Raw genomic sequence first — 236100 nt, forward strand, 5'->3', positions numbered from 1 at the left:
ATGCATTATATGAAAGTAGTTTGGGCAGAATTTTTCAGATTCCATAAACATAGTGACCCACCACCAAATTCCAGTGAACACTGGATTGTTGTATGTTTTGTGATGGTTTCAAGTAAGGTATTATTGTAAAAAAATATATAATTTATAATTTTATCTAATAAGAGTAGTTTCTTGAGAAACTCTCTGAGTTCAACTAAGAAATTCTCAAAACAGATCCTTGCCCACTCGAACAGTTCATTTTGACTCTCAATTCTTATTTGTCCTGGTTCTCAAAGTAAAAAATGTGCCCCACAGAAAATGTTCTTGTAAGAAATAATCACCTCTTTGGATTGAAATGAAGATATAGATACAAAGAACATAAGAATATAATGTTATACTGTATGTTACAAACAATAAGTGACCATTTGGACAATCTTTTTTGTAGTTAGTAGCGAATCGATCCACAGTTCTCATCTAGCTGTTTTTTTAAACCGGTGTATCAGATTCCAAAACATACAGTAGTTGGGTACCTTACTCCTACGCACCTTTGTGTAAGAAGTGTCTCCTGTTATCAGTTTGAGAGCAATCCATATCATGTAATTTCCACTTGTGTCCTCTAGTTCATGTAGAGTTCTGAAGAAGTCTACAGGGCTGACTCGGATCAAAAATAAACCATTGAGACCACAAAAGCTGTCCTACCACAAGATTTGATACAAAAATATAATTGTTGTCCTACATTTGGTTATCTTCTCAGCAGAGGTATGGTTATAAACTGAATTCCTCCATGCATGATGTAGTTTTATGTCATCAAAATCCACAATGTAATCATTCATAATTATGTGGAAAAAATATTTATAAATAGAAATACATACATTATTTTCATTAACCACTTACGGATGGCCCAGAACCTAACCCGGAAAGCATTGGGCACAAGGTGAGATATATACATTAGTACTCTGAGTGGCATACCAGTCCATTGCAGTGCCACACAGACATAAGCACAAACACTCACACCATGGCCAGTTTTACAGAAGCTAATTAACCAGCCAGCATGTCTTTGGACAGTGGGAGCACCTGGGGGAAATCCACATTAACACAGGGAGCATATGCAAACTCCACACAGACAGCACCTCAGGAATTGAACCCACGATCCCATCACTGTGAGGAATTAATGCTAACAACTGCATCACCATGCCACCCACATAAATAAATACAATATATGCAAATACACGTATATAACTGTATAACACTATATATGTGTTTGTGTTAAAAGTTTAAAATCTTGTTTCTGCATTCTGGAATCACAATACTGTATGCTTACAAAAACTGTATTTGAGGTTAATTGAAGGAAAATTAAATCAGTGACTTAAACATAAAACCATCTGCAAGTTACTTATATCTCCATCAAATAAATATAATTATTTACTGTCATTTATAATTAATTTTGTACGTGACATTCCAATTTTAAATTTTAATTACTTTTTAGTTTTAACAATAATTAAAGTTTTTATTTTAGCACAGATTCTTAATGAAAAACAACAACAAGAACATTAAAGAAAAAATTCTAAAGCAATACAAATATAAAATGTGTGCTTTGGTTATTTTCCACCTTATTTAATATACCCATGAATGAATTAATCAGTATCAACTGTGTTGTATTGTTCATAAGGCAACGTGTTATGAAACCACGAATAGGCTGACATTTCATGATGCTACAGCATAGAAACAACAATTTGCCAACACATGTGATGTGCAGCATTACTGATACAGTAACATATCTACATTTTGGCAGCTACGGTACATTTTTCTTTTGATCTTAGCATAATCACTTTGTCACCATGTTAACAGATGTATTTTTTTCTGAAATAATGAAGCCAGCATTACATTATGAAATTAGAGGTGAATAAAGTTCATTTGTCTCGGTATTAGTCCAGAGTTGCTTGAAAAAAAGATGAAAAGGGACTTTCAGCAATGGGCAGGAAACATTTGTAATAGGTCCGTTTCTGACCTAAAAGTACTTAAAATTGTTGCTTTGTTTTTTTAAAATATTTTTTTACTCGTTTGATAACCTTCTTATGTTATGCAATTACTAGCTTTGGATTCTAAGTCATTGCCTTTTTATTTCACTTTTGAAATTTGGAAATCTTTAACTCGCAACAAGGAATGGGAGTTCGTGCTACTGTTAAAAATATGTTTCCTTGTTGAAACAAAATCAACAAGACTTATTCTAAAACCTTTTTCGCCATATCCAATACCAATGTAACATCTACAAGGAGAACAGAATATCAGGACCTCATATGGAGGTGTTTGCTTTTAGTTCTATTCAGCAACCATTTAGGCTCTTTCTACAGGGAAATTCTGAGTTTTCTTTGGTCATCATAAGTATAGGTAATCGTGTTAATATAAAACTGTAATGATTTCATATTTAAGTATTACTTGCTGTAATTCTTCAGCTACTTTGCTAAAATAATTTTAGTCTAATATTGCTCTTTAATGAATTTAAAATATATTTCCATAAGCGCTGCTTCTAATATTTTTAAGATTTGTATTGTAAAATGTCCACAATCTATATTGTATTGGCAGTATTCAACAAAATAAAACCGATAACATAATCAACTTTGACTCAAGTCACACAGAGACTAAAAACGGTAAATAATTTAACTGGAGTCGCTAAAAACAATAGTGGTGCTCAAAAGACATTCATTCGGTCTCCTTACTAAATGTATCAAATACTAAATAAAATAGAAACTGTACATTACAATATGCACGTTCTGTTTCCTGTTTCGAAACAGGTCAACTGTATTTAAAACGAAACAACGATCAATTTAACGTCATACATTAAATTTTGTTAATGAAACGGAAATCACGACACAAATCAATAAGAACTTGCACAACATGCTTGATTTGCAGTAAGCACCCGTTCGGACAGTTAACTTTAAACAGAGCTCGTCAGCAATTTATTTTTGCCAAAAGATCAGTCCAGTCCACTCATGCGCCCTGTGCTCCCGACTCTCGGCAGTGCAGCTTCAGTTCCTTCATCACATGTCCCGTCAGCTGTTCTCCTTCACGTCCGCATGACCAGGGAGTGTTTACAATCAGACAACAGAACGTTAGCAGACAGAAGAGCCGCTTGAACTTCCAGGTAAAAGATACAAAGTAATAATAATTTCAGAACACATCTAGGAATAAAATACCCTATTCACTTTAAGGTTTACTTCCATGCTATCTAAAATCCTTTTTGTGTTTGTAACTACTGACCGCATGTAGGGCCTGGGAAAGAGGCTTAACTGTATATAGCTGACTCTCTTCCTGGTTGAATTGAGGGAGTGAGGATCAAAACAGATTTACCTTAGAAAAAGGGGTATGTTTAAACTTGTGACTTTGCAAATACAAATTAATTGTAGTATGTAATGGCTCAGTACGACATGGTAAAAAAATAAAAATGACGTGAAGAGCTCGGTTTACCATTAGGCACATTTAGTACGCTAGTTGTAGATGTACAGTGTACATTAATTCTACTGTACTTCAAACTTGAATCTGGTAAGAACGAACATAAAAATAGTGTATATTTTATAGGTTATTTTATAATAGTGCACATTATTTAGAGGCTAAACATTTTATCTGTGAAACGGTTAAGCTTCAATGAATGCAACTCGAAATAGCTTAAAAAGCAGATATAATTAATACTAAAAGTACAATCTCATAATTTTGTTGATTAAATGACCGAATATTGAAAGAAGTTTCAGACAAACATACTGTTTCTCCCATGTTTCCTGCAAACGTACAGTATTTGTATCTGATTTCAGTTAACTTTGGTACTGTGTATACTGGATGTCTTGGATCTAAGTTGAAAAGAAGTGAAATTCTCACAAACAGATGAAATGAAGTTAATACAAGGCATCTTAAAATACACTGAGTAATTCAGTTGAATTTATATGTAGTCCTTTATTTAAAAAAAATGTTAGAATAAAGACTGCCATTCAAAACAGCTTCATACTTCACACTGAGAAATTTATGATTTTTTAAAATTTGTTTTATCTCCTTAATGTTTCTCATATTTAAACCATTTTCATTAAAATGGCTTAGAATATCTGTAGAATTTGACTCCTTTTTCATTCATTTAATATATATTCTGTACTGTAGTGAGGTCAATCAATTGTATCAATGCAATGAGGATACAAGTTGGTGCTATTACTGTATTATTCTATTTTTTAATTAATAGAATAAACCAGAATCTCAGCACACCTAGCAGTTGCAAATTGCTTTATGATCCCAGTTCTTGATAGATACCTATTCTTTACCAAATACTTCTTATGTCTTCCCATTGTATAACCTCTGTCATGTACTGGGATTGTAACTTTGAATTATTGGGTAGGTTAGAGACTGGATTTTTTTCAGATTAAGTTTTTCTTCCTAATTTGCGACCATCTCATCTGACTGTTTCTGTTAAGCAGAAGAGGACTGAGGAGTATCCTTCAGGCTGTCTGGATTCAAATGTTTTGTTTCACCACAGGGTTTTAATTAGCAGGGCTTCTGTACAAATTTAACCTTTATCTAGAACCTTCACGTCTTGTGCCCTGATGCTAAGGAAGGTGTGAAGATGACTTCTTCAGTTAATGTAGTTCTTGCTGTAGGTCTCCTCGATGTTCCAGAGGGTGTGGTGATTTGGCTGGTGAGCCCATAGTCACAAGCCCCAGTTTAACAACTTAATGTGCTTGTTGCACTAATACTGCAATTAATGCGGAGCTTGTGAGTTGGACTCACAAGAACTTTGCTTCTACTTTGTACTATTGTACGCTGCTACTAGTTTACTGAAAAGTGCATCTAAATAAAATGATTTTGTACTTGAAGTTGCCAAGTTCAACTTACCACTTAATGAATTTTAGGTAAATACAGTATGTGAGCTATAAAATTAAGGTTATCAATAGCCAAAATTGAACAACCACTCTATCACAGAGAAATTCTCTTATGATCAGATTTGAAATCATACACTCCCACCTGAGTGTGCTAGGATTACTTTCATTAGTAAGAGGGATACCCACAATCAGCATATATATTTTTTTTAAGGTTAGAAAGCACATAGCTCAGCTTCTTTGTTGTAATATTCACAGCTGTCAAGTGGTCAGGCAATGAATGATAGAGCACCTAACTACTTGTAATTTATAATATTATAACAATAGTATATATAAACAGAAATATTTGTTGATTTGCTTTGTAAACGGCACCTTGGGATGTTTTTTTTCTTAAGATCTCTTAGTATTTAGTTTTAATAAAATGTCTTGTTATGGTTGTTTGATAATACATAATAAACTAAAAAAAACAGTAAAGTACATGCTTACATCCATTTTTTGTATTTTACATTATTTATATATCTATTTTTATTATTTATTATTTTGTATTATTTTTATTTATATATCTATTATTATTTTTGTTGAGTTTTTTGGGCTTTCTGCTCATAGTGTTTTTAATTGTAATTGCTTTTTGAAAAACAAGGCTTGTAAATATTAGTCAAACTTAACAAAGTTAAGTGGCTTTATTTAAGCATTGTTTTCCTAATTATTATTTGGTTACTGACGTTTATTGCTTATTTTGTGATTCTAAATTTTGTTTAAATATTACATTTTTGTGTTTCTGCAATATGCAACAATAGGAAACATTCATACATGCTGCACATGCAAGCATAGTGGAATAACACTTAGAATTTGGTTGTACTGAGCTAAATTAACATGGCCATGTGACTGTCAGTGGGCACTTGTGAAGTTCTTGGTGTGAAGAGCTAAAATCATGTGACTTTACTGATTAGTGTATAATCACAGAACCCATTGAGAAGAAACTGATAGAACACATTTTGTGTTGTATTTGTGCTGAATGAGTACTGCCTTCGACAACAGTCTAATTTTCAGCACGTTTGCAAATTGGTAGTACGGTGTAACAGCATGGTCAATGCATATTTGAAATCTGCAAATTCCATGGGGAGTTTGGGAATTTAAGGCTTTTCCAATTTAGTCATCTAATTCATTTAGAAGTTAATTAAGACCTTAGTTGCAAAGAAGATCAGTGACTCTGCACACTGTGGTGGGGGATCCGTAGTTAAACACTGAAGCAGATAGCAGGGCTTTCGAGTCCTGGTCCTTAAGTGTCTTGTCCTCCAGTTTTTGTTCTGTTGTAACTGAACTTTTGGTTACTTTTAATAAAACCTATAATTCCATTAATATTTGCTCAGTTAGACCTTTTTAATTGTTTTCCTCTCTTACACAGTAGGAAATCCATATTACCTGTTTTATTAAAAGTAATTTGAAAACTAACTTTTGAGGAGTTTGAAACAAGGTCTAATTAAGCAAATTACTACTTTAATTAAGGATTCAATTAAGTAACTGAGAGCTCAGCTGGAATGAAAACCAGGAAAAAGACCCAGAATCCCAGAACTGGGAAGTCCTAATCTTTTCACAAAACATTTCATTTTTTATATTCCTGTTGCACAGTGCCTAGACATAGAAAAATACAGTGACTGAAATAGCAGTAATCCAACATCTCATTCATTTATGCACCTTTTTGAAGACAAAGATGGTTATTACATTAAGGACATGAACTAAATAAATAGTCCTTAGGTTAGAGGTAACCAAAAAAGGTTAGAGGTAACCAAAAACTGGACTTTCTAGTCCTCTCCACTGCTTTGTTTTGCACAGATGTCTCTGGAATTGTTAATTAACGTAGTTAAGGATCTGGTTACATTGACGTTTGCGAAAATGGATTGGAAAGTCCAGTATTTGATTATGTCTGCCCTAGTTGAAAGTGATGTCATTTCCTCTTTTTAACATTTTCTCATGCAGAAGGAAAAAACATCTCTTTTCCTTCTTTGTACGGAAAGGCTCCAAAGGCAACTCTGGAAAATGACCTAGGGACAAGTGCATAATTTAGGTGAAATGTAAAAAAAACTTTGAAATCAGATGCAAGTCTAAATTTTTATTCATTATACCGTCTTACAAATCATAAAACATTAATTCTGTCATGCCATTGTGTGATACACATAAAATGTTTAATGACCATAATTTCAAACATTTAGAAATGTGCTTCAAAGTAAAAATTGAGTTATAAGTCCATGTTCCATGGGAGATATTATAAATATAACGTCTCAATTCATAATAATTTATGTTCACAAGGGTAATTTGGTATTGAATCAAGTTACATGCAACACATTAATTGTAATATAGAGGTTGTTTCTTTCTTAAACTTTCTCTGACTTGCATTCTCCAGCAAAACATAATATTTGGTGGCAAAGCATTTTTCTATTTAATAATTTTCATACCTTATAAGATATATAGAATCATACATTTCTGCTCTTATTGTTCTAAAAAATATAGTACTAAATACCTTCTGAAATAGGAACTGCATGGAATATGACAGAATAGTGTCTGTCAAAGTGAAGCAGTCTGAGAACTTCACTAAGCACTATTTTGTGGTAAATTAAGGAACCCAGCATAAAAGTGTAATGTTGTGTAGGTGGTCAGCTGCTACAGAAGTCATGCTGATTTTACTGTATATAAAATGCCAATGTTTGTGCATTCATCAATAAAATAGATTAGCACCACAAGTTACTTTTTACTACTATATGACTTGATTTGATGTAAAACCAAAACAGTTTGCTTTTCTTGAGAAAGTTATAATGCCAAGTGGTACAATTGCATGAAATCAAACACCATTACACCCCAAACAAATTAAAATTTAATGCAATATACTGTAGTAGTACTGGTTAGGGCACTAGGTTCCCAGCTGGCAGGGTGCTGGTTCAAGTTCCCTCTCTGGAAATAGTTGTTGTACCCCTGAGCAAGGTATTTTCCCCTAATTGCTCTAGCTGATTTTAAAATGAGGACTGTTGCAAATAAAATTGTGATGGACTTGTGTCCAAACCAGTGAGAGTTGTACTACAGTGCATGTAGTTTGCTTAACAGTGCAGAACCCAGGATAAATGTTAATGTTTATGTTTAATACATCAAGGTAAGGACATACATATTTAGAAATTATAAAGAATTATCAGAGGTGATGCTAAGTAGTTGGAAGATCTCTTGTCTTTTGTCTTCTGTCTTGGCAAAGTTTTGTCATCATGCTACAGTAGATTTACAACTAGAGTATGAGAATACCCAAGACAAACTTGAATTATTAGTCCAGCAATGCATGACTTTCAGACCATTCTGAAACAACCCCCTATGGACATGTTTAGCAGTTTTTTCCTTGTCTAATTCCTTGTCTTTCCAATGCTGTGTAATGCTGCTGTTTTCTCAAGGGGTAGTGTAATATTCACTCAGCTTCATTGGATATGGTGGTATTTATTGTATGTAGCATATTATACAGTGCATTTCTTAACTGCAGTAATACCTGTTCTCTATGAATTTACGTTTTCAGGTTTTTCATAAGGGCGTATTTATAAGTATTTGAAACTATTCACTTTCTGCATATGAATGGTATAGGACCTTTAAGCAGGTACAGTATAGGACCTTTAAGCAGGTATGAGACCTTTAAGCAGGTATGGCTATTTGAAAAATGCCATCACTTTTATGTAGGAATTTATTTTATTAAAAAGTTGCATTAACAATATAGAATAAAAAATTCATGAAAGTTTTTTTAGAAAAACTGAGTTCATAATGAGTTTCAAATGTTTACTGTAAAAATCTCAGGGGAACCCTTTTGCTAAATAAATTCATACATAAATGGTATAATATAAGAGACAGCTTGTAATTTACAGACTGAATTTCAAAACAAGAAACCATATGAAAAGGAGCTCCATTATAATGTAAATACAAAGGCTCCAACTTCTAAACAGTTGAAAAATTGTTATGCGCATGTTTTGTGTTTATATACATTTCTGTATATACATTTCTGGACAGTTTTTCTTCTGTAAAGATACTGTGACAGTACATTTAATTAAGTCATACTTTTAACATATGAATTAAAATGTTGTGATTTTAACTTTTTGTGGCTCAGTCTTCATTTTTTGGAATTACAGTGTCTGTTAAGAAGTAGATATTAATTATACAAAATATGATGAATTTTACATTTTAAGTTTTTTTTTTCTATGTTGGAATTGAAATTGTAGATGTTAAAAGGTCAATAGATTACACTGATATTTATATTTTGTCTTGTCGAATGTAGTGTGGAGGTTGGGGAAAACAAATAAAAATTTGTGATATTATTAGCCTGTGTATCACATTTTTTTTTGATAGTCCACATATTGTAGATTGTACAGCAAGGCTTCTAAAATAAGATTTATACATTAGAAGTTGTTGATAATCATTTACTTATAAATATAGACTTTTCTATATGGAATGGAATTTGTAAAACAATAATCAAAATATGTTTCTCCAAGTAGAGTAAAGTCTTAAATATATTCAATTTTCAGCCAAAAATTCTGATTATTGTTAAGATAGCTAATGGAGGAACAACTGCATTGTACACACAATTCACATTACTTGACATGAGATTGTGAGGAAAGTAATCTTTGTGTGTTTTGGGCCAAGCCTGACATTTATTTAATACTTTATTCCTTCCCATTTGATAGTAGCACCATTACCCGGTTTGTGACACAAGAAATGTAAATTCAGGTTAGCAGAACAGTTGCACATATATTTTGTATGATATGTTAGGAATATGTCCACCAGAAGGGTAAGTATGTTTGCTGACACTAAGACATAAGAATAAATGTCAGTCCTTGTCAGTCCTTACGTTTTGTATGCAAAAGCCTTTTGTTCATTGGAATAATTTGCTACTAAAAGGTACATTGTGGATATTTTCAAATTCTATCATATGTAATAAAATACTTTTAAAGTTTACGATATTTAATTTACTGGTTTTGTGAAATGTATTGATGCATTATAAAAGTTTAATTTTTATATCTTAAAATTGTCATATTAAATAATTTAATTTAAAACTCTTCTAAGCTCAATTAACATAAATATTAAGAATCTGATAGGGTGTTCAAGTATGCCAAGTACACATTGTGACTGAAAATTGCAAATAACTGAAATGTTTGTCACTTTATACACAGCATCAAAACAAAAATAAAATACAGTCTTAAACCAAGAAATCAAACATTTAGTAGGCATCTTGTTGGCCTCATGAGACTAAATGATGCAGCAATTCCCAGGGTATCACAATTCCTGTGCACTTTATCCTTTTCCTTTCACTAATTTAAGAAATTATTTCCCAAGGAGGGTTAGGGACTATGTAGAAGTTCAAAGCCATTAATGTGATGGTGAGAAGGGCAAGACAATCACTGGTCTGAAAACAACTGGGCTGTGGAGACCTTCTCTGTACCCCTTATCTAAATAAATGTTCTTGAATTTAGAAAATTTTGTGGTAATAAATGTTCACTCATTTTTTCTATATTATCAGGAGGAAAAGTAATGAATGTAAAACATTTTACAAATGTATTTGTGCAATAGACATCATGTTGGACAATTGTAAATGGGGCCATTCTGAGTGGTCATAACTGACAGAACATTGTTTGACGTTGTGTACAAATGACGTTGTGTACCTTTAGGTTTTTAAAAAAATATTTAATTTATTAACTGAATACACACAATATCATACATGAATATTTAGCAGATTTAACATAACACAGACATTAAACATATATGACTCCTGGGGTTTTAAATTAATGGTATAAAATATATTTCTATTATTTTATCTTGGCCGGGAATTTTGTTTAAAGGCATTGGAGACTAGTGCACAAGCAATTTTTCAAGATTACCGCTAGTTGTCAATGTACTTAATCAGAATACAAAATAAAGCAAGAAAAGTACTACATATTGCTAATGTAGAGTCAATATGTATACCTCTTTATGTTTAGACACATTACAGTTGTTTAGATAAAGAGCTTGAGGCTAAAAACAATTATTATTATTGTTAATTTTCTTTCTCTTCTACCCTTTAGAACACAAGGATTCAACACAAGGGTTACAGAGGTAAGAGCTTTACAGTTTTTAGCTTTCATGCTTGTATTCATCTTCTGTTATAGGGATCAAAACAAACTTACATTACGATATGATCAAATTGAAAATTTGTCACATTAGGGGCAATATATTATTATTAAAGAAATCATGTGCTTCATTCATTTAAAGCCCTCATCTTTATTAAAGCTCTTTGTTGAATGGTTATACTACAGGAATACTATGTATAGTTTTGACAGGTATGGGGGGCAGGTAGAAATGTTTTTTTTCTACACAGAATGAAGAGTTTATGGAAATATATTGGATGAAAGCTGTCCCCAAAGCAACCCTGTATTATGTTGTATATAACCAAAGGGCTCCATATTCCTTTAATATTGATTAATTCTGTCTATCTGTCAAATACAAAGAGTTTACCCCATTTTTGTAAAGAAAAAAGAGTTTTGATTTCTGTTGCACTTTTGAATGGCTGTGGGTAGTGTTGGGATATGTTACATAATCCCTACAGTAACCTACTAGATGGCATGCTGAATTGTGAATCGAGACGTTCAGTGACCTTTCTCAATGTGCTTTAATGTTGTTTTAGTTAACTTCATTTTGCAGCATTTTCCTCCATGTATATCATGATGCCAGTCACATACCTGTAGCACCTAGTAGACTTATGAGCCACCTTGTGTTCGAACATGGTTTTTGTTATGGACAGACCCAAATGTGCAATAACTTGTCGCTCAGGTTCAGGTCACGGAGGCTGTTCCTCCTATTTATGCCCCACCAGGTCATTCTCCACATGAGCGTTGAGATCTACAGTAGAAGACTCTGCACAATTAGGTGCACGAGTCAAACAACAGTCTGAGTTTTCCTTGCTGCAACTTGTAGTTGCATTGAGAGTGACCTTCTTGTTTACCGGGACAAACTACAACTCTGTGGCACCCAGCTGGAGATTATTAAGTAGTACAGGAACCCTGATGAAGAAGTCTAGTTCTAGAGCCAACGTTGTACATAGAGGTTAGACCAGGGGTGGGCAAACTTTTTTGGCCCAAGGGCCACATAAACATTTGAAACCGTATAGTGGGCCACTTCAGGCTGATGTTACAGATAGCCTATGCCCTATATAAGTTTAAAATCCAACATATTCATACTTTCTGTATTCGCGTTTCTGTTTCTCTTTAGAACTAGGCTCCGTGTCCTTCATGTTTTTTACTCATATTTAAAAACCTCTTAATTACGATCATGTAACATAAACAAAAAACTCTCAAAATGACCACTATTAGAAACATGAAACACCGAAGCCGTGGTGAACTGGTACACTGCTTACAAACTGCCGACTCTCGTGGCCAGTGTCATGTGACACAGTCTAGTGCCTTCAAATCCGCTAGGTAGAGCGTGACTCATACATTCTGTGTGCACGAGCAGCGGGTTTTGCTCGTAATAATTTTTTTTGACTGGCGATACCCGAGACACCCCTGACTGACGATGGAGCCTCCCCAAGGTGGCGCGATGCATAGTTTGGAATCCCTAACGTTTGTGCGCCATCTAGCTGCACGAATAATGAAATGTAAGAAAAAACAGCACCAAACAAAGTGGAATATGGCGAATATTTACTAATTTATTTTTTACCTCAAGGGCCGGATAAAAGTGGTTGGCAGGCCGGATCCGGCCCCGTGGGCTGTAGTTTGCCCACAGGTGGGTTAGACCAACCATGTCTAGATGGTACCTTTTTAGTCTCCTGCGCCTTCTCTGGCTCTTTCCCCACCAGTGAAGTGATGTTCCATCCCAAGAGCCGGTTTCCATTGCCAGGTTTTAGTCCTTCCAGATGTCCTACAGTATACATGCCCGTCACGTGCCTTGCCTCGCACCTGGCCCATGTCCTTCATTGTGCGGTTGGTAAGGCTCACAAGATGGCTCCACAAGGTGGTCGCTGGCGAACACCACCCTAAGACATGGCTCCAGTGGTGAGTCCTGGCTTCCCCAATCGGGGCAAGGTTCTCTCAACTTGTAATGGAAAATGAACAAATGATCAAAACAGGATTATTTGGAGCAGTGTAGATTCTTCTAGAGATTGGTAAAAACATCCATACTGGGAATGTCTGACACTATACGTCAGCTCCATGGCCATACACTGCATGTCTTTAGTTCTTTTCTTTGTTATCTGTATAATAACCAGCTGGCATGATTAGATACTTCAGTAGGCCCAATTTAATGTTTTGTTTGCAACACATTTTTTTTTATCCTAAGCACTGCCCATCATAAGCATACATAAATAATTTCTCATTTATGTGTCCCTAAATGACTGTTGGTGAAATGTTTGATTGAAGAAATAGGCCCAGCCCTTGGAATTTTGTAGTGTATTTTCCCTTTTCGTGTTATACAGTAGATGCATGTATCTCATGGATACAATGAGCCTCATTTGCTCTAAAAGGGACTGGGTAAATGTTAAATGATCCTAGAAAATAACTTAAGTTCATGACTGGTTGATGTTATCCAAGTCTTCACTGGAAAATATGTTTTTCTTTTTCCTTTTCAGGGAATTTACATTTTATTTTGTTGTTGAACATTTGCATTTCAGGAGTTCTTTATGACTACCCCAGGCTAAGAGATATTTAACCTCTTTTCTTTTCCTACGTTCTTATAATTATTTGGCATTCATTTAATTTTAAAATCACTTTTTTTAGTTATCCAGGCACTGGTCATTTGGGGTGGAAAATTGAAAATGTGAACGATGTATGTAAATTTAATTTCACTTTGTATAGTCGTACCACCGTACAACCAGTACCTTCGTTGCCAAGGGAGACCGGACCCATGGATGACTAAAATGCTCTTTTTATTCATCAGCATGATTGTGGTGATTCAGAGCAGCAGCCTGCAGGTTAACAACACAGCAGATGGTAGACTAGGCCAGGCAAGCTGCATAGACAATGAGAAGAGAAGAAGCAAACTAGGGCAGTGTCTTTGACACCAGGGGATGAGAGCATTCTTATCTGTAATCTGCCTCTCATAGGGGACACAGGCAGCAAGTGCATAACTCCTCATTCAACAAAAAGAAAGATATTTACTCTTGTTTAGGGAAAACTTAGTAACCAGATACAAATACAGTGGAAGTAAAACAGATTGCTTGTGTATAGAGTTTTCAATTTATATGGCTTTTTAGATGAGATTCCTGCATGCTGTAAATTACTTTGTCTTGAAATTTATTAAAAATGTTTAAAGAAGCCTTCTTTCAAGGGTAAAGTAAAGGGGTGTTCACAATGGAAAAGAGTTAAGTCAAATTTGAGCACATTTGTGATGTGGCTGTATATTAATTGTGTAGACATTTGAAGTCGTGTTGAAGTACTGTATTATTAAGATGATCTGATATTGAACAGATGTGTTTTTCCATTTACAATGCAAAAACGTTATTCAATTTATGTCTGGTGAAGTTATGATGTATGGAAGATATTATGTTCCAGGTATTGTAGTTCTAGATTTAAAGAATTTGACATGCCTCTTGTGTGACCTATAAAGAAAACTTTTATGTATGTTAGTAGTAGAAACACAACATATTTTATTTTTCGCTTGGAGCTTTGTTTAAAAAATGACTTTGACATAGGGCTGGGCGATATGGCCAAAAACATTATCATGATAAAATTTTCATATCAGTCGATATCGATAATTATCACGATAAATGTCAAATCATTATTTCTTTCAAGTTTAAAGGCAGATTTTTTCTCCTGAGTGAAAGTTGAAGAAACCAGACAGTTAATTGGTAAATTAAACAACTTTTTATTTTAAGAACACAACAAACACTTGCCAAACAGCAGAAACATTAAACAAATCTGTTAGCTGCCCGGTCTGCAACATGCACGCGCACTCGCGCAGTATTTTGTGTGCATGCGCAAAGCATAAACATATATATCGAACATTTGTTATATATAAGTTATATCGAGGAAAATTATATTGCGATAATCATCGTTATCGAATTGTCGCCCAGCTCTACTTTGACATTCCCAATTTTCTTGCACATTTCTTTTGAGAAATGTTGAGGAGCACCATTGTTCTTGGTTCTCATTATAAATGTCAAAAATACTCAATTTTTAATGATTTTTTTAAAACCATACATTCAGGAAATAAACTACCTCCATTGTTTTGAGAAGTAAATGAATTTGGGATATTTTGCTGTCCAGAAATTGTCATATTGTTAATTTTATCTTTGAGGCCTTTAACTTAGCTGGGAGTGAGTCCTATAGAACCATAAAAAGTGAGTATTAGAAATGAAGCAAAATTACTTGAAATGATGCAATATATGTAATCTTAAAATAAATAAGTCATAAAAATAAATAACTTATGAAATGCAATACAGGATACTGTACATAAGCAGAAATAGTTCAATAATTCATGAGAAAATATACCAGGATCTTATTTTAAAATCTGAAAGTATATCCATGTGTATTACATATACAATCATTTCTACTGGCAGTGAAAAATATACTTCTCCAATGAAAATTGGGTTTTGCATTTTTGCAAATATAAAATTATCCGAACTGTAAAAAAATACTATTAGTCCTGTAGCTGTGCTATTTGTTTCTGTGACTTCTTGTTTGGGCTGCTTTGTGGAATTATTTATCTGATGATTTATTTATGCATTTCATTATTTATTTATTTGATTATTTAGTAAATTATTTATCCATTGAATTATTAATGCATCTTCATGACATGTTTTAAATTATTTATAACTTAATTTTGAGATTATTACATTTAGATGCAGTATTGTTATAGAATAAGATTAGACTTTCACATCATTCAGCAGTAGAAAATTAAAGTTACCTCTAAGGCTTTTTTACATTTATTGAAATGGATGCCAAATTCTACCTATGATATCATTTGCAATGAATTCATACTTATTTCAACAAATAAGGCAAACTGTGCTTTACATTGCATTATTCCATTATTTAGTACAGTCTTTCTAAATGACTAGTTTTTAAAATAACTTTACAATCAACTTGTAAATGGCTGTAAATGACTAATGACTGGAAGTACATTGGATTAAGTTCTAAGCGCCTAGAGTTCTTAAAAATTATTTCCTACAATTTTATGCTACTTTGTGAGTAGAGTCTTATGTGTGAATATAGTGCTTCCTGGTTTGCCAGTTTGCTCTATCAAGAACTTCACTGGGTTAACATAGGCCTATATTAAAATGTGTTAAAATGCTAAATCAGTTATGCTTCATAAAGCTTATGTGGCACCTGTGATAACGTGTCTGTTGCAGACGGATGTCATTGCATATGTATGCAATAGGTCTGTTAGCACAAATGCAAGGAAATACAACAGAAGCTGATATCCAGGTTCATTAGGACTGATGCTGGGCATCTGGACTCAGAAGAAGAATGACCTTTAAGAGTCTGAGTATAAGTAGAATTGTTTAAATTCTCGCATGTTTACCCCGTGATTGTATGCAATTGGTTCAAAGACAAAAATGTTTTTCTTCAGCTGCAGCTAAATCATTAGAGAACAGTCAGGATCCTACTTTGGCTGTAAGTATAGATCATTCTATTTTAGAGAACCATAGCAGTTCTGTAGACCTTTAGTATACAATATAGGAACTGAATGCCAGGGATAGCCACTCTTTTTTTTCCACTTTGAAGGACATAAAGCTGAAAAAATACAAAAATTAATGATAGTCCTAATAATGATGAAGATGGTTTAGTAATATGGGGTGGATGTTGACTGTTTTGTTTTGCTTAATCTCCCTGTGGAAGGAGCTATTCATTCTCTCTCCTCTGCAGTTTCCCACCATACAGCTCCTTCCCTCTTTAGCTTGCTGTTGCCAGTCACTAATTTAAGATCTTTGGCTGTTATTGATCACAGATCTGCTTATTATTCCTAAGAAAAATGTCAGAAGATTACATCCAAATTGACTTACAGTTCTGGACATTTTAGTAAAGTATTGACTGAAGTCCTTTTGCTTAAGGGTACAACTGAAGTGTCCCACCTGGGATTTGAAACCATAGTTTTCCAGTTAATACAAAGTTAAAAGAGTTTACTAGATGTTAACAATCTTAATTTATTGGACAAACCACTTAATAATCAAGAAAATTAAGGAAAACATCCTATCCAAAATATCCAAATACAATATTTGTGATGTAGTGATCTTTGGAAAATATCAATACATGCTACATGTTAAGGAATAAATGAATTATTTATCTATTCATCTTTTCATCAAAGCAACTGTTTTACAGCTGTACAAATACCAGTTTACTTTTCTCTTTTTGTACATAGAAATTGCTATCTGCTATACTAATTTGGAAAGGATGCCTTTTTAATAAGTCATTGATCCTAGTTGGATAAATCATTGATCATTATCTCTCTCTGTATTTGCAAGATTATCGAGGTGTTAACAAATATTACTGCAGAGCAAAGAATTCTGAATACTTGAGGAAGACAGAGTAAAATCCTAAAATTGGCTATATACTGTACAAGAAAGACTGATATTTTGAACTTGTCTTTTTTTCTTTAAAGGACATTTCTATTCATTTATATACGTGTTTGTCGATTGTGGATAGTGTAATTTACACGATTATCTTTCAGCTCATCAGTGGTTAGTAAGTCTCATGTAATTCTATTCTGTAATATTCTGGATACTGCTGCTATTGTATTTTGTTTAAGCTCAACTCTTACTCTTACTAATGAATAAAAAATAACATACTCTTCTCAATTTCCTGTGTGACCAATCAGCCATTCAGTTACAAAGTTTTCAGAGAATGGATGCAAAGAACTAAAGCTTATGTGTATTGAGGCCTGTTTTGTACTCCTTGTACTTGTTCTGTTTTTCTTAAAATTGGATCAAAATGGTGTGAAATAAATTACCATCTTTATAGCAGTGGGCTTCAGAAAAGTTTAGTTTGAAAGAGACAAGTTTGTGTTGCTACACACGAATGTATTTTTTCACGGTCCACCTACACACGAACGTATTCTTTCACGGTGCACATACACACGAACGTATTCTTTCACGGTGCACATACGCAAGAACCTATTCTTTCACGGTGCACATACGCACGAACGTATTCTTTCACGGTGCACATACGCACGAATGTATGACTTTCGCGGTGAGCGGCGAATGAATCTGTTATTTAATTATTTCTATATCATTCCCATTTTCACTCAGGGCTCTGTCATTAGCTGAGCTACTTTGTGTTTGCTACGTCTTGGTTTTCTTATGCCGGTTTTTCTTTTTTCTCTACCTTTTTGCACTTGGTTACTTATTTCAGTGCTTTCCCTGTTCTTTATCACTACCGCTCTGCAGCCCATGGTGCTGGGCTTATTTGTTGTGTCTTTCTTTACTTTGTTGGCTCCCCTTTTTCTTTTGTTGTGGGGTTTCCCACCTCGCCGTTGCCTGAGGCCTGCTTTCGGTTAGGTGTGGCTACTTTTTCACCTCACCACATCATTACAGTAGGTAGATGCTTCATTAACCTAGGTGCACTGTTGGTTAAGAGGCTAGTATGATCAAAGAAACAGATTAAAAGGAGCAAAGGTCAAATCCACAGTAATACATCGACAATGTACATTTTCACATTGTAATGTAATGTACAAAATAATCCCTTTTTGGATAGCCTTTTGGTCTTGTACTGAATACATGGATGCCACAGTGAATATTTCCTTTTGTTTTTTTCATTCTAAGCATTTCACTTGTTTTGCCAATGAAATGGAAAACTAACTCTATTAATACCTAAAATGGCAGATTATCTTCAATGTATGGTGAGTTTATATATCTACTAAGCAAATAGATTGATATTATTTCTGCTAAATACACATTTGTGATGACAAATGCCTGAGGGGAAATTAATGCTCATAGTGAACTGGAGCTGTGTCAGTTAAAAATGCATTGAACTGTATTTGTGTAGTGCGTCCGTTTGGAATAAAAATAATGAGATGTAGCTTTTCATGGAACTCTTGACATTTTTATATTGATCTAGGCTACTTTGAGTTATATGTTACCTTCTTATAGCTTCCAGTGAAATCATTTACTGTGGTAAATTATCGTCTCGTTTATTGGAGTAGTTGTACTTTTACGTTTAATAGGACCACCATTTATGTTATGTGCTATTTCTTGGTCTACAAGAACATTTAGCTAATGGGAAATCCAGATAATGAGTTTTAACCTAAATTTCAACATTCATTCTGCAATGGATAACACTAATGGAGATTTCAATTGCTCTTCACAATACAATCACCTGTGAGTTAAAAATCCTGCTGTAATGTGTTCTGACCATCTCCCTGAATCAATGATTGCCACATTGCTTTGGCTAAAAGCCAGCTCTTCACCCCATGGGCGTTGACTTTGTGGAATCTAGCAGTTACAAAAACTTCAACGTAAAGGGGAGCTGCAATGCTATGTTTACATTTTGGGGTTATAAAGAACGGGCATTGATGAATACATTTCAACACGCAGTGAAAGTACAAAATACACAGCAATGTGTAAAACCTCAAAGTTTCATCACAAAATAGATGAAATGTCCAGGTATGCATAGCGCCATATTGCCATTCTGCACCTGGTTTGAGCACAAGTTTCGATTCGGTATCGGAAATGAAATATATTTCCTATTGCAAACTGTCAGACTTATCATAGAAACTCCAAAGCAGAAAAAAATTAATACACATGTCCAATCCCACAACGACAATATTTGAAAACTTTTTCTGTTGTAATAAAGAACATGCTTTAGACCAAGTGAATTTTGCTGCTGTATTAATTTATATATAATTATTTATATGAAACAACATATACTAGATGACAGGTTTTTGGATACTTTATCTGATTTGAATGAGTGCAATTGAATTGAATTCAACATATCGACTTCGAGATGGTTTTGCCAATAAATACTACTTGTGAGCTTTGCATGCAAATCACAAACATTTCTGCAGTGACTATTATATGTTGTGCTGAAACTTGTCAAGAAACTTGTCGATGGGACTAACATTAGTGCCTCTGTTTATTACCCATCTCTTGGCTAGTTGAATATCCCTTGATAAGGAAACAGTTTGACTTTCTGCTGATCCAGTCCCCTGTTTTGTGTGTGACCACTATATTATGCACAGCCAAATGTTTCTTAGTGAGGCATTATTTAAAATATATATTTGAGTTAAGAAAGCCGGAAAAGGATTTACCATGTTTGGAGTCCAAACAACTTTGCTTATGGTTAATTGTGAGCAGGAAGGGACGTTTTTATGTCACAATTTGCACAAACTCTGGCTCTTGTGGTGAGATGAGGGGTTTGCAATAACATGGCGACTATATGGTACTTTCCCAACGTTTACGATTTTGTGCTTAATTCAAAATTTGTAAAAGTTTGCTATACCGTCAATTAATTTATTTTGTTACCTAGATTTCATAACCGGACTGAGAAATTGGGACTGCAATTCTCCTTTAAGGGGAAGAAAATCCTTTTAGTTTTAAAGATGTTTTGATTTTGTGACTCTGTAATGAACCAAAATTGGCTGGAAACTCGGTTACCACCAATAGGTCTCCAGCACGTTGCCCGTTTGTTGACAAGGATGGTGACACAAGGAGAAAAGCCAGTAGCAGCTGTTAACTGGCTTTTCAGATATTTCAGAAACAAGGAGAGCAAAATTCAGACCTTTAGGCCAGTGGTACACAAAGCTAATTAATTAAGAGCTCAGTTGCAACTAAAATGGGAAGCACAGTTATTTTCTTCAACTGGGAAAACCGTTCTGGTGCACTGCTGTAGTAACTAATTTAAGCTCTCAGTTTCTGCTTCTCTGAATGCGTGTCCAACTCATTGTGTATAAAAACAGAAAACATGAAAATCTAGCCTCAAATCTGAATGTGGCTATGATTGGGGTTTCAAGCTTTACTTGAAAAGTCAAACATTAGAATAGTTACAAATGAGAGAAAGCCATTTGGCCAGTCTCCCTTATTTGGTTGCTTTTTGCTAATTGATCTGTGGATCTCGTCCAGCCATTTCTTGAAAGAAGCCATGGCATTAGCTTTGGCAGTGTGGCTAGGAAGCTCACATACTCCCACCACCTTTTGTATAAAAAGTGACTCTTAGCTTCTTACCTTTAAATGCACTTCTCATTTGTTTCCGTTTTGTCTCCTTAAATTCATGTTTCAGTATTAATTTACAGAAAGTATGTAGCATTGCCTTTGAAGCGTTTTGAATACTCTGCTTGAGAGTTCTTTTAGCCTGTCAGTAGGATATTCCTTTAATATCGGAAATGTTTCTGGTTGCTCTTCTCTGTACCTGTCCCAGAGCAGCAGTATAGTTTTGCAACATAGTAACCAACATTGTACAATGCTTTCTATGAAGTAGTACTCAATTTCTTCATACTAAATTATTATACAATTTAACTAAGCATCCATGTTTTGTGTATCATTGGAAAAATGTTCTAAAGGTTCCATGTACAGTATGTGTTTGGTAAAACAAAATCATTGAAGCTAGTTTTACTGTAATACATGCTATAGAAATTATGCACTTTGTTCTGCCCAGTGTGATTTTTACTCCCAAGTATTTGAAGTCCTTTGGTTACATTATAACGGTACTCATACTTTTAATATTCCCTGCATTCTATGCCTAAATGTAATTTTAATATACAATAGCAGTAAATCATAATTATTATTAACTTGTCCTTCATTTTCCATGCAGAGGAACCTTACCTGTAATGGTCTACTGGAATTCTCTTTGAGTCTGCTGCTGTTGTGGAATTACAGTACATAACAGAAAACTGAAACTGCATGCAAAATGCATGTTGTTTTCTTTATAGTTAAGTGTATATTGCCTTCGCATTTTAATACGATTAAAAATTGTGACTTATTTTTAGTTTTACTGAAAAAACTTTTCAGTCTTTAGATATTTGTATAGTGCCTTCCTAATTTTGTTAGTCGGACAAAAAGTTCAGTTTCTTGAAAAGTTCAGAGTTATTCATTTTAAGAATCTTGTAGACAGCAGTTAATGTCAATGTTTATTTTTTTGGGGGGGCATAGCAGTATTTTAATTCCTTTTCATACAGAATTCATTAGAGGTTTCTATTTTTTGTCTAACTTTAAATCTGTTTGTATTTATCAGTTTACCCTGTTGCGGAGATTAATATGTTTTTGCCTTTAGAAATATTTCATTCAGACGTTAGTCTTTTAAGACTGTTTTTTTGGAAGTGAAAACTCAGGTATCTAGGTGTTTAATATCCCAAGGATTAGAAGATATATCTTGCACCTGGTGCTTCAGTATATCTAATTTATGATCCATGTAATTTATTTAAAAACAAGTCTTGAGTAATTGTTCCTCAGCACTTATGATTTAAAACTTAGGAAAAATTCTTAGACTATAAAAAGTAGAGTAGACAGTAAATCAAGAAATTTATAGTAAAATGTATTTTTGTCTCCTAATCTCGTATTCGATAATGAAGCATTCATTATGATTATTTTATAGGACTGAAGTTTTTAAAAACTAAAAGAATGCATTACTCAGTGTAATGAACAGATGTTGTGGCAACAAGCACATACATTATGCATAAAAAATTATTTCTATTTTGATTGTAGATGCTGATTTATTGAGACAAGGCTAGCTTACAACAGTAATGGATTTAGGATATGCTTTTGTTGTGTTATTTCCATAATTAATACTTGGAGGCTAACACATTGTATATGCCTTGTGTTTGCAAGTATGGAAGTAGTGCAGCAAGGATAATAGATACAATGTAGGTTTTAACCCTACCAGACATGCAGCATTGATGGGAAATAAGAGCTAGAACCTTATTTTTTTTTAGATTTAGATTTTCTGGAATGTTGGTGCTGTTCTGCCAATAATATAACTACAGGTGTGTACAAGGCAAATAAAAGATCCTCTTATTTAGTCTGCCCCCCTTAACGATTGTGCATTCTTATCGTTTAATCTTATATTGTGGAATATGACCATAAAGGAGTACAATTATTTCAGTCAACTGAGCAATCAATCTTTACTTGCTATAGCACCAGTGCCATGGAGCGCTTTACAGAATCAAATGTATTTAACTCCTTAAGGTCAGTTTGTGCTCTTGATTAGAAGTGGATGATTTTGAGATAGAACTTTAATTTAATTAAAATGTTTCAGTTGCAGGCTCAAACAAAATGTACATAACAGTAGCAAACACTTGAGTAAGACAAGAACCTCAAAGACTGCAAACATAAAAGCTGAGCTGATGTGAACAAAAGAAGAGAGATTGTTTTGATATGCCTGTTCTGTGTATAGGTGTTCTGTGATGATGTTTTTTAACCTTATCAAACACGCAGATTTGGTGGAAGATTAAAGCTACAACATTTTAATAGCAGTAGTGTTTTATTTTGTCTTTGTTTTTCAGTAATGTTTTGGATTTTTTGATAGTTTCCTCATCAGTGTTTTGAATCAAGGCTTTGTGCATAGACAGTTTTTAAAGGTGTTTGAAATCCGTTGTTTTATTTTTCTGTAGCCTTAATATTTGGTTTTGGGTTTACACCTTTTAAGTGTAATTCTAGCCAATATTTCAGCATATGACACAAGAGGCATTCTTATGACCAATTGTTTCAAGGGCTTAAGAAATAATAAGCAACAAGATCTCTACCACTCCTGTGTAGTGGTTAACATGTTACGTTTTTTTACGTGTTAAAAGGCTGGATCTACCAGCTTCACCATAACACACAGTGTTATCTGTGTTTAATGAACTAAACCCAAACATGCCACCTTCCCATTTATACCCCAGTTTCAAATTGCCAACTATAAATTCACACTGCTCACACAGACTAGGCATGCTAGAGACCACACACATCCTCTGAGTGTTGAGAGCTGCCAAGGCATTTCCTCCTTATCACACTAATTCCTGAATGCAGTGAAACAGTGGAAGTGTAGTGCCTGAAAGAGAAAGGTCCAACAACTGCAGCTCAGAAGCTCTTTCCTGCAACACTTTGCTGTTGATTGGGGTTGCTGTTGTATGACAGGCCAGGTACTGTTGCAGTTGCACTCAGATTTGTCAGGACTTAACCACTGTCAATATCCAGTAACATAAGTGCAAAATCAAACTAGCTCTTTTTGGGGGGATACATCAGATCATGTCCTTCATTGCTGAGGCATCTCAAATGGAGCTGTTAGAAGTATTTTTAGTCTGTTGCTCCATTGGCTGATTGCCTGCAAGATCATGATGTCAGATATTGTACCTGCAATTTTTTTGCAGGGGAAAATTGTTTTTTACACTTTTAGATTTACTTAAATTCAGATTTTTTTTTCATTTTAGGGACTTGTAGCCTACATGAAAAGCAGTTTTGTGACAATTCATATCATTCATATGAACATCCAAGGAAGTGGACAGATTTCAACATTTGTGTTTTACTTACCTGTAATTACCAAATCATTACCAAATGTTCAGTAGCCTTTCAGAACTCAAGCTTTATTAATTGGTTTCACAAAAATAAAAAGACCAAGTGAATTATTAACATCACTGAGATTGGGCCATGTCTTTTAGTCTGCTGCTATAGTCAGATTGCATTACAAATTAAACCACTTAAAATATATAGGTCTGTAAAGAAAAAAACAGCTATTGACATATTTATTTCTTCATTTTAAACAGTACATTAAAAAAGGCCTAAATAGTGATTGGATATAAATTAAGATACTAGTGCACTTATTGAAATTAATCACAGCATTTGGTATTGGTTTTCCATTTCATATGAGCTCTGATTGCTCATTATTATTAAAGCTTAAAAGCAGATGTGTGTTGTTGTATTGGAGGAGAACAATGACATAGATCTCAACACTACATGAATGTCTTTCTTTAGCACAGTTAGTATTCTAGTGAATATAAATGATCCTGCCTACAGTTTTTTTACACCTCCTTATACACAGAAGTGCAAAAATAAATCAATGATGTTATGCCAATAGGCAATATTTAGATGGGTAAAAATTGCATTAATCATCATATTGCTATTGGATAGCTTTTATAGTGCTGGAGATTTTTTTTTTTTGTCCAAGAAGCTACAGGCTTCTTGACCAGATGTTTTGTCTCTTTCTGGGTTGGATCCTCGATCATTTATTGGTATCAGGATTTGGTTGTGTTCATCTTGTTTTTTTTCACTTTCCCCTTGATCATTTTTCTAATTCTGAAACGAAGGACATATTGCATTTTTTAAACTGAGCCATTGGTGCTTGTTGCTCTTGCATATTTATTGAAGTCAGATGAATTGCTGCTATTTTTCTTCTATAAAACACATCATACTTTATCATAGGCTTTTTCTTCACTGGATTAAGTCTGTTAGAGAAGCAATTAACAACATGTGTGGTCTCTGTGTTCGTCATTATGCACTTGTATGATTTTGTACTTATCTTTGGTAGAGGAATATTTAAAGGTTTTGTTCGTCTGTTTATATTACTTTTACATAAACTGAGTTTCTCAAGTACCTGATGAGAATTAAGGCAAAGTATAGAATTTGTAGGTTGTGTAAGACTATTTTAATGACATATGTATTTGATCTGGGTGGTCAAGTTAAATGATTTTTCAAAGTTACTGAGATAGTAATTTAAAACATCTGCACAGTAAGACCTCAATTTCAGACCCAATGCTATTTTGACATCTTATATTAGTCAGTCTTTTATTATAAATACAAAATAAAATTGTGATTTTCACTGAGACTATATACATTTCTTTATATTCAAGATTTCATTTTCAGTGTGTTCATTAAACAAATTATGGTTCTTGCAGTCATAGATTTCCGAGTGTTTCCAGCAGGTGGATAAGTTGTGCTGATTTGTGCAGTGTATGTTTTCCACAGTTAAGCATGCGCCAGTCGGCAATGTGTTCTCCTTTTTAAAATTCAGCTTCCTCCCTGCTCTTTGTGATGTTTTAAGCTATTAAAACTGACTTTACTTGTTGTCTTGGAAATTGCACAGGCACAAGGCTCAAGGTTTCCCAGTATATTTGATGATACATTTGGTATACCTGAATATCCCCGTTAAGCCAAAAATGAAGAGAAGGCATTGACTTTGTAGTATTATACAATGTTTAAATAGATAAGATAATGTGCCATGGGAGAGAGAGGAGGAAGGCTACCATACAGATCTTAATTATTTTTTATGTGTGGTCTGTTGGTCAATTAGTTTTCTTAAAAACTGGAATCGCTAATTATTTTTATTTTATACCTAGCCATTTTAGAATTTGTATGTGACTCAGCTTTACTACTGCATCTCCTGTACAGCTCTGGAGAGAGTGAGACACGTAAACATGCATGTTCAGCACATCCTCCTGCAAAGCCATTCGTCATTTGTAACATGTATGCTCATATGTAACAAGCTCGAGAGTATCTTACAGGGGAGAAACTGCAGAATGCACCACTCACTGATGTTGCTGTAAGGCTATAGGCACTTAGAAAGTCACGAAAAGCTGAGCAAGCTATAGATGACTAATTCCGGTCCTATTCCTGCCAGTACTCTTTCAGTTTTGTACTGCTGCTTAGGGAATCTTGGTCACAGATGGGTAGGAAATGCACGTGCAAATTCCAATCCTTATGTCAAAGCTGGGGGTGGGTTGTCACTCTAATACGGTTACTGCCTTGATCAGACTTCGGGATTTATGTACATGTATGTGTAATGTACGCATGAAGGAACAAGTAAAGGTTTATTCCATGCTGAAAAGAGAAGCAAAGAAGCACAATATTTCGGTTATGGAGCCTTCTTCAGGTGCATCATCAAAGAAGCAAAGGATTTTTATGGTTAACAGCTCCATATCATCTTCCCCTTATAATTAATAATAATAATAATAATAATAATTGCTTACACTTATATAGCGCTTTTCTGGACACTCCACTCAAATCGCTTTACAGGTAATGGGGACTCCCCTCCACCACCACCAATGTGCAGCATCCACCTGGATGATGTGACGGCAGCCATAGTGCGCCAGATTGTTCACCACACATCAGCTATCAGTGGGGAGGAGAGCAGAGTAATGAAGCCAATTCATAGATGGGGATTATTAGGAGGCCATGATTGGTAAGGGCCAATGGGAAATTTGGCCAGGACGCTGGGGTTACACCCCTACGTTTTACGTCTCATCCGAAGAACGGCGCTTGTTTACAGTATAGTGTCCCCATCACTATACTGGGGCATTAGGACCCACACAGACCACAGGGTGAGTGCCCCCTGCTGGCCCCACTAACACCTCTTCCACCAGCAACCTTTGTTTTTCCCAGGAGGTCTCCCATCCAGGTACTGACCAGGCTCACACCTGCTTAGCTTCAGTGGGTTGCCAGTTGTGAGTTGCAGGGTGATATGGCTGCTGACATGATTAACCTCTTCAGATCCCTCAACTCCTTTACCTTTACTATTTACTTGCTGCAGATGAGGATAAAAAAACAAATCATCAACACACTCACTACCTCCAGCAATCCTAGTCTTGTTGTTACTATACCCCCAGACCTCTCCCTTTCACAGGATGAACAATCTCTTCTCAGCAAAGGCCTCAGTTTTGTACCAGGCCCCAAGATGCTGGACATCCCCCAAACCCAAGTTGACATCAGTCGCTTATACCGCAGGATCTGGCTCATAGCACATTTTACTGATGACTTCTCAGCATCTCGGCAGCTGATAACCTGGTATTGATGCCTTTAACAAAATCGATCAGAAACAGAGCTGTTAGATCCCCCTCCTCCGGCCATTTTCTGTCAGTAGATTATTTCATTAATGCAACAATCAAGCTCCCAAAACCCTTTCCATACCCAGGAAACACAGTTTTAACCTCACCCCAGGAGTACTTTTAGGTGCTCCAATTTCTCCGCGATAGAGACAATATTGTCATCACAGTGGCAGACAAAGGCAGCTCTGTTGTGGTGTGGCAAATAGACCTAAATATCAAAGCCTCCTTTTTTCCACATCTGAAGAAGGCTCCATAGCCGAAACGTTGTTTCTTTTCTTCTCTTTTCAGCATGGAATAAACCTTTACTTGTTCCTTTGCAGCCTATCCATGCTGATGCAGCTACCTACTTGAATTTATGCATCTTTAGTTGAATTATTTTAATATTTAAGATTTATTCAAATGATGGTTTGAGGAGTACATTAGTAGGTGGTACTAACCTTGAATTCCATTAAAACAAAACTCTGTACTTCTGTTCTGGATGCTTACATCTAGTTGTTTGCTGTTGAGTATATCAACAAGGTCATGTTGTGAATAGTTGGCCAACACTGGGTTCTGAAGTTACTAGTACTGAAGTTACTAATTCTCACAAGTGCAGAGTGTAAAAGAAGTGTTGTGTTGTCAGCAGTAACACTGTTCAAAAGTAGGGCCTGTCATGTGAACACATTATGTGGTGGTATAGTAAACTCTGAATTTAGTAAAATTAAAAACAAAGTCCACACGTATTGTACATTCAGCCCAATACCCTATAGAGCTGAATGTAGTTTGGCTGCATAGGGAAGAATTAATGATTTGAAGACACAGAGTTGGTAAATTATTTATTCTGGCCCTGAGGAAGCTGAAAAGCTGAGTGAAAGACTAATAAATCATTTGTGGTACTGCTGGTTGTCACTTCCAATTATTTTTGAAGGTTTTGTGATAAACTGCAGCACCTGCCTGATATCCCCACTCTACCCCTTAGTGCTGGCAGGGCAGCATCTTTGGTGATTATCACAGGTAACTTCACCGAAACTTCTGTCTAACTAAATGAAATTAATCTAGGTTATTGTTCATTTTCTTAAATGTGTATTCTCTGGTTAGACTGATAGCCCAGTGTCATAATGTGTACCTGTATAAATGTATCTGTTCATATATAATCAGAGAAATCATGTAGATTGTTAGTGTGGTGTTTTAAGAAAACTTTTCCTGTTGCTTGAGAAAAATATCTGGAGTGTACACAGGCAGTAGACAAAAAAAAAAGTCACTTAATAGGGCTGAACAACTCATACAGCCAGTATCGCCTGTTAGCACCATGGCATAGAATCTACCAACATCAGGAATATCAGCAGGAGGGATGCAGCATCATTCTTCCACAAGAAAATCTGTGAACTCTCTGGCATTGTCCAAAATATCCCATAAGTAATCAAATGGGTTGAGATATGGTGTTTGAGAAGGCCATAACTTATGGATAACATGCTCATCAACCCATTAAGTAACCACACATGCTCTGTGAGGGCATTGTCGTCCTGGAAGGCATTTCTCACAGCAGAAAAATGCTCAACATGACGAGAATGCGATCACACAATACCACAGATTATATACACAGTCTGAAGCACACACCACAACTATGTAGAAGCCCTTGTTTTTAAAGTACAGTGCCTTGCAAAAAAATATTCAGACCCTTTCTATAATATCCCAATCTGTGATGTTACAAAGTGCTGTATGCACAGTTTTTAAACTTAATATTTTATTCAGAACCTGAATGCTTAAACGTAAGACTTCTGATAGTAAGTTAAGTTACAGTAAAGGCCAACAAAAACCTAAAGTGGAAAAAAATTGAAATATTGATTATATACTGTAAGTATTCAGAACCGTGAAGTCAGTATTTGGTGAAAAACCTTTGGCAGCATCAAGTCTTTTTGGGTAGGTACCAAATTTGCATGCTGGTTTTCTTCAGTTTTTACCCATTCTTCTTGGCAGATTTGCTGATGCTCTCACAAGTTGCTTGGGGGGGGGGTGGTCACTTATGGGTAGGAATTTTTAGGTCTTTCCACGGGTTCTCAATAGGATTCAAGAGAGGACTTTAACTGCATCACTCAAGGATATTGTGAAGCCATCCCAGTGCAGGTTTGATCTTGTGTTCTGGGTGATTCTCTTATTGAAAGATGAATTTTCATCCCAGTTTTAGGTCTGTAGAAGACTAAACCAGGATTTCCTTTAAAATTTGATTCTACTTTACTCAATCCATTTGCCCCTCAGTCTTGACAAGCTTCTGAGTTCATGCAATTGAGAAACAGCCCAATCACTTAATTCTGCCGCCACCATGCTTGACTGTTGTTGCCTGGGTGATGTACTGTTATTACCACTATGTTTAACATTTTGCCTTTCAACCACAATATTCTAATTTTTTTCTCATCTGACAAGAATTGTTTTTTTGCCATGTTTGCAGTATCACTTAAATATCACTTTGTTGCAACTTCATGCCGAATATGAGATGTTTTTTTTTCAGTTATGTATTTTCTTGCCACTCTCTCATGCAGGCCAGCTTTGATTTATGAATATTTTCTAATTTCACTATCTGACTACTTGACCTTACAGAAACGCAGATTTATTGGCAAATCATGTGAACCTCTTTTCTTGCTCATAGACAGAGGGTACTCAACTAATTATGTCACTCGTTAAGGTAATTTTGTGCACCTAAATTAGTTTACATTTCCCACAGCAAAGAGTTTGATATTTCAGTTTTTCCCCTTGAAATATATGGAATATGCCGTGTATATAACACCTGTTAATTCTACTTCAAAGTATCATGACTGCAAGCTTTACAGTTACAAAATGTGGAAACTGTGCAAGTGTTAAAATACTTTTCCAAGGCACTGTATTTGGTGTCTCCCATTTATGCAATTAATTCAGTTTTTATACCTCTACAGAGTGTAGGCTAAACAGTGTCTTTATATCCAGTGCCCCTCCAAACTCTTTATTTTTTCCTTACAAGTAATAATAGTAATAATAATAATTGCTTACACTTATGTAGCGCTTTTCTGGACACTCCACTCAAAGCACTTTACAGGTAATGGGGACTCCCCTCCACCACCACCAATGTGCAGCATCCACCTGGATGATGCGACGGCAGCCATAGTGCGCCAGAACACTCAATAAAGATGAGTTAGCCAGTTCTATAGGCGACCATCATGCCTTGAATTTATTTGGATACACAAACATGAGCCAACAGAGTTTTTGCCACTGTTGTAGTAATATATATTATTATTCTAGAAGTAATTAACACATATATTTGCAGCTAGGTTATTAGCTAGATCTTTCCTGGATATATTTTACATGTAGAGAACTAGGGTACTTAACTTCACTTCTGGATGATTTGGACTTTCTCTCTCAAACTAACACTTTTTGTGCTACCCCATTAGGGTCCTGCATATAGCACCTGGTGCCATATGGAATTTTCAGATGAAGTTGCCTTTTCTTAGCTCAGACTTTGATTCCTGTTATCTTGGCATGATATTGCCTTTCCAAGAGTCAGAGCATTCACAGCACTACAATGGTATCATTTCAGATTTTAGTGTTTATCCTGGCACTGCACAATAGCTTGCATGACACCTAGTTGGTGTAAAATATGCCAGTACATGACAGTACTATGGTACATTTTATTTTTTCTAATCAGTTTTTCTCTGTCTTTATAATTATTTCCAGTACTGTATTATTCTTTATCCAAAATAATGTCTCCTATCCAAAGTAAAAATAGTATTAAAAATGACCAAAGATGTATTTTACCAGTTTGTTAACAGTTTTCCTTTTGTCCGGTTGGACGACCTAATAAAATGTTGTAGATTTTTAAATTGTATTCTCATTATAACAGATGGATTAGGCATTATTGCAATATTTAAAGTATTGGGAGCTGTTGGACTTTTTGACAAAATTTTGAATATGTGGATACCACTCTATAAATTGATCATTATCAAGAATGAGTTACAAGGTTGAAGTTGTGTTCTCGTGACCAATAAATCACTTGTATGTTGAGGTATTCAACATGAGCTCTACTTTTTGTTTTGTTTTTGTTTGTGCAGTATTCACCTTTGCATGTATCTGGTTTCTAGATAGGAATATTAATTTACACGAATCACATGCTTCTGAATAAAGAAGCATGAAAAAGTGCTGTCGTTTTCCTTTTATTTATGGTTACTGGAGTATAATGATGATGACGTTGTGTTCTTGTGAATAAAAAGCCATTGCAAATTCTAGTGCACGCTTAGGGACCCAGAGCAGCAAAAACAGAATTTTTACTATATGAGACACTAAATAAATGTTGTATTCTGTTGCTTAACCAAGTTGCGGCAGGCAATTACAGTAACTGTGTATCAGATGTGAAGTATTAATTTGTGTTTTTTGGTCATACCAGATAAAAGAAAATAGTTAATGTTTTAAGACATCTTGATGTGTATACAGCAATTGGTTTATTGGTTTCTTAATAACAACACTTAAAAAGAACTTGCAGCATGATACAATGATGGATGTGGATGTTTGCCCGTTATGCCTTCTAGCATGTAGTTTTTTACAGGACAGAGTTGTTAGCCTTGTGCCCAACCTCCAACATGGAGGATCTAACACCTGACGTGGGCCACAAACTCACTACCCTGAGATTATGAATCTAATGCTCTACCAACAGAGCTAGTCAAGGCCCGCACGAGACAATGAGTCTCTTGATAATTCTTCTAACGCTAATGTAACCAGTGTTCAAGCAAATGCTGTTTATTTATATTAAGTGTAAAAGCTGTTATAATTATTTTTATGACTTTTGTAGGGCCTCACATTCTAGATAAATGACGAATATTTACCATATTAAACCCATGCAGATTAGTAGTAAGTTTTCAGTTTCTACTTAAGGTTCTTTAAAACTTTAAAGTCTACCAAAACAGTACAAAAAGATGATTAATTGATTACATAGGATTTTAATTAATTCCTTTTTTTTCCCGTCAGTGAACAACAATTGCTTGATGAACATTACAGTGCAATTGAGTCTAAGTTATAGTGTGTATGGGATGGAGCAATGCACCCGGAGGCAAACACTATCTGACGAATCGAACTATGAGGTGCCATTTAGGCCATTATTCAAGCTTTACCTCTCATACACACACAAATTGCTCTCACATACACACAAAATGCTCTCACACTCTCCATTTTACCTCTCATTTACACAGAAAAAGCTCTCAAATTCACCAGTTTTACCTCTCACATACACACAAAATGCTCTCACAAGTTCCTTGGTCTTCTTGGTTGAATCCATGTGTGAAATTTGGTGAAAGACACTAGTTGATTGAGGGATCTTATGGAGACAGGTGCATTTCTTGTGATGTGAACTTATTATGATTGCGTACAGAGAGACACAACTCAACTAACTGTGTTGCTCGTTAAGGTAATTTTGTGTATCTACATTAATTTAGGTTGGCTACAGCAAAGGGTTTGAAAACATATTTTCCTTTTCCATTTCCTTTCATATTATCTATTTTTTGTTTTTTGGCTTTGAATATGTGCTGTAGGTCTTGTATATAACAATTACGTGCTACTTTAAAGTTTCATAACCGAGAGCTTTAAAGTAACAAAATGTGAGAACTGCAAGGGTCTGAATACTTTTGGTATTGTACTATGCGTGTATACGTACAGTCATGTGAAAAAGAAAGTACACCCCCTTTCAATTGTATAGTTTTATTTACTGTATCAGGACATAACAAAAAATCATCTGGTCCTGACCAGGTCCTAAAATAAGGTGAATCTAACCTCAGGTGACAAACAACACATAACAGATTCCACTATGTCATTTTTTATTTAACAAAAAATAAGCCAACATGCAGAAGCCAAGAGTGAAAAACTAAGTACACCCCATGATTCAGTAACTTGTAGAACCACCTTTAGCAGCAATAACTTGAAATAATCATTTTCTGTCTCAGTCTCTCACATCGTTTTGGAGGAATTTTGACCCACTTTTCTTTGCAACATTGCTTCAGTTCATTGATGTTTGAGAGCAGTTGTTCACGTACAGCTCTCTTAACGTCCCGAATCAGCATCTCAATCTGGGTGAGGTCTGGACTTTGACTTGGCCATTCCAACACCTTGATTCTTTTCTTTTTCAGCCATTCAGTTGTAGATTTTCTGGTGTGCTTGGGATCATTGTCCTGTTGCATGACCCAATTTCGGCCAAGCTTTAGCTGTCGGACAGATGGCCTCTCATTTGTCTCTAGAATACCTTGGTATAAAGAGGAGTTCATGGTCGACTCGATGACTGCAAGGTGCCCAGGTCCTCTGGCTGCAAAACAAGCCCAAATCATCACCCCTCCACCACCGTGCTTGACGGTTGGTGTGAGGTGTTTGTGGTGATACGTTGTGTTTGTTTTTCGCCAAACATGGCGTTGTGCATAATGACCAAACATCTCCACTTTGGTCTCGTCTGTCCAAAGGACATTGTTCCAGATATCTTGTGGTTTATTCAGATGCAACTTTGCAAACCTAAGCTGTGCTGCCATGTTCTTTTTGGAGAGAAGGTGCTTTCTCCTGTCTAACCTTCCATAAAAGCCATAACATTTAACATTTAACTTGTTAACCGAGACCTGTAGATACCTAGATGTAGCTCTTGGGGTCTTTGCGATTTCTCTGAGCATTATACGGTCTGAACTTGGGGTGAATTTGCTGGGACGCCCACTCGTGGGAAGATTGGCAACTGTCTATGTTACGTCTTAAATGTTCTCCATTTGTAAATAATCCTTATCACTGTAAATTGATGGATTTCAAATTGTTTGGAAATGGCCTCATAACCCTTCCCAGATTGATGAGCAGCAACAACTGCTTGTCCGAGTTCAGTGCTGATGTTCTTTCTCCTTGGCATGGTGTTAACACACACCTGAGTGCTCCAGACTACCAAACTGCCAAAAGTTCTGCTTTTATAGAGGTGGTCACACTTCCTGATGATCAGCTAATCAAATGCATTTGATTAGCAGCACCTGGCTGCTAATTACCTTCTTAATTCCTATGGAAGCAGTAAGGGTGTACTTAGTTTTTCCCACATGGTTTCTGCATTTAGTCTTACTTTGTGTTGAATAAATAATGACATAGTGAAATCTGTTATGTGTTGTCTGTTATCTGAGCTAGATTTGTCTAATTATAGAAGTTGGTGAGGACCAGACGATTATTATTTATGCCCTGATATGTAAAACCATTGAATTGAAAGAGGGTGTACTTTCTTTTTCACATGACTGTATATATTAGTATATGCAGTATATATGTTACGTTTGGCATTGGATATGAATCTGCTTTGGGGTAGTTTGTATGCCTTTAAACATTATTAGTAAGTGTCTGTTCTTGTAATTTCTTGTGTAAAATATAATTTCAAACAACACAAATTTAAAGAAAATATAGAAAAGCTATTTGCAAGTGTGATGAAACTGATCAATAAAATCAGAGCAACATGGTAAACAGATATTCCTGCAAAGATTAAATGTCTTCATAAGTTCTTCTTACACAGTGTTGATGTATTTACAAATGTTTTTTTTCTATAATGTGCCAGTAGAAGTTCTTATTAGTTTATTCTTTCATTCATAGATTTATTTATTCATGTATACATTCACATTCAAATGCATGATATCATTAGTAAGGAGTTTCTTTCAGAGAAGCCAATGGCTACAAGAGAAAAAAAAAAAAAGGTTTCCCCAGTGGTGAAGTTAGCAGGAGCCTGTGGGTGTTATCCAGAAATGTATCCTTGGGTTTTAACCACATTGCATAGGTCTTGCAGAAGCTGTTCACAAGGATGCCCAAGGCTGTTCTAGCCCTGTATCATGTACTAGGGTCATTTACAGTCAAGGTAGATACACTATACTCCACAGAAAGGACAAGGGAATATATTGTCTAGGGAAATAAACAAACCTTCCAAATCTGATCATACTGGAGACAAGAATAGCAAAATCCCTTAGGTCTGCTCAAGTTTTCCGAAGCAGTTGGTTAAGTTTTCTGCAGTAGTTAAGAAGATGAATTGTTAAATCCTCCAATTTGTGCTGTAGCATTTTAATGTGGCCATTTATTGAATCCATTATTTTCAAAGACCAATTAAAAATTGGGGGAAAAAAATGCCAAAATCTTTTTCTTCAGGTTTTCACTATTTCAGAAGGAATACACAAGTAAAGCCAGAGTGGTAATAAGTTGTGCAAGCCAACGTTTCATGCAGCTGTTTTCATAACATAAATGTTAGATAAAATACATTGGGCTTGTTAAAAGTGTTCTGCAATGACCCTTCATGTTTCCTTTAAAAAATATGCGCATTGAAAAAAAATATGAACAATTTTGAGGAGTTAAAGAGCAATAGAGAAGAGCAGGATCATAATGAGTCTCATGTTCTCTGTTAATCAGTTTTTAACGTCCTGTCACAAAACCTTTCATATTTATCTTCCCGTGATGTACAAACCCTGATATCACTATCCCGTGTGCTGTATACCTTGCTGTTTCTGGGCACAGCATTGTATGCTGCTCATGTTTTCCCCTCCCTCTAGTTTATTATATTACGGGGGTCTGTGTACCTTCAGTTCTGCTGTGGTTTATTGCTACATTAGTAAGGAAAATGTGATGCCCAAATTGATATGCTACATAAAGCACAGCTTAATCTGGCAAGGTTTTGTTACTTCGAATATTTCAGAGTGAAGTGGAAGCAGCTGTCTTAAAGTGCCAAACCATCCTACATCTCCTAATTTTCACACTGTGAAGGGGAAAATATCAGTAATAACAGGAGCTTGTTGTTTTATGGAGAGCAAAAAAAAAACAAATACAAAGTTTCATCACATTTCAAAAACACATCAGAATGTTTTATTTTGCATAATATATTCATTAATTTAGGAATCACTCTTTCATTCGTTTTTTTCAGTCATTTAATCTTTACTCATTTTCCTGAAGATCGAATTGAGCATATTTGTACAGCCATTTTAATAGCATTTTGTGGCCTGCAGTTACAGAAAAAACAAGACATTTCTTTTTTAATGCACAGATAAATTCCCAGGCCATCTCGGTACCATTCAGAATTGTTTGCACTTTGTTTATAAATACATATTTCCCTTGTGTTTCCTATTAGCGCTTTCATGAATTTCATATGCTGTATACATATTTTCCTGTTTAGGAACATGAAACTTTATTAATGTTAACCTAAATGTGAGGAGATGCAGATGCTACAGTTTCCAGTGTTCCTGTGAAGTGCAAGAGATTTGCCTTCTTGCTGTGTGCCTGCTACCAGATGTCTGGAGAGACCTCTGGGTCTGGCTGTTTGAATGTGTGTTGGAAAGTGTGAAGCGGTTACAGCGTTCCCTCTGTGCTGCAGCAGGGCTGTTGTGCTAATGGGACAACTGATCTCAATATAGCCTTTTTGAGGTCTGTTTCCTAGATGACTAGAGTTGAAACTGCATTGCTGCAAGTTCATGACAGATATGGGTGAAGGCTGCACTCTGCTGGGAATTCACTTGACTGGCACTTGCTATAACTATGTTTATGTTAAGCGGTTCTTTGATGTTTAGGTACCAGACAGTAATGCCACTTTCTTAAAATGAAGGTGTTGGAAAATACTGCTTTATTCCGTGCCACAATAGACATTTAACCAAACGACTCTTGCTGATATTATATGACAAGATACTATAGCCCCATAGAAATAAAACAAAAACTTGTTGCTTCAGACTGGTTATTTTGTGCAGTGTAAGGACATTTATACTTGTCACTTTTTGATTTGTCTTGAAGTATACAACATAAGAATTTGTGAGATCTCTTTTGTTCATCACATTTTTTTGTGAATTATTATGATAATAAATGTATTGTATTATTTGTCATTTTAATTTTATTATTTTTATTTTTTTATTTATTTTTATTATTTTTTTTAATTTTATTTAAAAAAAATCAGGATTCTTCAATATGTGGCTGTAATTGTTGCAATCAAGATCTGACAGTGATGGCCAGTATTTAGTTAGAATTTTATTACTGTACAGATAATACTGCAATTACTGATTGTTACATTTCTTTACAAAACTGACTCCAATACTGTAACCTAAGGTGTAACTGAAAAGTCCTCTACTGATAAAATATTAGCTTTCTGTAATAATAAAGTAGTTCAATCAGTTTTAAAAATGAAACAAATGAAAAAATACACACTTACATGCCACTTACAGAAAACAAATTAAAATCTGCAATGTTGACAATAATAAATCTACAATCAAACATTAAAGTGCTAGCCACCGCAGCAGTGGTCTACCACTTTCCCTCCCTCACGTCATGCTAAGATATATATTGCATATATATGTAAAATATACAGAAAGACATTCTTTCCTGATCTTGTACAAGTCTTTTGATCTTTCAAACCTGATAAGCATGAGAAAGATACAGTTTAAAATATTCTTAGAGGTAAACATTCATTATTTCAGCATTTGATTGAAGTGCAGTCCATATTATAACAGAGTACAGTTCCTGCTTTGTGATCTATAACAGGGTGTGATAACTGAAAATCACTCGTTAGTTATATCTTTTGTATAATGCTGGTCTACTGAGAAAGCATTTAAAGGCACTAGAAAATTTCCAATTGGAAATGATTCTCAAAATTAATATTGTCAAAAGACTAATTTGCCTTAAAACAAAATTGATGCATTACAGATCTTCACTGAATACCAGAACAGTGCTTAAAAAATCTTTCTTCTTTGAATTTGATTTGATTTAAAGTAATTTAACAAAATAATAAAAATAAAATAAAAAAAAAACTTGGAGATGAAACAGGTTTTCAAAGAAGTCCTTTGGGACATCACAGAAAGCAACAGCAGCATACAATGCGTGACTCATAGTCATACATTATACAGTTAAAAAATGAAAATGATTAAAATGTTAATTAACAGTTACTTTAAAAAAATACACCTCGAGCACATTTGCCACCTGTATTTGAATGAAGTGAAATAGCTCTTAAAGTCAGGAGCTGTTGAGTGAACAATCTACACTACAAGGTGCAATCATGCTAGAAGAATGCCAGATAGATTTTGAAAAATCTTTGCTGTTATGTGCATAGACTCTTATTAGATAATAGTAGTGTAGGAGGTAATCAGGTTTAAATTGTCGTTACTCGGGAAAGGACAAAAAGAGTTACTCAAATTAAAAGTGATATGAAAATGCCCATCAGTAGCACTCTCTGTAGTGGGCTTGATGTGTGTAAGGTTTTTTTTTTTTGTTAGCATATGCCTTTCTTAAGTGTATTTTCCTTAATTCTGAATATTATGCAAGGAAGAAATAATGAATGCAGCAAAATGTTTATTGGATTTTACTGTATTTTTTAACATTTGAAACAGCCCCCACCTTCCCAACCCCAATCCCCTTTATGAACATTTAATTTATACTGATTAACACTGTTGGTTAAGTTAATATATTTTCACTTTATTTGAATAAAACAGATTGCATATTATAGTAGTGTGAAAAAATGTTTCTAGGTGTAAAAATAAAATATCTTTTTAAATGCAGTGCAACTGTAGCAGATTGGCATTGTTACCTTTTCTTAGATGTGTCAAACATGTTCATGTTTGTCGCACATTTTTGTGAAAGTGATGCATTATTTAATAACAGTGCTTTTCAAGCAAGTTGTTGTGGGCTACTTGGTATGCAAGAAAACGTACTGAACTGTTGAAAATACTAGGTTATAGTATAATAGTGAAACATGAAAAAGATGGCCCTTTATTATTATGAATACATACTTTTGAGAAGTACTTGGTAAATCAAAAAATTATACAGTTCCATTATTTCTTTGACCAGATATAATTCACCGAAAACGAACTTCTTTGTAAATAATCCACTTGCAAAAGACAAAAATGTACAGAATTTAGTGTTTTCGGAAGTATGTTTTACAGTGAAGAAGGGACCAATATTAAAATTATAATGAGATAAGTGTAGCATACAGATTTGTAAGTGTTACAAAAGTTGTGCAAGTGTCACTCATGTTTTGTTCAGTAATACATCACTTCCAAGAAATATGAAATAAATAAAACCACAGTTTTACCTGTTATCATGGTGTGTACCAACATAAAAATATAAGATTTTGAATCAAGCAGGGGAAAACACAACAGTTATTGGATATTGTTTTGTATACATAGAAAACTTTAAAAACTATGATTAATCATCATGCTTTCTTTGGATTTAATAATTTATTATAATATAGGTTAATTAAGTATTGAAGTGTAGCCACTGATTCACTGTAACAATACAATAGGCTGAAATGTTTAGACTTTGTACAAAAAAAAAATCCTGGTGTGGGGAAATCATAAATACAGAAAATTAAGAAGATGCAACTCATGCTTCAGATACATTTTCATGCCTCACTCAGTTTCTAATGTAAATTAGTAGCAACACCAGTTATCCATTTGAGATATTGAGTGAGTATAAAAATAAAGAATGCACTTATGGCATGTGGTGCTCAGTGTATCATCTAGGGAGTTTCTCCTGTTTATCTGTCACTTGCATTAGCAAAAACAGTCACTGGCTGCAGGTGACATTAAAAATTAAAAGCTAACCTCATTTTCCTAACTGACCAGAGTTGACAAAAACTTTTACTGATTGATAGTTTGACTTTCTGAAGTGTTAAGGGATATATAGCAAGAGCTGGTAGCTTAGTGCTGGCGTTTTCCAGCTTCTCTTGCTCTTAATTGTGGCCTTAAAGCAATGCTGCTGTTACATATGTTGGGGGCAGATGTGAAAAACATTATTTCTCCTCAGTATGCAGTGCTGGTGTGTATTTTTGCCCAGATAAACATGATGGGCCAGTGGCAAATCATTGCAATGAAAAGAAACCATCCAGGTGGTTTATTATGACCAAGTTTGTCTTGTCAGGGCCTGTAGCTCATCAAGGCAATATACCTTTTTGTCTTTATGAAAGACATTTCACTCAATACTGTGACTCTACATAAAGGAAATCACCTTTTTATGATCTTCATTTATGGAGTTATTTGTAGTGAAACTTGAGATCTTTGGAATGAAAAGTGAAATACAAATGCACATTGTTGAATTTAAGATACAATAACTACACAGCCTCAGAATTTAGACAAAAGATAGGGAATTTCTTTCTTCACTAAGCTGTGTGGTACCAGATCTGCATGTTTTTTTTTATTTCCTGAGTGATATTTAATGTATATTTTGAAATTTAATATATTTAAAAAGTTAGATATTTCATAACAATGTGGTGTGCCATTCAGTTATAGAAAATTTGTATTTTTAGAAAGATGTTTTTTGTCTTTGTTAAAGTTAAACCTTTCTTAAAAAATACCTTCAGACATGAATTTTAAAAGTATTAAAGTATTTAAAGTATTAGGGTTTTTTTTCTGGAACATTCTTTAAAACCTTTGTTGTGGTAGGTCACAGCAAGCAGTTTTCTTGTGATCTTATGGATTATGCAACTAATACTTTCTGTACCCGTGAAACGTGTATTCAGTCATGGATGCATTTTGCACAGTAATGGTGTGTAATTGGATTACTGCTCTACATAGTGTGTATCTGTAAAAAATACAAAATGTCTGTCTATTGTTTGATAAATCTCCATGTGCATTCAGGGATTAATCATTTTTGGTCTCATTGATTTTAATTTGCCAAACCATTCTTATTTTCAGGATGTATTAAAGAGTATTTTTAAATATACATTTTGATCTCTTATTTTAAATAACAGGGATCTAGAGTGTCACAGGTTATAGAGTTAATCTGCCAGAACTTCACCAGAAGATTCACATACTTTACTTTACTAAAAACAATATTAATCAAATTTGATTTTGCACATATTGATTGCGCCAGCAGCCATATCACCTTGCAGCTCTCAACTGGCTACCCACTGAAGCTAAGCAGGGTTGAGCCTGGTCAGTACCCGGATGGGAGACCTCCTGGGAAGCTACGGTTGCTGCTGGAAGTGGTGTTAGTAGGACCAGTGAGGGCACCCGCCCTGTAGTCTGTGTGGGTCCTAATGCCCCAGTATACTGGAGGGGACACAATATTGTAGCGGGCGCCGTCTTTCGGATGAGACGTTAGTCCTGGCTCTCTGTGGTCATTAAAGATCCCCGGGCATTTCTTGATAAGAGTAGGGAGTTATCCCAGTGTCCGGGCCAAATGTCCCCCCTCGGCCTTTACCGTGGCCTCCAAATTGTCCCCATGTATGATTGGCTTGCGATGAACTGGTGTCCTGTCCAGGGTGTACCTTGCCTTGCTCTCGTTGCTTGCCGGGTAGGCTCCGGCTTTCCGTGACACCATGTGTTATAAAGCAGTTTGGCAAATGACATGACATATTGATTGCAAATAATATGTAATACTAATGTTCCATATAAAAATAAACACTTTCTATTACGATATATGATTTCTTTAATGATATTCAAAATTAATGGACAAAATGAGGTTTTCAAAACCCCAGGAAGAGGAAAGGACCTTCATGCAATCAGATTAATTAGGATAGATTCAGAGGTGATTTAGAATTAGACATCTGTTTTAGATCTAGATTTAGAGCAAAATGTTAAGCAGAAGAAAATGTGTCAACAAAATGGTTTTATTTCTTACGCAGACATGAGCACAAACTATAAACATGGTAGTGATTTGGTGAACGAGAAATAGGCCCTTACAAGGAATCCCAAACTCCATGAAACAACTGTTCTGTGATTGGAGTTCTGGACCTTGACATGCTTTAATCTGATAACGAATGACTACAGGTTGCGTTCCTTTGTACCTGGCAGCATATCTAAACCTCTGTTTTTGGATTTATGAGGATAAGGCCAGCTTTGGCAAACTCTGAGATTCTCCAGAGAATAGTTAAACAGTGATTAATCATTGTTTCTTCACTGAATGTACAGAAAAGAATGGAAAAGCAGCATTTCACACCTCTGAAGCAATTAATCCCTGTGATCTCAGCCAGGTTTGTCTTGTAGATAAGTCAGGATACAAAACTGTTCCTAATTTATCAACCCTTGCATGCCATATAGCATAAAACACACAATTTATTTCATATCATTTATAGTCAGATTTTAAAAGAGTGACTTTGCCATATCCAAGAGTGTCTTATATTAGCTTCATATAAACTAAGTACTAGAGATTACAATGGGATTCCTTTTTTATTGTGCACATCTGGTGTAGTCAGTATGCATTTTCTCATTCACTTGCTGGAATTTTTAGTGATTGTGGCATAAATCATTTTGCTAATCAGGAACATAAGTGACGGGGAGTCATCTCCTTTTTTGAACAATGGAAAAACATATGGCTTCAGAGACAGATTTGCACTTTTATTTCCAAGGTATATATTTAATCTGTATAGAAACTATTAAATTATTTGGTTGATTTACATTTTGTTTTCAATATAAGAGGAAACATCTTTTACATTTTAGCCATGTATTAAAAAGAATATGAAGTGGGAAAATAGTACCTTGAACAAAAATAGTTTTTCTCATTTTATTTAAATCACATCTTATAGCAGCTGCGGCGGAGAAAGATCACACATTAAGGCTTTCTTTTACAGTTTCTTCAAATAGATTTTCTGAGAATTTTTATTAAGATGGAGCAGTAGTAATATAGTTTTAAAGATATTTTTAACATGCAGGAGACTTGAAATTACATTGTTGAGTATTTAATTTTTCTCGTAATTTTCTTGTACTCGGACAGTATGGTCTGTTTGAAATACTTTGGTGCTTACAGTAAATTTATAAGAACAGTATCTCAAGGAGAAAAGTTTCAGTGGTATGTTATGAAAGTATTCTCAGAGCAAAAACAATATCTGAAATTTGTCATCATTCATATAAGCTCTATGTGTTTTTTTCTGTTACACTGTAGTTAATTACATCAGGCCCCTTTAAGAGACTGAAACATGTCATGTGATATTGATTAAGGATGTGTGAAGCCAACCAGAGAGTACCAGATACATTATTACTTAACAGTTACCAGGTATATTTGAAATGTCAGATGTACTTGGCATCATATTTCCCTAATAAAATTATAATTCTATTAAACAATAAACATCTGTGCTAAAAAAGTAAAGATTCTGCAAAGTGCATTGGCATCATAACATTTCCTTTATTGATGTAGGTTTATGTGTGTTAGTATCAATATTTATGCAGTATACATTGACCTTAGATGACCTGTAGCATGTATGGGAGATTTTATAAGTGACTGTGACACACCCAAGTGAGGTAGCTTTAAAATAGGACTTTGACAGGTGGGTCAGAGTAAAAGAAACGCACAAACTAGCCATGGGGTACAAACTAAGAGCAGTTTACTTACAGTTTACACAAACATGAAATCAAACAACAAAACAAAAACCTAGCTTTAAGCTCCTATCAAGCTGGGTACCAGCTGCTTACCAGTTTTCCAGTTATCCAAAACAGTCTCTCTCTGACACTCTTCACAGAACACTTCCAAAATCTTAAGATTCACACTTCCTTGCTCAGCAAGCCTGTAGCTTCCTTCCCTAGCCACCTCAGCTGGTATAGGAGAGGATCTGCCCTCTGTTATCAGACCGCAGATAATGACTGATGTACAGTAGGAAACCTCAGCTTCCTGCTATTGAAATTGTCACATAACCAAATGCTTCAGGTGACTGAGGACAGTTGCTCATTCCTCATAGCATTCTGGGGAATGTGGGGTATATGGTCCACGACATCCACAATGTGGACAAAGAATTTCCATCTTGTCTGGCGTCACTGCCCTCTAACGGTACCTTTATACGAAGGGTGTAATAAACTTCTTGTTCTGGTTTATTTTTTTAATGTCTCTTGATATTTTAATGCTGTCACATCTTGTTGAGATTTTGATGATGGCTTTGACATTTATGGTTGAATCATGTAGGATATTATAAGTCTATGGGCAAAGCTGATGCTTAAAATTGATACAGGTATTTCTGTTGGAGAAATTGGAGGTGGGATGCATCTCTCACCAGCAGCAGTGCAGCTAACATGCTCCAAGCTTCTTTGAAGAACCAAGTGGATGAGATCCTTAGATGAATCAGATACTAATTACTACAAGCTAGATGGGCCCAATGACTTCCTCTCATATCAGTGTTTTTTAATGCAAATAAACGTCAGCAGCCACGTTGTCCAAACTAATACCTCGATTTCTTTCAAGAAACGAATAGAATGAGATCCTTTGATCTCTTAGCAACAAGCAACCAAACTGCTAGATGGCTAAATTTCTTCCTCTTATTTGTAACGTTTCCTAAATTCTCATGAAATGTGCATTACACAGCAGAGTATTTACAATGTTTTTTATTAATTAAATTTAAGGATTCTGCTTTTTGGTGATTTTTCAAGTGATTTTTCTCACTTTAAAATATAATTACTAATTTTTAAATGATCTCTGAGTCCTAATTAGGGGCAGAGTTATGCATTAAAATCTTAAGTGCTGCAATTTCCTGCATGGATATTTAATGCTAAAATACTTGTCAGAAGATGTCCTTTGCTACACATGGTAAAAAATCCAAAGTTTCAAGACACTGGTGACTAAATTAGATGATCAGAAGAGACATGGATTCAGGAAGGAGTGAGCGGTGTCACTGGTTAGCCATTTCCAATTATAAATAAAGGAGGAAAATCACAGTTCACTCAAAACATTACTACAAGATAAACCAGCCTTTTTCAGAATTGTTGGATTTCTAATATTCAAAAGTTAAAACGGCTGACAGTAGTTTTTCATGGGTATCGTGATCAAACAGAAAATCAGAAGCTCAGAATTTATATTACATCAGCTCCTTGGGTATGTTTGTTCCACAATTTTTTACGTAGCCTGTTTAAGTAAGTAGGAAGGACTCTTTCTTAGCCTTTGTATGTACACATTTAGAGATTAACCATTCAAGGTATTTCCTCTCTTATTTTCCCAAGATGTGTGGGCATGTGAGGAAGCAGGGGCAGTAAAGGTGTACTGCAGGGTCACCAGGTTTTATTGTCCTTCAATGGCTAACAGGTGTGTGTGGAGGAGAGTAGAGAGTGAATGTAGCAACATCTAGAAGTGCATGAGGTAGAGAGATGAACCTTACTCTTTTATACAGGGGCAGAGAAATAATACAGCAAGAAATAAAGAAGACATTTTAAACCCCTGTAACTTGAATGTTAAACACAAAATATAGCACATATAAAATATACAGTATATAAATAAAATTTGAAGTGGCATGATTGCAATGCAGCTTACTTATAATTTTCAGTGAAAAAGCAAAGATTGCCACACGTTTATAATTACAAATTGAGCCAGAAGTATAAAAAGGAACCCTGGTGGATGCTGGTGGTGACTGCATTAACAATACTCAGTGCTATACATCCACAGAAGAAACTTATTGCACCAATTGCTCTTTATCTAATATAAAACCCTTCATACAGTAGCTTGAAAATGTTATAATAGGTCCCATGGTAGACTTTTTTGTTAAGTTGAATCTATGTAAGTCAAGTGTTATGTAACATGGGGAGGGAGTATATGCAATAAAGCACCCAGTAAGGAGTTCAGAAGAAATCAAAACTATTTTGTCTTATTAAGAAAATATATGTGACCAGACCTTCAGACTGGGCTACACTTGTACTTTATAAAATACGATTGTTATACGTTGTTCAGAATGGTACGTTTACAAAGGTCTTATAGCTACAGCCCACACATTTGGCTGACAAAAAAGTGCTGAAAGTAAAATACTGCATACAGATATCAGGTATTTCAAATACGTCTAACACTACATATAAATAGCTGCATATTCACAAACGTGTTGAGTATCAGTTTGGCAGGCTGTATAGATACTACTACTTCTGTTTGGGAGTATTTGTAGGAAGATATCTCCTTTTGAGACACTTTGAAATTGCATAAAAGCTTCAGTAGCTACATAAAACTCATTTATGTTGTGTGATAAACTAATTAGTCTGCCAAAGAGCTTCTTCACCTGTCTTCTGACACTTAAAACTTGTAACACCATCCTGTGTCTCTGTCTCACTTGCCTATTTCCTACTCTCTCTGCTAGAATGCATTTAGGGAACAAACTGCAAATTGACTATGTTCTTTGTGGTATTAAACACAAAGTATACTCTTATGGAGCTACTCTTTCTTCAGTAAATTAATATATGGTTCTCCTGTACATCCTTTGTTTTTGAAATTCTTGCATGTATCTACTGCATGCACAACTCTGTACAGCAGAAGGAGTCTCCCTCATGATTTCTTAAATCTTTTTCTTTTGCATTGGTACTAATACAGACTTTCATGATGTATTTTACCTTTCCTCAGCTCAGTCAAATTAGCAGCAGCTATTGCAATGTGACAGAAGGTCATTGTACATAGTAACATAAATTTAGGTCACTTACTTTCATTACGCGTACAGTGATGGGAAATAGAAAGTACACCCACCTAAGATTCTATGGTTTTACGTACTGTATAAAGGCATATCTGACCTTCACCTAGTCCTCTCCAAGTCCTAACAGTAGATAAATCTAACCTCATGTGCCAGATAACACACACAAATTTTACTTTGTCATTATTTATTAAAAACTGTAAGCCAACATTTATAAGTCTTGTGTGAAAAAGTAAGTGCACTGCTTCCACATCGGTTAAGAAGGTAATTAGGATAAGCTGCTGCTAAGTAAGTGCACATGATTAGTTGATAATCAGGAAGTGCTTCCACCAGTGTATAAAATCAGAAACTTTGTCAGTTTGGGCTGGAACATTTATGCATCATGCCTAGATCCAAAGATGCGATGGTCTCAGAGAAAGAATCATAGCTGCTCGTCAGTCTGGGAAGGGTTATAAAGCCATATCCCAAAAATATGAAGTCCATCATTACACAGTGAGAAAAATAATTAACAAATAGAGAAAATTAAAGATGGCTGCCAATCTACCCAGGGGTGGGCGTCCCAACAAATTTACCTCCTACAGATTGCAGAGAACTCCAAAGCTATATCCAGGGATCAACAGACCTCTGTCAATACAGGAAATATTCAGTATTCTCATTATTCTACCATCCCGTTGCCGGCAGAGGAATCCTACTCCATTGGGCCCCTGAGCAAGGCCTTTAACCCCAACTGCTCCAGGGGCGCCGTATAAATGGCTGACCCTGCGCACTGACCCCAAGCTTCTCTCTCCCCATCTGTGTGCCTGTGTGTCTTATGGAGAGCAAGCTGGGGTATGCGAAAAGACAAATTCCTAATGCAAGAAATTGTATATGGCTAATAAAGTGATCTTATCTTATTGGGAAAAGACTAAATAAGAATGGATTTTTATGGAAGGGTAGCCAAAAAGAACATTGCTGTAAAACACACCATTAAATCTATGACTTAATGGTTTAAAATGAAGAGAATTGGGTTTTTGTAAAGGCCAAGTCAAAGTCTAGATCTCAGCCCCATTGAGGTGCTGTGGTAGGACCTAAAGAGAGCTAAAGAGAGAGAGTGAATGAATGAATGCCCTCAAACATCACCAAAGCAGTTATGTAAGGGGTAGTGGGCCAGAATTCCTCCCATGCAATGCGAGAGACTGATAAACTCTTACAGGAAACATTTACTCCAAGTTATTGCTGCTAAAGTAGGTTCCACACCTTACTAAATCATGGGGTACACTTACTTTTTCACACAAGACGACTGACTGTTGATAAGAACAAAGTAAATTTTGTGTGCGTTACCTGTCACATGAGGTTAGATTTATCTGCTGATAGGACTAGAGGTGAGAACTAGATGAAGGCAAGATGTGTCTTAATACGTAAAAACAGAATCATTACAGGTGTACTTTTTTTTTCACATTACTGTAGATGTGTCTGATAGTATTTAGTTAATGTGTAACGTGTGTCCCCTCTATTAACTATGCAAAAGAAAGCAGTAAAATTCCTCATTCTTTTCTGGAAAACAAAAAATACAGCAGTATGTCATTAAGATATATGTATATATGTAATATATAAGATACTGTATATATTTCATTTATAAAATGCTGTACACTCTTTTTTGGCATACTGTAATGTCAGGTCATGTCCATTCAGCCTAGTGCACTGTACAGTATATAACAGTTGTGCTCTCAATTGGTAATATGTCTTAGTAGCCTGAAAAGTTTTTTTTCTCTGATGATCTAAAGCAGGCACTTAGAAGAGCACTCAAACTTCAAGGGAGTAATAATAAACTTTAAGCCTTCCTTCTTGCTTCTGTACAAACTTGTTTCAGAATTAAGTCCATTTTTTGCTTTTTGACAATATTATATCATTGAGAAGTTATTTGGTGTCTCTGTGTACATTTTGGTCCTTTGTTTTGTGTATTTTTTGTCCAGTAAATGATGTATTTGAGCTTGGCATTATTTGTTTAGTAGCTGCTTAAATATTTGGTAATAACAAATAAAAACATAGCTGTAAAAATAAGCTGTTGACAGCAGTATTTTCACCTTGTACTGTAGCTCATTTGATGACAGACACTAAGCAAGGGCCTGGTCAGTAGAGACTGGAATCTGGAGATTTTTTGTTGTGAATTTGGTCCAAACTATCATTCCAGTGTAAATTTAGTAGTGCCCATCATACTTGAGTATAATCACTGTGAAAATAGAATCGGAACACATGGGCAAAAAATGCTCTAATTGCCGCTTTGTCTTATGGGAAAACAGCATAATGCAACATGCCTATAATTAGATAGCTCATGTGATGTGTTCAGTAGTTATTTAGTAATTGGTTCATTGTTGCCAGATTTTCATAAATCTCTTGTAAAAATATATATATATATTTTCACTTTCCTTACTGGCATTCCCCAATAGCTGCAGTTTGTATCTTTATTATTATTTGCAAAGTGCAGGATTTTGCCACACTGTCAGAATAGTTGACTCCCCCATTATACATCTGACATACTGCTGCATGTAGGGGAAAATATTTGAGAATGACCCGACAGTCAGAATCTAAAAATCAAAGTGAATAGCTAGCCTTATAAAACACTGTGAATAATCATGATTCAATATTTGTATCCCTGGTGTCCAGGCTAAATTCCACCTCAAGCCAGTTCGGTCTGGCCTACCTAAACTTCTCCCCTAATTTAATTAGTGAAATAAATCTCCACCAGATCTGCTGTGTAGTGGAGATTCTGGCACAACACCGTAGAACACAAGGGGAACATTCACCACTACCCACATAGTTAGCACGAGTACCAGCAATAGAATGGTTAGCTGCTTTTAGAAGAGTGTTCCATATCTCTGTGGTCATGTAGTATAAGCCAAATCATGTTGATGCTTGAGGGCTGACGTGCTTTTCAGATGCATCTTCCTTTGTTTGGTCCTAAATGATACAATACAAAATATTTTCATCTTATTAGCTATCCATCCATTTTGTATATTATTGCTAAGTTATGCAGGTGATATACTGTATAATAACATGAACTTTGTAATACTTTATAATGATATAAACATACTTTATTAAGTATGCATAATTAATAATAATAATAATAATAATAATAATAATAAGTGTGTATTATGCTTAATAGCTGTGCTCTTATAATATTCAATGCACAGCTGGCATCCTCCTGACCATAGGTAGTAATATTTTGAATGTTAAATAAAGAGGACGTGTATCATACTTACTAAAATAAAATACAAATTAGATTTTGTGTGGTTAAATTACCCTCACTTCTAGGGGGGTAAGACATCCATTTACATTGAAGTGATTTTGTTTGACTGTTTCTGTAGCACCAATTGTTAGTGGCATGCTCTATAAGACAAATGAATTAATATAATCAATACAACACATTTTGTTTTTATCTTGAGGCCTTTTTTATTAAATATATGCATGCTGGTAAAGAGACATGCATTAAAACTAATCGATGTACTGTATGTCTGTGTACAATATACACTGCTTTTCCTGCTGTAAAACATTTTTTTTAAATTTATGCAGTTAATTTATAATGAAAATGTATTGCTGATATTCAGAATTCTGTTCCATTCTGAGTTGGTTGTTTTAGTACTTATCCATTTATGATGGTATTTTAGTAGTTTATTGATGAATTATATTCAGATTTTATTTGAACTGATTTCCTTGACTCGTAATTCCTGCTTTAAGATGTCAATTTCTCTGTTCATAACTTTAACATGGTCTGTGTTTTATAACCTTCTTGTAGCTAGGATAATTTGCTTGCTCTTCTTAATTATACAATGCAAAGGAAGATTGAATTGGATACACTAATATGTTTAAAATGAGATGAGAGAATATCTGTCCTTTAATTGCTGGCTATAATTTTAAATTGATTAAACTATGAAATTACTGATTTTTTTATGTGAATGTATGGTAGAAGTAGATTCTAGCCTATGTTAAGTTGTATGGATGTGGAGGAATCATTAACAAGCAGCTGTAGTTCACACTTAAAATATGTCTCTCTTGCAGTCACTTTGCAGTTTCTTTTATCTGGGTTGTAATATTTGCAGTATTAATATGATATTTCAGGTTTTTGTGAATATTGACTGGGATATTGAGTTCATAAGTAGTTGATTTACCATTTTGACTCTAATGCATGACCATAAAGAATACTATAGAATTTACAGATTTAGCACATTATTCAGTGTGATGACAGTTTGATACCTAGTGCTGATTTGTAAAGTTCCCTTTAATATTTCACTGTTCTATTTTGATTTAAGCATATGGACAAAAAGGCTGAGGTAAAACATGTCAGTTACACTGTATCATGTATTTAAAATGTTTATGTATCTGTGAAAATGGCAATGAAATGGTTAATACCCAAACACTAATAAAAAAGACATCAAGAACAGCAACAACAAAAAAAAAAACTTGTGAACAAGGGACTTTTAGATGCCCTAAATGGCCATTGTGTACATATGGTGAGGTACTGCTACTTAACAATTAGTAACTGCTTTGATGAAACTAAATTGCATTCTTAAGTTCCCATCAGGAAGTCACTTCACATATCTGTATTAATGTATTCAAGGCTTGAGAAGGAAAGTTAATTTTCCAGCTTAAATATTTAATTCAAGCTTAAAATTTAGTCTGTAATTAGAGCTCCCAAATGGCATGAACATGGAGTATTTGTCCATTTTAATTAGATTGTTGTTTACCTATTAATTATATATCATATCTTGTCATATAGTTTTTATGGTAACAGATGGTGCTAGGAGTTAGTGAGGGTTAGAACAAAATAAGATTTCACATGATTTATTAAGTTGCACTTTATTAGTGAGATTCCTGCACTAATCAGATTACTGTGGAGAACCACAACTTTCAGAGATTAAGATAATTTCTTTGTTTATTGTTTTATTGTAAGGAAGAAGATTGATAAATAATGGTAACATCTGTATGTCTTTGAAATCACTATTTCCTTCAGCTGTTTGTTCATTTACCTGACAAGCAAAAGACTAAATTGTTAAAGGATGGAATTGCAACATTCACTTTTAAATAGATTGCCATTGTTTTCAGTCTTACTGTCAATTAATCTGTTTTCTCTCTTTTGACGACTATATTCTTGAGTTTAAAAATCAGTTTTTGGGGTGACAGAGCTTGTTACGAAATGTGTTATCTAAGTTTGTATAGTATCTGAATCTCATCTACATTGTTATAATGATGTCATGATCCAAAATTTGAACTTCATTGTATACAGTATATATCTTATCCATCTCATTATCCTACATTTGTGGAGTTTTTCTGTGTGCAGATGAAGGCAGAATACTTCAGAATTGTTATCTGTATTTTGTAGTTAATGATCTTTGGACTACTTGCCTTTTGTAACAGACTTATTTCTTACAGTGGTTTAAAATATATAGGCCACATATATATATATATTTGACATCTATTAGATTGGAAACATTTTCATGCTCTAATGAACATTGTGGTATTAGGTAAGCCTTTACTTACCAGGTACAGTGTTTGTGAAATGTACACATAACTTTAAAAGAAAAAAATATTTCACCTTAAATCTCTGAAAAATATTAAGAGAATTGTTCATTTTAAAAATATTGATTATTACATTGTTGATAAGATATTATTTTAAGTGGACATTTTATTCAAGAGAAGATGTGCTTTCATGTGACCGACATTTTTCTTTTCTGTTCAAGAGTAAAACAGTTAAGTTTTAATGTAGGATATTTCTTTTAAATCTAAGAAGACAGTGCCTCTCTGGACTGGTTCATAGTAGTAGAAAAAATATATATTTTTTTTTGTCCAAAACTTTAAAAATATGATATTTTTATTTCCATATGTGCTTTTGCCACAAATGACATATACCAGGCAGCAAATTTTTACAGGTGAACAGATTTTAGTTTTTCACACGTCTCCTTCTTTTCTCCCTTCATTTGGATTCTTTCTGTCCTGCTCTGTGCCCGTTTTCACCTGCTCTTGTCTTTTCATCTCCTCTGCTTTATATCCGTGCTACCTCATTTTTCTCTCTCCCTCATACCGAAGAAGGCTCAACAGATGAAATTTGTGTTTTCTCTTCCTGCTTTTTAGCATGTAATTGATCTTTACTTGTTCCTTCACTATCAGGATTTAAAACGGGCTGTTCTAAGTGTGCCATGCTGCCTTTGAATGCATCACTGACCAATTTGATTATACCTGTAAACATCCCTGCAGTTAAGTATTTTAAATATCTTGGTGTTGAAATGTACCCATCATTACATTGATAACCATTGACATGACATGACATACCATACTTGAACAACTGAGATGGATGCAATTACCAAATTTTGCTCCAGTTATGCATTTTAAAATAAACATTTATGTACTTCACCTTATCAGGTGTTTCAGCTCTATGCTTCCACACACTTGTGCGGTATATACTAGACTACATTGCACTCAATAGTCTATAAATCTGTTAATAAGAGGAAGCCACCATGTGTCAAATCTCAGGCATGTCACCATGAGAAATTAAAGTGAATTCCTAACACACTTTTTTTTTGTTTTGTTGATAACCCAGATTTTAGTTGTTTTTTTTCCAAACTTGTATGAAGCACCATGGGGGTGTTCTGGTGAAAGAACATGCAGTTTCTTTTTTGAAAACACCAAATCAAATTTCACTATACTGCATAACATTTTAATTTATGCAGCATATATTAATAAATGCACTAAATGTTGTGTTAAACAATGCATATCTGACATGACGTGGTATACATTTCCTAAACTGTTAGAAAACAAGGCTCAAATGTAAAGATCAATTTAAAAAAGGTAGTGATTTTCTTAAAGGAAAAGCATCGCATTGTGCCTATCAATACAAGGTTTTCCACAGGAAACAGATTATCATCAAAAATGAATGTTAATTTTAATTTATCTTACAAATCCAAAATCATTACACTATCTTGATTTAATTGCCATTATCACCACTTCCAATACAGAAAGAAATAAGAAAACTGTTTAGTGAACTTTAACTTGTATTTACAAAATACAAGATACAAAAAACACTATCTTCTTAAAGCTCTATTATTCTTGGCTTATGTTTAGCAAATTCTGTCATTAGTTCTTTCATATCCAGTTTCCATCTCTGACATTGTGGCAAGTCCAACAATGCACCACTCTTGCTCCAGTCTATTACATACAAATATGTTTAACTTTTAGAAGTCACACTCTGGACTTCTCTGGACAGATGCAGGCACCCAGATTGAAAGTCAAAACTCATTACTGTGGCAAAATAACTTCACCATACCGCCCAAAGAATCTTCACTGGCCAAAGAAGATCAGGAAGGTGGCATTGTGGTGTATTAGATGTTAGAGAAAACATTAGCCTCATTTAATATATCGATCTACTTCTTTAAAATCACTTAATATGGAATATTAATATGGAATTGTGTAACTAAAGGGAAAAATGCTGAAAATAAATAAAGTTTCTGACCATCATTACAATATGGATTTATATGTTATATATTTATTTAGCTTGTTGTGGTAGCGTATTCCGATTTCTTCATAAATATCTGCATCAAATTCTTTGACTCTGTTACTTGTTGTTATTGTGGACACATTTTAACATCTTGTTTGAACTAGATTAGCTACTGTTTTAATGTGAACCGAGTGATGCTTTAAACAGAGTGGTAGAAATTTTGCTTCAAGTTAGAAGGTCCTGGGTTCGTTTCTTGGCCAATGCGGAAGTTGTACTTTTAACAAATACAGACTCTCTTTAATTGTGCAATTTAAGACATGATATGTGTACTATAATATTATAGTACACATAAAAAATAATAAAATATTTGATTTTATTAATAATATGTATGTTTAATATTAAATTAATAATATTGAATTGAACATGAATGAGTTAGCAAAGCTTGAATACTGTCAATGGCGGGAGTAAAATCCAGTTTTACCAGTTGTACGGAGACATTAAGTGAATTTAAAGATGCTCTTAAACAGTAAGTTCTTGCAGTGCAGAGCGTTATGCTTCGAGCATTCTGAATGGTCAACTCTTGTGGAGTTGAGTGACACAATGCAAGATGCAAATTTTATTTGTTACTGTGTTGTAAATGTATGGGATGTATAAATGAGTTTTCACATGTGTAGAAATAAATTCTAATACATATTTCCTTCGTATACACACAAGAATTGAAATAATGGCTTATTTGTTATTTTATTTGGATTTTTAAAATCTTTCCTTTCTTACACTGAATTTTTCAAACCTTATTTTTTTCTCCTCATATTTAGTACCCCGACTGCGTAGTTCACCTATATGGATGAACCGGCCATAAATACATGAGATTTTCAGACCAAGGCGTGAGACTTGAGAGCTGTACGATTGTACATGTACCAATGTAGCTACAAATAATGCTTGGCATGGCAAATAATCTTGGGACATATTAGTATGTAACAGTATTTCAATATAGATTCTTGTATACATTTTGTCAGCATTTACACATTTGTTTGGTCAGGTGGCACTGACTTTTGTCTAGGTAGCCCGTCTTGCTTGTAAAAAATTGTACAAAACTCTGAATACTTCGTACTGTGACAGAATCTAACTTAAGTGTTAGAATGTAAATGTTTATAATTCTAATGTTAATTATTGTAGTGTAGATGTTATAATAATTAATAAGTTTAGGTCTGGAATCTTGCTTTAAAAGTAGATGCCCACCAAAATTGCTGTTTTTGCTTCTTTTATTTTCACTTTGAGTTTTGGTTGGTTGAGGCATCAGGAGAACGATGTTAAAGTTTGATGGTTATATAAAAAGGCTTTTAAAGAGATCATAGGTGCATGCACTTGCACCAGGGAGCAGCAGCAGCAACTGTTGCTCATTATGTGGTCACTATTAATAGTTGAGAAAGAGACACTCCCAGTTTGACATTGGTTTGGACATGGCTGGTTATGCTCTACAAAAATGAAAATAGAAGCATGGCTGGCTTTCCTGAGGGATATGTCTGGCCACCACCCAGAGATCATTCTTCCAGGATGGGGACAAAACCAAAAGTGGAGTTCTGGTCGTTCTACACGGTTATTTCACAAGTCTAGCTTTCAGTTAGAATTTGTGTCGGCTGATGCTTGATTGACTGTAACCCAAGTCAAGTAAGGTTTCTTATCAACAAGGTAGTGGGAGACCTAATTGTTGCTGATGTTGCCGTCACTTACAGTTAGCATCCCTGACCTGTATCAGCCAGCTTAGGATACTCTGCTGCTACTAGTATATATTAGTGGTTAACGTTACTACTGGTTAAAGGTTAAGGTTATTACTGGTGAAAGGTTCGGATTAAGACTGAGGGGGAGAGAAGGTTTAGTTTTTCTTTCCTAAAAAGGGACTTGGTTTACTGTTATCTGGTTACAAAGCACAAAGAAGATTAGGTTGTTGGAGATTCCATACCCCATGGCTGACCGTACAAAGGGAGACCATTCCATTAAGATGTAATTCCACTATATATGTAGAGGCAGGGGCAAGGGAACCTTTGCAGGGTGGGCAGGGCGGGGCGGGGCGGTGGCTCTGTGGTTAAGGATCTCCTCCTGTGGCTGGAAGGTTGCCGGTTCAAATCCCGCGTCCAGCAGAGGAATCCTACACTGTTGGGCTCCTGAGTAAGGCAACTGCTCCAGGGGCGCTGTACAATGGCTGACCCTGCGCACTGACTCCAGGCTTCTTCCTGTCTGTGTGTCTCATGGAGAGCAAGCTGGGGTGTGTGAAAAAGACAAATACCTAATGCAAGAAATTGTATATGGCTAATAAAGTGATCTTATCTTATCTTATCTAAGTCTGTGGGTTTTCTGGAATCTTGCAGTGTATAAGTCCTTGGTTCACATAGCGGTGGCTGGGAATATTGCTTATTGTTGCTGACCTGGGGAAAAGAAGGTCTAGTGCCAGTTATCGATAACCCCACAGGAGGTTAAATAAAAGAGAAAATAATTATTTATAGAGAATGTACTGATGGGTGTCCAGTCCTAGGAATAGTGTGGCTCTGGGATGTGGTTAGTCACCTAAAGCAGTGAAGCTCTAGGACTATGGAACCCACAGAAGTACTTCCTACGCACAGGTCAGAAAGAAATACCACAATTATTATTAATGACAATTATTTGCATAAGTGGTCTATAGAACTTTATCTGTTGAACATATCTAATTACTCTAAAATATTTCCTATTGAGGTACACTGGCGCCATAAAATGTGATCTGTGCCTTGAAGGAGTGATGAGCATGCTTTTTCATATGATGTACGAGTGATGTGATGTGGATGTGTCCTAGGGCTTGATCTGTTTGCTTGATCTGTTATTATGAGGAATAACATGAGGAACACAACCTTAGTTTGTTTTCTTCTGTTGAATAATGACTTCTCACTGGTTTTGTATGTGCGGTAAAGACAGATTTTGCTGGTTGCTGCTACTGCTGCTGAAAGCGTTCTTTCTTTCTGTTGTGCAGGTCAATAGGATCAACACTACATACTGTTAAAATAGGTTTTCATCCAAGAATTGGTGGGAGGGGTGTGGAGACAAAATTAAGTTGTTTTTTTATTTTGATGTTCTGTCCCCCCCACCCCCCCTCCTCAAAAAAATATATCACAAAATGTCATCTCCCAGTTCTTTGTCCAATCATGAATTTCCTCTAAATCTTTTTGGATTTTCTTTGCCACTTCTGTTGTGCAGTACTAAGCAATACTTATAGTATAATTGGCTATTTAGTATTAGTATAATCTGAAAACTTTATTTAATACCTATACCAGAATCTAGATAATTCATACAATTAAGGAAGAACAGTGGTCATAATACAGATCCCTGAGGTACCCCACTAATTACTTGACCTCATTTTGAGATTTCTATGCATTAACCAGATCTCAATCCATTGCTTTGAATGCCTGTTACCTGCAATTTGAGAATTCGTCTTTTTTGAGTTTATTTATGTAATTATGAATTTTTGCAATTTATGAATGTATGTAAAAGTCTACATTCATCCCACACTACATTAGCACTGTTGGTTCCGAAATTTTTCATCACTGGGGAAGTCTTGTAAAAGCAAGACTAAATTCCCATTAAAAAACACGTAAAATCATTAAAATTAAAATTAAATGTAAATATCTGATTCTGATGTCTGAGTTCAGGAACAGTTTGGCAACATAAATTGTGTATGACAAGTAGAATTTAATACTTTCCAATACCAATACTTTTTATGCACGCTGTAATGTGTAAATGTATTATGAAGCAGTTATATGGAAAAATAAAATTTGCATGATCTCTGTAGGAAAGAAGCAGTTAGAAAATGGATGGATCATCTCTATAGTACATGTAAGCAGTAAATATGACATGATGATCAACATTTATTTGTAATGTTTTTATATTAGTTAATAAATTTTGTGTAGTCAAAGACAAAATAAAACCCATACTGTAAAAATAAGTGCACCAAGCTTTCTGGTGATATCAATACTCTACATTCATAGTGTCGATAATCAAAATAAAACATGTATAAAATGTTCAAATTTGTGAACAAATATTCTAATTCTTATTATATGATCTGTTCACATCCATCTCTGTTGCTTGGTCTCTAACAATTTGATTAGAAAATTGAATTAGTTCTAGAATGACCATACAGGTGCTCCCCTATCTTAATTATTGGTTCTTTAAAACAAAATAATAAAAGTAAAACTTATTGGTTTGGGTTTGTCACCCTTTTTATGGAAGTGCAGTTGGTTGAATGACATTTGGCCGAAGACTTGCCTGTGCTTGTATTGTCTGTAACGTTTCTGCATTAAATATTATTTAATATAGAAGTTTGTATTTCTTCAGCTTGAAGTATGTTATTTGGTAAAATGTGTGAGTGGAAGTCATTTAATGCATCGCCTGTTCCCTTCCATTATTTTTGTTTACTGCTTGTATGTCTAAGAGTCTGTACTCCAATGTCTGCTGTTCATTTGCTGTTATAATACTAAACAATACCTTTATTATTTTTGTCTTCATTGCAATATTATTTTTAATCATGTCATAGTCTTTCTGATATCACTATTTACCTTGATTGCAATATATGTTCTCCTGTTGCTTAACTGCCTGTGTTCTTTTTAAAATTATTTTATTAAGTTCTTTTTTCTTCTTATATTTTTATCAGTTGATTTATTTAACTTTTGGGCCACTGCTTTTTAGGTTTACTTGTTTTTGAAAAACAAGCCTGGGTATCCTGACACTTTCATTACAATTATGGCTGTGTTGCTGTACTATTTAAAACACAAAATTCATTACTTGTTGTATCTGCACACATTTGTCTCCATATTAAAACAAATTTAGGTTATTTTAATAACTGTTTTTACTGCCAAATGTATGTTTTTTACACTAACCCTGGGAAGGGAGTTATTTAGGCAGGGCAGCCTGCTCTAGGAGTCTGGATGGTTTCATATCGTTTTTAATATCATTTCCTAATGATGGACCTGAGTGAGCTCCAGGGATTTTTCAGTTACAGAGCCTTCAGAAAGTATTCACCCCCCTCCCCCCCAAAAAAACAGTTGCAAATATTGCATTGTTATGACCAGAATTACACGGAATTTGTTTTTTTTCCTCTTGGGTCACACAGCATATGCAAGAATTTAGAGGGGAAAAATATTTTGTGTAATAAAAAATTATGAAAAAATGAAATATGGAAATACAATGTTTTGTTTACTGAAGTATTCATACCACTGAGACAATGCTTTGTAGAAACAGATTTTGCAGCAATTACAGCTCTGCGTCTCCTTAGGTATGTCTGTATCAGCTTTGCGCATCTAAATTGTGGATTTTCACCCATTCTTCCTTGCAGTTTTGCTCAGGCTCCATCAAGATGGATGGGGAGTGTCTCTTAATCACCAATTTCAAGGCTTTCAACAGATTCTCAATAGGATGCAAGTCAGGGCTTTGGCTGGACTTTCTTATTCTGTAGCTTCTCCAGTGTCGCTTTAGCTGTCTGTTTGGGGTCGTTGTCCTGTTGGAACATGAATCTTCTCCCCAGTCGAAGCTCTTATGCTGACTAAAGCAGCTTCTCCTCAATGATTTTTGTGTATTTTTTAGTAAAATCTCATGAGGCTTTTGCAAGTCTTTGGTGACTTGAGGTTTCTCCTAAAGGTACATTTGCAAATGCAATACTCATTACCTTATGTGAAAAACAGGGTGTGGTTCTGCAGCTTGCAAAACTCTACATTTCTGTAGTTAACTGTTTAGTGTTAGTAATTATTTGGAGTAAGTAGTTTTAATGTAAATGAGTACTGGTAATTTAAAGCATTGTTTTCCCCTTTTAATTCAAATTATTGCATGTACAAACAAATAAATTATATCACTGTTACGATATTATAGCCCTGTATATTTTTTCATTCTTATTAGAGCCCCCTTTTTTACTTTTCATATTGTTTTTATAACCATTTTAAAAGCAACACAGAGTAATAACTGACAAGAAAGTAAATAAAGTGTATTCACTCACTTTCCACTCAACCAACTCACTTCTACTCCTGCGATTGGTCTAATTCTCTTTATCTTTTTTTCTTATCCTTTTCCATAAGACGAATGAGAATAGAGACTGTGATAACTAAGTGGACTGCAAAGTTTTTTTAAATTATTTATCATTTCTTTTATTTCACAGCACAACACTGAGTCACATAAAATCACTACTCTAATAAGCAGCCACTACTCTTGCCAGCAGCCATATCACTTCACAACTCACAACTGGCAGCCCACTGAAGCTAAGCAGGTGTGAGCCTGGTCAGTACCTAGATGGGAGACCTCCTGGGAAAAACTAAGGTTGCTGCTGGAAGAGGTGTTAGTGGGGCCAGCAGGGGGCGCTCACCCTGCGGTCCATGTGGGTCCTAATGCCCCAGTATAGTGACGGGGACACTATACTGTAAACAGGCGCCGTCCTTCGGATGAGACGTAAAACCGAGGTCCTGACTCTCTGTGGTCATTAAAAATCCCAGGGCGTTTTCCGAAAAGAGTAGGGGTGTAACCCTGGCATCCTGGCCAAATTTCCCATTGGCCTTTACTAATCATGGCTTCCTAATAATCCCCATCTATAAAATGGCTTCATTACTCTATTCTCCTCCCCACTGATAACTGATGTGTGGTGAGCGTTCTGGCACACTATGGCTGCTGTCGCATCATCCAGGTGGATGCTGCACATTGTTGGTGGTGGAGGGGAGTCCCCATTACCTGTAAAGCGCTTTGAGTGGAGTGTAAGCAATTATTAATTATTATTATTATTATTATTATTAATAAGGGGGCTGCACACAAATGCTTTCCTGAAGGAAATTGAATAACTAAAGCATAACCCAGGATGCACTGCTACCTAAACATGTTAACTCTTTGTTAAGCAAGCTGTTTCTTTGCTACACAGATCGAGCTAGGCTGGGTGAAGTAGAGTCACAAGATGAAAATGCTGCAGAAGTGGGTTCCTGCATTTACTCTCTTATGCAAATAGGCTGATTTGGTTTGTGAATGTGGAAAATGTTATCACTAAAGATTTTGTGTGAATATTGAGCTTGTGAATATCAAGATTTTACTGTAGTTCCATTCATTGTTTCCCCTATGCTGCCTTCACCAAGCTTCATGATAGGGATGGTGTTACATTGTTGATGAGCTGTGTGTCAGGCATAGCGCTTTACATTCAGGCCAAAGAGTTCAATTTTTGTTTGTCACACCAGCGAATCTTTTGCTAGTGAACATGGTCACTTGGTCTGCCTTGCACAATCCTGCGAACTCCAGGTGTACCATTATGTGGCCTTTTCTCACAGTGTCTTCCATCTAGTCACTTTTTCATAAAGGCTAAATCTGTTTAGTGCTGGGGAAACTGTTGTTCACTGGACAGGTCCCCTTGTCGCACCTATGGAACTCTTTAGTTCTGTCAGGGTGGTTATTGGTTCTTGGTCACTTCTCTAACCAAGTCCTTTTTGCCTGGTTCCTCAGTTTGGGAAGGGAGTATGGCCTGCTCTAGGAAGAGTCTGGATGGTTCTGTATCCTTTCCATTTCCTAATGATGAACCTGATTGGGCTCCAGGGAATTTTCTACACCCTGGATATGTTTTTATACCCCTCCCCAGACCTGTGCCTTCTCACAATTCTATCACAGAGCTGTATGGACAGCTCCTTGATCTTTATCGTAAGAGTTCCTGCTCTGACATACATGGTAAATCAAGGGACATTATAGATTTATATGTAGAGTGAAATACATTTTTTTCTGAAACCTTGACAAATGAATTGAACATACTGCATTTGGACTCCAGGCCTTACAGTGATACCACAAGGAATTTATGTGTGCTTTGGCTCCGTTTGTAGTGTCAAAGGGGTGAATGCTTGCAAATCAAGAGATTTCAGTGTTTTCGTTAAAATGACATGTAAAAAAAATCTAAAACTTTCCCTCCACTTTGGCATTAAATTCAAATGCAGTGTATTCATTAATGATATATGAATTTATTTCTATTTGAGTTTGTAACATAACAAAGTTTGATCAAAATCGGAGGGGGTGAATATTTTCTGAGGGCATTGTACTTGTTTTTCAGTCACCAGCATATACTGAGAGACATTAAAAATGCAGCAAATGTGCAGTAGAGCCAATAGCATTTATTGCATTTTTAATGCCTCTCAAGTATACAGTATGAGGGGAATAGTAAATTGTACTGCCCTTTTTCTACTTGCATTTTGTCAGGAACTGTGCATTTCTTGGAGTTGTGCCGGGCTGTTTCTATCTGATTGCTATTGTTCTGTCACATGATGATGGACTGCGATTGATGGATATCCAAATCACCCCAATCGACAGCTGTGATTTCTTCACTATTGCATAGCGCGTCTAGGGCTTAACAATGCATACAAAGTACATGTAGATAATAAATCTGTGGAATTTTGGAACAAGGTGGTAAACAGTTTGCTATCGGCTACATTCATGGAATTCTCTTGTTGTATTAATTTTAATGAAACTAGAAAATAGTGTCAGGTGGAAAGGGAAATGAAGTTAGAGCATACTAAAATGTAGAAATGGGGATGGGTGGCTATTTATTGTAAAGAACCATGACTAATTGTTTTATGGCATTTTTTTATAGTTAGTCAGATATTGGGTTTGGCTTTTTATAAATGGGTTTGCAGGACTTTGCATTGCATTTTGCTGCTGTTTGGTGTTGAATGGTCTGTAATAAAATCACAGCCTTTTCAGGTCCTTTGATTTGTTTCAGACAAGTCACAAGCTGAAGATTAGATTCCGGTAGGATAAATGCCAGAGCTGTGGACCGGTCCCACGTTGAGGCCAAGGAGTGGTTGCCAGTAAGAGTGCACTGTATTAACGGAGAGTGAGGTTTGGGTTTTCGAAGAGTGTGAGGGGGAGGGAGTGAAGAAACAAATTTGTATGGCTTTTCCTCAGTTGAAATTGTAGCAGTAGGGACAGCGATAGAGAGGAAAAGGAAATGGCTTTCTGTTTGCATTTTCAATTAATCATCCTTGAATTGGGCAGACATCTTAAACAATGACTTCATTGTCTTTGATAAGTTCCTATTTAGCTTGCTAGCATTTTAATATGTATTCACTTTTAGGATAATATAACCCCATATTATTATGTTGTATAAAAAGTGAGGAGTAAAAAGAAAATTATTGTTTAAGGAGTGGTAGAAGAACATATCATGACAGGCCTTAAGGTATTTGGGACTTCTGTGTCAACTTAAAATCACAAAACAAAAAAAAAGAAATAACATTGGTGTAAAATCTATGGTGCTATAAACAGTAACATAAAATGAAGGTGTAGGCAGCTAAGTAGAAGGGATAGATGTTATTTTTCTCTTGATAATGACCATGATGTTACCACATCTTTAATAGTTAATAATAATTGCTTACACTTATATAGCACTTTTCTGGACACTCCACTCAAAGCGCTTTACAGGTAAAGGGGACACCCCTCCACCACCACCAATGTGCAGCATCCACCTGGATGATGCGACGGCAGCCATAGTGCGCCAGAACGCTCAGCACACATCAGCTATCAGTGGTGAGGAGAGCAGAGTAACGAAGCCAATTCATAGATGGGGATTATTAGGAGGCAATGATTGGTAAGGGCCAATGGGAAATGTGGCCAGGACTTATACCCAGGGTTATACTCCTACTCTTTTCAAGAAACGCCCTGGGATTTTTAATGACTGCAGAGAGTCAGGGCCTCGATTTTACTTCTCATTCGAAGGATGGCACTTTTTTACAGTATAGTGTCCCCATCGCTATACTGGGGCATTAGGACCCACATAGACCGCAGGGTGAGGGCCCCCTGCTGGCCCCACTAACACATCTTCCAGCAGCAACCTTAGTTTTTCCCAGGAGGTCCATCCAGGTACTGACCAGGCTCACACCTGCTGAGATTCAGTGGGTTGCCAGTTGTGAGTTGCAGAGTGATATGGCTGCTGGCTAGTTAGTTCAGCTGCTGGTTAGTTCAGTAACAAATAGTGAAGATCTGTGTTTTAGTTAATAGGAGTATTTCTAACAGTAATCACAGAAAAAATGCTTGCTGCAAAATACTGGTAGAAAACAAATTTGTAGTGTCCTGTAATTGCTTTGCCAGCTGGTCCTGTTGATGCATATTTTACAATTTAAAGTTTACATTGAATAATCTAAATTAAATATATGATTTTCGTATATAAGTTTTACGCATCTTAAATAGTATTAAATTATGAAGTGTATTTGTATTTTTTAGATAAAGGGGAAAAAGAACCATTATGATTCAGATTTTATGTACTCTAAAAATATTAATGTAAACAACGGATAGTGTGCCATATTATAACATTGTAGATTTCTGTAGTTGTCCTTATTTGTTCAGCAAGTGAAAGTCAGGTTTTGGGTTAATCAAGATCATTTTTAGTGTATAGGTTTTGAAGTTGCAGTTATGAGCATCTGTTTATTTTTTATTTTCTGAAGAAAGTCTTTTTTCCCAACTATCTGGCATCTTTGTGTTTTGGGTGTAGGCCTCATATTATGGAAATTCTTGGTTTGCACAATGATTAAATGCTTAATAAAAAATTCATTGTTGTTGCCAACATCTGTATTGTAAGAATAATGGCTCACTGGAGTGCGAAAAGCTTGTAAAGTTTCCAAATGCATTGAGAACCCTGGAAAGTTCACTGAAGAGTTTGCTTTCCTCATTACTGAGCTTCTTCTGTGGCTGCGATTAAACTAAGAACATCTTTAATTGCTTTAAAATCTGAATGCATGATAAGAATGGATTAATTTGATTTTTCTGTTACTACAAGTAGCAGATGGTTTATGTCTTAGGAATGCTCATGTTGTAAAATGAGATCCCCAGCTCGCTCATGATTGGTCACTGTTAATGAAGCATGCTGTGCTGATTATTGATTTAGAAAATGAGGATGACATGAGTATTGTGTGTGTTGCTGTAATAAATTAAAGAGGAGTTTTTTAATAGCCAACAGACATACAACTTAAATAACATAAAATATTTGATTTTCTATTCAGGTGGTCTCTGGCCTGTCAAAGTAATTTTATTGTTTATTAAAAAGATGCACTTTTATAGTTTCAGCTAACAAGCAGATGGTCGACTTGACTTATTTGTGTTTTGTGTTTCTGAATGACCGATCAGATGCATGATAGGAAGCTCAATGAGCTTGTTGTCAGCACAGAAACAATGCAATTCATTGGAGGGAACTTACCATAGCAGTCCCATTTTTTTTCTTTCCATTATTTAAGGTTAGTAATTTTTAGCATTATTATAGGCAGTTGCAAAACCAGCTGTCCCCAAGCACCATTCATTTTGAATTAATATCTTAAAACTGACAATCTGGTGGTAGTACAATGATTTGCATAGTGGAATTCAGTTGTGTGCTGGAAATAATTTGGACACACCTAATTTGCCTATCCACCAGAGGTAATATGGGCTTGGGAGTTTTAGGCTATAGCTCAGGGCTCAAAGAATATGGGACTGAAGTTCATATTTGTGTTTACAGAAGGGTAATAGAGAGATTTAACTGAGCAACTGTATACTCTTTCCTGAATGATTTCATGAAGCCCATGGCTGAAAGTGTCTGAAAGTGTTATATTGTTGTAGTACAAAAGCTAGTGGAAGGTTTTGGTTTACTAAATAGTGTGTTCAGTTATAAGTCTGTCACTCAAGAATGATTAGAATTTAACTTTAGTTTAACAGCGTACAGTTCATAAAACAGATACATTTAGATTTCCCTATGAAAAGTCTTTGAGTAATACTGCTCCTTAGATGAAGTTGCTTTACCCATTGTCAATTCTGCTTTATATTTACGCTCACCTGAGTTTTTTTTGTGATCATCTGTTTAGTTTTGTGCTTTATATGATCTTAGTATTCCTAACCTCCTGCACTGTCACTGTGCATTATGTATAATTAGTATACTAGTATTTGGAATAGATGTCCTTTGTTTAAGTCTCTGCTTTACATTTTATTTTTATACTTATATACAGTTCAGCAATGAAGGGCTTTTTCCAGATTCTTTTAGTTAATTTAGGGTGTTGGGTTTCATGCTTTCATTTTTATTCATATCATTAACTTTGAGCAGATCAAAGCATCTTTATAAGTGTTCCATTAGCCTCTTTATATTTCAAATACCACATTTTGGTATCTCAGCTTGAGGGAAACCATGAACACCTCTTCTGCTCTCTAGGGAAGAAGGGTAATATTCCCTCCTGTAGGTAACCAGGTGCCAAATTTAGTTGTTTTTTTACATGTTCTGTTTAGTATTTATTTTCCTATTGTCTATAGTAATTCAAAAGGTTTTACTAATTTTGGCTTGGGTGCCTGTTCTCTACTTTGAATCATAAGAAGTGAAATTAATCTTAAAATGGAAAATTATAATAAAGAGTTACATTTAAATTTCACCCAAAAAATCTTAGTTTTCCTAATTGATTAGTTGAACCATTTAGGATCCTGTCTTTAGCTTTTGATGTACTCACTTTTAAGATGAATGTGTTTTGAATCTGTTGAACCTGTTGTCATCCATTTCCTAGACACACTTCCCCAGTGATCCTGTTACCTATGTTTACATCATGCTTTTGGTTGTTTGAATCAAGCTTTTTCTCTTATAGGAGTTCTGACAAAATAGATAAAGCTGTCATTTACCATATCTGTGATTTCATTCACTGATGCTGATATTCCTATAGGTGTTTCCCAGTTTGTGTTGGGAAAGTTTGTGTCCCATAAAAAAAAAAAACACTTCTTCTTTGCACTTAAATTCTTGATTTCAAAATACAAAATTGTATTGTAATCAGTATCTATATTCGATGGGCTATAGCACACTTCCAAGACTTTACATTTGAAATGTTTTTTTAACCCACATAGATTCAGAGATTCTTGATTCCACTAGCCCACATGTGTTAAACTCACAGCCTGCGGGCCCTTGCAAGACTTTTCCCAGTCTATTGTATGAGTCCCGCGACAGCAGGAACTCCAACTCCCATGAGCCCGTGGCTCCGTTCGCATCATGCAACAGCTGAGTATTAATGTCCTCCCCTCCCCTCTGGAGTAAAACTAATTAGATTGGCTACGTTTACACAGATATCACCGTGAATCTTGCTAGTAACACGTAACTGTGGTGAAGGCAGGTTTTATCGTGGCTGAAGAAATAGCTAAATTATTAATGGCTACTCAAGTGGACGAGATTGCTAACGGTCTACAAGAGCAGCTTTCTGAGAAAGCAGCCAAATTTATTGCACATTCACTTGCCGTTCTTTGCCATTCAGGATTTTATGCCCAGATTAGACTTTTCTTGCATCAAAGAAAAGAGTTCGGGTTTCTGGCTTGGCAAAGCAACAGTAGGCTAACAGTTTGTGATGCAGACCTATCCTTATTTGCGTTTGTTTGTTTTTATTTATTTTAATTAATGTATGTATTTCAATTCATTTTGTGCAATATAGTTACATTGCCAAAAAATACCTAAAATGTTTTATCTTATTTTTATCTTGAAAACATTTTCTTTTATGAAATGCTCAACCAGATACTTAAATAGAGGAATACTGAAGCAATATGTTGTTTGTATAAACTACATTCACTTGCATATGTGGACAATTTATAATAAAATTCTTATCAGTATTTATCTCTGCATGTGTGGCCCGTGACATGATTAAATGTTTTTAGTTTGTCCCCCCCTTAAAAATGAGTTTGACACCCCTGCTCTAGCCTAAGATCCTGTCTGAATACTCTTTGTAGTTCTGTGTCTCCTCATCTTCCATCTTAACTATCACTCTGGAGCAGGGTGTATCCACTGCTGTTACATACCTCTCCATCATTTCCAGTTAGCTGAGTTTCTGTGATTCCAGTAACATACGTTTCTGTCTCGTCTAATTTGTAATTTAGGTACAGTATAAGACTTAATCACCTGATCATTTGATTTGTTTTTCCCTTTGGTTCTCCCTTGGCCTTTGGTCCTCATGCAACGTCCATTTAGCCTTTTTGCTGTTTTCCCCCCTTCAATTCTAGTATAAATGTTTCTTCATTTATTGTGGATAGTTCTGCCAAGACTACTGGTACACAACTCATTTAGATGTATTCTGTCATGACATCATACAGATGACTTAGGCTTGGAAAGGTTTCCAGTGTCCCAGAAATTTGAAGCTTTCTTTTGCACATCATGTCCTAATCTGTGTTGTAGTGATTAATTTTTGTAGGTCTTCATCTTTGCCTGGTGCTATTAAGGATTCCTAAGAAAATAACTGATTTACTTCTGTTCTTCAGTTTCTTGCCTAGTTGATTGCATATGTTCTGTATAGAAAGTTTGCTGTTTATTCCAATGTGATTTGGGCCTACAACAACTGTGTTGCCTGTGCTAGCTAGGATGCTGTTGACTCTATAGATGATATCAGTCACCTTTGTTCCAGATTGACCACTAAGTATTGTTATCTCACAATCTCTGGTGCAAATTTCGTTTGTGGTATTCTGGAGATTGGAGTCTCTGACCATCACCACTGCTCTTTTTAGATGCTAACCAATTGAGGTATCCTGGCCGTGAACTCGCCTGTCTCATTTCAAGTCTTTGAGTGGGTCAAATTTGTTCAACAAATTAATGCTGAGTAGTATTATTTGGATGGGTTGGTGAAATTTATTTTTACAATTTATTTCCTTTTACGGAGTTTGGGTTTTCTTGGTCAATCACTTTTATATTCAAGAGGGCAAGTTATTATGAAGTCTGCCTTGAGTTTTCCACACTGCACTAGATAAAACATGGGCCTGCGCTATCATTTGATGATAGCCTTCTTTAGCTAAACCATTTTGTAGTGTTCACCCCACATATAAAATTCTTCACTAATCGCTTGCCTGTGCTTAGTATACCTTGAGCTGGTATGACACTTTCTGATGGGTTTACTAACAATAATCACACTGTGCCATTTCAGTATATAAATATTTTTACTAGAAATACTAACTTTATTGTAATTAATATTGTATAAATACAGTACATTTTTTCATATTTTCAGTGATGTACAGTATGTAGCTTAAACCTTAGTTTTTATTGGTGAACTTTTGATTCATTCACACTGAACATAAGTCATAAAATCTCCCCGCTTTTACATTATATATACATTTTATGTATATATATGTATTGTACATTTTATATTGTGACATCTTAGTATAAGTCAGTTTTTCCAAATTTTACATATTTTATGTATCTATTCATTGTATCTATTCATTACTTATTGTTTTTTCCTGACACCTTTTAAATAATGTCTTGTAATTTATGCAGTGACTTGTCAGATAAAATCACCATGCAGTTTCCTTCCTGTCCTGACACTGTTTTAAGAGAATCAGATTTGACTTCATGAATTAAAAAAGGGTATTTGACTTCATGAATGTTAAAAATGAAAGAACATGTATACACATTTTATATACTTTTAAAAAATATTTTATGTACATACCTTACATTTGGAATGCTGCTTTAAATATTCAGATCTGATTTCTTAATTCTTCATTTCATACTAAATTGAACATTTGCAGTGTTTATGCTTTGCAAATTGTTTCTAAACCTAAAACATGTTTAAAATGTTGTTTTTTAAAAAAACATTAACGGAGGATGTCTTGCTTTATATTAGATCATTTTACTTACACTGTTCATTTGGTAAGCTTCTCAGGAATTTTCACCACCTGTTACTAATTATTCTATAAGTCATTACCATCAGAGAGTTGATTTAACCCCACACTTTAATGTATTTAAAATTCCTGAAGTACTGGGAATATGAACTGGAAATATGTAAAGGAGGATTCTGTTCATGACGTGTTTCAAACCTTAAATTATTTATGAGTTGCCACTTCAAGTTATGTACACTGGACTGATGGGAATGCTATTCACAGCTTAAACGTTTCGTAGATCCATATACACATGATCCATTTGTTTCAATACACACATCTGCAGACATACTGGACATGTAAATGAAACATTAGTTGTCTTATACCTCAAAAGTAGGGCTTCAAATACTACAGGGAGCAGTACAGATTCTCTTTCAGTTGATCCCTTGTTGAAAATAATCTTAGTCTTTCATATTCAAACATTCGAGCCTTGGAGGCGAAAAAAAAAAATCCGTTGACCTGGTTTACTGTATTTTGAAAACCACAATGGCACAAAGTGTCGTTATTTCCAGATCTGTGTAAGAGTACGAGTTATAAATAGACAGCCGGCATTGCGTGCTGTAATGTTTAAATCACATTTCCATTCACAGAATTCTGACAGAAAAAAAGTCTTAGGTTTTTTATTGATGTAACCAGCTTAACAAACGTGGTCAATTTCAAAATTCAGTGCAGGTGCCAATGGTCGTTGTGGAAGTTTGTAAAATGGGGGTATTCTGTCACTCTTATAGTGCTATAGATAGAATGTGTTAGCAATATCTGTCTCTACAATAGTGTTTTTTCAGGAGCTGAAAAGGCATCAGTACCCCCTTCATTACCAACCCTTTGTTTTTTTCCTCCTCTTTTCCCTCCATTTAAATGCTCCCCATTTACCAATTAAACTGTTCTTTTATAGTATATTATGGATATTTATCTCATTCAAAAAGGTGCCTCACTATATGGGAGCAACACGTAGTCATATTAAAGTTAAACTTATGGATGTAAAGAATCAAATGTGAGGAACTGAAGAGACATGATTGTTAAAAGAAAGAGCAGTTGCATAACTCAGTAGTCTTGTCGGTTGTTTCGGTTGCATTACTCTTGCCTTGTCAGATACGATTATCAATTGCAACACAGTGGATTGAGTATGTTTACAATAAAGTCTTGTTATTCTCTTATGTGAAATCAATGGTGCTGGTTTGATTTGTTTAATGGTTTTTAGTCTCATATTTACAGTTTTTAATGTCACTTACTGTACCTTTGTATTCTTTAAAAAACAGCTCCACATGGATAAAAGGCTGTTACTGGTGTGAATGACATAATTGCTAGCTTTGGTGAAGCTACTGAAATAAAGAAAACAGTATTATACCTAGCTGACTTAAAATTAAGTTAGGTTAATCTTGTTTTAGAAATGTATATGTGTTTTATATGCTTTCTTAAATCTAACTTTGTAGGTGACCATGCTTTCAATTATGGACAAAAACAAGAGTAACGGATGGATAGTCCTAGTAACAGTGACATTTTGGTAACTCTAAATATGTCAGTACAGTTTTTTTTTCCCATTATTATAAAGTCAGAGATTATTTTCCATAGAACCAGAGATCCGCGTGTATCATTTGTTAGTGTTATTTATACTGCATGCGTCAGATCAATTCAAATTTGTTCTGATTTAAAAACGGAGAGATTAATTGCAATACGACAATTACAAGCTTAGGGTGTTAGGTCCAGTTTTTAAACCAGTTCCCCAATATGATGGCAGGTGACACTGTGCTGTCATTATGAGACATGAAACCAAGGTCCTGACTACTTGGTCGTTAAAGAAGGGGTCTAACCCAGTGTTCTGGCTTGCATAATCTGGTCTTCCAAAAACGCCTCATTATTTTCTCAGTTACTACACTATTTATTGGCTGCAATGCATCTTCAATATGCGTTGTGGAGTCAGTGGTGGATGAAGTGCCCCACCACACGTGAAACGGCTATATAAATGCAAGCTGTTAATAGTTGCAAAATCTAAACTTTATAGAAAGTTTCTACTGAGGAGGGAGTACTTTCAGAAAGTAGGTCTTTATTTTTGATCAATGTAAATATAGTAACATTTGATGACCAATGTACACATGTTTAAAAGATCATGGTTTGGCTTCAAAGAACCATAGCATTGTAAGGCATATGTCTCCCTAATTCTGTTTTGATTTTATATTGCCACTAATTCATATTAATTATTGTTCGAATGAAAGTTTAATTGTAAATGATCACAGTTTTCCTGACAGTACTGCAGATTACATTGTCATTAGGATCAATGGTATCCTGTATTCATAAGGCCCCTTAGGCTTTGTAACTTCAAGCAGAAGAGTTCTGCATTTTGCTTCAAACAAAAGGGAAGAAAAATCCAATTAATGGCACTACATTATCTTCCTGTGATAAAGCTATGTAATGAACGTTTCTTTGAAAGGCATTATTTTGTGAGAGTCTTTAAAATGGTGTTTCGTTACCCTCAGGTATTATTTTCCTATTGCAAACACTATGACAAAGAGAAAATAATGAATGTCTTTATATAAACTGAGTCATTACAAAACCCTTATCTTTCCAAATTTGTGTTTGCTCTGGAGATGACCTACCTGAGGCTCTTTGAAGACGTAAGAACATTCAGATTAAATTTCATTTTAACAACAACCAGTTTTCCTAACTAAATAAATTATATTTGCTAAATGTCCATATGTTCTTAGAAATTGTTTCAATACTTTACAGAATTTTAAACATAATGCATTTCAGCAGGATTTTTTTGCTGTTCCTAATCAGGTGTGCAGTAGTTTTAAATTAAGATTAACCTAATTGTAGATGATGACACTCTGCCTCCATCTTTTGTGAACAACAAAGCAACACCAAAGCTGCACAAGAATACAAATATGCATTTCGTCTCGTATGCACTGAAAGTGAGTGAAAATATAATCTTGTTAAATTTCATAATTGCCTACATTTACAGTTCCTCACCTGGTAATACACCCAGATGTTGTCACTTGTTTAATTCAAATAATCACCTTGAGCAAATAAGCTAATAGTAATAGCGTTATTTCTAAGAAAAATAATGTGTTGATTTTTCTAATTATGTTTATTTGTCAGTAACAAATTAGCCTGCATATAAAAACATTTTTTCTTATGACAGTAAAGTAACTTTAATGTTACTTCATACATTACTTATAACTAAAAAGTAATGACCATATACAGTTCAATCAGATAAAGGCTGCAAGTTAAGATATGCAGTAGCAGGAGTTCTTTTATTTCTTGTTATAGGTCTTCCACCACCATGAACGTGCAGCACACACTGCGGCGATAGCGCGCCAGTACACTCACCACACATCAGCTATCAGTGGGGAGGAGAACAGAGGAATGACGCCAGTTCATAGATGGGGATTATTAGGAAGCCATGATTGGTAAAGGCCAATGGTAAATTTGGCCAAGATGCCGGGGTTACACCTCTTCTCTTTTCGAGAAACGCCCTGGGATTTTGAATGACCACAGAGAGTCAGGACTTCGGTTTTACAGCTCACCAGAAGGACGGCGCCTTTTTACGGTATAGTGTCCCCATCACTATACTGGAGCATTAGGACCCATATAGACTGCAGGGTGAGCGCCCCCTACTGGCCCCACTAACACCACTTTCGGCAACAGATGTTTTTCCCAGGAAGTCTCCTGTCCAGGTACTGTCCATTCTCACACCTGCTTAGCTTTAGTGTGTTGCCAGTTGTGAGCTGAAGGGTGATATGGCTGCTGGCCATGGTGGTGCTGGAAGGGAGTCCTAATTATCCCTAATAATTCCCATCAATTAATTGGTGATGGTGGAAGGGGAGTCCCCATTACCTGAAAAGTGCTTTGAGTGGATTGTCCAGAAAAGCGCTATATTAAGTGGAAGGTATTGTTATTATTATAGATCTGGTTTCGGTTGTTAACCCCAACTTGGAAAAACATGCAGGTATACCTGCAGGGAAACTGACGCACCTAACAGTCCATTGAAGATTGTGGAGGTGTTGTCACACAATGTGATTGGCACCTCCTGGTGGAAACACTTTCTTGAAGTGAGAAATTGTCCGATTTCTGTGAGTTTTTCTGTATTTTTCTTCCTTTCAGAAAAAAAAACCTCTCAAAGTGCTTTCCCTACATATTGTAGTTCATATGGGTAAGCAATAAAATGGTATACTGTACATGTTCCCCCAGGGGTCTGAAGTCTATATATCCTCTATATGTCCATCGGACTGAAAATTGAACTGTCAGAGGACACACAACACCTCTAAACTGGGGGTGCAAATATATACTTTTTATGATTTAAACATACTTTGAAATCTTGCAATATATATAGTTGCAAATTTAAAAAAATGCACTTCAACGTACAGATGGCAAGAGATATTTTTAAGGTTTCATACATTGTAATAAAAATCTTTTTACATTTTAATTGGCTTGCCTTTATATGGGTTTATTTCTAGTATAAAGGATATGATAATAATGTTTATAATTTATTATTTCTATGATAGGCAAGCCAAACTCATTTTGTTAAGCTCTACATTTATGTTTTTCTACATAATATGTGCAGATTTTGGGCTGTTCCACGATACAAACAGGCACTTTAATGGAGAGTCAAATGAACTGCATTTTGCTTTTCCAAAATCATGAATGTCTACTTGTATTTCTGTTTGGTGCCAACTAAGTCCCTATAGGGTGTGCTTTGAGTACTGTTGTCTCCACTTAAATCATTTACGTTTCTTATCCCAGTGTGTTACAAGCTCAAGCAGCTTGTTGTTATTTTTGCCTTTTTATTTACATTTACATTTAAAAATGTGTTTTGATATAAGAGAGATAATTTCATTCTAGTATAAAACCACATTGCTTGAAATGCGCTAATGTACATCCTAATGGCATTCATGACCAACTTTATACTGTCTATATGCTCCATGTTCTGTATGTTTCAGCACTGTGGTTCTGTAAAGTACTGTGCTGTATGTACTATAATTTACAACTAGTTATCTTATGTATAATTTTTGCACTGGGATTCCCTCAGATATGACTTTATTTTAAAGCAATCATCCAAAAAATCATTTGAGTAATGTGATTTGGGATGATGTAGTTTTTCTCAACATGCTCAAATCATTGTAGTATGACAGTTATTTTTGATCATTACCAGCTACCACATGCCACTATTCCCTTTGAACTAAACTGAACATTGCCTAATTTTTATTAACTGTAGTTTTTTTTTTTTTTGTAGAAGTCACTGAGGCTTCAAGAAGTAGTTGTGACAACTGGAGCCCAAGAGCCTAAATTACCATCTCCCAGTACAACTCTTACTATAATTAGCAAGAATTAAACAGAAATGCTTTGGTTTAATTATTCAGAACATTTATTTTCTCGTCAGAGGTTAGGTCAGTTGATTCATTTAATGTATAGTTTCATTTAGACAGATGCAAATCTTCTCTGTTATATACAATTCCTACATGCTTAACTTTTGTTCCATTATTTGTTGTTTTTTTTTTTATTTTATTTTAGTTGGCTTAACTGGAACCATTGTTTCTTGTTGTTTTGCCAGACCTTAGTTTTGAACAGGGTACATTGTTTCAGCACCTCAGTGCAGTTCGAACTTATCAACGAAGATGGGCTTTAAAATGGGGTTAAACCAAAACATAACATCTCGGTATATGCTTCCGATAAAATATGTCTGCTCGTGTAAAGGATTTGTGCAATGAAGTGGCGCAGTGCTTAACGTTGCTGCTGATCAGTGCTGGGGCCTTGCTTTTATTGCCAGACCATGTGCTTGGAGTTTGTATGTTTTCCCTGTGTTTGCGTGGGTTTCCCTTCGGGTTCCATGTTTCTGTGGGTTTCTTCTGGGCACTCCGGCTTCCTCCCACAGTCCAAAGACTTACTGGTAGGTTTACTGGCTTCTAGGAAAACTGTTTTTAGCGTGAGTGTGTGCGGGTTAGTATTTGATCTATCTGCCCTGCAATGGAAAGGCATCCCATACAGGGTCTTGCGCCAATTACTTGCAAGGCTCCCCTGTGATCCTGAACTGGTTAAAGCAGAAAAGGGATGGAATCAATTAACACACTGTGTTCACATGTGGCTGTAGTGTTTTTTGTAGTGTGCAGTGAGTGGTGCTGACTTATCTCAGAGGTAGGGCAATGTAATAAAAGATATGAATAAAAATAGGTACAAAATATGTTTATACAATTACAAATCAAGACCTCAAAAACAAAACAACAATTACAGAAAATATAAATAGCATTTAGTGTATTTCTGGGTTCTTTCAAGTTTTTTGAAAATTAATGTTGAATTCTGTAGTTTAGAAATCTAAATTAGAAATCTGATGCTGATCCTGTCAATAGATCAAGATCATGACTTGAAATGTACAGTACTGTAAGACTTTACCTTTCGCCCAGGGTGTTTAAAGCTCATTCATTTTGTTATTTACCTTGGATGTTTCCTGTTTCAGCTTCAATGCTGTGCTTTCTTATCTCTGACTTATCTCAAACTGAGCACATTTGAAAACAAAGGAAACACCTTTTTTAGAGCTGATTATTTCAGTTCTATGATCTAACAGATCTGTGTTTACGTATAGGCAACATTCTTACCCTATCCTCAATTATACAGTAAAGCCAAAGTCTGGGTTCTGGATTAAAAAATAGATAACCCCAGCTTATATGCATGTTAAGCAAGTTCAAATTACTGCCTGTTAAAGTGTCATCTGCAGTTGAGTAAAGAGTAAAAAATTGTCTTTGTCCTCCAAAGATATATGGTCCTACTAAAAATAATGCCTCAGAGAAAATAACATAGACTAGAGTGTATGTAAAAATGAGCATTATTATGTGTTGTTTAACTTTGAGCTGATGATTCAGTAAAGGTAATGAAATGTATCTTCCCACCTACGTGGATTTTTATTAAATATTAGTCTTTTTTTTAAATACATATCTCTGATTGCCTGAGCTACACTGAACTAGATTTACACTCTTACACCTGAAGAAGGCTCTAGCCAAAACGTTGTGTTTTCTTTCTTCTCTTTTCAGCATGGAATAAGCCTATTTATTCTATGTAGAATGTACATAGTACATTCACATGTAGTATGTACTTGTAGATTTACACTCTTTCACAATAATGTGACAGAAGACAGTGTTTGCTTTAAAATGATATCTGCATAGGTTTCAGTACAAGATACACATGAACCTTTATTCTTAAAATAAGCTGTCTTGAGATGAAAATACAGCATTGTAGAATACAAAATGTATAAAAAAGCAAAGTGAAGCAAATATGAACATATTATGTACACATATGGCTGTGATTTTTAAAATTCCCTCATCGGTACTGAAGTAAAAGTAGGCACTAATTTTTACAGGATTTCCTTTAATGGAATAGATCTACATGACTTTATGAAAAACTAACACTGGTTTAATCATTAATCTTGAAAGTTTTCTTGTTAAAATTTATAAAGAAAGAGGATAAGATACACTTTTGGCTGTATTTTTTAAGCAGCTAAACCAGGAGTTTTCAGTTCGGGACCTTGCGTTACAGAATCCTGCATGTTTTTTGTGCCTCTAAATTGTCAACAACTGAATAATAATAATAATAATAATTAATAATTGCTTACACTTATATAGCACTTTTCTGGACAGTCCACTCAAAGCACTTTACAGGTAATGGGGACACCCCTCCACCACCACCAATGTGCAGCATCCACCTGGATGATGCGACGGTAGCCATAGTGCGCCAGAACGCTCACCACACATCAGCTATCAGTGGGGAGGAGAGCAGAGTAATGTAGCCAATTCATAAATGGGGATTATTAGGAGGCCATGATTGGTAAGGGCCAATTGGAAATTTGGCCAGGACTCTGGGGTTACACCCCTACTCTTTTCGAGAAACTCCCTGGGATTTTGAATGACCACAGAGAGTCAGGACCTCGGTTTTACGTCTCATCCGAAGGACGGCGCCTTTTTACAGCATAGTGTCCCCGTCACTATACTGGGGCATTAGGAACCACATGGACCATAGGGTGAGCTCCCCCTACTGGCCTCACTAAGCAGCAACCCTAGTTTTTTCCCAGGAGGTCTCCATCCAAGTACTGACCAGGCTCACACCTGCTTAGCTTCAGTGGGTTGCCAGTTGTGAGTTGCAGAGTGATATGGCTGCTGGCCATAAAAAAAATGCAATGGAGAAGGGACAAACTGGTCCAGTTGAACCGTAAGTCAAGCAGTTTAGCTCTTCCTTGTAAAGAGATGTTTAAAGCATTGGAGGCATAGGAAAATGCTGGATTCTGAACCTCGAGGGCTATACATACTGAGTTGCATAGCTCCTTCTTGATCTTTATAGTTTTTAAACGTTTTGTTCTTTCGTTTTATAATTGTAAATATTGCACATATATATTATTTCAAAAAAGAACTCTGCATGTGCACCTTTTTGAACCATTTGCATTTTATGGTGAAAGACTTGATTCAAAATGACAATGTATCATTTTTGAGAGTGCAATTATCAAGGTTCATTACTTCATAACCAGCCTTTATTAACAGAATTTTAACCTAAAGGGAATTTCTAATCTATGTTTGCACTTCACTGCAGTCTGCTTATTAATGCTAATATAACAAGTTGAGAAATTAACTTCATGTCAGGTAGTGATCCAGATAGATCAGTTCATAGATACATGTGCTAATCTGCAGAGGTCTTTGTCATCTATGCATTCATTTTATGGAGATAAAGAATCAGAAATCCTTTTATAAATGATACGGATAGAGTGGCATTTTACAGACATCACACTAATCCCTTTTTCTGCCTTGTTAATGTTATTTTCTTTAGTACTGTAAATATTCTATATTTGTCCTGTAAATAATTGTCTTCATCAAATTATAATATATCAAAGATCTCATTTTCTGATGGTAACAGTGCAGAATTTTTTTTTCTTCCAAACCCCTTACCTCCACCCCCACAGTTATATAATTCACTTTGCCAAATCAGACACAATGTATAGGTAAATCTGCTTCTACTGTATATATTGTATGTAAGTTATTTGAAGAGACCCAAAAAGTACCTATGTATTATATCAGAGTGTTGCTTAAAAGCATTGCCCAGTCAGTGGTGCTAATATGGGTTAGTCATATTTTTATTTCTGTCTTTGGAATATGGATCACTTTCATTGTACCTTGGGGATTAGCTGTTGCATTGCATCTGTGCTCTGCACTTCAGTTCAGTGAACAAATGTTTCCAGAAGTGATGATCTTCTTCTTAATCTTCCGGCTGCTCTTCCTCTTTGTCTTGTTCTTTTATAGTAACATAAGAATTTTGATTAATAGCTATGAAAAGAAGGTGACAATCACGTTTACCACTGCAATTTTCTGTGACATTAATAATCATCATACTAGTATCCAGTAAAAATAGAAAAGACTGAGTTTTTCATTATTCAAACTTTACCTGATCATAGAATCAAAATATTAATTTTAATACATCAATTATTAATTAAGATTCTGTTCATGTATTAAAAATGTATTTTTTAATATTTGAAAATGAAATAGAAGTATTAGTGCATTAATAATTGATTGTTATCTGTAAATTCATAATAGATCAATTATTGATATTAAATAAATGTGGAATATGTTCTGTTTTAGGATATCATGCAAATTGGTACCAAAGTTAAAAATTCCTAAAACAAAATGTAAACTGTTTTTCATTTTTTATCCATATACTGTATATCTGAAGTATGTGTTCTGTACAACAGTTAATATTGGCTTGAAAGTATGATAATCTTGCAGCGTGGGCTATATAAGACTTTGTTTTTTCTGTGCTGGACACCACAATCTATAACCTCATTATACTGTACTGTATATACTACAAATATAATTTATATACCTTTGCTGAGTTACCTTTTTACAGTTGTGTTCCTTAAAATGTTAAGCATGTTTGAATATACTTTCCAATACATAAGAAAATACACAGGAAAATAAAATAATTCCTCCCAAGTGTTTTTGATATTAAAATTAACAACCATCTGAGAGTCTAACATATGCTAGTTCATGTCCATGTGGTACCAAGATATAAAGTAATTATTGGCTTTTAACTTTTTTAAGTGTGGAGTTTGACTTATTTTCATGGAAACAAGCACAAGTAAACTGAACAAAATATCATCATATCTAATTAAATTCGGTCCTATGTATCAAAGACATCACCAGTGACATCTTCCTATTCATTCACTGCATACAGCATATAGCAATAAGACCTTGGAGATAAGGGAAATATATATAAGTATTTCTTGATATACATCAAGAGGGTAATGACAGAGAAAATCACTCCGTGTACCTTATTTTATACAGGGTTTTCCGTATAAAAAAGCGTGGACCAGAAGGTAACATCCAGCTCCACCTACCCCACAATCTGCCACACCTATCAAACAGATAGATAACCGTACTTGCTTGTGAACTAACTAGCTATTTTATTATTGTAGCTAAACTACAAAATCTATCTAAACATAATGTTATGATATTGTCCCGAATAAAACACTGTTTGCCCGCATCAACTAGTTGGATTATATAGGATCCATCAAAGGTATAGTCTTTGCATGATGCTGCCAAGGAAACAGGCTGAGTAGTTGAGTTTAGTTGAGTTTCTGTTATCTATCACACTTTCCTGTGCTTACAAGATGGGTAGTGTTCCAAAATCACGCACATTCTCCTACCTATCGGCTAAAGATAACTTCTTTTAATACAATTGGTAACTTAGGTTCATAGCACGCATTCCTATACAATGGTATAGAATTACATAGTAGCCATTGTGTCCACTCAAGAATTGGCGCGCGCTATATCGTCGTCGCTAAGTACGTGGGCTGCGTATTTCACACACAAACTAATTTTATTACAATACAAAATATGAAAACCTGTCCCACTTTTTCGGCCCACACAACAATTTTCCGGGGTCATCTGGCGTACCACAGTTTGAGAACCACAGGAATAGGAGATACATGGTTCAGAATACAAAAAGTTGAAATCTACCGTTTGAAAAAGAGTTGACTTGAATTAGCTAAACTGCATCTGAATGACAATTGGAACCATATCTTTTAGTAAGATGAAATGAGAATTTAGTTTTTTAGGCATACTCATAAGCTCTGATGCAGTCCTAATAAGATTATAGTATAGCATTTTTATAATTGTTTTCAGTAGGAGGTTATATTAAATTTGTCTGCAATTTATTCCGGTGTGGATAAATATGGAGGACACTGAATTTGTTTTTGAAATACACACTATTTGTTGGTAAGAGTTTAACACTCCAGCAACTGTTTTAGATCTGATAAGAGATAAGATAAGATCACTTTATTAGCCATATAAAATGTCTTGCATTAGGAATTCATCTTTTCGCATATCCCAGCTTGCTCTCCATGAGACACAGACACACAGGCAGGGAGAGAAGCTTGGGGTCAGAGCGCAGGGTCAGCCAGGGAACGGGCAACCTTCCAGCCACAGGCGCAGATCCTTAGCTACAGAGCCACCGATGGTAGAGATTGCCTCAGTTTCAACTGTATTACACTTCTTAAGACATTCATTTGGATTACAGTATTCATTTAATACCTTTACCAGGCCCCTGCTTTGTTTGCTACCAGAGCTATTTCAAAACATTTGAGGGGACAAAATTCGAGGTGGCAATAGGCTCTGGAAGGCTTTCTTAGTTAGAGCAGTGGTTCGCTGCCAGGTGGTACGCCATATGACCCTGGAACTTTGTTGTGTGCGCTGAAAAATTGGGACAGGTTTTCATATTTTCTATTTTAATAAAATTCGTTTGCGTCGAATACGCAGCCTACATGCTAAGATACAGCACACACTAATACTTTGAGTGGACCACAAGAGCTACTATGTAATTCTATACCATTCTAAAGGAATGCGTGCTACGAACGTAAGGGACCAATTGTATTTACAAAAAGTTTTCTCATTCAAAGTTGCCATTGGCCTCTTGGTCGCCTCTCTGATCAGTCTCCTTCTTCCTCAGTCATCCAGTTTGGAGGGACGGCCCGATCTAGGCAAGGTCTGGGTGGTGCCATACGCCTTCCACTTCTTAATGACGGTCTTGACTGTGCTCCATGGGATTCTTAAAGCCTTTAAAAAATCTTTTTATACCCATCTCCTGACTTGTGCCTTTCCACAACTATATCTCAAAGCAACTTTCCACCCATAGTGGATTCTTTGTTTTAAAATGCACTTCCAAACAGTGGAATCCTCTAGAATCCTCTAGATATTGCTGCTGTAAGTGGTGCTGGGCCGGGACTAGGCAGCACTCTCCCTTCAAAAAAAAATCTAGCCCAATGCCCAAGTATGGTGATTGAGATCATAGTGCAGAAGAAGATGCTGTCCTTCAAGTGATGTGTTTGACCTGAGATCCTTTAAACGTGATCATTAAATATCTAAGGCACTCTTAGAAAACATAGGAGTGTTAACCCTGGTGTCTTGGCTGAATTAAACTCTGTGCGTCTGCACAATTTGGCCTCCCTAAAATGTCTCAATTCAATTAGTAAAGTAGTATGTCACTTATCTAACTGATCTGTTGCAAACAGGGGCTCTTATTGTATAATGACAGCCATGTGTCACACAAATTAATGTTGTACCTTAGCTTTGAATAAATTGGATCCCCTCATTTGTGTAAAACACTTGCAAAGAAATTAACAACATATGTAACACTACTGTGTTGTATGAAATGTATTTATTTTTTTGTTTTCCAAAAACCTTTCTATAACCAATTTGCATTTATCAAATTTTTATTAACATTTAATTTTACATGTAGATCTACATTCCAGATTAATTATTTTGATCAGATTTAGAACATTCTTGCTCTGAGATGCACCCAGAAACACCAGTTTTCCCAAAGCTACACACTTCATTTTAATTTTTGTTAGTGAGCCGCTTAATGCAAAGTGTTGTGGGACCTTACAGTATTGCATGAAAGGTATAAATGAAGTTTTGATGTTAATGACTTCATTTTCGTTGCTTCCATGTGTTTATTATGCCTGCATTCAAAATGTTCTTGCCCTGCATATTTATATTTCAGCCTTCTTGTTTTTATTTTAAAAATATATTCCTGTTGAACAGATGACTCACACCTTTTAAGCATTAAGGCAGAAATCCATCTAATTGATAAAAGTAGTGAGATTTTTTTTATTTCTTAAAAATATGTAAAGAAAACACAGTGACCTGATGAAATACAGCACAGCTGCAAAACTTAGTGTTTTAGTATTTACAGGTGCTATGCCCCCTCTGCTTTAATAGGCATACAGGTGGTTATGCTGATTTAACATTGAAATACAGCTGCAAATGAATTATTTTTAGAAAAAAAGAGTGATTTAACTATTTTCAATAGGTTTTTTATGCAATTTATTATTTTAAATGTCTTTTAAATGCCGACTTTTGTAGAGCACCTTTATACAGTATGCATAAGGAAACAAATCATTGTATGCCAGTATGATTCAATTGTACACTTTGGAGTAATTTTGATTAATTGATCTTTCCTGACCTACCATGATACACTTGAGTAACTGTTTCAAAGTGCTAAATAAGTACTAAATTACCATATTATCCATCCATCCATCCATTTTCTAACCGCTTTATCTAATACAAACAACGGGCGCATGGCAGGATATACCGTCAGGGTGGACACCAGTGCATTTCAAGGCACATACAATACACTCACACCTGGGCCAGTTTTCCCAGAAGCCAATCAACCTACCAGTAAATCTTTGGTCTGTGGAAGGAAATCTGAGTGTCCTGAGGAAACCCACATGAACAGGAGGTGAACATACAAACTCCATACAGTTTGCCCCTAAGGCATTGAATCCGGAGCCCCAGCTGCGTAAGGCAGCAATGCTAACCACTGTGGAATCATGCTGCCCATAGTGAGAGACAATAAAAAAAAACAAAGAAAGAAACCAATATGCCCTGCCTATCAAGAGAACAATGCCCTTTGCTACCTGTATGTTGTAAGTGGAGTTGCCAAGTTATATATCTTGATTAATAAAGGTTTTGTATGGACTGCCCTAACTGACATCAGTAATTGACATAGATATGTAGAATTATACAGATGCAGCCATTTAAAATGTGTGGTGTGAGGTGGTATACCTCAACAAGTACCGTGGTGTGGCGAACACAACCATGTAATGCGGTTTTTTTTTTACAGTAATCTGATGCATTTCTCTGTAAAACTGACAGGTGGCGCAATGAATCCTTAATATAATACAGCTGTGTCACATACAGTAAATCTTATTTTATTAATAACAATTAAATGTTTGTTAACCCATTAGTGCTTTACTGCTTTAATAATACTGTACAGTAAAACGAACATAATTGTTTTTAATTACAGTATACAAAATGATCAATCAGTAATTGTGTATAAAAAGTAATTAGAAAACATAATTTTATTTTAGATTTTAATTGTTAAAAATGTACGTAGTGTCTTTAAAACATATTGTATTTAAAAGCAAATAAGAACATTATAACAAAAAAGCTAGTAGAGATTTGAATGACTTTGAAGTAGGGCTGGGCGATAATTCGATAACGATAATTATCGCGATATAATTTTCCTCGATATAATTTTAACAAAAGTTCGATAAATGTTCGATATATATGTTTATGCTTTGCGCATGATATGCGCGTGCGCACAAAATACTGCGCGAGTGTGCGTGCGTGTTGCAGACCGGGCAGCTAACATGGTGTTGTTTACCCACACGGTGGTGGCTGACAGGATTGTAGTTAGAGCGGAGGAATGAGCGACACTGAAGCAAATGTAGTGCTGCCATCGACCAGCTCGAAGGACGGTGACATCGTCGACAGAAAAGGTCATTCAACTTCGGTAATTTGGAGATGTTTTGGCTTTTTACGATCAGACATAAAACAGAGCACTTTAAACTTTGCAGTCTGTCTGAGCCATCTTCTATGTGTGTTTTATCACATTGCAGTATTTAATTTTTCTATTTAAGATATTTATTTTGTAAATTTTACTCATGAATATTTTGACATAAAAAAGACTTGAATACTCTACCTCAGATTTGTTTAATGTTTCTGCTGTTTGGCAAGTGTTTGTTGTGTTCTTAAAATAAAGAGTTGTTTAATTTACCAATTAACTGTCTGGTTTCTTCAGCATTCACTCAGGAGAAAAAATCTGCCTTTAAACTTGAAAGAAATAATGATTTGACATTTATCGTGATAATTATCGATATCGACTGAAAATTTTTATTGTGATAATGTTTTTGGCCATATCGCCCAGCCCTATTTTGAAGAATGACTTATGGTTGCATACCTTAAGTTGCTTTGGACCTGATACAAGACCGCACTATATAAATGATTTTTCTGTAAGGAAACCACATTTTTGCTAGACCAGTGCCACAGTAATTTAATGTTCTTGATTTATAATGTGTTGATTCTTAGTATGTTTCTCAGTAATTTTTTTGTATCGTTTAATTTCTAAACATTTCTAGTCTAGTTTCACTTCATCTGCAAAAAATTATAACATCAGTGGTTTTATTTGTTGTTTGTATACATACATAATGCTTCTTTGCAGTGTAATGGAAAATTACAGTAGATGTTTGTAGTTTTTTAATCTAGCTCTCCCAATCAGAGTGACGCGTTGGTGGATCAGTGGTAGAATTTTCAACTGTCACATCCGGTTTTGATTCCTAGCCTATACACCGCCAATTTGTGCTTTTAACAGACTGCAATAAATAATATACTGTATACGGTATTGGCATGTATTGATATCACTGTATGTGAAATATTAAATTAATATTTATAATAAAGTAGCAATAACATTTAGAGTACAGTTACTGTAGCAAATTTGACGCCCTGGTATTGATTCTCAAAGCGAGATTGCTCAGTCGGATACATAAAAATAGTTTGTGTAGTCTGTAGTGTGCACAGTATTTCTTTCTTTGCTCAGATATCAACACACACATTAAATAATTTATATTTGGTCTTAATGCTAATTTAAGTAACAGTGTTGCTTAAAATATCAGATATATTATGCTATGAATATATAAAATACATTAATAAATGATCAATACCATTATCTTTTCACTTCCCTGCATCCTTCTCAAAACGTTGCTAAGGTGTCTTTATCCTGTGCTGTAAATTGACCCTGAAACCGGTTATTCTAATGGCCCATTAGTTGACATTACAAGCCAGGATTTTATATCTGGTTGTTACAGGCAAAAACAAAATCATGAAAGCTGGGAGTGTCACTATTTGACAAAGCGACTCGAGTACAGAACTTTGCAGCCACTTGCTAAGTATTTGGCATGTCATATTCTGACATACGTGTTCCCCAACTAATGTATTGCTGATGCTCCTTTCAGAGGTTGCAAAATGTATTACTGCTGAAATACCAGGGCAACCAACTAAATACTGCAAACACATTTCTCTTGAATAGATACGCTACTTTGGTTCATTTGGAGATAACTAATACGATTTAGTTTGTGTGGGTCACACTATACTAACCAAAGTGCATCACATATTTAATTAAAAATGTTGATATTACATAGGAACAGTAGCAATTGCATTTGTATGTGATATACTTGTGGAAAGTAATCTTTGCTATAACCCCAAATGTTTATACTACTTACTGGTCAAGGCAAATATGTCCTTGATGAAGCCTGCTGTATCCAAGAGGATGTAAGGTTTAGTATTTAGTACTCCTAAATATTAAAAGTCCTACAGAGGAGAAAAAATCCTCAGTAGGAGTTTATGAAATTCTGATTAGGAGGTAAAAAATCCTAAATGGGAGAAAAAAGTCCTATGTATGTTATATATATTTTTCCACGTGGCACCAGTACACTGCTATACATAGCAAGTATACTGTATGTTAAAGATTATCTAGGTTAAAGATTGTTTAAGTGAATGCATTTTTACGTTGCTACAGTGAAAAGCAGAGCTTACAATCTTTTGTCCTAGGACGAAACTCCGTAATGTACATTAACGTGTAAGCTCACAGTCCACAACAACCCTCCCTGCACCTTGTTTATTGTCCTTAATGGGTGAAAAAGAACAAACCAAAAGAGCAATAGTTAATTTATCGCCATATCCTGCTCTTTTTGCTGTAGTATTTGTTGAACCATTTGTAGCTAATCATGTTCTTCAAATTTAAATTGTGTATTAAATATGCAAATGACATGCTCAGAACATGGTGGTGAAGTAAAGCATAACTCATACTACAGCATGACCAGTTTCACTAAATTTCTCATATCAAATCCCTCTTTTATCACTTTATTTCATCTGTCATGCCTCCCCCCCCCCCCCTGCAGCTGCCCCTTTGTCACTTTTCACTCTGCAGGGAGTCCACGCACAAACCTCAGTTGTGATTTCTTTGTAAGGGCAGCTTTAAATTCCCTTACTCTCTCCCAGCATATTGAAGATTGTTGGTCTGACTGGTGGAAATGTTTGTTTTTTTTACTTTCCCATTGGCGGTATTCACATATTTGCGAACTGTACTAACACCGCGAAAGTTTGTGAATGTATATTACTTAATTTATCATTAATGTTATTTTAACATAGAACATATTATGATATATCAAAATAATATAAATATCAATGTAGTACACATTATACAGGCGGTGGACAAAATAACGGAAATACCTAACAATATATTAATATCAAGGACCTAATAAGGAGTAGGGCCGCCCTTTCCCTTCAGAAAAGCTTCAATCCTTCTTGGAATGCTGTCATACAAGTTCTGAACTGTGTGTAGAGGGATATTGTACCATTCTTCAAGAAGAAAAGCCTCCAGTTCTTTGAGGGATGAAGGAGGTGGAAATCAACTTTGCACTCTGCGCTCCAGAACTTCCCATAAAGGTGAAACCACTCTTGAATTTGTTTAGCAGTGTGTATGGGGGCATTATCATCCTGGAATATGGGAACACTCATAGGGAACACTCCTGTAAAGTGGCCATTATACGACCATGCAGAGCAATCATTGGACCTAATGACTCCCCTGAGATGGCTGCCCAAACCATTACAGATCCCCCACCGTGTTTTAACAGTTGGCAACAGACATTGTGGGTTGAAGGCATCCTTTGGCTTTCTCCAAACATAAACCTGTCTGGATGTAGGAAATAGGGTGAAAGATGACTCATCAGACCATATTACTTTTTTTCCATTGCTCAAGGGTCTGGGTTTTGTGCTCCTTACACCGGGTTATGCATCTTTGTGTGGGCCTTGAATACAAGTGGTTTCCAAATGGCAGCCCTGCCATAAATTGAAGCTTTGTGAAACTCACAACGTACAGTTTTTGTTGAGACTGGGTCACTGAGTTGCTGATTCAATTTTTGAGGCTGTACTTTTGTTGCATTTAGAAATTATCCTGTGAAGTGTCCGTCTATCCCTGTCGGTGAGCTTCGACTTGTAACCACTGTTCCTCTTTGCTGATGCATTTTATCCTTGTTTGGCATATGCTGTCATTATTTTTGAGACTGTTCCCCTTGACACATTAAAACATTTAGCGGTTTTTGTGACCAATGCACCTGCAATTCGGGCACCAACTATTTGGCCTCTTTGAAACTCAGTTGCCTCATGTTGCTTTAAAAACTGCTAATTGTCAGACCTCTTTTATAGCTGGCAGATACTGCTAATTAGCAATCAACCTAATATGACTTACCTTTGCAGCTGCATTTGTAACTGTGATTTAGTTACTTTAAAGTTAAACTCCTTTTTCATTCTGTGTTTCTGTTATTTTGTCCTGTAAACTTGTAAACTTGTGCATTACCTGGGAATTGAACCCAGACCATCCGCGTGGCAGACAATAATTCTACCTCTGAACCACCAATGTGGAACTCTGCTTGGATGAGTTAAATTAAAAACTAAAAGCATTGGCTATTCCATTTTCTATCAGACATTTATTACAACAATAACTACAGCAAGTGATCAAAATGAAGAAAGTGCAGAAAATGTTTATGAAGACAACAGAATACTGTTGTGAGCCTTATTTTTTATTTTCAGCTACTTAAATTATTCGTATTTTGAGCTTCCAAAATGTCCTTTTAGTTACAGATGCAGCCATTCAAAACAAGCGGGGTACACCGTGGTAAAACGCCGTGGGTGTGTTGCATCACAACATGTCATAATGCACATATCGCATCATACCGTATAACACCGCAGTAAGATAATAGTATCCGGAATCACCGCCAGGTGGAGCTAATAAAGCTTAACCTCTCAGGTACAGCATTTGAGCTGTCGCCAGGAAACACCTGGTTTCGAATCCCGATCACTGCTGAGGGACAGTCTTTATTCAATTAAGAATTTAAGTTGTATACTCTTTAGACTTTTAAATTTAAACTGTGTTTTACAGCATGTTAGTCATTATACATTAAAAAGCAGGTATATTTTATGAAAGCAAGATTGCTCAGTTGGACAAAAGTACACAACCTACCACCTTTATCATAAATATTTTAATTATGCAGAATTATCTTATGCATCAAAGTCTTTACCGAAGATATGACTAATAGTATATTAGCCACGTCAGCCACGGTAGCCGTGTCAGCCTGCAACATTTCTGCTGTGAATCCTTCTTCAGGTGTGAGGGTCTTCAGCTCAAAATGAAATGCTTGGAGTTTGTAATGTAGGGTGCTCTGAACGAGTTAAACTTTAATGCAGGAAAAATGTATTTCCCAGAAGGTATACTGATTCTTATGGAAGCCCGTTTCCTCCAGGGAGTAAAAAATACGCGCTATGGTATTCTCTCCGATGCAGTGCAGTTAAAAAAAATCTCTGATGCTGTTCCTCAATTAATATCGTTTATGACCATCAGATGCGTTATGCTCCTTTTCTTTTTTCCAATGGATTGAACAGGGAGAGGCATTTCATGATGTACTTTTCACTGATGAAACAGCAGTGGCTCTGGAACAGTTTTCAACCATGTCGTTTTATAAAAAGGAGAGATATGTGAACAAGCAAAACCCAAAACACCCTATTCTACTCTGAGAAGAGTAGAGGGGGTGGAAAGTGCCCGCGGTCATTTAATTACTATTAAAATTCGCACTGGTTCCCTTGCGAAGATATGGACATAAGAATATTCATGCGTGGTCCAAAAAATGGCATAAAAATGACAAAGTGAAGGCTGTGAAAACATTCACAATGTACTTTATACACAAAGGAAGTGTTCTCACAACTCTAGGAGAAATTTTCGTGAAAATGCTACAGGCGTGCCAAAATTGTTTTTGAACTTCAAGCTAACTTTATCCCGGTACCTGTCCCCACACACCCTGCTCCCACTGCAATTACAATATACACAAAGCACTGAAATCTTTAGAGTAGATGATCAGGTGTTTCGCAGACGTAGGCATAGTACGTAATTCAGGCTTTATGAACTCACACCTGGGATTCTTTTAATTAGGGTTATTAATTATTAGAGTTCATGAAGCCTGAATTACGTACTATGCCTACATCTGCGAAACACCTTTGCTAGTTAATGCTACACTTTCTGGGGTGTGATTTTTTTAGGCAAAAACCAGGCTAACAGGCTTCTTTTGTGATCTTCCTAAGATTGTTAAGCGCAGTGTCAAAATGTTTCCATATGAAAGGATTCATATGAAAGGCAGTGACGTCACTGTCCTGCGACGTGTGTGGGAGATCTGTGATGTGGTTGAGTGTGAATTGTGTTGAGCCTCTGATTGGGGAAAAAAAGACCTGCTGATCTGTTCTACATATCAGGAAGACAACACAATATGATTTTTTCTATTCGAAACGTGTATTTTAAACATTTAATTAACAAGTAAAAACCTTACAGCATACACAGATTCTAAGCTGATCATGAATATAATTATCATTATTAATTTCTTTTGAAACGCGATTCCATATTATATTCCCTATTAATCAAATTCTAAAAGTATGCTTTTTTTTACTCCGATAATGAGCGTATTCGCAGAAAAGGTTAAAACATTATATATTTTTACTATTATTAGCAAAACCCTCAAATCATCAAATTTTGGTTATTTTGGAAACATTTTGACATGTTTCTTGTAACTGCACTGCTGTCGATTATTGAAGCAATAGACAAACACTTGGAGTTTGCAATGTAGGGATTTCTATATTTATGTCTTTATTTAGTGGTTTCTTAGTGGCAAAGGCTAAATTTTCAGCTTCAGTAATGCATACGCTGTATGGCTGACATTACAGTTATTAGGGATTAATAATACTGGCTGGTTCCCTGGGGTGACGGGATGGTTCGATGCCCCTGGTAGTGGGAGCACAGCCTGCCCTAAAAAAAAACAGGATTCACTTTTTTCTCTTTTCTCACCCGCTGCGATTCGGGCACAGAAGAGTTAAAAAGAGGTCAGGTAGGCAGAAGGAAGGGGGAGGGGTGAAACTGTTACCCGTCCTGGATAAAGCGGTTAGAAAATAGGTGGATTTACACCTGTGAAAAGTGTTCCAATTCTACTGCGATACAGAAGACATTATTTATAATAAATTATCTTGGATGGCCTGTAAATTGAAAATGTATAGAGGAGACACGTTGTGTATCGCCTCTTTTTACACTTGGAAGAACATTCCAATGTTAATGTGACACTGAAGATATTATGAATAACCTTTTCAATCAATGTTAACTCTACGTCAGACCTGCGCACCTCCACATCTGCATGTCAAGATCACGGTTCATCATGCATGAATGAGTCAAATTAAAAATAAAACGTGTCGACAAAGAAAGTGGAATACAGTAATCTGCTGGGGACTCGAACCCTGGCCTCCAACGTCACTGCCAGCTGTGTTAGCCAGCTGAGCTAAAGGGAGATCTCTCCTCTTCCCGGCGACTGAGGTCCCTGCTAGCTATTCAGAGGGAAAGGCAGTGATGTCATCGCGCTGGCGAGCCGGCACAACCTGTAATGTCGGCCGTATGCGTTTACAATATATTTCGATCTTAAAATTAATATCGTTATTGATTTATTAAGCCTCACAACATTGTCAATAATACTCTTCTTGTGTCTTAATTTTTAGTTAAGCAGGATTTGAGCTACAGACCATAAACAAAACAGGATTCACTTTATGTCTCTTTCTCACCTGCTGCGATTCGGGTGTTAATAAAACATGTTTACAAAGAAAATGTAATACAGTAATACTACACACACACTTAAGCCGTCACGCCACAGACGTAATCTCGTGGGAAGCAGTGAAACTGAAACATTATGCAGTGAAACATTGATTTTTCACAAAGTATTGTATATAAACTTAACATGATCAGAAGGAGCACGTAAAAACATTTCCAAAATAACCACATGTAAGACTTTGATGCTTAAAATGTTTAGGAAGAAAGTGGAATACCGGTGTGTATTTTTTCTTTAAACTACCAATACCAGCCATATACAGTTTGTAACGTAGGGATTTCTATATTTATGTCTTTATTTAATGGTTACATTAGTGACAAACGCCTATGCCATATGGCCGACATTACATACATGTTTGTAATGACAATATAGTGTTGATAATATTTAATGTCAGTAATAATATCTGTAGCAGTTGAAATTATTTGTTGTTATTAATAAATGACTTAGCTTAGAGCATGTTGTGATATTTTGAAATATAAAAAATGTAAATATAGTTCCAATGGAATGAAGGTTCCAATATGGTGCCGTGTTGCAGCAGCTCCGGTTACTTTGTGATTTGTGTGTCCTTTTTGTTGTTACTACTGGTAGTTACATTAGTTTTAGTTTGGGATATCGTTTACTTTCGTTTTTGTTTTTTGTTTTTCTCTCTCTCTCGGAGTTATGACGGTCTCTGAGCAACTTTTTAAACCTGCGTGTACTACGGGCAAACCAGGCTCTTTTGTGTACACCAGAGACCAGCTCTTCATGTTACGGAAGTCGGCAGTGTTCTCGGGGGAGCGATTGGCGATCCCCAGAGAACTAATACAATGGAGCAGAGCAACGTGTCGGGCTAAAAAAAGGAGGTATAAACCTTCTTTACCCTCCATCATAATGGGGAATGTACGATCTCTTGCCAACAAGATGGAGGAGCTAGCGGTGCTGACGAAGAGCCTGTGGGAATATCGTGAGTCCTCTATTATGTGCTTCACAGAGACTTGGTTGAACGAACTGGTTCCCGATGCTAACGCTACAATAGAGGGTTTCAGATGGTGCGTGCGGATCCTTGAAAATCAAGGAGAGCAGTAAAAAGAGAGGAGGAGGGCTAGCAGTGTTTGTGAGTAACAGATCGTGTAACTGTAATCATATTACTGTAAAAGAACAGCTCTGCACCCCGGACATTGAGCTACTAGCAGTTAGCCTGCGGCCATATTACCTACCTAGGGAGTTCTCGCAGGTTATTGTTGTGCTGGAGTATGTCCCGCCCTCTGCTGATGCAGCCTCAGCGTGTGACGTCATACACACTGTTACATCTGGACTACAGACTTGTCACCCACAAGCCATGTTCTTGATAACTGGCGATTTTAATCATGTTTCACTCTCATCTACTCTGCCTACTTTTAGTCAGTTTGTTAAATGCCCTACTAGAGATAACAAGACTTTGGACTTGCTATATGCTAATATCAAAAATGCCTACAGCTCCACATCACCCCCCCCCCTTGGCAGATCTGACCACAACCTTGTTCACCTCCTATCTCTGTACAAGCCTCTTGTACTACAGCAACCAGTGACCACCAGGACAGTGAGGAGATGGTCAGCTGAGGCTAATGATGCACTGATGGACTGTTTTGAAACAACAGACTGGGAGATACTCTGTGAGCCTTATGGAGATGACATTGATGGTCTTACCCACTGCATTACTGACTACATAAACTTCTGTGTTGACAGTGCAGTGCCCACCAGGAAAGTGCGCTGCTTCTCCAATAATAAACCCTGGGTCACCAGTGATCTGAAGGCCATCCTAAATAGGAAAAAGAGGGCTTTTCGGGCAGGTGACAAGGAGGAGCTGAAGCAAGTGCAGAAAGAGCTGAAGGTGAGAGTTAGGGAGAGCAAGGTGGCTTATGGGAGGAAAATGGAGGACAGGCTGATGGAGAGCAACGTGAGAGAAGTGTGGAATGGCATGAGGAAGATCACTGGATACAAGCTGTCTGGCGGCCAACAGAGTGAGGGAGGCCTGGAGAGGGCCATTGAGCTGAATCTTTTCTTTAACAGATTCAATACAGGGTCCACTGTCCATTCACCTCACAGGCCTTCACCCCAGACACCCTCTTCATGTCTTCAGTCACCCCATCGTGAGATCCCTCCTACTCCTACTCCATCTTCCCCTGCCCTCCTCGGCCTATCCATTACAGCTTACCAGGTCAGAAGGGAGTTGAGGAGACTCCATGCAGGGAAGGCAGCGGACCCTGACGGTGTCAGCTCCAGGGTGCTAAAGATCTGCGCAGACCAACTGGGTTCAGTGCTGCAGTACATCTTCAATCTCAGCCTGAGATTAGAAAGGGTTCCAATGCTCTGGAAGACATCTTGCCTGGTGCCAGTACCCAAAAAGGGGCACGCTAAAGTCTTGAATGACTACAGACCAGTGGCACTGACATCACACCTGATGAAAACTCTGGAAAGGCTTGTACTGGACCACCTCAGAACCCTGGTGAGTACAGCACTGGACCCCCTGCAGTTTGCCTACCGGTCACACTTGGGAGTGGAGGATGCAGTCATCTATCTGCTACACAGAGCTAACTCTCACCTGGAGAAGACGGGGAGCATTATGAGAGTTATGTTCTTTGACTTCTCCAGTGCCTTTAACACCATCCATCCCCCATTACTGAGAGATAAGCTATGGGCAGCGCAGGTGAACACTCACCTGGTGTCCTGGATTATAGACTATCTGACCTGCAGGCTACAGAGCTGTGTGTCCGAACAGGTTGTTAGCAGTACTGGGGCTCCACAGGGGACTGTCCTTGCTCCATTCCTGTTCACCTTTTACACCTCTGACTTCAGGTACAACTCTGAGACATGTCATCTGCAGAAGTTTTCGGATGACTCTGCAATTGTGGGGTGTATTAGAGAGGGGAGGTAGGAGGAATATAGGAGCTTGATTACCAACTTTGTGGAGTGGTGTCATCTTAACCATCTCCAGCTTAACACCAGCAAGACCAAAGAAATGATCTTAGACTTCCGAAGGAATAAGTCTCCGCTGAACCCTGTTTCCATCCAGGGTGAGGACATAGAGGGGGTACAGTCCTACAAGTACTTAGGGGTACACCTGGATGATAAGCTGGAGTGGTCTGGTAACACTGACGCCCTGTACAAGAAAGGTCAGAGCTGACTCTATTTCCTTAGGAGTCACAGGTCCTTTGGTGTGTGTGGAACACTGCTACACATTTTTTATGAAGTGGTGGCAGCAGCCATCTTCTACGCTGTTGTGTGCTGGGGCAGCAGCATCATGACAAGAGATGTAAATAGGCTCAATAAACTTATCAAAAAGGCTGGCTCTGTGTTGGGGATGAGCCTTGACCCCCTGGAGGTGGTGGCTGAGAGGAGAATGCTGACCAAGCTCACAGCCATCATGAACAACACCTCTCATCCACTTCATGGGACTGTTACTGGGCAGCGGAGCACTTTTAGCAACAGACTGTTCCAGCTACTGTGTTCAAGGGAACATTTCCGCAGGTCTTTCCTCCCGGCGGCTGTCAGGGTGTATAACGCTGCCCTAGGCTTGGACTGTTAGCCCTTCATTTGCTCGTCTATGGACAGCATGTTTGCTCCATTGTACTTTTTGGACAATCAGTCTGTATAAACCTATGCACATTTTGCACATATTTTATTGTTTCTACAGAGACTATGATCATCACATTTTGCACACACGTATGTATTTATTTATTTTATATTTATTTTGTTGTCTTCTGTTTTTATAACTATTCTGATGTCTGTTTTTGTTTGTCTTGGGCTGGACTGCTGTAACACATCAATTTCCCTATGGGATTAATAAAGTCTTATCTATCTATCTAGTATCCATAATATTTGCTATTTTAGTTTTTCAAAGATATGTTTATTTGTTAAAAGAAAACTCGTGGCGACAGAAGGATTTGACCCGCGGACCTCAGGCTTATAAGGCACACACTTAAGCCTTCACGCCACAGACGTAGTCACGTGGGAAGCAGTGAAACACAAGCACACATATCCATAGAAAGTGTCCTATACTACTATTTGAGCTACAGTACATGAATATAATTATAGTTATTCATTTCTTTAGATATGCAATTCCATATTATATTCCCTATTAATCAAATTCTAGAAGTATGCTTTTGTTTACTCCAATAACAAGCGTATTCGCAGAAAAGGTTAAAACATTTTAACTTTTCACAAAGTACTGTATATAAACTTAAAATGGTCAGAAGGAGCATGTAGAAACGTTGCTGAAATAACCACATGTAAGACTTTGAATCTTAAAATGTTTAGGAAGAAAGTGGAATACTGGTGTGTATTTTTTCTTTAAAATACCAATATCAGCCATATACGGTTTACATAATATGTTTATGTTCCTAAATTAATATCGTTTATGACCATCAGACACGTTATGCTCCTCTTCTTTTTATGCTCAACTACTAAAATTTTCCTTTAGTTGTAAAATTCCATGTAAATATTCATATATACTTAGCAGATTAAAACGTGCACAGTAAAGAGATTAAATTATTACATATTTTCACCAACAACCAATGCACCACGAGTGCCCCTGCCGGTCATTTTGCCCAGCCTATCACGTGGTATAACGCAGTGGCTTGTGGGCAGTTGCATGCGGTATGGGTTTGTACCGCGCATTTTGAATGGCTGCATCTGTATGTGTTGCAGATGTACAACTTGTTCTTCCAGTGATGGCCACATGGAATACTAGCATCTGATTTACACAGCAGACACCTTGTTGATCGACTATTTTGATGACTAATAGTTGGATGCTAATTATTATAATGAATTTCTTTGTATTTTATATATCTTGTTAATATATTATCACCACATATTTAAAGGCATAAATTTGTACTGGAAAATAAAATCACTTTCAGTTTGTTTGCATATATAGCACGTGTCAGCTTAAAAATGTAGTAAACCCTAAAATGATTCACTTTGAGTTTTTTCCAAGTTATTTGCTTATCTTATTTGAATCCTAGTTTCAGTGGATTCGATTTTACACTGACTGCATTTTGCGTTGCATATCAAAATTAAATACTACCTGCTTTATTTTCACAGTGTAAGTATTTATTTTGAGTCAGATTTTAATGGTTTTAATTTACTAATTACTGAAACATAACCACTGTTCTGCCTGTTAGTAAGATTTGAAGAAACAAATTTGAGTTGCATGAACAGGGATTAGAAGCTGGATTTTATTGTTAAATATTGAATGACATCTATTAAGATAAATCATTTATAAATAATTTAGCATGTATTGTAAATGGAGTTACTATGTGTATGTCAGACCCCCTGATGTCACATGAACTATGTGAGGAGGGCTGTGAGTAAATAAATAATATCACTCTTTTAGGCTGTTGTCTAATACCATAAAATATTCAGCTATTTGGATGATTGAATTTAATGCTAAATTAAAGTATTTGAGATGAAGTGCCCTATAAATTTGATTAGATGTATAATGTGCATACAGGAATATAAAACGAAGGAAATCATGGAAGCAATGTTAATGAATTTCTACACTTGTAAACATTTAATGGGTATAGAAACATTACACTGCATAGATGATATAATCCAACACACATGTTTTGTGTAACTTTTTAAAATATTCCTCAAAGATTTTATAGCTACCATGAATCATAGAGGTAATTATATGCCACTCAGAGGTATTTATGCCATGACACAGTGATGGTGTAACTATATACAGATGTCCAAACATTCAGTACCAGGAATGGAAAGGGGAATCTACCTATCTTTGTTAGAAGCTAATGTGTTTACATTATTTGAACTTAAAACATGCACATAAAATGTATGGTTTATTGAAATTGAGTGGAAAAGAAAGCTTTGCATACCACTTATGATTGCACACATGGATGAAGATGCCTTTCAATAGCTACAATGAGAGATTAAGCAATTAGGAAGGTTCACATTCATTACTTAGCTCTCATTAACATGTTGTGACATCTCAGTTTGCAGACCAATGGAAAGTGGCGACATTGCTTAGGCAATTTGTAAAATTAGTAAAGCAGAATTTGGCATTAGTTCAGGCCACATGGCCAAGGAGATACCAGCTTGGTGTCACAACTGTAATTTGTAACTTCAAATGTAAAATAATGGGTTTGAAAAATAGCTATGGAACCAAATGTGTCAACCTGTATTATTCAATAAAGCAAGCTTTGCGTCTGGAATATTAGTATAATGCCCCTGTAAGCTTCAAATATCGGAAAGTCACATGCAGATTTTTGCTGCACAAGGCTGAAATGATTATGAAAGGGATCCAAGTCTAATGTGTTCTTAATTAACTGTTCAGATTGTGTCTGTTTTTGTTCATGTGTGCTCGGTGATAATGTTTAAGTTGCCAAAAAAATATCAAAGTAATCATGGATACACATGTTCCAGGCTAATGCTCTCATAAACAGATTCTAAAGTCTTCTGCAGGAATATTACTTCCTATCCACTACCAACCAGTGGTGCCTAGCTCCTTGATAGGTTGCTCCTCTGAAGTAGCCAGTGCCTGTAAAGATACTGCTTTAATTTGAAGATAGGAACTCAAAAGTTGTTGAGTTGTCTTAGCAGAAAAACCTAAAAATGCTCTGAAAAAAAACTTGTGAAAAAAGTAGTAGTTGAAACCAAAAAGTCGTTATTAATGGAATATTTACATGAGCTAAAAAGTATCACATATTTGGAAAAATAAATTGCTATTATGTGCCTTTGCAGGTCATAGTAATATATTGAGATGCAGCACCCCAACTTTGAAACCAGACATCCACTGCAATCAGATGATCAAGAAAGAGGTATTGATCCACTACAGAAGTACAACAGAAGTAAAGGTGAGTGTTGCCTTACTAAAGAATAGTTTCCATTAAGATTTTAGCCAAGAGTCACAATTTTATTAACAATAGCACAAAATAAAGTCTGGCTCTGCATAAACCAGATTATATATATATAATAACTACATTAAGCTACTGAAAAGATTTCCATATTCATGGATTTGAGTGGAAAACCCTACATGCTTTTTATAATCTGGAATTATAGTGTAATTCCAGATGTCAGCAATTGAGAACATAAGCAATTACAACCTTTCAGTGAAATCTAATCCATCCAGATAAAAAACAAGGAGAACACTTATGGAAAAATGGACCTGCCTCCAGAGAAAAATTGTCATCAAATGCATCCCATTCTCCCCATTTGTTTGCAAATGTCTTTTTTATGAGATGAAGACAAGTTTGGAAGGATGCTGACATTCGTTGGGGCATTTCTTTATTTGCAAATAGGGTTTGAGTCCATCCATTGTTTTTGAGCTGTCATGAAACATCTGAGTAAAGAAGGAATTGCTTGGTTTGGAGGTGACACTCATGAACACAGTGTTTATATCCTTAAATGAGTTTCAACAGACATCTGGAGTTTTTCTGTATTTACGAATAATCCATATGATTCAAGTAGATCTGTTCTTTTTTCTCTTTGCAAATATATTGAGGAAATAACAAAAAAGTGAGGGGTAAGTTTGACAGTTGACTTTTAATACTCCCAAATGGTTTACTAGAGGGAGGGCTTTTGAGTAAGATTCATTTTTGTGTTTTCTAGTATAGATTTTGCAAATGTGTGATTTTTTTTTCGTAATGTTTTCTATTTCCATATTTTACTGCTTTCTTTTAGTATGGTGCTGAGCGTCTGGTATATTCTACCATTTTCCTCATTTAACGCGCCTTTTAAAAATGCATGAACAACTGCAAATGTCAAATTGATAAAGGAAATGAAGATTCAAATTTTGTAACTTGTGTATCCTTTTGTGTAAAATATCTAGTGGAATGAAAAGACAATCAAGTTTCAAAGGATATTCCAATTCAATTAATTAAATTAAGTGTCAGAATGCCTCAATTTACTTTAACATTTCCTTGTTGAAGTCTCAATGTGACTAATGACACATTTTTAAATGATTCATTTTCTTGTTCTCCAGGGTATTTATCACATTTTCTTGCAAAGAAATGTAGCGTTTGACTGAGGAACATTAATTTAAATACTTATTTTCTCTAGTGTGTGTATTTTTCAAGTTGCTTGTGAAATAAAGTGGTATTTACCAATGTCAAGATCCAGTATATATGAGTGAGTGTGTGTACTTGTTGTAGCTTTTGTAGACAGTACGTGACTAGGAGAGGAAAACATGCGCTGCCTGCTACATGGTGTTTGGTTGTCTTTCTCTGTATAAAAATTCAACAGAACTCAAAATGGACTACAATAAGAAGCAGTTCCTTCCTTGCATTTTTTAATCTAACAACAAAGAATTAAAAGCACACTTAGAACCTGTGTGATGTTTCTGAATAAGAAGAAAGCATGAAGTAAACATATTTTGGACATTGCATATTTGTAAAGGAACAAGTCATAGGTTTATTCCATGCTGAAAAGAGAAGAAAGAAAGCACAACATTTTGGCTGTGGAGCATTCTCCGGGTGTAAGCAGTGTAAGAAGGCTCCACAGCCGAAACGTTGTGTTTTCTTTAAATAATAATAATTGCTTACACTTATATAGCTCTTTTCTGGATACTCCACTCTAAGTGCTATACCAGTAATGGGGACTCCCCTCCACCACCAATGTGCAGCATCCACCTGGATGATGCGACGGCAGCCATAGTCTGCCAGAACGCTCACCACACATCAGCTATCAGTGGGGAGGAGAACAGAGTACTGAAGCCAATTCATACTTTCTTCTCTTTACAGCATGGAATAAACCTGTTACTTGTTCCTTTGCAGCCTACACATGCTGATGCAGCTACCCACCTGAATTATATATTTGTATTTGTAATTTAGAACCCAATCTTTAATACTAAGATATTTTTCATTTTTAAAGCACCATTTCAAACCTGCAGATACTGTACGCAGTGTTGAAAGAAAAACACAATAAAATATAAAAGAAAAAGTTAAACAAGAACATACAAGATAAACTGTAGGGCAGTCAGACACAGGTCCTAGTAAAAAGGTGAGTTTTGAAGTTACATTTGTAGAGAGTACATTAATTTGTATGAAGTGGAGTCAGAGGGAAAGACATTCCATAACAAAGGAGAAAAAGCACATTCGCCAAAAATCCGAGGTTTAGTCCTGGTACAGTGAGCAAAAGACTAACTGAACATAACCTTCTAGAGGAGTTCAGAAATGTATGATGGAGCCAGATTATTTTAAATCCTTAAAAATCAATAACAATATCTTGAATTGAATATGTGAATTTAGTATTAACAATATCCTTAATAGCTTATAGATAATAATAATAAAAAAACAGAATTCATATATGCGTCACATTTCGAAATACATGATTGTGTGGACACGTTAGAATCCAGAAACAGTTGATAACAGTTGGAATCCTCCATGTTCCCTCCAATGACATTGCTGGATCCTGACCTGTCTTGATATGATTTATATCATATGGAGTTTTGATCCATAGTACCTGTGGAAGGACAATAGAGGCTTGGTGTGCTGCTCCTGTTGCATTCTGGGCCATGTTGTGTGGCATTTCCATTGTAGCTGTTTGACTGCATTTTCGGGTCTTTGAATGGAAATCTTAGAATACCACTGGGATGTAGTTAGTTTTGTCTTTGTGTTGCATTTTTTGTGTTTGGGGAAAATACAATTTCTGCTTGACTTATTGCTTTAATATAGTTTAGTTCCTAATTTAAGATGTGATAATTCTGCCCTTTTTTCCTCTCCTGAAGACCACTCTCATAACAGTAGGTGACTTCTCACGTACAGAATCACATCTGTGGAACTGCCCCATATTCATTAGAGAGTCTGTGGCTGTCAGCATTTGCAAACCTCACTCAATGTGATCTTAAGGATTTTCTCACTAAAGATTTAATGTATTTAATTTTTATATTGGTTTAACTTTTTCTTTTATTTTTCACGGTTTTTACCATTTTTTGTATTGTAGCTATTACAATACCTTGTAAATGAAACATAGAGCTATTTTGTTGAAGCTTGTTATGTGTACATTTGAATTTCAGTAGGACCTTCATGTAGCCAATGACATTTGCAGCAGTCTTTTACTGTAGGTGAAAGGTGCAATGTAACTGTCAATCAGTGAAACACATACCCCATGAGGTTCAAAGTGAATAGCTTGACTACAACAAAATCAGATGCTGCTTTGAGATAATGCAAGGCCATTTTCCTAGCCACAGAGTTAGTCCAGCTTGTCTGACCTGGGAAGAAGCCTGGTGTGAGATAACAATCATTAATTGTAGTGGCTGTGCATTTGAAAGGGTTTTTGAACCCCTTAGGATTTTCACATATTTCATATTTGAAACCTAAAATGTAATAACAAGTATGGTCCTAAGATTTCAAATACAGTCTTAAATGTGGTTTTAGGTCTTAATCTAAGCCGTAATAATAGATAATGGTAACTGGATTAAACAAATTACATGATACTCTTTCAATGTTTCTTTATCCTCAAATGATGCAGCATTCAATATCCATGTCCGACAAAGTTTGTGAACCATTAAATTCAGTAACCGGTGGCAGCTCCTTAAGCAGTAATGACTCCAACTAAACATTTCCTGTAACTGTTGATTCTGTAACGGTGGGATTTAGGTCTGGACTTGATCTACGCCAAACATACAGTTTCTTCTTCTGAAGCCATTCTTTTGTAAAACTTCTTTTAAGTTTAAGATTGTTGTCTTGCTGCAAGACCTACTTTCGGACCAGATTCAGGTCACAGACATTGGTTTTTCACACAGTGCCAGCTGATGTTGGATAACTTTGTTCATTAAATGAAATAAGACAAAATGTGTTATTTGTTCACTCGGGTTCCCTTCATCTAATATTAGATCTTGGTTGAAGACCTGAAAACATTCAGTGTCAAACATTTGCAATAATAGAGGAAATCAGAAAGGAAGCAAATACTTTTTCACAGCACTGTATAAGATTCTCTAGAATCTTCTGCTACTATACAGAATTCATGGTTCTGTCAATGTGGCAAGACATCCAGATCCTGAGGCAGCAAACTAGCCCGGAACCTTCATAGTCCCAAAACCATGCTTGACGATTGAGATGGTTCTTCAGTTTTAAAGCAGTTTTTGTTTTTTTTCCAAATAGTTTCTCATTGAGGCCTACCAATGTTCAAAAGAGTTCTGCCTTTGACTCATCTGTCCAGAGAACGTTGTTCCAGAAGCCCTGTGGGCAGCAATGTTCTTTTTGTAGATCAGTTGTTTTCTCTCTTGCTGTCCTTCCATGAACACAATTCTTGTTCAGTTATTTTCTGATAGTTGAGTCAGACACAGTCACATTAGCCAAGGTGGGAGTGCCCTGAAGTTCCTTGGGTTTTACTCTGAGGTTCTTTATAACTTCCTTGATGATTTCTGGTTTGTTCTGACAGAGGTTTTGGTAGGATGGCTGCTTCTGGGTAGAGTGACTGTGGTCTTGTGCTTTTTCAGTAGTAGACAATCTGACAGAGGATTGGTGGCACACAAACTAGAAATAGTTTTGTAACCCTTTTACGGATTGATGAGCATCAAAATCTCTTTTTCTTAGGTCGTCAGAGATTTCCTTAGATTGTACCAAGACTTGTTTTAACACACTTGTATGATGAAGATTACAATATTTCTGATCTTAATATAGAGTGAGGCCTTCCAAACACAGCCCCAGGTTGAATAATTCAGACACCTGATTCTAATTTATTTCCTTAATTGAGCTAATAAAACTAGAGGTTTGCTTACTTTTTCCCCTGTACCTTAGTTACTCATTGTTTCATACATCATTTGGTTTCAGGAGACACGGAATCGGTTGGTGTAAACCGGTGTAGAGTATTTATGTTCTTCACATGTTTGCATGGGTTTCCTCTGGGTGCCTTGATTTCTCCTGCAGGCTAATGACATACAAATAGGTTAATTGGCTTCTGGGAGAATTGGCCCTAGTGTGAGAGTGTGCCTATCTATGTCAGCATGTGCCCTGCGATGGACTGGCATCCCATGCAGAGCCTGTCATGGTACAACTATGAAATTTCAGTATTTATCTCTAGGATTCATTACAAACGTTTTCTCAGCATTTTAAGATGTGGATTTAAAAGTTCTCATTATTGTGATTGTATGACAAGGCATCAAAATCAGGATAGGTGATACAAGTCTGGATCAATGTTTATGCACCTTACTGAGAATATAATATGTGCAAAACATTGACAGTTCTGAAAAGTATAATACTGAGACCATGAGTATGTAATTTTTGATTACAGTATGTCTGTTTACCTGTGTTCACAATTAAAGGTTGGCATTTTGAGGGCCTTAAAAGAATTTTAAGATATTTCTAGAGCTTGTTCCATTTTGTTAAATAGTTCTCTTGGAATTCCTGTATATTATTTTTTTCAGTTTCTTGATACTTGATGGCTAAAATTATGCATCTGATGCAAAACCAGTTTTCCTGATGTCTTTGTCAATGACATATTAGACAGGCAAAACTTTCAGATGTGAGAATTAGTTGTTTTTATACTGGAAAACTCACCATACAGGTGTGAGTTTTAAAATAGTTCTTTAAACTAACTTCGAGTTAATTACATTACTAGAATATGTTTGTTAATATTATGTTTTCATTTGCACAATTTTGCATGCAACTGAAATCACATTTGACCTCAGTATTACAGGACCTCAATTATGGAAATATTTTGGCATGTCAAGATTAATTCATTTAAAAACCAAGAATATCTTTTTACTGACTGATTAACATCTTCATTATCAGCTTACATTTTCACTGTCAAATGACCATTCTTTGATAAAGAAAAATGTCTTTTATGTGATTTGTTTCACAGGTTTGACTGTTTGAAAAGGCAAAGACTAAAATTGTGCCCTTAAACAGCAAATAAGTCTGGTGTGAATTGTTCTCTTGCTAGAGACGTTTTTTTGAATCAAGCCATGTTCTGCAGCTTTACAGTGTGGGAGGATGGTTACTAGGAGAAAAACAGGAAAAAAAAAATATGTTCCATGTTGGTAATAAACAAATCGTGATACCTGTATTTGAAAGCTAATCCTGAGATAACATTTATAGCTTTCTCGTTTATATTTAAGAAATAAACAAAAAAGTTGCAAACAGGTGTTATGTGCAGTCTGATAAAAAGCTAAAGTTAATGTGGTTCAGAATAGAAAAGCATAATTATACTGTGCTGGATTTTGAAAAACCAGAGATTTTTGCATTTTAATTAGGCCAGGTATTTTTTTATTGATTTTACTGTTATTACACTTTGATCCATCATTAATCATTCATATTTATGGTCAACCATTTAATGTTATGCACACCTGTATTATTGTTTTTTTTGTCTGTTGTGCTGCGTTTTGTAGATCTTAATATGCGTTAGTTGAAATAGCTTCTGGTAATAGTTTATTCCTAGCTAGTGTTGTATTATAGAGCAGATATTTTGTGTTATCTACATAATTCATGGGGAGTACAATCTGCAGCAGGCATTTCAGAATTCAGTAGCTCTGTGATGGCTTATTGTACACAACATACTGTGAACATCACATTTTCTTGTAGCCTTTTTAGGGACAAATGAAGCAGCCTGAGCAAAATGGTTGTGGTACTTAACCTCAGATGAGGCTCTAACTCAATTTATGTAAAATCTGTTTTTTTTTTCCATTAGTTCCCTATTAGCTATGATAGATTTGAGTAATACAGAAAATAGTGATAACTCTTAACTCATTGGGTGAACTAAATGCCAGTCACTGTTTGTGTCATCATTTCTAATATGACTCTCTGTCTACACTGAGCTTTTCGCTGACCCCCTGAGAAAATTCTAAATTGGTCCTTTTCTGTTCTTATCATTAGGTAATGTAGATTTAATTTCTCTTTGTTTTAAATTCCCCAAAGTTGCACTCTGTGCATTGTTATTAATTTTTTTACTTTAAACGCAAACCTTAGGGCTCGTGGCTTTATAGACTAGTGCTCCCATGGTTCTCTTTCAGGGTTAGCCTCATTTCATATTCTCAGCTTCCTGTGAGCAGTGAAGAAATCCTTTTCAAAGCTTTCTGCTCTCAGTGACCTCAACTGACTTTTTACTGTGGCTGCTGATATACTACTGTAAGGTGTTTTCCAGGAACAAACCTTTCCATCTGATTCTGAGGTTATGTTGGTTTGGGAAGTTTTTTCTGACTCCTCTTTGTTCCAAACAACTATTTTCTTTCGTTTCTAGACATGATGAAGTCGCTGAGTCCACACCTTTGCTTGCAAACCAGACACCCACATTCTGTCTGGCAGATTGGTTCACTAGATAGATGGTGCCGATGTAATCAGAGTTTTTGCCTGCAGTACTGATAGCATCAGCAAAGTTTCAACTCACTCTTCTTGTGTTTACGTGTACATCCTCTTAACCAGATGCAAAGACCATAGATATCCTAAAGTTTTTGTTTCTTGGACATAAACATACAAACTGTTATGCAGTGCACCTGTAGTCATTTTTTGGGGATTTCAGGAATGAATCTTTGACATGAACAAACCCAAGTGGAGGTGGCAAGGGCCACCTAACACAGCACTTGAAGTTCTGCCAGAATTATCAGTTAACAATTAACAAATTGCAATAATTTATGATTAAAAAACAATTCTGCATTCTGCGTTCTGGACACACATGAGCTAAAGAACTAAACTAACAAAAGCACAGTTTTTAATGTTTCTCTAAAGGTTAAAACATAAACTGTCCAAAGATGATAGCACTTGCAGTAATCTCCTCTTTCATGGTTTTAAATATTTCTTTTTTACTCATATTTTGACCTTTTTCCAGTATAATTTAAATTTTGTTTACAGGATTTGCATACTGACCAGCAGATGTCTGTGTATGTTGACTAAGAAACTCTTTCCTCCTGTTTTAGTACACCATCGCATCTTAAATTGTATAGGACATTGACTGTACTCTGTTTTGCAGAACTGCAGCAAGTCATTTAATCAATTTAATATTGCAGTATGTTATCATTGAGAACAAAAATTCAGAACTAGTATTAATATATCAAATTTTTCAGAAGGGTAAATTTGTTTTAGATACAATAAAATATGTTGTTGAGATTTGTATGTTTTTAGTGAGTCTTTTTCAACAGTTACATAAAACATACCAGGTGTAGACTAGAACGTTCTTTGTGGTATATGCCTGTATATAGTATAAGTCAGTTCTTAGTCTTTTCATGCCTTTTCATGCCATCCACCTTTCTTTTTCACATCGGACCAATTAAAATAGTATTCTTATCTCTGAGTTGTGGATTCAAATGTGGGACGCTGCTATTGTATTGTGAGCAAGGTACTTCACTTAAGCCGGCGTCACACTACACGACTTTTCCTAGGATTTTTAGTCGTAGCCTTCATTTACATAATCGTAAGAAAATCACAGCAAGTTGTAGATAGTCGCAGAGCATGCCCGCTACCGTCGGTTGTGTAGTGTGACACCTCCAGCGACTCAGTCATAGTGCTCTTAACAGCCCCTGTGGCTCTCTGCAACACGCTGTGACAAAATGGAACTGGTTTGATTTTCTCATAGCGAGTCAAGTCTTAGGGGTGGGCTCTTGTCTCTGCGATGGTCAACAGCCAATGAGCACTCAACCAGAAGTACCATGACCAAACAAATGTAGTCGACTCGTTTTTTGGCATATCCTCTTCTTTTTTATTCTCATCACAAAGGAGTGCACAGGTTACAGTGAAGGCGACAACTACCTGCTTGTTCCCCATGTTGTTTGTTTACTTTTGTGTGGTGCTCTTTTATTCCGGTGTGCTCCATGTTGATTGGCTGCCAAAAAGAAGCGACCTCGCGGTACTTTTGCGGCGCGATACAAGATTTGGAACCGTGATGAAAAGTCGTGAGGGAATCATGTAGTCACCCCCTATGATTACTAGTTTTATAATTTGACACCCTCTAGGACAGAAAAGGCAGCGAGATTCAGCAAGTGCAGTCGTTAAATTTGGCCTGCTCTCTGACTAGAAGTTGCGTCGTGTCATGTAGTGTGACACCGGCATTAGCCTACTCTATATATGATAGGGCACAAATGTAAGTCACCTTTGATAATAGAGCTCACCAAATAAATTTGTAAGTGATGCATAAGCCCAATGTATATAGGTTTGAAATAAATAAAAATAAAATTTACAATAGTTTCATGGTATTTAATTTTAAAGATAAAACAAATTAAATAACATCTGATCATGCACATACTGTTTCCTCTGAAATTTCTCCTCCTAGATAGTTATTTCATGAACGTAATCATGTATTGCCCTCTAGAAAATCAATCTGTACCACATCAGAATTCACCATTAAATTACATATAATATAAACAAAATATTTTCAAACAAAATAATGTAAAAAAATGTACAAAAATGAGATCAGTTGTTCATCAGTTATAAAGTGCAGCAACATTTTTAATTGCAGTGCCATTTTCTGAAAGTAAGACATTGTATTTTTATTTTTAATTTGTTACATAAATCAATTATATACATATATTTATAAATTTTGTCCTCTGCTCACCAAATCTTAGTGACAGCACATTATCTATTTTACAGTTTTGGTAATCTCTTTAATTACATATGCAAGTCTATAACTATGGGCCCGGTGGATTAAACAGTGGTAACTAAAGAAGACTAATGTCTTCTGCATCATTTCTGCAAAGTGCAATGTAGCCTGTACTTGTGCCTAGCATGAACAGGTGTACCAATTTCAGTTTTGATGGAGTCCAGAGGTTTGATTGGAATGTTTTTCGCAAGCACACACCTTTTGTATTAATTGTAGATATCCTCAACTCTTGTTCTTTCTTTGAGGGGCAAAGGTGTGAGAAGGTCATTTTAAAACATGTCTAAAGTGTGAACACAAAGCAATCTGCTGTGCTGTGTCACTCATGTTAACAGGTTGTTTGAACTGCACTGAACAACATTTGCAATGTCTTGCTGTTGGTTCTGAAAGACATCTCCAGACAAAGATTCTACTCATCTTATTACACTGGAAGTACCAAGCGACATGCTCTCAATTACTATCATCATATATTATTTGTTTTTTAAGTTGAATAGTCAGTGGGCACATTCTTTGTTTCTTTAATTACATTCCAGTCCGTGAATGATTTCTCATGTTTTGCTGGGAGATGGCAAGTGCAAAATGACAGTTCAGTGCAGGCTTTAACTTTTGCTGCTGTCTTAGATTCTTGAGTTTTCAAAATTGCCTTTTGTTTAACTTTATTTATATAAACCTTTCAAGGAAAAGCTATCCTATCCCGCAGCCATATCACGCTGCAACTCACAACTGGCAACCCACTGAAGCTAAGCAGGTGTGAGCCTGGTCAGTACCTGGATGGGAGACCTCCTGGGAAAAACTAAGGTTGCTGCTGGAAGAGGTGTTAGTGGGGCCAGCAGGGGGCGCTCACCCTGTTTATTATAAAATTAAAATGTATTATATTAGGACAATATACAGAACAGAATGAGAAGCCAAGTGTTCAGCGGACCTACAACTTTATGTACTGCTCTGTCTCTTGTATTTTGTACTTGTCTGAAGTTACTACAGATGCAGCCATTCTAAGCGTGCAGTACAAACCCGTACTGCGCGCAACTACCTACGTCATACAGCGGTACGTGTTTGGCTGGCCAAAATGACCGACAGGGGCACTCGTGGTGCATTGGTCGGTAGTGAAAAGATTTAATCATTTAATCTCTTTACTGTGCATGTTTTGATCCGCTTAGTATTGAATATTTATAGGGAATTTTACAACTAAAGGGAAATTTAAGTAGCTGAGCATAAAAAGAAGAGGAGCATAACGCATCTGATGATTATAAACGATATTAATTTAGGTACATAAACATATCATGTAAACTGTATATGGCTGGTATTGGTAGTTTAAAGAAAAATACACACCAGTATTCCACTTTCTCCTTAAACATTTTAAGCATCAAAGTCTTACATGTGGTTATTTTGGAAACATTTTTACGTGCTCCTTCTGACCATATTAAGTTTATATACTTGTGAAAAGTGATAATGTTTTAACCTTTTCTGCGAATACCCTCGTTATCAAAAGCATACTTTTAGAATTTGATTAATAGGGAATATAATATGGAATCACGTATCTAAAGAAATTCATAACTATATAATTATATTCATATACTGTATCTCAAACAGTAGTATAAGACTTTCTATATTGATATGTGTACGGCTGTTTCACTGCTTTCCACGTGACTGCGGCTGTGGCGTGATGGCTTAAGCTTGTGCCTTATAAGCCTGAGGTCCGGCGTTCGACCCCAGCTGTCGCCATTAGCTTTCTTTTAACAAATAAATATTTCTTTGAAAAACTAAAATAGCAAATATTATGGACACAATATTGACATTTTTTATATTGCTAAATATCACAACATGTTTGAAGCTAAGTCATTTATTAATAACAACGAATAAGTTCAAACTGCTACTGATATTATTACTGACAATAAATATTATTGACACTATATTGAATTTGTTGGTCTTTCTAAATATCACAAAACATTCAAAGTTAAGTGATTACCATTTTTCATGAATATTTGCACTCGTTATCACAGTAAAAGAAACTCATACTTTTCAGAATTTAATTATTTACGCAATAAGTCACGAGAGGCCGTGCTATATCGTGGATATAGTCACAGTTAAAAGGTATTGTGAGGCCCGACACGATGTGGAGCAAATTAATGAGCGAATTCACAGAAAAGGTTAAAACATTATCACTTTTCACAAAGTATATAAACAATATGGTCAGAAGGAGCACGTAAAAACATTTCCAAAATAACTACATGTAAGATTTTGATGCTTAAAATGTTAATGGAGAAAGTGGAACACTGGTGTGTATTTTTTCTTTAAAATAACAATACCAGCCATATACAGTTTATGTAATATGTTTATGTTCCTAAATTAATATCTTTTATGAGCATGTGAAAGGCATGGTGAATCGGAGATTCTCAAGACCTACTTTGTATGATTGGAAACGAATGCATGATCGGATCAACGAAATGCTGTGGTGTTACTTTTTGTCAATGAAAAAATAAAGTATTTTCGTTTACAAAGACAGTTACAAAGAAAGTGGACCAGGGTAATACTTTGGGTTTACAGCTTGTCCAAGGTCATTCATTATTAATACTATTAGTAACATAAGTTTAACTCGTTCAGAGCGCCCTACATTACAAACTCCAAGCATTTCATTTTGAGCTGAAGACCCTCACACCTGAAGAAGGATTCACAGCAGAAATGTTGCAGGCTGACACGGCTACCGTGGCTGACGTGGCTAATATACTATTAGTCATATCTTCGGTAAAGACTTTGATGCATAAAATCTTTCTGCATAATTAAAATATTTATGATAAAGGTTGTGTACTTTTGTCCAACTGAGCAATCTTGCTTTTATAAAATATATCAGCTTTTTAATGTTTAATGATTAACATGCTGTAATAAACAGTTTAAAAATAAAAGTCTAAAGAGTATACAACTTAAATTCTTAATTGGATAAAGATTGTCCCTCAGCAGTGATCGGGATTCGAAACCGAGTGCTTTCTGGTGACAGCTCAGATGCTGTACATGAGAGGTTAAGCTTTATTAGCTCCATCTGGCGGTTTTACAAGGTGATTCCGGATACTATTACATATCTAATTTGCATGCGGTTAAATGCGGTATGACGTGAAAAAATGTGTCTAATGTGTGTGATAATTGTCTAATAGAATATCTATTGATATATCAGTATCTGTTGACAGATATTGCATGTGCATAATCTGGTTTTATATCATTTATTGCCTTAAACACAAAATCCTCCCAACAGGAGTATTTAATGTGTAAGATTTATGATGATCATTCTCTGTTCAGGTTCACAGTAATACAAAAGTAGTCATTTCAAATATATTGTAGTATTGAGTTGAGTCCTGTATATTATATAAGATAATTAATCTAAAATATTCAGGTTGGATTAACTGTTCCTTGTAAATTTTAAATGAGGATCAGTAAAATTAAAATAATCTAGGGATACAGTATCTCTTGTTCCATAACTATTAGGTGGACAACATTTAAACCAAGTGAATTATGAATTATGAGAAAGAAAGGGATTAGACCCAGGTCTGGAAATGACAATAGCAAAATTATGACTTATAAATAAATTTGTACAGATAATTGCAAAAGCCCTACCATACAAGGTATGTTTTTGTAAACTATTGGTTACATTTCTAGACACATTTCTGTAAGTGTCAGCAAATTAAGAAAGGTGAAAATACTCTCTGGGTAAATTTCTAAATATTTCAAGAGTGTGTGTTGTTTTTTCCTCATATAGAGACTTTCAGTATCTAACCTGAGCAATAATGTGTTTAATAAAAATTGTTAGAATGTCTCTTGCTTCCTTTAAGTATGACATTAATACTTAAATTCTATTTTTGGTTTAAAATATCAACATATATTTAGAAAGTGGTTAAATAAGGGAATGCCAGAGACTTTTGGTCTACCTAATGGATCATTTGAAGATTCTTATATTTTGAGAAGTATGTTAAAAGCTAGATAAACAGTCTGTTTTGTAATTAGTAAATCTTTTTTGCTTTCGTTTATCCAGCCCTTCACCAATAGACATAAAATAAAGCCACCAATTTCATTATTAATTTCTTGTGTTGGATTACTCATGAATAGAATATGGAGTTTATTTTTCTGAAAATCCTCTATTGTACTGTATTGTACTGCTCAAACTTTAGCATAACAATTGCTTCACATTTATTGGTGGATTTTATTACCAAATTTAAATTTGGTTGGCGTCACTTCAAGGCTTTAAGCACTGGCCAACTCAGATCACGTCGTCCCTTATAATGTTTCATGGATGGTTTACTAAATTTTTTTTCTACCGAACAGTTATAGGCAGTGATAGAGGGATTCATATTGGCATTACACATGATTTTATTTTTGAAAGGATTTTCACTTTATCACTGGAATTGGAATTGACACCTGGCTTCTGATTATAATATATTATTTTGATTTTTTTTGTTTTATGTCCTCATCTACAGATTCACTTTCTTTTCATTTGTTAGTTTTTCTAATACTTCTAAATTTTTTTAATATGTATGTTTTTAGTCTGTTTTTTCCCTTTGGTTCACAACAGAAGCTGCATAGTCTGTTCAGGAGGTGACCTTTTAAGTTATTGAAATTGAAGCTTTTTCTAGTTCCTGCTTTGATGGATGTAACTTTAAAAGTCTACATATGACGGCGCAAGCGGTGCGAGCGCAAACAGAAACGCGGTAAGAGAGCCGGGCTGCAAATAAGACTAAAAGAACAGCGGAACAGACCGCCTATACCCAGCCTGTTCCTTGCTAACGTACGGTCCCTAGACAACAAACTGGACGAAATAAAACTCAGGCTCACTACTCGCCAGGAAATAAAAGACTGTTGCACTCTTGTGTTTACGGAAACGTGGCTTCACAACAATATACCGGACCCTGCCATTCAGCTGGATGATTTTTTAACTCTCCGATCGGACAGAACAGCCGCCTCTGGTAAAAATAAAGGAGGAGGTCTGTGTATTTATGTCAACCAAGCATGGTGCAGAGATACTACAGAAATCGCGATCCACTGTTCACCCGACTTAGAATATTTAATGGTAAAATGCCGACCCTTCTACCAACCTAGGGAATTCACGTCGGTCATTATTACCGCTGTATACATACCTCCTAACGCTAATGCTAAGGAAGCAGTCAAAATGCTATCCAAAGCTATTAGTAAACAAGAATCAGCACACCCTGATGGTGTTTTTATTATTGCAGGCGATTTTAATCAGGGAAATCTGAAATCAGTTCTGCCTAGCTACAACCAACACGTTGACTGCCCCACCAGGGGAAACAACACACTTGACCTTGTTTATACTAATGTACCCGGTGCTTACAAAGCAGTACCTCACCCCCCTCTTGGACAATCTGACCACATCTCCCTGTTCCTACTCCCAGCCTACAGACGACTTCTCAAACGCACCAAGGCTCCAGTTATAACTGTAAAAACATGGACCAAAGAGGCAGAATCAATGCTTCAGGACTGTTTTGAGTGCACAGACTGGAGTGTGTTCAAAGATGCAGCCTCCCATGGATCCCACACCGATATTGACATGTATGCATCAGCAGTCACTAGCTACATCAGCAAATGTGCTGATGATGTGGTGAGCGTTAAAAAGATACGCAAACTCCCGAATCAAAAACCTTGGATGAACACTGAGATCCGCTCCCTGCTCAAAGCCCGTGATGCAGCCTTCAAATCTGGTAATGAGGAATAACTGAGAGGGGCTAGGAAAAAATTAAGAGCTGCCAAGAAACAGTACAAATCCCAGATAGAACACCACTACAACACCAACGCTAACCCACGATGCATGTGGCAAGACATACATACAAATCTGAAGCTACAAGAGCAAAACAAGCCCTGTAAGCGCTACTGACCCCTCTCTTCCAAACAAGCTTAACACCTTTTACGCACGCTTCGAAGCTCAAAACCCTGAACCGACCACCTGGACCACTGACTCCCCTGCCACCCCACCCCCCACACTATCCAAGCTAGATGTGTGGAAATCACTAAGTAGAGTGAACACACATAAAGCTGCTGGACCTGATGGTATCCCTGGCCTGGTACTCAGAACATGTGCCTGGCAGATAGCTGATGTCTGTACCGACATCTTCAACCTGTCCTTGGCCCAGGCCACTGTACCTAGCTGCTTTAAAACGACCACCATCATGCCAGTACCGAAAAAATCAGCCCCCACATGCCTGAATGACTACCGCCCTATTGCACTCACCCCCATCATAATGAAGTGCTTGAAAAACTACTTATTCCACACATTAAACCCAGCATTCCAAAAACACTTGATCCTCTCCAGTTTGCCTATCGCACAAACCGCTCCACGGAGGATGCAATCTCTATAGCTTTACACACCACACTAACCCACCTGGATAAAAGGAACACCTATACAAGAATGCTGTTCATTGACTTTAGCTCAGCATTTAACACCATCATACCCATAAAACTTTCTACCAAACTCAGGGCTCTAGGCTTAGATACAACCCTCTGCAGCTGGATCCTAGACTTCCTCACCAGCAGACCCCAGACTGTCAGGATTGGCAACCTCACCTCCAACACACTCACCCTTAACACCGGTGCCCTTCAAGGCTGTGTGCTCAGCCCACTGCTTTACTCCTTGTTCACCCACGACTGTACTACCAAGTTCAGCACAAACACCATCATCAAGTATGCGGACGATACCACAGTCGTGGGCCTGATCACTGACAAGGATGAGACTGCCTACAGGGAGGAGATAAAACAACTTGCAGACTGGTGCCGAACCAACAACCTATGTCTCAACATCAGCAAAACCAAAGAGCTGATTGTTGACTTCAGAAGACAAGGAAAAGTTCAGTCCCCCATCTACATAGAAGGGTCTGCGGTGGAGATGGTGAATAACTTCAGATTCCTAGGTGTTCACATCTCGAAGGACCTTACATGGACACTGAACACCTCCAGTCTCATCAAGAAGGCACATCCACATCCACAGATCCTCACCAACTTCTACAGATGTACGGTGGAGAGCATACTGACCAGCTGCATCACAGTCTGGTACGGCAACTGCACCGCATCTCACCGTAAGGCACTGCAGCGGGTGGTCAAAACTGCCCAACACATCATCGGCAGTGCCTTACCATCCATCCAGGAAATATACAACACCAGGAGTCTGAAAAAAGCCACCAAAATTATGTCTGACCCCACTCACCCCGGTCATAACTTGTTTTTTCCCCTACCATCTGGCAGAAGGTTCCGGTCACTCCAGTCGCACACAACTAGACTCCAAAATAGCTTCTTCCCCAGAGCTGTCAAGTTGTTGACGCCCCCAGTCCCTCCCACCATAATATGATCTCTCCTAACGTCTTCCTGTACCCACAATGACTGCACTCCCACACCACTACACACACATGTAAGCCGAAATTGTACTGTCCCCTCGATAGCCCAGTAAAACTGTACCGGTCGTAATAATATTTAATATTTATTAATTAACCATACTATTTTTAACCATACTATTTTTGCACTGTTCCAAGAATTACCTTGCACTGTTTTTGTCCTGTTATATTTTCTCTGTTTGCGGAATTTTGCACAGTTTTGATTACTTGATTACATGTTATTTATGTTATGTTATTACGTTACTGTTATTGCTATTGTGTTACTGTCTATTGTCTTATCTTCTGTCCTACTTATATAATGGACCTGAGTGACTAATGAGAAACACTTTTCATTATACTATGCACCTGTGTAAGTTTAATGACAATAAAGTTGAATTGAATTGAATATCCTCTACTTTATAAAGGGTAAAAGTACCCAAAGGTGGGACATGTATAACATCAGCATTACATTATTAGCTTATTCTGCAAATGTATTCATAGCAGTGTTGCCACCCTCTGGCCTAATTTAATAGTTTTGTGAAGCTGTGCAAAGCTGGGCCTGATCAGAACAAGAAGAACAAGAACAATCACCCACCTGGATGATGCAACGGCAGTCAAAGTGCACCACACATCAGCTGTCAATATTGATGACAACAGAGTAATGAAGCCAATTCATAAATAGTCATCAAAAAGACATTATTTTCACACCCTGCCCCATTGGAGTAATGTGTGCCACCTGTTTGCTGTTTGATTGACGAAGTTCTGGAGAAACATGTTGACGGCAGGGAGCCAAAATTGAGGGCTATAGGATATCTGAAATGGTGACAGGAATAGTTGTGGGGTCTTTTACTCATTTCTGCATTATATTTTATATGGTGATGTAGTGGTGCAAGTTATGTTGACTTTTGTGTTGTTTGCACTAACAAATAGGAGGGTGCAAGTATGAAGATGAGAAGAAAAATCCTTTAACATAAGGATGCCATGCGGCAGGTTGAGGGCAACCGTAATGCTCAGAGTATATTGAAAGTCCTTAAACCAGATAGCCAGAAAATTCAGAAGTGGTGATTTTCCGGCAGCACAATTAATGCTAGACCACACAGTGCTACAATTACAGAGCAATCAGGAAAACAATGTTGCTGTCTTGCTGTGGCTAGCTTTTTCTCCTGACCAATATCTCTGTGACTAGCTTGCCAGCGTCATCAAATGTAGACAGCTAACACATCTGCAAAGGAAGAGTGACATAGTATTCCACCGCATTCTGTGCATTAAAGCTGCAAGGATTGCAAAAATGCCCAAAGAAGTCATACTCATATCTTAACTGTGTACTATTTTAATTTTAGCAGTGTATTTCATAGTTAAAGCTGATCTAAATTATTTTATTAGAAGAGGTAGGAGTGTTGGGTAATAGTTTAAATATTAGTTTAAGATAACGGTGAGTCCTTACACGAGCTTGAGTACAGAGTAATTATAAAAATTAATAATACCTTTTTATTTAGGGAATTTTGGTCTTGGTCACGTGGCTTCTTTAATTTTTGGTGAACAATGTATTGATGGAGAAATAACAGGAACTGGTATACACAACAAAAATTTAAGTAAAACATGAATGAGTTAACAAATGTGAATACTACAAATGGAAGGAATATAAACCAGTTCTACCAGTCAGACCAAAAATCTCCAAGATGTTCGCTAAGAGTGAATGCCCTTCTGAAATGGATGTACCTTATGATATCTTCAGTTAACTTGGAAACTACACACGGTACAGACCTGGTTGAGGTCTTGAGTTTTGAGGTCTTGAATTAAAAAGAAGCCAGTGGGCATACTATTTGAACCTTCAGATTGTTTATATCTTTTTTAGTATACACTTTAGAAGGAAATAACCAAAACAAAAACAGGAAAAAAACAGACATAATTTATCATCTTTCCTCAGAAGTTAATTTCTCAAGGTTTGGGACTTTTAGGATGTAAATTTATTTTTCTAGGTCTTTTCTAAAATGTCTGCTACCATGGAAAAAAAATTGAAAAAAGAATGAAAATAATACATTTTTACTGTAGTATTTAAATACTGCCAGACTTAGAGAGGAACTTTTTGCACTTTTCAGGTGTTTATGGGCATATAAAGTACTCATTATAAACAGATTTAGCATACGTGCTAGAGACGAGGGATTAAGTCTCTGAATGGTCAGAAGTTGCTGAATGACAGCTATTTTAACCTATCAAATTAACTTTTTCTATAGTCAGTCGATTTGAACATATAGGGCTTCAGCAGCCATCTTTGTTGCAGTATTTTGTTTTTATGAACTTGTGACTTTTCATAGTAAAATAGTAAAATGGAAGCACTTCCTCAAGGTAAGGTAAAATGTTTTAGTAAATTTTTGCTTCCGTGCTTGTATTTTGCTGGAGAACTGATAAATTATAGATATTTTCCTACTTCTCTAAACTGAAACGCAAGATGAATATAACTATGAAAAAAGATTCATTTGCTTTATGCTGATGTATCAAGTTACAAAGCAGAGTTCTGAAAAGCTCAGGTTGTGTATAGAATGAAATGCTGTCTTATTTTTGCTTGTAAAAATATATATTATTCAACTGTTGTGCAGCTTCTGTCTAAAGTGCTATTGTAAGCATTATACTACTGCAGTGAAAACAAGCTTTATGGTCATGTTTGGTGGATATTGTATTTCTAATTGTATTAGAAATATTTTCAAAAACGATTAAAAAAATGTTTTTGGTTATATTGAAGTGAAGCGTTGAAAGCAAATACACTTTGCTTAGATGGAAATTCCTAGTTGGGGGCGGATATAGAAATTGCAAATGAGGTTTTTAAGTTTTTATATATCTGGATGAGTAATTTTGCTTTGTGAAACAACCCTTCTTTTATGTTTAATATTAATTTAATATTTAATTCACTATGGTATATAAAATTAATGAAACTGTCAATATAGTATTAAATTTTGTTATTGGAGAAAGACTATCGCCTAGGATCCGGGCATTGGCTAGGAATTGAACCAAGGTGTTTTGCGTGACAGCCGATTATTCTTCCACTGAGCCACCAGTGCCTCTCACTGACAGAGTTACAGTGTGCACCTGGAAGTCATTCTTTGAGTCTTTCAAAACTTCTAACCTCTTTTTTGTTTTTTATGTGTTTATTTGCTTTTAAATGAATTGTTTTAAAGCCTCTATGTATAATATATTTTCAATTAAAAACCTAAAATAACATTTTCTAATTACTATTTATTACTTATTTTTAATTATTATTTCATGTCATGTCATTTACCAAACCGCTTTATACCATACGGTGTCGCGGGAAGCTAGTGACTACCTGGCAAGCAATGAGCGCAAGGCAGGGTACACCCTGGATGGGGCGCCAGTCCATCACAGTACTAATTAGTAAGTATACTGTATTTAATGAAAAACTGAAAAATTCTGTTAGTGTTACTGTACAGAATAACTAGCACAGGAGAGCACATACGGGTTAATAAACATTTAATTTTCAATTTTAAAATAAGCGTTGTGTGACAGCAGCCTGTAGCTGTGGTACATTAAAGGTTCACTGTGCCACCTTACAGTTTTACAGAGTAGTACAGTCCTGCATCAGATTATTTTGAGAAAATAAAAAGGGTGGTAGGAGGTACGTTGTGATGTAGAATGGCATGTTCTTTGTGGTACACTGAAAACCACCCCAAGCATTCTGAGTAGCCACATCTGTACATCACCAACATTTCCCAACCCAATGTACTCAAAAGTACATATGAATATTTATAAGATTTAAACCAAAGCTAAAGAGGAAACAACCTTTGGTCTCAGAAAAATGTGTTAAGAAGTGGATTTAAGAAAGAAACCCATCAGTTAATTTGGTTATAAATTCCTTCAGTGCACAATACCTCTTAGGTTTGGTTCAGTAAGGAGGGGACCAGTGATAAAAATGAATTGTAGGCTGTAACTCACTCTCTGCTTTCTTGTTGCTTCTCCCCTCCTGCTTAATTTTTGTCTCCCATTTATTGTTTCTTTTTATAAGTATGCTACATGGCCGCATTAGCTAACAGTAATCTTCTGGAAATTTCCAGCCTGACAAGTGGTCCTGCCATCTGGTCTCCATTTGTATTGGGCTGTTATCTAGGTAGATAACCACTTCAGCTGCGGAAACACCCCCTTATCTAGAAATTTTACTCATACTGGTGTTTGGCATTGGGAAGTCCCTTTTAAAAATTTTGTGGATAACGTTTAGCGTGGTCGCAAGCAACCACAGGCTAAGTAACTATTGACTTAAGAGGCGCTTCTCACTTCATCGTGTTACATCAACAAAACATAAAACCTTTACAGAAAACCTTTTATCAATCAAAAAAGGGACAATTAGAGCTTCAGAAAACCATTTTTGGAACCAAAAACCACCAAGGTAATTTAATAAAACTATTCTTGTGCGCCGCGTAGTCGCATGTGACCATGGTCTAAGTCAATATTTACTTTTGAGACATGCGTCATATTTAATCGTTTTTTACCAAACGAAACACAAAACCTTTACAAAACATGTTATCAATCGAAAAAGGACAACCGGAGCTTTACAAAACTGTTTTCAGAACCAAAAAACACAAAGGCAATCAATCACAGGGACACTTTTTACCTGATGTTGCACTTCCAAACTTCCAAAGTGCATTGATAAGGTAATCAATAAGCCAACAAAACATGACTGTAAAAACCAGCAAAAAATATATATATCCCATGTTTTTACCTTATTCTGAAGCACAATATATATTCACAAAAGGCTAGACTAACCCAGCTCCAGACCTGGAGGAAACTGAAGGTTATTGGCTTTGGAATAGATATTTGAAACTGGACCGCCAGAAATAAGGTGATCTGATTGGTAAAAAATGCTGTCATTCATTGTATATTTCAGAGCCCTTAGGGGGAGAGACTTCCTCTAGAAGCCTCAGGCTGCATTCCACCTGCCTTCTAGCTGTCAATCATTGACTCAGAAGGAGTAGTCAATTAGTTTCTTATCAGTTTCTTTTTCAGTGGTCCTTTATTTCACACTAGAAGGCAACTCTGAGGTGTTTTTTTTCAATGTCTAACTGCAGAAAAAGGCTCTCTAGCAGTGTCTAAAGATTTTTATAGCAATTTATTTTATTATGGCTTTTATTGTTATTGCTTTTAATATTTTTTTATGATTTATTTTGGGATGTGAGAAATTTCATTCCAGGTCCAGTCTTCACAAAACATTATGTAGAATTGATCAATTTGTCCCAAATTTTTATCCGAGCTGGTAGACACCTAGGACAAGGCCTACAAGCATTTTCAGCTATCTGACAGGCCTAGAATGGAAAATCCTGACCTCTGAAGACCAAAACAAAATTCATATGTTTGTCTGCTCAGTGGACATAGTAAGAAATAAAAGAAATTTGACTGTTCACACTCAAAGTCAAGGGGGTTAGCTTCAATTCATGCCCTGAACCAGACTCCTGCTATTTTCTGCTACAGAGATATAACAAAATGTTTAAAGGGAGGAAATTCCAGGTGGAGATTGGCTAAAAGAGTCTCAGACAGTAATAGGTTAGTGACAATGATTGATATAGGCATATTATTTGAATGTGTTTAGAGCACAACAATTGTTTGGACTGCATTTTTCAATGTTCACATTAATTTTGTTTAATATTTACACTACATTTAAAATATTTGATTAAATCTGTTAGATTGGAGTTATGCCTTTCTTTTATGAATCAAAATACACTGTAAATCCTATGCCTATTCTGTAACACATTTTCTATTTCTATATATACTCATCAGTGATGCTTATTTTACAGATCCATTGTTTTCCTTGCCTATGGAACCAATAGCTCAGTCGGTTGATTAATCTTTTATTTAAGCCTTGTTTGTAACAGCATTTTAACTCAACATTACATTTCACTCCATCATGATAATATATATTGCTTTACAAATATAATAAATATACATATAAATATAATATCATTATATATTTAAAAACATTGGTGCTTTTTCAGAATGTAGAATTATCTGAGCCAAATATAATGTTACAGCTGTAGGTGATTATATCTCAAAAGAATCTAGAAACAATAGGTAATGCATACCTAGTGTCAATATTTCCAATTTCAAATCAAAGGCGATGTTTGCTGAAATGTAGAGTCTCCAGATTCAGTGATTCTGCAATCATAAAGTTTACCATGGTTTACTTTAGTTAATTTAGTTTTGGGTGAATAATTAAGTGTCAGTCAGCGGTCCAGAAAGACACCATATAAAATCAGATCAAGACCGAACACATTTGGGAGAACAGACTACAAGAGAAAGAAGAGTCAGGAGGAGACAGAACACAAAAACGTGTGCCAGGTGGGAGATTCTTGATCGAGATCAACAGAAGAGACCCAGTATGAAGCTGAGTATTTGAACCTCGGTAAGAGAGCTTGCTATTTTGTATTCTTAGGGATCTTAGATTTCCTGAGTGAAGAATCCCTCAGTTAAAATCGGCCTCTCCTGCTTAGTTGGTGGATTTTAGAATAGGGAGATAGGTTCACATTTATTTTGTGGCATCCGTGTTTGTAGAGAGATTTAATTGCAGGTTGTATTTTACTTACCTATAGTTTAGAAAGCAGCTTATCTCTTATTCTGGCCTTGGTAGGCATTAAGAGTTTAATACTTGGTAAGAGAAACGCCTTGTCTATAAACTTGTACTGTCCATAGAGAAACTTGTGTGTTGTAGGTTTATGTTGTGTGTAGTGTGTATTGTCACCTTAATAAATATTTCTTTAAGTGTGCCTGATTTTTAGTTTTCAGCAAAGCTGTAGCAGAGAATAAAGGATTCATGTGCCTCTAACTATACCCGCCCCTTGGATAAGCTCTGTGAAGTTGGCTCCCCTACAAACAGTACAAACAGCTGCTTTTGTTCCCGAGATATAGCGCCTTCTTTTTTGTCTGATCACGTGACCATATATGGCGACTTTGACCTGCAAGAACCCCGCCTGTTGAGTTCAAGCACTCTATTACTGGTGTGAGGATTACAATGTCTGCAGTTTTGTTTCTCTGTTTGCCCAGGTGGGGAGTGTTGGTTGATTTTGCATTTAATACCAGTATCTTCTGTGCATACCCTAATCAGAAGAGTTGTGGGTGTAGCCTTAAAAAGCTAACAGTTGCATGTTTTTACAAAGAGGCTTTAACTAGCTCCTCTTAATATTTTGTAGCTGTGTCCTTTTGAAAAAATAGTGCATTTGATCACTTCTTACTGAATTGTCAACAAATACCAATATTAATAATATTTAAGATAATAATTACTTACCTATGTGTAGTGCTTTTCATTGTCATTTCATATGTGCATTTCATTTCATAATATGTGCTGAACCCATCTAGGAAACATGCAGCAGCTACTGTGTGCCGGCAACCCAAGTCCATTACTTCACCAATTGGATTAAAGAGGAAATTCACATTGAGGCCAGATTGTGCAAAACCCTCCTATGGGCTCTTTAATGACAATAAAAGTAGCTACCTACCTGACTACCTGTTAATTACTATTTAACTGTTTGGACTCCTCTTCTGAACCCAAGCTTGGTAATCAGGACCTCAGTTTAACTTTTTATCTATTAACGATAGCATGTTCGACTGCAGTAGCACCTAGTACCACCCCTGATCAACCCAAAGCATCCAAGTACCACCTACAAGTCATCTTCTCATAGGAACCCCAGAAAATCTCAATGACCAACATGAGCACGCTCACATACACGCACTCACACACACATATAATAAAAAGAGCACTGAGCACTTGCCATTTCAGTGAGAGGGATGAGCCTGTTTAATCAAGCAAAGCCTTGTAATGTCAGGGACAAGGGCAGTAAGCTTCAAACACAGATCTGGCTCAGCATCCATTTTGTTGCGGTACTTTGTCTTGATTGCAGTGAGAGCAGAGAAGCCTTTCTCACAAAGGTAGGTAGTAGCAAAAGGCATCAAAAACTGCACAACCTTTAGTGAGAGGGATGGGTATTCACTCTCACTGTCACCATCTTTGGATCCAGAAATCCAACAGTGACTGTCATTTCAATTCTGACATCAAAGTCGCATCAGATGATAACTAGAGCCCACTTCTCTTGTTCAGCACAGGTCAGATCCTTTGGTATTCCTATGACATCAGTAAACATTAAAGGGGTTTCTGATCCAATCTGGTGTGGCCTCAACCGGAAAATACTCTGAGAACTGTTCTTCCAATGACAAGAGGTGCACTGCAATCACATCACATCACAAACAGCAGCACCAAGTGCCACACCATATGTGTGCAGATAGTTTTCCAAAGTTGGGAAAGCAGAGACATCACATGTGTTGATTTTATTAACAAAAAGCTGCAGCTTTTCTTCATAGCAGTGATCTTGTCAGACGCTTCAAAAAATTATAAAGAGAGCCCCCACAGTCCCATATTTAGCTCATTCACACGTCAGAATATATAAGCCAGGTAGGCTAATTTTACCAGCCACACTGGATCATCAAACAGATTTGCCAAGGGAGATTGCTGGTCATCCAAAAACATCGGCAGTTCGAAGAGCCTCATAAGCACTTTGCCCCTTGATAACCATCTCACTTCAATATGTAGCAAAAGCTGCACATGTTCGCTTCCCATTTCATTACAAAGCACACTGAACCAACGTGAATTCATTGGTCGAGCCTTGATACAATTTACAACAAATTCACATCAGAGTCTAACACAGATTTTAAATCCTCAGGAATTGTCTTGACTGCCAAGGCCTCGTGGTGGATGGTGCATTGAGTCCACTGCATATCTGGAGCAACCTCTCTAATTCGTGATTCATAACTCGTCTAATTCTAACTACACCACTGTGTCATCTTGTCATCGCTCTAGCACCGTCTATACAAACTCCGCCTCATTTTTTCCAGTCGATGCCATTCTCTTCTAGCAATTCATTCAGAAGCTGAAATATGTGCTCTTCTGTAGTTCTTGTTGGTAGCGGCTTACAGAACAGAAAGATCAGTACTCTTGGCGTCTATTCCTTTCAGCCATTATATAATACTTGATTTTTGCAAGGTATTAATTTTCTATCAATTGTTCTGTAAGCAGTGTGGTGCTGTTGAAGAGTTTTTTTCCCGTTTCCTCTTAAATGTTAGGAGTCCGTCTCAGAAGTTAAAAGAAGTTTTTATTTCATGCGCTTGAGAGCGAAACACAAAGATGCTCAGCATATCTTTCTCAAATTGACCTATAACAGTCCTTAAATAGTTTTCTGTTATCTCTCATGCTTTCCTGTGCTTACAAGATGGGCAGTGTTCCAAAATCATGCTCATTCTCCTACCTCCCTCTTTACTAAAGATAACCTCTTTTAATACAATTGGCGACTTGGTATCTTCGTAGCTATGTACATAGGCTGCATATTTGACACATAACATAAACTTATTTTATTAAAATAGAAAATATGAAAACCCCTCCCAATTTTTCAGTGCACACAACAAATTTCCAGGGTCATCTGGCATATCACCTGGGGGCGCTCCACAGTTTGAGAACCACATTTCTACTGCATAGTGTCTGCTGTCATTGTGCACTGCTTAGTAAATTGTTCGCCAGGAGAAAGGAACCATCTTCTGTTCTGCAGACAGTACATCATTTATGCAGTAGCTCCAGCCTGGTTTTTCTTGGATGTCTCCCAATTCTAGACCCAGCCTTGCTTAGCGGCTGGTATTTAAATCCAAACTATAAGGTGCACGCATGGCTGTTGGCGCAATATAAAGTAATCCTGCTGAAGTTTCTGAAATCTGTAAAATAATGTACTTAATGGTAAAATATAACTTACCACAGTCATTTAACTTGAAAGTATCAATTTAGTGTTCACACAAAAAACATACTCTAAAGGTTGTATGTTTAGTTATTTTAAAAAAGTATGTACTACACATCCAATCCAGTACTACATAAACTCCTAAGCATGATTCCATAATGCTCTGCTCTGTTTTGCAAAGTACTTATAGTTAAAAACAATTGTTGGCTTAAAAATGAATCTTTTAGCCCTCTAAACTATTTTATAACTATTAAAATCATTTTTTCAAACCTACATATATCTTTAGGTATAAATATAGTTTCAGTTACAACTGTTACTTAGATTAGCCACGTAATACAATGTACTGTATAATGAATTTGCCGTGATGTTGCAAGCAACATAGCTGTATATTTTTAATCCTCTTTACATTGAATTCTTGGTTTCTGGTATTGGTGTTTCCTCAGTAGCTTTTCTTTGCATACTGATGTATATTAATTTATTGAAAGGTATGGTACTTAATTATTCAGATTCTAATAACTATTGGATAATTATAAGTAGGATTATACAGCTGGACTGTTTGCTCACTTTTTGTGATTTTTGTTTTAAATGAGAGGGACCTTATCTCCTTCTTGAGCACTTGCGGTTAACTTCCTTCCATTTTGAAGGAATGGAAGTAAGATTTTGGGAATGAGTATATGTTAGAAAAGAGATAATGGACACATGCTCTAACATTTTTTTGTTTCTTTTAATATTGAGTCTCACCAGTTTTTCCATTGTTAGCCTTTTGACCTCAGAATTAATTATTACCTGGAATTATTTAAGGGCATGTTGTGTTGCTGAAGCAGAGTACACACTTTAAATATCATCTTTCTATTTGCTTGATGTCCAGTTATTGAAAAAGGGATGAATAGATCTATCTACGATGATGTTTTGGTGACATTTTAATTCAGTAATAATTTGACAAAAGGTATTATATGACTGTCTTGACCTCACAATGAAAACAGTGGGTGGTGTTTTAAAACAGCATTGTTTGTGCAAATATAATACAAATATATTTTCTGCTGGTATCCGACCCTACATGATGCACAAGGCCAAGGTACCTGCTTTGTTTCCTTCTGGCTCTTTGTAATAGGTGATGTATCACTACTTTGTTGCTACATCTGTTTCAGTGCTGCTTATTTAATTCATATGTACATACTGTATGTAACACAGCATACTTATACACATATCTTATTTTATTATGCATATCGTTTTTAGCTGTATACCTGTTTTATTCTTTTTAATTTTCTTATCCCTCTATTATTACCCTATTACAATAAGCCACCATCAACAACAAAGATGTATTTGCAGTGCTCCTAATTTGAATCTTTAGAATTCAAAAACACACGCTAAATGTTAGATGCTCAATAGGTCATGATAGATATTGAACTGTAAATTCCGTTTGAAAGGGTGGGTCATCTTGCCTCATTGACTTTAGACCACAAAACCAAATGATGTCTTACTTGAGAGAAATATATCAAAGGAGATCAACAATTATGAGTCATAAACATGCCTCACAGGCATAAAACAGCAGGGAATTAGCATGTGAGGCTGATAAATATGCATGTAAATAAGCTCCCAAAGGAATAACATGGGTTTGATTGATAGGTTTGGAATTGAAGTATGTGTAAATTCCTTTTATACTTCGTTCTGCTGTTGCAGTGTTGAAATATATTTCACTTGTTAAAAAGTTTTACCAACTTTATAATTCTTAATGCCACATCTGTTTTGTCTCTTTATATTGCTTGTAAAACTTCATTAAATTATTAGAAACAGCTGGCCTCTCAGTACAATAACACATACTTATCTGTTTTTTTAGAGAAAATGCTTTTGATTTATTGACTGTAATAGAATAAAAAAGTTTTTTGATTTAACAAAAATGCACTCTTTTCCATTATTCATAAGCTATAGTTAGAATATTGCAGTTTGTGTGCATGTGCATGCATATTACTTGTAATTTATTTAAGGGGAAATACAATATTAATATGCTGACCTAAATGCCTGATTACTAGGTCAAGGCTGGTGATGTAATGCCTTCAAATTATTTTTAATTCCGGAGGAATATTTTACACTCTTTAACTTAAAACTACTAATTAAAGCCAATATTTCCTTTTATTACTTTACTCTGAGGATCGGGCTAAGTCACAAGAAAAAAATACCAGAAAGTGTTGTTTTAACTAACAGGCCAAACATGCAAGCAGTTGTTATTATATGTAATTTATGGATCTCCACATCTGATATTATTCAGTGTTATAAATCTAATGATATGTATTATAACGTAAAATAATTAATCTTATTATGATGGGAATAAGATGGGAACAAGATTTTACTATATTTTATGAAAGTCATTATATTAACCTGCCACAACTACCTCTAATCTTACAGTGTACATGTTGACAAATGCTACAAGTTAAGCTTCTTTGTTGTAACTAAAATGTGGTGTATCAACTTCTTGAATCTATATTTTCTTACTGTCATCTCCGAATTGTGTGTACAGTATACATATATATATATACACTGTGCACACAGTTGTATAGTATGCATATATGGACAAACATACTAGAAACAATATCGTTCACTAATTCTTTTAGTTTAATATTTTTATCCTATCATGCATCTTAGTTGATCATATATTTTTGTTCACAAAAAATTGAATTTCTTGAATATGTTTTTGATTTGGTCCAGAAAATAGCAATAGAGATTCCAGGAGCTCGACATTGATGCCTACAACTCCATAGATACTTAGAGGATATAACATAAACAAATCCAGGCATTAATTTTTGCTGAAGCACAACCATCAGTAGCTTTGTTTCTTAGTCTGGTGTTATTTAATGTATTTAATGCACTGAGGAATAGTCCTTTGTCTTCAGTATTTTTCGCTGATGTTTTTTCTTTCTTTCTGGAGTATTGTCTTTGGAATCCTCATTTATTAGTCTGAAAGTGAAACGGTATTTTAAATTTTCTTCAATCTGCCAATGATTAAACTTTATTGCCCTTTGCTTTGTTTCACTTCTGAACAAATCAGTGTGTTTTGAGATGTTTAAAAAATATACAGCACCCCCTAATGTTACAAAAGTGTTACTGAATAAAATTGTACTGAAAATTTTCACCTGGATTCAAATGATAAAAATGAGCAATGTCTTAGATAGCAATCCAAAAGACTATACTTTTGCTGAGTTCCCTTAGTGTCTGAAGTTGTAATATAATATGATAATTTTAGGTTATAATTGACATTTAACATAAACCATTAAACAGAGTTTGAACTAAAATTATGAAAGAAGAACTTAAATATGTGCTTAGAGTATTTACCAAAGTACAGAAGAGCCCTCAAGTAGCAATAAAGAATGTTTATCGAGACATGTTAGTATATATTTAAATACACACCTTCAAATCACCTGAAAATGACATATAATAGCTTAAGGAAAATCCTAAGCACACAAATCTGCTGGAAATTATTTTCTCTTTCTCTCTCTCTCTCTCGTGGGCTTCATACTATTAAAATGTTGTAGAAAAAAATGTTTATGTTGTTTAATTTAATGAGGAATCTTTAACCCTTTTGTTGTCTAAGTCCAAAAGTCAAGCAAAGTCAAAGCAAGGTCTCCAAACTGTCTTGACTATAAATGACTGGTGTTGTTTATGCCCTATTCTGCAGCTCCTTTGTCTTCATTGGCATCTCAGAACTGTGGTCAGAAAAGACTATTATATTGTTTTTTGTGGTTCTGTATTCATTAATATGTGCATACAGACACATAGTTTTAGTTTTTCACAGTTCAGTTGTCTACTTGGCTATAATACATGGTGTATGTCATTGATCATTGATCAGTGTATGTCATTGAACTTGAATATTTCCTTGAATTTTTTCCTTTAAAATTCGGTTTTCAAAAAACATAAATATCAGTGCTTAAAACTTGTATTTGTGCGCAGTGCTCTCTGCAAAGTGATGTGACACTTCCTGAAAGTAAAGGGCAGCACCAACTACAGCCACTTTACTTTGACTACAAATAATGAATTTATATTAATGATATTAAGTCAGTGTTATTTCTGTTGCCTTCATGTACAATATATTAAATGAAAGTTCAGCTTTCAATTAATGTTTTAATCTTTCCATAAATGTAAATTGTAGGAGGATCCGCGGAGAGCAGTGGAACAATAACCTTTTCAGAGTCTGACAGTACATTCATCTCCTACAGGTGAGTACATATAAATAGATTTATTTTTGATTGTTTATTGTCTAGTTTGTTAGCAAACATTGTCTGAATTGTCTTCCCATTATTCTTTCCCTCTGCTTTTTTGTCTTTCAATTCGTGCTGTTTTGTTAGAGCACAAAAAGAAATATTCCATTTACAAGAATTTTAATTGAAAATGTTACACACACCTGGCTCCAAAACTGAGCAGCAGAGAGCAGAATAGGCTGCACAGACATTTGGCAGATTTTTAGATTTTGTACATCAGACTTTGCTTTGCATTTTTCTAGCAGTGGTGTTGCTATTGTCTCTCGCATTTGCATTTGTCCTGAGAGATCTCAGGATCTTTTTCCCAGGCTATCAGCACTTTACTATGCCTTTTTAATTCCCTGCTGTTATCCCTGAATAACATTGGTTTAGAAACAAATGACAGGTGTATTAGTGGACACACACATTTTTATGCTACATCTAAAAATGCTAATCATATTTAAACAGAAATTATTATTTAGAACTATACATGAGTTTTGTGAAACTGTAAATTAATTTGTAAAATGTTGGGTCTTCCCTATCCATTCTGTGTAATACAGCATATGTTCTTCATAAATAAAATAAAGTATTATGTCCATTATTTCTGACAGACTGTCAAACTCGTTATGTAAAAAAATAGTTTGAATAGTAGACTGTGAGATATAAAATGTACATAAGAAGCAAATTGGGACAAACTGTAGTGGTTTTAATCAGATACCATGTGTCTTAGCACTAACCATTCCCTTAAGACAATGAGATGAGATCTGGAATTAAAGATGTTGATTTCTTAGGATTTCAAGTCTCCACAGCAACTGTGTATTAAACGAAGGGTTTTTATGATCCAAAATTTCTTCCTTTATGTATTTATCACCTTGTAAATTCCTAATTTGTCTGATTAGATAGTGTTCTTGTCTGCAGCTCAATTTAAATGGAATAAAAAAGAAGTCCTACTTATTAAGGCACTTCAAACATTTTAACATTTGGGGGATTGCATATTGAACTAGATGAAATTCACTTTATTAAAATGGCAAAACAAGATATCAAGCATAGTTTCTTGGTAGGCAGTTGGATGGCTTCTTGAAAATTTTCAGTGTTTCTTTCTTTTTCTGGCTATCCTTAACTTATTACAGTAAATTAACAGACTTTTATGTTAATATAATGTAGATAACTATACAAGATACACTATACATTATCTGTGAAGTTTTTAGTGTCCAAAAACTATTACAGCATTTAAATTATTTTTCAGATTTTAAGAATTAGATTTATATAGAATCATCCTACTTCTATTCCTATTTCTTTTACCATTTGGCTGGAGAAATAAATGGTGCACTAGTCCTACAGTGTATGAAACAGTGATGCAGTGTGGACACAATACATATCTACTGTAAATGTTTGTTGCCTAGCTTTTACCATTGTGCAACAGTACTTTATACTATTGATTTAATGTCCCTGATGTTTTCTAGTTGTGAGGTTCTGATCCTAAAGCAATAGTGATTACCATTTAATACCTAAAATATTTTCAGGATAGTCTAATAGCAGCTTCTGAATCATAGTATGTCACGCCAACAAAGTTTCAGATCCCACAAATGTAAGAGAAATTCAGAAAGTTCCAGGAGACCGTGGAAAGCCTAAGTCTAGTGATTTTTCTATATTTTGTGTAGAAAATTAATACTTTTTTCTACCCAGAATTAACTAATTGAAATAGTAAAAAAAAATGAATGTGTGTCATTTATAAGAGTAAAAAGCTGAAAAGGATTTGATAGTCGACAGGTCAAGCCCACATGCAGATTAATGCATGCTTGCCACAAACTGTGGAGCTTGCTCCTGCAGGCGATAGGCTGTAACCCAGCTGCAGTGTTGTTGGAGTTTTTTATCGTTATTTTATTGGCATATTTTCAAAAGCAAGACTTTTTCTCCCAAACTCACAGGAAGGTTCACACAAAAACCAATCAGATGTCAGCTGGTGTAAAAAAAATATGCATGCACATTTCTTATTACAGGAGTTGACCTATTGAATAAGAAGCAGTGCCAGTAACTCTTGTGGTTAAATGTTCTCAAATGAAGTGCAAAACATTGTCTTGTGTGTGAATGTTACTCTAAACACCGACATTATTCTAAACCACAATAATAATACTCAAGGGAAAACACTGATATAGATGAAAAAATACACTTGTGGTAACAATTGATGACAAAAAAAATGTTCATATAGTTTTGCACAAAACAGTTCAAACTGGAAGCATGTAAACACATGCAGTCAATCCTTTATAACTGTGAAATGAAGTATAAACAGGATGTGAATGTATGTATCTGTGTTTTTGAAGAAGACTGGGTTAGCAGAGGCAGTTATTGCCTCATTATTATTTTACCTATAATTTCTTATTGTTGCTTTTACTCTTGTCATGGTGATATTGCAATATTAGAAATTACTGTTTATGTATGATTTCCCTGGAACATTATATATCAAGTCTACATAAGTTAGATATCACATTCTAGTATTACTTTGCATGAGGGCTGTGCTGTGCTTTAATATAAGCTATTTAACCATTTTATTATTTTAATCCTAAAAAAAAACTGGGGGAAAACAACAGAAGTTATATTGATTCATTTGGAAATACATTAAATTGTATTTCTGTGCTATTACTGTATTTTAAATCTTAATATCATGGGGTATCTGTTCAAATATTACTTAGTATTTTAATCATACAATTGGCAGCTAAAAGCTCACATTTGTATTTAGGATTTTAAGAAACACATACAGTTTGCTTTCAATTCTGGTTCAAGTTCTTAAAAGTCCTTTTTTACTGTTAAATGTACTTTAGTGCTTGACTAGCTGGTTGGCTGATGAATGATTGTTATTTCTTTATATTTATTGGTTATAAAATAGGCCATGTACTTAGGCCACATGTTTATTTTCCCCAGTGAAATAAACAGACATGTCTTATGAAAACATCAAACATCCTGATTTCTCTTGGGTTTGAGAGCATTGGCTATATGTTTTGTATTACACAACACCTGTACTCTTTCACTATATAGTAGAATGGTTAAGGTTTAAAATTATTTTCAATAATATTTATTTTATTACTGGAAATGTGACAACAGGTGTAAACAGTGATGATGGATTATCTCTAAGATCAGGACAATAAGTTGAAGTCTCTCTTTTTAGTATTTAGTGAATTATTTAGAACAATTCATTTTAAATTATTTTCCCAGCAGATCTAATCCACTTGTGCATTAATGAGGCACAGGTGTCAGGCACCTAGGGAGCACATGAGGAGGAGACAAGTTTTAGGTTGTTTGCTGCATGTCTGCTTCCAGATGAAGTCTGTTATTGAATACAGTAGTAGCACTAGGTTATTATGAGCTGATATAAGCTTTTAGATTTGCCTGTTATTATTGATGGTGATATGTGCAAGGAAGTCAGCTGAATAGGAGAACAACTAGTAACATATTTCCTTTCTGATAAACTGCATATGAAGGAATCCCAGTTGCAAGGAGTTGTAAATATGCAGTATGCTATCTTTGTATGCACCTATTTTCTTTAATGCTGTATGTCATATGGCACAGGTTTAGATGTACTCCAAAGTATTTATACAAAGTTTAAGAATATCAGAGACATTGCTGTGTGCTTGAATAAAACTTTCACAGATCTGAATAGTTATGCAGTCAACATATTTCAGTTTTTTTTCTCTCCACCAGGTTCTTGTGGTATTTTCTGAACTTAGTCAGTTTGCGCTTTCAGACCTTGAATAATTAAATTATTAATTAAAACTAAGTGTGCATTATTTTGTAATATCACAAAGTGGGGCACCATAGGAAGGATCTAGATACCTTTTGCTAGGCACTCTAACAATCATAATGTCAGTTATCCCATCCTTCTGTTCCAAATGTAATTGTCTTATCAAACAGTTGACTGATATATCAGTATACATGTCCTGTCCCTTTGTTAATTAACTCCTTGTTCATTTGACTGTTGCAGAAACAGCAGAATTAAAAGATAAATTCCAAATTTACGAATTCTCTGATTTCTGCCTAGCTGCTCTGCATTGTTCAGAACTGAGATGTTTTTGATTCAGACCAGTGTCTGCTGAGAGCCACGGGATTTATTTTTTTACTTGTAATTGACCTATGTTTGAACTGGGCCTTTTAGAAATGAATGCTATATAATCCGAATAAAGCAGAATTGCTCATTAAAAGGTTTTGGACTCTCTCATGCAGTCATTTGGAATGTACCTTAGTCTCCTGGGTTTACCAAGAACAGTTACATTGCTATGGTAAGAAAATATTGTGATTGCCCCTTGGACTCCCTTAATTCAATCACTTAGGAGTCCTGAACTCAGTATGACTGAAGGCCGGATCTTCCTTTTCTGTTCCCTGAAAAAAAATCAATGTCATGTTATGGGATGTCTGCAAATAGTACATTAAGGGTTGTGTTTTTAAAATCAATTACAGCACATGATACAACTCGGGAGATGTTAAAAATATTTGACTATTTTCCTTGTGACTTTATTCAGCCTTTTATTTTACTACTGATGCAGATTTGTAACATAAAAACATATCATAAATGTAAATGGTAAATGTATTATCCTGAACCTCTTCAGTCACGATGTAGTGACACTTTATAACAATATATAATCTGTCTTTACATTAAAATTAAGACAGAAGGTTCCCAGGGAATTAAATTTCTTTAAATGTTTGTAAGTGCACAAGTGCTTTACTGAGCAACACCCTAAACCTGTCAATTGTCTAGAACCAGACAGGTCAAGCATAAGACATCTGCCAGTTATTTCTGATATTTTCTTCTAGATATTTAAACATCACTGTTTATTATGTAATTTCCCAAACTGTAATCACCAGTTTTGTCTGCATTTTCAACATAAGAATGTAAAAATATTACTGGGTGACTTTGGCTCACTTTACCCACAAGGGGAGTATAAGCAAGTACAGACAGGTTCCTGTGATCCACCCACATATAAAGTCTGCAGCTACCAAGTCTACAATTAAGTAACAGAAGGTTCAGCAGCATTTAGAAGAGAGTTTCATCCCTCACTGACATCTCTGCAAGGCTACAAGTATCTGTAAAGTTGCAGAGGTCACTGTTTCCCTGGATGCCTTAAAACCTATAGTCGAATCTCAACCCTACCGCAAGCAGGGATGAACTATTTTGAGCCTTGCTGCTGAAGAAATCCCAGTCATAATTGATCAGTGATGTGATCCAGACGGAAACATGCAATGATGGGACACATTCTGCACTATTTAATTACTTGAAATGGGTTGAGACACCTTTTAATGAAACCAAACCATGCTAGTTAAGAGAAGACAGGAGGATGAGATGAATTAAAGCTTTTTTAAATCATGTCATACACCAAAGTTTTCATTCAGCATTTCTAAAACTTTTTCTAAGCCCAGGTTACATCATAAAGTAGCTTCCAAAGTATTCATCCCATTTGGACCTTGTCGTATTACAATATGGAATCATAATGTATTTAATTGACATTTTTTGGCATTGCTTGATGCAAAACACTGTAATGTTACACTGAAAACAAAATTCTACAGATCTTCCTAAATTAGAAATAGAAAACAAAAAATCACTGATTGCAACACCTGCGATTTGAACCAAAAACCATCCAGTTACTAGTCCATAACCTTCTCTGACTAATTACTGTATAAGTAATTCAGCCAGTGTTATAATAGCTATGTACTGTATGAGGAATGTTTAAAAAAGTGTAAATTAGGGACAATGCTGAATATGACTGAGTATATATTTAATATTTGGTTGAAAGCTGCATTTGTCCAGCAAATCACCTAGGCTCTGGTGTTACTCACGTATTTATTTTAAGGCAAACAGAATTTGTTTTAAGGCAATTAAAAAAATCACATACAATCCCTTCCACTTACATATGGTGTAAAAGAACATTTAGAAGCTATTTGTAAATTTCGAGTTCGAAAGATAAAAGTAGTTTTGAAGTGACTGAACCAGCACATTTCTCTGGGAACTAGAGCACAAATATAAAATTTGAATGTGGAATGGCTAAGATTTTGTTACAGCCACCTTGCATTTAGACAATGCCACCAATTTGGAAAACTAAAAAAAAAATTATACCAGCCTTTGTCATTATTTGTAACTGTGTTGTCTTTGTTCTCCCTTTTCCCTAGAAAAGAATGGGATGAATTATTTTTAAACTGTAATTACCTGGCTAGAATCCGACAGAAGGGGATTAATGGGCAGCTGAGGAGCAGCAGGTTCCGCAGTGTTTGCTGGAAGGTAAGAAGGGAAACATATTCATAGAAAAATGCTTTGGTGTGTTGTGAATCTGAATTTATAGAAACAACAGATTTGTGATGTAGCTCTTTTTGTATGAGTTGTCAGCATAGCCAGAATAAGGCACAAAGGCACAGAAAAGATTTATTTTAAATCCATCCAATGTTTTATTTTTCCCTTCCTATTTCAAATTTATTATTATTGAGCATGCAGATTATTTTTGTGCTGGGATTTAATAGGAGAGGGTGAAAGGAGGGAGAGATGGATGAATGAATAAATCTTGATATTTCTTGAGTCTGGTTGAAGTTGAAGATTTTAGACAAAACATGTTCAAAACTTAAAAAGGGGGCACAACCTTTAAATATAAGTGTTGGCAAGGGTTTGACCTTTATATTGGAAGTCATTTAAGACTTCAAATCAGTTGCCTTTTATTTTTTTCTCTTTCTGGACAATTCTTTTCCTATTATTCCTTGAGTACATTTCCTGTGTTTCATGTTCCATGTTCAGATAAACCACTCCTGCTACACGGTACCTTTATTTTAATAAAAGGGGTCATAGGTCATTGCACCTGCTTTTAATCAGTTTAGATGTGCGTGCAAGTTAGCTACTACAACTTATGTGTACTTTATAGTACAGAGTTTATGTGCTTTTCATTGTCCTGATTGCTTCTGCCTATCTCCTTCATTTTGAATATGTTTTTAAGAATTTAGCATATTGAATTTGCCCAGGAATGTAAGGCTTTACTTCTTTCTAGGGTTTGGGAAAAAGGCATTTTATTGTGTGCCGTATCTTTAGCTTGAATATTCCTAAAGGACTTATTCATCTATCTCCATTTAACCTTTGTACCAGATCTCATTTGGCTCCAATGTTTGTAAGAAAGTGGATTTTTAAGATCAGTAAGAGTTTTAAATTTTTAAAATTTTAAACATAGGATGAAATTTAATAAACTAGAACAAAATCCCTAGGTCCAGTAGCCTCCTTGGGCCATCCTCCTCCAATGGCCATCCTTGGTCTGTGTTTACATGTATCTGTGAGTCTCTCATAACCTTGGTGTTGAAATACGTGTTTCTACATGGTTAGCATCAGTCCAATAAAAGAGAGTATACAGAATATGGAATTATGGAATTATAGGTGTTATTTTACAGTAATGTGGGTCTTAGAAATACCTGCTTTAGGTTTAACAGTATGTACTGTAGTTAACTAGAGCCACTGCAACTTAAAAGGCCTTGAGAGGTCTTCAGGTAGTTCCTGTCCAAAAGGATCTGTCCAGAGAGAAGCCATTATAACAGCATTGTCAGATACACAAACTCCAAAAGATTTCAGCTTAGTTAAAAAAAAAACTTGGAAACTGCATTAATTTAAAATAGTTATTCCAAAGTGAGAAAAAATACTCCCTCACAGATGGTGCATAAATCGTCAAGTAATTAAAATAATCTTTCACAAATACAGAATATTCTCCATAGACCCGTTGGCAATCAGAAAGAATGCACAGGTTCCAAGGTTCTGTTCAAGGGCACGGCGACCAGGATGCAAAGAAGTGGATGCATTTTCATTTCTGTTTGTGAGGCCTGCTGTAAAAAGCCTGCCTTTCCATTTCCTCTGTACCCCACCTCATTGATACCATTAAATCCCTCTTTAGAGGGGTAATGGGGCTTTTCATTTCATTTAAAATGGTTCATCTTTACCTATTATCTGTCAGACCAAGACAAAGTAATTTTAGGGTTATTTGCAACCTGCAACATTTCACAGATTATAATAATTAAAAAATATTATTGTAAATTGATAGCACACTAAATTGCCACATTGGACAAGGTTGCAGAACACTCAGTATTGAGGGTTTTTTTTCCTTAAAAGTTTGCCCAAGCTTTAAACTGTTCAATTTTTCTGATATGCGTTTGCAGGATTTCCCTCACTTCAAATTTATTTATTTTTTCTAGGCACTATAATGTTAGCTAATAGAATCAAACGGATTTTCTTTAACATTGGAAAAATGTCACATTTAGCAACATCAGTATTTTCTTGGCAGCAAATCAGTCGCTAGACAAAGCACAAAGGGAAAAAAACTCGACGCACATATGTTTGGACAAAATAAGCTTTGTTGAAGTTTAATTTTTTAGAAAGAAAAAGATTCTGCGTTGAATCTGGATTTAATTTCTACAGCTTCAAAATAACTTGTCAAGCTTTTGAAGAGTTCTTGTAGCTTTTCAGATAAATCTAAGACGTACTGTTAAAATAGTTTAAAGGTATTTTAAAAATAAGCTGGAACCTGGTGTGCTACAAATCAGGAGTGATCACCTGACAAGATCCTGACAAAACCTTTAGGCTTTTCAATGTCATTAAATGGTTTAGTATAAACCATTGTAATGTAACAAACTGTGTGTATGTCATGCATTTACACAGTTTATTACATTTGTCTTTTAATGTTTTATGTTTGCAAAAAAGATCCACACTCAAAACCAGTTGTCAAATTTAGGTTTATGGTGACAGGCAGTGTGCAAGAAAGTGGAAACACCTGGGCAAATGAGGGACCCCAAATATGTTTAAATGGGTACCACACAGTTGTGATTCATGCATTAGTTAAAGAAATAACATCCCAGTGTGCTTAGAGTCATGTACTGTATATAAATGCTGGTGGCAATCATAGGTCTGGTTGCCTGTAATTATGCCTAGCGTGGCTACAAGAGGTTAAAGTTGTCACCTCTACAAACAGCACAAACAGTGACTCCCATCATGTTCGTTTGTACCAATCTGTGCCATTGAATGAAACGTTCATGCTGTTTTCATTTACGAGATATAACACTTTCTTTTTTGGGAGTGAGATGTAACTCAGCTTCTTTACAGTGCTCCAAGCGAAATGAATCGGTCTTATTAATGTGTACTATATTTCTGCTAGTTTGTGCTATTGAAAGTCGAATTTGTGCTAATTTAATTTCTGTGCTATATTTTGTTTATTTTTTTCGGGGTGTGACATGACTTAGCTCCACTACAACAGCCTAGGAGAACATAAATTGGTTATTTGTACTATGTGATTGTTTTTGCTGTTAAAAGGTACAGTTCGTGCAGCTTATTTTCTTGAGTTATAGTGCATTCTTTTTTGGGCAATGCCAAAAAAAACTCAGCCCTACAACAGCTCTCATTCATTTATGCTATGTTTGTGCCACCAAAAACCAATTGGAAAACATCTAAAGAGATTGGTTGGAGACAATGAGATACTTGCTTGCATTCATTTGCAGGAATCGTTCTTAAGAAAAGAAGTACTTTTCATTCACTTTACAGGTGAAATAACAGTTACTCCATTATTTTTTGTTAGCTCTAAATGAGTTCTGATCCTTTTGACTTTTTAATGTAAGTCCCAACCTTTTTTGTATTTGTCATATTTTGGTTTCGTTAGAAAAAACAATGCCATTTGTTAACTGTGACAGCTAAACAATGGGAGTTGATATGACTTCCAATGACATAGGGCATATTTTGCACAGTATATGTACTTTTGTGCAATATATGTCCTTACATGAACAGGCATGGGCTGCATCCTTGATGATGATGTGGGAGCTTTCGATTCACTGTTTGATCTACACCCCCACTTTCACCTAGATATATTTTACTTTTTTACTGTAAGAACTTGTTTTGTTGAATTGAATATACTATATAACTTTATTTAAGGAAACAACTTGGTAGTTTCTTCTAGATGTTCGTAAATACTGGTTAGGAGTGCTCAGTTTGGAATAAAATGCTGTTTTTTTGTACAGATGTAGCCATTCAAAATGCACGGTAAAACCCCGTAACGTGGGAAATTATGTGCAGAATACCGTAGTACGTGATTGGCTGACCAAAATGACCAACAGGTGGCACTTCTGGTACATTAGTTGTTAGTGAAACGATTGTTTCATTTAATCTCTTTACTGTGCATGTTTAAATCTGCTTAATATGGAATATTAATATGGAATTCTACAACTAAAGGGAAAGTTTGGTAGCTGAGCATAAAAAGAGGAGCATAACATCGCTGAACGTCATAAACAATATTAATTTAGGAATATAAATATATCATACAATCTGTATATGGCTGGTTGTGGTAGTTTAAATAAAAAATACACAACAGTATTCCACTTTCTTCATAAACATTTTATGCATTTTTTTAAGTCAGTTACTCGATCACTTACTGTGGTTATTTTGGAAAAGTTTTGACGTGTTCGTTCTGACTATTTTAAGTTTATATATTTTATAAAAAGCTATGATGTTTTAACCTTTTCTATGAATACTTGCGCTCGTTATCGTAGTAAAAAAACATGTAATTTTTATAATCCACTTAATAGGGAATATAATATGGAATCAGCTTTATAACGACATTTAAAATGATATTAATTTAAGGATCCAAATATATTTATATAGCTCAAAGTATTACCATATTCCAACATTTTGCCTGCCCTTTTCAGCTACAACTTAAGCTGCCGAGTGGCGCATTGGCATAATGGCTTTGGCGTATGACCAATATGCTGGAAGCAGAGGTTTCGAATCCTGCTTAGGGCATGAGTTTTACATGTTCAAAGTGAAATGATTTATTAATAACAACTAATAATTTCAACCTGCTTGTATTTTTAAATTGTATTTTGTTTGGGGTGATTTGTCACTGTTTTCACAACCTTCAATTTCTTATTAAACGCATATTTTTGGAGACAGGGTGTTCCAGATCTCTGTTCAATTCATGAAACTCCCTCTGTATTTCCTGTTTTCACACAGATAAGAATAAACTACATATGCAAATCGTTTCACAGGTGGAAAGATATTCTGTGCTCAGTAGCTCTTTCACCACAGTACACATTATGTTACATTTTTAATCATCAGTCGAAGCATTCTGAAGTCTGTCAAAATCGTAAAAAATGTAACCAAATAGTGCAGGTGAGATTGCTATCTGTCCTGGATAAGGCAGTTAGAAAATAGATTGAGTGGTGGCTTTACACTTGTAAAAACATTCAAATTTAAATGCGATGTGGAAGATATTATTAATAATATCTTGGACGATCTGTAAGCTGAAGTGTTATAGAGGAGACACATTGAGTTATTTTTTCTTTTCAGCTTGGAATTAACTTTTACATATTCCATTGCAGCCACTTTGTGTAACATAGCTCCATACCTCTTTAACAAACATCTTATTTGTCACGAAGGCTAGGAGTGTTACACCCACTGTGTTTGTTATGTAGAATAGACGGTTTCCCCTCGGGGATGGGGATGGAAAACATTCACGTAGCGGTATACTGGGGACCTCACCCTGGACAGACAAAGTTGACAAAAGCGTTTAAAATTCAAAGGGGCGCCTGTGGCAGAGTTCAGAGCATTTTAAATTACTGAGAGGCTAGAAACAGCAGCAGCACCTGTGTCGATATTAGTGGTTTTATAAAAAATATATAATAATAATAAAAATGTTTTGCATAACAAAACCGTGAAAGAAGCAGACCTTAAATATAGATCGGGTTTCTCCATAGGTGTTCGAACAGTTCCTTGAAATAAACTTCAGTACAGTCAGGCACAGATTTTAAATTCCTCATGCAAAATTTGCTCTTTAAGGTTTGTCAAAATCAGTTTCTTTTCAATCAGTACATGACTTCCCAAAATATATTGTACCTGTTTCTCTCATCCAAACAAACGTTTGATTTTTTTAATACATAATATAATATTGATATACATAGTATGTAATATTTTTCTTGATACAAGTTTAAAGTTAAATCACTCGTTGCTGAAATGTGTACAAAATATAGATGTTCTTAATGCGGATGTAAACCAGTGAAAGAGGCACATCGTGTTTGCAACAAGCTATAATAGCAAACTGTTTCTACGCATGCGGCTATGTAAGAAATATAATCAAAAGAATCGCTCTAAAGGTTAAATGCCAAGCTGAAAAGACGAGACCCGACTTGTCTGCTCTGTAACTCTTCAGTTTGCAGTTTGTCATTCATTAGTAATATTATTAATAATATCTTCCGTATCGCATTAACATTGGAATGTTCTTACAAGTGAAAAAAAAAACTATACACAACATGTCTCCTCTATAACTCTTCACTTTACAGAAAAATTCCCCCAGAGCCACACAACATTGGCCATGCCCTTCTTGTATCTAACTACTCTAATAAAAAAAGGAAACACTGCATTGGTTGTTCCTTGTTCATGATTAAACTGCACATACGATGTCTGGTGGAGTTTCAGCATTCACTTCACGGACTTCCTTCTTTGAACTACGGTGCTCCAGTTAGTGTACAGCATATCACCTTCTGCAACGCTTCTAGTTCAGCAGGATTTGCACAATAAACACATTGACATTACCCACATCTATATCACTGTACCACACAGGTTTGAGTCGGAGTGTCTGATGATAAAACAGAGTGCCCTCCATTAAATTTAACTACTGCATCATTTCTTTTTCCGTTTTAGCTAAATGAGGGAAATACAAAATCAAATCAGTCAGGATTTCGAAGTTTAATAAGGGAGCATTTATTCTTGTCCGTGTAACAAGAACATTGGCATCTAGACAGTGTACATTAGTAAACAACAGCCATTCGCTCACTTAAAGGTGTAACCCTTCTGTCTTCACTGTTACAGTGCGGTTTCAACATATTGATAAGCTGTTGTCCGCTTCCTGGCAATTGTAAAAACCCTTCTTCCCTCCTTTGTTTAACTTGAAGAATTTCATAAAGAAATCCTTAATCATGAAACCATCACTTACAGTAATTCATCCAGATACACACACTCACGTCGGAGCAAATTTTGCCAGAAACAACCTCCCAGAGTAAATCTTTGCACTGCACAGTACTGTACTGTGCAATATACGGTTTAAAGTTTTGAATTTTAAGTTAAACTGTTGACTGATTACTGGCTGCTGAAATTTGGATTATGACAAAATATAGATTTTCTCAATTCGGATGTAAACCAGAAAGAGAGACATTGTGTTCACAATAAGCTATATTTCTGGAGCATTTTTATGTATTCCGCTATGTGAGAAACATAGGCTTGGAACCGCCTGGGTGCAGCGTGCTACATTTCAGTCCATTGCCCATTACCACTATAAGGACAATAAAAGTTTTTTAAAAAAAGAATGTCAAAATGTTTCCAAAACAAACACTTGTGATATTTTAGCTACTTAGTTGCACAATTCCATATTAATATTACTATCAAGTCGTATTAAATCAGAACAATATTTTTTTACAATGACAGCAAGTGGTGTTCTTACTACTGTATGTATTCTTAGAAAAGGATAAAACATTATACAATAACTTTATATGAAGTAAAGTATATAAACTTTATAATGTCAGAATAAGCAAGTTAAAACAATAACCCACTGTAAGTCACCATATTAAAGACTTTGATGCATAAAATATTTATGAAGAGGGTAGAATACTGTTGTGTATGTTTTCGTATTTAGCTATCACCATAATTTACTATGCGATCACTGTATGTAAAGTATTACATTACAGTACTGTTTTTGTTTTCTGCTACCTAAATTTGGATTTTTGGGATTTTGGATTAAATTTAAATGTGATTGTAAACCTGAAAAGGGCACATCACGTTCACAGGCTACAGTATAATAACAGTTTAAAATTAACAAAAGTCTAAAGAGTGTACAGCTTAAATTCTATAATTACAAAAAGATTATCCCTCAGCATTCGAAACTAGGCGTTTTCTGGTGATAGCCAAAAAGCACCACATGCCCCGTTAAGCTTTTACAGCTCCACCTGGTGGTTTTACAAAGAACTGTAGTCACATTCCGGAAAATTTCTAAAACGCTGCGGTCTCCCGCAGTCTCCCGCAGCCGCTGATCTGGGAACTACTGCAGTATCCCTCGCGCATTCTGAATTGCTGGATCTGTACATCTATAATGATAGAACACTAAAGTGTCTTAGCAGGACATAAATGTTGGTTTACAAAGTATGTAGTCACGAAACGGAGAGGTATGAGGATGTTTGTTGCATTCTTTAGTTTTGGGAAATAGAGTACTGCACTTCATAGAATGTTAATAAAACAGCTCACAATTATTAGTTCTTTGTATGTGGACAGGGTAAATTTAGCCAATTAACATTCTATAGAAATTGTTGCAACAAAAGGTACAAATCTGGTTTCTGGGAACCATTTTAAAAAGCTTTCAGGCAGAATATGTTTTAGAACCAGACATTAACAGTGAATTTCAAACCAGCAGTTGTGTTTGTAAAGAATTTGATTTTTATTTTATTGTTGACAGCTTTATCTCGATGTTCTTCCTGAAGACAAAAGTCAATGGATTAACAAGACAAAGGAGCTAAGAGCACAGTATGAAAAAATTAAAGAGACAGTAAGTATGAAACGACAAGAAAGGTAGTATTTACTCGTTATTTTTATTGCACAATAATAACTGATTGCCTTTATCTTATGCTAGCACATAACCAATCCACGAAAAGCTGCTGGACAGCAAGACTTGGTTGTAAATAATCCGCTGTCTCAGGATGAGGGGGTGAGTGTGACATCTCTTGTGGTTTGTGGTTTAACTTACAGTTGTTTTTTGCATCAGGATAGTCTTAAAGAAAATTAAAAAAGGATGTTTTCTTCTATGAAGGAATATGCATTTCTAATACAGGTGTGAAAGTTGAAAATAGTGAATGTAAGAAGGTTTTTAGAATATGATTTTAATTAAATCATACTGTATTTGTCATGAAAACATATGCATCAAGACATTTAGGCCTATGTCTTCTTAAATCATCTACCTTTCTCACAACAATTCAAAATTTCTTAACAATTTAGAAAGTGTAAGGATTATAAATTATTGTTTCAGCCAGTGTAATGACACTGCATTTGTGTAATGAAACAATTCAGAGCAAACCTAGATCCCACTAATTCACGAGTTATGATATTGTTTAATCATTATTGTTTCTGACAAAAAAAGTTCAGTTTTGTTTGGCAACCTTACTTGATGGTAGATGTTGAAGTCTGCATTTATCTGCCCATTTCCTCAGATGTTTGATTGGGTTAATACACTGTAGCAGTACCTTATGGTTTCCAGACACAAGTAGGATGGAAGTTGCCACACATTGCTTTGCCAAAAGTTTAAGGAATTACATTAACTTTGGTTTTGCAGTAACAGAGGGTGGAGCACACCTTTTAGTGCAGTGCATTGATGTTGATAGTGATAACACTAGACTCCTAAAGTTGTCAACCCACATGATTGATCTACTGCAGATAAAGTTTTATTATACAGATTCCAATGCTTGGTGTTTTTTCACACTGTATCCATTTGCTTTATCTTAAATAAATGAAATGAAAATGGAATTTCTCAGGAATTGCCACCCCTTGGACTTCCAGTGCCACTTTGCTCTTACCTGTGAAGAAATTTGCTAGGGATGCAGGTTGAACAATATGATCCACATGTCATTACTTTGGCGCTGAGTCATCATTACCGATCTTCGCCAAAAAGTAGTACACAATCAACTCATTTGACTGAATACTGCTGGGATATGGTTACATTACCAACGTAGGGTCCCCTTAGCAAAACAGTAACTTCTGCAACTTTTCACATGCTTGCTGCCTCCTCCTGTCTGTTACATATCTCATTCTCTTGATTGGGTGCAGAAATCATTAACGGGCTTGATGCTAAGTTATGATGTCACTCTTATAGGGACAACTGTAATTAGGTTAGGTTCTTCTATGATATCCAAGTTAAATCAGTCATAGATATTATTGTACAGACACAATCCCTTTCGGCAATCTTGCCGAATTATATGTGGTTGGTTAAGTTTGGGTTGCTTACGAATACATCCTTTAGCTAATGTCACCTCTTGAATAGTGCTGGTGAATGCATGAACCCCGAGTTCGCTAGCAACTTTATGTTGTACTATTCCTGTCAGTATCATTCCCAAGACCATATTCATTGCATTCTGATTAGATCTGATGTATGTTTGTGTATTTTATGCATTCACACATTACTTTTTGCAGTGCAATCATGGGAACATGCATTTCTTACCACACTTGTAACTGTGCTCTTTGTCATTTCATATTAGGGAGGTACAGTGGAGAAAAGGGAATGTGAACTTCTTACCATTATTTGCAGGCATGCCACAGCCTCTCATTACAATGTACAGGATAATTGACTTGAACTGCATAATTAATTAATTTATGAAGAAAATGTGTTGCTTCATTTCATTCTTTTACATCATGTTCATTACTTGCTATAGGTAGTGGATTCAACAAGTACTTGAACACATGGTATCAAAATGCTTATAGGATCCAGTATATTAATAGTTCCATATTTAAGAAAGTAATTTTTCACATTTTAACAGAAAGTAACTATTTTTCAATACTTTCAAGTCTCATTTAGATTGATTCTCTATTGTGGCTTTTGTAGAAGCCGAAGTTATAATATTGTTTTAGTGTAAAACCTGTTATTTCAAGTATGAAGTATTATTTTATTTAAGTATGAAGTAAATATTTTATTTATACATTTGTAGTTAGCATTTTCTGTGCAGTGTTGTTGCTTGTGTAAGTAATAACAATGAAAGATTTAATATTTTGATTGTTTCAATTTCTTCATTAAAACATTTCAGAGCCTTTGGAACAAATTTTTCCAAGATAAAGAACTAAGAGGAATGATTCAACAAGATGTTATGAGAACGTAAGTGCAAAATTAGAATGTTGCTGCTGCAGTTACCTTGACCTGAGATAAATTGTGTAGGAGTATTTAAAAAAAATAAATTTGCAGTAAGTACAATGTTATGTACCTAAGTCGATTAAGTGAGAAAATTAGTTTATCATCTATAAGCTTTTTGATTATTGTTGTGTGTTGTTGTAAGATTCTTAAATTAATAAAATCCAGTTTAATTAATGACTAAAGTTTAATGTACAGAAGAAGAAAAATGTATATACAGTATGTAGTGGACTAAAATCTGAGCACCAGTGTAAATGCAGGATGGGTAGTATATTGGAAGGAAGGACTTCCATATAGGTGTTGCTCATGAAAAATGCTGGACAGACCTGGTTGCCTATAATTATACATAGCTGCAAGAATGAGCAATTTACTTGATTGACTTCAATGAGAGGTGGTTGTTGGGAGACACATCTGGTAAGAGCTTCAGTCACCAAGACCGCTTAACACGAGCAGCTGTGTCTAAGGTGATGTCAGCATGAAACCACATGGAAAAAATATCACCAGCAAAGGGCAAAAGTGGGTGAATGAGAACAGGATCATAATATCCGTGCATTAATTCAAAGTCCAATTAAAAACAGGTCAGCAACTGCAGTTCAATAGACAGCAAATTTCAACACAAGCTGCCAGTTTTATCAAAAACATTTTATCAAGAGTTTCACAGAGTGGGGTACCATAGTCAGGTTGCAGTACACAAAATGTCTCATACCTGGCAATGCACATTTGCGAGTGCAGTGGTGCCAAGAGCACAGGTGAAGGACTACAGAGAAGTGGAGAAATGTAATATGGTTTGATGAATCATCCTTCACCATGTTCTTGACAAATTTAAGATTGCACATGTTTCTGATTTTTCTGAAAGGTTCTGATTTTTCTGTACTCTTTTTAGGCACATTTTCATGGTGTAGAAATCACTGCAGTGGTAATCACTACGAGATGTATTGAGTGATCATCTTCAACAAATATAGCAGAGTTTCTTTTCATTCCTGGAATGGCATCTTCCAAATGACAATATCTCTATTCACAGAGCCCGTGTTTGATCAGCGTTGTATTGGTTATATCTATATCTATGGCTATGGCTATGGTCATGGCTTTCTCAGGCAGACCATATGTGAACCAAATAAAGTGTTTAGGGGATATTCTAAAACAATGCCTGAAACAGTGTTTCCATCTATGAAGCATGAGCTGAGAGCCGTTCTCTTGGAAGAATGATGCTACAACCTTCCTGCAGAACCAGCAGAATTCAGACGCTGTTTGACTTTTGACCACGGCACGTAAAGGGCATACTCATTGTATGTGATGAGCCCATTCCCTGTTAAGCTTCTTTACGTTGGTTCTTTTTTTTTGTCCACTACCTGTATATTTCCTTAAAAACAGTTAAATTAAATTTTAAATGCCTGATGTATATTGATAGTGAGGCAAAAAATAGATCATATAAAATATTTTTTAAAAATATGCAGAATACATTTAGATTTACCTCTCTGTCCTCATGTGATTTCAGTTTTTTGGTACATATTAAATAGACCAAGTAAAATCTGAATACATTTTCTACTCTGGGTTAAGAAGTTTGATTCCATTTCATTAAAGAAGGGGGAAACCAAATTGTAAATACAGTATTCTTTTTATTAGTACAGTCACGAGAATATTTTTATGTTCACTTTTAACCTTAGCCTTACAGCACGGTTGATTTTAACTTGGTTTTTCCTGTTGATAAAGATTGAACACATTTGTATTTAATTTTAAATTATGTTCTGTTATGCTGTCATGGCATTAATTGCTTTTACGGAACAAACATTCAGGTTTTGTTTATCTAAGTTGAAGAACCAAAATATTTGCTAATAACACTACAACTCTTAAAATAATGACATCTCATTAACAAGTTTTAAATTTACTTGTCTGTTCTTACATGTTCCCTTTAATTTATTTTTGTAAAATGCCAATAATACCTGTGATGTTATTACATTTAGTTTGTTGCTACACTTATTTTTCTTTTTTGATTTTTGTTGAAATTTTTTTCATAAACTGAGTATACACAATGAAAAATCTAATTAAACATATTTCTGTTATAAACAGCAATTAAATAGTAAAATAAAAAAAAATATTCTGCCTTAACTACTTTGATATGTGGCATTTTGAGTAAGAAAAAAGTAAAGAAAAAGAAAGTGTTTTCTGTATATGTGAGATACAGTATTTGTGTCAAAGATGTAAAGTAGCAGTTTGGATCATTTATATTTTTCAGCAGCTTTGTTTTTGTTTTTTTTATAATATAACATATAATTGTGTAATATGTGCACCATACGTTTGTGTGTTCTTGTTTGTGGTTGGATCGTGTACCGTATTAGTGAAGTGCTGCAGCTCAAAGTAGTCAATTGAGAGGCCTATGAGAGATGAATGATCTGGGACATGACTGGGGGATGTCCTGTATTGTATATAGACATACTGTACTGCATGTACTGTACAAGAGCTGCACCTCTCTGAGTCCCTGGGCTGTTTTGCCAGTGTGTGCTGCTCATGGTCCCAACAGTCTGAACGTTTGCTGGATTTGTGATTTATGATAACATACAATAATCTAAACAGAAACAACAGCACATGTATGCATGCAGTGGATTTAAGAAATTTAAAAGGACATGCAGATGGTCCACTGTCTGTTTTAGAATATCCCTGAAACCAGAGCAGTGTACTTTTCTGCTTCACACTTATGGGTATATAAGCTTTCTTACACTATGTTACCTGCTATTGCTTTGCTCAGAGTTTGCTCACTGTTCTGTGTGAAGTTTCGTATCAGGAGATCTTCATTTTAATCTGGTTCATACTGTATGTCTCTGGAAATATAGATGAACCAGAAATTGACTTTAATATTTTTAACAAGTATTAGACATCCTGTAGTAATTAAATTTCTTTTGCTTGTTTTGTGTTAAAGGTTTCCTGAAATGCAGTATTTCCAGCAGGATGCTGTAAGAAACATGCTTACAGACATTTTGTTCTGTTATGCCCGTGAAAATGAACAATTGTTATATAAGCAGGTAATGAAATGTTACTGTAACACTATTAATTATGAAATAAGTGCAAAACATTTGTTTACCATATATGAAAAGAAAAAAGGAATGATTCCATTGAATGATTTAAATGTGTATACTTTTGATATTTCTTTTGTCTGATTTCTTTTTGTGAAATTATTGTAAAAACAAGCTTTTGTAGAAAGCACACCTATTTATAATTATCGGTAATAACTGACACATACAGATACAATTTTACAGAGGTTACTTTAAGATACATTTATATTTTCAAGACCAAAGTAGTTATTTAAAATTAATAATTTAATTGCTGTTACCTTCAGTTTACAGCTAAATAAATATTGGACATCCTTTGTTACTTCTAATTTAAAAAACATTTTTAATATTAAAAGCATTTGGGTGTCACTGAAATTGCACTTTTATGTTTTCATGTGGCTTAAATTTTAATTTATAAGAACAGTGCAAGAAGGCCTTTCATTTGGTAAAGTCTGGCTTTACCCATTTAAAGGTGCAGGAATCTGTCTTTGGAAAATTAAAACTCATTCTCTGGAGCAGTTAAACACATCCTTCCCAGAGTCTTCTTTCCTTTGTTTAACTTTTAGTTTGCCATTAAACAGAGGTTAACTTTTGGTTTGCCATCAAACAAAGGTCTTGGCATTAATGTAGGATAATTGGCTTTGTTTTAAGTAGGAAAGTGTGGTTTTATAGTGTAAGTGACAGAAGCATTCATTATTGTATTTAATTAGTCTTATCTAAATCCTTGCTAGGGCATGCATGAACTGCTGGCTCCCATTGTCTTCATTTTGCATTGTGACCACCAAGCTTTCCAACATGCCAGTGAAACTGCATACCCGAGGCAAGTTCTTTTGACTGATTTTGTCTTTCTTTTGTTTAAATATGACTATTTCTATTTATTGTTTAAGATGAGTAGTTAAAATAGATATGATCTTTTTTTGTGAATGCCTACGTTTAGTATAAATTAGATGAAGAGTGTTTTGTAGTTTTATCTGGAATATCCTGAATATTAAAAAAATGAATGTAATGTTTACATTAAATTAAAATGAATATGGCTTGTTGGAAAATCTGATGTATTCATTCTTTTCTTTCATAATGTGGTTCTAATAATGAGATGCTATAACATTTATTATAGGTTATGCAAAGATAGAACCTTCTAATACAGTGTTGGTTTTATTTTACAGTGAAGAAATGAAATCGCTACTAAACCCTGCATTTCATGAACATGATGCCTAGTAAGTACAATACAACAAAAAACGAAGAGACTTCTTTTAATGCATGTTATGTTTCCATGCTTATTACTTGGATATGTGATAGTGGTTAACACCTGCATATTGTTTTTCTCCATAGTTTCAATAATATTTTGGATCTAGTGTATAAAAGGTTAGCTGATTTGTGTCTACATAAACCTAAAAAAATATTAGCTTTTATAGCCCATACTGTTTTATGAGAGGCATTATTTATACAAAGTAAATGTCTGAAAGATTTTTCATTTTGTTACACAGTAGAAAGTGAATTACAGTAGATTTAGCATTTTACACAAAATATTTTTACACAAATTCGTGTGTACAGTACATGGTCGGCAACGAAAAAATAAATGAAAAAATCAAATAATACAGGAAATTTCACAAATTCAAATCTGGTGTGGCACATAGCAGAGCTATGCTATGGGAGCTAGTTACAGAGCTTATAGCACGCCGGTGCTTCCTTTATCGGTGGTGCTTTCTTTCTTGTGCAGCATCACACTCAATATGGCTTATAAACTGAAGACAAATACGAAGGGGAAACAAAACAAATGAAAAGGAGAAAGGCAAGCAAAGAAAAGTGCTTGATTGGGAGTTAAAAACTGAGAAAAATTGTTAAAGTTAAAGGGTTGGATAACAGTGATTAGTTTGTACAGTATGTATGTCTCGAATGTATCTTTGATTCAGTGACATGACAGCAATGAGAGCTATGCACCAGCTGTGTTTCCTTCATTTTATTATTAATTTGATTTGATCAATTATGTATACTGTACAGTTCTGTATTTGCTGTTTTCATAATACTTTAAACTACATATAATAAACTTACAATTGATTTTACTTGTTTAAGGGAGGGGAATAGGAGGGTCCAAGGGGTATGTTCTGATTAAACGCAATATGGGGTACAGTATATGTGCTATGTAATGCACCTAACTACAGCGTAAAACGTGAGTCTACTGTTCATCTCAAAATTGTGAACTACCTGCAGTTCTAATTTAATGGCAATTCATCATATTTGTCCATCAAGCTAACATAACATTTCAGGTATGTTTCTTTTCATTGCCATATTGGAGCAACCTATGGTGCCTTGCAAAAGTATTCACCCCCCTTGGACTTTTTTACAATTTATTGTGTTGGAAGCATGATGTATTTAACTGAGAATTTTCCCACTCATCAACACAAACTACTCTGTAATGTCAAAGTGGAAAAAAAATCCAGACATTTTACTAAATTAATTACAAATAAAAAACAGAAAATAATTGAATGCATAAAAATTCACCCCTTTACTTTGACACACCTTAATTACCCCTGAAATAACCAACTCTGTTCTCCAAGTCGCATAAATTGAGGTGTTTCACATGATTTCAGAATAAATACACGTGTGTCTGGAAGCTTCTCCACTTAGTGCATTTCCAAGGAAACACTACACCATGAAGACCAAGGAACATTTCAAGCAGATCCGAGACAAGGTTCTTGAAAAATACCAGTTAGGGCAAGGATAAAAGAAAATTTCCAAGGCATTGAATATACCTCGAAGCGCAGTGAAGTCCATCATTAAAAAGGTGAGAAAATATGGAACAACTGTGAATCTGCCCAGAACTGGCCGTCCCACAAAACTGAGTGTCCGAGCAAGAAGAGCCATAGTAAGGGAGGCCACCAAGAGGCCTACGGCAACTCTAAAGGAGTTACAGTCCTGACAGAGAAGGGAGAAATTGTGCATGAGACACCAATAGCACACACACTTCATAAATCTGGCTTGTATGGAAGGGTGGCAAGAAGAAAGCCTTTGCTGAAAAAAAATCATATCACATCTCGGCTGGAGTTTGCCCAAAGGCATGTGAGAGACTTAACAATTTGGAGGAAGATTCTATGGTCTGATGAGACCAAAACAGAACTTTGTTTGGCACAAACGTAACACAGCACATCACACTGAGAACACCATCCCTACAGTCAAGTGTGTTGGTGGCCGCATCATGCTTTGGGGATACTTCTCTACAGCAGGGACTGGAGAACTCATAAAGATAGACGGAAAAATGGATGAAGCTAAGTACAGAAAAATCCTGGAGGAAAACGTGCTGCAATTCGCAAGAGCACTGGGACTTGGAAGACCTTCCAACGGGCTAATGACCCAAAACATACAGCCATAGCCGCACTGGAGTGGCTTAGAACCAAAAAGGTTAATGTCCTGGAGTGGCCCTGTCAAAGCCAAGACCTCAGTCCAATTGAGCATGTGTGGAATGACTTAAAAATTGCTGTTCACAAACGGTCCCCATCCATCTTGATGGAGCTTGAGCAATTTTGCCAGAAAGAATGGGCAAAAAATTCCAGTGTCAAGATGTGCAACGCTGATAGAGACTTACGCAAAGAGACTCACAGCTGTAATTGCTGCCAAAGGTGGTCCTATCAAGTATTAACTCTGGAGAGGAGGGTGAATACTTATGCATTCAGTTATTTTCTGTTTTTATTGGTAATTTAGTAAAATGTCTAGATTTTTTTTCTTCACTTTGACATTATAGAGTACTTTGTGTTGATGAGTAGCAAACATTGTCAGTTAAATACATCATGGTTCCATGTTGTAACACAATAAAATGTGAAAAGCCCAAGGGAGGTGAATACTTTTGCAAGGCACTGTATTCCACTGTTCGTTTTCCTAAACTTTGCCTACTGTTGTGGACAAACATCTTCAATTTCAAACCAAGGTCTTAAAATATACAGTTTGTTATTATGTTGCAGTTCATCCAATTCCTTGCTTAATAATTATCATTGATGGCAGAAACAACAGTGATTAGCATTCAGTAACTATAATCCTGTTTGTTGTGCAGTTTGGCATTTCTAGTGAAATCTGACACCAAAGTATTTTCATCCTGTTTTATTTTTTACATATTGTTCAAAAAGTTTTAATTATTAAAAGAAAAGTGGTAAATGCTTAATTCAGTTTGTATAATGCATGATCATTAACATTCTTAATGATTTATTTTACCCAGTTCAACTCATTTTAGTGTTGTTCACAGACTGTTAAGTCTTTGTATTAGAACAGATTTTTTTTGATCAGTAATGATTTTCAGAAAAAAAACATCATAATCAAAAATATCATTTCAAATATTTATAGTCAAAGCTTCATTTCACATGGTACTTTTGAGGTAGGCATGAATTGCCTCAACGGCCCTCTCATACTTTTCTTCAGTGAGTGTATTGGAGTAGTATGTCATGAAAGACTTAGAAGATAATAGCTGTAAAACTAAATGTCTTGATGCAATGCTGCATCATAACAAAAGTTTTTTTTTATATCCTCAGTGCTATGTTCTCACAGCTTATGGAAACAGCTGAACCGTGGTTTTCAACCTTCGAACGTCAGGTTCGAAAGGTAAGTTTTAACTGTCAAAATGGCAAATTTCCTTCCTCCTCAGCAAATTATATCTATTAACAGAAGAGAACATTATCATGCGGTTCCTTTCCTTGATACTGGGGTGGTCATCTTTTTATTTCCTTTAGCTGAGATTACAAATTGCTGTTAATCTAATTACTAATCTTATTTTTATTACTTAGGGTTATATATCCAAAGAAACATTAGGCCTTCACTTTATTATTCAATTCCCAAATATTCCGAAGTTCCCAAGATGGAACTGAAAATTCTCCATCACCGGTCACATTATAGGTCTAATTAAGTGATCACATATGCTGTCTACATTATCCATGAAAAATATACATTAATTTAACAGTCAGAGGAGAGTAGAAAAATCTCTTAGACTTCACAGTGGCATGATACTATGTTCCCATAGAATCGTATAATCTCTTAAAACAATCAGTCCATTGTTTTACAGAAAGCCAGCTCTGCAGAGTGCATGTGGTTTGCTATCAGGGTATCAAAGATTGTGCTGGAAAATATGCATTTTATTGTGACAAGAAATGGCCTACCTGAATGTCTACAGTTACCCAAATTCTACCACCTTCCACTTGCAAATTATGTTTTTGGGCAGGTCACGTGTAATAGATCCCATACAGCATCCTGAGCCCCTACTGGTGTCATTTCAAGTCTTGAGACTTGTGAAAGTGGTGATCATGATCTGAGTTGTATATTAAGTGTAACAGACGTTATAGAATGTATTGTAGCATCCTTAATGGGATGTTGAAACCATTATTAATGCCCAAGGTGAGATGGCTTGCTATTAAGATCTTTGTATTATGTTTCTGGAAAAGAGGTGTGATTTATAAGACCACATTTAATATGATTTACAAATACAAAATTATTATTTTTTTTAATGATAGTAATGATAAGAACAATTTGCAAAAAGGGGTATTAATGAAAAAATTACATTAATGAGACAAACTTAATGTTCAGACATACAACTTACGCTCCTTTTAGAAGTCCATTTTTCATTTTGGGTTTTCATACTGTGGCATTGACATCTTTGGTAGTAAGGCTTAAAAAAACTTGAATTATATTAGAGTTCCGGAACTAAGATCATACTCTTTCAAGTTCAGTCACTATTGAGGTTAAGGTACAGTGAGTTACATATAAAGTTTTATAATGAGTGGTATAAAACTAAAGGTATTAGAACATTGAGATGGCTGCCTCAGTATGATTGATAAGATTATACTGAAAGCTAAAAGACATCTTAGTTGAAAGCAGAATTAATGGATAATTGTTCAAGGCTTCTACCAAACTTCTTATCCGCACATTTAACCCATGTAATAGTAAAATGGATTTTAATCCTTTTTTGTTAAAGAAAAAAGGTGGTGTGTTTCATTTTCAAGATTTTGAATGTAATAACTATGCTGGTTTCTTGTTAATCAAAGTAATTTTGTTCAATTGATAGTAATTATTAAATTTTCCTGTACTCAGTCTGGGGAGTGGAGTCACTTAAAATGAAAAGTAATCCACAAAGATATATAGCAGGTTTTTAAAAAAAAGTAAACAGGAATTTAAGGTAATAGGTGGTTAGCTGTGCTTTTTGTTTTTGTGTTTTGACAGGTTGCTTCCTGGTTGCATAGAAGCAATATTAATGCTGGGGTTCTGTATGGGTGCATTTTGAGGATCATATTTTACTTCCTGCATCTGCAAAAAAAACAGACATTTTCTTTCCATGCTCTATTTTTTAACTCTCTTGTAGCCACTCAATCACTGAGGGAATTTGTCTTCCCCATAAATCATTTGTAGACAAAAAACAGTTCACTATACATGAATAGTTGAGACAAATTCAAATCGTCTATCTAAAGATTTTGTATGTAAAAAGTCTGCTTGTATTGAGATTACATCAAGGCCTTCAACATTATGAACTATTAATTATGAACTATAATTCATATCGTTGTTTTATCCTTCTCAAAGGATTCAGTTTGTTGAGTTATTCAGATGAATGACAACCGACCCTTTTATATTCTGTGAAATTGGGAGGCAAACATGAAAATAAGTGTGTGTAATATTTTGTAGACATTGCCTAAACTCCTGCTTTTTTTAAGGGTTCATTTGTTTTCTTTTGAAAGTCCAAATAAAGTTGTTAATGATTGTTTTCTTGTTAACATTTTTTTCCTCAGGGAAAGGAAGAAATGATTACAAGTATACCCTTTGCCAGGCCACAAGACACAGGGCCATCTGTGGCCGTTGTAACAAAAGTTAATCGGATTCAGGATCAGCTGATAAAGAAACATGACATTGAACTCTACATGCACCTCAATCGGCTTGAAATAGCTCCACAAATATATGGCATGTGAGTATTTCTTTGCAATATAAAATCAGATGTAGCATTAGTATTTATAGTAACTAACTCATTCACTAGTATGAAATGTTCTTAACTTATATTGAAATATGCTCAGTGAGAGAGTGTGCATGTACTGTACAAGTGAGAAAGAAGCAATTGTCCTAGAGCAACAAGCAGGTCACAGCTGTTTATAGAACATTGCAAAATCAGGCAAGGTCGCTTTTCTTGATATATTCAAATGTATTTATTTAGCTTTGTATAGAATATGGAATATATGGTAACAATCAAAGCTTTCAATTTTTTTTTCAGTTAACTTTTCTTAGTAGAGGTGCCTGTAGCAGGAAAGGTTACTGGGTCTGTTAGAGGCCAGCCTGCCTGTCCATATGCAGTGTTTTGCTCTAGTGTTACTAGAGTGAAATTTTAAATAACCTTTTATGTAAACAGAGCTGAACTTTTAACACTTCATATAACTGTTTAAACTTTTGTAGTTCAGCTGAGCTTGTAAAGCCACACAACATGTGCACAGGAAACCTCAGTTACAACATTTCCACTGTTACATTGAAAGAACTTCTGCAACTCTATGATACAAAGAGGCTTATTCCTTGCATAAAACTGAGTTAACTTGTTCTTTAGTGTTAAACGTTTTTCAGTTTACTGTGTGCAGATGACTGCAGAACCTGGTTTCAGATACTTTAAGTACAAACATGGACATTGTACGCACACACAAAAGCTTGCCCTTCAATATAATTACACAGTTTGGAAAATTACAGTAATAAATAAAAACTCTTTGATCATATATATATTAATGTAAGGTCATAAGAAACTCCTTTAATATTCTAGTTGTAAATGTGTTCTTTGATTTTCATAGTTGTGGATGCTTTTGTCTTTTTTAAAAATGTCATGCTGCTGTACCTTGTGGTCTAGTGCTGTGATCTAAAAATTCATTACTTTTCTCTTACTGTTTTAATTCAGACATTCTCTTTCAGTTCTTCTGCATATTAAAGTTCCATTCTTCTTTATTTTGACTTTAATAATGTAGTTCTGCCAATAGCACATTCGAAACTATTCTTATGTCATTATCCAATTTATTCAAATTCATTTTAATACATTTTTATACATTGTAATTCTAAGAAATACAATAATTGTTGTTGCTCTTCATCATACACTTAAGAAAATGTAACTACAATGGCATTGTACTTGGATAGAGAATTATACACAAACTCACATCAATGTGTTATGAGGTTAAGTAGAATCCACTAACCTGTGACATGAACATTTCCCATCTGATGGTTTTAGCAGTCCAGTAATTCAGCAGGTACAAGGTCATGGGCAAACACAAAAAAACAACATGAAAAAACAGCTATTATGTTAATACCTTCAGTGACTGTTTCATGTGCAGCCTTAAAGGCAACCCATGGCAGTTATCCTAGTTCACAGGCTCTCATGTTTTTGTTTTTTTTTCTGTCTCCTTGTGCTTCTTCCAGTTGTTAAAATTATAGTGATTACCCATCGTAAGGTTTATCTGTAATAAAAATGCATCAGCTGGCCAAGGTTTTCATCACTCATTCAATAACCCATTAATATAGCGAAGCTGCCCAGGCATCTTTATAATAACAACTTGGAGGTAATTTTAATCAGCTCGACCAGCTGGTATTTAACAGCAGATGTTGGAGACGCCACATACGGTATATACAAAGTAACAGACAAACATTTTTTTTTATTTTTCTGCAATGATTTTAGAAAAATGTGCATGTGCGTGAAGATATTCATACTGCTTAACTTCTCAAATAATTAAAAAACGGGATGAATAAATTATAACATAAATTAATCGCCCATTAAATAAAAGATTTCATTTGATCCTGGTTTTGATCCACAACTCCAAAGGATCCCATTCAAACTATATTGATATCTGTCAGATTTGTTTATGTAGTAAAGTAAATAAATGTGATGAAATAGAAATTATTTAATTGGGTTAAGAGTATTACATTTTGTGAATGTGACTTTTAAGTCTAAAGAAGGATTTATGAAGGAGTGGTTAGTTGCCATTTATTATAAGTTTTTTTTTTGTTGAATTTTACTTCAGCGGTTTTTAAAATATATTAATATTTAAACCATGTTATATATGCATGTTAGGAAAAAACAATTAATTGATTATGATCTATATTTTATATATGCAGTACATAGGCATGGTTTAAATTTCATAAGACAGAGGGTAGAGATCATACAGCTCACTTTTCTTTCTTGGATATGCAACTACTTTTTACACACAGGCACTGGAGAGTAATGGAAATGCCATCTGACAAGTATAACATCCATTTAATATGCTTTTTTGTTTTATTTTTCCAACAACTTTGTGTTAATCTGTGATAAATGAACTTCTAGTACTTTTGTATAAAATGTTGGTTTTATCTGAACACATACTGTTGTCTTTAGAAAAAATATTCTAGCTTCTTGTTCGATGCATATTGTAAAAAGCTTGATTGATCACCACAACATTTTTAAAAGGTCAAATGTTAAAAATAATTGATTTACATCTTAACATGTCTCTAACTTATTTTTAATATTTGTAATATTTTTATTATATGTATATTTCTAATATATTTTTAAGTTAAGTTGCATTATAAATATGAATTATTACTTAAACTTGTAAATCAAACACTAAATATCCTTTGTAATAAAACTCCAGACTTGAATGCCCACCCTGATATCAAAGTAACAATATACTGTATGGACAAAGGAAAGAAAAAATGTTGATTTTCCCTCTTTAAAGCTAATCAAGAGATGTCGCACTGCTTAGGTTACCTAAATTTACCCTTTTACGGTTTTAGAGGGAAATAATCCCACAGTGAACTATAAAGTAGTTACACATAAGGGAAATGGAATTTTAAAAACATGACTTTTTAAAATTTTAGAATTATTTAAAAAAATTCAACTTTAATAGTATCGGACAAAAATAGTTATGGGAAAGTATGGTTAAAGAGCCCTCCATAATGTTTATTTCCAATAATCCCTGAATTAGACATGTCTGACATTTTGTAGGCAGAAGGTTCCCAATAGCAGTTAGACTTACTTTAAGAAAGGAAAAAAGGTCATTTTAGAGTTTTTACTGTCAACAGTAAGTATATTATGCAATACAAAACAAAAACTGAACAGCAGAACAAACACAATTTAATATGTTAATATTTCGATGCAATGTCAGAGTTCATTAATTAATGTGGAGAAGTCTGTGTACTTTATTTTTTTTCTTTTCATCTTTTGACTGGCATAGTACTGAACTCAAAACTAAATTCTGTTTGACTGAGAAATAAATTAAATAAATATTATAGATGAAATATTCTTTATAAGTAAGGAGAAATATGTTTTGTGATTGTCTACTTTCCTGTAATTTATTTAGAATTTCCAAAAATGTTTCCCATGGCTGTGAAGATTCCAGTGATTGAAAGTTTTTTATTTTAATCAACCAAACAAAGCCCCTCCCACAGCACACATTTTTCACACGTAAATGACTGATATGAAAGAAAGGCTTGTCTACAGGACGAAGATTGAGCACCATAAATTAAAATACAGCAATGGAACACATTACTTAGAATGCAATTTAAATAAAAAATTCTACTTACCAAGCAAATTTTCAGTAGTTTATTGCAAAAACAGTGTGTTTAGATTTGGTTAGCATGTTTGACAACAGACAGTATGATATATTGCTTGGCACAGCGGTAGGTTAGACTTGACTTGTACCAGCTCCTAGTGTTTTGATTAATGGTAATTGTTTTGATGAAAAGGCATGTTTTATGTTCAACTTATAATCCTGTAAAACAGGAGTCAACTGGCAAGCTCTATAATTAGTGCTCAGTTAGCAAGAGAATATGCAGGGTTTGTCCTCTGATACGTCTTGCCTCTGATTAGTCTTTATGGAGAAGAGCTCAACATTATTTTCATATACTGTTACAAAATCATTGTTTTTGTTGTTGTTTTTGAGCTACTAAGTTTGTAAAGTAGCAGAAAATGTTCTGTGTCTAATTGATAGACATAAATCCTGCACTGGAGGCATGTTATTCCTTTAGAAGTTGAGTTAAGGTAATGAGATGCTTCAAGTGTGTCATATGCAAGCTACAGTCTTTAGAATTTAATCCTCCCCTCTACCAGGCATCCTGCTGATAAACTAATTACAGTTATTTGTGAAGTACAAGTGCATCCAGTCATACCTGCATACATGACCACATCTTTTTTTCTATTTATTCTTTTAAAATACTAAATATTGGTATTTTAAGCCAAAAAGAATTAGCTTTATAATGTGAATCTTATCTCTAGTAAACTGTTAATTTAAATACCTACAGAATTTTTCAAAGGTTTATAGAAAGTGTTACAAACATTACTTGTTTTTCCCACATTGAAATAGTAAGAGGTTTGGACTGGGATTGAGCATTTTTTTTTGCATTGTGTTTCTGAAACAAAATATTTTCTTGATGATGATTTTTAAAAATGCCTGGCTTAAAGAGGAGACATATTGACAGTTCCATGTATGAAATATGTGGTGTTGCTATCGTTTTTCTCACTGTAATGATTTGATTCAATTTACTAACAGGAGCATTGGTAAACTACAGTTAAAATAGTTGTTTTTAATATTGTTTAATATTTACAGTTTCTGAAATTATTGTTACGCCCACCCCACTGTGCCACAATGGGGTGTGTCGCAGTTGCAGTGGCTACACCTATGTTCTGCACTGATCGCAGAGGAGACACGAAATGCAGAGCACCTGGCTTTAGTGAAACATCACACACTACAAGGTGTCCCCCTATCCTGCACTTGCCTCTCCTGCAATCCTTCCTTGCGTTTCTAGTCCCAGCCCACCTGCCAGGATCCTGAGCCATCCTGGCGGGCTGTCCTTTACTCCAGGTGGCCCGTTCTTCTGGAGCCCAGCTGCTGATAATTCTCTTCTCTGTCTCACCTCAGGTTGGCCCTTCTCTTTGCCACCCGGCTCTACAGGTGCAGTGAAATGGCCACTTCCCCTGTACTGTGAATCCCTTGCCCTTGCTCTTGGGTCCTTAATAACTCTGCTTCCTCGCCCATTTCCTGGGGGCAGCACAGGCTGTAACCATTATGCTTTCCATGATGTTATTTTCAAAGTTTATTTAATTATTCATTCATCATAGCAGTTTCTTGCTTCTCTACCTAATTGTGCATATTTAATATAAATTAAAAGTCAATTTCACCTTTTAGAATATGCACTGAAAAAATCAAATTTAATACAGAAGCTTTTCACAAATATGAAGTGTAGACTCTTGTGTTTCCGTGTCACCAACAAGAATGTTTAAGCATAATCAGAAATGCAGACATTTACTGGGTGTCGTTATTGATAAAGTTGTGGTTGTAGGTAGCATAGTTACCACCTTAACAATCTGGCACAAGAGAGCTACTCATATGGCAGTGTTATCGCTCCTTATACTGTATATGTGTGTGTGGCGCTATGATGAATGAAATAAAGCAGATCACTCTAGTCACGCATGCTGGGTTTTCCCAGAGTGTACAAGAACCGTACATGGAGAAGTCAATATAATATTAGTTTGCATCTTTTGTTGCTGGAGTAGTACAGATCAAGCTAGTGACCACCTTGTATTTTTGGTATCACCAACCTGTCTCTCCTTTAGTGCAATGTTCTTCCTGGTCAAAAGCTTAAACCTTGTAACAGGCTCTCCAGTTCCTCACTTGCCTCAATATCTTTATGCCTCCCTTAATGTTTTAACATGAATCAAATTAATATAAATTGGATTTTTACTGTAGATTACATTGTAATTGGTGGTGGATCCCCCCACTCAACCCGCACATTTTAACCTTCACTTAATTCAGTCAAGAATTTAGCAGTTCAATATAGAACACAAATGAAGTGTATTGAATTACACTTCACTTCCAGGCACCCTCTTTGTGAATTCCGAGTCTTATCTTTGTGTTACACAAACTTGTTTTTCACAGTTGTAGTTCACATCACTGAAACAGAATTAATACAGTATCAATCAAAACACCAAACTGAGTCTCTGAAACTCACTTCAGACTGAGTGGGTGGCTGTTGGTTGTATTTCTGATCTAATGGTGGGTGATGTTTCTTGCTCATTGTTTAATTAAAAAAAAAATACAGTTAATTTCAGACAGGACAGAAAACATATTAGAAATGTTGAGGTTATACATTAATTACCTTAAATAGAAACCACATAAATAAGATTGATTCGATTACCTGTATTGACCTTTTGTGAGCTGTTCTATGGGTTTTATGGGGCTCAGCAACCTGACCTTGAGACTTCTGGATTTTGGATCGCAATTCTGGACTACTTTGAACTTTGTTGGTTGGTTCTCGTTTGTCTTCTGTCTGGTTTTGTCTGCTGTTGCTGAATCCGTTGTTCACAATTTTTCGGTGAAAGTAGATAGCTATTGCAGTGCCAGTCTCCTCAAGGGTAAAGACAACAATTAGCTTGATCACGCACAATATGCAACTGGGTAAAAGTGATGAGTGGTTCGGATGTGACCTGTACTACCTTGGTCATGGCATGAAGGGATGGACTACACATATCTTGGATTTATAAAGTGAACATTAATACACATTTTTTGGTCATAGCAAGTGTATTTGCAGTACCATTTACTGTATTTATTGTTGCCCTTAAGGGAGCCTGTCACTTTCGGTACGCACAGCAGAACTCTTATGTCTATGCATTTGTAGTTAACAAAAAAAATCCTTAAAAATGAAATTAGCCATTTTGAAAATGGAAAATTCATAGATTCGTAGAAAGCTTCACCATACGGTCTGTGTGATTGACTATTTGCTATAACTTGAAAATCAGAGGGATTCAGCAATGCAAATTGTAGTGTTCTATGCATGTGTAATATCATGATTTATCATTTTAAAAACGTAGTATCACAACCTACAGTCTAGGAGCAGTGATTGCCACAAACACTTTTTTATTTGCGAAGGCCTTAGCAAGAGCTGATTAATGTGAATTGATGCTATTCCAGTTAATTCAATTTCTGAATACATCCCTTGTGAAAGGTTAAGGATAATTGGCTGTTGTCAGGCATGGTACAAGCACACTTTAGTTATGTCCTATGATTCTGCCTTTTGTATCCCTGTAGTGTAAGTAAAACAACATGCTTAATTATTCTGAATTGTAGACTGTTCTTTTGTTTTGGAGTCTATTGTCCACTGGGGTGTAGACTGTGGCCACCAAATTTGGTATACATTAGGCCACCCATGCTTCAGTATCACACAGACAGAATTGCCTTTTCTAAATTTGAACGTAATTGATATAATCCTGGTGTTTTTGTGATAGCTGTAATAGATGGGTGATAAATGGCATTCTCCCATTTGTAACACTTATGCCTATGTTTTCATAAAATTCAAAAGTAAATTAAGGATTAGTCTTTAAATTACAATTGAAGTGTTCCACTTAAAGTGTAAATGAGGAGCAATGGAGAATCTTAATATGTTGCGGTATCAGGCTCTTCCACATTCTCTAAAAAATAAAGCACAGAAAAAAGAACTATTAATACATTACCAAAAGCTTAAATACAGTAAGTGAATTATCAGTTCACTTACCAGTAAGCAGTTGTGTCAGATAACTTATGCTTATTAGATTCTGTAACATGCAGATGAGGTTCAAATGTAATATTCAAAGCCATTATGAACGAGAATTGTATTGACTAGTCTGTTCAGTAAACTTTCTTAGAATTAGAGGGGTTGCAAGTCAACTAGCATCTGTGGTGTCGTATAACTCTTTTGTCAGACGATAGACTAATGTTTCTATCCTAAACCTGTAGTGACACCAAATGTGTTTCTTCTGAGCTTCTGTTGAGCCTTTTAATAACATATCATTTACCCATATTAGCTCTTCACATTGCTCCTTCTCTGCTAGGCATCTCCATATGTGCAGGAGTATGGAAGTGTTGGGTCATAAATCACCAGAGCTTTAATTAAATAATCTTATCATGGTGTGCTTTGGCAACCCACGCTAAATAGACACTGGATTTTGTTTTTAGATTGCAGTAAATGCAGTAATATAGTTTAGCTACATGCATTGCTAAAAGAAAATATTTCGTTCTGAAGACTTTGTTTTAAAAATATGTTTGCAGAGTAAACAATTTAGATTTAATAATAGTAAAAATAAAATTCATCTAGATGTATCTATTCTGCCAGATATGAAGCATTTAGTCCTAATGGTTGCATTTTTCTATTTTGTTCTTTAATACTTCTTATATAGCAATTTGCTGCATTTCCTCTAAGTATATTTTTATTTAAGGAAAGTTTTTTTAAGGATTCAGCAGAAACTGAGCATCATAACCTATTTTATAGAGACAGCTAAGTGGTTCACTATTTCATGCATTTGCTTGCCTTTCTAGCTCTTCCATGTGTATGATTTGTATTGAAGCACATTTTAAGCCTGTTAAGCAAGCTATTATTAAACGTTTTATGAAGAATGATTCGAGATTTATAACTTTAAGGTGTATTTCCTGTCATTTTTGTTAGAAATATCAATAAAGAACATTATTTTAATGTAGGACAGTATTTGAGAAAACTGAGGTGGCTGATATGGGAGGATGATCTTAATTCTGCTTGTCGTTGGTGTATCTGGTTTGTAACAGCAAACCTACATTTTTTTTTTCTCTAAGTGGTTTGTTTTTCCCTGGGTTCAGAAGACCTTATGCATTTTTATTGCCATCTGGAGGATTTCAACAGGTCCTAACAAGGAAAATCTGTGTAGAAATCGCTTAATGTTAAGTAAATGTAAGTCAGTGACACTAATTTCACTGGTCAAATGTTTTGTGAAAGTAGTGCGCTTTGACAGGTAATTTACTAAGTACCTTTTCAGAAAGCGGCAGGTTTGATGGGTTGTCTCATACGTTATTTGACATTTGTCCCTAGTCAGACCGGATGCCACATGAAAAATTTAGTCAGGCAAGGAGCTCCAAGGAATAAACATTTCTCTAGTGCAGCTCACAGGGGACTCAACAAGGTGAGCAGAACTTCAGCTTGTCACGGATGCACGGTTCTGACAAACATAAGTAGATGCTAATGGCTAAATCGTGACAGAATAAAGTCCCTTAACCATATGGCTAATTGCCACAACAATATCTTCACTGTTATTAATCAAGTTTTCATAGTGTGCCATGATAATTGGAATAATTAGTAACAGCATAGGCATCGCTTGCCTCTGCCATGCACTCTTCAAACAGAGACCCAAAAGAACTGCAGTCACACTTTTCTTTCTCTGTTGTTTAGTGCTCTACTCTGCAGCAAATACTGTGGATAATTAATGAATTACTTCTTTGTCACCAGGGTCTCAGTTGCTACCTGGAGTGATATAGGGCACAAAGGTAGCTAAATGAGGCCACTGCACACACCACTTGCTATTTTTAAAAAGTGGAAAAGGCTGCTAAGTCATTAGCTCCTGGAGAAGATCCTGTATTAACAAGGTTGAATTCATTGTAGGTCCAGTAGGCTTTCTTTTGTTCATTATTAAACCAAAGTTTAATATGCCTCTAAGTACATACTCTTTACAGAACTATTGTAGACTCCAGATTTAAAACTCTGTATTTATGTTGTTGGTATAAATGAGCTATTTTTCTGGTGTGGCACTGCTTTATTTTGCAAAAGGATGAACCTGAAATTCTGAATCCTTTGCTCTCAGATGGCACTCCAAACATGATGCATTGGGTCTGACATTTGCTTGGTAAAATACCCTTGAAATGAGTCTTGTGCCATTACTATTTATTCAGAATCTCCAGGCAAGTTAGTTTCAGATTTAAGGAATGGATATCAAACTTCCCTTTTATTGATAATGAAGAGGTCAGGATGACCTATCTTTTTCATCGTAATGAAGAAAAGTCAATGTTGGTAACATAACGGAAGAATTGTGCACTGGGCGTATGTTAAAGCCATGCTCTCTTTCATATTCTTTTGAGAATACAGTAGAATGAACACGTATTTTAGTGAATAAAGAAAGATATTCATAAAAATAGCCTGTAAATGCAGAAAAGACATAAAAATGGAATATACAACTTTTTTAGAAACATTGACTTGATTGAATAGATGTTAGTATTCTGCATTTCTGTTATTTATCTGTTGATAGGTTTCATACTTACCCATGTCCTTACAAATTGATGGGTTTTATTTTTTTATGAGAAATCGGACATCATATTATAATCGTAGTGCTCCTATTTTGTTGGAACAAAAATGATACGGTAATTTATAAAAGAAAGGATTAAAAATAATTCCCTTGTCCTGTTCTACTTTTTCATGGCATTATGTTTTGCTATATTTTGTAATGTGCATGTTCTGTTGTTTCTGCTTAGATTATTTGAGAAACTGATTGCTGAAATAGATTCTGAAAACCCTTCTGCCTGTTTGAATAAGCATACAGCAGCAGGGAAATCACTGGATATTTTATAAGGTTTCAACGGCCAGGAGACATATTTTTCCTCATGTGATGTATACATAAATGGTTTTTTAATAGAACATTTGAGTCTGTACTGTATGATTAGCCAGGTTTGACTGGAATTCCTCAAGTGACAGGGTGTACAAATAACCAAGTACTGCTTGGGCCTGTGGGATTTTAAGTGCAATTTCTGCGCTTCCTGTGCAACAATGACCAAGGTGGATTAACAGGCTCCTGAAACGTTTCACAGTGGTCAGCAGTGGCTGCATCACTCTCTCCAATTCCTGCAGTGTACAAATGACAAATGACTTACCTATTTATGGAGGAACACATGCTCTGCCCTCACTCTTAATATTCTTGAAGTAATGTTGTGGCCATTAATTATGAATCAGTTACAATAAGCAATTCCAAATTGAGGATCTGTAAAATATATAACATAACAACATAACATCATCACTTTATTAACCCTTTACAATTTCTTGCATTAGGAATTATCTTTTCGCATACCCCAGCTTGCTCTCCATGAGACACACAGACACACAGACAGGGAGAGAAGCTTGAGGTCAGAGCGCAGGGTCTGCCATTGTACGGCGCCCCTGGAGCAGTTGGGGTTAAGGGCCTTGCTCAGGGGCCCAACGGAGTAGGATTCCTCTGCCGGCGGCGGGCAACCTTCTACCCACAGGCGCAGATCCTTAGCCACAGAGCCACCGCTCCGCCCCTTATATGAAAAATAAGGAGACGCTCAATAATAATTTCCAAATGAAATAATCTCAGAGAATAAAAAAAGTCTGATTTATAAAGTTTATTAACTAGCATAGGAGTTCAAAGTTAGTACTATCATTTTTGTATATTGTATGTAATATGTTTAAGTGAACAGAATTTAAGTTCACAGTATCATAAAGAAATGCTAAGAAGTATTTTGATTCCTTTCATATCACTGTGCGTCTCTTTTCATTTTAAAGAACCTTTTTTCTGTGTTGAATATCATATGGTATATCGTAAGCTTGAATACGAATGTATCCGCCGCATAAACTGACACAAATTACTCATTCCACTTCCCGCTTTTCTGTTTTCCCCGGATGATTATTTTCTCTTTTCCTTTTTTCAGCACTAAATCCAACAGAGCATTGTGTCTAACCTGTCAACAGGTTAGTCAGTAGTCCTGTCAACACATCAGATTGTACTGCAAGAAAAAGTTGTTTTTTTTTGCAAAAAGTTTTTTTTCTTACATGTTCTGGTTGTTGTTGAATAGCTTGAATACTTTTGCAGAATAAGCAGAATGTAGGCAGGGAAACAGCTGTTACTGATACAAAGTATGTATAAGCCTTCTTTCTTCCTCAGATTTACCACAGAGGTAATGTTTTGAAAATTAGGAAAAACAGCTGTTTTTTGACCATAAAATCTAAAACTGGAGTGTTAATTATTTCCCAATAGAGGGAGAATTATACAAACTTAAAAAGTCTAGAGGGAATAACCAGACAGGTGGGCAAGTAAAGAAACTAATTCTTCTAAGTGCTCTGCTGGCCCCTTACCATTGTGTGAGTGGTGGTGGATAATTTTGTGAGAGACACTAACAGATAAATTATTGTGCATGCAGTTCATCTGCCTGGAAAATAATTGGGAATCTAAAACATTCTTAATTTTAATTGGCTTTGGCATTGTATACTATATGATCAAGAAAATAAACTTTTTTTATTTAACTCTCCTCTGTCTATGCTGTATGTGTAATAAGTCAAAAGACAGTGATTTTGAGTCTGGTGGTTCTTTTTTGTCATATCATGTTGTTTATTTGTATTACATTACAAAAATCCAAAACTGCATAAAATTGTATTAAAACAAAAATATGAGTCTTCCATGGAGGATATTACGTGCATATGAGACTGAATAAAAACTTGGACTGATTATTTTTCATTGGCAGTCACATCACCTACTAAAATTTGAGAATTGGTCTCTTTTTAGGGTTGCAGGAGGTCTAACTGAATTTTTATGGTTTAACAACGTTACTGTAAACACAAATTCTCAATTAATCTTTCACACATAATACAGTTCCAATTGAACAGTAATGTTAGCTGGCACTCATCAAAGAGTGACAATACAGTTAAAATTGTTGAACTAGTTACTTAGAAGCAAAGTATTATGCTTTCCTGATTTTTGTAATATTTTTACATATTATAACCCTTAATAATAAATACAAATTAGTTGCTACATACCTGATTAGTTCTGTTTTGAGACTTATAATGGAGAGTTTTCTGAATGACCTTATGAGATTTATTTCAATTTGTTGAAGATAAAATGTTTATCTTGTTTCTGACTAAGCATCTGACAATTCTAAGATTGTTATCAGTAATCCTAATCAGATATTCTAGATCTTTCTATCTTATAAGTAAATTGTACTCTTTGAATATAGTTTGCTTTAAATTTAAAAGCAGCAATGAGGTGTGAAAGTCCAAACTCTTACTTATGCATAAGTTCAGAGCTGTGCAGTAATAGAAGTACTGTCACCAATGACTCCCATGGCTCAGATGGAATGCTTAAAACACCAGATTAGCAATTTGAAAGCCAAGGGACTGTATGGTTATGTGTACGTTTTTTTCAAGTATTGTAAGAAGTTTCTCTCTTTCTCTCTTCTGATATTTAATAGGGATGACATTAATGAAATTGTTTATTACTTTAATTATTTCTTGGGTATATCACTCCAGCTGCCTCCTAACGGCTCCATGCAGGATTTGAATATTTCAGAATCAAGAAGGCCTTTAAGTTTTTACTGCCAGAGCAATAAAATATAGCGAAGACCAGAACTTACAACATTAGTTTTTATTACTTAACCTTACAGTAAGGTTAATAAATGTCATGAAAATCTAAAAGATACAGTTAATTATAGTGTTTTTATATTAATTCAGGTACAGACATATATTTTTGTAAAACAGATCCAAAGAAAATAAAATTATAGCAGAAATATCTTTTTTTAGCAAGTAACTGAAACCTAATGTAGCAATACTTAATATTACCTTTGTATACTTAGAGACATAGCTGTGTTTTTAGCTTTGAATTGGTTTCATGTCAGATGTGTTTTTAAAACAAGTATTGTGGATACCTTGGCAAACATGGTGTGTTATATCTGCTTTTCACATTTTCTTACACTGATAGTTGCTTCATGCCAGAAACTCTTTCTAACTGGGATTTTATTGACACAAATCCTTTTATAACAATCATATAATAAACAGAAAAAATTAAGTGTCACCAGTAGGACAAAAAAAAATGCACAATTTAAGTGGAGATTATCCAAAGGTAACAGTGCAGTTACTGATTTTTACCTAATATAACATTTCTAAAACATTTATGTGAAGATAATATGTTTATTAAACAGCACATTAACAAAGCTAGTGTATTTCATGAACACTGTTCACTAAGATATGACGGTCTGGGATAGAAGCACCTGTTAAGTGGGTATTAATATGATGAGGTAAACATGGAAAATATCCTGTGGCACAGTGTGCTAGTAATACCTGCCTAAACCATGTATTTGTAATGAAATACAGTGCACACTCAGCTCTTTAAGGCGTTCCTTCAGTGGTTTCTTGTGGAATTTCTTTCCATATTTGCTGTTTCTTCAGAATATAGATTTTAAAAAATCTATATTATCTTGCTTGACAACTGTAATTTACAACATACTGTAATCTTTCCAACTGTCCGCTCCCAGCTAGGGTCTTAACTATCCAGATTCTTTCCTGGATGAACCGGACCGAGGCAGGTCTACACCCTGTATACATTACCAGTACATTGTAGGCCATGTCCACAGACAGTGGCAAATTAGACATGCCAGTTTACCCTGTACAGGACATAGAGATAACATGCACACTTCACACAGAAGCCACTGCTGTGAAAACCAAAGCCAGGTCATAAGAGCTGTGAACTAAATGACACACCGCCACTCCACCCTTTCTATCATCATAAAATAGGTTTCATATTAAAGCACAATAATTTGCTAATATTACCGACAATTACAATTAGATAATAATTTGGTTATTTTTGATTTGCCAGTAAATTGTAGTTACAATGAAATACTTGTTTTAAAATTGAGTTCCTTTGTTTTAATTGATATGCCAATCTTTGATTTGAGAAGCTTAGAGATGCAGTCAGATATAATTTCACCATAAGGTTTTCTTTACTAATTCTCAAAAATGTTAACTTGTCAGTATGCCCTGTCAGTAAAATGTCTGTGAGGATTTCTTTTTCAGGTTTTACAAAGGTGAGAAAGAGTAATATGGTGGAAGAATGACAGTAATTTTTTGTGGAAAAAAATATGTTGCGTTAAGTTGGAAATTTTATTTACCTGTTGGGTTCACAGATAGTTTTAGATTTGGTTTCAGTGATTTTTGTTTTGTTTTTCCACTAATATATTTTCCACTATATACATTTATAGTGTATATAGGGAATTTTTGTTTATGTGCCTGATAAGGTTTTAAGAGCTACACTTGCTGGTGAAATTATACAAATTTAGGTATGCAGTGAAAAGAAGAAATGCATTGCCAAATATAGGGATGTTGCTTATTTTTATAACAGGGAGTGCCACAAATATGCGTGAATTTGAAAGGTGTTAACTGTAAGAGCATTTTTTAATTAAAACAGACAACATTGGCAGTATGAATCGCTCTTTTTGCACTTGTAAGAGTGTTTTTGATTGTTTCGTGTTTTTGATTTGCAGCCGATGGGTCAGATTGCTGTTTGGGAGAGAATTTCCTCTTCAAGATCTGCTTGTGGTCTGGGATGCACTTTTTGCCGACAGTATTACCTTGGATTTAGTTGACTACATTTTTGTAGCCATGCTTCTGTACATCAGAGATGCTTGTGAGTATGACTTTATTTACCAAAGAAGCACTAATGTAACCAAATATATTTACAAGCATATGTCAATTTGTAGTTAAAGTCCATGAAAAAGTGGATTTTTTCTCACAATTGACTCATACAACTCGTTTCTAAGATAGACTTTCTGTGCTCTAATGTGTGATAAGTACACCACCTACTGGTAAAAGACTACACCAGACTTGACCAGCTTTCTTCAGTTTCATTCTACCAATATTCCCGTCTTCTGTGTTCTTTTTATTTATTTGTATTGTAAAATACAAACTCCATAAGGAAGATCAGTAGATTGTGTTAATAGTGTGAGAAATTGTTTGACATAAATGTTTGCTTCTTAAAATTGACAGTCCAAAATGTCTCGTCATATGTGAATGTTAACTTCCTTCATTATGTTTTCTTGATTTTCTGACATGAACAAAGACTCTATGTATAGCTGTTTTGCCGTAGCAATTTGAAAAATATAAATTTCAATTTTGTTTATCAGAATATAGTATCTAGATTATTGTATTCTTCCTATGGACCCGTCAAAAAGGTCAATAAGTGAAGCTGTGATTTTGTCTCTAATGCAAAGTCAATCCAGAACTTTATTAACAGTTTAACACCAAGAACCTTTTTTAAATAAGCACGTCTGTTCAATAACAGTGCTTTTATATTTTAATCAGATATGAACTAATTAAATTAAACATTTAAAATAATTAGCTATCATATAGAGCCTACATGATCCCATTTTGTTTAGGTTTGTATGTATGTTGGATTTTTAAAAGCAAAGATAAGCAATTCTATCCTTGTATGTGACTTGCTTCACAACAGAATCACCGGCTGTACTGATGAAGACAATTGTCAGTGTTTCGCCCACTATGTAGTTTTCAGGTTTTCAGTTAGAACTGCCTTTGATTTATTTGTACCGGGAACACCTCTCGGTTGAACAGATAATATGTCAGTGAAGCAGATTAAGGGACAAACAATCACACATCTAAGTATAAAGAGCTGACTGCTTAACTGACTGTGAAGATCAACCTTTTGCTGCAGCCCCTTTGTTGCATCATGCTGCAGCATCAGCACAAACTTCTGGGAATAAGCTGTCGCATATCCTGCCTCCCAGAGGATGTTAACTGGTAGTTCTGGTGAGATTGAGTAGAGCAGAAATGTATAATGGCAGACAGAAGTACTTGGTCACTCATTAAGTTGTTCTGACATTTGCCTATAGCCTATCTGTTTACTTACCTGCTGAAGTAATATGGTGTGCGTGTTTCCTAGTTCAACGGTCAGCAGTTGTTAAAAATGATAGGACAGTTATTTTAGATCATTCTTATGCTGTATTTTTGTTTTGCCTTGATATGGAGTTTCGTGAAAAGCCTTACATAAAATGTTGTTAAATATAACAGTCACTTGACTTAAATTGAAGAGTTTGGAGAAAAAGGTTTCCTAAGTAGCTCCTGTCAGTTTTTCAATATGTTAGGATTTTGATAAGTTTTGGTATGTTATTGTTTAATTTATTTTCTGAGACAGCTTTAAGTTTTTCCCTTTGTCTTTACATATTTACTTCCATAATGAGAAATGAGAAATGACAAAGACATAATTTCAGTGAGATTTGTTCTTTGTGTCAAAACTTTCAGATCCTGAATAGTGTGTCCTTCAATGCTGTGCAGTTTACACATTCCTTCACAGCCATGGAGTTCCTGACCACAAGGGGTCATTTTCTCCAAAATAAACCTTCTGAATTTCACAATTCAATAGCCACATACTAGAAATATAGACAGTGGAGACACACAAATCCTGGAGGCACTAGTTTTAAATTCTGCAGGATATTTTTAGGTATCAGTTGGAGTTTGTTGTCTATTTCGTATTGTAAGTTGCATATGCATGGACCTACTGCTAGACAAACCATTGTATTTTTTAAAATAACGGTTTCCTTCCATAAAACTCCTATGGTGTATGGTGTGTAGCTCTCTGTTTAAAAGGCTTAGTGCACTAAACATGTTACACCTTGATTGCACAACCTTGTTTTTTTAATTCCAAATTCATAAATACTTTGAATTACACCTAATAGGACGTAAGAGATGTGCTCATAACAACCTTTTATTTTTTCCTAAAGTGAATAAATCCATCCTCCTAGAAGCTTGGTTAATGTAGCCCCTATAGTAGGAGCTGAAGATGTCTTTTTGAAAGCTGGCCTGAATAAGTTCAATGCTTAGATATTACTAACAAGTCAAAGATGAGCAATGATGCATTGATACACTAATGACATGAATGAAAAGATACAGCAATCAGACACAAGAGAACAAAAAGTATGGTGAAAGAATAAGGAGGGTAAGTGAGCACTTTACAAATGAAAGCAGATGTATGAAATTACAAGCTGTCGGAACAGCAACGGAAATGAAGATGATAAAGTGTTTCCCTACCCCGATTATAATTATTCATTTGATTCACTTGTGTGTTTTCGTTTTGAAAAAGGAAAAACAAGGTACAAAAAAAGATAAGGAGGACCTTTAAAATTTTTGATTAGTGGCACTAACAAGTCGTTATGGTAGTCAGAGAAATACTTTTGTCTTTTTCCTTTTTTTACTTTTTTGATGGATCGTATTGTTCTTCTCCAGTGATTGATTGCATCGCCTGTGGAAAATAATCCTGCTACATATTCTGCATGAAAGAGTAGAAAAGAGTTTGTCAGTACCATTGATCTTATAATAAATTAAATGTTGTATTTATAGTGCATTTTATTATTAAGTGTGGTTCATTAGGGTCAGAGAAATTTATTTCAGGCCATGTCCCTAGAAACTTGAAACTAGAAATTTGAAAGCAGAACACCAGCCTCAGATTTTTTTTTAAAAAAGCAACAGTTACAGTATTTCAGGTGGGTAGCTGCGTCAGCATGCGTAGGCTGCAAAGGAACAAGTAATAGGTTTATTCAATGCTGAAAAAGAGAAGAAAGAAAATACAACGTTTCGGCCGTGGAGCCTTCTTCAGGTGTGAGGTGTGAGTTACAGTATTTGCCAGTTTGCGATGACAAAGCAGCCTTTGAAACCCCATAATATCAAAATAACTTAACTGCTTGTGGTAAAGACGATTTGGACAGGCAGAATTTTTATGTAGAAACTAATTTTCTAACCTTACTGATGTTATACGAAGGGATCCCATAATCCATTTTCTGTGGAAAGATGCAGTTCTGTTACAGATTTGATTAGTTTTATGCATTAATTGGAAGTCATGTTTGTATCAAATCAATAAAATTGCCAACTGCAGTTAAAAATACAGTTAAAACTATCAAATATTCTTTAGATTTACGTTTTGTGCACTTAAAATATATGCCTTTACTGTCAGAATCTACACAGACAGTTCAGTAGAGTGTGTGTAGGTCAACACCTACAGTACTTGTGTCTTCTCCCAAACCACCCTTTCAGCTGCATGTACAGTGTAGTGCTTTTTCTCTGGATCGAGATACGTGTCTATTGCAAGTTGCTGTACATCTGAATGTGATTTATCCTTATGGTAGCACAGTCAGAATGCGAAATGTGTCCATAAGCGTGCCGCAATAGTCACTGCGGTGTACAGAAGCAACATTTTTCCACAATTGTCAAATGCAGGACTGCACTACTCTATAACATTGCCATGTGGTGAAGTAAAGACTCAAATTTCTCAACCACTAAGCTGCCACACACTGGTGTGCTGTCAGTTCATGTCAAGTGTGTGTATAAAGAACCTTAAACAGTATATAAGAAATAAATTATTTTAAACATATAAAACTAAAAAAAATGGCTCAAAAAACAAAAAATGTCTTGAAAATCCAAAACACTTTATTAAAACCTCAAAGGGGTATTTAGAATGTCGGCTTTTCTTGATCACATTGTGACAGGGCAGTTAAAATGTTTTGTTTTTTATTTTCGGCTTCTGGGAAAGTGATGTGTCTTGATATTTAATAATTTCTACAAAGTCTGCTGCTGGTGGAAAATGTTGGAATTATTGCCTTAAGAGTACACTATAGCTACCTGTGGTTGACAGACAAACGAGTACCGTGCTATGTCAAATTTTGTTCAGTTTCCAAAAATAAACCATAAAACATAAATGTAGTTGGCCCAGTCTTTCCAATGCCTGCAAAAACTACACTTCCCAGAAGGCCACTGTTCTGCCTAGACTTGGAGTTATATTTTTTTTCAGTCATGTGCTGTTTATTGTTTTTAGTTTGAACCTCACAAATGTTCATGGAAAATAGTTAAAACAATCACGTCAAAAATGTCAAAAAACAATGACAGCAACTGACAGAGTTAAAGAATTAAATGCAGAAAATATTTACGAAGCAGGTGGAATACTGTTGTGTACCTTATCTTTTTATTTTCAGATATGACTACCAGCTATGTAAAAGTTATGTTTATATTCATAATATAGTTATTAACATTTTGGTTATTTTTATTTTAAGCTACCATAATTTCCCATTAGACACATGATTCCATCTTAAGTGGATTTAAGGAAGCAGGCTTCCAGTACATGAATGTACTATATTTTGAAGTACCATATAATAAAAGATGAAATGAAAGATCTTTCAATCTAATGGATTCAGGCTTAATTCATGGCATGTACTGTAATCGCCCTTTCAGAAAACAAAACTATAAGCCACTTCACATTTATATATGCTTATATAAAAATATATAGCCTAGAAATATGATTGTTAAACTAAGAAAAAAGTACGAAAAGCGATACACTGAACAGAACTGTAGTATACCGCAGTTCCAAGTTTTGATTGGGCATTCTGTAAGCCGCAGCAACTCTGTAATTGTTAATACACTGTACAAGATCTGCATGAATTTGGAATCTGAAGTGTGTGGGTGGATCCCCTCATCTTGACATCTTGAGGTCTTTCTCATCTTCATTTGCAGTTCTGGTTTTCATTCACACAACATCTTATGTGGCTGTCTCTTTTAATCACATGCATTATTCCCACTGAATATGTCAGAAATGATGTACCTCCTCACCACTTGTAATATTGTTCTTTTTACTTTTCTGTAACTAAACTCTGTTTTGAAATCGTATAACGTCTGTTGGAGAATCTGGGCACAACCTCGATTTCTTTGCTAATAAAAGACAAGGTTATAATCTCGTAGACTGTAAATGTAAAAGTAAAAAAAGTGGTTTAATTTTGGGGAAAAAAAATGCAGCTCATAAGTTGTATAAGTTCTGCTGTTGTCACAATAATTTAATAACAGACATAAAAGTTTTAAGAGTTTATGTCCTCAGAAATTCTTACAGTAGTTCCTCTTACAAATGTTGTGTATTTTATCTGTATTCCAGTGATTGCCAGTAACTACCAGACCTGCTTGGGGCTGCTTATGCACTACCCTCCTATTGGAGATATACATGCCCTCCTTCAAAAAGCTCTTTTCCTCAGAGATCCCAAGGTAATGTCCTGTTTCTTTGTTTTTCCAGCTGCTTCTGAATGTTCCTGTGTACACCATCTGCAAATATTTTACAGTTTTCATGGGTGTGTTAATTACTACGATGAAAATTCATAAATGTGAAAAATAACAAGTATAGTTCAATTGGTTTTGCAGCACAGAGGAGAAAGAGAAGAAGAGCTGCTTACAAATGCAGATTGCATTAATTGTTTAGTCCAAATAAACAGCATATTATTGAAAGTAAAGTAGAAAAAGAGCTAATAAGGGGTTCCCTTGGTTGGCCTGTGGTTGCAAAGCCACAGACCCACCATGATAAAGAGATCCTTGGGGTCACGCATACAGGTAGCCATGTGTTCCTAGGGTTGAATGAGTCGAATTCACCTGCACTTGCAACCCCAAATGAAATAAGAAAAACAACAACACTGTGCTATTTGTAAAATGCTAATGATGTATTGCATAGTGGTTATTGAGGTCCCTATTTTATATATTTATTTAAAATACCTGGAATAATTTTGATTTCTAGTAGAAGGATAACAGCATTCTGATGTGATAGTTGATTACTTCATGAAAGATCAAGATCTGTTATAAACAGGTATACTAAAATATGTGTTATGTTTTTATTTTCTAATCTTTTTTAAATCTAATAAACTCAGAGAAAGGTGATTTAAGCTGAGCATGCATTTGTAATATGCATCACATATTTCATTAAGGTAAATTCAGATTTAATTTATGCGGAGTGTACCTTGTCCTTATGAGAGTTTTTGGAGATAGTCATAATTGGCCCAGAACATTATTTAGAAGACCTTCCCACAACCCAATTAAAACTGAACATTTCAAGTATTTTCAACATATTGTGTTTCCTGCCTAGCCAGATGTTCTCAAGCACCTGCAGGCAAGAGTGCACATTTTCTGACAAGAAAGGGTTTTGGCGGCGATTTTCATGTTAACTGTTAATTTTGTAAGAATGCATTTTCCCAAGAGGCTCTGGTAGGCATACTAACTTAACATTTGCATCAAGGCCAATATTGCAAATTTGTTTGGATTTTGCTAGCACCCCAAACTCTGTTTAAGACTTAAATGAATAATATTTAAAGATTTTTTAAAAACATTTCCTGATATCCTTTGCATTGGAATATACCCCTAGGATTATGATTTTGTATTTTTTTCTTAACTCATTGTAATTACAATTTGCAGTTCCTGGCATACGATGTGGTTATTTTCCTGAAGTGTCTGGGAAGTAATCTTTTGTTACTCTTATGTTTGAATAATTGCCTTTCTGTTATTGGTCTATTTGTCTTTTATTATGAATATTAGGAACCTAATATTTTATAGGTTATTCAGAAAAGCTATGATAGAAGGATTTTAAAAAAGGTCACCAGCAGGTAATGCTTATAGATGCTGTGTTTAAAGCATTTTTTGACCATTTTGTATCCAATGAAGGACATCATCTGGGATAGTGGGTCTGTTGAGGTGAAGTGCCCATATAAGTCAGAGGCATACCCTGCAGATTGATGTAACAGTGTCACCAGTGTGCCTTGTAGCAGTCCACATTTAACACTTGACTCAACACATTTGAAATGTTCACATAATTTACTGTTTATGAATTCCTGATCCTACCAAACTCCTCTAATTATTGTTTCCAGCCGATTAATTAAAATCACTTAAATAAAGTCAGAATGTGGTCTAAATGATAAGCAATGTGAATAGGAATCCACACGCAGTAGCATGGCGATGGCCAAGCACTGCTAGCATGGGGTGAATTTGATCAACAAGGTATCTCCTTCAACTTGCTAGGTAACTGTAAGCTTGTTTCAGTCTTCCGTTTGACACTATCTCTCCTGTGGATTCTAGAGGATCTCGCAGTATGAAGCATCACAGCAGATGGCTTGACAGTGCATGTCTCAAAGAAACTTGCCTGGTATTAATTCCTTCTGTGATTGTATAGAGGACATACTGTAACTGTGAAATGAATTAACTGACAACTATAAAGTTTAAACTGGGGGATGTGTTGTGCTTGAAAGCAATAAATGTTGTGCAAATGACTTGGAATTTCTCTTTACACACACCTTTGGCTTATTATATACTTTATTTGCATACCTCAGTGGTCTCTACTTTAAAATGCTCTTCTTACCTAATGTTTTCATATCAGTGTGAGAGGTTAATTTTTATTGTAATGTTAGTGCCAGTGAAGAGCACTGAAGGGAGACTGACAACACACTACATTTTTTGCAATTGTTTTGCAATGTCTCTAAGTATTTGCGTGTGTGTTAGCAGTGTTGTCTTCTGTCAGTGACATTTGCAAAAGGTCACAATGTAGTTTTTCTTTGGACAACTGCTCAACTTTATGGAAAGCATGAAAGAAATTGTTTGTTTTTGTGTTGAACGTGAAAAGGAAAATAAATGAACTTTAGTATTAACATGTAAAAGAAAAAAAACACATTTCTTGTGCTTCATGTCAAAAATAGAGTTGCTTCTATGCAGTGTTTGTTAGAAAAGCAATGAAGCTTCCATTAAGTCTGTGAATGCCCACTAGAAGGTATGTATGCATATTCTTAAAACAGATGGTTCTGTAAAGAGCAATTTATTATGTTGCTTGTTGACCTTGCCATTCATTTCAGAAGTCACCTTATATTTTGTATCTGTTAGATGACTCATGATGTAAGCTTAACTTCAGCTAAAGTGATCTTAACCTGCCAAGTTGAACAATTAAATTTCATAACAAACCAGCAGCAGTGATGCATTGAATAAGTGACCTTGTTTTTTTATTTTATGATACCCATACAAATTAATTAATCAGTCGTAATTCATGCTGCAGCCTGTCAGAAAAGTCATCTTGAACTCTTGCAATAAAAGAAAAATGCTAACATTTTCTATTACATGCAGTAGTTCATTTATTTGGACAGAACTTAAAAAGTGTAAATTATTTGGTTCTATCAATGTAGATTGAAAAATACACCATAATAAATTTAGCAATTATCTCTGCCACTCATTTTTATTTATAATTGAATTAAATTCAGGGTGAAATTTGCTCAGGGTTTAATGTTAAAAGTGTATGAATATTTATAAGGTGTCATTCACTTGGTAAGTCTTTTCATGTTAAATTTTCATTGTGCTTCTTTGTGGCCTAAATTAAGATGAATCATATGTTTATTGTAAAATCCGGCTGATTATTTGGTTTATTTATTTGGTTTATTATTCACAAATTGTAATGGCGAGGGTTCAGCTGATTAGTTTCACATTCTTGGCATAAACCTGACAATGATTTTAAATCATTCCATTCCCATTTCATATTAAGCAGTTGAAGTAGTGTATCAGTGTTTGAAATAAGATGTTGCAGCAAGATTAAGGACAAAAATTCATCATATGTGGTACATTCTTGCAGAGAGAGCCTCTTCCCTAAGATAGAATTCTGTAGAACACACTACCTTATGAATATGGATTGCTTGGTGTTAGGGACTCTGACATATGGTCCACAGTTTCATATATCCCCAAAATGGTAGACAAAAACTTAAAATTGGATTTAACACTTCAAATCCCTGCTGAAATGGATGGATGATACAATTACATTTCCAGCTATGTCTTGAAAGCTGCTAATCCAATTATGATGGAAATTGGTATGAATTCACTGTAGTGATGGTTTGCAGAGTATGATATTAGAATTTGTGTTCAGTCTTGTTAGTCCCTTTTTGAATGAGTTATGACTTCTGACTGGATTAGCTAACAAGTACTGTATCTGTAGAACCACTAGACCCAATGTAATAAAAGCAGATACAGTATACTGTATGGTACTTGGTATATAGGTTGCATCTTGGAACCCATAATCCATATATCCATTATGTCAAATAGTAAACGAGAAGTGCTTCTCACATTTTACAACCTCTTTGCTACATTTCTTTAATATTCTGAAAAAAGAGTTTTTTAATGCTAGAATTGATTTCTCAATAAGGGAAAATGCTGTAATTTTGCCTTCATTTAAGGAAGATAAAGTAAGGCAGCCATATTTTTCTAAAAAGATTGATCTTTTTGAAAATGTACAGTAAACACATATACAGTACAGTAGATCTAATAATTGATAAAACTATACTATGTCAGGCAGATAAGACATTTACTGTATCTGTTTCCTCTCTGATTGATTAGCTTCTTAATTACACATCCCTTCATATATGAACATTTGTTTTTCATAAAAAAAAATTCTACATTTTAAAATTCAGTTAAGTTAATTGATTTGAAATAAAACTTTTGTCAAATCTCATGACAACTGTGTTGCATTTTATCATCTTAGTTAACCCCAAATGAAATCAAAAGGTGGTGCATCTCTTTAAGAGAAATGTATTTACCATGTTAGGTTGGTTGGCTTGGTTCTCAGCACCGATACATGTTGTGACCGCTGTAACGGGTATCAGAAATATATTAGTAGGGGAGCACATGCTTCAGCATATGAAATGCCATATGACTGTAAAGCTTGCCAGGTGACTGTAAAGCTCTGCGCTCGAGTTGCTTTGTAAAATAATGACACTCGTTCATGATTTTTTTTTGCCTGCAACAAAAAGTGATCATTGTTTTATGGGCTTCCTTCCAGATAATGTGCCTTGAAAACCCATCTATCACTTTGTTAATACATACAGTGGACTCCGGAATTATTGGCACCCCTTGATAAATATGAAGAAAAAAGACATAATAAAATAATCCACATAGATAAAGACAGATATTTAATACTCATATGTTAGGGGAATACTTGTCCTTGTTTTCTAAAACATTTTTTTTTGTTTCAAGTTTTAATTATAAACAAGTAATGCTGTTTTACCTGAAAAACATAGGTGCCAAAATTATTGGCTCCCTTCAAGATCCCTTCAAATACAATGAAACACATCTGTAAAAATAATATATTTATACTTGTTTGAGTTCAGTTTTGTCTTAAGGAACTAATGTGTGTACTTTAGTGACTTCCTGTTTCCCTAGGGTATAAAAATGATGAAACACGCACAGAAAACCTTTTGTCATCCATCAGTATGTGGAAGGTCAATGAATTAACAACAGAAAAGCAAACCATTGTTGATCTTTATAAAGCAAATAATGGGTACAAAAAATAAGTAAAACCTTAAAAATACCAGTATTGACTCTCAGAGCAAAAATAAAAAAATTCAACACCACTGGAACGGTGGATAATTTGCCAGAAAGAGGACGCAAGCCCATCTTGTCCACATGCACAGGTGAGGGTAGCAAAGAAAAATCAGTTAAAGAAATACAAGGATCAGTTGCATCGTGGGGTCATCCCATCTCAAAAAATGACTATTAGACGACACCTCCATGCCAGCAAGCTATTTGCAAGGGTTGCCAGAAGAAAGCCCCTACTGTTGTGGAGGAACAAATTGAAGCACCTGGAGTTGGCCAAACACTATTGGTACTTTGACTGGGAGCAGGGTGCTGTGGTCCAATGAGACCAAAATTGAACTTTTTGGCCACAGTCATCACAGGTATGTTTGGCGTAAGCAGAGGGATGTATACATCAAAAAGAGCATCATACCTACTGTAAAATCTGGTGGGGGATCTTTGATGCTCTGGAACTGCTTTGCCGCCGGTGGTCCTGGGAGCCTTGTTAAGATCCATGGCATTCTCAAAAGTATGATATTTTGCCCAAAACCCTGGTTGCCTCTGCCAGGAGGCTGCATCTTGGCTGAAGACGGATCTTTCAACAGGACAATAATCCAAAACACACTTCAAAATCAACAAAAAAATGGTTGACAAAAAAGAAAATCAGCGCTTTGCCATGACCATCTCAGTTCCCTGAATTGAACCCTATTGAAAACCTGGTCTGAGCTGAAGAGTGCTGTCCATAAGCGCATACCTACAAACCTGAAGGATCTGGAAAGGTTCTGCATGGAGGAATGGTCTAGAATCCTTCCCAATTTGTTCACCAACCTGATAAAGCATTAGAAGAAGACTTCCTGCTACTATCCTTGCCAAGGGAGGCTCCACCAAGTACCCAAAATAGGAGTGCCAATAATTGTGTTTCTTTTATTTTGGGGGAAAATAATTTATAATGTAATAGTTTTTTGTCTTAGTTGATTCTATTGAATCATTAATTCAAAATAATAAATTCCTTATGTCGGAAATACATTTCAGTGTGAACTCATTTCTTGTTTTATACTTCTTTTTCATATTTATCAAGGGATGCCAATAATTCCAGAGTCCACTGTATCCCATAAAGTTTCAGTTCATCATAGCTGTCCATATACAGTACCAGAGATAATTGGGTCCAAAGTTGTAATACACTCTCCATTGAATTGTATGCCGGTGGTGTTGATCAAACCTGTGATCGTTAATTACAAGCAGAATTTGTCTAATACTGTAGTTTCTTGAGTCACTTCCATTCCTTTGTGAATCCACATGAGATGCATTACTTTGTATCCATATGATCTGTAGGTAGTTTGCTTTTTCTGTGGCAAGAGTAATACCACATCTACAGTGTCAGAATAGGACTAATGGCTAAATAAATGTAAGTGTGAAAAGTTTATTTTAACATTCTCATATTGATCATTATTTTGTTAATTGCAGGCAAAGCATTGTGAATTTCCTGGTAAGACCCATGTTTATAATAAACACACACAACATGTTCTATCATGTGTTGTAACAGACAAATACGTTCTGGATTCCGAGATGAAGTTTAAACAGATGAGTTTTATTACATGCAAGGAACAATAAAACCAAAGTATTGTTCAAAGTACCGGTACAAAACTTCCAGTTTATATAGCCCTTTTCTGCCGCTTCTGACGTAGCTCGTTACCATGGTAATGAGAGGAGGTCATGGTGTTCGGCCAGTTCATAGACTTTGGTCACTCTTAATGGTCCGTGTTAGGTTTCCTTCCCTGGGGGTTTCCTAGCTGGCATCTGGAATCCTTATTAGTTATCCCCCTTTCCTGTCACAACTCTAAGCCTGTTACTTAGAAGTCCAGTCCTCATGCAGAAATGACTCAGTTAACCACTTCTTCATATCTTATATCTTTCTTCACATGTAAAGTATTACACTATGTGGTCCGGTCAAAATCATTGACATTCTTATAATTAAAAATGGGATAAATAATATGAATATGTATATTATATTGACATTTCTGTTAATTTTAAATACCGTACTATGTTAAATATTTAATTAATATTAACAAATGTACTAATAACAATTCTAAATAAATGGGTAATCACCATTTGAATCAAAATTGTAATTGGTTTGAATAATTGAATACAATTTACTAGATGTTTTTTTTTAATTAATATTACTTTAACACAGTATCTTATTTAGTTATTTGTAATAAATAAAACATATAGGTTGAAAGAATAAAAAACACTTGTTTTTTACAGTGAAAAGCAGGACTCACAAACTTTTTGGCAAGGATGAACCTCTATAGTGTAGAGCTAGGAAGCATGAGAATCTTGCCATACGAGGAGTAAAAAGAACCAGTTAACCCGTTTTTATAACTTGTATGTCTATATAATAATTTTTCACCTGTTTAAAATTAAAAAAGAACTTTAATAGTCATAATATATTCTATAACTTGAATATTGTAAAAACATTGCAATTCAAAAACAATATGAAAGACATTCTCTTCAAAATGTTATTTAGTTAAATATTTTCAAATATTACTGAAGTCTGTATTTGTGATAATGCAGTGTTTCCGATGTTCTTTTGCACATTTGTTTTACTACATAGGTCAACTTAGTACTTAGTACCCCTAACACAACATATAATCCAATTTCTTGGTACTTTTAATGTTTATTAAACATTAGCATTGCATAAACAATAGTACAACACTGGTCTTTTAATGCAGGAAGTTGCTCATTCTTACCTTGACAACACATAGCTCGAAAGACAGGTTGGAAGTTTAAACATTTTTTTAATTGCATATATATTTAAAAATGATACATTAAGAAACTTCTAAGATTGCTTCTTCAGTTTTAAAAAATATTACACAGCTTGGAAATATTATGATATGCTATTATGAAATTCGTTTTAAGAAAATACAGGTGTTTCCTAATGTTCCCTTTTTAAGGCTAGAATGGCAACTTTTGTTGTTTGGTTACATTAAGATATTGGAGACCGATTTAATTTTACTTTAAGTTTACTATTCACAAACACACGAAAAATAAAGTTATGCAAATGCAAAACATCTACCTCACCCTTCCAGACAGATTGAGAAAACAAATTGCTGGCGTTGTTATCCTCACATTTATTAATTACGTTAACAATTCAGTTAAATATTTTTTTAAATATTTTTTATTAACTATTATTAGTGTTAGTAACCGAGATTAATCACAGTTAGTCACCGAGATTACCCAAAAAATAAGGCACTATATCTCAGGAACAAAAGCAGCTCGAGAGCTTCTTTCAACAATACTAATGGAGCATTAACAAATGGTGGGATTTAATTTAGCCACGACCTAAATTAAAAACTACAAGTGTTGCTTACTTTTGGGTTAATTTGGTAGGCAGTTTCATGTTCTATTACACTGCTAGGAAACTTTATATAAATGTAGAATGCAGGGGAGGAGGCATTTGCCAATGTAAGACTATGAATGATTAAGGTGAAAAGACATTGTAATATATTTGTTCTGTTTTAAATTATCATTTACTGTGCAGTAATGTTAGACTGAAGCTTCTGGACATTTGTAAATAACTATGAATTAGTTCACCTCAACGTGCTGTTTCACCCACACGTGTGTCCTGTGTCACTAAATTAGAACATCAGGAAAACAGAATCTGTGTGTTACCTCACACATCACACACCAAACATCATGTTTTTTTTAGCTTTGTAAAATAAGCCATAAAAAGTAGAGGTTCTGTGTTTTGGGACTGGACATCTCTTTGTTGAGGTCCTATGGTTTTGTTTTTTTCAAACCACTGTTGTTTACAAAACAGCTATTTGTTTATGTGCAATTATGCACAGAGAAGAATATGGTGTAATTGTGGTATACAAGCTTGCGAGACACTATGACATGATGCTGTTTTTAGAAACTCAGTGCCATTTGCGGTATACCGACTGACACCTTGCTCATTCTAGATGTCTGTATCTCTATAGTCCATGAAAAAATGGACTAAATGGATTTTTGTGGATATATTTTTCAAATCCTACTTTCTATAAAAAATAGTGACTGGATGAATACTGTATATGGAAACAAAAACTCCATATCTGCTTTATCTTAATGTCAGGGATGAATTCCTTAAAATATTATACAGGAGATATTTACAAAATCACAAAATTAAGAGTGTCAGACAGTATTTAATCTAACAATACTATACTCAGAATGACAAATCGCTATTTTGTGGATTGAGTTTAGTGTGCAGGAAGACATTCAAAAGAGCTTCAGTTTTGCTTTATTTTGTCAGTTTATGATTCAGACACTTTTCTTGGCAAACTTGTATGGATACTGTGCATTCCAGATTCTCTAATAGTCAAAGACTTTCATGATAACATTCGTTTGTCTCATAATTTTATTAGTGCATGGGACTAGCCATTTGTTCCTAACATTCTGATTTTATATTTTTATAATAAAATAATTTATGCATATTTAAATATAAAATAACAGAAAAATTACCAAAGATGTTTGCTGCTGGATCTTCAAAATAAATATTAGAATCGACAGATTTGAGTGTTATTTCATAAATATATTTATCATTAGACTCTCAGGTCGCAGGTGTTGTTAGTGTGTTGACTGTTGATGCAGATCTCTCAGGACTTGTCTTGACTCCCTGAGAATCCAGTCTGAGTGGTGCAGTAATGATTCCTCTGGGGTCTGGCATCAGCAGCTAAGGAAAAATTTTGGAAAGAGTTCAAGTTTAGTTACTCTGTTGCAGTAATTTGACAAATCCCAAAAGATTTTACCCCATTATTGCTTTAATATCCATATTTTTACCTTACTTCAGTAAATGCATCCAATAAGCGCAATAATAATTTATATATTATGCAAAAAATAAAAAAGAACCTCTCAGTATATCAACGGAAACATATATCTTAGGATCGGAACTGTATTTTGATGCAGTTATGACTATAAAAATGTTTTCAAAAGATGTTAAAAGGTTCTGATGGTCGCACATTTCGATGAACATTAAAGAAATAAGGTTCAAATTGTAGTTCCACCTGAAGAGCTTCTGGCAAGCCTTCGTTGGATTGAGAGTAACTTTGTATTCATACAGCACCCAGACAGAAAAAGAGATATTCCTTTCCAGCAGTGTGGCATTTTTATTAATATGTAAGTTAATTTTTAATTTATCAAACCACTTGAGTGGCAGTGTCGCATCGTATATTTCCATTTACACAAGGCATGTCAGATGTCTGAAATACTAAGGACAAATAGGAATTTTACTCATAACATAAGGACATTATGTGATGTACAGTATGTACATTGAACATTTGATCTATAATCAGAAACACAAAGCCCAACAACATAGATGTTGTTATGACCAAAAGACAAGGATTTATACAAGGTGTATGTCAGCTTTTTCTAGACATGCATGAGTGACACCAGAAACTCTAGCCACAATGATTTGTCAGTTATCCATCAAAAGCCAGTGAGTTAGGCATTAGCAAAACCGGATGTATAATGGAGTTTGAAGTTGTGTTCTTTGCTTCTGTAACGGATTTTGAGTGTATCTGATGAGATATCTAACCACATATCTCATATCTAACCAGACATTTGTTGTTCTTTTGGGCTTGCAACCAAGCACATAAATTTGACAACAGCTGTAGTTCTGTTTTGAATGTTATTTTGCTAAACAAAAATACATGCTTGATATTCTGCATTTCAAATCAGGGAAAAAAAGTAAATTCATGTACTGTACACTAATTGGCTGTAGATGATTACTTTTACAATTCATGGAATTTATAACAGTAAGTACAAAATACAAATGAAAATGAAATTACGTTATTTTAGCTTCAGTAGTCCAGTTTAAATTTGATTTGAACCATTATTGCTTTTCTGGAGAAGTGAAGTCAAGCCCTGTGGCCAAGCTGCTGTTGTTTTGAGTCCACTGTGTCATGTATTATAGCACTGCAACTCCAGTTGTGGTTGCCCTTTCAAGGGATCTGTGATACAAACTTCTTTCATGCATTTCAGAGGAGAAATAATACCAAACATATCTCAATATTAATTAGACGCTGAGTAGTTTTGAAGTGCTGTGTTGGTAACTATTGTAAATGTATTAATCTGTGAAATGTACAGTATTGCAATAAGGAAATCAAATGTTAAAATAAGGGTGTATGTGAGAATTATGTATTACATTTTGCAAAAAATGTATTTTTTTTTCTAAATAAGCATATTTCTTCATTCTGAACTGAAATCTGTTTGCCCTGGCTACTAATTATTTTGCCAAGTGTTGAGCTTGGCAGCTACTCTGTGTATGTTTCCCCCTACTTGGTGGCATTAAGTATATTTGGCACAGATTAAACAACACAACACTCTTTGCAGTGGATGAGCTGTGCCCACCTGTCGTGTATTTAAAACACCTGCAACATATGTTTGAGTAACCCTGAAACGCTATTCCTTTTGGGCTTCGGAAGACTTCCCCCTGAGCTTCCTGCTTATAAACAGCTGAGCAATTCACTCCTCTAATGATGGTTACCTTTCCCTGGGTATAGAGGCTCTGACATATTCGTTGAATTAGTCTTATTTTCTGCTCAAGGGAGACACTTCGTATTTCTTTTATCAGCATTGTTTACCCTTCTGAGCTTTGTTTATTGTATTCCAGAAACCAAGTCATTAGAAAGCCTGTTGAGTAGCAGACACCTCCTTTGCAAGTTGTGTGGTTTAGACTGCATTAAACCAAGCAACAGGCTTTGAGGTACTCTAACCTAAAAAGTGGCAATGAGTGTTTTTTTTAGATGATTTGAATGACACTTCAGTTGTAATTTGCTATATTTTGCTATTTCTGTTGGAAACAATTTGTGTGTCAACCAGGGGGGTAGCAGTTGGGTGGGGTGCATTAATAATACACTAAACTTTTCAAAATGATAATAATGTAACTGTTATACTGTATGTGTGATGGAAATTTAGAGTGTCCTAAAGTGGAGTTTAAACCATCATGATTTCTAGAATTTAGCATTTTTTGTCTTTAAATTGCCAGGTGTCCACAGTGCTTGTATAATATATCTAGATTATATAGTTTATGTATAATGCTTGGAGAATGCTGAATTGTTTATTTTGAAATTGTTGTTTGTTCTCTGAAAACCCTAGCTCAGCCACTGATTTTATTATGGCATTTAGTTCTCATCAGAAGTTTGCTTTTACCTAATGTGTAAGTCACTTGAAGTAGTTATATGCAAATAATGTTACAATATCCCAAAATTATTTGGCTGTTGCTGATAATCCAGTAAGACTCTGTAGGATGTTTGTTCTCAGTTTTTCATTAAAATCAAGTTTTTGTAGTTATAATAGCCAAAGCAGATAACTTATTAAATGTGACAGTTGTGATACCAACTACACTATCATGTCCAAACCCATCTTTATCAGCCACACTACAACAAAAGGAAATAATGTGAATTATTAAACAGAACAAATCTGACAGTATCAGTCACTTGAGATTTTCAAGTGAGAAGCATCTCAAGTGAAAGAAATCCTTAGCAAATCTTTAGTCATACATGGAAACTAGCTTTTGGGACCCCTGCTGTGGGTTGGAATTCTCCAAGATTGTTAAAAGAGGTGTGTCTGTGGTGTGTCAGCTGACACAGTATTGAATGCCAGGACAGTATATTTTTCATGAGAGGTTGAAAATCCTTTCAGACTTACGTCATGTACTAAAATAAAGCACTTCAGTAAATATGCTATCTCTGTTTGTTGCAGTCATAAAGATGCTGGTTTGTGTTCCCCATTCTTGTCCTGTTCATAATTCTACATTATATGCATTATCCACATGCTGCTTGATAAACATCCCACACCTTTTTATTAATAAGGAAAAAAGATTCTGCTTTTTCATACTGAAAACTAACCTTTGTCCTGCTTTAATCCATGTATGTATTATCTTCACTATTTTATTTACTTCTCTATTTACATTGAAAATAATTGTTGTAAAAATATTCTGCTAGGTATAGCACTGCACTACTAGGTACAGGTATATCAATTATTTGTGATATAATGAAAGTTGGAAAATTGTAATTCAGATTAAATATTGCTACAGCCCAAGTGCTGAGGGTGTCCGGTTATACTTAGAATCTGTATTGTCTCTAATAAATGTTAAAAAAATTAACCAAAATTTTACCACAAAGTAAAACAAAAATATTCAGTATAAACCCATGCCTTTCAATGTCATGTCAAGTCTAGTGCATCTAATTAATGCTTGGATAAATAAATAAAATGGTAAATGTTGCCCAAATTCTTATAAAATGAGTCTTATTTTTTCCAAGATTATAGACAGCAGGCAATTATTACATTGCATTGTTTCTTTTAGTAAGTTATAATGAAACCATGTCTTTTTTATTAGCTCCACAGTTTTATCAGCCTTCTAATTTTAATGAGTGCATTTCTTCAAGGATGAATCTGTCTTTCACTGTATTTAAAATATTAAATGGACACATCTGTTTTTAATTATAAACGAAGTTACCTAGATGTTGTCTTCCATCTTAATGTTGTTATCCACTGATTGTATTAAGCATCATACAGAAAGACAAAGAAGCAGTCTCCGAAACTACATTGAGAGGTACTCCTACATTGAAGTAAGAACTGATGGGTACCCCTGATAATCAAAAGTATTTTCCTTAAAAGCCTTATAACATTTTAATACATTTTAGGGTGGGTTTTTTTATTAATCATTCATTTATTTTACTGTATTTGCTCCTACAGTTTATAGGCAAAAGAAGGGTTGGCTAATTTTTAAGGTTTTTTTTTCTACCAGCAGGTCCCTTATGGCTCTCCCATAATTAGACTACAGATCTAAATTGGATTTAATCAGTGTAGAAAATTATTTACTTGATATTTTCTGTGTTAAATCTGCCATCTAGTGGAATGAATATTCTGAATATACCCACATGTTTAAATGTCATGTGCCATTTTATTACATGCATATGCTGTTTTTTTTTTTAAACTGTAACATAAGTACAAAATGTCTGCATTTTCTCTGTTGTTATTACTAGATTTCTATGTCTGTTGATAAAAGAAACTTTGCATCCTTAGAAATACAAATAACAGATTTCTATGAAGATTCCTGAATATGAGAACATGACTAGAGACTGAACATCAGCTGAGACTACAAATCACAATGCTTGATCAGTCAGTGGGCTTTTAGTATGACACATCACTATTTTGCTTCCCCACTCTTCCTTCCTCACATAAAACTTGGAAAAATGATTTTTTTCCAGTTGTTTGTGCCTCATTCGTTTCACCTTTGGTATGGCGAGACACAATCAAATGCAGGAAAAAAAAATAGAAGAAGAATAAATAAGAAAAATAAAAATATAGAAGCAGCCCTTGCAGTCAGAATGTACAGTATGTAGTCCTGTAGCAGTGGTTTCTGTATTTTGAATTTGAATTTGTTTTCAGTTGAATATCATATAATTATGAATTTTGTTAAAGTTTAAAATTAAACTTTACCATTCCAGAACAACCCAAGACCGGTGAACTACCAGTTTCAACAGAATTTAGACTATTACAAGACTCGTGGAGCAGACCTAATGAGCAAGACTCGGTAAGTTTTAATCATATACAGTACAGTATGTATGCTGTGTGCCTTACTTAAACGTATGTCCCTGCTTTACAGTTTATTAGAAATAGTTGTGTTAAAAACTCACATGCACTGGCTTGGAAATTGTCAGAGACGTGAGTGTTTGTGTAGAATTCCTGCATTATACAGTTTACATCGGTGTGCATGTTTCATAGTGTTTAGTAAAGCCGAGAGATATGAAAGTAACATGAGTAAATTAAATTAACTGTGAAACAGGTGAAAATAACCCTGCTGCACTTGAAAACTTAGATTTGCTGAGCGTGTTGGAAGGGCCTTGTAGTGTGAACAAGCATGAATTTCCCCAATCAAAACAGGTGATTGTACTTTCTTAGGGTCTCATTTCTTAGGGTTGTATGAAAGAGCAAACATGAACTAATGATGTCTTTGAGCAAAGCAAGTTCAATTTAGTGTTTAAAGAGACTTAAAGACAGTGATGTGTTAAAATGAGCACAGCATTGTGGGTTGTAATACAGCAACACTTCTTATCATGTTTTCAGCACATTGAAATTCCATTGACTGTAACTAGTTTATTTGAATTTATACTGCATTTCTTTTAGATCTTGAAAGTAGAGAGCATTTTGTGGATATAAAAGTTTATGGTGCATTTAAATAAAATTTGTTTTCCTTTTTTGATTTTGTGTGTATGAAATAGCACCATAAATTATAGCTCAGAATACATGTGCCAAAATCCTCACACATGATATAAAGATCTTGAACTGCAAATTCAAACTGCTTAGGTCTATGGTTCGTTTATGTGTAAGTGGATGATACGTACAGTATTATGAATGTAAGAGCATGAGAATGGTTACAAGAAGAAGGAAGCCATTCGGCGGCTCATCTAACCCATTCGATACTTAGTAGCTTATTTCTTCCAGCCATTTGCTGTGTAAAAGCCAAGGCTTCAACAATGTGCTGGGTAGGTTGCACCATCTCGACCCTTTGGGAAAAGAAGTACCTCCTTTTCTCAGTTTTCAATGCACTTCCATACAGTTTCCACTTGTGTCCTCCTTTTGTGTTTCACTATTTATTCTAAAACAATCTCTGGGAAATTTTCAGCATGTGCCTAAAAGATATGAGGCAGCAGGGGATAATGCATCTCCATTGACATTTGAAGGCAATGATTGAATATAACAAAATAATGAAAAGATTTTTTTAGAATCAGAGCTGTTTGTGCAATTGTTTAAGGGTAACAGAACAGCTAGTGACATTCTCAGATGAAGATGACGCATCTGTAAATGATAGGATAAATGACTAGAAAAATTATCCTGCAAATTTGAATTTGCGTTTTTACAGGGAGTGTTTGTTTAAATGCTTCCTTAAAATACCTGTGCAGTACTTTCTTAAAGTACCTGTTTATTCACAACTTGTTTTGTAAGAGATGGCTGACCAAGAAAATACCCGCAGATACCTGTTAGAACAGTTGTGTTTGCACAGGAAAATTATTTTTAGAAAGTTGATGATCAAACAAGTTAAAATCCTTAATGAAGCATTGAAATTATTCAACATCTAGTATTTTATTAATTAAATGATCAAGGAAACATACAGTGCAGTGTAGTGCAGTGCCATTAAAGACAGAAGTTTTTCCTGTTTTGGGTCTGTGAATAATAGTATATTATTGTATAGTAGTGTTTTATCCACCTGCTCTTCCTCCTCATATGAAATATTATATACATTTATAGTGCTAATGGGCATGCTTTTACAAGATCTCAATGCTGTTTCAAATCAAATCAAAGTTTATTTATCAAATGCACAACAATACAGCGTACAGCAGTAGTTGCTGGCAATGAAATGTCTTTTATTATAGTAAAGATAACCTTCTGACGCTATTACATGTAATATTAGTGATATTACATTCATTGTTATGTTGTTTGAAACACCTTGTATTTTGTTCCAGTGCCTCAAAATTTAGTATTTTAGTTTAATTACATATTTCTTTGCCTTGGGAATATGCAACGTGACCATTCTTTGGTGATTTCTACTGACTCAATCAGTGCATCACTTTTGTCTGTTCAGCTTAACCTTGACATCTGATAGCTAGTAAGGCATAAATAGTTACATTCGTAACTCTGTTGTGGCAAGTAAATACTGTAAATAACATTTTTTTAATGTAGTTCCTGGCTTCATGAAATCTAAACTCAGTGTCACTTTGGAGATGAAAGCTCGAACTCTTTTATTTTTGATAACTCATGTTATGCACCCCCCCCCTTGCTTAATGAACGCCTGTAAACTTGCACTGCTATGCGGGGGTAGTTTGGAGCCAAGAAGCTTTTTTTTCTTCATCAAGTAAATGTTGTGGCTGCAGTAGCAACAAAACACAGTATCCTGTTACGTGTACTTACCTATGTAGTTTGCTTTGTGGCAAAAGCCTGACTCCAGACACAGCTCTTATCTTGTTCCAAATCTGTAATCACTCTGGGTTTGGATTGTTGCCAGAAATACCAACTGAATGGTTGCAAAACTGCAGCAGTATGATGGTACCTCCTGCAGTTACATGTTTCAGGTGCATCATATATTAAATGAAGTTCTGCCTGCCACAGAGCTATGAATTTCACCACTGATGTATATAAATATACCAGAAAGCTGCCAGTGTAGGCAGTTCCAGCTTAATTTGCACATGTCGCATCTGTACAGAGACCAGCACTAATCAAAAATCGCAATTATAGTAATGATGTAAAAATAATTTTCTTTCATATTGGTTGCCAATTTTTATTTTAGTAATCGGTTCATTCACATGTACAGTGTTCAAATGGAAAAATGTTCTTAGTTACTTGTTTTTTTCAATGTTACATTAAGATACATTTTATATATGGAGATATTACGTTTTAGTGCCAAAAAATGTATGTGGGTTTTCTTCTAGAAGCTCCGGTTTCCTTTCATCAAAGACATGCTGGCTAGCTAAATTCCTGTCTCTTAATTGTTCCTTTGTACATGTGTGTGCTCTGCAATAGACTGTCCAGGGTTAATTCCTCCTTTTACCCTGTGCTTCTGGAGAAGGATCCAGTTTGCTGCGACCCTTTCCAAGAGTAAGCATTTCTGTTATGATGGATGAATGGTATCTAAGCTGAGTGGTTTATTACAAGTATTGTCTATCATATGTGCCACATGTGACCAGGAGACAGCAGCTCCAGCCATAGCTGCTAATATCAGCTAATGGGAATAGGAATCATGCACTTGGGAGACAGTTTAGCGCACTCAGTCAGACCTAGCCAGCATGTCTTTTGACTGTGGGAGGAAAGTCAGAAAATGCCCACTTGGCCAGAGGGGGAACATGGAAGTTCTACACAGAACTGACCTTGAGGACACAAGAGCTGTGAGACAGCAGCTCTAACTGCTACACCATTGTGCCATCCAAAATAATGTATGATTAGGCTGTTTTCATGTTCAAGAGTTGTCTCATATAAAAGTCTAAATCATTTTTGAAGATTATACACATGTCCTGCTTTGTTTTCTTCCCTCATGTTATATAGAGCTAGTGCCAAAGCAGCTCCGCTCAACATTAACAAAGTGTCAAGCAGCTTGTTGAGCTTTGGCCGGAAGTTAATCGCCCCTGCCATCTCAGTCAGTGCAAGCACCATCTCTCCAATTAATAGCGATGTGAGCACTGCTGCAGCTCCGACTGTAACTCGTTCCATGGTCGAATCCTCACAAATTCAACAACAACCACAGCAACAGGCACAGCACCACAGGCTGCTGAAGTCTGAAAGCATGCCTGTGCATCTCAGCAAAGGTGAGTGTCTACTTCAGTGCACAGCTGTGGAAGTAATGCTTTACTAATTCCAAACGTTCACATAATTAATTTTTTAGAGAACATATTTCTTACTAAAGAGCCCTGATTTTTGGTGGAAATATGAATATTTTCTTGCAATCCATTTTCTGTCACTACACTGAAGCCAATTTTTTTCTTCTACAATTATTTACTTCTCTTTATTGGAATTATGCATTAAGCAGTTTCAAGTGTTTTTTTTTTCATTTTAAAAACTAAATGATATCTATACACAATCTCTACCTTTCTTATGATTTTATATGACCTCAAAAAGCCAACACATAGAAAGAAGTTTTTTTTTAAAAGCTATCGTTTAGATAGTTTAGACATTTTTTATGCTTGCTTAATCTTATGCTGGAGACAAAAAGGAGGATTGTAATCACAGCAATACAGCTCTTAGAAATACTTTTCTGGTGCTGGTATATTGAAATTGATATATGACCCTAAACAATAGATTTTTGTAGCCTTATAATTTAACGGATACTCCAACCTCGAAGATTATTTCAGTTCCTTTTTGTAGCAAATGTTCAATATACACACCAAAATGTACATCATTAAATTGTACAATATCCACTCACCCTTTAATGACCAGGTTATTAAATAGATACATTTAATAGAAATTAAATATGAATAGCCAACTGAATATTTAAAGCACATTTACAACGTTGACACTATACAGTTACAATGATGATGACCTAATGCCCTTCTTAATGTCAGTCAAAACAAATGAAACTATATTGTTTACATTTCTGAAGTAAGACATCACCTAGGACAAGTACCAAAACCCTTGTTTGTGGGATTTACATTTTTAAAGAAAGTATACAGTAAAACTGGTATATTTGGAAAGAAAAGGCTAGTAATTCTTTTTTTTTTCCTTCTTTTTCCTATTAAAAACAAGCTTCTTTTGTTTGTTAGATGTAGTTACAGGTGGCGGTGCTCAGGTCTCTATTCCTGTCCAGACTGTAACTGACATCCAAGGTAAAGCTGCCATGGCAACTCTTGGCCTTCCCTGACCGCAGCACTGCCATTTGTTTGTTCATGCATTGTGTTGGTTGTAACTTCACTATCTCATTTCATTATGTCAAATCCATGCAGACCCAGACTGAATCCACCAGAGGGTGGTATTGTATAAGGTGCTGTGAATAGTCAAAGCTTTAGACTAAGAAAATGTAAAAACTGTTCTCTGTTTTCTTATAATGGCCAGTAATCTTCATAGATAAAATCCTTGGAGGCATGTGTTGAAAAAAATGCTATACAGAAAAAAATAATTTAATGTTCCTATGAAGTTCCGTTATTGGGTAATTCTGTTATATAATTAAGATGATCAATAATGTGGCGTTCTAATGTTTTGTTAATGTTGGAAAGTAGTAAAGAATAAGGGTGGTTCATCTACAGTATGTGTGCTCGCTTTCTTGCTTTTAGAAGCAACTATTTTTTCCAAATTCTTCATGAATCGCATTCTGCACTGCCATGGACTTGTCAGAAAGGGGATGGCAGACACTTACAGTACCTGTAATCTAATGATAAGTAATATTCCACAGTTACACATTATCATAAGGTATCCAAATCATGAGTGACTCACTAGATGCCAAACAACTAGATTGACTGAAGTATTTAAATAGTTAATCTAAAAAACACTAATTTTTGAAGTGTTCTCCTAGAAAATAATGCATCTTCCTTTGTCATTGTGATTTTTTTGTATCTTGTCCGAGTCAGGGCTGTAAACAACTACTATTCTGTCCTTAATCTACCTAAAGTAATTAAATCTAATAGGACATGCAGAGGATATTCCTTGATTTCCCAAAAATTGACATTCAGAAAGAACATCAGGTATTATTCTTTGTTTTGGCTTGTTCTTTCAAAAAATTGTTGACATGGATGGCAATTGATTGGAGATGTTACCTGAATTTGATCAGTCAAAGCAAGAATTGAGATCTGTTCTGTTTATCCTTATAAAAGAGTGGACTACCCTGGATATAGATTATTCATATCAGTGGGATATTTCTAGATGGGTCTCTTGATTTCATTACAGGAAATGTGATTTATGTCAGCCTCAGCTCGGCACTGATAGTGAGTGTCATCTGCTGTGTGTTCAGGGACATTACTTGACAAAATACAAACTGTGTTCAATTATGCACTCACTGTATTAGAGAATAGTCCAATCTATTAAATAAATAAGTAATTCTAGTCACTGGCTCTGTTTAGTACTGGCATACACCTACTGTACCTTAAGATAAATTAAAATGAAGATATTTTATGATGTTTTTAATGGTGATACTGTATGCTGTATGAAAAAATGATAAAGCCCATAGCAGTTGAAAACTAAACAGCCAACCATGAATTTGTCTTTTCAAAATGTCTTTTCTGATTAGATGATTTTGTGCAGTGTAGATCAGTTCATTATAGTTTTAAATTTCTAATTAATATTATGTTTACTTTACGTTTACATAAAACAAAATATCACTCAGTCTTAATTCCTAGATCTTTCCAAGGTTATATTTAAAGGTGATTCTGTAAAAATTGATCGTTATGACATTTAATAAAGCTAAGTTCTCTTAGAAAGGTTAAAATGTCATTTTTTGCACATACTGTACTTATGTTTATTGTTTGAATATTGCTTTCAGAAATTACCTGTTACTGAGCTTCTCTTTATGGTGTGGTTTAGTATACTGGTTAACTTGCCAATTCAAATAACTTGCCAAAAGCATATTGTAAGTCACCTATTGAAAGATTAAATCTGAAGAGAGCACAATGTTAAGCCTTTGTCTAATTTTTCAGGGTTTTTCAGGAATATCTGAACAGAATTTTCTTTACAAATACTTGCAGTGTAATAATATAATGTTTTCATCATTGGAGACATATAGTATATGAGTTTTCCATTGTTCCTTACCATTGTATTTGAACTTTGTTACATTCATTCTGATGTATTGAAAGTTAACACTTTCAGCAACAGTTAAATATTTAGTACAAGGAGTAAATTCTGCACTAATAACTATTTTTGACAACTATTGTTGTTGTCCTGTTGGTACAAGGTTTATAACGTGAAGTGCCCTGCTATGATTTGCCAGAAGCATTACAATGTAGAAAGCAAACATATGCAGTTTGATGTAATGGCTTACCAGTATGTCTGAGCAGAGCCCTATCATATCAAAATTACCCCTTCCTCATATCCCCTAAAATTGTGATATTCTCAACTGTTGACACAAAGCTTCTGTGTTCCTGGTACAAGTATCAGCCCAAAGTTAAGCTTCTTGAAATGGCTGTTGCTTCTAGAGACTGCCGTAATTGTGTCTGCTGAGTTTTGTGCTTGTTGTCGTACTGTATGCAAATTACATTTTGAGTCTTTGAAACCTACTTGTTTTATATGGCAGAGCTTTGTCAAATGAAGTAAGCTTGTATTACTGCCAAATACATGCTATATACAGATGCAGCATAATGCACCATACAGCAAAGAAACATGCCATATTATACAGCATGGTAACACCCAGAACCTTTGTATTTTTTCCAAATAATCTGATGCAGGACCACACTACTTTGTAAAACTGCCAGGTGGTACAGTGAACATGTATCTGTAACATAATGTACAATAAACATTATTTTATCTTATTATTAAAAAAAATTTTCATTATAAAAATTAAATGTGTTTTAACCCATTATTGCTTTCCCGAGCTAGGCATACTGCACAGTAACACTAATAGTGATTTATTTAATTGAATATAGTATACGGAATTATTAGTATTTGTTTATAAATAGTAAGGAGAAAACATTAGTTTAAGTATCGATTTAAAAATCTATTATATATAGTGTCTTTAAAAAATTAAAGCAAATACTTTAAAAAAGAGGTCAGTTGTTTTGAATGATTCAGAGAGAATGATTTACAGTTGCATACTGTAACCACTTCAGTGTGAGATAGTGATTCAGTGGTAGAATTCTGGGCTGTCACATGAAACACCTGGGTTTGAATCCCAATCAGTGCCTAGTTCCATAGGAATAACCCTTATACATTAATTAAATTTAATGTGTATAAAATATTGACATTTATGTATCACAGTATGTTAAATATTAAATTAATATTAAAAATAAAAGATATGCTGTTTAAAACAACTAAGATTACTCAATAAAATACTTTATTGTTGTACTCTGCTGTGAACGCAACATTTTTTTCAGGTTTACATACCCATAAAAATAATCAAAATATTTCCTGTTACTTTTTATCATTTTCTGCATCAGTTTTGAATTTTAGCCCATTATTCGTAACAAAACTGTTTTATCTTGGTAACATTTAAGGACTGTGAATTTGAGTCCTGCAACGAACTTTTTCCATGAATGCTTGTGGCCTCATCTCTGATAAATTAACTCATTTTAGCAGGGGTTTACCAGAAGCAGCATTCAGCATTTTAGATAAGAAAAACCTGTTGATAAATTCTTTCAATTAACAGTCTAGTCAAGTAACAACAACCAATCTAATACATTTATGGATTTATGACAGATTACTAGATAAAGGCTGGGATTAAGGCTTTGTTCAGTTTTTCTGTTGCATTCTATAGTGTCTTGGTCAAAGCTCGACTAACTTAGGAACAGTATCTAAGGAGAGGTGGGGCCATGGGTAGCTCAATAGTAGTTTTCTCACTTTCGTGGTTTATATTATCAAAACAGATAGTGTAAAATCTTTTTACAGTATAGTATCCCCATCACTATACTGAGGCATTAGAACCCACATGGACCACAGGGTGAGTGCCCCCTGCTGGCCCCACTAACACCTCTTCCAACAGCAACCTTAGTGAATGAGGTCTCCCATTCAGGTACTAACCAGACTCACACCTGCTTAGCTTCAGTGGGTTGCCAGTTCTGAGTTGCAAGGTGATATAGCTGCTGGCCATATTATGGCCAAATACTGCCATAGGGGGATTAAAGAAAACTTGCTATACAAGTCATTTGACCTCCAGAGAGTAAGCAAGCAGCTCTATTACCCTGCAGCTCATAACTGGCAACCTGCTGAAGCTAAGCAGGTGTGAGCCTGGCCAGTACCTGGTTGGGAGATCACTGACCTCATGGAATCTTTCACTGCAGGACAGAACCCGGAGAGTGTCTCATGAGATCCATCTATCCATTTTCTAATTGCTTTATCCAATACAGGGTCACGTAGGTGACTGTATTGTGATTCACACACCCACATGGTCATAACAACTTGCGCTGCACAAGAGCTGTCAATAGAGGGGTTAATAATGCTGTACCCACATTTGCCAAAATTGAGCAAATCATTTTGGCATGTCTTACCCGCATGAAGTTAATTTTGTAGAAAAGGCAAAAAACTGAGCTAGGAACTGTAGATTGTTTTAGTCATGGATTTGGAAATAAACATAATAACACATATCAACCAAGTAGAAAACACCTCACTAATCATACAGTAGGACTGTCGGGGCGGTGAAGTGGCTCTGTGGCTAAGGATTTGCGCCTGTTGATGGAAGGTTGGCGGTTTGTATTCCATGGCTGTCAGAGGAATCCTACTCCATTTTGCTCCCAAGCAAGGCCCTTAACCCCAACTGCTCCAGGGGCGCCGTATAAATGGCTGACCCTGCGCTCTGACCCCATCTTTCTCTCGTCTATGTGTCTCATGGAGAGCAAGTTGGGGTATGTGAAAAGACATATTCCTAATACAATGTATGCCGTGTATACAGATTTGTAAATAAGAAATTCAGTGTCCTGACTTGAATTAGATAGAGAGTCTGTGGCAAATCTTGAAAACAGCTGTCCATCAATGATCCCCAAACAACTTGACAGACCCTGAGCATATCTGCAAATTAGAATGGGAGTAAATTGCACCATCCAATTGTGAGAAGTCTGCAGTAACTAAAAGATGCTGCAATCATGTACAGTATTGACTTAGGGGGTGAATACTTATGGATTCACATATTTTAGTCTTCTAAATTTCCTTTGCAGTTTTGCAGACATTTAATTTCCTTTGCACATAGAAATGCTCAGTTGGAGCATTTGTGTTTTTATTAAAAATATTGACTTTAAAAAATGTGTATACTGTACATAATATGCAATTCAACATAATGGGACAACATTGTTTAAGGCTTGAGTTTATAGCTGTTTAAATGGGAACAAAATAAGTCATAAGGAAAATCTATCATTTTAACCTGTGGAGAAGTTAAAATAAATTATTAATAAAAAATAAAAATGTAGTGTAATGGCTATTCTTACTGTCTTTTTATGTGTTATTATATTAATTAATATATTCATATTATATTATTGCTTCTTTCCTCACAGAAGAGTAGTCTTAAATTTCAAATATTTTATGTATTTCATACAGAAACTTAATCGACAGAATTTTAGGATCCAGTAATTTTTTTTTAAACGTTTTCTTCAGGAAAGATTTTGTGAATCTTGTACAATAAAACACTTTCTTAAAGTTTTGTTTTCCCACAGCTTAAATGTTGTGTTCATGAATGTTTAGAGTAGTGTGTGACTTGGGTTTAAAAAGCAGTTACAAGCAAATTGAGAAAAAAAACAATAGCTTTCTACAGTATAGGAAAGGATTTAATGTTTATCACAATGCTTCAGCATCTTTGTAAATGTATGTGTTTTTACACTCTTTAAGGTCAAAGCTCCAAGAATGTCAGCTCATCTCCAAGCATTGAGAGTCTTCCTGGGGGACGAGACCATACTGCTTCACCTCCCTTGTCAGCTACAAAAAAGGATTCTTTCTTTAATATCTCCCGTTCTCGCTCACATAGCAAAACCATGGGCAAAAAGGATTCTGTAAGTTGGATCAAAAGTGCTGTATTTTTCTTGTCTCCACTCCTGACCAGAGAAAACATATTACCTTCTTCTAGGCTGCTAATAGTTGATTGGAAATATTAATGTCTTACTAAATGCAAAGCTATTTTATAGCACTAAGTGAAAGACTCATTAATACTCTAAACTCTAAACTTGTGTGATGGAAGAAGAAACTGTATATGGTGTTAACGTAACAGTTTTACCTCTTAGTCTGTGTGCTGAGAAAATTACTATGTACAATTCCAAAACAGATGTGGGTAAGAGAAATATATTATCATTAATTTATTCTTAGCCTTTATTTAACAACTACCAAGTATTCAAATAACTTATTATGTTTAAATTAAAGGAGTGTTCACAATATTCCTGAAGCTGAATATTGTTAGTAGTTATAAATTTAGATACATGCCAGGTGATTGTTACTATGATTTATTTTTCCAATTAATTCAGCATTTATTAGTCAGATAATAAAATGAATAACTTTAAACTTGAGGACAATAATCATGACTTCCCTTCTAAAGCGTCATTCTGTCTTTTCTGATTATACAGTATTCACAATCAGAAACCTCAATCCACTTCATTTATTAACAGATTTGTAATGAAACAAGTAAAGGTTTATTCCATGCTGAAGGCTCCCGAAAAAGGCTTCACAGCCAAAACGTTGTGTCTCTTTTCTCCTCTTTTCAACATGGAATAAACCTTTACTTGTTCCTTTGCAGCATATGCATGCTGACGCAACTACCTACTTGAACTACAGTACTTCAGATTTGTAATGATATTTGTGGGACTACAATCACATGCAAGCCTCCCAAAGTAGTGGTCCTGGGAGAAGTGGTCCTTAGGTCCTGATGTTCATTGAGTGAATGACAACATGTGTCATTCATTCTTTGTATTATTATCTGTAAAACAAATCAAAGGCTTAATTTATTCCAGCTGAGGAACATTGCACGCACCCATCTCATTAGTATCACCTTACTCTTGAGTTTAATTAAGATAGAAATGTAAAATCCTGTGGTAATGAATATATAAACTGTTCAAGTCTTTCATTGTATTTTATTCCTTTATATTTTTAGATACTGTAAAAAATAAGGGTTTTGCTAAGTATTCTTTATATTTCTTTAATGAGATACTTGAAGATCAAAAACTGCAACTAAAATAATATCAAGGCACTCTTAAGCCTATCATAGCATGATTATTAATAAATGCATGTTAATAGTGTCATGTTGAAAATAAGTTTGTTAGTTTTTAATGTTTCCTAAAGATCATAGTGAAGGTTAAGGAATGAAACTGTGTAATGTATTTGAAAAGAGAACAAGAAGCTCTTTTTTAGATTAAATGTTGTATAAGATTAATAAGATCCTTGGGTCCTTTAGCTGCTATCACCAAACATGCCAGAGAAACTGAATGGCATCTGCAACTTTTTCCCACAAGACTATTTTCTATAACTTGATTACCTAAATTGCAAACAGTATCCTAAATGAGGCCTTAGTGCAGTCTACAATTTTGACATAATATCCCATGATTTAAATTCTTTACTTTTAACTGTACTGTATATCCTATCACTTTGTTTGTCTTTTTATTGGCTTCCACACGTTCCTCACATAAACACTTTTTTCATAAATAGCATCTTCTAGTTCAGTGTTACAACCCCAAGTGTCTAGAGGTAAAGGAGCATAACATTTAGGATGGATTTGGATGCAAGTGGGTTTCTGGTGAGGGACTTAGGAAGCGTGACAACAAGTTTGGGGCAAAAGTGATTTATTTTAAAGTGAATAAGTAAGTGGTACGTAAACAGGACACAAACACAGAGGGAAAAGGAACTTGAGCGATGCCAAAGGAAAGAAAACAAACAAAATAGAGCTGGCTAGTAAAGTGAGGGGAAGCTGACCTAACTTCCAAAAACAAAAACCCGAAACACTTGGTCTTTGGCATCTTCTAATGTCCTACCTAACCTTCACTAACTACCCAAAACCATACAAGACAAAAGGCACTCACCCGTCCTAAACTAGTGTTTCTAATACAAAGACCAACTACGTGTGCAGAATATATCCGATAACCTTGACTAACCCTTTACACAAAAGTTCACACAAATGCACAAGTGTATAATGTGTACAAATAAGAGAAATCGAGAGCAGACACAAGGAATTGGGTACAGAAGAGCACAGAGGTTAACACGTTTGGGCAAGGTAATGGCGAAATACAGGATAACTCAAACCAACGAAAGTACAAGAAGACGAAACAAAGCCGAAGCCAAACGGAAACACACACAAAGTGAAACGAACAAAAACGAAAAGAAGCAAAGCCAAAGCAAAATGAAAGCGAAAAGAAGCCAAAGCTGAGCCAAGCAGAATCGAAGTCAAGCGAAAGGCCCCCTCATTCGGAAAACCTCCAAGTTAAATACTAAAGAAGTTTAGTTCTGATTGGTCGAGAATCTGATTGATGATGACGTAATATGGAAACAATGGTTTTAATGATGGACCAGTGGGGGGGTACCTGAATACACGAAGTGGAAAAAAACAAAAACACGGACACGCACGGGGACGTAACATTCAGCATTTCCCATTTTATGTATAGTTTGTGTTTTTTCCTACCTGCATGCAAATCTTGCACTTTTCTACATCAAATGTCATCTGCCATTTTTTCTATTGAGTTTGCTAATCTTCCTAATTTAGTATCATCAGCAAACTGGTTTAGGTTTTCAACTATACCAGAATCTAAATCATTGATATAAGTTCAGAAGAGTAGTGGTCTTAGTACAGGTCCTTGTTGTACTCCACAAATTACACCATCCCAAGTATTGCATTCAGTTCCAATCTTTACCCTGTTTTTGTTTTTTCTATACAGTAACCTGTTTTCAATCCATACAGTTGTTTCCCTGAATGTCTCCCACATGCCTTTAGAAAATCTGAATACACCATACAGTATGATATGCCCTTTGTGTATCCAGTATGGTTCAAAGTTAGTTGGTAACAAGTTGTTTAGGCAAGAACTACCTTTTCTTAATCCATTTTGACTATTTCCTAGAATATTATTTCCATATAGTTAATCATCTAGTTCTGTTTTCATAACTTTGCAGTTAATAGAAGTAGGGCTTATTGGCATATAATTACTTGGTTCATTTTTCTCACCTTTTAATGGATGGATTCTGTCTTAGCAATTCTCCAGTCCCTGGGTACTAACCCTGTCTTAAGCAGCTGTTGTTAGATTTGTGTTCATGGCTTCTGAATAACATGTCTTTTTTTTTTCTTGAGTACATTTGGTAAGCTTCCATCAGGCCTTCGGGTATCTTAAGTGCTTCTATTCTGAAAACACATATCCCTTGCCTGTGCTAATTCTATTTAATACAGAACTTTGTCATTCTACTACCTAATGCATATTTTGAACTTATTCCTTAGTGAAAATCTAAATGAAATACTCATTTAGTACATTGGCCATTTGGCTTTCATTGTCAAGAGTTTTTTTTAATTTTTGTCCCATGTTATTTCATCCTCAGTGTTTTTTTATTGTTTTGGTATTTGAAAGAACATATTTGTTTTGTGCCTCAATTGCAATATTCCTTTCAATTGCTCTCTTGGCTTTTCTAATAGTAATTTTTACTCTATGTGTGATTTTGATTCATTATACACTTTTTCTGAAACAGTATCTTCTTGTTTTTGGAACAAGTAATAGGTTTATTCCATGCTGAAAAAAAGAAAGAAAACACAACGTTTCGGCCGTGGAGCCTTCTTCAGGTGTCAGGTGTCTTCAGGTGACACCTGAAGAAGGCTCCACGGCCGAAACGTTGTGTTTTCTTTCTTTTTTTCAGCATGGAATAAACCTATTACTTGTTCCTTTGCAGCCTGCGCATGCTGACGCAGCTACCCACCTGAACTTCTTGTTTTTCATCATTAAATTGTTAAAAAGCACTCTTTTCCTTTGTACTTTTCTTTATTGGTCTGTTAAACTGTTTGGGATACAGATGCAGCCATTCAAAATGCGCGGGCGATACCGCATTATTTTCCGGTATGCTGTACGCAGTCTACCGCAAGCTACCGGTAAATACCGCGAGTTACCGGTAAATACCGCTAGCAAAATAATAGTATCCGGAATTTCCGCAAGGTGGAGCTAATAAAGCTCAACCTCTCATGTTTGAGCTGTAGCCATCAAAGTCTTTAACGAAGATATTAATAATAGTATTAATAATAAATGACCTTGGACAAGCTGTAAACTCAAAGTATTGCCCTGGTCCACATTCTTTTTTTCATTGACCGTCTTTGTAAAAGTAACGCCACAGCATTTCGCAATCACGCATTTTTTTCCAATCATGCAAAGTACAGTGATTCACCATGCCTTTCACATGCTCATAAAAGAGATTGATTTAGGGACATAAACATATTACCGTATGCAAACTGTACTGTATACAGTATGTATATGTATATTTAATGTCTTAACTGTGCCCGTTTAAGTATTGAATATTCATATCTAATTTTACCACTGAAGGGAAATCTTAGTAGCTGAGCATAAAAACAATAGGAGCATACTGCAACGCGTGTGAAGGCCATAAACGATATTAATTTTGGAACATAAACATACAGTATATGGCTGGTCTCGGTACTTTAAAGAAAACATACACGAAACATGGTTTCATTATGACCAGAATCTTGAGATATTTTTAACTTGATTTACAGTATTTGAGAGGTATGTCTTAACACCGATACTACAGTGCTTAAGTACTACTCACGTATATGTTTCTAGGTTTATATTATGCATTTCATACGGTCAAATTACTTTTGAGCAACTAATAAGAAGCGCGAAACGGTATGCGTTTTACTTTCGTTTCGTGCTGGGACCCGTGGATTGATTAGAGATATCAAGTACATACAAGTCATTTTTTAAATGTTGTAGTTCGTCTTGAAAAAATGTTACGAGTACATCATCTATCAACAATTACACAGGTTCTGTTTCCATATTGCGGATTTTGGTTACGTAATATTATTTTCTAGATTTCACGTTGTGAATATATGATTTGGGCAAACAGAGCCGCAAAGAAGTACATTATGGGTTGTTGTTTTTTTTTGCAGTTTTATCTAGAACAAGCGATGCTTAAACCTTTGTCTGATTCTTGTGAAACTATCCACACGACAGTTACAGTACCTAGGAGTTGACTTCAGTGATGTCACTGATGGGATGTTTCTAAAAATCCATCCTCTGTAAAACGTCTTCTCTAGTTGTCCTGCATATGTATTCGCTAATGAAGCTGTGTGTTCTGAGCCTGGATCTCTACATTTCTGTATGAACCACCTTAGAGGGCTAAAGACAGCTTGTGTTTAAATTGAGTGTAAGGCAATTTATGCTTCTAAAGTCATGGTCAGCATTTTTGTACTGTGCTGTAAACTTGTTCTGTGCCTAGTCACATTATTTTATAGCGTTTTCATAGCGTTATCAAATCTGGTGGCGCTGTGTTAGTTTCCTGACTCCCATGTCACATGGTCTGTGATTGTAACCTGTAATACCGGTTTAATTCGTCACAGCCAGCACTCCGGTTGTAAAGTAGAAGCAGGCGAGATTTCCAGCGAAAAACACCTCCCCCTTCTTCAGGTGTGAGGGTCTTCTGCTCAGAATGAAACGCTAAAATGTAATGTAGGCTCTGAATGGGTTCTGACTTGCTTTAACAAAATATGTTTACAAATCCTTTCACCTGGCATTTTCGTAGTTAGAAATTATGGAACGCTCTGTTAAAAGCAAGGGAGTTTTTATGTCCGTTGCAGTTCTTTTGCAACATGAATATAATTATATCGTTATTAATTTCTTGAGATACGCGATTCCATATTATATTCCCTTTTAATCAAATTCTAAAAGTATGCTTGTTGACTCCGGTATCGCGTTAGTTAAAGACTTCGATGCTTAAAATGTTTAGGAGAAATGGAATACTGGTGTGTATGTTTTCTTTAAAGTACCGAGACCAGCCATATACTGTATGTTTAAGTTCCAAAATTAATATCGTTTATGGACTTCACACGCGTTGCAGTATGCTCCTATTCTTTTTATGCTCAGGCACTAAGTAAAAGGAGATGCTTCATATTGCTTGACTAATTTTAAAAACTAAGTTAGAAATGCAGACGCTCCCTCGGTGCGCTGCTCTGGTGCGCCGGCTCTTACACAGTGCCTGTCTGCCGTAAGCGTTACAATATACATACCCAACACTGCTTGTACCCATCTGTCATGCAAATAAAACACCTTGAATTGAATTGAATTGAGGGGAGAGGGGGGAATACTAAAGGCAATACTGGCTCAATACCCTCGATGGGCTTTGACGTGCTAATGCGTTGGTTTAACAGTCCGGGTGTGGCAGGCTTCCAATGTCAACTCGACTCGATTGGAAGACAATGAACGTATTTTGTGATATTTAGAAATATAAATTTGTTTGGTGCGAGTGAGGTTTTATTTAATCTCTGACCAAGGGAAACGTTTCATTTTTTCAAAGAAATGTTTGTTAAAAAATAAAGTCATAGTTCTATGGGATTCAATCACAGACCATGTGACAAGGGAGTCAGGAAACTACTCTAACACACAGCGCCACCGGATTTAATAACGCAATAAAAACGCTATAAAATAATGTGACTAGGCACAGAAAAAGTTTACAGCACAGTACAATAATAAATGCTGACCATGACTTTAGAAGCATAAATTACCTTACACTCAATTTAAACACAAGCTGTCTTTCTGTATGAACCTCTAAGCTGGTTCATACAGAAAATGTAGAAATGCATTAGCCTGATTATGATTAAAAAACACATAATTAAACACGCGTTTGCGATTTAAATCAGAACACGATTTAAATCAATATAAATGTTTATATTGTAACGCATACTGTCCAGCCTCCATTTCTCTATAAAAATTTACTCTGTTGCACACACACACACAATAGAAGGAGGAACCGCTGTCAGAAGGGAAGATATGTTCAAAATATCGCAAATATCGTTCATGTTGCGATATTTTGAAATATAAAAGTCAATTTATTGTCCATAATATCGCTATTCTATTTTTTCGAAGAAATGTTTGTTAAAAGAAAAGTCCGGCACCAGCTGGATTCGATCACACAACCTCCCAGTTGCTAGTCACGCACCTAGACCAGTCGGCTAGAAGACAGCTCGCATGAACAGGCAGGCGAAAAAGCCCTACACAGCCCTGTCGCAGCACACGAATACCGTTATTAAATTCTTTAGATACGCGATTCCATATTATATTCCCTTTTAATCAAATTCTAAAAGTATGCTTGTTGACTCCGGTATCATGTTAGTTAAAGACTTCAAAGCTTAAAATGTTTAGGGAGAAATGGAATACTGGTGTGTATTTTTTTCTTTAAAGTACCAAGACCAGCTACAGTATATACTGTATGTTTATGTTCCAAAATTAATATCGTTTATGGCCTTCACACGCGTTACAGTATGCTCCTATTCTTTTTATGCTCAGCTACTAAGATTTCCCTTCAGTGGTAAAATTCAATATCTACAACGGGCACAGCAAAGACGTTTTTACTGTAAGTCTTTCTACGACAGACCAACGGACCACGAGTGCCCCTGTCGGTCAACCAATCACGTACTGCGGTGCCACGCGTCATCTTGCGTCATACTGAGCGACGTCACCTGCGGTACGTGTCTGTGACGCGCACTTTGAATGGCTGCATCTGTACCGTTTTCAGCTTTTTATTTGTTCATTGTTGGGATCAATTTCATCTGTGCTTCAAGTAGAATCTCTTTATACTGTTGCCATTCATTTTTTACAATTTTCATAATCCCATTTAACTTGTTAACTTGTCTTAAACTGTCTCATTCCTTGAAAGTCTGCTTCCTTATAGAGCACATTTATATTATGATTACAGTTCTCTAAAGGTTCTCTCACCTCTGTTTGCTTCACTTTCTTTTTGAACACAAGATCTCTGCAAGCATTTCCTTTAGTAGGTGCTCTGACAAACTAGGTAAGAAAGCAGTCATCTACCCTTCCAGTTTCTGCTGTGAATATAGGTCTTTCCCTAGGTATTGGTCTTTCCCACTTTCTAATGACAGTTCATCTTGATGTAATTAAAAGGTATTCTCAAAACAAGAGGCTTTACCAGTAGAAAACACGATAGAGCTTTTCAGGTACAAAAGTCTTATTAAAATTGTTACTGTATATGATAAATCTTTTCAGTCCATATGAAAAGATAATTATGCACAAAACTAAGAAGCAATGCTTTATTAGATTGTAAATTGTTTGTATGTTTTCAAGAATATTAATACAGGATATGTGTATTCAAATATCTTCAGAAGTTAGGGACATGCCTTTGTCAGAGTTCTGCAATTAAATGCGGAAATTGGGTAATTGTCATGCTAAATATGTACATAACTGCTCAAATTACGAAACTGAGTGAGGAGCACCATCAATGTGCATTGGCTTCAAAGGAAAAATTAAAAGCTAATTCCACACTGAAAAACAAAAAGGAGAAACACAGCCTGCTGTACAGTATGTTAAGCCATCTTGAGGTGTAAAATGGCAAGGATATAAAGCACAAGGATATAAACCTATTACTTGTTCCAAAGAACAAACGGCAGAGTTGAGTGAGAATGGGTGCACTGGTGAGAAAGAATATGCACAGGAAGTGGGGGATCAGGGGGGGAGTTGTGAAAAGTTCAGGACATGATTTAAAAAGAAAAAATAATAAAATATTATAAATATTAAATATTAAACTTCTACGTCCTGTACACCCACTGATTCAGACAGATATTTTTCAGTCATTAGTTGTCCGGCTAGCAGTACACATACATTTTGCTATCTGCAAAATTAGCTGAGGATTTCAAATAAAACAGGTTAAAAGTTAGATTTATCCTCTGAGTAATGTTTAAGGAAAAAAATAAAGTTCTCTAATATACTGTACCAAAAAGGACAATGTATGTGCTATATTGGTATGTTACTTTCTATATCATAGTTCATGCATGAAATTTCTTGCTGAACATGATCATTGAAAGATTAAATTGTGTTCATAATTTATATTATGCTCATCTTCCTTAAATGGCTCCTTCAGAGAAGGAAGACCAGTGAATATTAGGTTCCAAGTACGCATATAATAATTATCGAAGATATATTGAGTTTAAAATCTCTTTTAATCAACATTCTTGGATTTTATTTAGATATTTTATGCCTCTTAGATGAATGGTACTTTTATCTCATCTGGATGTACATTTATTAATACTAGAGCACATTTAGTTCAGATGGGTAGCTGCGTCAGCATGCGTAGGTTGCAAAGGAACAAATAATAGGTTTATTCCATGCTGAAAAGAGAAGAAAGAAAACACAACGTTTTGGCCGTGGAGCCTTCTTCAGGTGTGAGAAAGACAGGGCAGTAAGCAAAGGTAATGTAGCAGGAAAACAAAAGCTGAGAGAGAGGAGGAGCGAGGGGCGGGAGCAGGGGACAGAAAGAGAGGCCAATCAGGAGGTGTGAATAGAGTTGTGAAATGAAACCTACAATGAATGGAGAGAATTTAGAAGAAAAGTAGTCTCGTTAAGAGAAGGGGGAAGGTGTGATTCTAGCTGCAGGATAATTTTGGTTTCTGTAGTCTTTCTGATGTATGAGTTCGGAAAACCATCTTTGAGAACACAGACGGAGAGATTAGAGTGGTCATGGCCGTCAGAGGTGAAATGAGAAACAATGGGCTTGGAGAGATCTTTAATCTTCACAGCCCTAACATGTTCTCTGAAGCGGTCTCCGAGTCTCCTTCCTGTTTTTCCAATGTAGATGGGTGGGCATTTACTGCAAGAGATACAGTAAATAAGGTTGCTGGAGGTACAAGATGCCATCTGGGTGATCTGGAATTGTCCTGAGGGGCCTTGAATAACTGTGGTGTTAGATGTGTACTTGCAGGTGATACAGTGAGCACATTTATATTCCATTGCAATTTCTTTCCCTTTGGTGGCTAAGCATTGACCCATATTAAATAATTCTTTTAACTCTGTAGAAAACATAATTTACCCATGCAGACAGAGCCAATTCATTCTTTAATGAATGGCCGAATAAAATGTGATACCTCAGCTGAAGGTCCCCAAGGTTCTTCACAAACTGCATTCTACAACTGCTTTGGTTACCTTGGGAGTTTCAGTAGGCTATGTTACATCCAAACAAGATCTCAAGAAGAGAGAAATGAAGAAGATTTGATTTTATCTGAGTTTTCATTGCTTTGGAGATTCTTGGAAAATTCTTTTTTGGACAGGGTAATTGCTGTGAATTACTGGGCATAGTTCTTAAAGCTTTTTCATAAGAATGTTCTGGATCCATAAAATCAATGAAGAAAACAACTCAGGCCTCAGAATTGTGTAACTTGATAAACCACGGACCCTGAACTCTGCAGTTTCTATCTGAGAAATCTGCAAAGTAAAATTTGCCTGGCATAAAGCAGTAAATAAATTAAAAGAAATGAGTGACACTTTTGGCCTCTGACCTCTCAGATATAGATCTTCATAAGTAACGGCGATACTACAAAATAACATAACTATTAGTCACATTGCGTCTACACAGTTTATACTTATTTTCATTGATTTATAGAGTCTGTCACCTACAGTGTATTGAAGAGTCTTTCAGATCTTTGTGCCATGATTTGATGTTCGGGACATGTCTTGGCAGTCAGATCCTTTATTTTCTTTGTTTTAGGAAGAGGACTTGGAAGCCCAGATCTCGTTCCTTCAAGGGCAGCTTAATGACTTAGAAGCTATGTGCAAGTACTGTGCTAAGATGATGAACCTACACATTGGTAAGTTAAGAACCAGCTCAAAATTTTAAACCCCACATGTGATATTCTCAACATATAACATTACAGAATGTACTGTACAGTATATACAGATATATAAAGGCACGTTTGGTGTTAACTTTTATAGAATGCATTCTATAATAGATACAGTGCTTTATTCAGCCAACACCATCCGTACTGTTAAACGTGGTGGTGGCAGCATTATGATATAGTTCTGCATCTCATCAGCAGGGACTGAGAAGCTTGTCAATGCTGATGAGAACATAAATGGAGTTAAGTATTGACAAAGCATAGAGGAAAACCTGCTTCAAACCTAAAACTGGGATAAAAAACTCACTTTTCCACAGGGCAGTGTTCTAACTCACAAGGCCAAAGATCCAGTGGGGTGGCTTAAGATTATAACCGTGAATGTCCCCGATTCAAGTCTTGACTTGAATCCTATTGATAATTAGTGGAAAGACATGAAAACGACTGTCCTCAAACAACTTTAGAGAGCTTGAACACATCTGCCAAGAAAAATGGGAAATATCGCACCTGTCTGTGTGTTAAGTTGGTAGAGACTTACCCAAAAAGACTTGCAGTTGCAATTACTGCCAAAAGTGTTTCCACCAAATATTGACTTTACAAGTCTGAATACCTTTGCAATGTACATTTCTAATTTTTCCCATTTACTGGTATTTTTTCTAGAGTTTACTCCAACTTATATTACCCTTAAGACCTTTTCAGTTTGAGAATTCAGCTTTAAAATAAAATGTTAAATTTCAAAATGTATATGCATCATTTTACAGTGTCACAAAATGGGAAAGAGTAGGAATAAATAGGAATTGTCTGATTACTTTTGGACTTTGCACTTTTTTGTACTTTAAGTAAAGACAGTGAAGTTAAGAAAATTGCCATATGGATAAGGCCTATAAGAGCCTTCCTAACTCAGGACTTCATGTGTTGTTCAAGGTTACTACAATTCAGGTCACTAGTTCACAGCAGGAGTGGATTTCTGTTCTATATCTGTTCTGCATTGCTGTTCTGTAGCAGCTGTTTAATTTTCCTTCAGTATCAGTTCGGTAGGTATATGAAGACAACTTCTGGCACATGGGAATTTTTTTAGCCTCTTACTTTGTCTCTTCCGTGTTTTTGGCATCATGCTCTGCTGCCCTGGTGGGCTTGAAGATTAGATTACCTTAATTTTCCATAGACTCTTCCCTAAAATATGCTTTATGAAAGGACAAAAACAATGTGACACTAGCAATATGGAGTGTTTAGTACTCTGGAGTCATAACCTGCAGGTTCGTATCCTGCATGGGGTGCTACTGTTGTACCCTTAAGCAGGGTACTTCACTCAGATTGCGTCAGTAAAATGCCAGCTATACAGATAGGTCCTAAAGGTTAGCTATCAATTATATAACCAGAGCCCCAAAGGAGTGTAAGAAGAGGCTATTTTAAAAAGATCTTATATGAACTGAAGTATTAACTTCTTGTTTATATTGCTGTAATTTCTGTGACCATACTCCTAACACAAGTATGGACTAAATTGATTTGGTTTTTAACATACAACTCTGTAAAATTCTGTATATTTTGGAAAGTCACAGAAGAAATTAGTGTTATTATGCTTTTCTGTTATCTAACAAAATGCTTTGTATTGGAAAATGAAAGGACTTTATAAAATGGTTTAAAAAGAACTACAATTAAAAATGGAGTACAGTAAATTCCAAATACACATAAAAAGGGTATTAGGCCAAGAGAGATAGAAAAAAATAATGTAACTGTTGCCGGGAAAAAAAATGGAAGCTAAGTAAAGTTTTTGATGTTCTCATTTTAAAAAATCTCAGATATTTTTTTCTTTTAAATTGAAATGATTTTCATTGGCTGATGTCCCATATGTCCCACTTTATTCTAGTGACTTGCATGTGTTCTTTTTTGAAAATTGCTTACCATTTTGAAACTTTCTAAATGACAGAATGTTTGTAACTGTCTTTTTATTCTTTAATATATTTTAATTTTAAATATTGTATACTTTGAAAAATGTTTGTTTTTTTTTATTCTCAGGCAAAATCCAGGAAGTCATTTTGCAAGAGAATCTGGAAAAAGAAGATGAGGTCCTAGTCTCCCTTGCTGGGCTTAAGCAGGTAAATAAGGTGAAAAGGGCTAGCTCTGGCACAGTAGTACAGGGAGTCCCCAATATGCATTAGGTTTGGGGACCAAAAAGTCACGACATATAGTGATTAAATATGATGAAAGTGGTCATTGCTTACATTACATGCAGCTAGGATCACACCTTCCCCCTTCTCTTAATGACAGACTACTTTTCTTCTAAATTTTCTACATTCATTGGAGGTTTCATTTCTCTACACCTGTTCTGACTTCACACCTCTTGATTGGCCTCTCTTTCTGTCCCTTGCTCCCGCCTCTCGCTCTTCCTCTCTCCCAGCCTTTGTTCTCCCGCTACATTACCTTTGCTTACTGCCTTGTCTTTCTCACACCTGAAGAAGAAGCTCCACGGCCGAGTCAGAATCAGTACCCTGCTCCACGACCTAATTTTAGCTCACAAGTTTTGTCTGACACTCTCTTCCACAATTTTCTGATGAAATCGGTCGATGATAGCAGTCTGTCTAGGTCATAAGACAGCAAAGCAGTCTTACCATGATACTCCCGTCATGTTTGACAGTCAGGATGATGATCTTCTGTTGAGAAGGCAATGTGTTGCCATTCAAAAAATGTCTCACTGTTGCAAAGAAGCATATAATTGTGACACATCTATCCAGAGAACATTCTTCCAATATACTTGTGGATAAGCATAAGGTCTGTGAAGGTGCTCTGTGACAAACTTGTGCTGTTTTGCCAGGGGTGTAAAAATACTCAAATATGTTACCAGAGTAAAATACTGTTTCTTCCAAAAATAAGTAATTCAGCAAAAGTTTCCATTTCGGGGCCAGCAGGTGGCGCTCACCCTGCGGTCCATGTGGGTCCTAATGCCCCAGTATGAGACATAAAACCGAGGTCCTGACTTTCTGTGGTCATTAAAAATCCCAGGGTGTTTCTTGAAAAGAGTAGGGGAGTAGCCCTGGCGTCCTGGCCAAATTTCCCATTGGCCTCCTAATAATCCCCATCTATAAATTGGCTTCATTACTCTGCTCTCCTCCCCACTAATAGCTGATGTGTGGTGAGCGTTCTGGTGCACTATGGCTGCCGTCGCATCATCCAGGTGGATGCTGCACATTGGTGGTGGAGGGGAGTCCCATTACCTGTAAAGCACTTTGAGTGGAGTGTCCAGAAAAGCGCTATATAAGTGTAAGCAATTATTATTGTTATTTGAGAAAACTGTAGTCAAGTAAAAGTACAAAAGTATCAGCAGAAAGTAAAAAGCAGCTGTCCTTTCTGATATTATTATGACTTTATTATTTACCTAGTTTCACTAATTTTCCCAGCCTGTTATAGTTAATAAAAGAAACCAGCAAGTGAGAAAGTATGTTAAGACACTTTCAATGCATAATTTATAAAAAAGTATGAAAATTGTTCTCTCTTTGTTGAAATAGCTTAGTTTCCTAAGAAAAATAGAGTCTCAGTTGGCCTCTTTTTATAAACAGTCTCACAGCATTTGTCACATCTTAGGTTTGTGTATATGTCCAGTCCCAAATAATTGTTGACAATTGCAAGTCTGACCATTAAAACAGTAGGTTTGAGGGGTGTTGCATTTTTTCCTAAAATATACCTTCCTTTTCAAGACATTTAACTTCAAAGAAAACACATTACATAATTTAATAAACTCATCTAGAATGGGCCTTTGGTTTTCTGGGTATTTAAATAAGCTGACCAGGACTTTATCAACAAACGTATCGAGATGCCTGTATGTTTGCTTTTACACTTATTAGTGGTCAAAATGTACAGTAGGGGAGACGGAACACAACCCTCTGGTGATCCAGTGGCAGTGTAGTGAATGTCACACCTGTTAAGACCTGCATGTTAAGAAGTCTAGGACCCATTTTATCAAGAGGTGGTTTAAATTGACATTCTTTAGTGTTTCTGTGTAAACTGTAGATTTCTTCCATAGAAAGGGGATGATTTGTAAAATAATCTAAATCTAAAACTGCAAGTTAAAAATGTCACATAACTGTACATAAAGATTGTAGGAACTCTTTCACACTCATTGTCTAGACCTTCACTTTTTCTTACATTAATTATCCTAAACTACACACTTCTACTGATCAGCTGAGGTAGTTTTATGTTTTTATTCAAAACTGGTATAAAACAGATTTAAATTAATTGCATCTTTCAAAATATAGCTAGCTGAAGGACGGCGCCTGTTTACAGTATAGTGTCCCCATCACCATACTGGGGCATTAGGACCCACATGGACCGCAGGGTGAGCGCCCCCCTGCTGGCCCCACTAACACCACTTCCAGCAGCAACCTTAGTTCTTCCCAGGAGGTCTCCCATCAAGGTACTGACCAGGCTCACTCCTGCTTAGCTTCAGTGGGTTGCCAGTTGTGAGTTGCAGAGTGATATGGCTGCTGGCAAAAAATGTCTTTTCATTGTGCTATAACATGTTTCCACTTACCTGTATGAAGAAGACCAAACTCACAAAGTGTCTGACCATTATATGGAACTGGGATACCCAAACTCAATACTTGTTATCCAATTAATTGTGCTAAATTAAATAGGGATTATTTCACATAATCCCTGTAATTATACTGATGGATCACAATTTTTTTCTTGGCACTGTAAGCGATGAGGAGTACCCCAATCTCAATTGTCCTTGAACGCATTCGTTTAAAGAACTAAAAGTGAAACTCAGGACTGTTTCAGGACATGAAGTTGCTGAGGAAGAAAATTTAAGTAGCTAAGCTGGTATTTCATAAATGGATGTATTAATTAGTTAAAAGAGAAAGCCACATGCAAAGCGATAACAGCCAATAGCACTCTATCTGGGAAGAGAAACAGAGGTCTTGTTGAATTATTGCATTTTTTTTATTGGCCTCAGGAGGTTTCAGACCTTTATTAGATTTCCGTACACTGTTTCTAATTTAAAAGATTCTGTAAGTATACTGCATCACACTGGGCAATACAAACTGCATTAGTGCAAAATGACTCTCAAAGATTTTTGAATTAGGATTCTTGGAAGCAGACATTTTCAGGTTTATAAAATGACACCAACCATTATACAAGTAATAATACAAAACTCATTTTAGGGCTTTTGAAATTCATTTTTTGTCATATTTCAAATGTCAAACAAGGACAGGAGGAACTTTTTTACATAAAAAAGATATTTTAGGCCAAATACTAGATTCTAGATAAATCACTTTATTGAGATAATGAATTTGTTTCCTGCTGCTCTAAATCAATGTTATTATGGTCATATCACAGCCATGTCACATGTTTAGGCACAAAAGAAACCTGACTCTAAGATCAAGATATGAATCACAGAGCATTTCAACAAAAACATACAGTAGGTCAAGATATAACTATATGTTTTCAGTACAAAGTATGATCCACTGTCAAAATTAAGATACAGTATTACAAAGTTATGAGATATTACATTCACAAGTATTAACACAGTCCTATCAGCATTAGGAGACAGACCAGTTTCTGGACAGACAGCTCAAGAATGTTCTGCAGATTTTCCTTTGCAGTTGCAGCTACCTGTATCTCTCAAAGACGGCCTGTCACAGTTATTCAAAATTTTCAGAGCCTTGATGACAACATCACAGACATTGCGCGTGATCTGTGAAGGACAAAATGGCATTCATTGTTCAATTAAACACTCCACCCCTCTCTGTCTGCTGCACCTCAGGTCTTCTGAGTCTGCAGAAAATCATAATTTCATCATCTCAGCTGGCAAATTCTCCTTTGAATGGCTTCTGAGCCATTTTCAAACAGGTGGTGGTCTAGGCATTCTGCTGATAAGATAGATACTTTATTGATCCCGTGAGGGAAATTGCAGTGCAACAGCAGCTTAACACAGACAACACAGCAACAGTGTAACGAAATGATACAACAATACAATACATACAATACAATCAGTACAGTCAGTGAGAAGTGCACTAAGAAGAGTTGCTCACAGTCCAGAATATACAAAGAACAAAACAGAACAGTATACAAAAGGTTGTATTGCACATTATAAATATAAATATATTGCACAAGTCCCTGGCATAAGGAGTTTATTTATTTCTGGAATTACTTATTCTTTAGCCATTGCAGTTAGGAGGTGATTAAGCTCATTAATTAGCCAGATGTGATACTCCTGGGCTAGTGTGGTAACCTTCTTCCTTTTAGGACTGTCTTTAAAGCTGGTTTCTCTGGATTAATCTGCTGATTGTTAAAGCAGAACATCTAATTGTCCATGCAGCTCCTTTCACGGAGAGGCAACCTTAAACCATACCAAAAGTAACCAGGCAGTATTCATTATTCAAGGGAGGCAGAATAATATATTTTTCATTCACAATTAGCAGTAAATTTTAATGTCTGTTTATACAGATTCCTAATGAAATCATGGCAAATCAACAGAAAAAGAGTTTTTAAGTCATACACTTTACTGTCATTTTTTATTGAACATCAGAATTAGATATCTGTTAAAATTCAGTTTTATCAGTGTAGTAAAGTAAAAATTTGTTCTTGTACTCTTGTTTCTGATATAACATATAATCTTGATTAGATACAAATGTCAGTGGATTCAGTTAGTAGGTTATTAAACAGTTGTAATCCACAATATAAGCAGAAAAATTAAATACAATGAAGACTATTAAAGCAGAAGTATTCCTTTAAAACCGTGACTGCGCCAGAACATTTTCCTCAATTGGTATTGAAATACTAATAGCAATGAAAGGCAAAGAACAAAAGATTCAGGGTAGGTCTATGCATTTCAGGTACCATTGTCATTTTCCTTGTTTTTTAAGACAGAATATGCAGAGTTCCTTTTATTATCACAGTTTAGACCTGACTGGGCAGAATTTTAGGCTGCAGTTTTAGTTCTCGATTGTGGTAGTGTTCCTGACCTTTTTGCCTTGTTGTAATTTACATGTTTTTAATTAGAATGAGGCATATTTAATAGCTTGTAAGACTCATTGCCTGTAATGTCAGGAAAATCTCATTGTTTATTGGAAATTTATGGAAAAGGATTCACCATTAATCACTTATATTAATTTGGTTGTATGACTATAACCAACTATGGTTATATTTATACACATCCATGATTTCAGCACTAGTGTGGTGCATGCTTTAGGCACTGCCTAAAGACTCTCACAGATTGAACAGCTTTCATCTTTTTTAACAGTGTTTGTACACTGAGACTTACTATTGGTCTATGCTAGTGACTGTAATTTAATCATAAAAAAGTTTTTCTTTAATCAAGTTCTAAGTGTCGTGTCTGCACTGGTTTCAGCACCGTGGGGCAGACTGACGTTTCCCTAGTAACCACCCACACTTCCATTGTCCTATCAATGCCGGTTGCCATGGTCGCATAATGAGACAGAAGGCCTGGCAACATGTGCCTGATTATTAGCACCCCATACCTTAAATGGTGCAGGCTTCTTAAGGCAAGGTCAGACTGCACTTGGCACTCTGGCATAGAGTGGTTTAATAGTTCGTTTCTGATCCTTGTTCTCTAATTGCAGAGTTCCCTTGTTATGTACTCCAAAGTTCCTGGTTCCCCAGTTGTTAGCCCTGTTCATAAGTTCCTGTGTTCTTCTTTTAGCGCCACTTGGCCCCAGTATGTGCGCAACACTGCTGTGTCGATGCACACTCTCCCTATCTGGTGCCAGCTCCCACTCCACTCACACCTTGCCCCCAGTTTGTTCGACATCCCCTGCCTACTGTAATATTCACATTGCACTTGGGTTCTTCCCCTGATTAAGGTCTGGAGTGGTGGACATAAGAGTAGGCTCTGGCATGCTGACTGGAGAAACCGGGGCTGGGAAGCGCACGCAAGCTGCAGCAGGGAGTTTGTGGTCGTGCAGCATGGAGTCAAAGCTAGAGAAGTCAGATGAGACACTGTCCAAAGCACTGTGGAGAATCCATGAGTCTAGGTCGAGCAAGTCAGGGTCCAAGGAAGAGAGACACTTAAAATATTCCAGGCTGAGGAAGAGCCAGATAAGGAACCCACAACAAGCTCTACAGTGGGTTCACAGGAACAAAGACAGCAACTCAAGGACTCAGGAACACAGGAACAACAGTGGTAGTAACCAGGGAACCAGGAACTTGAGAGTGCGCAACAAGGGAATACAAGAATTACTGAACAGGGCTCAGAAACAGACTATTGAACTACTCTATGCCAGAGTGTCGCGTACAGTCTACCAGAAAAAAAAGTAGCCTGCAACATCTAAGACTGGGGAACTCATAATTGTGCTTATGTAATCAAGCTCTGTCTGCGTCCATGATCACCGGCATTTGCAGGAGCGTAGAAGTGTGGCCAGTCACCACAGTAATGTCAGTCCACCCCATGATGCTGGAGCCAGGGCAGACATGACAAAAACAGCATGAAAAATTTAAGCAGTGGGAATACGTATTTGCTTAATCTGTTTTCCAGGCAGTTTCTCCAGCCTAAAGGCTAATGTCTGATCCATGATATTTATCATGATCCGCCCGGACTAAAAATACGATCTTAAGTGCTGTAAATTTAGAGCACATCACTAACAAAAGGATGTCCATCAGCACTGTGTAAATCCCAGAGAAATGCAGTTTAGGATTAAGTAGAGCATAAAATATTTATAATGAAAGGAATCTGTAGAAAGAAAATGGTCTTACAGCTGTGTTTACCCAAGCACTGTTAAACAAAATAGCTATAGAGAATTCTCAGTTTTATAGTACTGGGAATTCTGAATATGTCATGAAGTCCTTTGTTTTAATTAGTTCTGATGAAGAGTACAGATTCAATCAAAGTAGTTTTTCCTTTGCTTATCATTGCCTTTGATGTTTTGCTGTTGGTTTTGTCCTGCAAAGATGTAGATTCTCTTCTTTTGCATTTAGGAATTCTAAACACATTTAATAAATGAGTCTCTGCCTGTGCTTCTGAAACTCTCACTTTTGAAATGTGTCCTTAAGCCTGTTTATCATTAAGCCTGTGCTTAATAATATTTGATAATTTCATACTGTAGAGTGGTCAGATTTAATTAGGTAATTAAATGTGATGAAAACATGGTTCCCTGTGGTTTCCCTCTAATACAGCTTTTCCCAGTCGTTCGCTTCAGGAATACATCATATTTTTTAGTTTTCCTTCAAGCTGAGCTGAATTGAATCTTTAATTGAACTAGTAAGTTTCTTGTCTTGTTTTTTGTAAGCTCTGTATAATGTGGTGTGGTGTATATCAAGTTACCTTTAAAATTGCACAGGTAACTTAAAACAAAATGTTTTAAAGCAGAAATCAATTTTGAAAAGACCTCATTAAGCAAAATGTTAATTCAATTGAGGCTGCAGCTAAGCTGCAATGGAAATAACAACCTAAAGCCACAGAGGTCCACAGGGACGATGGGAACCTAGTTCTGCCCCAGCCCTGGTGGGCCACATTACATTAGCTTTGCAAAGTCTGTTCAACGGACTCTTTTCCTACTTTCGTCTAGGGAAGAGAATGAATTTGGTCCAGTCATGTAAATAATTGTCTCAGTTACCTAATTAAGAGTAGAATGAAAGACAGAACATTCCTGGATTGGTGGCCCTCAAATAGGCTGGTATTGCATATGGAATTAGGCAAACGTTTATATTTTCTTGTATATTATGTAAAAGGTATTAACAATTTCTGCCTTATCAGTCTATATTCTTGTCTAGCTTTGCATATACCAAATATTGTTATTAAACACTGTTTTCACTTTGCAGATTAAAGACATTTTGAAGGGATCCCTGCGCTTTAACCAGAGCCAGTTGGAGGCAGAGGAGAATGAAGAGATCACAATTGCTGATGACCACTACTGCTCCAGCAGTCAGAAGGGTGGAGACAGAAATGGACACAAGGGTACCAACAGAGAAAGGCCCTTCTCTCTCAGAAGCCAACAGGTGAAGCCAAATGTACCTCACTACCATATCTCCCATTCCCACCTTTTATGACCACTTCAAAGAACGGTGTCTTTCTAATGGCATTCAGAAACAACAACAGATTAAACCAGAAGGGTATAAATAACATTAATGCTACTTAGTGGTGTTATCTTTATTTATAAAATAATAAAATACATATAATATGAATTTATTGTTTTTAATGCTTCTCAGTATCTTTCAAAATATCAGTTTGACTTCTGTCATTTGTTTCTTTACAATTTATTTCATGCTTAATAATTATAATAATAATTTATGATAACAATAGTAATAATAATAATAATTCCTTACACTTACAAACACTTTTCTGAAAACTCCCCTCCACTCCCCTCCACCACCACCAATGTGCAGCATCTACCTGGATGATGCGACGGCAGCCATAGTGCGCCAGAACGCTCACCACACACCAGCTATCAGCGGGGAGGATAGGCTTAAGCATATTAATGACATTAGGACTCCTCTCAGTATAACATATACAGTACAATACAGGAACTAAATGGCTAAATCAGTGTAGCCTTTTAAATATAAATACTGGCAATCAACTATGTGGGGTCATAAAAGAAAATAATTTAAAAACTAGTGGTCACAGGTTTGTGGAAATGAGTGTTCAGCAGGGAATCAGATAGTCTATAGGAAAAGGAAGAGGTTATTTGTCAGCTGGTGAGAAATGTATTGAGTCAGTGGGGCTGGTCATGTCTGAAAGTCTTAAACACACCATTTGCATTTCTTTATTTGTCCTCACCACTACCAGTGCTGTCCTGCATTAACTTTTACAAAAGATTCAAAACAGCAGGAGGACTCAAATCCCTTTGCATCTATTTTAGAATGAGTCTCACATTATCTGTCAATGTCATGTCAGTGTCCTTTAAAATTTCAGTTTTAAAATTTGAAATATCAGTTTTTTAGTTACAGTTCTAGAAAGCTGTAGCTGTTGTTTGTCAATGATGGACTATCCCGGTAAAACTATTTATTAGGAAATTGTAAATTGCATAAAAAAGAGAAAACATTTTAATAGTAATACTTCTTATACAGTATGTACCCCACAAATTGTATAACATTACAGCAAGTTTAATATTGGGCAATTTATTGTAGGATGTTTACCTTATTGGTCTTTAGCAACTCCACTGTTGTGTTTGCTGTGTGCTGAGGCTTGTTGTCATGTGGAATGTAAACGTCCTTCCCAGTTTTAGTTTCCTTGCAGAGGGCATGATGTTTTCTTCAAGAATCTGTTTTGCTTCATCCCATATTCATTCAATCCTGACCTGTCCCCCAGTCTCTGCTGCAGGGAAGAGCGCCCATCACAGAACGCTGCCTCCATCTTGCTGTAGAGAGATGGTGTTCTGTTGGTGACGTGCTGTATTGGGGTTTTGCCAACAATGTAACATTATGTATTTAGAGCAGAAAGTTCTATCCAGGCTTCATTAGACCACAAAACTTGTTCCACATACAGTAGCTGTAGAATCTCCAGAGAGTTTTTTTGCATACCTCAATCAAGACTCAATGTGGGCTTTTGTGAGTTTTGTTTTTTTCTTGCCACCCTCCTATACTGTCCCGACTTGTGCAGAGCTTGGGATATTGTTGTGACACATGCACACTGACAAGTTTTTTTACACAAAGGCCTGTTACCATTCGCCTTCCATTTCTTAATGATGGTCTTGATGGTGTTTCTAGGGATAATTAAGGCCTTTGGAATCTTTTTATATCCATAGGCAGAGGCAGCTGATTTTATTCTGAAATCATTAGAATCACTACAGGTGAACACATTTGGAATTGAACACGAGACTGATTAGCTTGTTTTATGATTTGGACGGCAAATGGTTTTACCAGAGCTAATTTACAATTGCCATTGCTAAGGGTAAATACACTTATCCAACCCATTTTCATTTGTAATCAATTTTCAAAATGTTTGAGCATTTGTTTTTATTACTTTTTTGTGTTTGTGTGTTACACAATATGTAAATAAAGGTCAAATAAATTCTGATTTACAGTAATGTGTCTTGATTTCAGGCTATTAAAACACAGAATGCGTTACTTTGGAAAGGGTCTGTAGACGTTCTATACGCACTGTATAGTAGTCCACAAGTAAAGTTAACCTGCCCATCAAATTGTTTTATGTTTCAAATGATTTTGTTCTAACTTTTTAGACTTTGTATTAACTTCAGGTTTAATGGTGTGCTCTTTTCTGTGTTTCTTTAAGGCTACATCAGAATCTTCCTTAAACTCTGAGGGGAGAAATTCAGATGATTACATTTTAATTTCCCAAGATGATGATGTTGAGCAAGATCCAGAAGAAAAGAAAGACGTCACAGCCTCTACAGCAAAGGTTCCTTCTTTCCCAAAGGGGGTAAAGGTAACCCCAAAACCTGAGAAAGAGGTTCCTCCCTCAGCGGTCTTCCAGGACCCTTTGATGACCATGGCCTCTGCTTCATGCAGCACTTCTGGTTCCAGCCCTGATGATGACAGTAGCAACAGCAAGGACTGTGATTTTACAATAGTAAACCCTATGGATCTCTCATGAGCCTCTCAGGTGAAAATCTGAACTAATGTGTCTTTGCACAGTCATACTGTATGAGCTCTGAATAGTCTTCCTGCTTTTTATTTCCTGTTCTCTGATCACCACGTTAGCATCTATGTGTTCAAGTCTTCAGCAGCAACCTTCTAATACCTGCATGTACTACCGTACATACAGTATAAAGCAACATTTTGTGAGTCTGAGAAAATAATGAGGGTTGAGAATCTGCAAGTTTACTTCATTGGATTTCAATTTAAAATTGCTTAATCAGATTTCTCCAATTCCTGCGTATATATATATATTCTCTGTTTTTATTTTTTCCCTTAGCTAACTTGTAGATTTAAAAAAAAAGTACTGCCATCAAATAGAAAATTATTATTTATGTTTTATAAAATAATCAACTACTTGTAAAGATCTAATTATCTGGGATGGATGTAATTCTTATAAAACATTGCACAACAGAATATCCATAGGAAAACCCTTCAAAGCAATTTGGAGTTTGTAAAAAATTAAAATTGTAAAAAGGTTTACTTCATTCAGGTCTCAAAAAAGTCTTGCTGGTATCAGAACTCTAAAAATGTTAAATGTCCAAAGTACATAATTGTGTATTTGCAGACTGGGGTGCTGTAAGTGTGTTATGAAACATAGTTGCAGAGCTTGTTGTGAAGGTGGCGCTGCAAGGGAAGTGCTTCTAGGACATTTCTAGATACAGTGAATTGCTACCAAGGTAGTGTCATTACTTCACCTGTTCTCCCTAACAGAACTGTTCTCATTCCTTCAGTGTTTTTACTTTTATTTGCCATTTTTGAGACAAATTTTTTATTTCTATTGAATCTATTAACAGAGTAAGAGCTGTATGTTTTGGTAACACATGAAGTTTGTAAATGAGATCACAACAACTTAACTAATCTCCTGATTGATATACAGTGTCTTCACCTACGTCTACAACAAAGCCATGCATAAAAATTCTAAAATATGTACAATGTTACACTGTAGGTACTGGTACTCCTTGAAGTGTTGATGTAAACACATTCAACATGTACATGGTCATTAAAATCATATAAAAAGATATTACTAGGTCAATTACAGCAAAATCATCAACCAGTTACATTTGCAGTTTTTTTAATGATATACTGTAGCTCTACCAAAATGGCCAAGAAGAAGCTTTACTGAAAGATTAGTATTAGTTCAGTGCATTTTGAACTAAAGGACAGAGAGGAAAATCATAACATAGCAAAAACTGTTCCAAGAGACAGAAGTGCCTAATCACTGCCAATCACTGCTGAAATGTTAAAAGATGTATATGACATTAAACAAGGTACAAGAGTTAAAAAGTTACACAAGCTGATTTTTAGTAGTATTTTCATACATCCATTTCTTCACTTGTCAAATCTTTATCAAAAAATAATTTTCTTCTCATACCATATTGACATTCAGATTAAAGCAGATGATGGCACTGTTCACACTACGAACATGTAAGCTTTGCTGTGGCTTTCAACTCTCCTTCTCGTTGTTTTTCAAGATGTTCCCACTGGTGACATTAACGTGGGTTAAGAAATATTCATTCTGACTTCTTGCCGTGCCTTACATTGAACTATTTAACCTTACCCCTTTACAGGTTGGTGTTAAATGACACAAGCACAGCATAACCTGTGAGACCCATTGCACAGTTTATTAAGGATGTAGGAGGATTTTGTAAAAACACCCCCAGCCTGGGATACTGTTACAAGATTAACATGAATTCCATTATATCTGATATGTTTAGTGGTTTACCATTTGTCTTGACTTGCTAAACTAAAAAGTAATAGAACTGTACTTTGCAGTCATTGCTTGTCCATTTCATTGCTGCTCAAAATTATTATTGCCTTGCTGTCGTCTCCACCATTATTACATGTTGTGTAGCATTTTATATTTTTTAATCAAACAAGATCTCATTTCCTTTTGTGAAAAATGATATGTAGTGTATATATACTCTATTAAACTGCCACTTACTAGGTGTCTGTTATAGTGAATTTAACTGCTAGGTATTAAATATCTTAAAAATGAATGTGTAGCATAATGTTAATATAGCCTGAGCTCTCTGTGTCCATTATGATGTGTGGGCCCAAAAGAATCAATTTATACATTGCTTGCTCTGGTTTTAGTGCATTTGATTTTCATGATTTGGATGTGAGGATTTGCTTAAGGTGTACAGTTTTACTCATGAATGTAGGAAAATTTATAACTGCCTCATTAAACTTATGTGACTAACAATCTTGATCAATTGTCAGTGTTTGTTTGCATCAGTCATGATGTGTCTGCATCATGCAAAGACAATACTGAGAATGCTGTACATATTTGTGTGTGCATATACTGTATGTACACTAAAAATATTGGAAATAATTGTGAAAATCTAGAAAAAAACATTTAAAATGCAAAATGATCGAATGTTATATGAATAATACTGTATATCACACTATGACTGGATTTCATGATTATATCAATAGATGTCACATCATCAAAGAAGATGTCACACCAAAAGAGTGACTGTGGATCATTTAAATGGATATGTAGCTGCCCAAAACCCTTTCCTGAGAAGAGGTAACCAAACAAAAAGGCTGAAAATTGCAGCAGAAATTGTTTTAATTGGTTGCTGATGTGTGTACTGTATATTTTGTTTTAGAAGTAATGACACCTGCACTTGTACAGCTAGGATAATCGCAAGACCTCTTCTACTATGCAGAGAATGTAGCCTGAGGTACCGTATTTAACTTCTGGACACCTTGAGCTTTCTGTTTCAACCACTTACAGTAAATTGCCAATAGCTGTAGTTTCTCATGTTAGTCTTATATACTGTAACTTCTGCTGAAACTTGGAGTCACGATCCAATCTGTCACATGGAGTAGCCTTCACTTGCTAAGCATAGGGACCCTTAGAATTCACTGCACTATAGTAGCATGCACACATTTTCTTATTGTAGATAGTGAAGCTTATTATAATAACAACAAAGGACTACTGGATTGGTGAAATGTTCTATGAGATGGGATTTTATCTTATACTTTTATACTGTACGTACTTACAGTATATACCATTTTATACTCAGCTTTTTTAACTTCCATAATTATGTCCAGTGCTGTATACTGTAAATACAGTATATGTATATATCTAGCAGAATGCTTAGGAACAAGTAAAGGTTTATTTCAAAAAAGAAAAGACACAATGTTTCAGTTGTGGAGCCTTCTTCAGGTGTGAGGGAAAGAGGAAAACCAGCAGTTGATAAAACATGAGGGAACAAAAGTTGGAAGTGGAGAGGTGAGAGCAAGATAGTAGCAATATCGACTCTCAGGTGGTGTGAAGTCAAAACCTGCAAGTGAATAGAGAGGATTAGAAGGAAACAAGTCCTTCCCCAATGGGGGAAGGTCTGATCCTAGTTTCAGGATAATTTTGCTTTCAGATGTCTTTCTGCAATGGGAGTTCCGAAACCGCTTTATGAGAACGCAGATGGAGAGATCACTATGATCATGGCCGTTAGAGTAGAAATGTGAAACTATGGGTTTGATCCTCACAGTCCTGACACATTCCCTGAAATGGTCTCCTTCCTGTCTTACCACTGTAGATACCTGGGCATTTTCTGCAACAGATGCAGTAAATAAGGTTGCTGGAAATACAAGATGTCATCTGAGTAATCAGGAATTGTCTAGAGGGGCCTTGAATGTGCAGAATTCACATTTGTATAGTTTGCTGTAAGCATGCACCACATCCCACAATCTCACATGTAACAGAAATTCACTTATTGAGCTAATTTCTCAAATGCCAAATTCTCAATGCCCTTTTGGATTCTTTGAACTGATGCCATAATCATGGGTGTATTCTTCTAATAGCGGACTATTTGATTCTACAAAAAGGCAAGGTTTCTTAATTGCTATTACTGTACCTGCAAACAATCCTGGTAGGCTTGAAATCATTCTACCTGGGACATCCAGGCAACTACAATGTGCACAAAAGAACTGTTACCTAATGTAAAATAAATAAATGTATTCTTTATCTGACAAGATCTAAACAAGGAAGAGGAGAGGTAAGTTTACACTCATCAGGATACTCTTGAGTGACACAACCGCAGCTTGGGTAGTACAAGGGTAAGACTCTTTAATCTTTAATTCCAGGAACAGTTGTGCAAGTAGAGATGCACCTGTAAAATTTCGGCCATCAATGGTGTACAATGTATAATGTTTGCAAAACTTCAACTTGGGTATTCATTGGGATATATTGTCTCCATCAGGACCCACACAGACTGCACAGTGAGCACCCCCTACTGCTCCCACTAACACCTCTTCCAGCTGCAACCTTAGTCTTTTCCAGGAGATCTCCCATCTTGGTACTGGCCAGACTCACACCTGCTTAGCTTCAGTGGATTGCCAGTTATGAGGTGCAGGGTGATATACTATAGCTGCTTATATAATTTAATGATGTTTTGACTTGATATCTTCCTTTTTTCAGTGTATGCTTTCTTGGTTTTGATAGTATTAATTAATGATTGTATTACTTTTCAGTGGTGCCGGCTGATTTTACTCTGACAGATCCATATTGTTTAAAAATTGGAGATCTCTATGATGTCTTAGAAGTACATACTTCGCTCGTATGGAAAAAAGTCTGTAAATTGTGAATCCCTTCCTGAAAAAGGTGTTTGTTTATGAATACTTCTTTAACTTGTTCCGTGTCTCATGTCTTCCTAGTGTTTCAGTAGACAGCTGTGACATAATTAATTTCATTATATCTGATTGCTCAATTTTGTAATTTTATCATCATCTTCAAAAATCTTAATTTGTTCATAAAATTAATCTTTTAAATTTACACAAAGGATCAAAGACCTATTCACCACATGTAGACAAAATTACATTTGGATTCTCTTCTTAGAAGGCAGTGATGTTTTTCATTAGATTTAAATTTAAATTAATATTGTGCTAGATAGAAACACAATAGTCTATTAGATTTGTGCTCATTTTCCAACTCAAAGCAGTCCTTTAAATGAGTTCAAAAGTTCATCAGAAAGCATTTTTACCAGAAGGTGCTTATTAGTTTAAAGATGATGAGATAAACAGTGGCTGTCTAGGTCATTCCCTTGCAATGAATATGGAACTCTTTCTCTCCCACTCAACTTTAACATCTGTTCTGTTACATTGTGCATCTGCCTTTGTGTATATGACTTATATACAGCATACGCTAATGAACACCTTTGCTTTTCTGTTATAAAATTGTTGTAAATTAAATGTGCATAAACAGTGAAGATACAAATATGTATATACAGCTCAAAGAAAAGATCTTAATTTGTGCCTGAAAGCAGTTGTTAATGTGACCATTCAAATGATCTACTAATCATTCTTTTTGCACACTACATGTAAGAGTCTTGAATCTTTAGTCTTGTAATCACAATTAATAGTATATCAAAGCAGAACACTCCTTTGTGCTAGCTTTTTGTTATAAACAAATATATTCCTTTTCAGAAATAACAATTTCAAGCTTGATTAGGGGACAGGTTTTGCTTTTGCTGTACAATAGTACAACAGCTAATTACAGCATAATTGGAGAGTCATATTTTTTTATTAAGGTTGTTATGGGGTGGCACAGTGGTTACCATTGCCGCCTCACAGTGCTGGGTCTCTGGGCTTAATTCCTGGGATGCTAACTGTTTGGAGATAGTATTGTAACGCAACGGGGTTCAGGTGGGCACCCTTGCCTTCTGCCTACACAGGTCGGCCTCGCACCATCGGTGACGCGAACCCGGGCCCCCGGCATCACTCAACAGGGACCCAACTTGTTGAGCTAAAGAGAGATCTCTCTACAGCCCACTGGCTGTAGTCCTGCTATCACAGGGAAGGGCGGTGACGTCACTGCTCTGGTAAGCCGGCTCTTACACACCACTGATGGCCGTATGCGTTACAGTATGTTCTCTCTGTGTTCAAATGAGTTTCTTCCCACAGTCCAAAGAAATTCAGATTTGTTTCTTAAATCCGTCATTTACAAATTGTTTGCTTTTACTAGTAAACACTTTTTGACTAGTGATCAGTACTTCTCCACTGACATACAGATTTTGTTATATGTATTCTTCTTTCTTACCTCTTTTTAAATTCTTTACACCTTTTTTCTGGTCTGTAATGTGAAAAACAGAGTTAAATCAAAGGTGTTTTCAAGATTGATTGTAAAAGTGTCCTAAGTCTGCTAGTAATATCTACATAATTGAAATCCTGCTTATTGAAGACCTCAATAATTATCCATCATTTGTTTCCTTTTCAGTAGCAATCACAGCATGTTTGGACTGCACTGGAGGGAAGCTCTTTGCACTTCATTAGTGTAAAGAGAACACACTCCTCTCAAAGTAAAAATGGCTCACAGGCTATTTGTAGTCAAACTGACTTTAAAGTCTCATCCTTCTAAACAGAGTTTTGCAAGAGGATCTAGTTTCCCACAAATGCAAAGTACCACCAAAAATGCCATAATGAATAATATAGTTCCTAACTTTTTTTTTAAGGATCATGGCTGGTGAGCTTGCAGTATTTTCAGTGGGAGCTGTGTTATTCTTCTGTGAAATGCTTTTGCCTTGCTGTATGCTCTGTGGGCTTGCAGTGTGAAAACAACCAGGTGGCTTCACAGTTCATGTTTCCGAGGACACATGTCCTGGTAATGCTGGTTTTGCATTTCTTTTGTGTTGGAGTGATAGTGGTAGGTGATGACCAAAGTTGACTAATAATTGGTACATAGAAAATTGAGGGGTAAAATGCCACGTCAGAGAACAATTTGTTACATTTAGTACAGTAATTCATTCTGTTGTGCAATCAAATCAGCACATTCGGCATTCAATTGGTGGTAGTAGAGCTATAGAAAGAAAAATGTAATAAACCATTTTAGTCTTCAGATCCTTTTCCATCCTGCTGTGAGCTGTAAGTGTTCCAGGTGTATTTGCAATGATCTCTTGTACTCACAGAATTCCCAGCCTTTTTTATAGTTGGTTTTAGAAGAAGACAAGAAAAAATATTGATTTTATTCATTAATAGCATTTAAAATCTGAAACATAAAATATTAATGCTTTCATCAGTGTGTGACAGCTTCTCTCAATTAAGCTAGAAAACAACCACTTAATCTAAATATAACACAAAAAAGTTTCATATAACAATAAACACAGGTCAACTTTCAAGTTATTGTACTCATAACTAGAGTCCTTCTGTATTTGAGCATTACATTTTTCTACAGATCAGGTTGTTAGTCCAAAAACATTTTAAAAAAATGTACTTGCACTCTTAACATTATTATTAATTTAATCTAAAACTGGCATATCAAAATCCACTCTCTCAGCATCTATGGTCCACTGTGAGTTGTGTATTTGTCAATGTACAGTAAACATCCAATATGTTAAAGAGCATTCACCTTTTGGAAAGTAATGAAACAGATCTCTTATATCCCCCAAAAGGCACTGTTTGGTCTACTTACCTTTCATTCCAGCCCTCTGAATTTTTCCACTCTCTTTGCTTTGGTAAGATTCCTCCTTGCTTAATTTCTTCTAATGGTTCTATAGATCTTAATGGGGTAGATAAATATTGTGATCTTTCTCTATCGAATTGTCAGGGTGAAAAGAAAATAAACATTGATTGTAATTCTTAGCTTCTTAAAAAAGTAACTTTGTTGAAAACATTTTAATCAACGGGTATTTTGTAATATGTGCTATGTATTACATGTTGTACTTTGAAATATAGCAGAAATAATCATTTGATTTGTTGTTCCTCGGTTCCTTGTTGAAAGTGATAACCTGAGAGTAGGTATTGCGTTTACTGCTAGCATCACAGGGTTTCCTGTAATGAGCATTTGCTTTTAAAGGGGAACTGCAATGTTAGTTTTATATTTCAGCGTTCGAAAGAATCAGCATTGATGATTGATTTTCAAACCACAATAAAAGTAAAATGTACACAGTAACTTGTAAACTGTCCAATTTATATAATAATAGCTTACATTTGTATAACACTTTTCTGGACACTCAACTCAAAGCGCTTTACAGGTAATAGGGACTCCCCTCCACCAACACCAATGTGCAGCATCCACCTGGATGATGTGATGGCAGCCATAGTGCACCAGAATGCTCAGTGGGGAGGAGAGCAAAGTGATGAAGCCAATTCATAGAGGGGGATTATTAGGAGGCCATGATTGGTAAGGGCCAATGGGAAATTTTGCCAAGACACCAGGGTTACACCCCTACTCTTTTCGAGAAACACCCTGGGATTTTTAATGACCACAGAGAGTCAGGACCTCGGTTTTCCATCTCATTCGAAGGACAGCACCTTTTTACAGTATAGTGTCCCTGTCACTATACTGGGGCATTAGGACCCACATGGACCGCAGGGTGAGCGCCCCCTGCTGGCCCCACTTACACCTCTTCCAGGTACCAACCTTAGTTTTTACCAGGAGGTCTCCCATCCAGGTACTGACCAGGCTCACACCTGCTGAGCTTCAGTGGGATGCCAGTTGTGAGTTGCAGAGTGATATGCCTGCTGGCTATGAATTGGCTTCATTACTCTGCTCTCCTCCCCACTGATAGCTGATGTGTGGTGAGCGTTCTGGCGCACTATGGCTGCCATCACATCATCCAGGTGGATGCTGCACATTGGCACGTTGGTCTACAAAATACTGTAGATTAAAATTTCCAGGTATATTCTGCAATTCTGAACGAGACAACAAACCTTCCGATATGTGAAGCGGTCATACAGTATTATGTTGTAAAGAAACAGGCTTATGAATAAATCTCTTTTAAGGGTGGAGCGGTAGCTCTATGGCTTTGGATCTGCACCTGTTGCTGGTTCGCATCCTGTGGCTGGCAGAGGAATCCTACTCTATTGGGACCCCTCAGCGAGGCCCTTAATCCCAGCTGCTCCAGGTGTGCTTTATAAATGGCTGACCCTGGGCTCTGACCCCAAGCTTTTCTCCCTGTCTGTGTGTCAATTGGAGAGCAAGTTGGGGTATGTGAAAAGACAAATTCCTTATACAAGAAATTGTATATGTCCAATAAAGTGATCTTATCGAAACTTTGCCGACAGATACTACTTATCAACTCTGCATGCAGATCACATTGGAACGTTTCTACAGTGAAATGTCTGCTGTATAATCTGTACTTATTCGCTTGTACATCACATTACATTAGTCATTGCAGTGACTAGAGAACAGGAAGGGGCTCATCACGTCACAATTCTAGGGAACTCTCTCTCTCACTGTGGCGAGACCAGGAGTTTGTGACAACATGGTGACTTACAGTACTTTCACGATTTTGTGTTTAATTCGAAATTTGTAATTTGTTTTCTATACTGACGATTTATTTTGTTACTGAGATTTAATATCCAGTCTGAGAACTTGGGACTGCAGTTCCCCTTTAAGTGTTTATACTTATAAAAGGGGCTGCTTTAAAAAATTCAGCAGAACAGCAAGGTCTTGGTGTTTATGTTCAGTGTAAACCTTGCAAAATGTGTTGCTTCTAAAGCAATTTTGCATTTTGAAACTTTAGTTAACAAGATTCCATAGTAAATAAAATTGTCAAGTAGCTGTATACAAAACACATAGATTATTCTGTTTATATTTATTGAATGGAATTGCTAGTACATAGTGTGAGCTCTCATGAACAACTGCAAAGGAACAAGTAATACGTTTATTCAATGCTGAAAAGAGAGCTACACCCTCACACCTGAAGAAGGTTCCACGGCCGAAACGTTGTGTTTTCTTTCTTCTCTTTTCAGCATGGAATACTGTATTACTTGTTCCTTTGCAGCCTATGCATGCTGACGCAGCTACCCACATGAACATAAACAACTTGCCGCAAGTCATAATTTCTTTCATCGTCTTGCAAATTACAAGACTTTTGGATAACCCAAAAAATTGTTTCTTTCTTATCTGCATGTGATGATGATCTGTGAATGATCATTATTATGATAATTTCAGACATCACAAGCAAGTTAGTATGCACAGTTACTGTATGCTGGCACAGACACTCTAAATGTCAGCCTACCACAGGCACATAAGCAACTGTTCCAAGAAATGGAGAAATATATTCTGTCAGTAAGAGGTGGGATTAAGGTTGGACTCTGAATCATGCATTAGCAAACCAGGAAAAAAAGAAAGATGATTTCTAGTCCTACCAATTTACTGTACATTTATTGTTTGGTTCAATGTATTCCCAAGTCACTGTATAATATATTAAATAAGTAATTCAAAATATAGG

The 236100-nt window shown here is 35.6% G+C and overlaps 1 protein-coding gene across 3 annotated transcripts; it reads left to right on the forward strand.

Moving 5' to 3' along the window:
* Nucleotides 1-3038: 3038 nt before the first annotated feature.
* tbc1d5 (TBC1 domain family, member 5) lies at nt 3039-228128 on the forward strand. Of its 3 annotated transcripts, XM_088929043.1 has the most exons (23): nt 3039-3121; nt 10907-10937; nt 98682-98794; nt 129728-129794; nt 135969-136077; nt 144296-144385; nt 144470-144544; nt 146628-146695; nt 149643-149745; nt 150504-150592; nt 150936-150986; nt 154287-154356; nt 156525-156697; nt 171810-171952; nt 177248-177354; nt 191928-192013; nt 195517-195776; nt 196728-196790; nt 202417-202577; nt 213253-213352; nt 215393-215472; nt 223148-223324; nt 225558-228128. In XM_088929043.1, exons 3-23 carry the CDS (start codon nt 98701-98703, stop codon nt 225876-225878), a joined length of 2487 nt encoding a protein of 828 aa, XP_088785169.1. In that variant the 5' UTR covers nt 3039-3121; nt 10907-10937; nt 98682-98700; the 3' UTR covers nt 225879-228128. The 3 variants fall into 3 exon arrangements, with proteins under 3 accessions (XP_088785169.1, XP_088785171.1, XP_088785170.1); XM_088929045.1 differs by lacking the exon at nt 196728-196790; XM_088929044.1 differs by lacking the exons at nt 3039-3121; nt 10907-10937 and adding an exon at nt 95621-95651.
* Nucleotides 228129-236100: the final 7972 nt, after the last annotated feature.

The sequence above is a fragment of the Atractosteus spatula genome, chromosome 12 (assembly GCF_055471065.1).
Source record: "Atractosteus spatula isolate fAtrSpa1 chromosome 12, fAtrSpa1.hap1, whole genome shotgun sequence".
Classification (NCBI taxonomy): Eukaryota; Metazoa; Chordata; class Actinopteri; order Semionotiformes; family Lepisosteidae; genus Atractosteus; species Atractosteus spatula.

Coding starts and splice junctions, on each gene's coding strand:
- tbc1d5 (XM_088929043.1), top strand. CDS start 98,701: ATGCAGCACCCCAACTTTGAAACCAGACATCCACTGCAATCAGATGAT. Junction 154,357..156,524: donor TCGAACGTCAGGTTCGAAAG/GTAAGTTTTAAC, acceptor TTTTTTCCTCAG/GGAAAGGAAGAAATGATTAC. Junction 215,473..223,147: donor CCCTTGCTGGGCTTAAGCAG/GTAAATAAGGTG, acceptor TTCACTTTGCAG/ATTAAAGACATTTTGAAGGG.